The sequence below is a fragment of the Phoxinus phoxinus genome, assembly GCF_949152265.1.
Source record: "Phoxinus phoxinus genome assembly, chromosome: 7".
NCBI classification, from domain to species: Eukaryota; Metazoa; Chordata; class Actinopteri; order Cypriniformes; family Leuciscidae; genus Phoxinus; species Phoxinus phoxinus.
In genome coordinates this window covers 37,898,922-38,150,032 of record NC_136882.1, presented here as the reverse complement: position 1 = coordinate 38,150,032, position 251,111 = coordinate 37,898,922, and the positions used below count along the sequence as shown (strand labels likewise).

Sequence of the window (251,111 nt, the reverse complement as noted above, 5' to 3'; positions counted from 1 at the left end):
CGTTTGTTCATCTCGGCTCTGTTTTCATTCGTGAAAATGAAATATGCTATTATTAATATATGGTGTAAATTACGTTCTTTATTGTTGTTATTTCGTTGTTTTTTTTCTCTTTCCCAAAACCCCGCCCAGAACAAAATGATTGACAGACAGAGGGCGTTTCTGATTGGCTAAACACGCACGGGGTGGGTTCATCCTCCGATGCTTTTATGAGTGGTTTATGTCAGGTAGCAGCGGCATTTTATGTGTTGTACTACAGCACATGTACGATTATTTGCATGTTTCTCAAGCAGGAACATCTGTAAATGTGTGTTGTTGTGGTGTCTGCTGTCGATCTAGATTCTAGGGACAGTTTCGCTTTGCATGTGATGATCGCGCGCTGATTGGTGGACGCGTGGGGCTCGCGCGCAGTATCGGTTCCACGCCCTTCAGCGTTGAAAGAGCCCACGCGCTGCTTTCACTTCAAGTAAACATGCTGTGTAAAAATTCCCTGAAAATACCAAACTGAAAACACACAAACCTGACCATAGGCGATTGCTTACTCAATGCACGCACTTCATAAAAAAACAAAATACACGAGCGGTGTCGATTCGCTAATGAATCATTCATTTGACTCGGTTCTTTTCAATGAATTTGTTGAACTAGCTGACAAATCCGGTCCGAACGATTCTTTCATGGATATGTATTTCCTTGATGTTTTGTACTGTTTAATAAAAATTAAATAAATAAAAATCTAGAAAAAAATACTATTTCATGAACGAGACTGAATCGGTCAGGTTTCACATTTGCGAGTCGTAATAAATTAACTTTTTGTGGTGGAACGAAAAGTAGCCTATTATATTACATTAATTAACAACTAGCAAAAATAATTACAAATTATAAACGTTGCTGGTAAATGCCTTCCAGTTATATCAACACATACGAAAACCGAGTTGGTTTTAATAAACAGTATTTTATTATATAATAATAACATGCAAAACAAAAAATCAGCTGACATGACTGTTTTTATTTCCCGTAAATGCATTATATATTTAGGTTCTAAATATCTTTATGAATCACAGCTGCAATAACACTGATAAACCTTAAAAAAATAACTGCAATATGTGCTTTTGGAACGCAGAGATAGCGTGATAACATAAAAGAATCACTGAATCGGTTCTTTGATACCAACTGTTTGAAAGAACCGGTTCGCTCAAATGAATCAGACTTCCCATCCATAATAAACACATACTGTGCACAATACAATCTAAGCGAAGTGTGGAATGGTGTATGTGGAAAATATAAATGTAGTGTGCACAATGTTTAGAGTGGATTTAGTCTAGCCGCAATAAATTAAGAATTAGCGAGTAAAACGAGTGAAGGCAAGAAGAATGCGCTGTAAAAAATAAATATTCCGCACATTTACACGCGTTTGTGACAGACCATTGAGCATCATCGGCTCGAGGACGCGGCTCTATGAATGGGAACGCGTTTTTTTGTGATCTATTTTTATCCCATCGCTGGTGCAGGTGCACAGGAAGTGACGTGTGCGCTCACGAGACTCGCATTAAAGCATCGGGATTAGATCCGAGGACAGTCGAGCGGAGAGCAGCCGAGTTAAACGGTAGGATTTCATTCCTTCCTTTTATATATCGCCTGTTTTGGGGTTTCGACCCCTCATATTTGCTTGTGGGATGAACGCTGACATATTTTGCGCGTTTAATCGGTTTGTTTATGTGTGTGTGTGTGTGTGTGAGAGTGAGAGAGACGAGTGTGGGTGATCATCGCCTGATGCGATGTAGAAAAATCCGCACAGTTGTTTTACAAACACCAGTTCTTGGTTTAAAACATGTTAAATCACAATAAAATTTTAAACGGCTTCGAAATACATAATTTACATAAAAAATAATGAGTTGCTTCAACCAATTTTTGGGTCAAATATGGACAAACCCAACCGTTTTCTTAAATTCTTAACGTCAAATGTTTACATTAACATTTTAAACCTAACGGTAAGGTTTGTCCATATTTGACCCAAACATAAATTGAAACAACCCACTATTTATGTCCACTATTTTTATTTTTAGAGTGATTTAATGTCCTTTGCTAAAGAGCTATTGGCCAAAATCATAACGTAAGCTGTCTATCGTGTGTTTATATATGTGTGTATATATATTTAATCTGCAGTTCTGACGTCTATGGGCCATTGAACGAGAGGACGCTAGTTAGATGATGCCTATATTTGTTTTTCTGCCAAGAATGTGACTTGTCCCGCAGCCTCGATGTGCAGATGCACCGGCTGGAACAAAGCTTTCACATCACAAACTGACCAGCCTGATTGTTGTTGGAGGATATAAACAAACCTTCCCATTCTAGTCTGCTTAAACCAGGCTGGCAGATCGCGATGAATAGACGAAATCTGTTTGCAATTGCTGTTTTGTTTTTGTATGCTGTTGTTAAGTGTATAGCAGAGACTCGCAAGGGTTTTATTTTAGTATTTGGTCCCACTTTATATTTAATGGCTTTAAGTACTATGTACTTACATTGAAATTAATAATTTGATACAATGGACTTATTGTGTACATACATGTTTTTACATTGTACTTATATTTTTTAAAATACCTGCATGTAATTACAGCTGTAATTAATGTATGTAATTACATTTGTAATTACACTGTTGACCCTTCCCTTACACCTTAACCCACCCTTAAACTTAACCATACCACCACACCTGTCCCTAACCTTACCCGTATCACATCTCAATAGCAGCAAAAGTGTTTTACATTAAAACATGAACACAATAAGTACATTGTACTTATTTTTCGATGTAAGTACATAGTACTTAAAGCCACTTAATATAAAGTGGGACCGGTTATTCCTATTGTGACAACTTGCCCCGCTCTTCCCTGCTTGGTTGCACATCCAGATAACTCTGATAGACTGAGAACAGCATGAAACTAATGTAGTCAGCAGTTATTTTGGCATCCTCTACCAAAGTTTACAGCCTGTAATATAATTAAAGAAGCTGATGTGTTGCTGAAACGAGCTTTGCTTTACATTCTGTTCGTTTTATTTAACCTCGTAAAGCCTAACATATTAAATAATAGTCAGATATAGGACTGAATCTTTTTTTAAATAGAACAGTGAACCTTTAGACAAAATATACAAGAGTTTGCATATGTTTTGTATCACAGTTGATGCATCAGGCGTTTATTATGGCTCATAGTGAGAATATGGAAGAAGAAAAAACACTTTAATTTTATTCAGAGTCCCAAACTAAAGAAAATATGCAATTTAATGCAAATTCTGATATTTATATGATCTCCAATCATATCTTAAGATGATATTTAATGCTTAGTTTTATGATCAAAGATCTGAATAGTTTCAAAGTATATAATGCAATGCAATACAACGATGATTGAGAGATGAACAAATAAACGTTCTCAAAAGCTGATGGATCATATTTGATACTTGCATTTAAAAATAATTTTTCTAAAAAAAAATTACAGAATGTATGAATAATAAAGCACTTTTTTTTTGCCTTATTCCAGTTAGTGTCTCGAAATATTACAATATAAATGTTATTCTTATGTTAATTTTATTAAAGTTTTTTCACAGTGAACCACGAGCTGAAGATGAACTTTTAAAAGGGCTTTTATTTGCTGAAAAATAACATTCAGACGACAGAAGGCATGTAGTAGATTGTGTGAAACAGGTTTTTCAGCAATGTTTTGTTCATTTAGAGCCCTTAGAAATTCAAATTCATGTATTAACAGTAGTTTTATAGGGTTATGGTTGCAAAAATATTAAAGAATGCAGTTGGTAATGTAGTTATGCATTCTCTGCTTTACCATAAGGGGTGATTATAGATATGAAATATGATACAGTATAGGTTTTCTTTGGTCAGTTTTCTTATTCGAGTCAACTACTGTCATGGTGGAGTAATAGTGAGAAGAGAATCTTGTTGAGCATGTTCAAGTCAGCATGTTTATTGCAAGCTATTTTAATTATAACTCATTTGGTGTAATGACCAGTTTTAAGTGCATGAACACAATTGCGATGTATTGGACAAACATTTGTGCACTTGTGTAAAGTATGCATCTAAATGTCCACGTGTGTGTGTAATGAGACCGCCTGTCTGTCCCGCATCAGAGACCGAGACGGGTGCAGTTACAGGTCACTCTCTCCAATTTAGCAAATGTGTGTGTTCCTCGTTCTCCTCTGCACCTCTAATTAAGCAAATGCAGCCTCTCACACTCGAGACGCCTCTCGGCTCCGGCTCAACCTATTATCTTTGTTTTTTAAGTGTGATGGAAGGAAAGTGGATAGTTGGCACCCGCGAGCAAACGTGAGATTGCAAATGTGTGAGGGATTTTGCAAGGGCAAATTTACATAGACCCAATTTAATGTAATATGTAAAATAGTTCTTATGACGTGTCCAGTCTATATGTGACCCTGGATCACAAACCCAGTCTGGAGTCGCACGGGTATATCTGTGGCAATAGCAACTATACATTGTATGGGTCAAAATGATAGATTTTTCTTTTATGCCAAAAATCATTAGGATATTAAGTAAAGATCATTCTATGAAGATTTTTGTAAATTTTCTACCGTAAATATAAAACATGTATTTTTATGAGTGAATGCAGCACAATCGTGAACATAAATTATGCACAACTTTAAAGGAGATTTTCTCAATGTTTTGATTTTTTGCACCCTCAGATTCCAGATTTTATCTCAGCCAAATATTTCCATATCCGTACAAACCATACATCAATGGAAATCTTATTTAATCAGCTTTCAGATGATGTCACAACAAAATTTTACACATTTATGAAGTGTGTGTGTGTGTGTGTTGGTTTAAGGAAGGGGGAACAATTGAGCATAATAGTTTTAATTGAAAATTAAGTGTGATTGTAGTTGTAAAATTGTATATTTTAATGTTTTGTATTTTACTTTTATGAAATTTTGTCTTATTGATCTGCTAAGGGACTACGGGCGGAAAATAGCACTTGTGCTATAACCTGGCACAATGCATCTCTCCTTGTTTTGATACAAGGTTAATGTTAATTTGTGCATTGTCCCTGTTTAAATAAAATGATTCTGAAATGTATAAATCTCAATTTAAAAAAATTGTTTTGTGGTCCAGGGTCACATATATTCCAAGTCCTCTGAAGTCATATGATCCGGTTCGGATATCCTGAAGAATGAGATTTGAGAGAACTATTCCTGTAATGGCCAAAAAGCTGCATATTATCAGTAGGGACATTAAATGGCAATTGAGAAAGAAAACGGATGCATTCGGTCTTAAAGTGACAGTAGCGTAATATTCCTGCGGTCATTAATCCTAATCAAACAGCAAAATACACTTCTAGCTTTAACAAAGATTAATTAGGCCTATATTTAATGTATGCAGTGAAGACTGCAGTGTTATTTTACATTTAATTATTCAGTTTCTGTAGTTGAATACTGTGAGACTTGCCTTAGAAACATAAAGCACTGCTTATTTCATCCGCATCTTTGTTCTGTTGTACATCTATGCTTGGTAGGCTATATGTTTATTATTTTCTATGCAGATTCACTCCCCTACAAAATCACCTCAATCATTCTAGAATAATTAATTCTTTACAGATCGAGTTATTCGAGTCATCTGGTGAAACTGTTTTCACGTCGCAATATCGCAGAAAAACTAAACATCGCAGAATATTATCTGTCAGGTTTGTGAATGCAAAAAGATCGGATTGAAAACAGGCAGAGAGCGAGATGCTCATGTGTCCTCTTATGATTCAGCATCTGATTTCTTATATAATCTCTCCATTGAATCATATGCAAATGGGACACTGAGGGTCTCCTGCACGCTACACTACAGCTGCTCGAAATATATTCAATAATATCTCTCTATATACTGTATAGAAATCCAAAATATGCCATTGTTTCAGGTAGATTCAAAATATTTAATGTAAGAATGAAAAAGCAGGCAAAATCTACGTAGTTTCACACAGCTTTTACTACATTTGCTCAAATTATATTGAATAATTTACATGTATATGCACCAGTACAACAATACAGAGTCATAAACGGCAATATGGATTTTTTTAATAAAACATTTTAAAACATGAAAGTTGCATGCAGAAAACATCTTCACTCATAATGTGTCGTTTACCGAGCGGGAAACAGTATTTATGTAATGGACATGTGGGACACATCGCTGTAATCCTGGAGAGAAAAGCTCTCCTTCTGCTGTTTGATTTTCATAAGCTCACAGCGACTGTCAGGTTTACTTATGTATGTTTATGAGTCTGTTAGTTTCATAAGAGAGAGACCCTGATGCCTGTGTTTTTATCCTGTTTAAGAGCATTCCTGTTCTTCTGGCTCACAGTTGTCCAGCCGGCAGCTTCTTTTGTCCTCTGTGAATGTGAAATACTAAGCAGTGATTGACAGATAAGGGCAGATGCTGATAGTGATATTATCTAGTGAATATTTTTATGGTACATTTCTAAATCTGAAGAGGGAATGATGCAGATCGTGTGTGTTGAGAGGGATGTTTCACCGCTGTAAAGATGAATGTGTATTTAAATTGGGTCATTTATGTTGTAGAAATGTGAAATTATTTTAGAAGTTGGAGACTTCTAGACTGAGAAAAGCCAGAAAATGTATTTTTGGCTCATGTGGATGAAAGACAACAACTCCCAGAATGCACTTGCTTCACTGCCCTACGAGGCCACGCCTACCGGTTACAGAGGCCAGTATCTGAAGAAATGATACCACTAGTTGACTCGAAACTGAAAAGACGCCATTTTATTGTGAGTCGCTGTGACGATTTAGTTGATAAATGAATTTAACCCACTATGGGCGGGTTGAAAACATGCGGGACTCGCTCCTACTACTGTCTGTAGTCTCTCGCCTCTGGCCAGAAAAGCCTCCGCTGACACTAAATGATGATTTTTGCGTCATCTGAGGTTTTTTTCCCAGACACACAATACAGAAATCTCTCGTCTCAGGGGGACATGAGGGAGGGAAGCACGGTCATTCGGAAATACGACCGGGTTTCTACTGATACAAAGCTTAATGCTCATCGGTGAAGTGTCCCTTTAAGCAGAAGAGACCAAACAATAGGTCAATCCCAGGCTTCTCTCATCTCCGTCTCCTTCCAGTCTTTCTCAGAACTCTATTCATCCGTTTCTTTGTATCTTCTGCTTTGTATCTTTGTTTTTTCAGCTCTGTTGACTTTCATTGAAACTCAGTACACTGGAAAAAGGGTGTAAGATTTATTTTAGAAATTACTTGTAAACTTCACAAATGAAAAAAGAAAAGAAACGGCAAGTAACACATTGAAATAAACATGAAATGGTGAAGTAGAAAAACTGAAATATTATTTTCTTGTAATCTTTGTCTTATTTACAACTTTACAAAAATCATTTTTGAGCATAAATCCAGTTGCATTTATGCAAAAATCAAAAAAAGTTCTTTTGAGAACTTATAATTTAACATCAAATTTGTATATTCACTGACGGTTCTCTTGGTTAATGGTCACACATGACATGCAGATAAAATAATTAAATATGATTTTTTTTAGCACGTTTTATTTTATTTTATTACAAATTATTCACTTATTTTAATTTGACATTTACATTTTTTTAACTTTTCATCAAGTTACGAGCCCCAGTTTGGGAAACCGGCACTAGTGGTAAAGAAATAAAACGCATTGGTTTGGTGGTTTTAGGTCCATGTCTACGGCTTTTAGGACATGTATGCGACCGCTAAAAGTTGACGACAAATTAGCTTTTAGCATGCATGCGTATCCTAACAAGTGTTTCTCCTACTACAGTAAAACGATGCAAAATTATTGATAAAATCATCCTGTCCTGCAAATTTTTGGAATAGTATCTGAATGTCCCTTCCCGGTTGTGATGTAGCCTAATCTAAAGGTTATTGGATGAGCTTTTTGGTGTGTTTCTCCCAAATGTTGTTTTTAATAGGGGAAAAGATGGCGCTCACTGCCAGATCATGGGGTGTTTAAAGGGTCTTTGTGCGTTAGACTGAATCCATCAGTTTCAGAGAACGCCGGTCCACCTCCAGGACTATCTCTCGCTCTGACCTCGTGTGTTTCCTCTCATCCCCCTCAGCTCAGCGTGTGTTTTCTCCTGTGGAGTGACATTTCAGTAATGAAGCGATCTCTTCTCTCTGCAGGGCTTGAGCAGTGAAGAGTCCCTCAGAAACTCAAACACTTCACTGGCGGCCCTTCAAGGACAGATCATTTTGAATTGTGCAGGAAGCAGATCCACCAGTTGTTCAGTTCCAGCTCTATAACACAGGATGAACAGATTCAAGTGTTAGGTTACCCAAAAATTACAATTCTGTCATCATTTACACACCCTCATGTCGTTCCAAACCAAAGATTTCATCAAAAATATCTTCATTTGTGTTCCGAAGATGAACGGAAGTCTTACAGGTTTGGAACGACATGAGGGCGAGTAATAGGCTTGCTGCGATAGTCGGTGTTACCGGTGTTACACGGTGTTCGGTCACAACAACGGTTTCATCACTTGCCCACCACGGCACCGCAAAAAAAAAAATGTTTAAAGCGTTAACAATATTTAACGCAAACCGTTCAAGCATAACAAAACTAAAGAGACCGCGCTGTAAGTCCTGCCTATTACACACACACACACACACACACACACACACACACACACACACACACACACACACACACACACACACACACACACACAACCCACAGAAAAGACGCGCGTCAGTATCAAGTTCTCTTTCTGGCTTGTACAACCAATTTTAACCGGTTGGCCGGTCACACGGCTTTCATAGTTTTCAGTACGTGACTGGTGCGGAGACCTGGGGCCTCATTTATAAACGTTGCGTACGCACAAAACAGGCCCTGAGAGAGGCGTACGCCACTTCCGACGCATAAGTTGTGATTTTATAAAAACAAACTTGACGGGAAAATGTGCGCACCTGCACGCAAACTCTAACCCATGCGTACGGACGCTTTGGAGACGGAGCAGTTTGGCGACACCGATGGTGAGCTGGAGTTATGTCTTTTTGGTCACTTTTAGACAAAATCTAAAGAAAATTAGACATATAGGCCTACAGAAAGATAATACAAATATAATTTCACTATAAATATAAAAGCAAATATCCATATGTCCGCGCCAGCGAGCGCGTTTGGCCGTTTAGTATATCAATTTAGTACACCAATCAAATATTGCTGTTTATGAATTTTACTTACACAACTTACGTATTTTTTTTGAAAAACAAAAAGGGACAATACATATTAATGAACATTTTCACAAATGTAAATATGTCAGATTATAGCCTTAGGCTAATTTCCATCTGCAGACCCCTGGCAGGTTGGTGTTACACACAAATTAATACATACATACAAATACACTATATACAAACTATGTACAGAGAGACAAGGACAAGAACAGTGATCACATCATGTTAAAACAAACAATAACAACAAGAATGGACAACAAAAGACATATAGAAAAAAGAAAAGCATCGACTGTATTGCACAAACCACAATTTTGCACATGCCCTGACTGACTTGCGTTAAACATTATGAATCACAGTTCACAACAAATACATTTATTCATGCATACATTTACACCTCCTGAGGGAGTTTTACCAAAAAATATCAAAACTGCAAAAAATTATATATAAAAAATAACATTTAGGTAAACCATTAGTAAACCACCACCTTAGTAGTCGTCTATTGTGATCCATCCTATAGCTGTCAATCTCATTTTCATATATGGGTAAACTGTTTGTTTAAGAAATAAAAATGTCACCCATTTTTTAATGTAGGGTTGAGTTTCCTGAGAGGAGTCTAGTGCGTTTGTAAATCCCACAATCCAACAATGATCGCACTTGAATGCATTATTGTGATTGTATTGTCTTTAAACCAGAGCAGTGCACTAAGCAAACAGGCATTATGACTGTGTGCTCTTCTTCTGAAGGATAAGACTTATTTTGCTTTAGTGTGTGTTTGCTAGTGTATCATACATTCAAGTGTGTGTGTGTGTGTGTGTGTGTCTCCTCCCAGATTTGCGTGCTACTATAATTACGAGCGCCTGCAGCGTCTCATGGGGAGCGCATTAACACACACGAGTGGAGAAATAAAAATCATAGTGCACACACACTTTTCTCCTCTTTTTCTCCTCTTTTCTCCCTTCGCTGCCCTCCTCTCTTCTCTCTGGCTTAGCCAATACATATCTGATAATCACTATTTACATATTAGTAGTATATTTGATGTAGAGTAGCCAGTAAAAAGTTGACACTGAATAAGTATGTCATTAAAAAAATATATTTATTAATATATAGATTTTTATAAATTATATCATAGAAGAAAATTGGATATTTTTTCTGCATGAAAATTATTAGACTTTTTTTTTTATCTTGATGACAAAAAGCTAATTTTTTAATAAAATAGTTCTGATCTGATTTGCTTTGCATCTAACAAAACCCCAATAACAAGCCCTTTTTCACATTACTCCATGTTTCTTCATTACTTGCAATAATATTAGACCGATAATATTATGTCAATAATATTATTCAGTCCTTGCCATCGATGTGCAGCTTGGGGTCAGTACGATTTTTTCTTTTTTAAAGTCTCTTCTGCTCACCAAGGCTGCATTTGATTTAAAAAATATTAATAGAAACTATTAAAAATAGTGAAATATTATTAACATTTTTAATAGCTTTTTTCTGTGTAAATATATGTTAAAATGTAATTTATTCCTATGATCAAAGCTGAATTTTCAGCATCATTACACCAGTCTTCCGTGTCACATGATCCTTCAGAAATCAGTATAATAGAAGCATTTCTGAATATTATCAATGTTGAAAACCGTTACGCTGCTTAACACTTTTGTGGAAACAATTTTATTTTCAGGATTCTCTGATGAATAAAGTTCCAAAGAGCAGCATTAATTTGAAATTTGAAATAATTAGCAGTCTTTTGTAACATTATAAATGTCTTTACAGTGACTTTTGATAAATTGAATGTGTCCATACTGAATAAAAGTATGAATATCTTTAAACGGTATAGTCCTATATAACGCTCAGGTTCTGTTTCTCTCTGCATTAGTATTCATCTCCTCATCCTCTCTGTTCTCGGTGTTCTTCCTCTTGTTTTCTCGGCTCTTGTACTGAGGTGATTGGATGACGTCCAGTTCTCTGTTTTATGCATGTATAGTTCATTTCAGGTCTTTTCCTCTGCAGCATCTGTAATTCCTTTATCTTTTTTTGAGTATTGTGATTTGGTAAAAATGTGCAATATATAAAATAACTGATAATATAAAATTCAGCGGCATCATGACAATCTGCACTTTGTGTTTTGTCTATTAAATGTTATGTAATTGAGAGCACTTTACATGTTTTCAGATCAGCAGCAAATCAGACTTCTAGACTGTTGTGTTGTTGAGTTTATTTTTGTGATTTAGTTCAAGTTGTCGGTCTTGATTCGTAACTCTGATTCAATGATTTGTTTGATATCACTTAAAGTTGTTGTCAAAAGAAAATTTTCGCAGAAGTCACTACTTGCCATTTTGGATAAATGTTTAGTATAAATATCCATCTGTAAATATAGCCGTCTATGAATATTGGGGCATTTGAATATGATTTTTCATTGTTTATTTAGTGACAAACATTGTGGAGAATTTTAGAGTATTTTACTTTATTTGTACAATATATTTGACTTCTTAAGGCCTGTTCACACCGGGACGAATTTCGCGCGCGATATTCGCCGACGTTTAACGCCTCGTGACTAAACAAAGGGCGCCAATGTGAGTGTGCACACCGACGCGTAAAAGCGTCATTTTAAAAAAAAAAACGCCTCGGGTTCGTATTTTTGGTTTGACGCGCCGAGTCAAAAACTATCCGACCAATGAGATTGGCGCTTTTGCTCACGTGTCTGGAGCTTCTGAAGTTGCAGTAAAACACAACTTGGGGGCGCTCAAACACAAAACGGTCTTGCCGAGCGTAACGCGAAGAAGATATACGCCAAGTATAGCGTCTACACTGCCGGGAAGAAATAAGACGAGGAAGATGCCAGACAAGATGAATGTAGAGCTGTTGGTCTCGTTGGTGTCGGGACATAAAGAACTATATGACAAACGTGCCAGCGACTACGCGGGGTATTTCTGTTTTACATTAAGCGCCATCTAATGTCAGGGAATGAATTTGCATGTTCACTCAGCTCATCGTCAGCGAAAATCGCTTGGGTGTGAAGTGAACACAAAAAACGCGTTGAAAAATGCGCGCCGATATTTGTCCCGGTGTGTACGGCCCTTTACATTAACCATTTGAATCTCTTTGACTACAATAACTGGTTGAAATAATGCGTCCTCAGATTGCAGTGTTCCCCACGGTATTTTGTCACGGGGAAACTTGTTTTTGAACCTAAGAAAATTTTAAAGTTAAATTCATTAATCTGGTGCACTTTGGCAGTTCAAAATCTCCAATCCATATTCAGTGTTCAAATCGTCAAAGTGCATTGACTTGTACCTGAGCTTAAAAGGGGACTCAAACCTCTTAACTTGTGATGTGTGTCTCGGTAACACTACCTAATACTACTACTAATAATAATAATATTAATGTTATAATATTATTCCTATGACCTGTATTCCTATTACCATATATTGTAAAACAAATCCAAAAACATAATTAGTTTTGTCCTAATTTCTATACATGCAATATATAATCCCGTGAGCTTTTATTTTGACGGAAACTGCAGCCTTTATTTAGGCGGAAAACAAGTTTACAAACTAATATTCCATAAAGAAAAAACAAGAATTGTCAATTTAGCTTTTTGTCCTCCTAACGCTCAGAATGATCCGTATACTTCTTTATTGGCTGTTTAAGGTTTTGTGTGACTCCACATTGAGCTGCCGGTAGATAACAGAGTCATAGCTCACCTGTGTCCAGACCTGACGAGGCGATCAGCGAGCGCTGTAATCTCAGACTCTGTCTGTCAGCTTCTGGCAGGCCTGACTGAACATGCATGTCTAAGGAGGGCGCGATACACACCCTGAACCCCTGAAGAGTGTGTGGCCACTGGCCACTATCATCTGAACTTTAATACACCATGTGAATGTGAGAGTGTGTTTGATTGAGGGTTTGTGTGTTTTGGCCCTTGCGCCGTTGACTTTAAACCGTGCGTGCATTAACCTCTCGGACAGGACGACATCGGGGCTGTAAACCATAACAGACTCGATAAGGTGTGTGTGTGTGCTGTCTTTGTGTGTGTGTCTGTACTGTGTCTGTCTGTGTGTCTGTGTGTCTCTGTGTGTGTGTGTGTGTCTGTGTCTGATAAATAGATTAATGGATACTTGGATGGAGGGATGATGGATATATGGATACTTACTTGGATGGAGGGATGATGGATATATGGATACTTACTTGGATGGAGGGATGATGGATATATGGATACTTACTTGGATGGAGGGATGGATTGATATATGGATATTTGGATGGATGAATGGTGGAGGGATGGGTGGATAGATGGATGGATAGTTGGATGGATGGATACTTGGATGGAGGGATGGACTGATATATGGATATTTGGATGGATGAATGGTGGAGGGATGGGTGGATAGATGGATGGATAGTTGGATGGATGGATACTTGGATGGAGGGATGGACTGATATATGGATATTTGGATGGATGAATGGTGGAGGGATGGGTGGATAGATGGATGGATAGTTGGATGGATGGATACTTGGATGGAGGGATGGACTGATATATGGATATTTGGATGGATGAATGGTGGAGGGATGGGTGGATAGATGGATGGATAGTTGGATGGATGGATACTTGGATGGAGGGATGGGTGGATGGATAGATGGATAGATAGATGGATGGATAGATAGATGGATGGATGGATGGATGGATGGATGGATGGATGGATGGATGGATGGATGGATGGATGGATGGATGGATGGATGGATGGATGGATGGATGGATGGATGGACGGATGGATGGACGGACGAGTGTGTGTGTATGTGTATCAGTGTATAATGTGTATATATTTAAACACACAGACTACCGGTCAAAAGTGTGGAATAATAAAAGATTTAAAAAAAAATTTTTGGAAGAAGTCTCTTCTGTTCTCCAAAGCTGCATTTATTTGATCATAAATACTGTAAAACAGTCAAATTGTGAAACATTATTACAATTTAAAATGTTTTCTATTTAAATAATATATTTTAACATGTAACTTATCCCTATGATGGCAAAGCTGAGTTTCAGGAGCCAGATATCATATAATAAAACAATGTATTAATATTTCAGCAGTGATTGGTGTTTTAACGGATCATGTGATTGAGCCGTTGGTTTACTGGAACGCGTGTGAACTCATTCCCGTCTTCAGAGTTCTGCGCTTCTCTTATTCATGTTCGGGACACAAGAGCTGTCAGTGTGTGTGTTCCGACCGTTGTGAATTATTAATGAGTGAATGAAACGGAGCCGAGCCATCGCTGGATACTTTACAGCCCGGCCCTGTTGGCTTCAGATGGATTTCAGTCCTTCATCTCTTCTCAACAAAGGACATCTGCATTAGTATGCACGTGAATAAGGCCAAATGTGTCGACTAAAGTTGAACTCGGATGCAGTTTAGGTTTCGTTTGGGTCTAGACCTTGACCTTGAGTCTACACCTCACTTTATTTGTCCTGATAAAGCCGCTTGCTTTGGAAAATGTTAGTGGATCTAGTCTAGTATATTACCAAACCTACACAGATAAAGGCCAGTGTTGTGCTTTAGCTTCAGATGTGTGTGTTGCATTATTTATTGTGCTGAATAAGCGTTTTGATTTGCATGAACTTTGGAATGTGCTCAGATGTGTTAAACAGGACTAGCTTGCTAAGCAAACATGTTTGACACTCCTGTATGTCAGTCTGCTTAGTCAATGTTCATGACCTGTATAGTTCACATCCTTGTTTATAGAATTATTATTCGCAACATCTTTTAAAAAGATTATCAGCTTTATAGAGTAGTAGCCTTTCAAAGCAAATATAACTATAGTTTATGATAAAACATCAGCATTGCAGTTAAGCCTGTGGTGACTTGTCTATCATCAAATGCTATAATGTCAAAATATTTTGCCACTTAGCCAGTTATTTATTTTATATATAACTGGCACTTATAGTTATATATTTTGGCACTTAGCCAGCAATATTTCAGCCAGTTATTTTTTTATTTAATTTTTTTTATTCATGTATTGCAGGATACTGTAATTGGTAGAAAGACATTTGGTTTTGTTGCAAAAAAATAAATAAATAATGCATATTTAACAACTAAAGATAGATCATTGTATTTATTTTTCTTCCATTTGTGCTCGTCTTCTAATGTATAATAATAAAAAATGGCAATAAACTGGTCAGACTCTGTATCAGCCGTCAGATGTCTTTGCTTCGCTGGGTATCTTCAGTTGAGTTTTGGTGTGGCTGGTTATTTCTGCCAGAGGGAAACTAATAAAGCGAGGACTGTTAAATTATGGTAAACTTATTAGAAAAATCATAATTAAGTTGCTCCAGCATCATTAGCACATCCTCAGAAGTAGTTATGCATGCGTTTATGAAGTAATTAACATAAGGTTCATGATTAATTTATAAACAGAACCTGCCAAAATGTAAATGACAGGGATGTGAAAAATTTTTTATGTGTATGTGTGTCAGAATATGTTGCATTTGTAGTTTTGTGGGAAATCTGAACAATATTTTTTACCAGTTAAAAGATGTTTCTAGTAGACTAGACATTCATTTAATGCCATTAGTTGACTAGCACGTTTATGATATTAATTTAATGACTTAATTTGTGTATATATACGCATATACTGGGGAGTGGCATCAGAAAATGGTTTGAGTTTTAGAGCTGAGAAAGAATATCATAACATTACTAATTTGTCTACTTTGCAGAGAAATATTAAACCATAAATGGATGTAAAGTCATGAACACTTGGATATGCGGCTAATAATAGCGCACATTTATCCAGGTTAACGTTAGAGCGAGCGGCCATGTAAAATCTGCTATCGTTTCAAATGATAATCCATATCTGAGGTCGATGAATGATAGGCCAACGTTTGGATTTCCTGTCCGACATATAATTTTTTTTTATTGTTTGTGTTTAATGTTAAAGTAATTATTTTAAGACCATTAAGATTTAGTTTGCTTTATAATATTAGTATTTTGCACATTTTCTCTTTAATTCTTGATACTGTTATGCAAAAAAGAAGACATTCTGGTCATATTCGTTTCTCTAAATTAATGCTGATTTTAATTCGAAAAAAATCTGAGTTATACTCAATTGCAATATTGAAATAAAAATGTTTTGCTTTATTGTAATGAGAATGTTACTTGTGTGCTGAATGTCATAAAAATATCACATTACACAAAATCATAATTATCCTAGAATTATGCTGTATTTTCTTTAGACCAAATTTAATTTCTCATTTCCATCTTTAGATTTTGGGGTGACGAGACGTTTCTTCATTAGTCATACTTTAGGGCAGATGTGAACCTCATTTAACAAAATGTTTTTAATCTTCATTTACAATTCCAGTGATAATATCTGAGCCTGGCGTCAGTCGTGCATGAAGTGTGTCTTTTTCATGTGCTGTGACGCTTTAATTGGGCAGAATGGGGTGTAAACGCGACGGGTCTTTGTCCTGGTCCCTGCAGGGTGTGTTTGAGGAGGTGGGGCTCGTTTGACATGCCACATCCCCCCTTTCATGAGCAGACACACACACACACACACACCCCAGAGGTTTGACATTTAATGATCCGGACATGAGCAGCTGTTCATTAGTTGATCCCTTTAGTGTCCTGACTCCCACAAAATATTCCTCCTTTATTTCCATCCGTGTACCACCTGAACCTCACAATTCAAAACGTCAAGAGCAGATCATACCATGTTTTGACCAGACCAGAACATGTTTGGCAAATGACAGCAACAAACGAAACCATCTAATAAGAGAGAATAATAGTAATACAAAAAATTCCAGCTCTCATATTCATATATATATATATATATGTATGTATGTATATGTATGTATGAATATGAGAATGAGAGCTGGAATTTTTTATATATATATATGAATATGAGAGCTGGAATTTATTTTATTACTATTATTCTCTCTTATTAGATATCTAATAAGATATCTTCTTAGATGTCTTCTTTTTTTATATAAAATAAAATATTTATATTTGATCTGTTCTGATTTTGTCATAAATATAAAATTAAGCAACACTGCAATTTTAGTATGTGTATTAGTTAATTTTTGTATATATATATATATATATATATATATATATATATAAAAATAATATATATATATATATATATATATATATAAAAAAATAATATATATATATATATATATATATATATATATATATATGTTTTATATTGATGACAAAATCAGAACAGATCAAATCTAAATATTTTATTTTATAAAACTTATTCAAAACATTACTGCACAGTTTTATAACATCAAATAAATCTCTTCTGTGTTTAATCTTTAGCGGGAAATGACATCAGGTTCAAGTGACCCAATTCTTTTTTTTTTTTTTTTGGTGCAAATCGGATATAATCCATGAATGTGTAAACAGAATATTGGATTCCAATATTCTCAGATCAGTTTCAGGCCTCATTCAGTGACAGTGTGTGTGTATTATTGCAAATCACACAATTTTCACTTCCTTTTCGGCCTAAGCTTTTCCAGGTGACGGGTCAGGACATCTCCCCTGGGTGGTTTCGCCAAGTGTGTAAATGCAGATATCGGATATGAGTCAATTGTAAAAGATGATGAAAAAAAAAATCGTGTATAGCGTATTCGACAATTCACAATTGGGCATCAAGACCTGTGATGATCATAATGAGCTGCACAAAACATTTCCCAAAATGTTCCCTAACTTGCTGCAGTGCATCTTGTCCTTGTTTTGGACGAGGGATTTTGAACGGTGTAAAACTGCTGAATCTTTAAATACGGTCGCGGTAACGGAGGAGATTTTCACACGTTATCCTCTAAATAATTGACTTCACTGGAGAGATTCTGTCTGCATACAAATGCTTGTGTTTAGGAAGTGTGTCTCTCGTCTCAGGCTTTCTTGTTTCTTGTTTCGATTCGTGGTATTTCAGCGTTCCCTGCTAAACATTAACATGTTTGAGTCTGGGATTCCCCAGCAGACGTTCAGGTGAACACTTGTCATGCGCACACGCTGGCTCAGCTTTAGATTTTTCCTTCGGAAAGTGCGATCAAAGAGTCTGATTACTGACCTCGTGACCTCTGAACTCTGACCCGTCTGTATTTATTATTCACAGGTGCGAAGAGAAGAGAAGAGGAGACACTGCGCTCGGCATCAGAAACACCTCAGGACATGAGCCTCAACTTTTCTGGAGGTAAAAACTCGGACCTTTGTATTATTAATAATGTGCAGCGATGTTACACTAAAAAAAAAATGCTGAATAAACTTAAATTGAGGAAAATTAAGGATTTTTTTTCAAGATTTTTAATAAAAAATGATGTCTTTACATCTTGTCTATTCAGTTTATAGATAAAAATGATGCAAAAAAGCTGAGCTGAATACGTCTCTGATGGTTTAGTAGTGCAATTACTTATTAATAATTAATTACTATATTATTTTACCGTATGTTGGTTTTTAAAATTAAAAAAACATTTTTTTAAGACTATCAAATGACATGGACGATGTTAGTAAAATGCGTTTGTATTAATTTAACCGCGTTGGTTCAGTTGCATCCAGTGACAACAAATCTGATTGCATACAATGAAATCAAGTTGTCATGATATTCAAGAATTGCATTCGCTAATTCAATGAACTAAATTGAACAAGCAGCAAAAATCTAATTTTTGATATGCTGTCTAATGTGGCTCTACATGCTGCTTTTAATTGTGCCCGGCATGCTGGGAATTTATGCGTACCCAGCATGCTTTGCTGTAATCCAGGCTGAGGTCAATGAAAGGAAAGGCTTCAGCAAGTGGAAGTTTCTGTTGTTCCGTTACTTCTGTGTTGTGATCAAGCACAAACTGGGTAGAGTATTTCAGTTTAGAAAGCACTTGCATTATCGTGGACCGGAGTGGTATTTAGTTTTACTCACCAAACTCTATATAACGAGAGGAAGTTTGAGTCTTATTGTATTATTCTATTATTGCAAGTTTTTACAACACTCGCAGCCCAGGTTACAGTTCATATCCGGACCAGAATGAGTGCGTTTCAAGTTTTTATGGACATATTTCATCCACCCTCTAAATTAAGATATTAAGACCTAAATATGAGTTTTGATATTTTACATTTGTAAAAATAAAATAATTCTGTCATATCAAACTTTTGATTTAGATTAATGTCAGTGTTTTGTAATCTCCGATATTTGTGGGTCTTGAGATTGAGCTTGTCTAGGTGGGTCCTGGAATGGAAAAGTTTGGTGACCCCTGTGCTAAAGTAAATGACATAAATGGATGAACGCTGTTACGTTAATGAAATGTTGCACTTGAATCAATTTTAGTGTGTCGGTCTGGCTCTGGATTTCTTGACAAGGTGTTCTGCTGACCTTTCGTAGAGCAGCCAGTGATTACAGGACAGTCTGCATGATGCTTGCAGCGACAGGCGTAACGTTGCACCGAAGCTTGTGGCTCTTCTGAGCAGAGGCTCTTTGAGTTAACAGGATGTTTCTTTGAAATGGGCCTCTGAATTGCAGAAGAAAACAAAACATTGTATGCAATGCGACTGCAAATACTGTTCTCTCTTAATAGACCATTTATAAACGCATTCTATCTCATTAAAGCTACACTGTGTAATTTAAGTTGATTCATAGCAAAAAACACTTTGTTCTTTCAAAATTATATGAAAGAACATTATTTGTGTGTAATTACTTCCACCAACTAATCAAGTATTCTCGTAAGCGTAGAATCTGCCTACGTAGTATGTATTCATTTATAATACATACGAGTGAGTCGCTCGAATGGCGGAAGCCATGTTGCGCCTCCATCTTGAAAGTACATTAGCCAAAGAGGGACATACCTGGGAATTCAAGCTTCGCCTTTCGCGCTTTTACACTCAGTGGCACCGTGACGAATGCGAAGGGGAGATTACTCACGACTGCCGGCAGATTTGAAAGCTGAAAAAAGTTGAAGATGGAGGATAACGTCTATTCTCGAGGACATAACAGAGTCGCCAAGGAAGCGAAAGAGAGAATTAAAACGACAACGCGACAGGCAAATCAACAAGACCAAACTCAATATTGGAGTGGCTTTTCCAAGATGGAAAGAGCTCATGAGGAGTTTTTAAAAGGGACTTCGAAGTTGCCTGCTTTCTTCTCGACAGGTAATTCAGCCTATTTGTGTAAATTTGAAGTTTTATAGTTGTTTGACTAACTATAGCATGGTTGTGTATAATGCTAGAACGACGTCTAGGTAACCTCAACACTTGTCTTGAAGTAACACACATGGACTAAGTCGAACTGGAAGCCATGTTAATCTTGGAATAATACGGCCACCGTAGGAGTTAAAACGCCCTCGGAATGGGAGGGGCTAGAAAGTAATATTCAGTTGGTAGTCATATACAATTTCACCGCTAGATGGGAGAAAATCCTACACAGTGTAGCTTTAACCAGAACTATTGTTACTATCATGACCGAAAAAAAAAAAAACTACATTCAATCTTCGTCCCTAAGTCCTTCAGCTAAAATTAAATGCTATAAGGCATAAATATTAACGAGTTATTCATTGAATCATTCAGTCAAACGATTTGTTCTAAATGGCTGATTCATCCAAGAACAAAGCAGAAGTGATTGAGTGAGTCGTTGATTCATTAGAACGATTCCTTCAAAAACGGCGATTTATTCAGTAATGAAACTGTGTTGCTCAGAGCAATGGCTCTACTGTTAGGAACTGTTTTCATTGGAAAAATAGAGGAAAAACTATCTTGTTTCTGTCATGGAATAAAACAATTTAAAGTCAGAATTGCGTGATATAAACTCTAAAAAATATTTATTTTAAAAATTCTCAAAATTGCAAGTTTATATCTTGCAATTATGACTTTATAACTTGTAATTGTGAGTTTATATCACGCAATTTTGAGAGATAAAGACAGAATTGCGAGATTTTGTTTTTTTATTCTGTGGTGGAAACAAGCTTCCATAAGTAACAGACAATATCGAGTCTAAAACGTAAGTCACCTAATAGCCCATTAACTTATTGTTTATTGAATTGTTGTATAAAATCAACATCACATTTGCAAACTGATATTCGGGAAAACAGCACTTTTGCTTGTGTGATATTGCACATAAATATTAAAAACAAGGACATATGCAGAGAGACATTTTTTGCACCATATCTTGGTTTTTGGAAGCATTTTTATTAATTTTGGTGGCATGTTTGTGCCAAGCCCCCGTTAACTGGTGTGTGTGGGCGCGTGATGGCGCAAGCGGCGGCTCCTTCTGTTGCGAGGTGAAACATAGCAAAGGCTGCTACTGCTTCTGAGTTGTAAACAGCGTTTTATGAAAGTGAAATTAAGACAGAATAATTCCCCTTCACGTTGGTCTCCCAGCAGTGTTCTGGAGGACGTGTTGGGAAAGGGCTGAACTCTCCTCGTGTGCCGGCATGACATTCACTGAGCCGACATCAATCACTATCTGTGGCCAAATATGCACTTTATACAACTTCAGTGAGAGCCTGGTTCCTTAAATACAGAATCTGGGGTGACTCTGATGTCAGTTTGGAGAGTTATTTGTCTGGATTTTGTCTGAAAGAGTCTTAATTTGTGTTTATATGCTGGTTTAAAATAGCAGCAAATGCACAAATCCACATCAGAACTCATTTAGTCACATGCTGAATGCGTACAGAGGTGAACGAGAACACACACACACACACACACACTCTCCAGCCAAACATATGTTCACACATACACACTTGGGTTCCAAAATTAACACTCGCCAAGTGCCGAATGTGAGGAAAAATTGGCCAGCTATTCACCAGCTGTCTGGTCATCTTTTCATGATCTGCAACATTTACATTTACATTTTTTCATTTAGCAGATGCTTTTATCCATAGCATTACATTACATGGATTAAACTGAGTTATAATGATTGTCTGAGCATCGTTGATGACTGATTATTCTGCTAAAGACACTTTTACCTCAGTGAAAAATATATGTAGCCTATTTACATTTACCGCAATGAATATTTGAGACTGAATATTGAGAACCTTTTTTACGTTTTAGTTTTGCAAGTGACCTGTGCCCGTTTACATAGAATTAAATCTGTGCTTTTAAATCTAAATTATTGTTTCTAAAATATAAAATAGGATGTTGAGATTGGACTTAAAGGAAGGGCTTGTTTTTTAAATTTTATTATATGGCCAATAGTTTATATTTTGTTTGCTAGTCATCAGCAGGTGTTATTAGCCTTCTATTAATGCTTTAATTGAATAAACCTTTCAAGTGTATGCTAATAATAGTGAATCGTATATATATATATATATATATATATATATTGATATGATAATAATATTATTATTATAAATAAAACATTAAAAACTATCTATATGTATATTTTTTATTATTATTATTTAACTATGTGGAAATAAAAAAATAATGGGATTTTTTTTTGGGAAGTTGGGCCTGGACTTAATGAAGAGTTTATAGCTTTTTGTATTATCTGACCAGTAGGTTATGTTTAGTTTACTAGACAGATAGAGGGACATTTTTCACCTTTAAAGAGCATTTGATTGGACAAAAATTGGAATGCAAGCTGATATGTTTAAGTTTTGCAATAATTATTATTATTATTTTTTTTAATAGATATAATGAGCTCAAAGATAACAGATATGGACTAAAAGTCCTGTTTACTAAAACAATGCACAATGTGACCTCTTTAATTTAGGGTGATGCACCACAGAGGGCGAATGCGCCACATGCATTAGTCTCCCGTGTTTTGAAATCATGCCCTCGTCTGTTCCGCTTCCGCATTCTGCCCGTGTGTGTGTGTGTGAGAGAGAGAGAGAGAGAGATCAGCCTCTCTGCATCGTGCCTGCGTCATCCGGCCCCTTCATTCATGAAAAGTGTGACGTGAGCAGTCGACTCTTCTGCGCGCCCACTCATCCATCTCTCTCTCTCTCTCTCTCTCTCTCTCTCTCTCTCTCTCTCTCTCTCTCTCTCTCTCTCGCTCTCTCTCGCTCTCTCTCGCTCGGCTGGCTGGTTTCAGCTGTTTCTCTGCTGAAGAGGAGGATCATGTATGGCAGCTCCGTCAGCTGTGAGTAATCCACTGCAGCTCTGTGTTTGCATGCTTGTTACGCTTCAGTGTTTTTCTTCTTTTCCTTCTTCCTGTGTGTATCGTTCTTGTATACATGCTTTCTGATGCCGGTTTAGAGTGGAAGAAGAGTAACTTGAGTGAGTTTGTGTTGGTGTGCGGATGAGCTATATTTGTGTTTGATGCGGCGATTCTCCTCCCGCCGCCCTCTGTTGAAGGACAGATGGAGCAGCCAACAGGGATACACGCTACACACACACACACACACACGCACATATGCATATGTAACTTAATGACTTCTCTCAAGGGAATCGCATGTCATACATTTTAAAAATGCGTCTCTTTCCGCTTCTTTTGTGTTGCCTTTTGTCCAGATTGAGATATTTAATTACACTGAGTACTTTTAGATCACAGTGTGTGTGTGTGTGTTTATTTAAACTAAAATGGATTTACATATTATTCACATGATAATACCCGTTTAAATGCTAATACATTTTCTCTTTATTTGTAACTTGATGGATGCAAGCCAAAAGCTAAATAATGAACTGCCGACTGTAAATTCTGAGCCTCATTTGTTGTAAAATAGTCAATATTCACACACCTTCTGTATTAATGCTTTAAGTTACTGTAGTGCTGTAAACAACTATAGTTCGCTTTATAAATTTGACTGTCATGATACCAAAGTTTCTGTAGTCGGTACCAATACCAGTAAAATTTTTGTTATGCTAATAATAGTTCTAAGTATATTAAATTAAATTATATTATTTTATTGAAGGGCCTAAATTTTAAGCGAGTGTTTGAAACACATTGGCCGGTAACATTTTTATGAATTTCAACAATGCAATTATGAGAACGTGAACAAATGTGAACGACTCTCTCTGGACAGTTGACATGTCGTCTTGCTCTTAAATTACAAATTTCACACAAAAATATGTCAAAAAATGCCCGCCTCTGCGAGTATCCTAGTAAGCATACTAGTCTTCTGTGGCTTAAGTGAGCGTAAACCGTAGAGAATTAGATCTAGTATTAGATCCGCTTGTGCGTTTTCATTTAAACTGAAAACGATCCTACATTTCCACTGCATTTCAGAAAAGATCTCGGTCCACACTATACAACCGAAAACGCGTCACATGACCATTCATGCACACTGGGCATGCGCGTACTAGTGTGAACAGTTGCTGATTGCTTTATAAGAGTATAACTGCTAAGAAAAAGACAACAAAGCTGTTTTTGTGTACACTGTCGTCGAGGCTGCTGTCGTGTTCTGGTAGTGTAACGGTCACATGATAGGGGCTTGTCGAATCATGGAAGAGTATGTAATGATCCAGAAGACCCAATCAGGGAAAACGCACTAGTGTAAACGTAGCCTTAAAGTGACAGCAGCCTAATGTTTCTGCTGCTCTCTGTGTTTTTAATATTAATCAAACAACAAAGGACAACAAAAAAATCACTTTAATAAGGATTATTCCATATATAATTTATACAGTGAAGACTATCCAGTGTTATTTTACATTTTATTACTTCAATGTCTCTACCTGAAAACGACTTTTACTTGTCTGTAATAATGTTTTAAATTTATATTAGTAGGGTGGTAGTTTTCGCTGTGGTATTGAAAATGGAATAGAGATTTGTGATTTTTCACTGGTATCTAAATTTTTGGTGTCATAACTGCCTGTTTTTGCTGAAACCGTTTAATGGCCGGTACACACACACACACACACACACACACACACACACACACACACACACACACACACACACACACACACACACACACACACACACACACACACACACACACACACAGCCTAGTCCTCTATTTGTCTTTTTGTTTGTGATGTTTCTGTTATATTGTGAGTGAAATCATGTCTGTAACCCAGATGCAATGGAGGAGAGCAGCTCAGTTTGTTTCTAAGCATGTTTATATAACCTCACGCTGGTCGCCAGAGGTTTAAATCAGCAGAGAGAGACTGAGAGAGAGAGACTGACTCTTGGGAACTGCTCACATAGACTAATAGAAGAGCTTCTTCAGCCGGTTGTAAAGATGGAGTATAACGCAAGACTCTGTTTTGTGTGTGTGTGTGTGTGTGTGTGTGTGTGTTCAGTCCGCAGCTACTAATGGAAGTGCCAATGTAAAGTATTGATTATGTGTCAGAGCTTTAAAAGCGTGAGGGGGGGATGAGAGAAAAGAGCTGGAAGTGCCAGTAATCTCGAGTCGTGTCGTGGCTGTGTCATGATAATGTGTGTGTGTGTGAGGGTCAGTCTCCTGTAATGTGCATCATCATCTTCATGGCTTTAGTTCCTGCTGTGGAGCATCAGCTGGTGGAGTCGCTCCTCTCGTGTCCTTTGTTGTCGCTCTGGGATCTTTGTCATCAGATCTGAAGCATTTTCTTGCTCCTCTTTTTATCTTTTAATTCCTTGCTTCCTTCTGTGTGTCCGTAAAGTATTTTAAATAGTCGTGTTCTGGAAGTAAAAATCCCATTTATGTTCTCGATAGGGGAATTGATTTGAACGGTAACTTATAAGCCATTAAAGACAGACCTTCTGTGAGCTATAAGGTTGTTAATGGATGGTATATGCTTTTGATGCAGCCATCAATCTGTGTTATTTGAACACACGTTTTTTTTTTAAATAATACAATTTAACAGTGGACTTCCTACATTACCAAATCTCTACCAATCAGAGAATCGTGGCAAAAGTACCTTTGAATTACGAAATGCTTTCAAACTGAAATATTTGCATTTATATGCATATTTTGCATGAAGAACGAATGGGAAAAACACTTAAAAAAATAAAAAATTCTTACAAACTGAAGAAGTTTAGGCAAAGATAAACATTTGCAAAACATTACGCATGTAATCTATCATCCGTCTGTCCATGCGTTCGTTCGTTCATTCATTCATTCATTCATTCAGAGTGAAGTATGTTTGTAGTGGATGGTTTTTAAAAAGTACAGTCTTCTGCCTTTGTCTTTCTGTATTTTCAAACTCTTTTTGCTTCAAATCAAAGTGTGTAGTTGTAATTGTGATTATCCTCGTAGCTGATTGGTTTGGTTCATGGCTTATAACTTTTTAATGAAGACTTTAAAAAAAAACAAAAAAAAACATTGGATGTCAGCCTCAGCATCTCTTTATCAAACACGTTTGGTACGTTAAATGTGTGTCCGCGTGACGCCGGTTCCCCGGGGCTCTGAGTCTCCTGAGATCATGGGCCCTGCGGCGCTGTGACGTCGAACTGATGCACGGCATCACAGTGTGTGTGTGTGTGTGTGTGTGTGTGTGTATTCCTCCCGTCTCCGCAGTCTTTTTTTAGCCGGCTGCTGCATCAGTGTTATTATGACTCACCTCATACTCCCACAAACCACCAGCCGTATTTGCAGGATTTACACTCGCTGTTCTTAACAATCGCTCCCCCTGCGAAATGAATGAGTTTGTGTGAGTGTGTGTGTAGGAGGAGAGAGGTGGTGTTCTGCCCACGGGTTTTCTGTTAAGAACCGAACTTCATCCAGTATGACTATCCTGTGCATGATCACACTTACAGTGAATTTGTGCAGTGGTAATGTAAAGCGTAGAGAGTTTGCTGTAAAGTTTGTGCTATTCGTGTTTGCATTTGTGTTTATATTTGAAATCAAACATACATCGAAACAATTCACTAGCAAATGATTCCTATGAGACAGTTCTTTTGAGTGAATCAAAAACATACAGAGTGAACAGTGTGGTCTGATTCAAGAAAACATGATTCTGATGAGCCGGTTCTTTTAATAATGAATCATTTAAAAAAAATCTGATTTGAAACCGTTAGATGAATCTTTGCACTGAATCAGTCACAGATTCTACCGAATCAACACCTGAATCACTTACTGAAGTACTATTTGCAATGAAGTCTGTCTTTAAATGAAGCAAGTTTTGTGTACTTGTTTCATTAATATATATATATATATATATATGTAAATATTAAAAATGACTGCAACTAAATATTTATTATTTTCAATAAATTTATTTATTTTCATTTGTTTTTACTATAATATTTATTTATACAATAAAACCCTATTTTTGTAGATGTGTGTGTTTATATAGAAGAGTGAAGGGTGTTTATATTGCATGGTTATCAAAATATATATATAAAAAAAATCCTCTGACTTAAAAGAAAACTACATTTATATGTTATCGTGATGTAAAATGATTGGCACCATGAGGAAAGCATTTGTTCCCACCATCCACCCCTGCTCGCGCTGAAGCTCCTCGCTCGACGTCACTAAAGCACATGTATTTAGGCCATTCATGTCCCCGTGTACTCTTATGATTTCAGCTCTGAGTAAACCGCAGCATTAGCATCCCAGAGGAGGAATAACTGTGCAGGCTCTGATCCGAACCCGGAGTAAACCCAAAGCAGGATCAGCACGGCTCGGGACACGCATGCAGGGACAGGTAACGTGTGTGTGTGTGTGTGTGTGTGTGTGTGTGTGTGTGTGTGTGTGTGTGTGTGTGTGTGTGTGTGTGTGTGTGTGTGTGTGTGTGTGTGTGTGTGTGTGTGTGTGTGTGTGTGTGTGTGTGTGTGTGTGTGTGTGTGTGTGTGTGTGTGTGTGTGTGTGTGTGTGTGTGTGTGTGTGTGTGTGTGTGTGTGTGTGTGTGTGTGTGTGTGTGTGTGTGTGTGTAATAGATGCAGTGAATGTCAATGATTTCCACTTGAAGGCTCAGAATACTGTTGGATCATCATATTTTGATGAACATTGACGTCTGCATTGACAGACGTTAGGAATATATAGCAGTATTTAATATTTATTTTACCATTATGTTTCCTGATGGCTGTGCTTTTGTATTATGAATGGATGAAGCATTTATATAGCACTTTTTCTGTCATCGTTTTTGTTATTATTGTGACTATAATATGGTTTAATAGCATCTCTGATTTAAAATTCAGTGTTTGAGTTGGTAGGTTTGATTCATTTCCATGAATCAATTCAAACTGTCTGTTTCAGTGAACTGATTCAGAGATATGATTCATCAATTCATTTGCATCTTCAATGGTCAGTTCATTTATAAATAACATTTGTATTGAATATGAAGGGTTAGGCTAACACATTGAGGTGTTTGTTACAGTTGTGGTTATTAGTTTTGAACTATATCAGACTGGGAGAATAATTTCCAGTAGGGCTGTGCGATATTGAAGAAAAATGCGATATGCGATAACTCCTCAAATAATGCGATAGGCGATACGATAATGCTTAGTGTGTAAAATAAACTTAAATTATCTTTATAATATATTTAAAATGATATAACCTACATGTGTTTCACATTCTTTTTATGACAAGAAAACATCCTTATAACTTCTGAAAGTGAACATCAGTGTTTTACTGTAGCATAAGAAGTGTTATTTTAACATCAGTGTAAACCACACGGTTTCAGGTTATCCTACATTAGGGTTATTTAATAAAAGATACTGAATCATAAAATATAAAAATAAAAAATTTCTGCGTTAGTTTTCACTGTATGAATTAAATATATCCTGATACTTATTAAAGCTACTTTGTCTTTTGTTCATGACCCTATTTATTGCAAGCTGTTGCGATATGCATATTGCGATATATACATTTGCGATATTTCAATAAATTCGACATATTGTGCAGCCCTAATTTCCAGTAGTTTCTTTAGTCAGAACTGTTCTGTGTTTCCCCATCAGTTCCTCATCTGTGGTCCGAGCAGATTACAGGTTTACCCTGCTATACCGTAGTAGAGCACGTTACTAAAGCAGCTTTTCCTATCAACTTGTGCGCCAACCCACAAATCAGGACTGTCCATAGCTTTGTATTATGAGGGACTTTCCATGTTGGCAACCACACTAGATATGTTTCCCTCCAAAGTTGCGAATTTAAGTTGTTTGCAAAATTGGAATGGCATAAAACATTTGCAAATAAAGCAGCGATCCCATGTGTTCAAGAGAACAAAGTCGTCACTTCCTGGGAAATTTACACAATATATCTGTAATAATGGAAGTTGCTGCAATCGGACTCTAATGAATGAAACCTTATTATTGAGTTGGTAGGTTTGATTCATTTCCATGAATCAATTCAAACTGTCTTTTTCAGTGAACTGATTCAGAGCTGTGATTCATCAATTCATTTGCATCTTCAAAACTGGTCAGTTCATTTCTAAATAACATAACACCTTAGCTTACATTTGTATTGAATATGAAGGGTTAGGCTTCATATTCAATACAAAAAACTTGGTACTAATTTCCCCTAGCTTTTACTTGTTGACTCAACTTTTGTAAATAACAGTTATACGAACTGAAAATAAGTTGTCTGTGATACAAAAAACGCTTAATTGAGTCAACTTGACATCATTTGTTTTCTGGAGAGGTGCAACTATTCTATAACAAATCCATTGTAGTTAAGCCAATTAAAAAAATTGTGTCTATTGGAAATCATTTGGTCATCACCATTTTGGCGATGAGCGTTTCCTTTGGTTGGGCAGTTTGACTCTTGGATTTTCTTGTGAGGTTGTGGTCATTGTAACGGTGTTTAGCAAAACATAATTTGTTGCTAAGAAAAAAGAAACCAAGATGATCAAGATTTCAGCCTCATAAACTAAAATAAATCACTAATCTGATTTCTGACCAAAATTGATTTTTATTAATATTTTACCAGCAAAACTTTCTTGCAGCAAACATTCTGAATTCTGAAACGCTCATCACCAAAATGGTGACCAAACATTTTCAATAAAAAAAATCTACATCTTATTCTTAATAAGGACTCCTGTTTCCAATAGACCCATTTTTTTAATTGGCTCAACTACAATGGATTTGTTACAGAATAGTTGCATCTTTCCAGAAAACAAATAATGTCAAGTTGACTCAACTAAACGTTGTTTTGTGCGTCACAGACAACTTATTTTCAGTTCGTATAACTGTTATTTACAAAAGTTGAGTCAACAAGAAAAAGCTAGGGGAGATTAGTACCAAGTGTTTTGTTGTTGTATGAGATTTTTACAATGTGGACTTTTGCTGAACCAACTCAACAAAATCAGTAATTTCAACTTTTTTCAAGTTGTGTTATTTAGCATTAATAAAATTATAGTTCATATATACTGTAAATATTCAGAAATTGAAAACTAAAAGCAAATTAAATCCATAAATGACACACCTCTGAATTAACAAAGTCATGTGATCAGCGTAACATAGTAACGTGACAGCATTGTGGCATACTGTGGTTTGAAATGTTCATTGTACATACTTTTCATGTTTAATATCAAGTATTCAGCAAATATTTTGCAGTTTGCTTGTTTTCTTTTCCAAACTGAGCCTGGAAATATGCTCTCTTTTTAGACCTCTGAAAAAGAAAGCCATGAGACGGAGTAATGAGTCAATCCTGACCACTTTCATCCCAGGACAAACATTACTGACAGTAACTCTGGATGACAGATTTCAGCTGGACTGAATCTCTGGCAGGAACACTGCTAAAAAGCATGTTATTAATAATTTAGTGTTGTATTATAGTTAAAAAAAAAAAAAAAATCCTTAAAATAAGACATTTACTCAAGGCAACATTGAAAAATCTATGAAAATAATTTTATGCAAAGTAGTTTTTTGTCTTACATTAGTAGCAATTCGTTCTTTTTTTTTAAAGCATAAATCTAATAACATCTACCGGTAGTTTTTTATTATTAAATCAAGAAATATTTGCAAATGGAAAAAGAAAAAAACCTTCTTTATTTTGCTTTAAAATTTCATAAATCTATTAAATAAAATGTTGCATTAATACCATTATAACGTTCATATACTCTAATTAATCAGAAATTGAAAACTACAAACAAAGGCATGCATTTTAAAATTGACTATTATATTTGTATTACCGTATATTCCAATACAAGACATCTCTTTTACATCCCTACATCAGCGTAGTCCATTTCAAAGGAGGTTTTTGCCATTTTAAATGCTTGATAATTGGCTAAAAGCCTCAACTCAATTACACTGCTGATTGAAAGCGGATCTGTGTCCTGTGGGATGTTGATGCTCAGGTGCCGGCTCAGCCTGTGTGCTGAACTCTGAGGTTTGCATTGTTCCCTGTGATTGATTGGCCTCTCACATCTGTCAGTCATGAGCTCTCAGCGTGTGATTGGACGAGGCTCAGACTGGTTTGGGTAAATTGGCTCTTTGTTGTATGGGCAGCAGATGTTCTCTGAGTGGAGGCCCCTCACGACCCCTCACGACCCCCGACACACACCATCATGGTGGAGAGTGTGTTTGGTCTTAGTGTGTCTTCACCTTCATGTTGACATTACCCGTTACATCTCATTGGCTCATTGTGTTTAGAGCAGAGGTTTTCAATAATAATAATAATTAAATGAGTTAAAATTCATTCTGCATTCTAAACACTAGTCATCATGAGATTAATCACAAATTATTTGAAAGGTAAAAAAAAAAAATGTATATTGACATTATTTCCTAGATTTTTACATGAAATATTAAAAAAAGTATAGCTTTATAATAATTTTTTGGTCAACAATTTCCAGATTAAAGAAGTAAATATTTTAAAATGCACAGAAATTGCCATTATTGTCATTTTCATTCTGCTTTCTAAACATGGTTTGGAAATCATGAGATTAAACACAAATTACTTGAAAATGCACTATATAAATACAAATATTCTACTATTATTATTATTTAATTCTATTGACATTGTTTTCCAGGTTTTTACATGAACAATATTTAAATAGAATAAATGTATAATTATTTGTCAACATTTTCCAGATTAAATACGTTTAAATTGTTGCAATTTCATTCTGCTTTCTGGTTGGAAATCATGAGTTTAATCACAAATTATTTGAAAAGAAATGTATAAATAAAAAATATTATTTATCTTATTATTAATAATATTTTGTTTTATTCTGTTGAAAGATCTTTACATTAATTATTTGAATAGAATAAGTTTGTAGTTATTTTTATAAACATTTTCAAGAAATTTTTTACTCATACTTATAATTTTTCCCCCAGTATAAATTCATTAAAAAAACATTTTTAGGGGTTACTGGCATTACAACATTTAAAACCCCCTGCTTTGTAGTTCAGCCTCACACACATCTGTGAACTCATAATTCCTGTCGTGTGTGTGTGTGTGTGTGTGCGCGTTAGAGTTAGAGACATTTTTTTTGTGGAGGATGCTTTCTTGTTGTTTTAGGCCTGTTGATGGATGTGATCTACATAAGAGTTCACAGTGGTGCAGTGCAAGGCAATGTCAGTGTGTGTGTGTGTGTGTGTGTGTGTGCACAGAGCAGATTGTGCATCCTCTTGTATCGGTGGGATTATATCGTGTCAGATGTGGGGGATCTGGGTGTGTCTGTTGACCATCGACAGGAACCTGATCCTCCAGCCCCACCAGCTGTCCCGTCCCCTGTGTGTGTGTGTGTGTGTGTGTGTGTGTGTGTGTGTGTGTGTGTGTGTGTGTGTGTGTGTGTGTGTGTGTGTGTGTGTGTGTGTGTGTGTGTGTGTGTGTGTGTGTGTGTGTGTGTGTGTGTGTGTGTGTGTGTGTGTGTGTGTGTGTGTGTGTGTGTGACCCAATAATTTCTTTTTGTCCTGCTGAGGAACATTATTTATATATCTAAAAGTTTTACTATTTAATATCTTAATGCTTGTAATCTTTTTAGCAAAATGCAGTAACCTGTCAGCATTTACTTTTTATGTTGTTTGTTAATTTTTTTTTAAACTAAACAGAACTGTGCCACTAATTACAAGAAATATTAATGTTTATTTAAAGACAATCACAGTTTTCTGTCCTGTGTTGACTTATGTCCCTCTTCATCTTCCTTTAAATAAATGTAGCCTATGCTTTAGTTGTCCAAATCTGCTACAGCTAATCAGAGTAATTTGGGGGAGGAGCATTCTCATTTATAGAGAGCATGTGATTGGACAAAAATGTGAGTGTGATGATGAATCCGTGTTTCTGGAACAAACCGGTTCTTGGTTCAGCCGTGATGAGGGGATATGCAGAACGGCCCCGTGTGTGTGTGTGTGTCGAGACGCGAGATTACTGGATTAAAGCTCTTGTTAAATCTCTCTCGTTCTTTGTCTTCCTGTACGTCTCTCTCTTTTTCATCTTCTCTCTATATTTCTCTTGTCAGAAATCTCAGTTTGTTCCTCGTCTAATACTTTTGTAAGTCCAGAAAGAAACACACTTTAGTACTGTTATTTTTATGAATATTAAGCTTGTTAATAACAGCAGCTGTGGGTTAGTTATCTAGTTGGACAGGAACTGCATTGATATGTAAATCAGCGCTGTCACCCAAACCCATGAATAATCCACAGCACTGATGCTGACCGGACCGGACCGGACTGGACTGTAGATATAGAAGCAGAACTAAACTGTTGTCATGACCAGCGTGTCTCTCCACGTGTCAATGCATTCTGGCTGGACTTGGGTTTCTTTCCCCTCCAGACTGTAACTCTGAGCCGGAGTGGAATTACACACACACACACACACACACACACACACACACACACACACACACACACACACACTCGCAGGTTTGAGGGTTACCTGAGCAAACGCTCTCTGGTTTCCTGCTGCACTCTCGGCACACGTGATGCATTATTGATGCTCTTCTGCTGCAGCTCTATCACAGCCACTCACCGGATCATCTTACCCCACATATAAACACCCCACCAGATATAGCAGGGATGCACAATATCAGCCATTTTATTTATTTATTTGTTGTTTTAAGGTTTTATTTATTGTAATAATAATAATAATATTTTTTTTTGTTTTTTTTTGTTTGTTAGGTTGTTGTTGTTGTTGTTTTATTTATTGTATTCGTATTAATTATATTTTTGTTTTTACTTATTTGTTTGTTTTGAATTTTTATTATTTTTATTTATTATTTTATTTATTTATTATTATCCCATCTGTGTTTTTTATTTTTTTTTATTTTTTTTTTGTTTTTTTTTGTTTATTTATTGTATCAATTATCTTTTGTTTGTTTTTCTTTCTTTTTTTATTGCAATAATATATATTTTTTTGTTATTGTTATTTATTTATTGTATTTATTTTTATTTATCTGCTATTTTTTATTTGTCTGTTTATTGTATTGTTATTATTATTTGTTTATTTTTTATTTCTAGTCATTTATAATTTATTTAAAATAAATATTTATTCATCTTACATACTATACACTATAGTGGAATGATGCTCAAACTTTTTGTTTGAATTTTTGGATTTAATATCAGCGTTTCTCTGTTGTCATCCTCACAGCGAGGACAGATTGATATTTGTCAGAACAGTAACCCTGCTGTAGGATGTGCTGATGATAATTCGCTGACTGCGCTGCTTTAAGGTGAACGTGTTTCTCCTGTTTCTCATTAATCTGCTTTATCTGAGCCAGAGCTTTCTCTCTAATCAGAATGGTAAAAGCGCTGCACGGGTCCTGATCCGATTGCAGCGTCCGGTTGCCGTTTCTCTCCGCTGACCCTCGGCTCTGATGGACTCGGACTCTCGCTGTTCTTGTGGGGTTTCATGACAGGGTTTTGAAGATACTTTGTGCGTTTCATCCATGAATGCAGAATATATAAAGTTTGTGAGTGTGCTTTGGGTTTGTCAGGCAATGATTGGATAAACAGAGCTGTTCTTTTCCCAGGTCATGTGTCGGCCTTTTGTTTGAGTTTTCTTTGGTAACTAAAAGTAACGTGTCAGTTTGTTATAATAATCAATAGTGGCTGAGAACACAGCAGCTGTCAGAGGTGTGTGTGTGTGTGTGTGTGTGTGTGAGATCACAACTGGATGAGGGAGACACATTCCCGTTTACACCTGATGTTTTAATCCGTCTCTTTTGTCAAAACATTTGCACCTGACCTGTATTTATCGTCGTCCACTTGTGATCCGATCGACCAAAACGCATCTTAACACCAGCTGTAAACCGGGCCATAAAGGTTGCTGACCTCTGTTTCAGACACTAATGCAACCAAAATTATTCCTGTTTTGGAAGAGTTGGTCTTGCGTAACTTCAGCAGCCGGTTATAGGATGTGTGTGTGTGTGTGTGTGTGGTGGTGGCGGGCTGTGAGCGATGTGTGCCAGATGTTTCTCTCTCAGAGCTTCTAATACTCATTCTGCTTTAATCTCAGAGCTGCACTAACACAGTCGATCAACAGAGGCCGGATCACAACCGTGGCTTCCCGGAATCTCTCTCTCTTTAAAGAGATAATCATCATTAATGCAAATGCCTCCAATCCCTCTCCCGCTGTGTGCGGAACGAGATTGGAAATTAAAATGATCAACTGCTTCAGTCTTTATTTAGCAGCCAGAGCTGTAGTTGCTGTTTAAAACGTTTATTTATATTTCCCAAATTCATTACACACACACACATCTGTAGGTGTCTTAATGTATCCTATTTTTGTCTAAATTCTAATGCAGCATCACATGCATTCTTCGGTTATCCCAGAATGCATTCTGACAAAATCCATAATAAAACTTTATTCATTTATAGAAAAGAGGAAGATTTTTTTTTTTTTTTTTTTTAAGCAACAATGCATTAAATTGATTGGAAATGACATTTATAATGTTATAAAATTGTAAAACTTTTCAAATGTCCTATGCACTCGATGTCTCAATGTGTGTGGGTTATGTTCAGCGTCTTATTTCATGCTCCAGTTTTAAAAATGTTACCAACAAAATAAAAAAGTCCAGCTGTTTTTAAATGCAGAAATGTCCTGACACGCTTCTCTCTCGGTCTTCCTCCTGCAGGTGTGTCATAAACCCATACAGAAGTCATCCGTAAAGCCTTGCCGCTCATTTCCCGTCGGGTGAGGAGGGCGTCTGCCCATGCACACGCACGGCACCATGGGAAGCTCCCCGGAGGTGCTGTCCTGGACATCGTGTCCCAGTCTGCTAGTGGGGAAGCTGAAGGAAGAGCTCAAGCTCACGGTCGTCGGAGACTCAATCAAGAAAACCAGCAGCAACATTTCTCCTCAGGCTCTTCTGCCTCCTCCACCTTCTCCTCCTCCGATCATCTCAGACCTCGCTCCTCCCACAACTCTTCCCGTTCCTCTTCAGCAGCTCCCAATCCCGTGCAGAGACGAGGAACCAGGCGGGATCAGTCCTCCATGCACCGCTCTCAGCGAGGACTCCACGCGGGAACATGGACACTTTGAGAACAGCGTGCTTCAGCTGCAGGAGCACGAGGAGGCCGAGACCCCGGGGTCCTGCGGTCAGGGAGGCTGTGGAAGCGGCGGAGAGGAGAAAAACGAGGAGAGCGGGTGTCCGGTGGAGCACAGCGGGAACGACACGCACCACCTCCCGCATGACGACATCAAACTGCACTTTCACAGAGCCGGGCCGGGGAACGGAGGATTCCTGGAGGGGCTGTTTGGATGTTTGAGACCCGTGTGGAATATCATCGGGAAGACTTACTCGACTGAGTACAAACTTCAGCAGCAAGGTTAGTGATGAGTACGTTCAGGGCTTAAAGGGATAGTTCACCCAAAAATGTAAACTCTGTCAGTAATTACTCTCCCTCATGTTGTTCCCCGTAAGACTTTCCTTCATCTTCGGAACACAAATTAAGATATTAGTGATTAAATCTGAGAGCTGTCTCACTCCTCCATAGGCCTCTATTGTAATTTAAACTTGCCAGCAGAGAGTTAGTACAGTGTAGAGGATGGATACCCGACCCGAGCCCGACGTGACCCGACGGTACCCGACGGGCCGGGCCGGGTTCGGACAGATATTTAGAAATGATGTTCGGGTTCGGGTCGGGCTCGGTCACATCAGCGCGATAAGGCATTGAACATTTTAAATTTAAAACAGCTTATTATGTATGTAGCCGATGTGCCTGATGCTTTCACTTGATGCAAACGTTCGTTTTTGTGATTAAAATACAGTCCAGCGCATTTAGATCGGCGTTTCGTTGATCGACTGATCGAGTCTGTTTTTCTAAGATGGCTTCTGCTTGTATACGTGAAGTTGACTGTATGTATAAAATATCTTCTTATTAAACTGTCTGGACACTGACAAAGTTCTCAATGCTTCGGTTTGAAGGTAGGGACCCTCATTATGCTGCCGTGTTAGTGTGGGGCTATTTTGAGCCTTGTTAGTGGTATTAACAAGCGATTTTTATTTGTCATTACTCTACGCCCCATATACTAGCGTTATACTAGCGTTATAGGCTAAACTGTTTTTAGAGATAAAACTATTTACATTCGATAATCATGAAAACAAATCTCAGATAACGGTTGACTAGGTAACAATGTGTAATTAGACCAAAGGTTCATTTTGCGCTGGAGTTCTCCTTTAACTGCCGGTCTCGGATCGGGCTCGAACATAAATATCTTTATGCCTGTCGGGTTCGGTTACTGCTCTGTCGGACGCGGGCCGGGCTCGGACTGAAAAATTCGGCCCGATCCGCACTCTAGTACAGTGGCTCAACCATAAGTTTATCAAACGACGAGAATACTTTTTGTGTGCAAAAAAAAACACAAAAATAATGACTATTCAACTCTTGATTTTCTTCTGTGTGAGTTCACGTAGTGTAACAGCGCAGCGCTTCTGGGTTGTATGTCAGAACTTAGGCTCACTATTGGCCAGCATCACACACACAACCAGCGTCGGCCAATAGTGAGTCTACGTTCTGACAGAATTTTCATTTTTAAGTGAACTAACCCTTTAATTTTATTTTCTTGCCCTTCCAAAAATTTCACTGGCCCGACCAAAAAAAACAACAACAGCCTCATATTGTGAAGGAATGGTTGGGAGGGAGCATAAGGAATGATTCTAACACATGAATTTGTAACATATCATCTTAAATTCCAAAAGATAGAACGAAATCACTTTAAAGATGTAGGGTACCATACGATGAGTTTTTGCAGTGATTTATATTTAAGTGCCAAACAAGTAACAACAAACGTATTCACAACAGCACCCGTATATACATCAGTTTAATAGTTTGCTGAAAGTATCGATACTCAAATAAAAATATTGATATTACATTGTTGTTTTTTTACCAGTGATTTTGTTTATTTGACAAGAAATGTAATGCGCACAATATGCATTGGATTGGATGAATAACCTATGTTAGTGAATAATTGGGTTTCCTGCTCATTTGAACACGCGCAAATGTTGCAAGTCCGAACCAATCAATCACAGAGAGCGTTCACACACTGCCGACATTGCATACAAACAGGGCTACGTTTCCCAAAAGTATCATAAGAAACCATTGATGCTTTTGGGAAACGCACAGAATAAAAAGGTTGCATTTTATGGGTGCAACTTCCTGTCACTGGCAAAATTAACATTACAGTGACCATAGTCCAATTAGGCCTATAATATTTTGTAGATTTCCATGGTTACCACTACAAGTAAACATTTTAACCATGTTTAAACAAAATTATAATCGAATAAATTCCAGTTAAGGCGTATTGAATGTTAAAATGCCTTTTAGATATAATATTAAGTGGGTATCATTACCCATTTTACTCTTAGTAATTCAATCATTTTAGAAATTGTAAAATTGAAAAGTTCAGTTTAGAGGTATCGTATCGGTTTAGGCAATACTGGCCTTGAAAGTATCGATATCGCATCGAAAACAAAATAAGTGGTATCGCCCATCCCTCACATCCTTATTTTTAGTTACCTCTCCCTTAACTTCACTTCTTCTCTGCTTATATCCGTGTGCTCTCCCTCAGAACTGATGACACCGCCCCCTAGTGTGGCGGAAAAGCCAATTCAACCTAGAACTGTTACAAATTGTCCAGACCTTAAATTTATTAAAAGTCTTTGGGATGTGCTGGAGGAGACTTTACAGAGTGCTGGACTCTTGCATTGACAATACACGATCTTGACCAAAAACTGATGCACCGCTGGATAGACATAAATGTTGTGATGTTATTTCCACCAAGAGTTGTATCAGTTTTATTGTAACTGTATATGAATTGTATTTTTGATATTGTTGAAAAATAAAATAAACGAGTTCTACAGTTGATGTTCTTTGCTGTGGTTTTGATTTGTGTACCGTGTTCCCGGTGCTTTCTGATTGGTCAGTAGACATGTGGGAGGTGCCGTTCGAGGAGATCTCTGAGCTGCAGTGGCTGGGAAGCGGAGCTCAGGGCGCCGTGTTCCTCGGGAAGTTTCACTCCGAAGAGGTCGCCATCAAGAAAGTCCGCGAGCAGAAGGAGACGGAAATCAAACACCTCCGAAAACTGAAGCACCCCAACGTCATCAGCTTCAAGTAGGTCACAATGTCAATGCCCACTTTACAATGAGGACCAGATACTTGCAATATATGCTTAGTTTTGAATTCAGGGGCCGGACCAACAAAAAATTATTCTATTTTGTTCCTTAAAGGGTAACTCTCCTAGGATCTTTTTGTTAATCTACCCGAGTCAAACTTGCGTGTAAAAGCATAATTAGAATGGAAACGTCACTTTTAAGATTGACCGTATTTCCGTTTTCGGTCAAAATGCCTTTTGAATGGGAGTGTACGGGACACTTCTATGATAGCATCAAAAATCACTATTTTTAAAACACTAATGCGGCTCGACACAACATGAAACTGTGCTGGAAGTATCACCAGGGGCTCTACACATGAACTTGAGCATTAAGAACAGTGTTTGTGTTCGCAGTTTACTAAAAAGAACGATTTTGAACAACTCACGGTGTTTCCGTCCACCGGCATTTTGTCAGTCAAGAATAGTAACCTATTCAACTTGTCTTAAAGGGATAGTTCACTTTAAAATTAAAATTCTGTCATCATTTACTCACCCTCAAGTTGTTTCAAACCTGTATTAATTTATTTCTTCTGCTGAACACAAAGAAAGATATTTTGAAGAATGTCAGTAACCAAACAGTAGTCTGTACCCATTGACTTCCATAGTATTTTTTTTTTCCTACTTTGGAAGTCAATGGGACCGGTTAACTGTTTGGTTACTGACATTCTTCAAAATATCTTTCTTTGTGTTCAGCAGAAGAAATAAATTAATACAGGTTTGAAACAACTTGAGGGTGAGTAAATGATGACAGAATTTTAATTTTAAAGTGAACTATCCCTTTAACGCCCGTTCACACCAAGGACAATAACTATAACGATAATGGCGCAGAGAAACTGTAATTGGAATCACTTTCAGAATAATTTTATTCCAGCTGATGATCGATTAAAAACATTTACAACCAATCAAAATCCATCTTGCTTTAAGGCGAGACACGGCAGGCAAAAACATCGTTTTTTTTTCACTGGTCAATTTTGAGATTTTGGGATATTTGTCTTCAGTAAGATGTCTTCTTTCAGACTTGTGGTGAAAAAAAAGTCCAAAATACACATTTAGGTCTTTATTTTACTACACTTTGTCTATTTGCGTCTGTAGATTTCTCTGAAATTCAACAAAAGTTGGCGTTCTTAATCAACGCGCTGCTCCGCGATCTCTGTGTTCTTCCTTTAATCACGCACATGTCTGGAAAGCTCTCTCTCTTCTGTACAATGCTGTTGGATCCAAATATGCTCATTTCCTTTTAATCAGCAACCAATCGTGAAAGTAAAATGTGATCTCATTTTAGCTGATGTCAATTTCTGACAGCGTGATTGGTTCAGATGCATCACGTGACGCGCTCTGATATTTAGATGTTCAGTTGAAGGCCATAAATGCTGTGGTTATAAGTTTTGATGTGATTTAGGTGGTTTGTATTGTTGTTGCTAATGATTTGATGAGATATTGTGTCAGTAAATAGTTGTTTCCACTAAAAAAGTATGATTTTTTTTACATTACAAATCTTTAAATGCCTTTTTCTCAAAATGACTTTTCTCTCATACTCCAAGTCCAAAATCTCCTCTTCAGTAGCACCTATACACACCAAACTTTCCAGTCTTGTACCTAGTTATATTATGAAGACAATTACAGAGGGATTTGTAAATATATTATTCTTAGCCTGATTTATATACCATTTTATTCCAAAAAACATGACGAAAATACATTTTTAAGGCTATTGACAGTATATTCTGATTTACAGGATAACAAAAGTAGATATCCATAAATCCCTCTGTAATTGTTTTCCATCTAATATGTGAACACAATGAAAAAAGAATTTTGAACCTGGCTTTATCCAATTCTGAGATTTCGTTTTTTAAAATATAGGCAAATTAGCGCATTTTTAATTAGATAATGCCTAATTTGCATATTTAAACATTCAATTACAGAAAGCTTGTAATACATTTTTTTCTCATCCTAATGTAGGTAATCAACTGGGAAAGTTTCATGGTGATATCTGCTAGTTAAAAAGATTACCCTATTCACCTGTAGTGTCTCGCCTTAAAGAGCTTGAGCATTAAAGCATCAGAACACATTAAACGTTAATAAAGCTGGTGTGGACGCTAATATACTTAATATAAAGATAATATCGTTATCTTTATAGTTATTGTTCTTGGTGTGAATGTGCCTTTAGGAACTTCTTAAAGTTGATCTAAAAAAAATTCTTAACTTGGTTCTGAAGAATATTTCCGTGCATCCCTCCCCTGAATGTCTCGGTGTGTTTGACACTAAAGCTTGCTGTGGTGTCGTCTCTCAGGGGTGTGTGCACGCAGGCCCCGTGTTACTGCATCATCATGGAGTACTGTGCACAAGGGCAGCTGTACGAGGTTCTCAGGGCCGGTCGTAAGATCTCTCCACGACTGCTGGTGGACTGGGCTTCAGGGATCGCCAGTGGCATGAACTACCTGCACCTCCACAAGATCATCCACAGAGACCTCAAGTCACCAAAGTGAGTCTCTACAGCTCGGTTCAATCAAGCACCATTGATCAGAGTGTCACAATACCAACTTCTCAATATTTGGAGCCAATACCAGTACAATTTCACAATTTGGTACCAAAACTATTGAATTTATTTGACTATTTACTTATTTTATTGAACTAGTTAGAAATAAAAAATATGATATAAATTACTTAATTATTCATTTTAATAATAAGTATACACTACCATTCAAAAGTTTGAAATAATTAAACAAATATATTTTGTAAGAATGCTGCATTTTATTTTATAGAAAATTCAATAACAGTGAAATATTATTACAATTTAAAATAGCTGGTTTATATGTAATAGTTTAAAATGGAATTGATTACTGTTATGTACAGTAAAGCTGAATTTTCAGCATCATTACTCCAGTCTTCCGTGGCACATGATCCTTCAGAAATAAAATATATTCAAATAGAAAGATTATTTTAAATTGTAATATTTCACAATATTGCTGCGTTTACTTTATTTTTGAACAAATAAATGCAGCTTTGGTGAGCAGCAGAAAAGACTCTTTCATTCTTTATAATGAATTGGTCAAAAAAGACAAATCAGTCTCAGACTCGTTAGTTACTGGTTTGATTCTTCAAAAGTACTAAAAGAGTTGCTAATAAAACCTTTAAGAAAATATGAATTGTTGCATTATAACCAGAACTGTTGAATTTTTAATGATTCCCATCCATAGATTTAATGTGTATGTGTGCAACATTTTCCACCTTATCTATGAGTGTGTGTGTGTGTTTTCTTTTGCAGTGTGCTTGTCACTCAAAATGACGGCGTGAAGATCTCCGACTTTGGAACATCTAAAGAGCTCAGTGACAAGAGTACGAAGATGTCCTTTGCGGGTACGGTCGCCTGGATGGCTCCTGAAGTGATCCGGAATGAACCGGTGTCGGAGAAAGTAGACATCTGGTGAGTGGGAACTAATGCAGTGACATTCACACATGTTTGAGAGTGATTTAAGAGTCTTGTATGCTATATATACACTGTAGAGCTGCACGATTAATTGCTAAAAGATCACATTCTCGATTCAAACACCCTCGCAATCTTATTCCTAAATGACAGGGATTCGCCTGTGTCTATTAAACTTTTGAAAATCACACCGAAACATTCGGATCTGTGCTCGTGCTGCCGTCATGTGTAGATATGATCTTTTCAACATCACAGTAGGCCTGTTGTTATTTCTGTGTTACAACTATTTAAATAATTACAGAAGTACTGGAATAAAGGTTTATAATATGGATATAAACACTGATGTCTACGGTTGTGATCAAAATACAGTAAATCACCTTTTGAAAGTTACTTGGGGCTTCAAAAAATGATTGGATCAATTACATCGTTACACCAGTAGGTGGCGACAGGTGACTGTTCAATTTTTTATTTGTCATTGAATCATTCATTAAAGAGATTCGTTCAAAAACACTGATTCATCCAGTAATAAAACAAGTGAGATCTTTGAGTGAGTCATTGAATCATTCATTCAATCGATTTAAAAAATATATATATTTCAAGTGAATTAAATATTTTAAAATAGACTGCAGCAATTAACATTTTGTCAGAACCTCTAGTAAATTACTTAGTTGTCTGTTCAGACTCGTGATAATATAGTGATCTCTATTTGAAACAAACAAAAAAAGATTTTTAATTTATCCAGAATCGTGCTCTAATACACTGCATACATTTTTTATTTTTTAAAGAAATTAATACTTTTATTCAGCAAGGATGTATTCAATTGATCAAAAGTGACTGTAAAGACATTTATAATGTTACAAAAGATTATATTTAAAATAAATGCTGTTTTCAGAATAAAAAATTAAAAAAAGTACAAATATGAAGAAGTTCAACTGTTTTCAACATTGATGATTACAAGAAATGCTTCCTGAGCAGCAAAGCATCATATTACTGATTTCTGAAGGATCATGTGACACTGAAGACTGGAGTAATGATGCTGAAAATTCAGCTTTGATCACAGGAATAAATTACACTTTAAAATATATTACACATGGAAAAGTTATTTGAAATTATAATAATATTTCACAACTTTACTGTATTATTAATAAAATAAATGCAGCCTTGATGAGCAGAGGAGACTTCTTTAAAAAAAACATTACAATTCCGATCCCAGACTTCAGAACAGTAGAGTGTGTGTACCTGAGTGTGTGTACCTGTGTGTGTGCAGGTCGTTTGGTGTGGTGTTATGGGAGCTGCTGACCGGTGAGATCCCCTATAAAGACGTGGACTCCTCCGCCATTATCTGGGGTGTGGGGAGTAACAGCCTCCATCTGCCTGTGCCGTCCACGTGTCCCGACGGATTCAAGATCCTAATGAAACAGACCTGGTGAGACTCCACATCATCTACAGGACATACAGGTGTTCAGTAATTCAACTTAAAAGGTGAAACTAATATTTTATATAGACTCATTACATGCAAAGTGAGATATTTCAAGCCTTTATTTGTTATAATTTTGATGATTATGGCTTACAGCTTATTAAAACCCCAAATTCAAAATTAGAATATTGTGAAAAGGTTTTCATAAGCTGTAAGCCATAATCATCAAAATTATAACAAATAAAGGCTTGAAATATCTCACTTTGCATGTAATGAGTCTATATAATATATTAGTTTCACATTTTAAGTTGAATTACTGAAATAAATGAACTTTTGCACAATATTCAAATATTTCGAGTTTCACCTGTAAATCCCTTCATCTCTGCGGCTGCTGCATCTAAAAAACATCTAAATTAATAAGTAATAGGCTATTTTCTACCCTGGTTTTGAGCCTAGCTCCTGAAGCGCTCGGTTTTTATGGGTGTGCCGCATTGAAGACTTGGAAGTAAACGCCCACTGCTGTGATTGGATAACAGTTTTGCATATTATAATGAGTTTCATGTAATGTGCAAGTCAGTGGGCGGGGCTAAACTTTCATGCACACTGAAAAACCTGTCGTTCGCTGTGCCTGCTGTCAATAAAAGCTTTTATTGGACTAACAAGGAAGTTTTCAGCTCTGAAACGTACAGGATATTCTTCTAGTATGATGACCTCTTATATGTCAAAAGTTCAAGGAAAATTTTATTTCTCAGTTCATCACCCCTTTAAAACTAGATTTCAAAAAAAAAAAAAGTTTGAAATAGTTGAAGTCTCAGTCTCTCTTGCTCGGGTGTTTGAGAGATTGTTCTGGACTTGCTGTGATTGACCAATCAGAACCAAGTATTTGCGAGTGTTCTGTAAAACATGGTTGTATTGGTTGTTTGAGATGTTGTTGTTGTTGTTGTACCCGCAGGCAGGGCAAACCCAGAAACCGGCCGTCCTTCAGGCAGATCCTTCTCCATCTAGATATCGCCTCCGCTGATCTGCTCGGGACGCCACAGGAGACATACTTCAAATCTCAGGTGAGGAGATCTTCATGTCTTCATACAGTAGTCCGTCTAGAGCGAGTCACTGTGTCATCCAGAGGCGTCACTCCAGTCTTCAGGAATAGAGAAGCAGTAAATCAACGGTTTCTTAATTCTCTAATTGTTCTTTGATTCAGAACTAAATTAGCAAATTGGTTGCAATGACAAACATGCAGTGTGAAAATGGTTGTGTGATTCATGAACGGATGACTCTCGAGTCAGTTCTTTGTAATGAATCAGTCAAAAATACTCTCACAGACTCATGAGTTTCTGGTTTGATTCTTCTACTAAAAGTACTAAGAGTTATTAAAAAAAAAACATTATGGAAGGGAATCATAAAAAGCAGTTCTTTAGAGTGAATGTGTATGTGTGTGTCTGTGACCCAATATACGGGTGAAACTGGAAAAAATTGAATGGTGCAAAAGTTAATTTATTTCAGTAATTCAACTTAAAAGGTGAAACTAATATATTATATAGACTCATTACATGCAAAGTGAGATATTTCAAGCCTTTATTTGTTATAATTTTGATGATTATGGCTTATGAAAACCTTTTCACAATATTCTAATTTTGAATTTGGGGTTTTCATAAGCTGTAAGCCATAATCATCAAAATTATAACAAATAAAGACTTGAAATATCTCACTTTGCATGTAATGAGTCTATATAATATATTAGTTTCACCTTTTAAGTTGAATTACTGAAATAAATGAACTTTTGCATGATATTCCTTTACCTGTATTTTATACTGTTATAGTATTTATTGTTTTGAATCATCTTTTATTTCTATATTTTCTGTTTTCAATTCATTTTAGTTTGATATGCGTTTTCTTCATATTTATTAGTTTTCGTTTTTTAAATCATTTTATTTCGCTTTAATTTATTTATATTTCAGTTGTAGTGTTTTTTTTTACTTCTGACTTACACCGTGTCCTAACTACACGCGACGCGACGCCGCGACACGCGATAAAAGGTATCTTTTCCATGTTAATCAGAGTTTTTGTCCTAACCAGACGCGACGGCGACACGCGAAGTTTCTAATTTAGAAACGGTTCCTATTTCTGCGACATCGCGGCTGACAGATCCGCCCACACAGAGATCTCATTGAATAAACTGATTGTCATATGAAGAAATTACACTGGTTATGAGTACACATTATTTATTTTTAGTTAAAAATAGGTCACCGTGCCACAAGCGATAATGGATAATTTACCTCAGATTTTGAAAGCATATAATATAGCGTTCAAACTGAATTCTATGCAAACATACAACTGTACTTCATAACAAAATTAGTCAATAAGTATATTTTGTTAATGTTTTGATTTTTAATAATGTTATTTCTTGATTTGATTATGTCCTTACCCATTTCCAATGCGAGTGCGGGCCAGCAGTGCGCTTTCACAGAGAGACTCCGCCCACACGCTGTTCTGAATGGCTGTGATTTTTTGATTGACGTGTGCCGTCTCACAGTCGCGTCGCGTCTAGTGTGGACAGACACACTTGCTGTCGCTGGAATTTTATCGCGTCGCGTGTAGTTAGGACACGGTGTTATTTTATTTTAGTTCGTTGCCAAGTCAGAATTTCGCATTCTAATTTTTTTTTTCATTTTAAGTTTGTCATCTAATATTTATATTTTATTTTAGCTTAATTTCAATGCCTGAAAATAATTTGTTTTAGTTAACAATAACACTGTCAAGTCACCTTCATTTATACAGCGCTTTTAACAATATAGAGTGTTTCAAAGCAGCTTTACAGTGATGATAGGAAATGAAAGTAACAGAGATTGCTTTGGCTTTACAGCAGCTCTAGAATAAAGTTATTGTCCAGCTAAAGTTAGTTTCGTCTGTGACAGGCGAATTGGAGAGAAGAGGTGAAGAAGCATTTCGAGAAGATCAAGAGTGAAGGAACATGCATCCATCGCCTCGACGAAGAGCTCATCCGGCGCAGAAGAGACGAGCTGCGGTCAGTGAGACCGTGTGTGTGTCTGTCTGTGTGTGTGTGTGTCTGTCTGTCTGTCTGTGTCTGTCTGTGTGTCTGTGTGTCTAGTGTGTGTGTGTGTGTGTGTGTGTGTGTGTGTGTGTGTGTGTGTGTGTGTGTGTGTGTGTGTGTGTGTGTGTGTGTGTGTGTGTGTGTGTGTGTGTGTGTGTGTGTGTGTGTGTGTGTGTGTGTGTGTGTGTGTGTGTGTGTGTGTGTGTGTGTGTGTGTGTGTGTGTGTGTGTCTCTCTGTCTGTGTCTGTCTGACTGTCTCTGTCTGTCGTCTGTCTGTCTGTCTGACTGTGTGTGTGTGTGTGTGTGTGTGTGTGTGACTGTCTGTGTCTGTCTGTCGTCTGTCTGTCTGTGTCTGTCGTCTGTCTGTATGTGTGTGTGTCTGTCTGTGTGTCTGTCTGTGTGTGTGTCTGTCTGTGTGTCTGTCTGTGTGTGTGTGTGTGTGTCTGTGTGTGTGTCTGTCTGTGTGTGTGTCTGTCTGTGTGTCTGTCTGTGTGTCTGTCTGTGTGTCTGTCTGTGTGTCTGTGTGTCTGTCTGTCTATCGTCTGTCTATCGTCTGTCTGTCTATCTGTCTCTTTGTGTGTGTGTGTGTATCTCCATTCTCACTGTCGTCTCTGTGTCTTTCAGACATGCTCTGGACATCCGAGAGCATTATGAGAGGAAACTGGAGCGGGCCAATAACCTGTACATGGAGCTGAGCGCGATCATGCTGCAGCTGGAGGTGCGCGAGAAAGAGCTGCTCAAGTGAGTCCTCAAGTTTCTTGTTCGGTCAATAACTCCTCACAGTATAAGTCTGGATCAAACAATCAAGGCATGTTTTCGCTAAGTGAACACAAGGAACTCTTATATTTATTCATTTTTATGCACCAATATAACAATACACAGTCATAAACAGCAATATTTACCTATTGACTAAAAAAACCGTTAATGCATGAAAAATGCTGTTTTTTTATATTTGAGTGATTTAAACAAATCTCTGAATTGAATCATTTTGAATTGATTCTTTGAACTAATTTGCAGTAATGAATCAAGCTCTAATGCATTTTTTAAGTTTAAAAATCTTAAAATGTTCATGAAACAAGGATCAAGAAACTAGTTGCCATAATGAATGTGTGTTTTTATCCTAGTAATTGCTAGAATTACTCGGAGAATGGTTTAGATGCGCAAGGAATTAGTCCTACATACAAGAGCGTTTTAATGACAAAAACTTTACAAACGTCTTGAAATGCATCATCTGAACAATATCTCGAGGTGTGGTAACTGTAGTATAAGCGGAATAATTGACTCCAGGCCGTTGAATTATTAGAAAAATAATGGACACCCGTGGTGGTAATGCGGTCGTCAATTATTCCTTACTTCATTCATCACACTGGAAATGGAAGTCAGGCTGTGCACATTGCATTGTGGGATACAATACTGCACTCTGTGTGATCTGTTCTTTTTAACAAATACAGTAGATTCAAGTGAATATTGCAGGCATACAGAAACTGTGCGTACTTTGCAATGTAAGCAAGCAATCTGTATACCGCAGTCGTATGATAGTAAACTCTCTCTCTCTCTCTCTCTCTCTCTCTCTCTCTCTCTCTCTCTCGCTCTCTCTTTCTCTTTCTCTTTCTCTTTCTCTCTCTCTCTCTCTCTCGCTCTCTCTTTCTCTTTCTTTCTCTTTCTCTCTCTCTCTCTCTCTCTCTCTCTCTCTCTCTCTCTCTCTCTCTCTCTCTCTCTCTCTCTCTCTCTCTCTCTCTCTCTCTCTCTCTCTCTCTCTCTCCTCTCTCCTCTCTCCTCTCTCTCCTCTCTCTCTCTCTCCTCTCTCTCTCTCTCCTCTCTCTGAAATGACTCATGAGAGGCTGTAATGACTCTGAACTCTAACCCCGTCTGTGCCTGAACGCTGAAACTGTAATTAAATCTAATCTGCTTAAACCTCGACCCGGCTCGTGCAGTTCATGCCAGAATTTCCATGACCCACATTTCCACTGAACGAGCACACACTGATCATGAACGTTCCCCATGTGTTCCTGCAGGAGGGAGCAGGCGGTGGAGAAGAAGCACCCCGGCTCGTACAAGCGGCAACTGGTCCGGCCCATTGTGCGACCCAACGCTGTCGAGAAGCTCATCAAGAAAAAGAGTGGCATGAACCATAAGCCTGGGACACAGCCGCCCAAGAGGTGAGGATCCCTGACGCATGGGCTTGTGTGCTGTGTGTTGTGTTTATATCAGATTAGCTAGCGATTCCATACAGTGGGGTTCACGACCCCTGGGGGTTCATGAGGGAACTGCAGGGGGTTTGTGAGTTGATGAAAAGCAAATAATTAATTTAATAAAGTAATAAAATATTAAATTATTTCAAAAATAATATTAATTATAAATAATTAAATAATTCATTTAAAATTAAATAAATAAAGTTATTAAAATACATAATTTATTAAAAATAATAAATACCAATAATAATAAAAATATAGTAAACAAAACAAAAAATATATAGAAATTAAACATGTTTATGAGTGAATAATGAATAAGTGAATAATTTCTAAAAATAAATTAATTGAAAAAACAATAATTAAAATAATATAAATGTTTTTTATGAAAAATAATCATCTTAAAATGAAAAGCTCATAATTAATAAAAATAAATGAAAACTTTAATGTCATGTGAACATTACCCAACTTTAGAGAACTGTAAACATGCAAATGTTTTTAACGGTAATTAAAATGAATAATAATAAAAAATATTTCAAAATTAAAGCAGTTAATATAAAACACAAAGTGGTTTGACTGTCAGAAATGGTTTAAGCGATATCACGTTTTTCGTGACAAGCGTAAAAAAAAACATTTTACAAATGAAAAAAATAATTCTTTTTGTGATACTTTTCCGTGAATATGCAAACACGGTTGGATAATTAGCAGTTAAAGTCAGCCATACTGTGCCAAATGATAGTATCAGTCATGAATTCTCCATGCGCTCATTAACCTCGTGCATGTGATCTCCTGCAGACCGGATCTGCTGCGCTCCGATGGCATTCCCAGCGTCGAGCCTCTTCCGGCTCCGTCCCCACTGTCAGGAAGCCCAAAAGTGTCCACCCCGCCTGGGAAGACCCGGTACCGCAGTAAACCCCGGCACCGAAGAGCCAACAGCAAAGGCAGCCACAATGATTTCCTCGGTTCGCTGAAGCCCAACTCAGTCCCTTCAGAAGAACAGCAACCCCTACAAGAGCAAAGTTACCATCATCATCTTCACCATCATCATCCTCCACCCGAGGGTCCGCTCATGCCGGTCCAGAACCGTGCGATCGCAGTGGCAACGTGTGCCAATAACCTGCGCTACTTCGGCCCAGCTGCTGCTCTCCGAAGCCCTCAGACAGATCATCTCCAGCGGAGGCTGTCCGGCTCCAGTCCTGATCTCATTTCCACCGCGGTGGACGCGGCGCACCGCAGATCCTCCATTCCTCCGTTCGTGAGCTCCGGTCCCGAGCCGCTGTGCCCCTGCTGTCAGGCTCACCCGTTCCCCGGCTGCACACACTGCCAGGAGACGCCGTCCGCTCCCAGTCACCCACAGCTCCCACACTACTCTCTGCTGAGCACCAGTGAGGGGACGCCACGCGCTGACAAGGACACGCTGGAGGGGGACGCTCAGGGGAAGAAGCCGGAGCAGGGAAGCTCACTGCACACGCTCAGACCTCTCAGAAAGGTACGTGACTTTATAATCTTACAAAACGATTTCTATTTGTTGAACTATAATAGTCAACATTTGAAGTTTATCAAAACCTTTCATCAAATTTATACATGAATTTTGAACAATACCTGTTGCAAAACTTTTTTGATACATTTCAAATGTTGACTACTGTATATATTCATCAAAGAATCCTGAAAACAATGAATGTTTTCCATAAAAATATGAAGCAGCACAAATGTTTTCAACATTGATGATAATCATAAATGTTTCTTGAGCATCAGATCATCATATTATACTGATTTCTGAAGGATCATGTGACACTGAAGACTGGAGTAATGATGCTGAAAATTCAGCTTTGATCACAGGAATAAATTATGTTTTAACAATATATTCACATAGAAAACTGTAATAATAAATTGTAGTAATATTTCACTATTTTTACTGTATATTTGACTGAATAAATGCAGCCTTGGTGAGCAGAAGAGACTTTCAAAAAATGTTGACTGGTTGTTAAATAAATGAAAAAATAAAAATTTAAATAAATAAAAAAGTTAAATCATATTCGTTAGTTCTTAAATTGTTTTCTTAAAATCTTAAGATCTTTATTTAAATCATTCTAAAATGCTAATTCGCTGCTCCAGAAACATTTCTTATTATTGTCAATGTTAAAAACAGTTATGCTGCGTCATATTTTTTTGTGGGGAGTGTGTGAGTGTGTGAGTGTGTGAGTGTGTGAGTGAGTGTGTGAGTGAGTGTGTGAGTGTGTGAGTGTGTGAGTGTGTGAGTGTGAGTGTGTGAGTGTGTGAGTGTGTGAGTGTGTGTGTGAGTGAGTGAGTGAGTGAGTGAGTGAGTGAGTGAGTGAGTGAGTGAGTGAGTGAGTGAGTGAGTGAGTGAGTGAGTGAGTGAGTGAGTGAGTGAGTGAGTGAGTGAGTGAGTGAGTGAGTGAGTGAGTGAGTGAGTGAGTGAGTGAGTGAGTGAGTGTGTGAGTGCTGGATTTAACATGTGATTGTTTGCATGTGTCCGTCAGGCGGGAGACGAGTCGTCTGAGGAAGAGGAGGGAGAGGTTGACAGTGAAGTGGATTTTCCACGTAGACAACGGTGAGTTTGCTCTGATGATGATCAATAATTAATATTCACTCTTTGGGCTGTGGATTTTCTCTCATGAAAGGGATTCAGAAAAGGATTTCTCTATTTAAATCTGTGTGTTTCTGTAGCCATTAGCCTGTATAATGTCAGGATTCATCAAGTTAAAATGTCACGTAAGGCAGAAACTGCTTTTTCATGTACAGCTGAATTTTTTTTAATTTGGGCCTATTGGCTTTTTATAACATGCATAACACTTTTAATTGTTTCTTTTATTACACATTAGATATGTGCATCTGTAGACTTCAATTATAATCCATATCTTTAAAGGTGGTGAGTTTTATTTAGATACTTAATTTATTCTTTATTTAACCAGGTTAAAAACTCATTGAGATTAAAAACTCTTTTACGACGAGAGTGACCTGACCATACACAGAAAAACATAATCAAGTTTCACAACAGCAATTTACCAAAGGATAAAACACACAATCTGTTAAAACTCGTTTAGTGATGGAAGCAGAGTCAGCTTTAAGATGTTTTGTAAATTATTCTGAGCAGAAGAAGCGTTATATTTAAAGCCTTTTTTCCCCCTAGCTGGAACTTTTAAGATATAACAAATCATTAGAACGAAGATTGTAGCAAACATTTGTATTAGAATACAATTAGACCACAAAAAGACTTATAAATAAATAAAACAATACCAATTAAAACTTTAAGTATACAGGACAAAGATGGCAACTCCGCTTTATCATATAAAGTGCAATGATGTGCTTGATAACTATAACCAGTAATGAAACGTACATCTCCAGTTCAACATACATTTACATTTAGCAGACAACTTTGTCCTAAGCGACTTACACATGAGGACTAAAGCAAGCAAGTCATCGTGAAGAGGCAAAAACAACACAAGAAGTGCTGGAAACACACCGCTCAGGCCTTGCTCAGAGCAGCAGAAGCCAGACGGAGGAGGATTAAAGGAAAAGGAAATCATTTTTTCCCCCTTTTCATACAAACATAAATCCTAATCCAAATGTTGGGTAACACTTTATTTCGCTAATCCCGGGACTATTGTGTTTTCCTATCTGGGCTATCTACAATAGTGTAATCAAATTCCTCACTTTATTCACATTATTGACTACCGGTAGTTATTTTTAAGGAAAAATATGACCGCAAGTTTTTGATCATGCTGATTTATTTCTCATGAATCTCCGTGCCTGTTTTAAGAGAAACGCACATGAATGATCAATACAAATGAAAGCTCAACTTTCACATGAATGCTTTACTTTGCATGTCAGAATGTTTGAATCCATGTGCTAACACACTATCACTGTAAAGCTGCTTTAAACACACAAATCTGTATGGTAACAACAAGCGCTGCATAAATAAAGGTGACTTAACCATCATATATAAACCGCATAAAATAATTACAGCACCATTTACTTTTTTGACCAGACAAAGTCTGGTATTATTATTTATTGCTACACTTCAATATGTGAATTATTCCATCAGAAAATTAACACTTTAACGTTGTCAGACTTTAAAACAACGGATCAGCGCACCTCAGTTGATATCTTGACATTTCAGTTCAGAACCAGATGCATATTTGTATTGATGATTCTAATTTAATTATTTTATATCAAATTTTTGATATTTGTGTTTTTGTTGACTCCTAACCAATTTTCTACATTAAAAATTGTCTTTTTACTTGGGCTAGTAAAATTAATTTCGGGCTACCTCGAGTTTCGAGTGCCTGCCCGAAGGGCTACCAGCGGTTTAGAAATTTTGCAAGCCCATTCTCCTGACTAGAAGTAACTTTGGAGCTACATGTCAACTAACTCTCATTAGAGTATTATTAAACTGTCTGCTTAATATCTGCTAACTCTTTATTTTGACGATTCCCTAACAGATATTCTACTGACTATAAATAACTTGCCAACTACATGTCAACTTATTCCCCTAACCCTAACCTGACAGTCTACTAATACTCCAATGAGAGTTAGTTGACATGTAGTTGCAAAGTTACTTCTAGTCAGTAGAATGTCTAAAGTGGGCTATGTAAATAAAGTGTAACCACATGTTGTCTCCTTCCAGTCCTCATCGCTGTATGAGCAGCTTTAAGTCGTACTCCACCTTCAGTTCGGAGAACCTGTCGGTGTCTGACGGAGAGGAGGGCAACACCAGTGACCATTCTCACAGCGGCCCGCTGGACCCGCTCAGCGCCAGTCAAGAGGAACATCTGGACGAGCTGCTGTCACACACTCCTGAGATCCCCATCGACATCTCCACGCAGTCCGACGGCCTGTCGGATAAAGAGTGCGCCGTGCGCCGGGTCAAGACTCAGATCTCGCTGGGGAAACTGTGTTCGGATGAGCACAGCTACGAGGTGAACGCTCTACATCCATACAACAATCCGGGAACTGCTGCTACGCTAGTCATTCATTCAGAAAAAAAGTCAAATTGGAAAGAAAAAATTTAAATTTTAAAAATTAAAAGTACTTAAACGTTTTTAAATAAAACAATCCTGATAAAACAATTACTAAAAAAAGTCATATTTGAAAGAAGAAAAATTAAATATTTTTTAAATACTAACCATTAAAATAAAACAATCACTGAAAAATATGCAACATTGGAAATAATTAATATATATATATATTTTTTTAAAATATATACAAAATAAAATAACAAAATGAAAAAACTGTTTATTTTATATTATAATATTTTAAATACAATAAAACAATGTTTTAATAAAACAAAATAAAATGCTTTCTAAAAATATATTTTATTTGAAAAATGTAAGTAAACGCATAATTTTAAAATGAAAAAAATCAAAATAAAACAATTACTAAAAATATATTTTAAATAAACTAAAACAAGGTGATTGATAAAATAAATACTTAATTTAAAATTAAAACAATCCAAATGAAACGCTTTGTATAAAGATATATAATAGTTAAATTGGTATTAGAATAAATGCATAAAAAGTAATCAACATAAAACTATTACTAAAAATATGAAATAAAGTAAAATAAATAATTTTGAAATTAAAAACAATCGAAATAAACTTGAATATTGTATTAGTTTAACTGCATATCATGTGCCCATTAACCATTATTAAAGAACTGTGAACATTCAAATAAGTTGTTAGATGATTAAAATATGAAAATATTTTATGTCAAAGATGTTCCACTGACAAAAAAGTTCCCAGGTTTAAATGAACCAACTCAAACAAACAATTCATCCACGAATCTTTGCTAATCTGAACACACAATCATAATTACAATTTCATAATTGAAAATCTCCAGAGGACAATATTCTGAAGAATAACCATTAGTGTTTTTGACAAGAGAATAGCGTGGTTGAGCCACGTTTGAATCCCTTACTGTAAAACTGGACTAAATGTGAACCGCTTCCTGTTTGTTTCCCTCTTGCCTCAGAATCCGCTGCATTTCGGAGAGTCCGACTGCGATACCTCGGATGCTGAGTGTTCCGACGCCACGATCAGGAACAAGCCACCCTGCGCTCCCTCTTCCTGGTGAACCTGCGGAGGAAAACACGGCAATAATCCACGCCTGCTGTAAACAGCCTCGACCCTTAGCCCATTTATCCAGCCCTTCCCATAATGCACCTCTCCCTCTCTCTCTGAGCGTCTCAGGCAGATTCCTCCGAAGTGATCATGTAGCTAGAGTAACACGCATCGTTTATTTTATTATGAGCCGGAGGAAATGCAAAACAAAATCAGGAACTGGAATTCCAACAAAAAAAAAAAGAGCATAAATTCCGAGTATTAGCGCTGGAGTGTTCAAAACAAGGCACCTCAATACCAGGTTAGTTAGTTAGTTAGCTAGTTAGCTAGGTTAAGATGAGTGTGGTCATGCAAGAATGTGTGTATATATGTCTGTAGGTACGTGAACGAAAGTGTTAAGTGTGTAGCTTGAGGATCCATTCCACGACGGGACCACAGACACATGGGACGTCGAAAAGTGGGACGTGTCCCTCTGGAAACCTGCGACTTCCTGAGTTTACAGAAGTGACGCCCTTCAGGGTAACTTTAATTTGAGCACCAGCAGGAACAATGGCTTTTATTTTGTGTTTCTTTTGCCCTTTTGACTTCCAAGATTTACGGATGAATCCCAGCATGCCTGCTTGGTCGGCATTTGATCAGCCAATCAGACGACTGCTTCTGCTGCTCGCCTCTACGGACAAAACGGAAGTAAAAAAAAAAAAAACTGCTCTACTGGAACGACGTCTTTAATGATCAAATCAGTGTTTAAAGAACCCGGAGCAGCTTTTTCCTCATCTCAGGACTGTGTTTGTGGACGGCCAGGTGAGAGCAGGACGCCTGCCGTGTGCGGAAGTGTGACTTCATCCTAAAGAGTTTCTGTTTTTACGGCATCTTTAACTTGACGTGAAAACCAACGGTGTAGATGTTCTGGAGATGCAGTGTCCCGTTAGATTGAGTTAGGGATCTTTTACCCCAAAAATAACACTATAGTTCATGTCATTTCAAACCTGTCTGACTCTTGTTCTTACACTCATACACTCTCGAAAATAATAGTTCTTTTTTGACATTGATGGTTCCATTAAGAACCATGATTCCACTAAAGGTTCTTTTTTGTGAAAAATGGTTATCTTAGATTTTTTTAAACGTTCTTCACTCTAAGAAAAAGATTTTTCTTTTAAAGTGCCCCTAATATGCCGTTTTAAAGGTTCCTAATTTAGTTCGGAGTCTCCTGTTTACATGCATCCTTACATGTATTTATCTCATTTCTCTAAACCCCTCCTTTCCGAGAGCTACTCTGCTCTGATTGGTCAGATGTCCCAGTCTGTTGTGATTGGTCTACTCTGCTCTGAATGGTCAGATGGTCCAGTCTGTTGTGATTGGTCTACTCTGCTCTGATTGGTCAGATGTCCCAGTCTGTTGTGATTGGTCTACTCTGCTCTGATTGGTCAGATGGTCCAGACTGTTGTGATTGGTCTACTCTGCTCTGATTGGTCAGATGTCCCAGTCTGTTGTGATTGGTCTACTCTGCTCTGATTGGTCAGATGCTCCAGTCTGTTGTGATTGGTCTACTCTGCTCTGATTGGTCAGATGTCCCAGTCTGTTGTGATTGGTCTACTCTGCTCTGATTGGTCAGATGTCCCAGTCTGTTGTGATTGGTCTACTCTGCTCTGATTGGTCAGATGACTCAGTCTGTTGTGATTGGTCTACTCTGCTCTGATTGGTCATATGACCCAGTCTGTTGTGATTGGTCGACCGCTTATCTCGTGTGTCGAAAACGAAAAGTCTATTATCATATCTGAACCGTAATGATGGCATCGTTTTTTCCGATGAATCAAAAGTGAATCAAAGTGTGAAAACAGCGTCGTCTTGACACGAACAACACGAACCAAACTCTTCCAGTCTCAGTTACAACTACAGCGTTTGAGGAGCTAAGTAGACGTGGTTCGCGGGCAGCCAATGAAGACCATAGACTGGCGTTATGTAGGTTTTGTAACAGGAAGTCAAGTCATCTTCATTTATATAGCGCTTTTAACAATGTAGATTGTTTCAAAGCTGCTTTACAGAGATAAACGTATAATTTAAGGTAACAGATTGTTTTGTCTTTATAGCGGTTCTTGAATAAAGATATTTTCCAGCTAAAGTTAGTTTTGATTGATTCACTTCCGTCGCAACGATCATTAGTTATTAAATTAGAGGCCGCTAACACGACACCGTTCTCTCTACACAGACTTTAAACGCAAACCTGTGAGAAACACTGATGGCGCTCACGTGCGCATCAAGAATAAATTCTATAGTTATGCGCGTTTGAATATATGTTTGTAATTCTCTACAAACCAAGCCTAGGAAGTGAGCCTAGAATTACAGACGACTCAGAATCGATTCGTTCTTTTAGGACACAATAACTTTATTTATCTGTACTAAACTTTGCAGACCTTTTACATCCACAAACAGCTGAAGGGTAATACTCAAACATGAGCATGATAGGGCACTTTTTAAGAAATATTCACTGAAAGGTGCAAAAATGCTGCAAAAAAACCTTTATTATTAAGAGTGTAAAGTTTGTTGCAAGAACATCATACAGGTTTATAGCAACATAAGGGTGAGTAAATGATGACAGAATTCACATTTTTGGTTCAAATATCCCTCTAATAGCGTCTTTACTAATGTGTATGTGTGTTTGTGATGGTGTTTGTGTGTGTGTAGTGTGCCGTTCGGAGATCTTTAAGCGAGCTCAGTGTGTGTCAGCAATAACGTCTCAGGATGACTGTCTAGCGGGCTGGACAGATCGAGAGTAGTGAGGCCGGCGGGGAATGAACTGCTTTGTAAAAGACCTCTATTTTTCCAGATATGAGTTCATTATTTTTACACCGTTTCAGTAAAAAAGGAAAAGAAATGCTTTTTTTTGCTGGTTTAATGCTCAGGTTCAATGCTTTACAGCGCTGAAGAGTCTCCTGTAGGGAAGAGCGGCTCGTGTGTCCACAACGCTTCTCTGATCAAACTGCAGTGTGAACACAGTCTGTGTCTCAGTGTAAACTCTCCCTCGCAAATATGTTTTCATTTCCTTATGACGGGGACTCTGCATCTTCCAGCATGTCTATATATTAATGTTGCATTCATATTTACCCTGTGTTTAGATATAGACGTTCTAGTCCTAGATAAAAAGCCTCGTTCATCATCCGTAAGCGCAGCCAGATCCTCCAGATGTGTTGCTGAACAGCACACGGCATGTCCAATAAACTGTGAATGGTATTATTATTTTCCTTTTTAATTATTATCATCTATACTTGCAGCTTACTAAACAGAGCCGTGCAAGATGTGATTCTATAATAAAACTACAGTATAGTCGAGGAAAGCGAACGAACAAAGCAAAAGGCCACTGGAAACAAACTTTAGGTCAACATGAAGTCATAATTTACCCTTTTTTGCTTTGTTTTATGGTGCATGATTATGTTTAAATGCATTATTTTGAACCATTCATGTCAATTCCTGAAGGGGAAAATCAAGTCCTGTCCCTTCTCTCTCTTCATATCAAGATTCACAGAGAAATATTCAAAGTAAATTGGGTTGTGAACAGTGTTTCATGTTGACCTCAAACTCTGGGCCAATTTCATAATGTCAGTGGGGGGGAAATATCCATTATTACTGTACTTTTTTATTTTATTTTTCATAATTTCTGTTCAGTATGATGATAATGTGCTAAAAACGCTCGATTTCTTTAACGAAGTGAACTCTATGAACATGGTCTGATTGTAACGAAGGCAAACCGAACGTGTGTATTACACACCAACCTCGATGTGTCCGTTCCCGTGTTGCTCTAAAGATCAGGCCTGCGTTTTTTAGTGTATGAAGTATGATGATGTATGAAGTCTTTCCGGCCACAGCGCCATCGCAAATCCTGTAAAATATGATTTTAATTTAATTTAATTTAAAAAATGTCTGTCTTTTTATTTGTAGCTGGTCTACACGATCATTTAACTTAATTTATTTTGATGCACTAGTAAGATTTGTGTTTTCCGTCTCCTGAAGTATTACTGACGAGGTGAAATCTTGAAGAAATGAACATTTTTTTGGTTATTATTTTCTCCACCTGTATGCTGTTATTATTTTTTATATGGAAAATGGGGGAGGGGGATATCTGTACATTTATTACATCGAGACACTTTCCAAATTTCATTCTCATAGACCATTGTTTATGGCTAGAGAGTATTGGCTCACATTTAATCATTGTAATAAAATTACAATGATTCATTTTTATAAATTAATAAAAAACTACGTTTTCTGGTTGTAAAGATAATTTCGGCGTCAGTTCGGCTCTAAACTTTACGTTTCTCCATTCTAAATCCTGCCATCTGTCTTATTCACATTAACCATTTTTAATTGCTTTGTCAGCAACTACATGTACAAGTGAAACTCAAAAAATTTGAATATGGTGCAAAAGTTCATTTATTTCAGTAATTCAACTTAAAAGGTGAATCATATATATTATATAGACTCATTACATGCAAAGTGAGATATTTCAAGCCTTTATTTGTTATAATTGTGATGATTATGGCTTACAGTTTATGAAAACCACACATTCAAAATAAGAATATTGTGAAAAGTTGTAAGCCATAATCATCAAAATTATAACAAATAAAGGCTTGAAATATCTCACTTTGCATGTAATGAGTCTATATAATATATTAGTTTCAGCTTTTAAGTTGAATTACTGAAATAAATGAACTTTTGCACGGTATATTATTCACATTTTTCGAGTTTCTCCTGTAATACAGGTATTTAAAAAATGAACATTTGTTGTGTGCAGAAGTCTTCAGCTCTGGGCTCATGTTCCTCCTCCAGTTGTGTTCTCACTCATGTCTTCTTCCTTCTCTTGAACGCTGTTCTGATCTGCAGTTTCCCTGTAACCGCCTGTACAGTGTGACAGGAGCGACGTGTAAAATCAAGGCATGGAATAAACACTGATGTACTGTACTAAACTCTCCGGCTCCTCTTTCTGCTCATCATCTGTCATGTGAAGAGGTTTGTTGTGCATGTTGCGTTTCCTTAACAGCCGTAAATAAGGCCTATACTTCATATCCACTCACTTGCAGACGTATAAAGCAGAACTGAGTTTAAGCGCCTGATAACTTATCATTTCAAATAGAGTTGGATGTTCAAAGTTCACAAGTTTTATTGCATTTGCAAATTATATAGATCATCAGGTCTTTGGGGTATTACTGTACAACCAGTCAGAAAAACATCCATGTTGCATTTCCATAATTCACTTAATTGCATGAACTATTAACAAGTGTTTAGCTTTATATATATATATATATATAGTGCAAATTATAATTATAATCCTCTGGACTCGTCGTTTAGGGGTCACCAGTGACAAAAACCTTGAAATGTAGGCCTAACTACTTTTTTTCAGGAAAATTAATGTAGTAATTTTTTGTTCAATCATATTTTTTTATTATTTAGAATTTTGAGGGGATGTTATGATACTATGCAATATTTATATAAAAAAAAATGCCATTAGAATGAATAGATAAGTCAATAAATGCAATATTTCACATTCAAAATTGAGTGAAGGCCTTAGAGGAAGAAATAAAAGTAAGAATAATTCCTTCTGTAGGCGTTTAAAAATACAAATATGTGTAATATTGTGTAACCTGTAAAGCTCCCTGTATGCATGTGTGTGTGTGTGTGTGTATATGTTTGGATTTCCTGTTTTTTTGTTTTTTACATAATTTCAAAATATTTTAGGCTTTGCATTTAGACATTCCAAAAGCCAATTTTTCTTTTGTTAGATATCAGGTTTTGCATTATGATTACAATCAAACATTAAATTTAGTTAGAAAGGAAACACATGGAAAGCATTTTTTGTTAATCAGTATTTGATCATTAAAAAATCGAACAAAATAAGGAATGGATAGGGATAATTCTTCATTGCGGTGCACTTTTCTGCACAGCTGTGTGTGTGTGTGTGTGTGTGTGTGTGTTCACAAAGCTAATGTGACAAAAGTTTCCCAAGTGTCTTTCCTTTTCGATGAAGCAAAACAATTTTTTTATTCAAAATGTAAAAAGTTTGACCGAAGAGGATTAAAAAGTTGCTCTTTTTTTTTATTTAAGTTTTATTTGTCCTCTCTCGTTTTTACAGTCTTTACAGGGTTTTTTTTTTTTTTTTTTTTTTTTTTCCAATGCCATGAGAACAAGTCACATTATCACATTAACATTAGCTGTCAGGAAATGAAAGAAAAAAACTAAATAACAAAAATATAAATAAAATGTGCAAATCAAATAAAAAATACATAAAATCCAGTGCTTTTAAAGCGTTACATGTTTTCAGTTTTTGTTTGTTTTTAGTTTGATCCAAAAGATTTAGAAATAATTTAAAGTCATTTTAAAAATGTGAAAAATTTGGTTTCCATTAAGCCCACTTCTTTTTATGTATATGGTATTTTTCCTAATAAAATAAATAACTGTGTAATATGTTGTTCTTTACATTTAAATTGCCATTCTGGGTATAAAAAAAGCACATCATGATCAAATACACACTTCTCTTCAGTTTTCTACAATTAAAGTTTTCTAAATCTTTCCAAAATAATCTTGAGTAAATAAATACAGTGAAAAAACAGATGCAAAATAGTTTATTTTTCAAGTGCGCACATGAAATATCAAGCATAAATCGGCACAACACGTTTTTTATAACATCTCATGGCGTTGCATGTGTGTTATGGTTATTGCAACACATTTGCACTGCAGACTCATAAATATTCCAGATCCTCCAGGATTAGGAAATCGTGCAGTTCGACGCGTCGCATTCCGATTGTGCCAAACCCACCGTGCAACTAACGGAGACGTCAGCGCGCGTCAGGGGCGTCCTTGCGTCTGTTTCCCGGAAGGTCAATCTGCGCTGGAGACCCGACGCGACGCGCTGGAAACGAGCTTCTCTGCACGAGTGTTTGACTTACAGCTGCACGGTAACCGGACACTGGTATTCCGCAGACGCGTGTTTAGCGGAGACATCGACGCGACGCGAGCACGATGAGTTCCGCGGGGCTGGAGAAGCTGCGGATGACCGGCGCGGGGCGAGCGATCGCCGCACTGACCAGCGGAGGAGACGCGCAAGGTGACGCAGGGCCACATATACAGTACACACACTTCACACAGATACACGTACGCATTATTACAACAGTGAAAGAGTCAAGACACTGTCTGAGTTCGCCGATATCGCCAGGCGTGTTTGTTCATGTGATGACCGCAGAAAGCAGAGGTTTATATAAGACTGAGATTAATGTCCTGCACGGTCATCTGCTCACATAGAGACTTTCTTTCTGCAGTTTTTAACATGCATTGAATGTTTAAGCTGTAGCTCCACCGGTTGTCATAATTATTTCTAGAAGATCTATATGATTTTAATGTAAGTACAGTATTGGATGAGCAGGACATGCCAGATGAACAGTTGAGTCTCAAGAACAGTAGATTTCATATTAAATGTAGCTTATTTTTATGATTTTTGCTTTTATATTGGTGAAGCTGACGCAGGGCCACACACACACACACACACACACACACACACACACACACACACACACACACACACACACACACATCAGGCTTTTACTCTAATGAAAGAGTGAAGACACTGAGACGCGCCCTAAAAACCTACTGGACGACATCACGTCTCCGATAGTCCAGATTTTTCTTTAAAATCGTACAGGAGGAGATCTAGACTTTAAACCTCGGGGATTCATCGATTTGACAGCACTAAATAAAATGATAAAAAACAATTCAATTATTGAATATGTGACCCTGGATCACAAAACCAGTCACATGGGTCAATTGTTTGAAATTGAGATTTATACATAATCTGAAAGCTGAATAATAATCTTTCCATTGATGTGTGGTTTGTTAGGATAGGACAATATTTGATCGAGATACAACTATTGAAAATCTGGAATCTGAGGAGCAAAAAAAATCATTGAGAAAATCTCCTTTAAAGTTGTGCATTTATGTTCACGATTGTGCTGCATTCACTCACAAAAATACATGTTTTATATATTTACGGTAGGAAATTTACTAAATATCTTCATGGAACATGATCTTAATATCCTAATGATTTTTGGCATAAAAGAAAAATGGATAATTTTGACCCATACAGTGTATAGTTGGCTATTGCCACAGATATACCCGTGCGGCTCCAGACTGGGTTTGTGATCCAGGCTCACATATTATAAAATATATGTAATATTTTAATGGACAGGTTTTGTGGGAATCGTGTCAGATGAAATCCAGAAACTGATTACTCACGATTGCTTATTGTGAGCATGATGATGTGGTGATCATGTGATTAAACTTCTGAATATGAGGATTAAAGGGTTAAACTGAACCGCTCTCTGGCAGGAATGAACGCAGCGATCCGTGCCGTGACCCGGATGGGCATCTATGTGGGCGCCAAGGTGTATCTGGTGTATGAGGTACTGCTGCCAACACTCATCTGAAACCGCTAAATGTGTGTTTATGAGTATTAATGAGTGTTTACTTTGACTTCAGGGCTATCAAGGACTGGTGGACGGAGGAGACAATATTAAACTGGCCAACTGGCAAAGCGTCACCAATATAATTCAGCTGGTAAGAGCATCGGTCACACTCACACCAGTTTAGAGACTTGCTGAGAACATCTGTGCCTGAAAAACAGCTTTTAGAAAGACATATAGTTACTATAAGCTCTTCTTTCATGAGTACACTACCGTTACACTTTACTATACATTTACATAGAAAACAGTTATTTTTAATTCTAATAATATTTCACAATTTTAACTGTATTTTTGGCCCTAATAAATGTAGCCTTGGTGAGCAGAAGACACTTCTTTCAAAAAACATTAACATTTCTCACCGACTTTTTGTACGGTAGTGCATATTGGTTAAATTATTTATTATTTAAATTTTAAACTAATATATTATTTAGTAATATTTTGAATGAGGTTTTATATGTTAGTTTTGTTCATTTTTTTTTGTCATTTTGTCAATTCTATTAGTTTTTGTATTGTTGTCATATAGCTATATTTTTTATTTCAGCTTTAGTTTAGGTAATTTTAGTGATTTAAACTTATTTAAGTTAGTTGCCACGGCAGCATTTCCTATATTTAAGTTTGTCATCTACCGTATTTTCCGGACTATAAGTCGCACTGGACTATAAGTCGCATTTATTTAGATATTTACTTCACAAAATCCAAGACCAAGAACAGACATTTAATCTGGAAAGGCAAGTTATTCAACTACACAACAGCACACAGAACAACAGCTGAATAGACTAAATTAACATTAGCCAGCGAGTCCAACAAGTTACCGGTCAGCAAGTTCACCAAGCTCCCGATCTCACTCCTCAACACTGTACTCTTCTTCATCGTGTCACTTCTCAACAACTCCGGTAATGAAGACGGTAATGTTTTCTCTTGGTTCATCTCAGTCAGTATGAATTAATTTTGATATATAAGTCGCACCGGACTATAAGTCGCAGGACCAGCAAAACTATGAAAAAAAGTGTGACTTACAGTCCGGAAAATACGGTACTCTTTATGTTTTATTTCAGCTGTATTTCAATGATTGAAAGTGATGTTTTAGTTGTAGTTAAAGGAAGACGCCGACTTTTTGTGACTTTATCTTATTCACCGTATCCCCCAGAGTTAGATAAGTCCATACATACCCTTCTCATCTCCGTGCGTGCCGTAACTCTGTCTGACGCACCCACCGCTAGCCTAGCTTAGCACAAAGACTGGAGGTAAATGGCTCCAGTTAGCGTCACTCCGCAGAAGTAGCAGTGCTTCACTTTCTGAGAATATAGTTCCCAGTATGTATACAGTTAGAAGATGGCTGTGTCTCATGTGACCTTGTTATTTGTACATTTGACTATACACATCACAACATGTAAATAGGAAAATGTGGCGTTATTTTGTCACTTATTGTGAGCAGTATGCTAGCTGGAGCCATTTACCTCCAGTCTTTGTGCTAAGCTAGGCTAGCGGTGGGTGCGTCAGACTGAGTTACGGCACACACGGAGATGAGAAGGGTATGTATGGACTTATCTAACTCTGGGGGATACGGTGAATAAGATAAAGTCCCAAAAAGTCGGTGTGTTCCTTTACCAGTAAACCGGCTGTAGTGAAGGTTTACTCACAGGTTTTATTAAGACAGGTCTCTCTGAACGCAGTTTCTTTCTCTCTTCTGTTCTCTGTGTTCTGTGTTCTTCGGTTAAGCTGGTTTAACTGGTAAGCTGTCCTGCTGCATGTGCTTTCATTCAGCCTGGGAAAATACAGATACCAGAATAACAGACAGTATTAACATCTATGGATGGTTTTGGTTTCCTGAAATGTCCTGTATGCAGTGAGTTCAGCCTGAGTTGAAGATTATATGATTATCTGCCTAAGATTTCTACGATTCTGTGATCAAGTGCATTCATTATTCTTCTTTTTAACATCATAATCCAGTTGGAAGTGTATATGGAGACTGTTAAAGGGACGGTTCACCCAAAAATGAAGATTCGGTCATCATTTGCAGTCGCGTTTGTTGATGCATTGCGCCAGGATTGATGTCTTAGTTGCTGAAACGGCGTTGAGCATCATGTTTGTAGTAACTGAACGAGATCTGATTGACAGGGGAGATTATCAATAACTCTGAGTGCATGAGACATGTTCAGGTCCTTTAGTGGTGTTTGATGAAAACTACGTGCATGTAGACTAGGGGTGTAATGATACCCTCATGTCACGATTCAATACATATCACGAGACTGAACTCACGATACCATATTATTGCGATACTCCAAGACATATGATAAAAGGTTAACACAAAATGCACAGTTGATTAAAATGCTAAAAATTACATTGTGTGTAAATGAATATACTTGGACTTGGTGCTGGAAACCCAAAGCACAGGACAATAGAGACACCAGAATAACAACATTCATAATTCTGAATTATTGTAGATGAATAATATGCTTGCATTATTCCACGACTAGATATATTTAAAATAATGTCGGCCACTTTTACTGGTTACATCAGACATTTGGCATTATCAGGACCCACAGAAATTCCCCTATTGCTTTATTATACATTATATTCAACATTATATACAGTAGTTTAATGTAGTACTGACACTAAAACGTATACACGATACACATTGTTGCATTTTTGTGTTGCGATATATTGTAACATGATATATTATTACTCCCCTACTGTAGACAGAAATGTGTTTCTCAGGGAAAATATCAGCATTTAGCTTTGGAAGGACATCAGGAATTAGTGAATAAAGCCAGTATTTTCATTCTCTGGGTGAACAGTTTTAACTCTTGAGTGCAAACAGTGAGTTTGTGTGTTTGTGTGTGTGTGTGTGTGTGTGTCCATTAGCTCAATACAGCGCTGATGGCTGTGTTTCTGCTGTTTTACTCAAACTCACGTTTCCTTTAAAGCTGTGATGCATGAGACTGTTCTGGCGCAGCGCTGACGTGCATTTATGCCTGTGCTGAAGCATTGCAAATAATAACTCTATATGTGACCCTGGATCACAAACCCAGTCTGGAGTCGCACGGGTATATCTGTGGCAATAGCAACTATACATTGTATGGGTCAAAATTATCCATTTTTCTTTTATGCCAAAAATCATGAGGATATTAAGATCATGTTCCATGAAGATATTTAGTAAATGTCCTACCGTAAATATATAAAACATGTATTTTTGTGAGTGAATGCAGCACAATCGTGAACATAAATGCACAACTTAAAAGAAGATTTTCTCAATGTTTAGATTTTTTTGCACCTCAGATTCCAGATTTTCAATAGTTGTGTCTCGACCAAATATTGTCCTATCCTAACAAACCACACATCACTGGAAAGCTTATTTATTCAGCTTTCATATTATGTATGCATCTCAATTTCATCAAATTGACCCATATGGCTGGTTGTGTGGTCCAGGGTCACATGATTAGAGACGTCTGATGCACAGATGCGAGGTGTACCCGCGTAACATGTCGTCCTGCACAGGGAGGAACGGTGATCGGCAGCGCTCGCTGTAAGGCCTTCACCACGCGAGAGGGACGTCTAGCGGCGGCCTTTAACCTGGTGAAGCGTGGCATCTGTAACCTGTGTGTGTGCGGCGGAGACGGCAGCCTGACCGGAGCGAACATCTTCCGCTCGGAGTGGAGCGGACTCCTCCAGGAGCTGGTGGAGAAAGGTACGAGATCACACATGTGGAAAACACACGGCTTTGCTTTTTACTTCATAGTTTGCCGTCATATGCTATTTTAAAAGTGCGTCGACAAAAATAATGACTAAACTTTTTTTTTTTTTTTAAGTTTTCTACCCCCAAAAATAGGGATGCATGATATATCGGCCAATATACAGATGAAATATGAAAAATTAGAATATGGTGCAAAAGTTTTTTTATTTCAGTAATTCAACTTAAAAGGTGAAACTAATATATTATATAGACTCATTACATGCAAAGTGAGATATTTCAAGCCTTTATGTGTTATAATTTTGATGATTATGGCTTACAGCTTATGAAAACCTTTTCACAATATTCTAATTTTGAATTTGGGGTTTTCATAAACTGTAAGCCATAATCATCAAAATTATAACACATAAAGGCTTGAAATATCTCACTTTGCATGTAATGAGTCTATATAATATATTAGTTTCACCTTTTAAGTTGAATTACTGAAATAAAAAAACTTTTACACCATATTCTAATTTTTTCATGTTTGTTCAGATTTCGGCCTGATAAGATAATGTATCTGATATATTAAAGCTGATAAATAATGGATTATTTCCTTCCTTCATGAGACACATGATGCTTTTGAATTGCTTGAAATATGATTGGAATCACTTCAAAAAGGAAAATATGGTTCAGTTTAAAATTTTCAGCACAAGTCTGTCATAAAGACTACATAAGATTATAAGGAGAACATTATAATTGTGTGTTTGGGACATGGCTTTTAATGGTGAGACTGTTTTGGAAATCAGGCTCATAAAAAATATATAAAACCTTTTTATTTAGATTTTAGGATTTAGATTTATCAGCTAATATATTGATTATTGGCTTTCAGATAAAAATAATTATTGGTATCAACCAAAATGTTCATATCGGTGCATGTGCATCCCTAAAGAAACGTATTCTAAGGTCATGAAAGCTGACGAATGATCAGTCGGGCTGTAAAGTCTCCTCAGGATAAGAATCATAATGATGATTATGAAAGCTGTATCAAAGTGCCAACGCGAGTCATTGACTCATCAGTGTTCAGGAAACCATTTTGAAATTGTCGTATTTCAAGATACAAGCTACTCATAATGTAAAGTTCAGTCAACTAGTTAGCTCTGCTACAAGTTGCTTGCAAAAAGTTGTTCCTTTATTTATTTTCATATTAATAAAAATATTATTTATCTTCTTTACGTGGCATCAAGGTTATTATTGTTAACTAAACCCCTTGTAGTCAATAATATTATCCCTTAAAACTCATCTTTAATCACCAAAATTACATATTTAAATGTTTTTTCCAAAAATTCTTCATGCCTTAAAATATCTTGAATGTAACTCGACACCCTTGCCTCATTTAGTATGCGCGGCTCTATGAATATGCAAATGAGCCCCGCCTCCACTCACTCACTCACTCAGAGATCCACTGGTGGACGATCACACGTTGATCTGATTGGTTACAAGGTAGTTTGTGACGTCAGAAACACCAGCGATTTCAAACCGTGTTTTTGAGACTGTCTTTGGTTCACTGCAGTTTTAAGCAGAAAATACTCAGCAATGCTGTCGACTTATGAACTGCTTTTCACCACAGGGGGACTTTAAAAACATTTCTGTTAATTGAAATAAAGCTGGAATAAAAAAATGTATAGTGGTTGAAAAACTTAAATTAAAATTAGGAATGTTGCCTTTGCAATAAACTGAAATAAGCTTAAATTGAAGACTCAAATTATTAACTGAAAATAAATAAAAACTAAAACTTTTTAATTAAATTGAAGTAATTAAACCTAAATACAAATATTAAAAACAAAAAATTAATACAATTACAAAAGCACATAATGAAATGACTAATAATGCAACTGAAGTCAACATGAAAACTAAAAATATAAAAGTAATGTAAAATATGAATAAAACTAAAATAAAAACTGGCATGAAAAATTAGGATAAAATAACTTCTAACTGTGATTTTGTTTATGTAGCTACATTTCTGAAAAACATAACTACAGTTACGTCTGATAACAGATCACTCTAAACTGTAATGTGGACTGGCTTTGACATTGTGTATTGTGAAAAGCGCTATACAAATAAATGTGAATTGAATAACACTAAATGCTACTAATCTAACTCGAAAACACTAAATATTTCCCCACGAAAGGAAGTCTGTGGATTGTTGTGATATGAGATATTATTTACTCATATCTTATGGACAGGCCGGATCACGGCCGAGACGGCCCGTCTGCACGGGCACCTGAACATCGTGGGTCTGGTGGGGTCCATCGATAATGACTTCTGTGGGACCGACATGACCATCGGCGCTGACTCGGCCCTGAACCGCATCACTGAGATCATCGACGCCATCACCACCACCGCCACCAGGTCCACAATCTAAAGCTTTTCCGAAACTCAAAAACTATAGACACACATTTAAAACTACTAACTACTTAATTACTAAAACTTTAACTGAAATTAAAATGGAAAATATAAAAATAAACGTTAACTAAGATAAAATATATAAAAAGTAAACTTTTTAATTTAGTTTAAATTGATATAATAATATTACTAAATCTAAAACTGAATAACAATTTATCAAATCTATTTACACATTTTAAAAAACTACTAAAATGACAGAAAAACAACAAAATGACTTAAACTTTAACTGAAAAAAACAAATGGAAAATGTTAAAATAAATAAAAAAATATTAAAAAGTAAACTTTTTAAATTTATTTTATCTTGATGCACAGTAATATACATCTAAAATAACAATGTAAAACTGAAATAAAAATGAATAAAAACTACTAAAATGACAGAAAAACAACAAAATTACTAAAACTTTAACTGAAAATAAAATTGAAAATATAAAAATAAATGTTAACTAAAATAAAATATAAAAATTAAACTTTTAAATTTAGTTTAAATTGATGTAATAAAATAAAAATCTAAAACATTTAAACATTTCATTAAAAAAAACTACTAAAATGACAAAAATACAAAACAAAATTACTAAAACTTTAACTGAAATTAAAACAAAAATGGACAGTATAAAAATAAACATTAACTAAAATAAAATATAAGAACGTAAACTTTTTTATTTAGTTTAACTTGACGTACTAAAATAACAATGTGAAACTGAAATAAAAATGAATAAAAAGTAAACATTTAAAAAACTACTAAAATACAAACAAACAAAATTACTAAAACTTTAACTGAAATTAAAATGGAAAATATAAAAATAAACGTTAACTAAAATAAAATATAAAAAAGTAAACTTTTTAATTTAGTTTAACTTGATGTAATAATATAAAATTATCTTAAACAAGTAAAAATGAATAAAAACTGTTTTTTTTAAACTAGTAAAATGACAGAAATGCAAACAAAATTACTAAAACGTACTTAAATTTAAACAAAAATGTAAATTTAAAAATTAACTAAAATAAATATGTAATAAATATTTTAAATAAATAAAAACAATTTGTTTCAGCTATTTTTTATTTCACTTCTTTTTTTTACTTAATGTACTAAAATAACTAAAACTAAAATAAATTGAATAAAAACTAAATAGGCATATATATAAAAAACTTTAAAAAATAACTAAAATGACAACAACAACTAAAAAAGACAAAATCTTTCACTAAAATTAAAATCAAAATGGAAAGTACAAAAATAAAAGCTAATTCAAAAACGTATTAAAAACTATAATTGTATCTCAACGATACTCAAATGACACTTGCCGTAAGACAAACTGTATGTAGATAAGGAAATATAATTAATGGTAAATTGTGTGTGACTTCCGCCTGTGGTTTCCTGTTGTTCAGGAATGCACGGAGTGTGTGGAATTCTCGTCTTGTCTCGTCTCGTCTCTCTAATTCTCCTTTCTCCTCCACACACCGACAGTTGCACGTAGGCAGATTTACATTAAGACACACACACACATTACTGTATGTGCTCACTCTGTGTTATTGATCTTTTTTCCAGCCATCAGCGCACGTTTGTGCTAGAGGTCATGGGTCGCCACTGCGGGTGAGTTTCCTCTGCGTCGCTGTGAACTGCACACACACCATGTTTACGCTCTAGCAACCACACAAAACATCTTGGCAACCACCCAAACATTCTAACAGTGCCCCTAGCAACCACACAAAACATCTTGGCAACCACCCAAACATTCTAAAAGTGCCCCTAGCAACCACACAAAACATCTTGGCAACCACCCAAACATTCTAACAGTGCTATAGCAACCACCCAGAACTTATTGGCAACCACCCAAACATTCTAAAAGTGCCCCTAGCAACCACCCAGAACTTATTGGCAACCACCCAAACATTCTAACAGTGCCCCTAGCAACCACTTAGAACTTATTGGCAGCAGTTATTTTCAGTATTGTCTAAATAATATTACAGTATTTATTAAGATGTTTAATACTGCTAATTTTCAGTTTTAGTTTGCTTTTTTAACTTTACAATTTTTTTTAAGCTTTAATTTTTATTTCAGTTTTAGTCATTTTAGTGCTTCAAATTATATTTCTATAAACTTTTATTTTTTCTGTTAGTTGCCAAAGCAACATTTCTAATTTACCTAAAATAAAAAGGTTAAGTTTGATAAATACTTTATTTCAGTTTACCTTTATTTTTAAATGTTCCTTTTTCCTTTTAATTTTAAAGTTTTAATAATTTTTTGTTCATTTCTGTCCTTTTAAATAGTTGTTGTTATTAATTCATAGGTAAAGGAGAACTCCGGGCAATTTTTAAGTTAATCTTGATCGTTATATCTTTGTGAGTTCTGTCAATAGATTAAAAAACCGAACCGGATTGGTGTTTGCAACACGGAGCTGCTACCGCTAATGCCCAGAGCTCACTCAGCTAACGGCAGTTATGGGGCATATTCATAAAGAGTGTTTCTGTGCCTCTTAACAGACACAACATGCAATTAAAATCTCTGTCCAACATGAACAGGGTCCTTACATGACAACAAGATGCGTTTAGCAACTTAGCCATTGTTTAAATTCACCTAAATAGTGTTTTAGAGACGGCTAGCTGTAGTCTCAGTTGTAGCCGGAAAAGGTAAATAGCAGTGTGTGCAGGTGGAGGAGCGTCGTGTGTGTGAAGAGTGTGTGGAGGAGTGTCGTGTGTGTGAAGAGTGTGTGGAGGAGTGTCGTGTGTGTGAAGAGTGTGAGGCTAGTTCTTCGTCTCGGGTTCGAATAAATAAGGACGACCATCAAACCCAAGAACACCTCTTCCATGTGTTCAAAATCTTCTATATTCTCCATAGTTACGTTACGAACCATTTCTTCTTCATTTGTGACTTGTGAGCAACTCCGAGTCCGATCATCACTCTTCACACACACGACGCTCCTCCACCTGCACACACTTCTATTGACCTTTTCCGGCTACAACTGAGTTCCCGCGAGACTACAGCTAGCCGTCTCTAAAACACTATTTAGGTGAATTTAAACAATGGCTAAGTTGCTAAACGCATCTTGTTGTCATGTAAGGACCCTGTTCATGTTGGACAGACATTTTAATTGCATGTTGTGTCTGTTAAGAGGCACAGAAACACTCTTTATGAATATGCCCCCATAACTGCCGTTAGCTGAGTGAGCTCTGGGCATTAGCGGTAGCAGCTCCGCGTTGCAAACACCAATCCGGTTAGTTTTTTTTTCTATAGACAGAACTCACAAAGATATAACAATCAAGATTAACTTAAAAAATGCCCGGAGTTCTCCTTTAACTATTAATTCATTTTCATTTCAGTTTTAGATTTTTACAGCAACTCAATGCTCTGCTGTCTCATGGCAGAAGTGTGTCGTGTTGTGCTCACTGACGTCCAGGAGTGACTGTAGGCTTGACGCTGTTCTCCTGCAGGTATCTAGCGCTGGTCTCCGCTCTGGCGTCCGGAGCCGATTGGCTGTTCATCCCTGAAGCTCCTCCGGAGGACGGCTGGGAAGAGCTCATGTGCGCTCGACTGGGAGAGGTGAGCCCAGAACATGTGGCTTTAGATCATTAAACACTTTGACTGGTTTATGAATGTCATCATCAGTTCTCGTGCCATTCATTGGTAATTACCTGTAGTTATAAGAGCATTATTTTTATATTATCAGGTTTTGTTTTAATTTTAGTTTAAGCATTAAAAAATCTGTTATGAGCTTTTTTAATTCGTGTCATTTTTTATGTTATTAAATAGCTTTCAATTATTTTTATTTTAGTTTGAGTAATTTTCGTAAAGATTCGATTTTTCATCTATTATTTAAGCGATAATATACATCCAGCCAGTTGTTATCTCAGAATAAACCCGACAGGGTGATCAGGATCAGATCTTCATCAGGGGTTTATTCTGAGAACACACACACACACACACACGAGGGGGGTTTATACTGAGATCACACACACACACTTGAAGGGGGTTTATACTGAGATCACACACACACACACACACATACACGAGGGGGGTTTATACTGAGATCACACACACACACCTGAAGGGGGTTTATACTGAGATCACACACACACACACACACACACACACACACCTGAAGGGGGTTTATACTGAGATCACACACACACACACACACCTGAAGAGGGTTTATACTGAGATCACACACACACACACACACACACACACACACACACACACCTGAAGGGGGTTTATTCTGAGATCACACACACACACACACACACACACACACACACACACCTGAAGAGGGTTTATACTGAGATCACACACACTCACACACTCACACACACACACACACACACACACACACACACACACACACACACACACACACACACACACACACACACACACACACACCTGAAGGGGGTTTATACTGAGATCACACACACACACACACACACCTGAAGGGGGTTTATACTGAGATCACACACACACACACACACACACACACACACCTGAAGGGGGTTTATACTGAGATCACACACACTCACACACACACACACACACACACACACACACACACACACACACACACCTGAAGGGGGTTTATTCTGAGATAACAACCGGCTGGATGTACATTATCCCGGTTATTACACGGCTACTTGCCACGCAAGTAAATAATTAGACACGAAATATTGATCTGAGACTAAATATTTGATCAGCTCTTTAAACGCAAAGCTTCCGCGGAGAGAGCAGTTTCAGCGGCAAGTTCAAACTAGACGGACATTTAAGAGATACGGTATACAGTCATAACACTTATTACACAGCATTTCAACACATAAATATTAATGGAGATCACGGATATTGATTTCAGATTAAACGGTTTTAAAATCATACCTGTTTGTATCTTATAATCCAACAGTGTACAAAACAATAGCCACAAAACAATAGCCACAAAATGGCCGCCGCTGCGTTTGTATGAAACGAGAGAGCGAGTCCACGATACAGGACTACGATACTAACTGAATACAAGACTTCAGTTGTCACTAGTTGAAATGTCTATTCTTGATATCAACAATTGAATTGCTACTAGTAACAATGTTCATTTTTTATATCAATAATTACATTTTCACTATAGTGACATATCATGAATGTGATTGTTACTAGTAAGAAAGACATTTTAGATATCTGAAATAATATTGATTATTAAATAATATTGAATATTGACCAGAAATACAAATTAAATATCAAAAATTAAAATGTTTACTAGTAGCAATTCAATTGTTGATATCAAGAATAGACATTTGAGACATGTGACAATTGAATTATTGATATCAGGAATTCACATTTATACTAGTAACAATGTAATTATTGATATCAAAAATTATATTTCTACTAGTAAGAAATAAATTCTTGATATCAACAATTGATTTTCAATGGCAGCGAATGGTGACAATACAATTCAAAAAATAAAAAATGTAATTGTTGATATCAAGAATTCATAATCTGGAAATGAATACAAGTTAAAACGGCACGGCTTGCCATACGATTGACCAATCAGAATCAAGTATTCCACAGAGCCGTGTAATAAAGTATTTAATTACACGGCTCTCTGAAATGCTTGATTCTGATTGGTCAGTCACAACATTCGGAGGTCAGTTATTCCCCAATAGAGTGCATTAGCACAGAAATAACAACAGCCCAGTTTCACTTCCATATTTTAATAACGGCTGCTGGATGTGTTTGCTCAGAGCCGCAGTAAAGGCTCCAGACTGAACATCATCATCATCGCTGAAGGAGCCATCAACAAGAGCGGTGAGGCCATCACCTCCAACTACATTAAAGACGTGAGTGAAGCTCTCCAGCGCTACGTCAGAGAAGCTCTTAAAGGGACAGTTCACACACAAATCATTTACTCACCCTCAAACCTGTATGGATGTTCTTTCTTCTGCTGAACACCAAACATGATCTTTTTTAAAAATATATATGGGTAACCAGAAAGTTGATGGACCCTTTTGACTTCCATAGTATGGACAATAAAATTACTATGGAAATCAATACCGACATTTTACCAACATTCTTCTTTTGCGTTCAGCAGAAGAAAGAAACTCAACTTGAGGGAGAGTAAATTATGACAGAATTTTAATTTATGGATGAACTATCCCTTTAAAGACATCTTTGTACATGCTAATTCAATTCCCATAGATATTATTTACACCTGCTTTAGTTTTTTTAGTCAAATTTACCGTAAGTTTGCACTTATTAAATGTTAGCCATGTTTTCTAGAAGTGATATGAACTTGTGGACGCTTGTTTTCGCCACGGAACAACAAAAAATAAGGCAGTTGCTACTTTTTATTTTACATGACTTGCAATTGTGAGTTTATATCTGTATCTCACAACAGACTTTTATTACTCACAATTCAGAGTTTATATCTCACAATTCAGAGTTTATATCTCACAACAGACTTTTATTACTCACAATTCAGAGTTTATATCTCACAATTCAGACTTTTATTACTCACAATTCAGAGTTTATATCTCACAATTCAGACTTTTATTACTCACAATTCAGAGTTTATATCTCACAACAGACTTTTATTACTCACAATTCAGAGTTTATATCTCACAATTCAGACTTTTATTACTCACAATTCAGAGTTTATATCTCACAATTCAGACTTTTATTACTCACAATTCAGACTTTTATTACTCACAATTCAGACTTTTATTACTCACAATTCAGACTTTTATTACTCACAATTCAGACTTTTATTACTCACAATTCAGAGTTTATATCTCACAATTCAGACTTTTATTACTCACAATTCAGACTTTTATTACTCACAATTCAGAGTTTATATCTCACAATTCAGACTTTTATTACTCACAATTCAGACTTTTATTACTCACAATTCAGACTTTTATTACTCACAATTCAGACTTTTATTACTCACAAATCCGAGTTTATATCTCAAAATTCTGTGGAAAAAAAGTAAATTATCAGTAATAAAAAAAATTGCAATTACCTCAAGTTTAAATCTCACAATTTTGACTTTTTAATCTCGCAGTTCTCGAGTTTATATCTCAAAATAAAAGTCAGAATTGCGAGTTAAGAACTCAAAATTGCAAGATATAAACTCGCAATTTGAAAGAAAGGAAGTCAGAAATCTACCTTTTAACTTTGCAAGAAAAAAAGTCAGAATTGTGAGTTAAAAAGTCGCATACCTCTTTTATTTTGTATTCAGTGGTGGAAACAAGCGTCCACAGTCTTCTGATGAAAAGTCTTCTATAGAGACATTTTAAAGCTGGAATTGAAGTCCTTTTCACAAATTGATAAATTTTGCAACACTGTTTTGTGAAGCTGCCTTAAAAACTATGTTTATTGTATAAAGCTCCATAGAAATAAGTGTGAAGCTCTCTTATAACGCTGCTTGACCAATCAGACGTGTGTAAATGACCATGTGATTTGTGATTGTGTGCAGCTGGTTGTGTCTCGTCTGGGTTATGACACTCGGGTCACTGTTCTGGGTCACGTCCAGCGGGGCGGGACACCGTCAGCCTTCGACAGAGTTCTGGTAAATAAACACTTACAATTAAAGGTGCAGTGTGTAATATTTAGGAGGATCTGTTGACAGAAATGCAATATCATATACATAACTATGTCTTCAGTGGTGTATAAAGACCTTACTTAATGAACCGTTGTGTTTTTATTACCTTAGAATGAGCCGTTTCTATCTACACACACCGCGGGTCTCCTTACATCGACATGTTTCTACGGTGGCCCTAAACGGACAAACGCGTTTCGTCACTATGTTGTTCTGCGTGTAAAGAAGCTTTAGCCAAAGTCAGCGAATAAAACACTGACACGATGAACAAGTTAAAATAATATTCGCAATAACATTGTTTTACTGAATAATTAAGTAAACCTAATTTCTTAATTTATCTTTGTAAAGAAACCTCGTTGCTTAACTGGCTGCTCTCTGCTGTCTCAGACGACGATATATTTTCCTGTCGGCCATCGTAACTTCTGTTTATTGCAATTCGCAACATCACCACTAGATGCCGCTAAAAATTACACAGTGCACCTTTAAAGCCTAACAATAGTTGTGAGTAGTGATGTTGAAGTGATGCTCTGGATGTTGTGTGGTGTAGAGCAGTAAGATGGGTGTCGAGGCCGTGGTGGCCCTGCTGGAGGCGGGACCGGACACCCCCGCCTGTGTGATCGGCCTATCAGGGAACCAGGCCGTGCGTCTGCCGCTCATGGAGGCCGTGGAGATGGTGAGTCCTCAGTAGTGCACCGTTTTTCATTCACAAGTTTTTTTATTATATTTTGCTGACATATAAAAGGTATTACATCAATTACAAAATGAGACCAGATGTCTGGTAAGAAAAACAAAAAACAAAACAAGTCAATACAACAACAAAAAAAAATATATATATATATATATATATTAAATAGTGCACTGTTTTTTGTTGGTTTTTGTTCTTGAATGAGTGTTGCAATCTAAAATAATCTGAATATATAACACTTTACAATAAGATTCATTAGTTAACTCTTAAAGACCTATACAGCCGCCGGCGGCTAAAAATAACTATTGTTCTTAAATGTTTAATAACTTTTAACCGCTAATCCAATCTGTATACTTTAAAAAGTCCAGTAAAGAGGAGATTCGCTGCTTTTCTGTGGTATTAATTGCGTTTGGACATTCAGAGGCTCCGTAGTGAATGTGATTGCATCATCAGGTTTTCATCAGCTTTGATTCGTCATAGAAACCCATGCGGTTTGTTTCTCTGAGCCGAACAGGAATGATTGTTGATGCTTAGTCCCATCCTCATGCCCAGATTGGTTTATATATATTATATATATTATATATATATATATGTCACTTCTGCTTCAGTGTTCTAATGTTTTCTATTTATTTTTCTTCCTGAACTTTTTTGGACACATCTACATTGTCAGTAAATTGAAAAAACACACCAGCTTTTCACTGAAAATCGCCTATAATAATGTTAATAAATGGCTATAACTTGCTTAGGGATTGTTACATGTTGTCAAAATTTCATCTGGATATCTAGAATATCCAAGTAAAACTTTCTAAAGGAAAAAATCCAAACTTCAGGAGGATTTGTTTGAGTTGAGTAAAAAAAAAAATCACTAAAAATGTCCTACCGTTTTTCTTAAATCTGGTAAATTCATCCTTTCCAAGACAAAATGAATGTAAAATTTGGGAATTTAAATGAGGTAGATAGAAACTTCAGGGTCTCCTGTTTAAAATGATATATGGCAAAGAAACAAAGAAACGTACAGGCGAGTCAGGTGCTCCAAAAATGTTCTAGGTCTTTAAGGGTTAATACCTTAGTTAACATGAACTAAGAATGAACAATACTTCTTCGTCAACATTTACTAATACGTTATTTAAATCAAAGGTTGTATTTGTTAACATTAGGTAATGCGCTATGAACTAGCATGAACAAACAATGAATAGTATTTTATTAACTAATATTAACAGAGATTAAAGGAGAACTCCGGCGCAAAATGAACCTTTGGTCTAATTACACATTGTTACCTACTCAACCGTTATCTGAGATTTGTTTTCATGATTATCGAATGTAAATAGTTTTATCTCTAAAAACAGTTTAGCCTATAACGCTAGTATAATGCTAGTATATGGGGCGTAGAGTAATGACAAATAAAAATCGCGTGTTAATACCACTAACAAGGCTCAAAATAGCCCCACACTAACACGGTAGCATAATGAGGGTCCCTACCTTCAAACCGAAGCATTGAGAACTTTGACAGTGTCCAGACAGTTTAATAAGAAGATATTTTATACATACAGTCAACTTCGCGTATACAGGCAGAAGCCATCTTTGAAAAACAGTCTCTACCAGTCGATCTACGAACCGCCGATCCAAGTGCGCTGAACTGTGTAGAATCTCATATGGTCCAGCGCACTTGGATCGGCGTTCCTAGATCGACTGATAGAGACCGGAGTTCCCCTTTAATAACTACTGTAACAAAATTATTGCTCATTGTTAGTTCATGTTAGTTAATACATCAACTAATGTTAACTAATGAACCTTATTGTAAAGTGTTACCGAATATATTGTAAAATGTAACTTATTCCTTTGATCAAAGCTGAATTTTCTGAATCATTACTCCAGTCTCTACTGTATATACAGCCAAACATTAAAGGAAAATCAGTTGCTTTTCTGCTAATTATTATTCTGCATGTTTATAGCTATCATCCAAACTTCACCAAATTTGGGTCAGGTAATCTTTTAAAATAAATTTGATATACCAAACACAAACAGTTAATTTGTAATGCACTAATGAATCTGACAAGCAATCTTTTGTTTGTTTTTTGTCTCAAATAATTTCTCACTAATTTATGTCTAGTTTATAACTAATACCTCGGTAGTTAATTAAACACTAAAGCACATTCAATTTTATATTACATGTTTTGTGAAATTTTATGTTTAAATTTGCAAAGAGGGTTAGAAAAAGTCAAAGAGGCATCATCTAATTAAATGTGCGGTCTGCATATATTCCCCGAGCATTGTATAAAGCCAGGTTCAAAATGCTTTCATTTTGCTGACATATTAGAGCAGGGTTTCTCACACTCGGTCCTGGAGGGCCGCTGTCCTGCACAGTTCAGCTCCAAACACACACACCTAGCTGTGAGTTTCTAGTGATCCTGAAGACATTGATTAGCTTGTTCAGGTGTGTGTGATCAGAGCTAAACTGTGCAGGACAGCGGCCCTTCAGGACCCAGTTTGAGGAACCCTGTATTAGAGTTAAAAAATCCCTTCTGTTAAAACTTTTATGTATAACATGTTCTATAAATCAGGCGAATAATAAATGAACAAACTAAAGTTTGGTGTGTGTGTGTAAATCTGCGGAATAATAATAAAAGTGTAATAATAATAAAAAACACTTAAATGTGTATTTGGGATGTTATGGAAGCAAAATAGCCCAAAAGCTCAACATTAACCAGTGCATGAAAAATAATTATGGCAAGTACAGGTGAAACGGCACAAAAAAAGTTCACTTATTTCAGTAATTCAACTTAAAAGGTGAAACTAATATACTATATAGACTCATTACATGCAAAGTCTTTATTTGTTATCATTTAGTTTGGGGTTGTCATAAGCTGTAAGCCATAATCATCAAAATTATAACAAATAAAGGCTTGAAATATCTCACTTTGCATGTAATGAGTCTATATAATATATTAGTTTCACCTTTTAAGTTGAATTACTGAAATAAATGATCTTTTGCACCATATTAAACATTTTCCAGTTTCCCCTGTGTATCTTTTATGAAGAGAATAACGTGACTCTCTTTCTTACAGACTAAAGAGGTTCAGAGGGCCATGAATGAGAAGCGGTTTGAAGAGGCCATCCAGTTACGGGGCCGGTGAGACGCTTCACAGATCCACATGTGTTAGTTAGCAGATAAACTAGAGGTCAAAGTTTGAGCTGACTGGTTTTCACACACGGAAGTAATAATGAATCAAATGAATCTGTTCACAGGAGTTTTGAGAACAACTGGAACATTTATAAGTTGCTGGCCTATCATAAACCTGCGGCGGTCCAGGTAACACACAAACACTAAACCTGATTTTACAGCATTATATTCACAACTGTAAACTTTTACATTTTAAGTCATTTTTTGCTACTGGTACTTATACATTTTTATTGTAGCTAATATATCAGTGCTTATGGATCATAAAATCCTAATCTTAAAGTCAAGTCATCTTTATTTCTATAGCGCTTTATACAGTACAGATTGTTTCAAAGCAGCTTCACAGTAATAAACAGGGAAATAACAGATTCAATGATGCAAACATCAGATATTAGACAAATTCAAATTCTCTAAAACAATACAACTGTCTCTATCTAAGTGTCTTAGTGTAACAGCATTTTTCCCAATATTTTTGAATAATTCCTTTTAAAATGCACAGATCCTCCATAGACTTCCATTATCTTGGCTCTCAGTGAAGGGTTGGTTTGGTTATGTGTTGTTCCATTATATCCCAGTTTCATGTTATTAATGTTGATCTCAGAGCAACTACTCGATGGCCATCCTGAACGTGGGCGCTCCAGCCGCCGGCATGAACGCTGCGGTGAGGTCAGCGGTGAGGGTCGGTCTGGCCACGGGACACCGGGTTTACTTCGTCAGCGATGGATTCGAGGGTCTGGCCAATGGAGCGGTGAAGAACAAACCATTACATTGATTTCTTTAATCATGCATTTTAATGCAGTGACTCTCAGGGCATCTAGAGATGAAGGTCATGTGTTCATATAGTGAAAACACCACATGTGCTTCAGTGTGTGTGTAGTAGATGAAACAGAGACATGCAGACTTCATATTTAATCCTTGTGCATCAATTCAAAAAACGTACACACACTGTAGGTCCATAGAGGACAAAAATGTCTGTCACAAAACTGTCATACAAATTTGAAGCTTAGGAGCACAGACTTTAATTTGGTCTCATTTTAAAGGATAACCGTGCCAGATTATTGTTGAAGTAAAAAAAAGTTTAAAAAGTGAAACCAAAGAAAGTTATAGAGGTTTAAGTTTATGAGAATGATTTATGAACAATATTTGATATTTTATATCAAATATATATTTTATGAAACATGTTGAACTCTAAAACTGCTTGAAAATCAATTCAAAGCCATAAATCTAAACAAGTCGTGTTCCAAATTGTGGTTGATATCTCAAAGAATTAACTTTCAGTGAGATTTTGTTTGGGCGCCAGTACCACATTTTTCCCATTAGATAATAATAATATAATAATAACTTTATTTTTATATAGCGCCTTTAAAGCAGCTTCTCAAGGCGCTTTACATGATAGAACAGACAAATTAAAATACAATACACACAGGAAAAAAAAAAATCAAAAAAAAAAATCAAAAAAAAAAAAAAAATCAAATAAAAGCTAACCTAAAAAAATGCGTTTTTAAATTAGTTTTAAAATGACTTAGAGTCTGTGCATCTCTGATATTTGGAGGGAGTGCATTCCAAAGCCTAGGAGCATAGGATGAGAAAGCCCTGTCCCCTACAGTGCGCAACCGAGTCTGTGGGACTGCCAATAGACCAGCTTGTGAAGAGCGTAAGTGACGCTCAGGTGTGTATTAGGGCTGTCAATCTTCCTCCATAATACTATTCGAATTTCATTCCTTATTTTAATTAATATTCGAATAATATTCGAATATTAAATGCTCAAATTCATCCTATTATTAATATTTGCGACATTACACAGGCTTATGAATCATCAATGCCACTATAGCATTTGGTTGTTGTTACACGTTCTGTCCACTAGAGGGACAGCTAACATTACAATAAACATTTAGAAACGGGTGATCGCGTTTTTTTTTATTAACAATAAAACAGCGGGAAAAAATGAATGACTTTAATTTGGCAACTTTAATGGACATTTTTCCACTGATCAGTTGTCTGCTGTTGTGTTGAGTTTCACAACTCTGTCAGTGATTGTTGTGCGGCTAGGAACCGTGTAACGTTAGCTACCATTGGCTCAAGCTCGTGAATACAATCTTTAAATCCAGACCCCTGCGTGATGTTGATCGGTCTCATATCTTTACAGATAAACCGTGTCAGTTTGTCTGTAATCGCCTTTTGGCAGACAGCTGGTAAGCCCCGTGATGAAGAGAGAGGCAGAAAAGACGTCATTCTTGCCTGTTTTAGCAGCGGTTCCTTGGACAGATCGCCTAGCTTGTCAGGGTGTAGCGCTGTCAGATGTGCCCTAATGGTGCGTTCACACCGGACGCGAATAGCGCGTCAGGCGCGAGTGATTTCAATGTTAAGTCAATGCAAAGACGCGGCTCTTGACGCGCGAATGGACAGTGGTCAAGCGTATAACTAGACGCGGCAGGCTAGAATTTGACGTGCTATTCGCGTCCGGTGTGAACGCACAGTAAGGTTGCAAGTTGAGGAGTGATATTTCATTCAGATTTAGCATATTCTGCAAATTGCCACTTCTTTATTTGTGATTTTCCCATTTATGATTTTAAATCCAAACACCTTCCACACATCGCTTCTCAAATTGTCAGGAGTGGTGATCTCCGTTTCCGTGGAGACAGTCCTCCTCGCCGCCATTATTGACAGTATTGTTATGACGATGCAGCGTGGATAACGCGCACAATTGTGTTACGATTAAAAAATGTATTGTTTATCAGACGAAACAAAATCATTTCATTTTCACATGCGTGTGTAAGCCAAGTTGGCGAGAAAGGCAAGATTGCATATTATATATACAAAAAAAAAAGCAATATTCGAATAGTAACTTCAGCATTCGAATAGTATTGATTTTTTAAATATTCGAATTATATTCGAATTTCGGAATTCGTTCCAACAGCCCTAGTGTGTATAGAGTTAACAGTGCAGACAGATACTGAGGGGCCAGGCCATGCAGTGCCTTATATGTGAGCATAAGGATTTTAAAATCGACTCGAAACCTGACCGGGAGCCAGTGCAGAGACTTTAAAATCGGTGTAATATGCTCATTTCTCCCGATTCCAGTCAAGATCCTAGCAGCAGAATTTTGAACACATTGAAGTTTGTTAAGTGTGGTTTTAGGAACCCCAGCAAGAAGTGCATTGCAATAATCAATGCGGGAAAAAACAAAGGAATTAATAAGCCTTTCAGTCACCGAGAGGGATAACATAGAGCGGAGTCTAGCAATATTTCTCAGATGAAAAAAGGAGTTCTTAACAATGTACCGCACATGAGAGTCAAAGGTCAAACTAGAATCAAATATCACTCCTAAATTTTTTAATTTAGTTTGTGCCTCCAAATCAGACCCATCAATGTTTAAAATTAGTGAGCCAGCTTTACGAAGCTGACAAGAGGTGCCAATGAGCAAAATCTCAGTCTTATCACTATTGAGACACAAGAAATTTTGGGACATCCATGTTTTTATCTCAGAAATAATAAGAGTCAAAATAGGAACATCCAATTTTTGACCAGGCTTGGAGTGAATATAAATCTGAGTGTCATCTGCATAAAAGTGATAATTAAGCCCTAGTGATCTTAGGAGCATTCCGAGTGGAAATATGTAAATGCTAAAAAGTAAGGGGCCTAAAATTGAACCTTGAGGAACACCCGTACGGACTGTGCCGATCTCAGACCTGTGACCACTCATGCAGACAAACTGTTTACGATCAGAGAGATAAGATTTAAACCAGGTTAAAACAGTCTCAGAAACACCAAAGACAGTTTCCAGACGGTTGAGTAAAAGATTGTGATTAACAGTATCAAAAGCGGCACTAAGATCAAGAAGGATAAGAATAGAGAGAGAACCAGAATCTGAGGCTATTAACAGATCATTGGTGACCTTGACCAAGGCTGTCTCAGTACTATGACATTTTCTAAAACCAGACTGAAGGGGCTCAAAAAGATGATTTACTGTGAGATGACTGTGTAGCTGCAAAGCCACAACACGTTCTAGAATTTTTGCAAGAAACGGAAGATTTGATATAGGGCGATAATTATTTAAGTTATCCAAATCTGCATCATGCTTCTTAGGAACAGGCGTTACAGCAGCAGTTTTCAATGCTGCTGGAACAACTCCAGTACGTAAAGATTCATTAACAATGCCAAGAACAGCTGGGCACAGTGAGTCAAAACAGGATTTAAACAAGCTTGTAGGGAGGGGATCAAGTATACAAGTGGTAACTTTCATACGTGATACCTCCCTAGTGAGTAGCTCAGAGTCAATTTCAGAAAAGGTAGAAAAGGATGTGCCAGAGAAACTAGACAAGCATAGTGCAGAAGAGGAAACAGGTATTGCATGAATCATTTTATAAACATTATCAATTTTAGAGCTAAAGAAATGAAGAAAATCATTACACAACTGATTTGAGACAGGCAGAGAGGTACCAACGTTAACTTTGAGAAGACTGTTTATAGTACGAAAGAGATGCCTAGGATTATTACTGGTGCTTGCTTTAGCAAGGCAACAGTATTGTTATTGCTCATACTTATTATTACTGGTGCTTGCTTTAGCAAGGCAACAGTATTGTTATTGCTCATACTTATTTTTAATGGTGCTTGCCTATAGGCAAAGCAACATTAGTGTTATTGCTCATACTTATTATTATTCTTCTGATTATTCTTTTTATTCTGGACAAAGTTTGGCGCGAAACTCGCCCCGCACCGTTTGTCACAGACCCCTGGGTGAGGTGTCAAATCGACCGGCTCATTGAGGAGAGGTGTGCTATATCTTTTCTAAGCGATCGGGTGTACGATGTTCACACAGCGGACGAAAAAGCGGCCAAAAAAGTCCCATTGACTTAACATTGCGGAATTTTCAGAAATTCAAATCCCAACTGTCATTTTTCACACACACAGACACAAAGGGCCTGACACCCCTGCATGTCTCCCCCTCTCTCTCCCTCAGAGGATTTATATTATCCAGCAGCCAATAAGTAATGGCCTAAAATCTTCATAGCCACACCATAGCAACCAGTTACAGCACCCTAGCAACCATAGGCTGTAGGCACGAGGCCGCAGGCCTCGTGCACTCATTATAATGCACTCGTTTAATAGAGATTTTAAATACTCTATAAAAACTCACTCATAGGCACGAGGCCGCAGGCCTCGTGCACTCATTATAATGCACTCGTTTAATAGAGATTTTAAATACTCTGCGGCCGAGTGCCTAACCTTAGCCCTAACCCCATAGTAACCATCTGTGAAAACTACCAACCACCTAGTAACACCATAGCAACCACCCAAAATACCTTAGAACTCCCTAGCAACCACCCAAAACACCTTAAAACACCCTAGCAACACCATAGCAACCACCCAAAACACCTCAAAACACCCTAGGAACCACCCATAACACCCTAGCAACCACCCAAAATACCTTAGAACTCCCTAGCAACACCATAGCAACCACCCAAAATACCTCAGAACTCCCTAGCAACACCCTAGCAACCACCCAAAATACCTTAGAACTCCCTAGCAACACCATAGCAACCATCCAGAACACCCTAGCAACCACCCAAAACACCCTAGCAACCACCCAGAACGACCTAGCAACCACCTGAACAACATGAATAAGCCATATTTCACCACCAGAACATCGTACAGACATGGTTTTTGGCTCATATGCAATTATGTACCACACTCTAGCAAGTCGTGAGTGGCGAGTTTTGCCACTGCAAGCACCATTCACATTTTCTTCTGGAAATGTACGTTCTAGTTAATGGTGCTTGCCTATAGGCAAAGCAACATTAGTGTTATCTTGCATACTTATTATTCTTCCACACAAAAGTTCGGCGCGTAACTCGCCCCGCACCGTTTGTCACAGACCCCTGAGTGAGGTGTCAAAACGACCGGCTCATTGAGGAGAGGTGTGCTATATCTTTTCTAAGCGATCGGGTGTACGATGTTCGCACAGCGGACGAAAAAGCGGCCCAAAAAGTCCCATTGACTTAACATTGCGGAATTTTCAGAAATTCAAATCCCAACTGTCATTTTTCACACACACAGACACAAAGGGCCTGACACCCCTGCATGTCTCCCCCTCTCTCTCCCTCAGAGGATTTATATTATCAAGCAGCCAATAAGTAATGGCCTAAAATCTTCATAGCCACACCATAGCAACCAGTTACAGCACCCTAGCAACCATAAGCTATAGGCACGAGGCCGCAGGCCTCGTGCACTCATTATAATGCACTCGTTACCTTAGTCCTAACCCCATAGTAACCATCTGTGGTGCCCTAGCAACCACCCAGAACACCCTAGCAACTGCCTAGCAACCACCCAGAACACCATAGAAACCACCCAGAACACCCTAGCAACTGCCTAGCAACCACCTAGCAACCACCCAGAATGGCCTAAAATCTTCATAGCCACACCATAGCAACCAGTTACAGCACCCTAGCAACCATAAGCTATAGGCACGAGGCCGCAGGCCTCGTGCACTCATTATAATGCACTCGTTACCTTAGTCCTAACCCCATAGTAACCATCTGTGGTGCCCTAGCAACCACCCAGAACACCCTAGCAACTGCCTAGCAACCGCCTAGCAACCACCCAGAACACCCTAGCAACCACCTAGCAACCGCCTAGCAACCACCCAGAACACCCTAGCAACCGCCTAGCAACCACCCAATACACCCTAGCAACCACTCAGAACACCCTAGCAACGACCCGAACAACATGAATAAGCCATATCTCAGCAGCAGAACATCGTACAGACATGGTTGTTGGCTCGTATGCAATCATGTACCACACTCTAGCAACCGAGTGTCGAGTTTTGCCACTGCAAGCACCATTCACATTTTCTTCTGGAAATGTACGTTCTAGTTAATGGTGCTTGCCTATAGGCAAAGCAACATTAGTGTTATCTTGCATACTTATTATTCTTCCACACAAAAGTTCGGCGCGTAACTCGCCCCGCACCGTTTGTCACAGACCCCTGAGTGAGGTGTCAAAACGACCGGCTCATTGAGGAGAGGTGTGCTATATCTTTTCTAAGCGATCGGGTGTACGATGTTCGCACAGCGGACGAAAAAGCGGCCCAAAAAGTCCCATTGACTTAACATTGCGGAATTTTCAGAAATTCAAATCCCAACTGTCATTTTTCACACACACAGACACAAAGGGCCTGACACCCCTGCATGTCTCCCCCTCTCTCTCCCTCAGAGGATTTATATTATCCAGCAGCCAATAAGTAATGGCCTAAAATCTTCATAGCCACACCATAGCAACCAGTTACAGCACCCTAGCAACCATAGGCTATAGGCACGAGGCCGCAGGCCTCGTGCACTCATTATAATGCACTCGTTTAATAGAGATTTTAAATACTCTATAAAAACTCACTCATAGGCACGAGGCCGCAGGCCGAGTGCCTAACCTTAGCCCTAAGCCCATAGTAACCATCTGTGGTGCCCTAGCAACCACCCAGAACACCCTAGCAACTGCCTAGCAATCTCTGGATAGAAGTGTCATAGAAACACGAGGGTGGGCTCGTTTGACTCGGGGCAGAAAACAGCCAATCCTGAATAGCCTCAACACTTCCTAGCCCCTCCCTAGCAACCATTGTTGAGCCCCTTAGCAACCAAAATTCACAGACTCATAGCTCAGAGCAAGGATGTCGCAGAAACGTGTAATTTGGCACATTTAAAGAGACTGGCAGGCTCTGTAAGAACATACCACACAATGGGGTAAAAGTTGCACCCCTGGGGGGCAGGAGGGGCCCAAAGTTGCCCCAATGAAGTACTATGGTGTAGGACAGCCCATGAAATGGGCTGTCCTACACCATAGAAACCGCATTTGTATTGAATATAACTCTGGATCACATTTGAAGAGGCTGGTAGGCTCTGTAACAAAATACCACACAATGGGGTAAAAGTTGCACCCCTGGTTGGCAGGCCTGGCCCAAAGTTGCCCCATTCACATACTATGGTGTAGGACAGCCCATGAAATGGGCTGTCCTACACCATAGAAACCGCATTTGTATTGAATATAACTCTGGATCACAGTGTCATAGAGACAAGGGGGCGGGCTCATTTTACTCAGACGACCAATCCGTCTCTCAGGATCATTGTGAAGCTTTCAAGCCACGCCCTAGCAACCATTTAGAGCAACTTAGCAACAAGCTCCATAGACTTCTATTGAAAGACATCAAAGGGATATCTCAGGAGATAAGTGTCATAGAAACATGAGGGTGGGCTCGTTTGACTCGGGGCAGCAAACAGCCAATCCTCAATCACCTCAACACATCCTAGCCCCTCCCTAGCAACCATTGTCGAGCACCTTAGCAACCAAAATCCAAAGAGGGATATCTTCCATTCTGAATGTCACAGAGACGTGGCAGTTGGTTTATATCATTCATACTGACAAGCAGCCTTTGGAGTTTCATTATTGACAGCTGCCAAGCCACTCCCTAGCAACAAAATAGAGTACCCTAGCAACCATTTTGCAAGACCTATATCTCTGCATCAAAACATCGTATAGAGATGGGGGTTGGTTTATACATTCACACTGACTTTGGAGCTTCATGATTGGCAGCTGCCAAGCCACTCCCTAGCAACCAAACAGATTACCCTAGCAACCGTTTTGCAAGGCGTATATCTCTGCATCAGAACATCGTATAGAGATGGGGGTTGGCTCTTTTGACTCATGCTAGCAAACAGGACTTGCTACATGCTACACATGCTAGCAGTGAATAGCTACATGCTAATATTGATTAGCTAAGTGCTAAATCATGCCAATAAAATGCTACAAACTCCATAGTAACCGTCTGTGACAACTACCAAACACCTAGTAACACCATAGCAACGACCCAGAATACCCTAGCAACTGCCTAGCAACGCCCTAGCAACCACCCAGAATACCCTAGCAACCGCCTAGGAACGCCCATAACACCCTAGCAACCGCCTAGCAACCACCCAGAACACCCTAGCAACTGCCTAGTAACCGCCTAGCAACCACCCAGAACACCCTAGCAACCACCTAGTAACCACACAGAACACCCTAGCAACCGCCTAGCAACCACCCAGAACACCCTAGCAACCAACCGAACAACACGAATAAGCCATATCTCAGCAGCAGAACATCGTACAGACATGGTTGTTGGCTCGTATGCAATCATGTACCACACTCTAGCAACCGAGTGTCGAGTTTTGCCACTGCAAGCACCATTCACATTTTCTTCTGGAAATGTACGTTCTAGTTAATGGTGCTTGCCTATAGGCAAAGCAACATTAGTGTTCTCCTCCATACTTATAATAATTATTATTCTTCCACACAAAAGTTCGGCGCGAAACTCGCCCCGCACCGTTTGTCACAGACCCCTGAGTGAGGTGTCAAATCGACCGGCTCATTGAGGAGAGGTGTGCTATATCTTTTCTAAGCGATCGGGTGTACGATGTTCGCACAGCGGACGAAAAAGCGGCCAAAAAAGTCCCATTGACTTAACATTGCGGAATTTTCAGAAATTCAAATCCCAACTGTCATTTTTCACACACACAGACACAAAGGGGCTGACACCCCTGCATGTCTCCCCCTCTCTCTCCCTCAGAGGATTTATATTATCCAGCAGCCAATAAGTAATGGCCTAAAATCTTCATAGCCACACCATAGCAACCAGTTACAGCACCCTAGCAACCATAGGCTATAGGCACGAGGCCGCAGGCCTCGTGCACTCATTATAATGCACTCGTTTAATAGAGATTTTAAATACTCTATAAAAACTCTAACCTTAGCCCTAACCCCATAGTAACCATCTGTGGAGCCCTAGCAACCACCCTGAAGTCCCTAGCAACTGCCTAGCAACCGCCTAGCAACCACCCAGAACACCCTAGCAACTGCCTAGTAACCACCTAGCAACCACCTAGAATGGCCTAAAATATTCATAGCCACACCATAGCAACCAGTTACAGCACCCTAGCAACCATAGGCTATAGGCACGAGGCCGCAGGCCTCGTGCACTCATTATAATGCACTCGTTTAATAGAGATTTTAAATACTCTATAAAAACTCACTCATAGGCACGAGGCCGCAGGCCTCGTGCACTCATTATAATGCACTCGTTTAATAGAGATTTTAAATACTCTGCGGCCGAGTGCCTAACCTTAGCCCTAACCCCATAGTAACCATCTGTGAAAACTACCAACCACCTAGTAACACCATAGCAACCACCAAAAATACCTTAGCAACCACCCTGAACACCCTAGCAACCGCCTAACAACCACCCAGAACACCCTAGCAACCGCCTAGCAACCACCCAATACACCCTAGCAACCGCCTAGCAACCACCCAGAACACCCTAGCAACCGCCTAGCAACCATCCAGAACACCCTAGCAACCACCTAGCAACCACCCAGAATACCCTAGAAACCACCTAGCAACCACCCAGAACACCCTAGCAACCAACCGAACAACATGAATAAGCCATATCTCAGCAGCAGAACATCTTACAGATATGGTTGTTGGCTCGTATGCAATCATGTACCACACTCTAGCAACCGGGTCGTGTTTTTTGCCACTGCAAGCACCATTCACATTTTCTTCTGGAAATGTACGTTCTAGTTACTGGTGCTTGCTTTAGCAAGGCAACAGTATTGTTATTGCTCATACTTATTATTTTTTTTATTATTATTATTCTTCCACACAAAGTTCGGCGCGTAACTTGCCCCGCACCGTTTGTCACAGACCCCTGATTGAGGTGTCAAATCGACCGGCTCATTGAGGAGAGGTGTGCTATATCTTTTCTAAGCGATCGGGTGTACGATGTTCGCACAGCGGACGAAAAAGCGGCCAAAAAAGTCCCATTGACTTAACATTGCGGAATTTTCAGAAATTCAAATCCCAACTGTCATTTTTCACACACACAGACACAAAGGGCCTGACACCCCTGCATGTCTCCCCCTCTCTCTCCCTCAGAGGATTTATATTATCAAGCAGCCAATAAGTAATGGCCTAAAATCTTCATAGCCACACCATAGCAACCAGTTACAGCACCCTAGCAACCATAGGCTATAGGCACGAGGCCGCAGGCCTCGTGCACTCATTTTAATGCACTCGTTTAATAGAGATTTTAAATACTCTATAAAAACTCACTCATAGGCACGAGGCCGCAGGCCTCGTGCACTCATTATAATGCACTCGTTTAATAGAGATTTTAAATACTCTGCGGCCGAGTGCCTAACCTTAGCCCTAACCCCATAGTAACCATCTGTGAAAACTACCAACCACCTAGTAACACCATAGCAACCACCAAAAATACCTTAGCAACCGCCCTGAACACCCTAGCAACCGCCTAGAAATGTCCCAGCAATCACCCAAATACCCTAACAACCACCCAGAAAACCTTAGCAATTGCCTAGAAACCACCCGGAACACCCTAGCAACCACCCAAAATACCTTAGAACTCCCTAGCAACACCCTAGCAACCACCCAAAATACCTTAGAACTCCCTAGCAACACCATAGCAACCACCCAAAACACCGTAGAACACCCTAGCAACCACCCATAACACCCTAACAACCACCAAAAATACCTCAGAACTCCCTAGCAACACCATAGCAACCACTCAAAGTACCTTAGAACTCCCTAGCAACACCCTAGCAACCACCCAAAATACCTTAGAACTCCCTAGCAACACCATAGCAACCACCCAAAACACCTTAGAACACCCTAGGAACCACACATAACACCCTAGCAACCACCCAAAATACCTTAGAACTCCCTAGCAACACCATAGCAACCACCCAAAATACCTTAGAACTCCCTAGCAACACCATAGCAACCATCAATAACACCCTAGCAACCACCCAGAACACCATAGTAACCACCCAGAACACCCTAGCAACACCCTAGCAACCACCCAGAACACCCTAGCAACCACCTGAACAACATGAATAAGCCATATCTCAGCAGCAGAACATCGTACAGACATGGTTGTTTGCTCGTATGCAATCATGTACCACACTCTAGCAACCGGGTCGTGTTTTTTGCCACTGCAAGCACCATTCACATTTTCTTCTGGAAATGTACGTTCTAGTTCTTCTTATTATTATTCCACACAAAAGTTTGGCGCGAAACTCGCCCCGCACCGTTTGTCACAGACCTCTGAGTGAGGTGTCAAAACGACCGGCTCATTGAGGAGAGGTGTGCTATATCTTTTCTAAGCGATCGGGTGTACGATGTTCGCACAGCGGACGAAAAAGCGGCCAAAAAAGTCCCATTGACTTAACATTGCGGAATTTTCAGAAATTCAAATCCCAACTGTCATTTTTCACACACACAGACACAAAGGGCCTGACACCCCTGCATGTCTCCCCCTCTCTCTCCCTCAGAGGATTTATATTATCCAGCAGCCAATAAGTAATGGCCTAAAATCTTCATAGCCACACCATAGCAACCAGTTACAGCACCCTAGCAACCATAGGCTATAGGCACGAGGCCGCAGGCCTCGTGCACTCATTATAATGCACTCGTTTAATAGAGATTTTAAATACTCTATAAAAACTCACTCCTAGGCACGAGGCCGCAGGCCTCGTGCACTCATTATAATGCACTCGTTTAATAGAGATTTTAAATACTCTGCGGCCGAGTGCCTAACCTTAGCCCTAACCCCATAGTAACCATCTGTGAAAACTACCAACCACCTAGTAACACCATAGCAACCAGTTACAGCACCCTAGCAACCATAGGCTATAGGCACGAGGCCGCAGGCCTCGTGCACTCATTATAATGCACTCGTTTAATAACACAACCACTCAAAATACCTTAGAACTCCCTAGCAACACCCCTAGCAACCACCAAAAATACCTTAGAACTCCCTAGTAACACCATAGCAACCACCCAAAACACCCTAGGAACCACCCATAACACCCTAGCAACCACCCAAAATACCTTAGAACTCCCTAGCAACACCATAGCAACCACCCAAAATACCTCATAACACCCTAGTAACACCATAGCAACCACCCAAAATACCTCATAACTCCCTAGCAACTGCCTAGCAACCACCCAGAACACCCTAGCAACCACCTAGCAACCACCCAGAACACCCTAGCAACTGCCTAGCAACGCCCTAGCAACCACCCAGAAGACCCTAGCAACCGCCTAGCAACCACCCAGAACACCCTAGCAACATCCTAGCAACCACCTAGCAACCACCCAGAACACCCTAGCAACTGCCTAGCAACCACCCAGAAGACCCTAGCAACCGCCTAGCAACCACCCAGAACACCCTAGCAACCACCCAGAACACCCTAGCAACCACCCGAACAACATGAATAAGCCATATCTCAGCAGCAGAACATCGTACAGACATGGTTGTTGGCTCGTATGCAATCATGTACCACACTCTAGCAACCGAGTGTCGAGTTTTGCCACTGCAAGCACCATTCACATTTTCTTCTGGAAATGTACATTCTAGTTAATGGTGCTTGCCTATAGGCAAAGCAACATTAGTGTTATCTTGCATACTTATTATTCTTCCACACAAAAGTTCGGCGCGTAACTCGCCCCGCACCGTTTGTCACAGACCCCTGAGTGAGGTGTCAAAACGACCGGCTCATTGAGGAGAGGTGTGCTATATCTTTTCTAAGCGATCGGGTGTACGATGTTCGCACAGCGGACGAAAAAGCGGCCCAAAAAGTCCCATTGACTTAACATTGCGGAATTTTCAGAAATTCAAATCCCAACTGTCATTTTTCACACACACAGACACAAAGGGCCTGACACCCCTGCATGTCTCCCCCTCTCTCTCCCTCAGAGGATTTATATTATCCAGCAGCCAATAAGTAATGGCCTAAAATCTTCATAGCCACACCATAGCAACCAGTTACAGCACCCTAGCAACCATAGGCTATAGGCACGAGGCCGCAGGCCTCGTGCACTCATTATAATGCACTCGTTTAATAGAGATTTTAAATACTCTATAAAAACTCACTCATAGGCACGAGGCCGCAGGCCGAGTGCCTAACCTTAGCCCTAAGCCCATAGTAACCATCTGTGGTGCCCTAGCAACCACCCAGAACACCCTAGCAACTGCCTAGCAATCTCTGGATAGAAGTGTCATAGAAACACGAGGGTGGGCTCGTTTGACTCGGGGCAGAAAACAGCCAATCCTGAATAGCCTCAACACTTCCTAGCCCCTCCCTAGCAACCATTGTTGAGCCCCTTAGCAACCAAAATTCACAGACTCATAGCTCAGAGCAAGGATGTCGCAGAAACGTGTAATTTGGCACATTTAAAGAGACTGGCAGGCTCTGTAAGAACATACCACACAATGGGGTAAAAGTTGCACCCCTGGGGGGCAGGAGGGGCCCAAAGTTGCCCCAATGAAGTACTATGGTGTAGGACAGCCCATGAAATGGGCTGTCCTACACCATAGAAACCGCATTTGTATTGAATATAACTCTGGATCACATTTGAAGAGGCTGGTAGGCTCTGTAACAAAATACCACACAATGGGGTAAAAGTTGCACCCCTGGTTGGCAGGCCTGGCCCAAAGTTGCCCCATTCACATACTATGGTGTAGGACAGCCCATGAAATGGGCTGTCCTACACCATAGAAACCGCATTTGTATTGAATATAACTCTGGATCACAGTGTCATAGAGACAAGGGGGCGGGCTCATTTTACTCAGACGACCAATCCGTCTCTCAGGATCATTGTGAAGCTTTCAAGCCACGCCCTAGCAACCATTTAGAGCAACTTAGCAACAAGCTCCATAGACTTCTATTGAAAGACATCAAAGGGATATCTCAGGAGATAAGTGTCATAGAAACATGAGGGTGGGCTCGTTTGACTCGGGGCAGCAAACAGCCAATCCTCAATCACCTCAACACATCCTAGCCCCTCCCTAGCAACCATTGTCGAGCACCTTAGCAACCAAAATCCAAAGAGGGATATCTTCCATTCTGAATGTCACAGAGACGTGGCAGTTGGTTTATATCATTCATACTGACAAGCAGCCTTTGGAGTTTCATTATTGACAGCTGCCAAGCCACTCCCTAGCAACAAAATAGAGTACCCTAGCAACCATTTTGCAAGACCTATATCTCTGCATCAAAACATCGTATAGAGATGGGGGTTGGTTTATACATTCACACTGACTTTGGAGCTTCATGATTGGCAGCTGCCAAGCCACTCCCTAGCAACCAAACAGATTACCCTAGCAACCGTTTTGCAAGGCGTATATCTCTGCATCAGAACATCGTATAGAGATGGGGGTTGGCTCTTTTGACTCATGCTAGCAAACAGGACTTGCTACATGCTACACATGCTAGCAGTGAATAGCTACATGCTAATATTGATTAGCTAAGTGCTAAATCATGCCAATAAAATGCTACAAACTCCATAGTAACCGTCTGTGACAACTACCAAACACCTAGTAACACCATAGCAACGACCCAGAATACCCTAGCAACTGCCTAGCAACGCCCTAGCAACCACCCAGAATACCCTAGCAACCGCCTAGGAACGCCCATAACACCCTAGCAACCGCCTAGCAACCACCCAGAACACCCTAGCAACTGCCTAGTAACCGCCTAGCAACCACCCAGAACACCCTAGCAACCACCTAGTAACCACACAGAACACCCTAGCAACCGCCTAGCAACCACCCAGAACACCCTAGCAACCAACCGAACAACACGAATAAGCCATATCTCAGCAGCAGAACATCGTACAGACATGGTTGTTGGCTCGTATGCAATCATGTACCACACTCTAGCAACCGAGTGTCGAGTTTTGCCACTGCAAGCACCATTCACATTTTCTTCTGGAAATGTACGTTCTAGTTCTTCTTCTTCTTTTTATTCTGGACAAAGTTTGGCGCGAAACTCGCCCCGCACCGTTTGTCACAGACCCCTGAGTGAGGTGTCAAAACGACCGGCTCATTGAGGAGAGGTGTGCTATATCTTTTCTAAGCGATCGGGTGTACGATGTTCGCACAGCGGACGAAAAAGCGGCCAAAAAAGTCCCATTGACTTAACATTGCGGAATTTTCAGAAATTCAAATCCCAACTGTCATTTTTCACACACACAGACACAAAGGGCCTGACACCCCTGCATGTCTCCCCCTCTCTCTCCCTCAGAGGATTTATATTATCCAGCAGCCAATAAGTAATGGCCTAAAATCTTCATAGCCACACCATAGCAACCAGTTACAGCACCCTAGCAACCATAGGCTATAGGCACGAGGCCACAGGCCTCGTGCACTCATTATAATGCACTCGTTTAATAGAGATTTTAAATACTCTATAAAAACTCACTCATAGGCACGAGGCCGCAGGCCTCGTGCACTCATTATAATGCACTCATTTAATAGAGATTAAACTCACTCGTAGGCACGAGGCCGCAGGCCTCGTGCCTGACCTTAGCCCTAACCCCATAGTAACCATCTGTGGTGCCCTAGCAACCAACCAGAACACCCTAGCAACTGCCTAGCAACTGCCTAGCAACCACCCAGAACACCCTAGCAACCGCCTAGAAACCACCCAGAACACCCTAGCAACCACCTAGCAACCACCCAGAACACCCTAGCAACCGCCTAGCAACCACCCAATACACCCTAGCAACCGCATAGCAACCACCCATAACACCCTAGCAACCGCCTAGCAACCACCCAATACACCCTAGCAACCACTCAGAACACCCTAGCAACGACCCGAACAACATGAATAAGCCATATCTCAGCAGCAGAACATCGTACAGACATGGTTGTTGGCTCGTATGCAGTCATGTACCACACTCTAGCAACCGAGTGTCGAGTTTTGCCACTGCAAGCACCATTCACATTTTCTTCTGGAAATGTACGTTCTAGTTTTGATTATTATCTATTATCTGAGAAAAATAAAAAGATCTGGCAGACTCAATTTCAGCTCTATATTCCCCCAGATGGACTTTCCAAGCTTGATAAAATACATTCAAACCTGAGTCACGCCACTTGCGCTCCAATTTACGGCAAGCTGCTTTCCTAAACCGCAGGTCATCATTATACCAAGGGGCAGAACGAGTAAAAGATACTCTGCGTGACTTTAAGGGAGCAAAAGAATCCAAATTAGAGGCAAGAACAGTATTCAAGTGCAAAATCCTCTCTTCAAGAGGTGCTGACGGAAGACCACTGAGAGAGGAAACAACAGAGTCTGCAAAATCTGACGGATTAACTGATTTCCATTTACGGAAATGAACAGAGTGTGAGGAAGAAATGCAAGGAAGAGGCAGCTCCAGATTAAAAAAGATTGCCAGATGATCAGAGAGACCAATGTCAACTGCAGACGGCTGTGATACAATTGCTTCATTTGCAATCACAAGGTCTAATGTATGCCCTTTGTTATGTGTTGGGCCGCTAATAAACTGTTTAAGATTAAAACAGTCCAATAAAAAAAGGAAATCCTTTGTCATCACACAGTCATTATGGTCAATGTGTATGTTGAAGTCCCCTAGAATGAGGATTCTCTTAAATTTATAACACAACATTGACAAAAAGTCTGAAAACTCAGACATAAAAGCTTCATTTGCCTTTGGTGGTCGATAGACAGTAGCAATGGTAAGTGCCTTTGGAGCAGAAATATTCAAAACAAGGCATTCAAATGATGAGAAATGTGGTACACATACAGTACTGATGTTAGATTGCAGATTATGAACCACAATAATTCCTCCACCTCGACCAGTAAGTCGCGGGAGATCAAACAGTCCGTACCCCTCAGGAGTGATTTGGTTAAAGAGGAGACCGTCATTTTGTTTATGCCATGTTTCAGTTAAAAACAATAAGTCCAGTTTTCGCTCTGCGATGATGTCCGATAAAAGCAGGGCTTTATTGTTTACTGAGCGTGCATTGAACAACGCAACATTTACAGGGCTCTGGCACACCGCAGAGGGCAACTCCGATCGAGCAAGCGAAGATAAATTACTCAGGATTGCACCAGTATGAGACGCGCTTTTAGCCTGTCGCCGACTCATAGGCACGCAGATGTTGTTAGAGGAAGAAAGGCCATAACTGCGACCGAAACTACGATGTATGTACCGTCTGTGTCTCAGCAGGCCAGCGTTACGACAGAGTTCGTAGGCATCTTTTTGTAAATGGTAGTTCTGTTTTAAGTTCAGCAACTGGTGTGCAGTGTACCTTAAAGCCATGCTTCGTGAGTCCAGGATCGCAACAGTCCCAAGGCAGCGATAGTTCAGAGTAAGGCCACAGGGTAAACTCCTCCGATAAGGCTCCAGAGTCCTCCAGAGAACGCAGGCAGATACAAGCAATAATCCAACGAATGTGAAATAGTCCCGCGACATTGCAATGAGTCAGGAAAAGAAAACAGCAGGTTGAAAACCCCGCGTCAGCAAAGAAACAAACAAACAGTGAAAGGAGCGGCAGCCAAAGCGCGCCAGCGTACCCTCTGACGACAGAATCTCCGGATCAAAAAAAAAAAAAAAAAGTCCAATGCAGCAAAACTCCATTGAAACACAGTGGTTGGATTTGTGGTTTGCAGTAGCACACATACTGTACACGTACACACACACACACAATTTTTTTTATTACACACACACACAATTATAGCTGCTTAATTTATCCAATTGGCTCTATAATATGCAGAAGCAGAAAACAGGAATAAAAAATATAAAGCAGAGTATTTGCTTTATAGTCCAAGCCTGAGAAAATGGCACCATCTGGTGAAAATAGTAAAAATTTAAATTGTGTAGCCTTGCAAAGAGAATGAAAGCCTATTATCAAAGATTGCATAATTTTATAGTTAAATGGCCCTGGGATTAAAAATTGCCGTTTCAATGGGGAATTTTTTTTCCCAAAAGGTCCCGAGAGGAACTATTTTGTGTACCTAGTGAAAAAATCGAATTATTAAAGGAAATGGGGATGAAATAGTAAAATTCTATTGGCAAAATTATTTTAAAAAATAGGTCCCACTTTATATTAAGTGGCTTTAAGTACTATGTACTTACATAGAAAAATAAGTACAATGTACTTATTGTGTTCATGTTGTATTGTAAAACACTTTTGCTGCTATTGAGATGTGATACGGGTAAGGTAAGGGACAGGTGTGGTGGTATGGTTAAGTTTAAGGGTGGGTTAAGGTATAAGGGACAGGTCAACAGTGTAATTACTAATGTAATTACATAAATTAATTACAGCTGTAATTACAAGCAGGTATTTTTAAAATATAAGTACAATGTAAAATCATGTATGTACACAATAAGTCCATTGTATCAAATTATTAATTTCAATGTTAGTACATAGTAGTTAAAGCCACTTAATATAAAGTGGGACCAAAAAATAATAATTCCATGATTCCAGTATACTGTAAATCCCATTTTTATGACTGGATTCTGTGATTCTGTCCAATCATAGGGTTTTAAAATAACAAAAAAAAAGACCAATGATCCTATTATCCATAATTCCCAAATGCATACAACAAATGAGTGCAATCCAAATGAACATAAAAAATTAAATATAAAAGGGGGTCTTATAATCTCTTGCTGTGTTTTGGAAAGAACAATAGTAATAATTCTATTAATGAAATCGTAACATGATATCCCACTGTTTTTAGGTACATGAAGTGTCGTGGAATGAGGTGGCCGGTTGGACGGGTCAGGGCGGCTCTCTGCTGGGAACTAAACGGTCAGTCACCGTTATAAATCAGTGCAGTTTTCACTGGCTCTTTAATTTAACCCCAGCGTTGTGACCCTCGATGTTGTCCAGAACCCTGCCCAGCACATGCATGGAGAAACTAGTGGAAAACCTCAAGAAGTTCAACATCCAGTCACTGTTTGTCGTCGGAGGTTTCGAGGTACAGAAACATGTTAATGCAAACTAATAGACACGCCACTTATTCTATCTAATGTGTTTCTTTGTTCTTCATTGAGCGTGCTTTGTTGTTTCAACAACCATAACGTTTTGTAGTAAGATTGCACTTTTTGTGTATTTTTTTATATATATATATATACAGTATATATATATATATATATATATATATATTTTTTTTTTTTTCAGTACCTTTGTTTATATGATTTTTACATTTTCCTTTTGTGTTCATTTAGTAAAAATTTAAAAGTGTCACTTTTTTTTTTTCTAGTGCTGATTTTGCAGTAAACTATTAGTATGTACTTTGTAACAGTAGCTGTACTATCCAGCAGAGTGTGTTATAGGGGGAAAATTTCATGGGGGGCAAAAAAAACATTGTTTTTACATTTTGATATCTATCGAATACTGTCAAAATTTTGAAATAAAATTATAATATTTTTGCTGTATCGCCCAGTCCAATCTCCATCTTCCATGAAACACAAAATGAGATATTAAATCAGACAAAGCCGGCGCTGTACTTCATGATATCTGACTGTACTCTCTGGTGTCCAGGCGTATGAGGGCGTCCTGGAGTTGGTTGAAGCGAGGGGCCGTTATGATGAATTATGTATTCCCATGTGCATCATCCCTGCCACCATCAGCAACAATGTTCCAGGCACTGAGTTCAGTCTGGGCAGCGACACTGCGGTCAATGCAGCGATGGCCGTGAGTACAGGACTCATGAACACTGATAGATATCCTCTCTTAGATGGACTCTTATTGGCATATGTATTTTAATAAAAACATGTGACTTGCAAGAAATGGAGAAGACACAGGAAAAGATTATGGCTCTGTTTCAAAACCTAGTGAGTTGCGTATTCACAATCGACGATTTTCCTAGCATACGTCTGTGAACATTTACTTCTCTGTTCCCGATGCATGCTCAGCCGCAATTTGAATATGTATCAATTCTGAATTTTTGAGATTTGTTTCAGAATTGCAATGCTTCAGAGTATCGATTTTTCTTTCTCCCAACCCAACTACATACTGTACATCATATGTGCACCAACACAAATGCTCTTAGTGGAAGTTAGTGTAACGCTGTGTAAGACGCCTAATGCTAAAGCAACTTTCATGTGCAGTTTACTTTGTGGACAAGGCAATCCCATAATGCATCACTAGTAGGGCTGTGAAACAATTAATCGCATCCAAAATAAAAGTTTGTGTTTACATAATATATGTGTGTGTACTGTGTATAATTATTTTGTATATATAAATACACACACATGCTTGTATATATTTAAGAAATATTTGCATGTATATACTGTATATAGATTTATATATAATTTATATTATATATAAATATTTGATATATAAATAAAAAAGATTCTTAAATATATACATGCACGTGTGTGTATTTATATATACAAAATAATTATACACAGTACACACACATTTATTATGTAAACACAAACTTTTATTTTGGATGCGATTAATTGTTTCACAGCCCTAATCACTAGTGAGAAAAAATGAAGTGAGATATCAGTGAAAATATAGAAAGAATCAATAAAAAACATACAATGTCACCTAATATTTATGTGTCCTTGCAACTTCAAGGTCATGGGTTTGATTCCCAAGGAATGCATGAACCGATACAATGCAAAATACTGAGTATGCAATGGAAATCTCTTTGGGTAAAAGCATCAATGTAAAATTTAAATATAAATGTATTTTTATGCTTATTTGTACAAAAAAATGTATTGCAAATTATAACAAACATAAGATACAAAGACTTTTAAACAATAAAAAAGTTATAGTTCAATAGTCAACAAGAAAAATATATACAGAGGCCTAATTTACCTATTGAAAATGATTTGTCAAGAGAAAGTACAAGAGGGAGCACAAGAATGAATAAAAGCATATTATGGAGGAATATTAAACACGGCACAAATTCTAGATTTTATTTGTATAGCTTTCTTATTTACAGGCATTGAAATTGTATTTTAAGTACAAATTCAATTGTTGTTTAAAGATGTCAAAGCGTAGTTTACTTTTTGTATATTTACATTTATGGATATAAAACTTTCCAATAAATAAAAGGTGGTTAATACAAAAATGTGCTTTGATTAAATGTTATGCTTATTAATTAGAGTACTAGGTTTTGAAACAAAGCTTGTATCTGAAAAGCTTCTGCCAAATCGTACCTCCTTAATAGCAGAAGCTGTGTAAATAAAGCTGTGTAGATAAAGCTGTGTAGATAAAGCTGTGTAGATAAAGCTGTGTAGTTTCTGAAGTGAAGCTGCTCTGTGTTTCATGAAGAGCTGTGATAAGATCAAGCAGTCGGCCACCGGGACCAAGAGGAGAGTGTTCGTGGTGGAGACTATGGGGGGATTCTGTGGATATCTGGCAACCACCACGGGCATCGCTGTCGGCGCGGACGCCGCTTACATCTTCGAAGATCCTTTCAACATCCATGACCTCAAGGTAGGGCTGTGCGACATGTATCGTCTATGATAGTATCAGAATTATTGTTTTAACCATGTGCCAGCTGATATTATGGAGTCAGTTACTCGTTTTGCAAAAAAAAAACAAAAACAAAAACAGGCATTGAGAGTGCATTTTAATGGCATAATCATTTTATAAAACAGTTTAATATACAATACAGGTGAAACTGGAAAAATTTTAATATCGTGCAAAAGTTCATTTATTTCAGTAATTCAACTTAAAAGGTGAAACTAATATATTATATAGGCTCATTACATGCAAAGTGAGATATTTCAAGCTTTTTTTTTGTTATAATTTTGATGATTATGGCTTACAGCTTATGAAAACCCCAAATTCAAAATTAGAATATTGTGAAAAGGTTTTCATAAGCTGTATTATATATAACCATATTATAATTTTCCGAGTTTCATCTGTAAGTTAACATTTCCCAACGCCCCTCATCTGTTGGTGTGTCACTTCTTTTAGACCAATGTGGAGCATTTGACGGAGAAAATGAAGAAGGACATTCAGAGAGGTCTGGTGCTGAGGTAATGAGTCGGTCCACATTATCAACACTTCATTTAGGCACATATTATATGATAATAATCGAAACTATTGGAATATAATCAATACAACTTCCATTTTTATGACAGATATTTTGCACCAATTTCCCAGGAAGTGATTATTTTGTTCTCTTGAACATATGGGATGGCAATGGTGGCTGCATCTGAAATTGCACACACACAGAACAGACAACTAGCAAATATTCACAAAACTGTTTGCTTGGGTGTTGATTTCAACTGTGTTTCTCAGAAATGGCTTACTGTACCTTTAAAGACATTGAGGGCCCTATCTTACACCCGGCGCAATGCAGGGTAAACAATGAAGTGTGTTTTGCTAGTTTAAGCCCGACGCAGTTATCATTTTCACGTCCTGCGCCACGTTATTTAAATAGCAAATCGCCACCTTGGAATTATAGGGTTCTATCTGCATTCTGACTGGTTTTGAGATATTGAGCTTTAAAGTTTTAGCATTCCATCCGACTGTGTAGAAAGAACCTTTTTATTTTCTAAATAAAAAGTTCCAAAATGTACACAACTTAAAAAACAACATCACATAATGTAAAGAAGTGGTCACAGAATAAGAATATGTGAATAACTAAATTTTTACAAAAATATCAGATAGAACCGTATAATTCCAAGGGGAAGAAATGCATTTGCGCCCATGGGCTGCTGGTCTGAGAACGAGTGTGTGTGTTCAGGCGTATTGTTGGCGCGTTGCTATTTTGAGGAACAGAAATAGACTGAGCCATTGACCAACTGAACCTGCTCTAAAGTCAGTGGAGCAATATTTGTTTTGTTATTTAAAGAGCGCGTTAGTAATGTGCGCTTATAGGCGGGTCCACAACGCATGTACACTCTGCTTATTACACACACACTCCGCCTATTACACACACACTCTGCTTATTACATACACACTCAGCTTATTACATACATACTCTGCTTATTACACACACACTCTGCTTATTACATACACACTCAGCTTATTACACACACACTCCGCTTATTACAGACACACTCCGCTTATTACACACACACTCCGCTTATTACACACACACTCCGCTTATTACACACACACTCCGCTTATTACAGACACTCCGCTTATTACACACACACTCCGCTTATTACAGACACTCCGCTTATTACACACACACTCCGCTTATTACACACACACTCTGCTTATTAAACACACACACACTCCACTTATTACACACACACACTCCGCTTATTACACACACACTCTGCTTATTACACACACTCCACTTATTACACACACACACTCCGCTTATTACACACACACACTCTGCTTATTACACACACACTCCTCTTATTACACACACACTCTGCTTATTAAACACACACACACTCCACTTATTACACACACACACACTCCGCTTATTACACACACACTCTGCTTATTACACACACACTCCGCTTATTACACACACACTCTGCTTATTAAACACACACACACTCCACTTATTACACACACACACTCCGCTTATTACACACACACTCTGCTTATTACACACACACTCCACTTATTACACACACACTCCGCTTATTACACACACACTCTGCTTATTAAACACACACACACTCCACTTATTACACACACACTCTGCTTATTACACACACACTCTGCTTATTACACACACACTCCGCTTATTACACACACACTCTGCTTATTACACACACACTCCACTTATTACACACACACTCCGCTTATTACACACACACTCTGCTTATTAAACACACACACACTCCGCTTATTACACACACACTCTGCTTATTACACACACACTCCACTTATTACACACACACTCCGCTTATTACACACACACTCTGCTTATTACACACACACTCCGCTTATTACACACACACTCTGCTTATTACATACACACAGCTTATTACACACATACTCTGCTTATTACACACACACTCTGCTTATTACACACACACTCTGCTTATTACACACACACTCCACTTATTACACACACACTCCGCTTATTACACACACAGGGACACACAGCAGCACACAAACATGCCAAATATTAAAAATAAAAGGATTACAATGTGAAAGATTATTATTGTGTACATAAAGATATGGAGGAATCCGGCTTGTCCCGTAGATGGTCTGCTTGCGTGCTTTAACCACACACACTCACACACACACACACACACACACACACACACACACACACACACACACACACACACACACACACACACACACACACACTCACACACACTCACTCACTCACTCACACACACACACACACACACTCACTCACTCACTCACACACACACACACACACACACACTCACTCACTCACACACACACACACACACACTCACTCTCATGAGACTGTGTGTGTGTAATCCTGAGAGGGAGGATGAGAGGGAATGAGAGATGAGACTCTGGTTGGTTTAACGCACGTAAAGCCCAAAACACACCCATTACTCATTAAGAGAATAGGGAGGACCATGCGCCGGGAGCGCCGACCATTTTTCCTGTCGTTAAACTAGCAAAAGTGGATTCGGACACGCCATAACTGCACTTGCGCCGTGCGCTGTAGACCATGCGCTTACATTGTTAATATAAGGCCCTGAGTGTGAAACTGCTCTGTTCACAGGAATGAGAAATGCCATGAGCAATACACCACTGACTTCATCCACAAGCTGTACTCGGCAGAGGGCAAAGGTGTCTTCGACTGCAGGGTCAATGTCCTGGGACACCTGCAGCAGGTACAGGCTCAACTCTACCTAACAACTAATAAAGCCACATATGAAGATCTTCTCTGTGCATCCTATAAACTCTGAAAAATCACAACTTCATAGTTGATTCACACACAAATACTGTGTCAAAGAGCCTAATTAGGGTCAGGGTTTCTAATTAGTTTCAATATATGTTATTTAAGCAGCTATTAATATGATTAAAAAAAAAAACGTTAATGCATCGAATATTTAGAATCTGCATTGTTTTGATTTCCAAACATGTATTCATTATAATAGTGCACATTTCATCTGAACAGATTTTCATGGAGAAACAATAATCTCCCATTAGTTAATGCATTAGCTCATCAGTTCATCAGAATTGTTAGTTCATGTTAGCTCAGATCCATTCAATAATATGAACAGATACAGCTTTAGATTTTAATAGTGTATTAGTAAATGCATTGCAATGAAATTAACATTAACTGAGATTTTTAAACACTTTAGAAGCATTTTTCTTAGTTAATAATTGGAATTGTTTATAGTGACTCTGTTTATAGTGATTTCTACATCCACTTAAGCCCATATCTTATTTTATGTATGGGATGTATTTATTGTATGTATTTTAATAGTATACATTTTTAATTAAATACTCTGTAATTTCTGTTTTAAATTTTACAAGCCTAACCAGGGACAGGAGTTGCAAATTAGTCATGGCTATAAACCTGTATGCATGGCATTTACTTTGTATTCTTTATAAAGCAATGTTCTATGCATTTGTCCCTGTCAAATAAACATTAAATATATATATATAAAATAAAAAAAGTATGAAAATCGATTTTCATGTATAATTATGTTGCATTATTAAGTGATTTAGGAGTGAAATGTTAACATTGGGGTTTGCTGAAAGAAACGCAGTGTTTTCCTGATGTTGTTTCTCTGATGTTTACAGGGTGGAGTGCCGACACCGTTCGACAGAAACTACGGCACTAAACTGGGCGTGCGAGCCGTGCAGTGGCTGACAGAGAAGATGATCGACAATTTTAGACTAGGTGAGAGGATGTTTAAAACTACATAAAACTGAACAAAACATCTCAAATATTTCTCACTCTAATTTTACATCAGGTGAGTTTTGGACATAAAATACAAAACTCAAAAAATTAGAATATGGTGCAAAAAGTTCATTTATTTCAGTAATTCAACTTAAAAAGGAAAAACTAATATATTATATAGACTCATTACATGGAAAGTGAGATATTTCAAGCCTTTATTTGTTATAATTTTGATGATTATGGCTTACAGCTTATGAAAACCCCAAATTCAAAATTAGAATATTGTGAAAGGGTTTTCATAAGCTGTAAGCCATAATCATCACAATTATAACAAATAAAGGCTTGAAATATCTCACTTTGCATGTAATGAGTCTATATAATATATTAGTTTCACCTTTTAAGTTGAATTACTGAAATAAAGGAACTTTTGCACGATATTCAAATTTTGTTTTCCTGCTGAACTGAATGGTTTAGTCACATGACAGAACTAATTCTGAGCAGCAGTTTAAACAGAAGATGAAAAGACTGTGAGTAAAGCCTGTGTGTGTGTGTGTGTGTGTGTGTGTGTGTGTGTGTCAGGTCGTGTGTTTGCTAACACCCCAGACTCGGCCTGTGTGGTCGGCCTGTATAAGAAGGTTTTGACCTTCAGTCCCGTCACTGAGCTGAAGGACCAGACCGACTTTGTGTGAGTGACTCTAACAATTACACACACACTACACCAGGATTACACACACTACACCAGGATTACACACACTACACCGGGATTACACACACTACACCGGGATTACACACACTACACCGGGATTACACACACTACACCGGGATTACACACACTACACCAGGATTACACACACTACACCAGGATTACACACACTACACCGGGATTACACACACTACACCGGGATTACACACACTACACCGGGATTACACACACTACACCAGGATTACACACACTACACCAGGATTACACACACTACACCGGGATTACACACACTACACCGGGATTACACACACTACACCAGGATTACACACACTACACCGGGATTACACACACTACACCAGGATTACACACACTACACCGGGATTACACACACTACACCAGGATTACACACACTACACCGGGATTACACACACTACACCGGGATTACACACACTACACCAGGATTACACACACTACACCAGGATTACACACACTACACCGGGATTACACACACTACACCGGGATTACAAACACTACACCAGGATTACACACACTACACTAGGATTACACACACTACACCAGGATTACACACACTACACCAGGATTACACACACTACACCAGGATTACACACACTACACCAGGATTACATACACTACACCAGGATTACACACACTACACTAGGATTACACACACTACACTAGGATTACACACACTACACTAGGATTACACACACTACACTAGGATTATACACACTACACTAGGATTATACACACTACACTAGGCTTACACACACTACACCAGGATTACACACACTACACTAGGATTACACACACTACACTAGGATTACACACACTACACTAGGATTATACACACTACACTAGGCTTACACACACTACACCAGGATTACACACACTACACCAGGATTACACACACTACACCAGGATTACACACACTACACTAGGATTACACACACTACACCAGGATTACACACACTACACCGGGATTACACACACTACACCAGGATTACACACACTACACCAGGATTACACACACTACACTAGGATTACACACACTACACCAGGATTACACACACTACACCAGGATTACACACACTACACCAGGATTACACACACTACACCAGGATTACACACACTACACTAGGATTACACACACTACACTAGGATTACACACACTACACTAGGATTACACACACTACACTAGGATTATACACACTACACTAGGCTTACACACACTACACCAGGATTACACACACTACACCAGGATTACACACACTACACCAGGATTACACACACACACACACACACTACACCAGGATTACACACACACACACACACTACACCAGGATTACACACACACACTACACCAGGTTCAGTAGGGGTGGCGTCAGGTTGATTGGGACACTTTTTCCTTGTCATATCAATATTGCTCATTGTTAGTTCATGTACTAGTGAACCGTACTGTAAAGTGTTAGCGGTGTCAGTGAGCAGTTGCTCTCGCCCTGCAGACACCGCATGCCCAAGACTCAGTGGTGGCTGAATCTCCGGCTGATGCTGAAGATGTTGGCCAAGTATCAGACGTCCTTCAACGAGTATGTGACGGGAGAGATCGAACACGTGACCCGGCGCTCTCTCAGCATAGACACCGGGTTTTAGAGCGACACACAACAGGTGAACGCCTGATGCTTTAGGGATGTGTGCCTGCACCTGATCCTCTTCTCCACTGGAGGCAGTATTTGCACTGGACTGATGCAGAGTCCAAAACTAATCACTCCCAGTGTAATTAATAGAACTACTGATACATTTACGTTAATCCGGGTACTTTTTAAACTGCGTTTTCGTTTCTAAACACTCTCCGTCCACACTGAAATGTCTGAAAACTAGCGGTGTGACGATACCCTCATGTCACGATTCGATACATATCACGATACGATATTATTGCGATACTCCAAGACATATGATTAAAAGTTTAACACATTTACTGTTCATTAAAATGCTAACTTTGATATTACATTGTGTGTGTAAATGAATAGTCTTGGACTTGGTGCTGGAAACCCAATGCACAGGACAATAGAGACACCAGAATAACAATATTCATAATTCTGAAGCTGAATACACAGAATTATTGTAGACGAATAATATGCTTGCATTGTTTTTAAAATAATATAGGCCACTTTTTACAGGTAACATCAGACATTTGGCATTATCAGGACTCACAAATATTCCCCCATTGCATTATTATACACTCTGGGTTGTTTTAACCCAATTTTGGGTCAAATATGGACTAACCCAGCCATTGGGTTACATTTTTAAATTGCATTTTTGATCCAACGTTTGGGTTTGTCCATATTTGACCCAAAATTGGTTTGAAACAAGCCAGCATTTTTTAGAGTGTACATTATATTCAACATTATATACAGCAGTTTAATGCAGTACTGACACTAAAACTTTGAAAACTTGAATTATTATTTTGGGTGAACTATACACACAACATATTGTCTCCATTCACAAAACATATTGTTGCATTTTTATATTGCGATATATTGTGATTATACGTTAGATCCCTACTGAAAACGCTTAAATCATCTTCCTGTGTATGCATTAAACGTAAAAGCTCACTGAGATGATACAGAGAGACCAAATGTTGTAAACTCCAAAACTATTCTTCTTCCGCAATTATTTTATTTGCAAAATATCAGGTCCAGGTCACACTCGATCGCCAGGTTTGGTCTAAAAAGCATCCGCAAGTACATTTTCTCTCATATTTGCAGGAATGTAATATGAAGAACTTTTTTTTTTTTTAACCAAAGTGCAAAGTGAGATATTTCAAGCCTTTATTTGTTATAATTTTGATGATTATGGCTTCCAGCTTACGAAAACCTTTTCTCAATATTCTAATTTTGAATTTGGGGTTTTCATAAACTGTAAGCCATAATCATCAAAATTATAACAAATAAAGGCTTGAAATATCTCACTTTGCATGTAATGAGTTTATATAATATATTAGTTTCACCTTTTAAGTTGAATTACTGAAATAAATGACCTTTTGCATGATATTCACACGAGTTTCACCTGTAGTATAATAAGCGTCATGACTTAGGCTATGTTTAGACGGAAACAATCTGAAGAGAAAACGCAAAAGTGGCTTTGCTTTATCACTTTTTATTCTGCGTTTAGACGAGCGTTATGGGGGGGGGAATCTGCGTGCATATGGTGACGCAAAAGTGTGTGAAATTGGATGTAGTGTGCACTCCAGGCGGCTAGGTGGCGATGTGGAGCACTGACAGTGAAAGAGACGCTGACACAGGTTTTCATGTTTAATACGGTAAAGCTGCTGCTTTAACCCTCGCTGCTCTTCGCGTGTCGCTCAAAAATGACAGATTTTTAATTTTTGTCAATGAAATTAATACTATATTTTAGTTTGATAATGTTTTGTTATTTTCCTGTACTGGCGCTGTATTTTTACGTTTTCACCTGCGAGCGTTCTCGTGTAAACGGCCTAAACATGCAAAAACATCGTTTTCAAATACTTCCGTTTTCACATTTCACACTCCAAGGCGGAAACAGCGTGTTCAAATTTATGCACTAGAAAAGCTCAGTTTTAGCAGGACAAAAACACGTCTCAGTGAAAGGACTAAACTTAGAGAAAACACGGCACACGTCTTGATTTTGTTAGCAAATATAATGTGTGAATCTATTGCTACAAATTTAGTTTGTTATATATTTGAATCACTTTAGACCATTTCATCAGAGCCAGCTCGTGATGTTTCTGGTCTTCTAATTAAAATCACCTTGTTGTTAACTATGTGTATACACAACTGTGGCAATGTAAAGTTATTTTACAACTAATGCGTGTAGACGGTCTGTGTTTATTCTTTATACTAAACTGCTGCTGTTAGTTGTTCAATGTTTCTGCAGAATTTACTGTTTATTCCCTGGCGGATCTTTATTCCTGCAGTTTTTCCACGAGGGAATGGTTTGATAGGGTTTGAGCGGGTAAAGGTGGAGATTGTGAAGTAGATGCTGTGATTGTGAAACATTTGAACAGGTGATTTGTGTCTGTGGTCTTCAGTGTTGTGTCTGTGATATTGTGTGCCTGTCTATGCAACGTGATTAATGTGAAGCAATAGATAGTTCTAGTGCAGCATGTTTTACATCTCCAGTATTTAATGCTCTACATTGAAAATAATCGCTAATCGCTATGTAACTAAAACAGGAGAATGAAAGTAAATAAAGCCTATTGAGGATTTTTTTTTTTTTTTTGCATTGTGACATTATTTTCATCTCACAAGAATTCATTGTCGTGAAAATGTCACAATGCAAAAATCATAATGATCCTAAAAGTTAAATTTTATTTTTGAAAAACGTAATTTTTCTCACATTTTTTGCATTGTGACATTATTTTCATACACACTAACATAATTGTTTAGTATTGCCGTATTAAGAATGATTTTTTTTTTGTTTAATTGTCATGAAAATGTCACAATGCAAAAATCATAATGATCCTAAAAGTTTCGTTTTGTTTTTGAAAAACATATTTTTTCTCCTGATTTCTCAAAATTGTTTGTATTGTGACATTATTTTCATACACACTAACATAATTGTTTAGTATTGCCATATTAAGAATGCGATTTTTTTTGTTTAATGTTCATGAAAATGTCACAATGCAAAAAACAGAGATCCTAAAAGTTTCATTTTATTTTTGCAAAACGAAAATTTTCTTCTAATTTTGGGGGATAAATATGGCCTGCTTTGGCCAGTTGAATAAACTCCCTAGACTATACCGGTAGTTAGTTATCTGTGGCCGGTTGTATAAACAGCTTGGCTAAGACTAATCTTCAAAATTAGTCATGTAATTTTATTCTTCGAGATTGGTCCTAACTCTTAAAAGTCAAGATAAATAAAGTTAGATCGGTTTAAAGTGAATTGTAACTGCTAGTTGTTCTAGTTCTTAAGATAGTCTTAACATAGTGAGACTGTGTTTATGCAACTGGACAGGTTGTGTGAGTTTCACCTCAGACCTTTTTAAACTTCCATGTTTAGCAGATTTTCCTATTATCATCAACAACTAATGAAATGGTTATTATACTGAAATCTAAAGAAGTGTACCGTAAATGATTAATTTTCTGTCTGTAAATGTAAGCCATCACAATCTAACATGCAAATGATGAATGTCATATTAAAAGAAATGTACTATCATTTAATAAAAACTACAATCTATAATAAAAATCTATATTTAAAAATACCTTGCTGTGTTGTAAGTAGAGGGAAAATAATTCGTAATAGACTTTTTCCAGTGTTGTTATATTTTCAGTAATAAATTAGCACTAAATACATTTAATGAGAAGTACATGCAAGAATTCAAAACATTCCTTTAATTTTCTATTAATTATAATGCATGCATTGAAGTATAAGCATATATTGAAATGATCTCTGTGAATAAGTTATTTTGAATCATGTTGAGCACACTTAAATTGCAGCAGTGAACAAAAGGAGCAGAATCAGAAAATCTGCAGGAAATATAATATATTTAACAAACATACAACATATAGTAAACAGGTGAAACTCGAAAAATTTGAATATGGTGCAAAAGTTCATTTATTTCAGTAATTCAACTTAAAAGGTGAAACTAATATATTATATAGACTCATTACATGCAAAGTGAGATATTTCAGGCGTTTATTTGTTATAATTTTGATGAATATGGTTTACAGCTTATGAAAACCCCAAATTCAAAATTAGAATATTGTGAAAAGGTTTTCATAAGCTGTAAGCCATAATCATCACAATTATAACAAATAAACGCCTGAAATATCTCACTTTGCATGTAATGAGTCTATATAATATATTAGTTTCACCTTTTAAGTTGAATTACTGAAATAAGTGAACTTTTGCACCATATTCAAATTTTTCGAGTTTCATCTGTAGAATGTAACGTCAACCGACTCTAACAGACATTTGAACACACCTCTGAAGAACAGCTATATGGATCAGATTTATGTTTCTGAAGTTATCATTTTCCAAAGCTGAATGAAAAGGGAAAGGAGTCCGCCGGTCCTGAAGTGTCCTGTGTGGATGAGCTCTTCTGAGGGCTTTCCATCCCGAACGAGAAGGAAAACTCCTCCGGACGACTCTCGGCTTCATCAAACAGAAAACCTTGTAGAGAAACAACAGCATTAACTCTAGAGACTCTTGATTTTTCATGAAAATGTCAGAAAGCAGAAAATATAAGACTATTTTTATGTACATAGAACCATATATTACACACAGCCCAACAACATCATACTAAACAATACAGCTAAATATATCGACATGACAGTAAAGAAAGATACATTTTTATTTTTAAATGAAGTCTCTTGCTCATCAAGGCTGCATTTATATGATTAAAACTACAGTAATATTGTGAAATATTACATTTGAACGTATTCTATGTGAATATATTGTCAAATGTAATTTATTCCTGTGATAAAAGCTGAATTTTCAGCATCATTTGCTTCTCAAGAAACATGAATTTTTTGTAAGAATTCAGCAAGGATGCATTAAATTGATCAAAAGTGACAGTAAAGAAAATATTTATATTTTACATAAATCCTGTTCTTTTGAACTTTGACTATTCATCAAAAAATATATATATATATCACGGTTCCCACTTCCCACAAAAAGTGTTCAACATTAATAATATTAAGAACCAATATTAATAATTGAACCAATAATAATTCAGCATTTTTTCTGAAGGATCATGTGACACTGAAGATTGGAGTAATGATGTTGAATATTCAGCTTTGATCACAGGAATAAATTACATTTTACTATATATACGCATAGAAAACGTTGCGTATAATATAAATATATACATAATATATAAGTTATTTTTACCTATAATATTGACAATATGACTGTTTTTACTGTATTTTTGATCAAATAATGAGCATAATCATCATAAATGGTGAGAATAAGAGACTTATTTGAAAAAAAATAGTTTTTAAAAACTGAATTATTCCAAACTTTTGACAGGTAGTGTAGATATTAATCATGATTCATACTTCACCTGAGAACTTGGGTGCTGATCCTGGTGACTTCTGTTTACCAGAAATACAAAATCAGCTTTCAAACATTAAAAACATTCAGACATTAAACACAAACATTTCTCAAAAAATACCTTGTCGCTGAAATAGGAGCTTGTGAAGTTAAATGGAGATGCCTACAACACACACAACACACACACACACAAATTAAAATGATGAAACAATGAACGTGTGAGTCTTCCAGTTTCTGAAGTTCACCTCTTCTGCTGCCGGTCCCACGTCAAAGTCACAGCCCAGCTTGGAGAACGCAGGTGTGTTTGGATCAGACATCATGGAGAAGACAAAAGCGGGCGACTTGGTGTCTGAGATGTCCTGTGGTCCGGGTGAGCATCTGGGACTGTTGCTGTTAACAGATCGAACAGTAATCAAAATAGTTCTATTAAAACGTGTTTATTTTTCATGTCCCTGCTCTTGTGAATGACACATCAGAGCACGTTAAAGCAAATAAAATCAAGATTAAACATTGCCTCTAAGTCCTTTTTGCTTGACATGCACAATCCCTTCACTTAAAGACTAGTTTAGAAGACACTCAATATTCATTAATATTAATTTGACTGCGACTACACTAAGCGCGTTTCCATTACACATTTACGCGAAAGTTTTGCCTTTTTTTCTCTAAATGTCAGCAAAAAACTATTGCGAAATGACGCCGTTTCCATTAAGCGATGTTATGCGACTAAAACATATTTTTTTCCTCTTGTGATAAGTCATTCCAAAAAACATGGCAATGGACGTTGGTAGGTTTATGTATATCCCAGCCAACGAACTGGCCATTATTATTAATGGAAGGAGACGTGTGTATGTTATCCAATCATTAATGGCAAGGAAAGACTCTTATACTTGTGAGTGTTTCTGGGTGTTTCTCCTCATTTCTGCTTCGAGGTCTTGATTGTGGCGTTTCTTTGAGGTTTAGAATCTAGTATTCCTGCAATTCTTTTGTCTTTTATGAATTTAATAAAGAACGCTCTCGTATTCTGTCCAAACTAGAGTGCGGATCGGGACGAATTTTTCTGTCCGAGCCCAGCCTGCGTCCGACAGAGCAGTCACCAAACCCGACCCGAGCCCGACAGGCATAAAGATATTTATGTCCGAGCCCGACCCGAGACTGGCAGTTAAAACCTCATTTTTTTCCTCATACTAATGACAATTGTACGTTTGTTTGTGTGGAAAGCCCGCTTTTATTAAGCAACTTTAGGAAGGCAATCGGAAATGTCAACAGGATGAGCGCATCAGCGCGCGGAGCAACAAGCGCTCTTAACACCTGGCGCGCGCACATTATGCATGTGTTTCGTTGTCACGGCTACATAAACAAATGTCCGCACACAGGAAGACGGATGTTATGGCAATATTTGACATGTATTTTAATCACAAAAACAATCGTTTGCATCAAGTGAAAGCATCAGGCACATTGGCTACCTACATAATAAGCTGTTTTAAATTTAAAATGTTCAATGCCTTATTGCACTGATGTGACCGAACCCGAACATCATTTCTATATATCTGTCCGAACCCGGCCCAGCCCGTCGGGCTCGGGTCGGGTATCCATCCTCTAGTCCAAACACACCGCGTCCTCTACGTCAGGTGACTGTAAATGTGCAAAAACTGTTTCCATTGCAGTTTTGCGAAATATTTCTTTTTCGAATTGCCTGAAAAACCTCCTCACGCGAGCGTAAAAACTTTTTTGCGATAAATGGGAGTTTTTGCGAAATTGATGCGTTTCCATTGGGCGCATTTCCAATTCGCAATTTAAAGTTGCGCAATTTGAAGGGTAATGGAAACGTGGCTACTATTGGATGAGAACAAAACTTGAAGTGAATTGAGCTGAATAATGACAATGAATAATGTCTTCTGTAGAGCTGTTTACGGCTGAATTGAACTTGTTTCATAATTGATTAACTTTACAGTTATTGAACTGAATTGAGCTGATGGCACTTGTCTTTTCAGAGCTGCTTTACAGCAGAATTTGTCTTTTATTTGATGAAATTTGCATTAATGATTCTGTTATTTTTCTGTGAAGCTGCTTTGAAACAATCTGTACTGTATAAAGCTCAATAGAAATAAAGCTGACTTGAGTTGTGCACCACAAATTTGGTGTATCCCTGAAAAATGCATGAAGAAAAATAGGTTGCAAATGGTGCTTCATGTTGACGTTAGACTAATGTAAGTGACAGACGGCAGCATACAGAGGATCATCATATCAACATATAGAGGATCATCAGAGGTACATCATGAACACTGAGGTCAGGTCGTACTTTAAGGAGAAGGTCGGGGTGTTCGGTGTGGCTTTAATTCGAGCCGGGGAGGGAGGAGGGCAGACGGGAACCTCAGTCATTGTGTCCTCGTGAGTTTCTGCTGTGGTCGCCTCCAAAATATCTTCCTCCTCCTCTTCTGATATTTCCACCATGAGCTCAAAAGTACTTGACACATTCACATTCCCCTGCTGTATTCATACAAACATAAATTATAAGAATATATACAGTACACTACCGGTCAAAAGTCATGTTTTTGAAAGTCTCTTCCTTCAAAAACAGTAATATTGTGAAATATTATTACAATTTAAAAGAACTGTTTTCTATGTGAATGTATAGTAAAGTGTGATTTATTCCTATGATCAAAGCTGAATTTTCAGTATCATTACTCCAGTCTTCAGTGTCACATGATCCTTCAGAAATCAGTATAATATGATGATGCTCAAGACACATTTCTGATTATCAATGTTGAAAAAAGTTTTTGCTGCTTGATATTTTATGGGATACTGTGATACACTACCATTTAAAGTATAAAAAAAGAAAAAAAAAGAAATAAATACTTTTATATTTAGAAAAGATGCATTCAATTTATCTAAAGTGACAGTAAAGACATGTATCATGTGATTTCTATTTCAAATAAATGCTGTTCTTTTGAACTTTCTATTCATCAAGGAATTGTGAAAAAAAGGATCACGGTTCCCACAAAAACATTATGCCGTTTTCAACACTATTTATACGAACCATAATTAATAATCGAGGAGCTAATCATATTAGAATGATTTCTGAAGGATCATGTGACACTGAAGACTAAAGATGCTGAAAATTAAAAGAAATTACAATATATTCAAATAGAAAACAGTTATTTTAAATTGTAATAATATTTCACAGTATTACTCTTTTTACTGTATTCTTCATCAAATAAATTGAGCCTTGGTGAACAGAAGAGTTTATGTTTCAAAAACATAATAATTTGCGGTAGGGTATATTTTTAATCATTTAAAACCATTTGTCTGTATTTCAACTATACCGGTTCATTCACCTTCTCTGACTGACTCTGATCGCCTTCTTGCATTTGATCTATAATGAAAGGAAAACTCGATTGTGATCGATAAATCTGTGTGCTTATTGTGGTTTATCTTGTGATGCTTTCAAAATATATTAATATATGCTGGTGTTTACCTTCCACAGTTTCTTTCTTTGTCCATAAGCTGTGGGAAAATGTGTCCATTTGAGATTCACTTTCTGCAGTTTTATCCTTATTCGCCTCAGAAGGATCTTCAGCAGCCATGCACTCATCTGCGTATTCTTCAGGCCTCTAAAAGTTACAGAACTCACAATAACTTTTAATACTCAAGGACAGGTGAAACTCGCAAAAATTATAATATGGGGCAAAAGTTCATTTATTTCAGTAATTCAACTTAAAAGGTGAAACTAATATATTATATAGACTCATTACATGAAAAGTGAGATATTTCAAGCCTTTATTTGTTATAATTTTGATGATTATGGCTTACAGCTTATGAAAACCACACATTCAAAATTAAAATATTGTGAAAAGGTTTTCATAAGCTGTAAGCCATAATCATCAAAATTATAACAAATAAAGGCTTGAAATATCTCACTTTGCATGTAATGAGTCTATATAATATATTAGTTTCACCTTTTAAGATGAATTACTGAAATAAATGAACTTTTGCACGATATTCAAATTTTTCCAGTTTCACCGGTATATTAAATAGAAGCAAACCATTTTGAAAAAAAATGTATCTCCAAATTAATGTAGATGGAGCTGTAGTTTTAGGACAACAGCAGAAGTACCTGCATAATGGGCTCTTGATGAGGGACCATTTCATCAAATGACTCGCTTTCAGTTTGTTGGTCGTCATTGCCTGGACACTTACTATTTTCATAGCGATTTCAGAAAACAGTTAATTAGACGAATGCAACAAACCTCTGATAAAAACAAATCTGCTGTAAAGATAAAATACCTGTCAGCACCATCAGTGACTGGCTCCTCCTCACCTGTCAAAACAGAAGAAGATCTGTGTTGAAGGAATAGTTTATCCAGACATTATTTCTGTTGTTTGGAACATGATTTTTAATTTTTTAATGACTTTTTGGGAATTTAGGTTATTCCCTGTATCCCCCAGAGTTAGATAAGTCCATACATACCCTTCTCATCTCTGTGTGTGCCGTAACTCTGTCTGACGCACCCACCGCTAGCCTAGCTTAGCACAAAGACTGGAGGTAAATGGCTCCAGCTAGCATACTGCTCCCAATAAGTGACAAAATATTCACAGCGTGTACAAATAACAAGGTCACATGAGACACAGCCATCTTCTAACCGTATGCATACTGGGAACTATATTCTCAGAAGGCGAAGCACTGCTACTTCTGCGGAGTGATTTGCTCGCAGCGCCTGACAAGCCCTGTGGTGAGGAGCAGAGAGTTCGCTCAGTGCTTCGTCTACTGAGAATATAGTTCCCAGTATGTATACAGTTAGAAGATGGCTGTGTCTCATGTGACCTTGTTATTTGTACATTTGACTATACAAATCACAACATGTAAATAGGAAAATGTTGGCAATATTTTGTCACTTATTGGGAGCAGTATGCTAGCTGGAGCCATTTACCTCCAGTCTTTGTGCTAAGCTAGGCTAGCGGTGGGTGCGTCAGACAGAGTTACGGCAGGCACGGAGATGAGAAGGGTATGTATGGACTTATCTAACTCTGGGGGATACGGTGAATAAGCTAAAGTCACAAAAAGTCGGCGTCTTCCTTTAAGAACAGAGTTACCTAGTGCTGCTGTCAGTTCTCTATCCTTCTCCATTATTTGTTCTTCTATTGTTCTCATTCTCCTTTCGATTTCCTCATTCTCAGCTTGAGCCTTCAGCAGTTTTTGAGCTAGTGAGTTCTGACAGTATCGATCCTTATACTGCTGAAACACGTTCCTGTAGCTCTCGATTCTCTCCTGGAACATTTTCCTTCAAAGACCAAGCATCTTTAGCCCTATAAAGCCTACTGTATATCATGTTTGATACGTGAACTTATAAGGCCTCAACATGATCAAAACTTAAAAACCTGTCGCACACAATTGACTACATGCCTTCTGTCATCTGACTGATATAGTTTATATGTTTTTAGCAAGTAAAACGTTCATCTTCAGGTTGTGGTTCATGTGTCTTTTTGCAGTGAAATCTTTAATGGTTTTTATAAAGTAAACATTATAATGTATTCCAGTAGTAATATTTCAAAATGAACACATACTGGACTGAAGCAACTTAAGTAAAGTAAGAATAAAATATGATCCATCAGGCTTTTGAGGAAAATATTATTTTCTCTCAGTAATCATTGTATTGCATTGCATTATGTTTTAAAATACAGATATTTGATCATAAATCATCTTAGACATATTATTGGGTGATATAACTGATATTTATATGCATTTTATGTAAGTAGTCTATTACACTGTTATAAAGATCTCATTGATTTACATTACTTTTTGCATGTTTTTGCTCAGTTTGGGCCTCTAAAAAACATTGAGACGTTTTTTCCTCCTTGAGTATGAGATCCATATTCTCACTATATTGTACTGTAAGATGAGTCATAAAAGCCTGGTGTATTAAATATATATATATTTATCTATTTATTAAATGTTTAATAAACTGTTCTAGTTTTAATAGATTTTTCCTATATCAGGGTTAAGTTCATTCAAGTGCAACACTACAGTGGCGGAGATAGCTCAATGCGCTGCAACTGAAGAAAACACATACAAATAGAAAAAACACCAGCAAATTAAGAAAACATCTTAATCAGTTTGACAACACATGTGCTGCACACAATGCAACCAAATACAGAAACGTGCTGTATTCGGTTGCGTTGTGAGTATTTGCAGCTCGTTTCTGTATTTGGTTGCGTTTCTGTATTTGTTGTGTTGGAAGTATTTGCAGTGTTTCTGTATTCGGTTGCGTTGTGAGTATTTGCCGTGTGTTTCTGTATTCGGTTGCGTTGTGAGTATTTGCAGTGTTTCTGTATTCGGTTGCGTTGTGAGTATTTGCCGTGTGTTTCTGTATTCGGTTGCGTTGTGAGTATTTGCCGTGTGTTTCTGTATTCGGTTGCGTTGTGAGTATTTGCAGTGTTTCTGTATTCGGTTGCGTTGTGAGTATTTGCCGTGTGTTTCTGTATTCGGTTGCGTTGTGAGTATTTGCCGTGTGTTTCTGTATTCGGTTGCGTTGTGAGTATTTGCCGTGTGTTTCTGTATTCGGTTGCGTTGTGAGTATTTGCAGTGTTTCTGTATTTAATTGCGTTGTGAGTATTTGCAGTGTTTCTGTATTTGGTTGCGTTGTGAGTATTTGCCGTGTGTTTCTGTATTCGGTTGCGTTGTGAGTATTTGCAGTGTTTCTGTATTCGGTTGCGTTGTGAGTATTTGTTGTGTTGGGGGTATTTGCAGTGTGTTTCTGTATTTGGTTGCGTTGTGAGTATTTGTTGCGTTGCGAGTATTTACAAAGTGTTTCTGTATTCGGTTGCGTTGTGAGTATTTGTTGTGTTGGGGGTATTTGCAAAGTGTTTCTGTATTTGGTTGCGTTGTGAGTATTTGTTGTGTTGTGAGTATTTGCAAAGTGTTTCTGTATTTGGTTGCGTTGTGAGTATTTGTTGTGTTGTGAGTATTTGCAAAGTGTTTCTGTATTTGGTTGCGTTGTGAGTATTTGTTGTGTTGTGAGTATTTGCAAAGTGTTTCTGTATTTGGTTGCGTTGTGAGTATTTGTTGTGTTGTGAGTATTTGCAAAGTGTTTCTATATTTGGTTGCGTTGTGAGTATTTGTTGTGTTGTGAGTATTTGCAGAGTGTTTCTGTATTTGATTGCGTTGTGTGTATTTGTTGTGTTGTGAGTATTTGCAGAGTGTTTCTGTATTTGGTTGCGTTGTGTGTATTTGTTGCGTTGTCAGTATTTGCAGAGTGTATATTTGGTTGCGTTGTGAGTATTTGGAGCTCGATCGATAATATGTGTTGTCAAACTAATGAAGATGTTTTCTTAATTTGCTGGTGTTTTTTCTAGTCGCTGGTGTTTTGTATTTGCTGGTGTTTTTTCTAGTTTTTCTAGTCTTGCAGCTTACAGCACATTGAACTCTCTCCGTCACTGTACAACATCATTATGTACTTCATGTTAACTTTAAGCTGGACCTACATGTCTTGCTTATAGCTGTTCTGTCTCTTCTCTAGCTCAGCTTCCAGTGTCTTTTCATACTGAAGCAGCAGATGTCCTGTTCTCTGTTGACTGATATCAAACAAAATATTAAAATTTAATTATATTATGCTAAGTTTGAGATTGGAAAATAAAAATAATGTCAGTCTCACACTTTGCCATACTTTTTTGTGTTTTCTTTGATAAACTTCCCAGTGTTTTGTTTTTGCTGGATCTCCTCATCGAGTTTGCTGATGGTAAGTTGTGTTGTCTTAATGTAATCCTTCTTCTCCTGAATGTTGGACTCACAAACTAGAAACACAACAAACAGAACAATTGATGATAACAAACTATTTTTTTTCTTCTTTATATGTATGTGGGTGATTAGGGGAGCTTTTTTGTCCTAGGGGAGCTTTTTTGTCCATCGCTTATCCAATGTTTTCAGTGAGGTGTTCCTAAAAACTTACTTTGTATTTGTTGTTTGAGGTCATTATTCCTCTGAGAAAGTTCTCGAGTCTCTATACCTGTCGTAGATAAAACAGTATACAGTACATATCAAGTTAAACATGTCAAAGAACCGGTGTGTTAAAAAAAAAAGTAAATGAAGCGAACTCATCACCTAACTGAAGCAGCAGGTTGTCCAGTTGATTTACCGCCTGCTCCTCCATTCAAACCCGGTAAACACACACACACAGGTCTTGAAAATACCACAAATATCACGTAAATAGATCTATTTTCCAGTCTTGATATATTATATAACTTAAATATGGAATTGAAAGGCGAATATTGTGCGTATTAACGTATAAACGGAGCTCGAGCGCGTCAGTTAAAACGTCCGTTACTGCACGAGATTCAGAATTTTTGACTGACGGTTGATGGCGACATACTCGCGTTTCAAATAAATTAAATAAAGAATATAAATAATTAATTAATTGAATAAGTAAGGTAATTTGGTTAGCCTGGCGTGAGACAAGTCGTTACTTGTTTTCTGAATAAATAATGAAACTGATTTAACCATGTGCAATCATTAACATCAAAGTTTTTAATGATGATATCATATCTTATGCCTTATTTTATAAAATATTATATCAAATTATAGATTATTTTAATGAAATAAATGTAAACGTACACACAAATTTAAAAACGCAATTTAAAAAGAATATTTATAATAAAATCAGGATTGTAATAATAAATGTAGCAATCGTTTGTACTGCCCTCTGATTTACATAGACAGTACTGATTTACAGTGGATTTGGTTGGAGGAGGGGCTTCAAATTATCGTCATCTGATTGGACGGGACGGGCGTTCCAGAGTTAATGGGCGGGACTTGTACATTGTGTGGCCCAGGCGCATCTGTATGGCGGCTGCTGTTGGACATTTTAACCCAGCTAAACATTTCATCGCAAAGAGTTTTCACAGCGGTTCTTTCATGCATGTGCATCTGGTAGGTGCGAATAAGGTTATGAATTTAGCAGGAGCTTCTTTTGTTTGTGAATAAGACGCTTCTTACAGTAGATCATGGTGTGGTTATTAAAACCAGAGTCGATCAGCTGAGACAAAAACAGCCTCCGCCTGGCGCTCAGGCATTACAATACACTGATTTAAAATAAACCGCTATCTCAATGGGGTTTAAAATGAAGGATTTTTAGTTTTAGACGCTATTTTAATAAAACACAATCCTATGATTGACAGTGCGATTCTGTTGTCTCCTGTATGTATTGTTTCTCTGACAATAGAGTCGAATGAGACCCAGCTCGCTGACGGAAGGGTGTTGTTGGTTGTTTCCTACACAAAATATATATATGTCAGTGATATTTTAGTATTATTTATATACTATTTTAGCAATTATTCATATTTTAAATTAGCTTTAATTTTTATATTTTCATTTTAGTGTAAGTTTGTCTTTGTGTCATGTGCTTTTGTCATTTTTATCAGTTTTTCTATTTAGATTTAATTTATGTTTACTTCAGTTTTAGTACTTCAACCTAAGTTATTTTTATTCCAGTATCTAATTTTTATATTTTATTGTACTTTATTTTAGTGCTGTCAAACACACACACACACACACACACACACACACACACACACACACACTCACACACACACACACACACACACACACACACACACACACACACACTAGGCCTATATATATATATTTACAAACTTTTATGTTAGATGCAATTAATCACGAACGATTAATCGATTTGACAGAACTACTTTTTTTCCAAGTACCCTAACAAATTATTATTATTTTTTATTTTTTTTTATTTTAGTTAACAATAACAACACTGGTACATGTTCACTGCTATTGGTCAGGAAAATCAAGAAAAGTTTTAATACACCTTCACCCCTACCAGATATTACACTGTGAATACATTTATAACATTTTGTAAAATGTGACAACTTGACAAGACTTCTCTTTTATAAACGTACTACCATTACCTTTTAGTTCAAATGAGACTAAATAATGTAATTTTTCTCCTTATTTTCCCATTTGATTGAGTGCATGCCAACTGTGCATCATGATGTTCTCTCTTTCTCACAGGCTTATCATGTGTGAATGGAGTAAATAGCCATTTCTAGTCTCTCTTAAGTTGTAGCTCTTCTCAAAGCTTGTGAGACAGTAAACCGGAGCATGGAGCAGCTGGAGTCTGTTCGATCTGAGGTCTCGGACGGGCAGATGGATGAAGGAACCAGCGGGACCAGCACTCGACGGAAGAGGAGAAAGCGAGAACACCGGCCGGAGTCCATCATCGTCTACCGCTCGGATCCAGAGAGAGCCGCTGGTGAAGAGCATGGAGCAGATAGTGAAGCTGGAGAGAGGAACTCTGAAGAAGGGGCTACATTTCTCAACCACCCCAGCAGTGAAGGTGAAGCATTACATTTTGTGCCTTATCCTAACCAAAACTTTTTATTTTTGCAGTTTAGTTTCAATACATTGTTGCATTCTAATGCAAAAAGCGCAACAACAAAAAAAGTGTATCTCCAAACTAATTTTCAAGAGCATGGAAAAACACTCCATCTGTTGACAAGTTGAAATTGCTAAAAGTGATACTTATTTTTCATCGCACAGTGACAAAATGCTATTTCTTCATAAGGGAATGAAGTTTTGAGTTCTGAAAGTTACTAAATAAGTACTCTTTTATCTTAAAAGATTTAGGAAAATTTGATTCCTCATTTAAGTAGCATTTATTTCTATGGTGCTTTATACAATACAGATTATTTCTAAGCAGCTTCACAGTGATAAACAGGAAAATAACAGTGTTAATGAAACAATACTTGTATGAAACAAGCTGACAATAGTGTTATTTTTCAGTTCAATTCAGTTCCAATTTTGTTCTCATCTGATATAGTGAATATTAAAGAGGTGGTATAATCATAATGCCCTTTTCATAAGATGTACAATAAGTCTCTGATGTCCCCAGAGTGTGTGTATGTGAAGTTTTAGCTCAAAATACCAAAATATTTAGTTTTAGCTAAATAAGTTTTAGCTCAGATATTTTTATATAGCATGTTAAAGTTGTCAATTTTTGAGGGTGAGCAAAAAACGCACCGTTTTTGTGTCTGTCCCTTTAAATGCAAATGAGCTGCTGCTCCCGGCACAGGGGGCGGAGCTTCAACAGCTTGTGTCACACAGACATGCACTGAAAATGTCAAAAACATTTAGCCTTTTATGTTCAAACCGGAGTCAGACAATGATGGAGAGACTCAACATGTAGAAGCAACAGGACATTTCTGAATGGTTAGTTGATACATTTATGTAGCTTATGTGGAGTTAACTATCTTCTAGTAATTGATTAGCATATTCTGTCATGATAATCTATAAATCGCGTTTGCGAGGGCGTTTATGTAATTTTAGGGTTGGTGATCCAGCCGTTTGTTGTAGTCCTTAAAAAGCAATTTCTTTAAAAGCAAATATCTCCCTTTGCTGTGAACTTTGAGCGTTGTAACTTTGCAGATGTTGTTTATGATCAAACAGCAACATTACACACTAACTACTGTTAGAAAAGTGAAATCATAATCAACCACCCCTTTAATTGTCTTGGTCTTATAATAGGAAATGCATTCTGTCTCATTGTAAATTAAATGTTTTGACTTCGTTAGGTTGGGCTGTGCCTCCAGATAGTCGCTACGTGACGCTCACAGGGACCATCACGCGTGGAAAGAAGAAAGGTCAGATGGTGGACATTCACGTTACGCTCACAGAGAGAGAGTTGCGTGAGATGGCGAGGTCAAAGGAGCGCCTGGATGCCGAATGCGACGCTGGAGAGGGATCGAGTCGCTCGTGTGGATTCGACGTTTCTCAGGGTCCTCACGTCGTCCTGTGGAGTCTCTCTTGTGCTCCCGTAGTCTTCGTCCTGTCCTTCATCACCTCGTTCTACTACGGGACTCTCACGTGGTATAACATTTTCCTGGTGTACAACGAGGAACGGACGTTCTGCCACAAAATCACGGTGTGCCCCTTCCTCATCATCTTCTATCCGGTGCTCATCGTGGCGCTGTCTCTGTCGCTGGCTCTTTACTCGGCCGTGGTGCAGGTGTCCTGGGCTTTCAGCGAGTGGTGGACGTCCGTCAGGGATTTAGAGAAGGGTTTCTGCGGGTGGGCTTGTGGGAAGCTCGGTTTGGAGGACTGTTCACCTTACAGCATAGTCGAGCTGCTGGACTCGGACACAATCTCTGGGAGTCTGCAGGGAAAGTCGCTGCAAACATCCTCGGTGTGAATTAGAAACCCGCCGTTTTCTCAGCTGGTTATCGGTCCTGTTTATTGACACTTGGCGAGTGTTATGCCCTATTTACAGCTGGCATTAAAGGGGTCATGACATGGTTTTTTTTATTTAATTATTATGTTCCCTTAGGTGCAATTATAGTATTACTATAGTTTTTTTTTACAAAAAACTTTTTAAATGTAGTGATTTATGACCTTTTCCCACCCTGTTTCTCATCCTCTGATTCAAACAGTCTGTTTTGGGGGTGTTTTCCCTTTAAGAGTTCAGTGTTAACGCCCACTGTTATGATTGGCTAACGTCAGTGCCTGTGCATCAATTATTAACGCCCCCAGCCAGAACATTTGCGGATTCGGCGCAACTGTTTAATAGCGGGTGATGCATGCGAAGCGATGGCTCTTGCAACGATAAAACCTTATTATGTTTGAGCCGGAATCAGAGGAAAATGAACCATCACCACAACAACGAAGACTGGATCAGCCCGTATCCACATGGAAAGTGAAACTATTTTGAATTAATAAAAAAATTGTAACCCGAGACACTTGAAAACGGATTATTGTTGCATAATTATCCTATAGCTTAATTTGCTAACAGTTTAACATTATTTAACTAATTTCAATGAAATGATAGGGTGTACCACGGACAAAAATGCATGCACAGGCCATCTTTGAAGATGCAGCATTGATAAAGGCAACATTTTTAATTTTCTATCACATGTAGGCCTACTAGACAGGCGACATATTTTCAAGATTCTCTTATACAAATGTGTTTATATTAGCCAGTGATAAAAAGTAAGTTTGCGACGTCGTTGTTGAGCCCAGAATAGTCGGCACGGACTTATCTTTGAGCAACAGTTTTCTAGCAAAGCCAGCATCATATTGGGATTTTTTCTCAAAACAGTCATCCTTATAATGTATAGAGCAAACGCTTACATTAACACTGCCGTGACTGGGACGTCCGCAAAAAATAAAGTGCATCCATTTTTCCCTGACGACTGGATCTTTCGCAGCGTATTCAGAGATGTTGTTTGTCCACGGCCAGGAACAGCACATCTGCGGCATCGTAATTTCCCTGTACACAGACCCACTCGCTGTCCGTCGACTGAACACTTGAGGCGCGCAGCGCGCGGGCGCGACAACGATACGAAATGAGCGTAGTTGTCTTGCGCTTAAAGCGTAGCTGTCTTGTGCTGAAGGCGGTCCATATGCAAATGCTGGTACGTCACTTCTTACCATGGATCCAGAACGAGCTGTATTTCGAGCTTGATTAAATAAATGATTCGTTTATAATGGGGTGGACGTCTTAAGCTATGAAACTTGCAGGACGTTTTAATGGTACAAAGACCTCTTATATACCAAAAGATCAAGGCAAATTTGGTTTCTCATGTCATGACCCCTTTAAATGATTAGTTCACTTTCCAAAAAGTGATGATAATTTACTCACCCCCCATGCCATCCAAGATGTCCATGTCTTTCTTTCTTCAGTCGAAAAGAAATTAAGGTTTTTGAGGAAAATATTCCAGGATTTTTCTCCATATAATGGACTTCAATGGCAACCAAATATTCCAATGTTTAAAGAAGGTTCAAATGTCCGTCTCAATGCAGCTTCAAAGTCTCGACACGATCCCAGTCGAGAAATAAGAGTCTTATCCAGCAAAACGATCGGTTATTTACACAATTATATACTTTTTAACCAGAAATGCCCATGGGCGTCGGAACCATTGTATATGGGTGGGACGAGACCCACCCACTTTTTAAGAACAATGATATTGGACCCACTCACTTTTACATTCAGCGCACATGTCTGTTCGCTTTTCAGAGCGCCGTCAGTCAAATCCATTTCACTTGAGGAATGCCCTAATGAATTAAACTCCATTTCCGCTGAAATCGCTACATTATATTTCTCAACGAGCCGCAACTGACGAAAATAACCGCCCGTTGTACCCTTCTAGTCAAATATCGCATTGCAACAGCTTTAAGTTGTCAATGTTGGCAAATGACCATGGTATCAGCGGGATAATCCATGGATAGCTGTGCATTTAATGCACGACGTGGAGGCAAAGAACAGGCCGACGTGAAGCCGAGTTTAGTTTACTTGTTTAATTAAAAGGCACCAGAATACATGAAATGGCATTTACTCCAGTAAAAAATTTCTGGAGGAGGACCCACCCACTTTTTTTTTTGCTTCCGACGCCCATGGAAATGCCCGTCGTGTACCATGTCTGAGATGCGCTGCGCTTTGCGTCATCACGTTGGAAAGGTCAAGCGTCACGTCATCTATCTAAGTTATTTGTCTTTTTACTCCGGTTCAAAAAGGCAGTGTAGGGCGAAAAAATCCATCTCATTTTCTCCTCCAGCTTCAAAATCATCCGACATCTTTGTTTTCATTTTTTTGTTCTTTTTTTCGTGACCTTTCCAACGTGATGACGTAATAATGCGTGGCACATCTCAGAGATTGTACAAGACGGGCATTTGTGGTTAAAAAGTATATATAATATATATATATTTAGAAAATGACTGATCGTTTCGCTAGATAAGACCCTTATTTCTCAACTGGGATCGTGTCGAGATTTTGAAGCTGCATTGAGACGGACATTTGAACCTTCTCTGAACATTGGGATAGATGGTTGCCATTGAACTCCATTATATGGAGAAAAATCCCGGAATGTTTTCCTCAAAAACCTTAATTTCTTTTCGACTGAAGAAAGAAAGACATGGATATCTTGGATGACATCGGGGTGAGTAAATTATCCGAATTTTTTTTTTTGAAAGTGAACTAATCCTTTAAGATGCGTTTTGGTCGATCGGATCACAAGTGGACAGGTCTAAATACAGGTTTAAAATGGGGTTTAAAACGTTTTGAGCTTGTCCACTTTTGACCACTTCCAGAGGTTTTTAAAAACGCATTCGACTAGATAGCTTTCATGGGATTGCAAATGTATTCAAACTGCCACAAAAGACTCTCCTCCAGTCCTATTCATTTAATGCGTAAACATTATGGGAAGCACACTAGCCAGACACGATTTAAACTTTGTCGGCTGGAGACCCAAGTTTGGTTGAGACAGTCAACCTTCCTGACTGTCTCTCACTTGAATCCAACACGGAAGTGACTTAGAAAACTGCAGTTCATCGACTGGCCACTAGAGACCGGCTCCAAAAGAGAGTCAATCCCATTGACCCCAATATTAAAATGGCCAACTTTACAGCAGAAAAAAATATGTTTACAGCCTGGTGCAAAAAGTGGTTTTGGTCTATATAGCTAATTTTGTCCTTCATGACAAATGTGAGGGGGGTGAATTGTTTTATAACTCATAAACATTGTCGGCTGGAGACTCAAGTTTGGTTTGAAGACGAGAAACATACCAATCGCAATGTTTTCTCACCATTCCTGATTTCTAACACACACAGCGCTCGGCGTGATCCTGTTTATTACCACTTGGCGAGTATTAATTTAGGATCCTGGGCCAAACGTTTTAAAAAAAAAATTTTATAGCTTATATCTTAGGGTTTGTTCACACTTGTAGCTCGGTTCTCTTGTTTTTTTGGTCCAGACCAAGAAAGAAAATTATACATTTAGTCCTGAGCACCTTGAGCATTTCTGTGCATTTAAGGGTCTCATCTTGTGACATCACGTCCTGTTTTTGGTTCATTTAGATGTCTTTGGTCCGTGTTGCATTCATATTACAGTCGAACCGCTCCAGAGTTTGTTTTAATCGAACCAAACCTGCCAAGTGTGAACACTCCCTTAGTTTTTTTTTTTAATGAAACCGTGTTTTCTTATTTTCATACTGTATGTCAGATTTTCAAACTTTTTTTAAAGATGTGTATTTAAAATATTTATTCTTTCCTATTTTATTGTATTTATTTGGTAATACTTTAAAATAAGGTCATATTAGTTAATGAATTAACTAACGAACAATACAGTACTCATTCATCTTTATTAACGTTATTTAATAACAATACATCTACTCATTGTCGACTGCTCCATTAAATATTAACAACTAATGATTTTAAAAATCTATTAGTAAATATTGGAAGCTTTAGAAGTATTTTTAATTGTTAGTTCATGTTAACAAATGGAACATTGTAAAGTGTTACCATTTATTTTTACCATTTGCATGTTTTATTTTAATTAAAAAATATTTTTCTGTACATCAGAAGGGTTAAGGAAAAAACAGAGGAGTGTATACTTTTCATAACCTCCTGTAAAATTAAGCCATATATATATATATGCAATTAAACTGTGATTATTTGTGAGATTATGATAGCCCTGCATACTCTCTGAGTAGTTTTCATTTGCTTACTAACGACGAATCGTGTGTGTGTGTGTGTGTGTGTGTGTGTGTGTGTGTGTGTGTGTGTGTGTGTGTGTGTGTGTGTGTGTTTATATATGGGGCAGACAGTTATTCCAAAAAACGTTTATAACCAGTTCTTTGGGCATCAAAAGAACATTTTAAATAATTTCAAATCAAATGCTTTATGAGAAATGTGTGTTACTTTTAACATGTGTTTGGTTAGGTAAGAATGTTTTGTAAATGTTTTATATTTTTTCCTTTGTTTCTGACTTTGCACTTTCATTGTGCAGTAATGCTCAGAAGAGACAATAAAATTCCTATTCCTGTATTTTCATGTCATGTTTGTGTCTATTGTGATCTACAAAAAAACAAACATGTTGAAAACCCTTTGCAGAATTTAAAGCTTAGGAATTTTACAGATGAAATTGCCAGAAGAAAAAGGAAAGTTATACAAAAAAAAATGTTTTCCCTTGCTCACCAGGTATAACTCTCGGATGTATGCATTAGTGATGAAGGAAAATATATTTTGAAGTTTCTTTTGTCTTCACAACAAGAACGTAATCATTAACTAACTTTAAAAATTTTTCAAAATATGTAGTAGCCTACTAACAGTTAATATGTAATCCAAAGGTCTTTTTTGTATGCAAGTAAAATCTACATTTGTTAAACTCATCATAGGCCTGGTTTCACAGACAGGGTTTAGATTAAGCCAGGATTAGGCTCGTTTTACTTTTAAGTATCTTTTATAAACATGCCTTAGAAAAAACAACAATAACACAGATGTAGAAGCACCAACTCTGCTTATAAATTTAAATTTGACATAAACTGTAAACTTGTCCCTCAAATCGTATTGGTTGATTGAATGTTGTAATGTTGATCCATAAACATGATGGATTTGGTGAAATCACATTCATCCAAAACAATCACATCCCATTTCAAAAGGCTACATATGCATGACATTGCATATTTTATCAAGCCATGTGATTTGCCCTGCAGAGGCAGTAATGTTCATGTTATGACTGGATATATGAATGTAGTTTGACCCACATAGAGCATGCTTCATCTAGTATAGAAGACTCCTGTTTTTAAACATATATATTAATTCAAGCATGGGGAAAGGCGGGACAGTTGACTGATTACTCCAATGTTTTGCATAATCCCCGAGCGCTTCTCTTTTACAGGTTGAGGTAAACAATCGTTTACGCGAAGTTTAAAACTGTTTTAAATTATATTAAAGCATTATCAAGTGTCCTGGAATATAGGGACACAAACGTTTTGGGGTTTTATTATCGTTTAGTGTCTGAGGCGGAACCTTGTATCGTCCGTCCATTTACTCACCCGGAACCATAACAGACGGAAGCCAGCGGCAGAGATGGCGCGAGCGGCGAAGGTAATTTAGTTTTCATCATAATCAAAAGATTGTTTTATTATTAATAAATAATATGACTTAACGTTTTTGAGACACATAGTACATAAGACATACTCACCATCTGGTTTGTATTAATGTCAGTATTCACACAGAACAGAACATTTCACCCACTTAAGTTACTCCTAAAATGTAGAAAAATAAGTTTCATATTTAAGTTATTTTCTGCAGATGTACGTATCGTTTAATATTCAAATTTATATTAGATGGGTTACGTTAAATTTAATAGATAGGATTTATATGTTGTTGAATATTACGAATGCTGGCAATTTATAGATGTGGATTGCTTATTATTTGCTCATTGGAATATGAAATATTTAATGAAAATGTGTCTGTTTATTGAGATCTCGAGTAAAATCTTAAATGCTATTGGTTTAGTATCTTTTCTTTAAAATTTTAACAAAGATTGCTTGAGACATTTTCTGAAGCTCTAGAAGAGACACGTGTGAGATTTTTCTCAGGAGAAACAGAGTTAAGCTTATGTCTCATTTAATCATTGTATAAAAAAAGATAATTCTGTTATAATTTTCTGATTTACATGTTGTTTAATTCAAACCATATTCTCTCTCTCTCTCTCTCTCTCTCTCTCTCTCTCTCTCTCTCTCTCTCTCTCTCTCTCTGAAAAAGTGAAGAAGAATTGTATGAAAGCTTAATAACTTTTTTTTTACAACAAAAATGAACCATCACTGAACTTACACTAGACTGTGATGCTATTTTCTTCTAGAAACAAACTTTGTTGCATTATTTTCTCTCTGTAAAGCTGCTTTGAAACAAGCTGTATTGTAAAAAGCGCTGTATAAATGACGGTGACTTGACTTGAAAGCTTGTTTTTCCACCACAGAATAAAAAAATAAGATAACTGGGACTTTTTATCTCACAATTCTGACTTTTTTTTCTCAGAATTGTGAGATTAAAAAGTCCCAGTTATCTTATTTTTATCTAAATTATTTTAAAAAACAATAAAAAAACGTTTTATTTCACAATTCTGAGAAAAAAGTCTGAATTGTGAGAGATAAACTCAGAATTGAGAGTCAGAATTGTTAGTTAAAAAGTTGTGATTACCTTTTTTTAATTGCAAGATATATTAGGCTATATATTATATCCCACAATTCTGACTTCTTTTCTCTCAATTCCGAGTTTATATCTCACTATTCTGAAAAATTTGGAATTGCGAGAAATAAATTCACAATTGCGAGACATAAACATGCAATTTGGAGAAATTTTTTTTACAATTGTGAGATAAAATTTCGCAGTTATATTTATACATTACTTTTTTATTCTGTTGCGGAAACAAGCTTCCCTAGAATTATGAGGTGAACTATTATTTTTCTGCTCGTGTCCTCAGCTGTCTTTGTCTCTCTTTCTGCAGTCAGCGTTGGTGCTGTGCATGGATGTGGGTTTCTCCATGAGCAACTCTGAGCCGGGTCACGAACCGCCCTTTGAACAAGCCAAAAAAGTCATCCAGAAGTTCGTCCAGCGGCAGGTTTGTTCTCGATGTTACAAACATTGTGGATCACAAACCCAGTCTGGAGCCGCACGGGTATATCTGTGGCAATAGCAACTATACATTGTATGGGTCAAAATTATACATTTTTCTTTTATGCCAAAAATCATGAGGATATTAAGATCATGTTCCATGAAGATATTTAGTAAATTTCCTACCGTAAATATATAAAACATGTATTTTTGTGAGTGAATGCAGCACAATCGTGAACATAAATGCACAACTTTAAAGGAGATTTTCTCAATGTTTAAATTTTTTTACATCCTCAGATTCCAGATTTTCAAATGTATCTCGGCCAAATATTGTCCTATCCTAACAAACCATACATCACTGGAAAGCTTATTTATTCAGCTTTCAGATGGTATATAAATCTCAATTTCAAACAATTGACCCATGTGACTGGATTTGTGGTCCATGTGGTGACTGGTCACACACACATGCGATTCCACAGGACGTCAATCAAGCTGTTTTTCTATTATATATATATATATATATTTCAGGTGTTTGCTGAGAATAAAGACGAGGTGGCTCTGGTGCTGTTTGGTACTGATGGCACTAAAAACCCTCTGGCCAAAGACGGGCAGTATGAGAACATCACGGTTCACCGTCACCTCATGATGCCGGACTTTGAGCTTCTCCAAGAGATTGAGAGTGAACTTCAACCCGGTGGTCAGCAAGCAGACTGTATCCTTCATGTTACTGTTACCGTATAACCGTGGATAAGATCAGACAACACCAGACTTTATGGATTTCATGAGACTATGTGTATTGTAAAATATATAAAAAATAACACAAGGTAGAAAACAAATAATTTTGTAATGTAATTCAGGGTTTCCAAACTGTTGTTCATGAGGGAACTGGAGTGGGGTTGTGAGTTAACAAAAAATTAATAATTATTTAAATTATTTCCCACATCGGGAATCGTAAACAATTTCTTTATATTATAAATTAAATATGCTATTTACAGTGTGTATATATATATATATATATGTATAATAAACTATATTATAAAATATGCTTTATTATTTAGTATACAAATAATCTATAAATAGATTTTCTAATTATATGAATAAAATATATACATATAACAATATTTTTATATATAAATGAATTAAAGTATTTTTTTAATAAAAAAGAGATCTTATAAAATAAATAATTGTATTATCTAATTGAGGCTTTCCAAACTGTGGATCATGAGGGAACTGCTAATGATTATATATATATCTATATATATATATATATGTATGTATTTTATAAATATATAACTAAAAACGTTTTATATGCAACTAAATAAATACAAATGATTAAATCTATTTATTTTTTAATAAAAATCGAATAATATAAAATAAATTAAAAGGTGTTTATCAGGGGGTCCCGGGGTTGTGATTGATAAAATGCTAATAAATTAATTAAAGCATAAAAATATTACATTGAAATAAATAAATAATTTTAAAATAAATGTAAAAGGTTAATTTTTATTTATTTTATTTTATAAGAAATATTTACCTTCATGTCAAGAGGTTCATAACCACATCAGAGAATCGTAAATAATTTCTTTATATTATAACATGTTTTATTATTTATTATACAAATGTACAAATAATACATTATATTTTATAATTATATAAATGAATACAAATAGTTATTATATTAAAATAAATATGTATGACATTTTTATTTGATAGTTTTTTAATAAAAATTGAATAATGTAAAATTATAATTTCTAATTATTTGTTTTTTTTATAAGAAATATTTTATTTGTTTACCTGCGTGTCTTTAACCCACATCAGAGAATCATGAAGATGTTAAATTTCAAATATCAATTTCAAAACATTTTACGTCGAAGGGGTTCTAACTTAATAATATTTTTTGTAATACTAATAATATTTGTTCTATGTTAAGTCCTTGACTTATTTGTCAGGGCTTGATGCTCTTGTGGTTTGCATGGACCTTCTGCAGAATGAAACCATGTGAGATTTTTGTTCTGTTTTTCTTTTTAAATGCAATTGAGGGTTTTTTACTGCTGCATTCACACTTTCTTTATTTGTTTTTGTTTTTTAGGGGGAAGAAAAACGATCGTCTGAACATCGTCATGCTGACGGATCTGAACATACAGACCTCGGCAGACCAGCTGGACGTGATCATCCAAAACTTGAAGAAAGCTGGCATCACCATGCAGTTCTTGTAAGAAACATGCACTGATAACTGATAATAATAATAATAATAAAAGGACTACACAATATTGTTATTTTTCAGAAATAATGTATATATAGTTTAAAGTATTTTATATATGACCCTGGATCACAAACCCAGTCTGGAGTCGCACGGGTATATCTGTGGCAATATCCAACTATACATTGTATGGGTCAAAATTATAAATTTTTCTTTATGCCAAAAATCATTAGGATATTAAGTAAAGATCATGTTCCATGAAGATATTTAGTAAATGTCCTACCGTAAATATATAAAACATGTATTTTTGTGAGTGAATGCAGCACAATCGTGAACATAAATGCACAACTTTAAAGGAGATTTTCTCAGTTTTTTTTTTTTTTGCACCCTCAGATTCCAGATTTTCAATAGTTGTATCTCAGCCAAATATTGTCTTTTTATATATATATATATATATCGATTATTGATTTCGATTCTCGATTCGACTCAATTAATATAGATTTAATACAAATCCTATATTTATATAAAAGAACAGTGAACATAAGTGTACAAGTGGTTAATTAATAAAAATAAATAAGAGAGCCACAAACCTGTATATTAAACTCTTGTTATTTTAGGTACACTCAGGTACATTAAAACAGAACCCAACTCTATATTTCAAATGCATACAATGAATAGACAGGATTTTGATGAAAGATGAAAAATTGATGCTGAAAATTGGACAAGTTTATCAAACAGGATCAGGTTATTTTATGCTTGATTAAACACACATCAAATCGCTGTAACATTCACATCCAAGACTATGAACAGTGCAGGAAAACTAATACTGGCTTTTTGGGTGATAGATAAATAGATATGGAAAAAAATCAATTTGTGGCCTTTGAGAATCGATTTTGAATCAACCACATTTTAGAAAACGATTAATCGAAAAATCAATGTTCCCCAGCCCTAATATGCAGTTTGTTTGGTCCGTTCAGTTTGCCGTTCCCTGTGGATGATGAGGACAGAGGGAATAGTGACGGGGACGCACCGGGACCGTCAGCGGCTCCACCCCGTCCTGGAAAAGGCTTGAACAAACAGCAGAAGCAGGGACTGGAGATGGTCAGAAACATCATGACCAGCCTAGAGGAGGAGGACGGCCTGGACGAGGTCTACACCTTTAGGTACACATTCATATCTGCAAGTGGAAAATATAGATAGTGCACAGTTTATTTATATTATGAAATATATTATATTTAGTATAAACATGTATAGTAAAAATGTATACCGGTAATTAGTTTTTTTTTTTTTTTTTCATATTTTAATAAATGTATTAAATATTTTAATTAAATATTTTTTTAAATAAAAAAGAAATAATATATTACATAAATATATATTTTTATTATTATAAAGATTAAATAAAGAAAAGTATAATAGAAATAATACAATATATTTTATAATAAAAAAAATAAAATAAAAAAAATGTTTTATATTTTATAAAATATATTAATTTAATTATATTTTAATTAAAATGAAATAATATATTACATTAATATCTTTTTATCATATATAAAAATATATGTATAAAGAAATGTTTTACATATATTTTTGCAAATTGGTTTAAATGTTTTTTTTAAAAATAATTTTAAATATTAAAATGTATAATAAAATATATTTAATACGGTAATTGTAAAAATAATATAAAATAAAACCTTTTTATATTAAAATTTTAAATATTTTGATTATTTTTTATTTATTGGTTATATACAGTAATGACACATCAAGGATGATAAGAGAAATAAAAGCAGGTTTAAAATTTGTCCCATTCAAGTCAATAGGGTGCAAATTTTAAAAATAGGATAACACGCTGTAGGCAACACCGATTTTTGTCGTTGTTCTCTGTATTGACAGCACTCCAAATTTACAAAAAATTGAGCTCAATGTTAAAATTGACCGGAGTTCTCCTTTAACAAATGATTATGACATTTAGAAATGATGTCTGTTGATGTTTGCAGTGATGCTCTGGAGAAGCTGTCCATCTTCAAGCGTATCGACAGGAGGCCGATGGCTTGGCCCTGTCAGATGACCATCGGCAGCTCGCTCACCATCCGCATCGTTGGATACAAAGCTGTGAGTTCCTGTTCAAAGCGTTCCTCAGAATACAGTCTGACAGTCTACAGCCCTAGAAGCTGAGCAGGGCTGAGTCTGGATGGGAGACCTCCTGGAAAACCAGGTTGCTGCTGGAAGAGATGTAATGCCTGGTTCAGATTACACGATTTGTTTGTTACGATAGTCACGGTGTCAGATTACACAATCTTGTCGTGTCGTGGACAAGAAACATGTCAGACTACACGTTGCTTTCCAACCAGTCATCGCGGGCCGTCTCTTACACACACACACACTCACTCGCGCACACACACACGTACACACTCACTCATTCACTGGCGCACACACACTCACTCACTCGCGCGCGCACACACACACACTCTCTCACTCACTCTCGCTCACTCACTCGCGCACACACTCACTCACTCGCGCACACACACACACACACACTCTCACTCGCGCACACACACACACCCACTCACTCGCGCGCACACACACGCTCACTCACTCGCGCACACACACACACACACACTCACTCACTCACTCTCACACACACTCACTTGCACACATATACACACGCACTCACTCCTACACACACACATACATTCACTCGCACACATATATACACACGCACTCCTAAACACACTCTCTCGCGCACACGCACACACTCTCGCGCACACACAAACGCGCTCACGCACACTCACTCACTCTCTCACACACACACACACACACATTTACTCACTCACTTACGCACACACACACACACACTCACTCACTCGCGCACACACACTCACTTTTGCTCACTCACTCGCGCGCACACACACACACACACACTCACTCACTCGCGCACACACACACACACACTCACTTGCGCACACACACACACACACTCACTCGCGCACACACACACACTCACTCACTCACTCACTCTCTCACACACACACACACACTCACTCGTGCACACACACACTCACTCTCGCTCACACACACACTCCCTCTCATTATTATTATTATTACCGTATTATTAATCATGGCCTCCTAATAATCCCCATCCACTGGCTCTATCACTCTCTCTCCACTATAGCTGGTGTGTGGTGAGCGCACCGGCGCCGCTGTACTGTGGCTGCCGTCGCATCATCCAAGTGGATGCTCACACTGGTGGTGGTTGAGGAGATTCCTTTCCTGATACAACCAGAGGTGGAAAGTAGCTAATTACAAATACTTTCGTTACAGTACTTGAGTAGATTTTTCTATTTTTTCTACTTTCTTGAGTATAATTAAATTGTGGTACTTTTACTCTTACTTGAGTAGAATAAAAATAAAGTATTCAACTTCGCTACATTTATTTTTCACCAAAAGTACAAAGGTGCCGAGTCTGCCGACGGAGCAACAGGGTGAGCTGACATTGACAGACACTGCGGTGGAGCCCTGCGCTTCAGCCAATAACTGACAGGTCTGACTCGGGTGCAAAACCAGTCAAAACTTCCAGTTCGGCTGGAGGGCGCTGGCGTTCAAACCGCGCTTTGATATTCAATCACTGGCGCTCGTGTTTTGAATCAGTAATATCACTAACGTTTCAATATTTCAGTGAATGTAACTGAGCTATGCTCATATTCTGATTTTAAATTTCAATTATGGCAACTCCTGAAATGGGTCATCCCATTGATAATACCAGAGCATTGAGCAGTTGAAGTAAAAAACTCGGCTCATAACATGGACGCAGTTATTGCGTGGACGGAGGAAAAACAATGTAAGTGTCTTAAATGCACACAGTTTAATTTAATGGTAAAGCTCGCCCTCTTTACCAATACAGTTAAACTACATATACGAAGCAAACTTTGTACAAAGTTGATAAAAACTCGACAACAGTGAAATAAGATCGCATTTATTATTTCTGTCAATCAGATGCATGTAAAAGTGTAGTTCGTTACTATAGCAATAGTGGGCTCCCAGCACATTTTCGGTAGAACGAAAAAAATTATAATAATAATGTTAACCATACTTCACTTTTTTACTGGCACTTTTTTGACCTCTCACTTAACCTTCTTTACTTTCAATTAGAAAATGATTTAAATTAAAACATTCAAATTATCTTACTTTTTAAAATTAGTAATAAAACAATTGCTCTTGACAACAGGGAAAGCTAGTATGTTTGTTTAGCAAACACTACATTTTATGAGTTTAATGTCATGTTTTGCTCCAAAATCAAAATACATGTCAATCGTGTTTGAAATGACTTCTGTGGTTTCATGTTGCTTCTTAACACAGAGTGAGAATATATTATTTTCTTAAATTCTATGATACAATGTTGATTAGTACTGGGCTTCCAGTATGAATGAAACAGAACGCTCCATATCGCTAGCATCTCCCCATGTTGGGTAAAAATAGAAAAATAATACTTAAGTACTTTGTAACGTAGTTACTTGAGTAGTTTTTAAGTTAACTACTTATTTACTCTTACTTGTCATATTATTTTTCAGTACTTCTACTTGTACTCAAGTAAATTATTACTTAAGTAGCAATACTTTTACTTAAGTACAATTTGTTAGTACTCTTTCCACCACTGGATACAACATCTTTGTAAAGCGCTTTGGGTGTACAGATATATATGAAAGTGCTATATATAAATGCCTCATTCATTCATAATCCGGTTTTATATTGTGTTCGGTGTCCGTAAGGTGACGGAGGAGAAGGTGAAGAAGTCCTGGGCCGTCGTGGACGCTCAGAGTCACCAGCGGGACGACGTCAAGAGGGAATCGGTTTACTGCCTGAACGATGATGATGAAACCGAAGTACAGAAGGATGACACTATCCAAGGTGCAGAGCAAAGACTGAAGATGTTGCATTCACTCACTGTGATTTTTGCTTTGATTCTTTCATTCCAATATCAGATTTGGGACACAGTCAGTTTTTTTGAACATAGGGTGTTTACTGGTTGAAATGGGGTTTTAAAAAATAAATAAGTATTTCAACTGTTTTTTGAGCTGCAAATCAGCATATTAGAATGATTTCTGAAGGATCATGTGACCAAAAAAATCAGCTTTGATCACAGGAATAAATTACATTTTAAAATATATTCACAAAGAAAAAAGTTAATTTAAACTGTAATAATATTTCACTATTTTTACTGTATTTTTCATTTAATAAATGCAGCCTTTGTGAGAATAAGAGACTTTGAACGGCAGAATTGAATTGAATAATTTTACAACGTTAAAACTGTAATTTTCCTGTTTATTGCTGTGAAGCTGCTTTTGACACAATCTGTAGTGTATAAAGCACTATATAAATAAGTGTGATTTTTAAATAAGCATTGTCTGTTTATGCTCTCTGTTTCCTGTAGGTTTCCGTTATGGAAGTGACATTGTTCCGTTTTCAAAGGTGGACGAGGACCAGATGAAATATAAGCATGATGGGAAGTGTTTTGCTGTGCTTGGCTTCACAAAACAGGAGGCGGTAAGATGCTGTCCAGCAGATGGCGCTCTTCTCAAACGAGTTATGGAAAACCTGAGATATCAGGGAGTTTTACAAAGTGCACTTTCTATTAGTGACTATAAGTTCTTGTTGAGCTCAGCTCTAAAATAGTGCGATATTTATGAAATAGCTTTGCTACAACTTGAAATCAGTGTAAGAACCCTGACAGGACGTAATAGAAAGTTGCTGATTACAATTATTATTTTTTATGGCGGTCCGGCCAACACATTCTCAAAAATATTGATATTTGTGTAAATGTAAACACTTTGAACTGCACTGATGTGCCTTGCCTTGTTTGTTCCCTTTTAATGTACAATGACAGTTGTTTGTTTGTTTGTTTGTTTGTTTGTTTGTTTGTTTGTTTGATGCAGATTCGTCGTCATCAGTTTATGGGAAGCCAAGTTGTCAAAGTTTTTGCTCCCAGAGATGATGAGGTGAGTTTTACAAAGCATTTGTGTTCACTGTGATATTATTTGCCTAATTTGAATAATTAGTTTAATAATTGTGTGTAACTGTGATGTTTAAATGCATACGGCACTGGTGACCAAAAGTTTGAGGACACATATATAATCATTTTTATTTCAACCTGAAAATTAAGTTTTTGACTAATCAAAAGATTTTCATTCTCATGTTCATGTTAATTGTTTGCTCAAATTATTATGCTGATAATATATTTTGCTCTACACTAAATTTTTTAAAGTTTGGGGTCGTTATGATTTTTTAAAATGTTTTTGAAAAGTCACCAAGGCTGCATTTATTTAATCAAAGATAGCAGTAATATCATTTTATTCATTTAAAATAACTGTTTTCTATTTGAATATATATATATATACATATATATATATATAAATGTAATTTATTCCAGTGCTAGAATTTGTTTTACTTTCAGTAGCCATTGCATTTATTATTATTATCAGTGTTGAAAACAGTTGTGCTGTTTAATATTTTATACGGGAATCGAAACCATAATGCTTTATTTCAGGATTAATAGATTTTGATTAAAAGATCAGCATTTATTTGAAATATAAATCTTTTGCAACATTATAAATGTCTTAACTGTCACTTTTGATCAATTTAATGCATCCTTGCTGAATGAAATTAATACTTTATATAAACGGTAACACTTAAAGCTTTATGTATTATGCATTATAAAGAATTCATAATATACGTTACAATGCATTATATCTATTCATAAATAATTCGAACCAAACTTAAAATGCATTATAATATTCACAGATTCCTCGTTACGTCTGAAAGTGTTTGTCGTGTTTTAATGCATTTCTTTCCGAAGGTGTATTATAACTGTGGTCACAATTATTCATGATATATCACAATGCATTATAAGGTATATAATTAATGCATTAAAAATGTATTTTATAATGCATTATATATAAAGTGTCACCAAAAAATACGAACTGAACTGACCCCAAACTTTTGAATGATTGTGTAAATATAAGCAGCATAGAAGCATTTTAACTAGCCGTCTGAGACTTTTGACTTGACTGCATATATTCTTTTGTGAGTGTGTTTTATTGTGTGTGTGCAGCACGCGGCAGTGGCTCTGTCCGCTCTGATTCATGCCCTTGACGGTCTAAAGATGGCAGCGATTGTGCGTTATGCTTACGATCGCCGCAGCAATCCTCAAGTGGGCGCCGCCTTTCCCTGCATCAAGGAGAAATATGAAGTATGTGGATCATATCGAGCAGAAAACACTTTAAATTAGAGCCGGGACTTTAACGCGTTAATTAAGATGAATTAATTACACAAAAAATAACGCTTTACATTTTTTTAACGCATTTTAATCGCACTTATTTTTGCACCGTGGAACGTTTCTCACTGGATGAGTTTAGGCGGACCGATTATACTGGAGCACCAATAGCGTTCATAACTGTCTATGTTCATAACTTGATAACTTCAGACAACAACAAACCACAGTGAACATGAACAAAGAAGCTGACGAGACTTTGGTTGGCCCCGTGGATGGGACATTTTGTTGGGACAAAACGAACGGATGGAAGCGTCGATAAGAGCATGGTTGTGTGCAAGCTATGCAACAAGGAATTCGGAACGGCTATTGCTACACTTAATGGCAAAAATAGTACTGGTCTGCTAGCCTGGGTTTCCCCATACTGCCTTTGCGCAGCGCGATTTTATTCACGCTGAAAGGCAGTCTGGAGACCATGGACCAGATTTTCGCCTCGTTTAGGGAACCAATCACAGAACGGGGAGGGAGCAGCAAGACGATGACGACATCTATGCGACACAACTAAGCAGTTTGTTTATATCTATGGATTCAACATGGCAGCAGACGCGATTCACGCGAAGCTACCTTTTGATGCAGCCTTAGATATTGTTCTAAGTAGTTTAGAACGCAAGTTTATTTTGAAAAAAGAGCAGCTTTTGGCGTCTCTACATACGTCGTCTGGTATAATGGAAACGATTGGCTATGAGCTACGTACAGGCGCATTTGATAGACATTCTTAGCACCCAATAAACGGCACCGGGCATTCGTAAACCACGCCTCAAATACGAGAAAATGCACGTGTGGTTCCCAGACCCAAGTCTCAACGAGAATTGGGTCTGGCGTTAGCCAGGCTACTGGTCTGCTGGACTTGGTTGAACAAAAAATAAACAATATTGTGTTGCTTAAACTTATGTATTCAGTCATTATTCAATGGTATACTAAAAATCCATGTGAAAAAAATGTACTTCTCACTGTTCTCAGGTCAAATATTAATATGCGATTAATTTCGATTAATTAATTACAAAGCCTCTAATTAATTAGATTAATTTTTTTAATCGAGTCCCGGCCCTACTTTAAATGTTTAATTTTCAGTGTGTTGCACACCAGAGTCACTCCTCATGTCTCCCGCCATCAGTGTCTACTGTACGTCCAGCTGCCCTATATGGAGGATCTCCGACACTTCTCCTTCCCAATGTTGGAAAACAACAAGAAGTTCAAGCCCTCAGGTGGGACCTCACATTACAAGAGCCAAATAAACACAGAGTTAGATTCTGAGGCACATATGTGACCCTGGACCACAAACCCAGTCTGGAGTCGCACGAGTATATCTGTGGCAATAGCCAACAATACATTGTATGGGTCAAAATTATAAATGTTTCTTTTATGCCAAAAATCATTAGGATATTAAGTAAAGATCACGTTCCATGAAGATATTTAGTAAATTTCCTACCGTAAATATATCAAAAAAATATTTTTGTGAGTGAATGCAGCACAATCGTGAACATAAATGCACAACTTTAAAGGAGATTTTCTCAATGTTTACATTTTTTTGCACCCTCAGATTCCAGATTTTCAATAGTTGTGTCTCGACCAAATATTGTCCTATCCTAACAAACCACACATCAATGGAAAGATTATTTATTCAGCTTTCAGATAATGTATACATCTCAATCTAAAAAAAAATGTGACTGGTTTTGTGGTCCAGGGTCACATATAGACTAAAGGAGATGCATATTGACGTTCTTGTCGTTGTGTGAATGTCTCAGAGTCTCAGCTGTCGGCCGTGGACTCGCTGATCGACTCCATGATGCTGGTGGAGGAGGACGAGGATGGAGAGAGCGTGGACATCTTTAAAGTCAACCACATACCAAACCCACAGTTCCAGAGACTTTTCCAGGCATGATGGGAATGGGATGGGAAGCCTGACCATATCTGATACTCTCAAAGTAGTCAAATAGATTCAGAACGTTTAATGTAAGAAGTAAAGTACGAAGTAAACATCCAGAAGCTCAAGGCATGTGTTTCACACTAAATGAACACGAGGAAGAATTATATTTAAGCATTTTCATTTATATGCTTCAATTTAACGATACAGTCAAAAACAAGCATGGTTATCTATACATTTTAACACTTTTACAATAAGGTTCAGTTTGTTAACATTAGTGGTAACACTTTACAATAAGGTTCGTTAGTTAACATTAGTTAACTACATTAGTTAACATGAACTAATAATGAACTGCACGTATACAGCATTTATTAATCTTTGTTCATGTTAATTTCAACATATACTAATACTTTATTAAAATCTTGTTAACATTAGTTAATGCACTGCAAACTAACATTAACAAACAATGAACAGCTGTATTTATATTAACTAATGTTAACAAATACAGTAACAAATGTATTGCACATGGTTAATTAATACATTATACTAATGAACCTTATTGTAAAGTGTTACCACCACATTAGTTAATTTACAGTAACTCACAATAGGGAAGAAAAATATATTGCAACTTTCATGCTGACTTTATATATATATAATAATATATATAATACATACCGGTATATACTTTATATATATAATATTTATATACAGTAAGTTTGGGGGCTTTTATTCTCACCAAGGCTGCATTTAATTGATGAACAATGCAGTAAAAACACACATTTTCAGAAATATTATTATAACTAAGAAATTCTGTTTTCTTTTTGAGTACGGTATATGTTTAAACATAATTTATTCCTGTGACCAAAGCTGAATTTTCAGCATCATTACTCCAGTCTTCAGTGTCACATGACCCTTCAGAAATCATTCTAATATGATGATTTGCTCAAGAAACATTTATTATTATTATTATCAACGTTAAAAACAGTTGTGCTGCTTTTTCCAAGATTCTATGATGAATAGAAAGTTCACAAAAACATAATTTAGTTGAAATAAAAAATCATTTTGATCAATTGAATGCATCCTTGCTGAATAAAAGCATTAGTTTGTTTCAATATGCACACACACACACACACACACACACACACTGTCCTTCAGTAATACAGTGATTCAGGTGTGTGACATTGGCTGTGAAATCCATGTTGTCTCAGGTCGTGTCTCTGCAGTGGGTCTCATTGATCTTTTCTTGGCTCGTGTCCTCAGTGCTTGCATCACCGCGGTGTGAATCCTGATGGTCCCCTGCCGTGCATCGAGCCCTGGCTGAAAGCGGCCCTCGAGCGACCCCAGGCCGTGTCCACTCGCTGCCAGGCTCCTCTGCAGGACGTTAAGACCAAGTTCCCCATGAAAGTGGTGCTGAAAAAGAAAGAGCAGAAGACAAGCGCAGACGTGTTCGGCATCAGGTGAGAATGGATCAAATCAACACTGGAGCTGCGGATCAAATCAATGAGAAGTGCTGCATGACTTCCAGCAGGGGCGGTTTAATGGGATCTATGTATTGTGGTAGGCATATTTGCACTGCTATCAATGGACGTTTTTCATTATTTAAAGGAACACGCCAACTTTTTGTGACTTTATCTTATTCACTTATCCCCCAGAGTTAGATAAGTCCACACATACCCTTCTCATCTCCGTGTGCGCCGTAACTCTGTCTGACCCACCCACCGCTAGCCTAGCTTAGCACAAAGACTGGAGGTAAATGGCTCCAGCTAGCATACTGCTCCCAATAAGTGACAAAATAATGCCAACATTTTCCTATTTACATGTTGTGATTTGTATAGTCACAGCGTGTACAAATAACAAGGTCACATGACTCACAGCCATCTTCTAACCGTATACATACTGGGAACTATATTCTCAGAAGGCGAAGCACTGCTACTTCTGCGGAGTGATTTGCTCGCAGCGCCTGAGAAGCCCTGTGGTGAGGAGACGAGAGTTCACTCAGTGCTTCGTCTTCTGAGAATATAGTTCCCAGTATGTATACGGTTAGAAGATGGCTGTGTATCATGTGACCTTGTTATTTTGTCACTTATTGGGAGAAGTATGCTAGCTGGAGCCATTTACCTCCAGTCTTTGTGCTAAGCTAGGCTAGCGGTGGGTGCGTCAGACAGAGTTACGGCACGCACGGAGATGAGAAGGGTGTGTATGGACTTATCTAACTCTGGGGGATATGGTGAATAAGATAAAGTCCCAAAAAGTCGGCGTGTTCCTTTTTAAGTGGAATAGCAATGAAGAAATATGCAGTTGTGCAAACCGATGGGGGAGGGGTTTATTTTGCGATTGACCAATCGAAATGAAGTATTCTGGAGGACTGTAATAAAACTCACAAAAAGTATGTCTACATCATTTTAAGGTTGATCTTTCTGGCATTTTTACTGTTTATAATATGAAATCAGGGCAGAAAATGTTTGTTTTAGTTGATGTTGATCTGTGCGTTGACTACATTACTTCATCAGCACTGATGAGCCAGATGTGAAGAAAGTCAAAGTGGATGAAGAGACAGAGTATAACCTGGTTGAGATTGCGCAGGGCAAAGTCACTTCGGTGAGACAAAAACCTGTTCAATAATGTACACTCTGATTAAAATGACTAGATTTTATAAGTTTATGTTTTACATTACAGTTCAAAAGTTACTTATAAAAAATACTTTTATTCAGCAGTGATGCATTAAATTGATCAAAAGTAACAGTAAAGGCATTTATACTGCAAAATCTATTTCAAATAAATGCTGTTCTTTTTGGGCGTTTTCTATTCATCAAAGAATCTTGAATAAAATGTATTACGGTTTCTGCAAAAAAATATGAAGCAGCAGAAACTGTTTTCAACATTGATAATAACCATAAATGTGTCTTGAGCAGCAAATCAGTATAATTAGACTGGAGTAATGATGCTGAAAATTCAGCTTTGATCACAGAAATAAATTACATTTGACTATATATTCACATAGAAAAAAGCTATTTTAAATTGTAATAATATTTAATAAAATTACTGTTTTTACTGTATTTTTTATCAAATAAATGCAGCCTTAGTGAGCAGAAGAGACTTCTTTAAAAAAAAAAGTATCGACCCCAAACTTTTTAACTGTAGAGTAATATATTACATTGAATTATATATTTAAATTAGTGCTGCCAAATTATGTAATCACATATAACATAAAAGTACACAGAGGTGAAACTGGAAAAATTTTAATATGGTGCAAAAGTTCATTTATTTCAGTAATTCAACTTAAAAGGTGAAACTAATATATTATATAGACTCATTACATGCAAAGTGAGATATTTCAAGACTTTATTTGTTATAATTTTGATGATTATGGCTGACAGCTTATGAAAACCTTTTCACAATATTCTAATTTTGAATTTGGGGGTTTCATTTTAATTTTTAATTTTATTTAATTTGATCAGGGACAATGCACAAAAAACATTAGTCTAAAAAAGAAGAGATGTCATGTGCCAGGTTATAGCAAAAAATGCTAATTTCCACCCGCAGTCCCTGGACAGGTAGATGTTATACTTACAAAAATTCATAAAATATATACAGAATAATACATTACTTTCATAAGCTGTAAGCCATAATCATCAAAATTATAACAAATAAAGGCTTGAAATATCTCAGTTTGCATGTAATGAGTCTATATAATATATTAATTTCACCTTTTAAGTTGAATTACTGAAATAAATGAATTAATTTTTTTCGAGTTTCACCTGTATACACACACACACACACACATCTATATTATATATTTACAAACTTGTATGTTAGATGCGATTAATCGATTTGACTGCACTAATTTAAATATTTTTTATATATATATATATTTATTATTTAATGCTTTCCCTTTCATTTATAAAACATTCAAAAAGCTCTCAAAGTGAAAATGTGAAAGTTATGTAGGGTAGAATTAGATATTTCCATTGCCTGTCAGCAGAAAAGCCGTTTCAGAGATTAAGAGAGTTATGTACAGTAACATAAGCACAAATAAGACCAGAAACATGTATTTATATTTACTCAAATACTGTATGAATTATTGCTCTTTAACTCTTTCAGGTTAGCAGCGTCAATCCGTCGAGAGATTTCTGCACGCTGATTAGACAGAAGACCGTTTCTTTCGATCAGGGTGAGATTTGATTGTTCAGTTTGATTTTTTCACCTCTCACTCCTTAAAAAAAAAGTGTCAACTATTATGCACACTATAATATTAATGCAGTAGTGCCGCTTCAGGCATGTCTGCAAGGTTGCTAGTCGTCTCTGAAGCACTGAATAGTCGCTCCGTGTGATATAAGCTTTAATTGATTTGACGGACGCTGTCATTGAACGGTGTTGTTTCTGAACGTTAGCCGCAGGTTTTCTTGTTAGTGCATTCGCTTTGATAATCATTGTTTTGTAACCTTGACAGCGTGCCAGCAGCTGACCCACAGGATTGAGCAGTTGCTGGGCAACAGGAGCACTGATTACTACACCAAGAGCATCGCATGTATCCAGGCTTTCAGGGATCAGTCTGTATCGGTGAGCTCTCAATTAAACCTCCGCATCCAATCAGGGATCACTTAGGAATGGGGGGGGTTCGGGCAGTAGGAAAAACACACTGTTGGGATTCATGCCAGAGGATCTGAGCTCAGCTGGCGTCTGGGGCTCCGTTCCAAAACCTAGTGAGCTGCCTACCTAGACTGGATTTTAAGGCATCATAAGTGCATTTCTGATTTTCAGGGTTCGTACAAGGTGCTTAAAGGGGTGGTATAATCATAATTCCCTTTTCACAAGATTTAAAATAAGTCTCTGATGTCCCCAGAGTGTGTGTGTGTGAAGTTTTAGCTCAAAATACCCCCAGAGATATTTTTATATAGCATGTTAAAATTGTCACTTTTTGAGTGTGAGCAAAAACACACCGTTTTTGTGTATGTCCCTTTAAATGCAAATGAGCTTCTGCTGCCGGCACAGGGGGCGGAGCTTCAAGAGCTTGTGTCCTTTTACCTCACACACACATGCACTGAAAAATTACAAAAACTTTTAGCCTTTTATGTTCAAACCGGAGTCAGACAATGATTGAGAGACTCAAGAAGAAGTGACAACATGTAGAAGAACAGGACATTTTTGAATGGTTAGTTTATGAATTTATGTGTATTAATCTTCTAGTCACTGATTAGCATATTCTGTCTTGATTATCTATAAATCGTGTTCAGGGGGCGGGGTTTATGTAAATTTTAGGGTTGGTGATGTCACTAACCCGGGAGGAATGTCGTGTAGTTCCTACCAGCCGTTTGTTGTAGTCCTTAAAAAGCGATTTCTCTAAAAGCAAAAATCTCCCTTTGCTGTGAACTTCGAGTGTTGTAACTTTGCAGATGTTGTTTATGATCAAACAGCAACATTACACACTAATTAAAGTTAGAAAAGCGACATCGTGTTCTGCGTTAGATTAAACTGGGAAGGGTCACAGCACTTGCATTTTGTAGTCCTACTGTTAGTTTCACTGCTTCTATTGTTCTCATTTGTAAGTGGCTTTGGATAAAAGCGTCTGCTAAATGTAAATGTGAACATCAGACTCTTTCGTGGTAGTTTCCTGTGCACTTTGTGTAAACAAACTACAGCATCCAAAGTACCGGTACTCACGTCAGTGATGTTAGAAAAAATCAATTTCATAGAGACGTCAGGAACAGTATTTGTAAACTTCATTCATAAAAAGATGCTATTAAACATAATTTGAAATATAACGTCTTTATGTTGATTCTACATTAATTAGCGATTTTACATTAAGGTGTGATTAATTGCAGGAAAATGTGATTAATTAGTTCTTTTTTTAATCGATTTGACCGCAATAATAGATATATACATACACACACACACACACACACACACACACAATACTATATACAGTATATGTAAGATTGGAGACATTTGATTCCCCCCCCCCCCCCCCCCTCTCACACAAGGACCATGCTGATAGCAACCAAGGCCTGTAGCCACAATGTTTGAACAATGGGGGAAGTTGTGATTGTCTGATTGGTCTGTTTGAATATCTCACACCTGGGTGTTAGTCACATGGTCGGGGGAAAGGATAAAAATCGATTACAATTGTTGCTCTGTCTCTTTTCTTTGGATGCGCTGGTTTCTCTGGGTCCCCTCTAGGGCCCTCTGCCTTTATCTCTCTCTCTCTCTCTCTCTCTCTCTCTCTCTGGTAACATTTTACGGCTTGCAGAACAATTACTTTTTTCTATTGAAAATTTTCGACCATTTACATTTTTTGATATCAGTTTTCAGTGTTTATGACATTAAGTATGAGTACATCAGAGCATCATTGCATGTGCTTACACACGTCCACAATCTCCCAATGACATTTACTCCATCAGAGCGGAAACGCAGAGCTGTTCAACAGTTACATGCAGTCCCTGAAGAGGAGCGTTCCTGACAGGAATCTTCAGGAATTCTGGGATCTGCTTAGACAAGGTAAAGAACAGTCCGTCTGCTCATGTTGAGCTGAACAGTCATCATGCCTTCAACATGTGCTTGTGTTTTCAGATGCTCTGACGCTCATAAGCAAAGATGAAGTGGGCGGAAGCACCGTCTCCAAACAAGACGCAAGCCAGGTACTTACAACTCGCAGAATAAAGGGGCGGGGCTTGGTTGAGTTAGTTAGTAGTGTGTTGAAACTGAAGGGCGGGACATTTCCCAAACGCTCGAAGCGCTTGATCCAGCCGACCAATCAGAGCACAGTGTGCTTTTCAGAAGGCGGGGCTTAATAGAGACAGGAACTAAACAAGGTTCCTGTTTAGTGTTTAGGTTCCTGTTTTCCCCCAGGAGATCACATCTAGCTAGTCACGACCATAGATATACATAATAAAGGCTAGATGTCTTACGGCGGAGTATCTAACGTCATCACCGGCGGCCATCTTGTCACAGGCAAGCTTTCTGGCGGGCTCTGTGGTTCCTGATGTAAGGAGAGTGATCGGCACGAACACAAATACTCTTATCTCGCTGACATCTTGATGGATTTACAAACGGTTTGGTTTCTTACAAACGTTATTAACGTGGCTATAATTCTGGATGCTTGAACATGTTTAAATATATAATATTATAATTATTCATAAGTATGCAGTGTCATAACTACATCTCTGACATTTATAACAAACCAACCTGTTTGAAAATCAGTAGAAAATTTAGCAAGTTATGGTTATTTAAAAAGTACATGCACCATTAAAACACAATGTTACGAGTGAGCGAGCTGACTGTGGCAAGATGGCCGCCAGGTGCGGACGTCGACCTCTATTGGCCAGCAGCGCGGACGAGACATCTAGCCGTTATTATGTATATCTATGGTCACGATTGTTTCCCGAAACCATATTGTTGCAAATTGGTCGTTCAACCACGTTGGTTAATGATGTCACGCAGGTTATGGAGTAATAACTACTTTTTATGAATCTGTTTGAAATCTAATTAATGCTGTATTTTTTGCTATTTATTTCCTTTATTTAACCAGGAGATCACATTGAGATATTTCTATCTCTTCTTCCAGTGAGACCTGGTCAAGACAGCAGCACATCAAATTTCACATATAAAATAACAGTCAGACAACACCACAATGCACAATAATCGTAAAACTAAGTAAAAACAAATCAATTATAACAATTACACATGTCTGTTAAAACATTTTGTAAAAGACATTTAAAAGTGCTTAGGGTTGGAAGTATATCTAAGTTGAGGATATTTTGCAAATCGTTCCAAGCCCACGGAGCATAAAATGAAAAAGCGCCTTTGCCGAATTCTGTCGATACCCTTGGGACTTTTAGTTGAATATGAGAACCTGACCTAGTAGAGTAAGAGTTTTTGTAGTAATTAAGAAGATTTGAAATATAAGAAGGTAATTTCCCTAACAGTGCTTTTGCGATAAATAAATACATATGTAACTTTCTCCTCTTGTGTAAAGATAACCATGATAAAGAAGCATATAAAATACAATGATGCGTCCGTGATTCTGCGCCGGTGATAAAACGTAAGGCTGCATGATACACCGAGTCTATTTTTTTTAATAGCGATGTAGCTGCGTGCATATATAAAAGATCACCATAATCGATTATTGTTAAAAAAGCACTCTCTATTATTTTCTTTCGGGCCTCGTAGGGGAAACAATATTTTAAGCGATAAAAGAAACCTAATTTTGGCCTAAGCTTCTTCAACAACTTGTTGATATGTATGTCAAACGCCAATCTTTCGTCCAGCCATATGCCTAAATATTTATAGGAACTTACTCTTTCTAATGGTTGACCTTTTGAGTTTGTAATTATTTCATCAGTTAATTTAGAGCGACCTCGGCTAAAAATAATATATTTTGTCTTTTTCGAATTTAAAACCAATTTTAAATTTAGCAGTGAGTGTTGCAGTACATGAAAAGCATCCTGAAGTTGCTTCATTGCTTGGTTTAAGGATAATGCAGTAGAATAAATAATTGTATCGTCTGCATACAGGTGTAGTTTGGCAGAGTCTATTCCATGACCTAAATCGTTAATATAAATAGAGAATAAGAGAGGGGCTAAAATAGATCCTTGAGGAACCCCAACATTTACGTGAAGAAATGGAGAATTGTAATTTTCCACGGAAACACACTGCGTACGATCTAAAAGATAATTTTCAAACCAATTCAATGCTTCTTCACTGAGGCCTATAGACGCGAGTTTCTGTAACAATATTTTATGATCAACGGAATCGAAAGCCTTTGAGAGATCAACAAATAAAGCAGCACATGACTTTTTGCTGTCCAACGATGTTATAATATCGTTTGACACTAACATGGCTGCAGTAATGCAGCTATGTCCGGATCTAAATCCTGACTGATAATCATGAAGAATGTTATTATCAGAGAGGTATTGTTTTAATTGGTCATTTATTAATGATTCGAATACCTTTGCTAAAACTGGCAATCTGGATATTGGACGGTAATTATTTGGATCTTCAGGATCTCCGCCCTTTAATAAAGGAGTAACCATTGCAGTTTTCCACGTTTTGGGTATAATATTAGAGACAAGGCTTAAGTTAAATATGTTCGCTATAGGCTCTGCTACAAAATCAGCTGCCAATTTTAATAGATAGGGCTCAATTTTATCTATTCCTGCCTTTTTTTTAATATCTAATTTTAATAGAGCTTTATGGACCTGAGCAGTAGTAATTGGCACAAAGTTAAATAATTGTGAAGAGCTAAAATGAGTAGGTCCGGCAATTTCATTACAGATAGTAGCACCCGAATTAATAGAATCAATGAATGAGCCCGCTGAAATAAAATAATTATTAAAAGCATCTGCAATTACTTCTTTGCCCTTTACCACACTCTGATTAATTTTAAGATGATCTGGGAATTTGGAAGACAAATTCGATACTGTAGTAGACTTAACTAATTTCCAGAACTTTGTGGGATTATTTATATTTTCATTTATTGCAGACAAGTAATAGTCACGTTTTGCACTTTTAATTAGTTTTGTGCATTTATTTCGTAATGCTCTGTATGTTATCCAGTCTAAAGAATTATTTGATTTCTTTGCCTTAGCCCATGCAGCATTCCTCTGTCTTATATTAATGGAGAGAATATCATTGAACCACGGGTTATTTTTACCACTTATTCTAAGTCTTTTGATTGGGGTGTGTTTGTCACAAATAGATGTAAATGTTGAATTAAAATATTCCCAAGCCAGGGTAACTTCTGGTATGTATGAAACAAAACCCAGATCACTATTATAAAGATCACGTAGGAAAGCTTGATCGTTAAAATGCTTAAAAAATCTTTTGTAAATATAACGCGGAATAGTTTTAGGGATTTTACAACTTCTTACACAGACAACTGCACTATGATCACTAATATCATTGCAAAAAACACCTGATGCTGAATATCTGTGGGAAGCATTAGTTAAAATTAAATCCAATAAAGTGGATCGGTCAGTATCTTTTTGATTCATTCTGGTTGTTGAGTATATCAACTGTACTAAACCGAGAGAGTCACAAGTCTCTTTGAAGAGATCAGAAGAGGACGATAGCCAATCCCAATTGAGATCACCAAGTATAATCAATTCATGTTTAGTCCAGTCATGAAAGAAGTCTGCAAATAAGGTACATACCTCACTTGAGGATGATGAGGGTGGCCGGTAACATCCAGCTACAACCATATCTGAACCAGAAAGAGTTAATTTAAGCGCTAAAAGTTCCAGGCCATTTGGTTTGCAGATTGACCGTATGCAAGAACAATTTAAATTGGATTTTACATATATTGCAACTCCACCTCCTTTTTTTACTCGATCAGATCTGAAGACATTATAAGCATCAATATTGATCATATCGTTTGTAACTGATGTTTTTAGCCATGTCTCAGTTATGACCATTATATCTGCGCCAGTCGTATCAGCCCAGATTCGTAATGAATCCATTTTATTGAGAAGACTGCGCACATTCAGATGAAAAAAGCGTAATCCATTTGATGTTTTGAGTTCGTCGGGTGTTTGTAATTGGACCAGTTGTGGGCCCGGGTTGGGATGAATATTACCCGATAGTAGAAGCAAGATGAACATTAACCACGCTCTCCGTCCTGTGCGTTCCATCGTCGGATCTTTCCCGCAGGTAGGCGTCGCATTAGCAGTGAGTTTCCGATTCCCATGCGACCACACGCAACGTAACCCACTCGATCCTATATCTCCTGATGCTTCACGAGAGACATCTCCCCAAGGGAGCCGAAGCATCGGGCCGTGCTCATTAAGCAATCCTGATATAGTCCCGCTGTACAGATCATGCCAGCTATAAATTACGGACATGGCATCTGAGAACTATCTCTTTTTCTCAGTTATTTTGCTTTATTTCCTGATTCATTCATAGGCTCCTTCTTGCATACTAGAGCAAGTTGGCACACGCGTAGTCTTCAGAAACGGTGCTTTAAATAAAATCTCTTAACAAACTAAAAGACATAAATTACATTTATGTATTCTGAATAAAAGATACAGATTGTACTAAATGTCAGCTTGCTTATTTAGCTCAAGATAAGGATTTATTGAGTCCACATGTCATGAAAACAAGAAACTGATCGAGAGCTGTCGTTCCAAACACACAAGTCTGCGATGCCGTTTGCGAATGTTCGTTAGAACGATGGTTTCTGGAAACACAGACTCGTTGAACTGCTGATAATGACGGATCTGGCGACCATAGTTGGCTAACGATGCTTTCGGGAAACACATCCCGAGCGTTACTGACAGACTGGGAAGAGAGGAGCCGCAACAATGGAGAATATGAGGAAAATAATCAACATTCAAGCAGGAAAACCTGTTCTAGTAGAGCCCAAAAAACGAATCAAGACTTTAAAAAAGGTCCTCTTTAATGTGCAGAGGTTGTTGGTCAAGTCTGTGTGTTATTGTGGTCGTTTAACTCTGTATTTGCTGGTTTAGTTCCTGGCGTTCGAGCAGAAGGAGGAAGAGCTGGCGGCTCCGGCGCAGGACGACACTGGAGATGTAGATGATCTGGTGAGTTTTGCTTGTTTTTCGCTTGTTTTGATGATAAACATATCAATTACCGTATTTTCCGGACTCGCTCCGTAGTATTAGTCGCATCAGTCAAAAATGCGTCATGAAGAGGAAAAAATATATAAGTCGCACTGGACTATAAATCGCATTTATTTCACAAAATCCAAGACCAAGAATAGACATTTAATCTGGAAAGCCAAGTTATTGAACTACACAACAGCACACAGAACAACAGCTGAATAGTGTCCGGTGTGTTAGCGTAACACATTAACAGTTATTCAGTTGCACAATAGCACACAGAACAACAGCTGAATAGTGTCCGGTGTGTTAGCGTAACACATTAACAGTTATTCAGTTGCACAATAGCACACAGAACAACAGCTGAATAGTGTCCGGTGTGTTAGCGTAACACATTAACAGTTATTCAGCTGCACAATAGCACACAGAACAACAGCTGAATAGTGTCCGGTGTGTTAGCGTAACACATTAACAGTTATTCAGCTGCACAATAGCACACAGAACAACAGCTGAATAGTGTCCGGTGTGTTAGCGTAACACATTACCAGTTATTCAGCTGCACAATAGCACACAGAACAACAGCTGAATAGTGTCCGGTGTGTTAGCGTAACACATTAACAGTTATTCAGCTACACAACAGCACACAGAACAACAGCTGAATAGTGTCCGGTGTGTTAGCGTAACACATTACCAGTTATTCAGCTGCACAATAGCACACAGAACAACAGCTGAATAGTGTCCGGTGTGTTAGCGTAACACATTAACAGTTATTCAGCTACACAACAGCACACAGAACAACAGCTGAATAGTGTCTGGTGTGTTAGCGTAACACATTAACAGTTATTCAGCGACACAACAGCATAAAGAACATATACCTGGGAGGCTGAATAGGCTAAATTAACATTAGCCAGCGAGTCCAACAAGATACCGGTCAGCAAGTTCACCAAGCTCCCGATCTCACTCCACAACACTGAATCCATCGAGTTCTTCCTCGGTGTCGCTTCTGAACAACTCCGCTAACTAGAGCGCCCTCTCGCTGCTGTAGACGGTAATGTTTTCTCTTTGTTCTTCTCAGTCAGTATGAATTAATTTTTATATATAAGTCGCACCTGACTATAAGTCGCAGGACTAGCCAAACTATGAAAAAAAAAGTGTGACTCATAGTCCGGAAAATACGGTATTATATTTGTGAGTGTGATTATGGTCTGAAAGTTAGAAAAATGAATCACTGGTCTGCTATGCTTTATTAGAGATTTCAGGCATTCACTTTTTAATGATGTGCTAAGATGTTGACTAATGTTTTTTAATGCAGCTGGACATGATGTAAAACGGATGTCTCCAACACCGACGTCCATCAACCTTCTGCAAATCTCCATTAGGTGCCATTTCTTGTGACACAAATCCCTAAAAACAGTTCAAATGCTTTAAATAATCGTGTTCTTTTGTACTAAAGGCTTTTGTACATCATAAATGCTGCAGCTGTGCAGTTTGGAGCGATTATGTTGCTAAGAGTTTGATTACTTGAATGTCTCGCATATACTGCACAGGCTATGCTTGTTGGATTTTCTAAAGAAAAAAAGAAATGTTCATGTCCATGTACTTTATGCAGGCAGTGATGCTTCAAATAAAAGATTTAACAAAATAAAACTGATTCCCTTCAGTCCTGAACACACACAAAAACAGATAATAAAATAACCTACCCTTCTGCAGAATCAATCTAACATCTTTCTGTATCTCCACAATCCCTTGAGCAGCTGATCATGATGTCAATTATATATGCCTACATGTGTGACCCTGGACCACAAAACCAGTCAAAAGGGTCCATAAATAATCTTTCCATTGATGTGTGGTTTGTTAGGATAGGATAATATTTGGCCGAGATACAACTATTGAAAATCTGGAATCTGAGGGTGCAAAAAAATTGAGAAAATCTCCTTTAAAGTTGTGCATTTATGTTCACGATTGTGCTGCATTCAGTCACAAAAATACATGTTTTATATATTTACGGTAGGACATTTACTAAAAATCTTCATGGAACATGATCTTTACTTAATATCCTAATGATTTTTGGCATAAAAGAAAAATGGATAATTTTGACCCATACAATGTATAGTTGCTATTGCCACAGATATACCCGTGCGGCTCCAGACTGGGTTTGTGATCCACGTCACATTTAGCTTTATTATTTTTAGTGCATTTAATGTCACGCCAACATCTTTTCACACCAGTTCACTGAAACAAACAGTTTGATTCACTGAAATGAGTCAGCCTTTCCATCATTAATCAGCTGTGAGGGATCTGTCAGGACGTTTATGATCCGCACTCATAAACCCTCATTTTTTAAGCCAGACTGTGAGGCTTTGATAAATCGTAGCGTCTCTTTCAGGGGCTGATGATCTCAGTTTGCTTCTCTTCGCACCAACAGTTTGCCGAGAGCACGCAAGCGTCTCAATCCTCCCCCGGATCTCAGAAAACGCACACGCTGCAGTTTCACACGACCGTCTCCTGGGTCGAACCGCTCGAGCTCGAGGCTCCGTCTCAACCTGCTCTATACAACTGTGTTATGAAGAGACCAGAGGTGTAGTGGAGACAGAAATGAGACGGAAAGATGGTACGGATCAATGGGAACAGTGTTGAGGTGAACACCAAGGTCACATTTCAGCCAAAAGGAAAAAAGTCTTTGTTTTTTATATACTAGCATTTTTTCCCAAAAGCATTAAGATTTTAGATGTATTTTTAATGCACACAAAAAATCCATTATAATTTCAAATAGTGATTCTCATCGGTTGATTACATGTATGTATTTCATTCAATTATCACATTTATTTGTATAGCGCTTTTCACAATACACATAATTTCAAAGCAGCTTTACAGAAAATGCATGTGTCTACATTTAGAGTGATATATTATCAGAAGTAACTGTCTAAGTTATGTATTTCAGAAATGTACATATACAAAATCACAGTTAGCTAAAAATTTATTCATTTAAACAATGTATTAAAGGCAGAAACAATGAGCTCATTGAAGTATTGAACTTGTTTGTTAATTAATGATTAGGACATTTAGAAAAATGTTGATTCAGAGTTTGCACGGACACTTTCAATAAAGGAACGAAAGCAATCCACTCAGTCAACAATATTCATCATAAACAGTAATTCTTGCTATTTTGCATTACAGTAATGACAATGAGATTACTAACAGAATAAAACGTTTTTCTTATGTTTTTCTTATGTTATAAAAACCATTAACGATTTCACAGCAAAAAGACACATGAACCACAACCTGAAGATGAACGTTTTCACAATTCTACTAAAAGGCCTTTTACTTGCTAAAAACATATAAACTATATCAGTCAGGGAGCTTGATTGACAGGTGATCTGACCAATCATAGTTCGCCATCCGCCATTTTGTCCGACAAAGCAGTCAGGAGAGTTAGAGGATTTGAACTTGAGAAGCGGAGTGTACTGACGCCTTTCCGCGGTTAAAACTACATTCCTTCTGATGTTCATTCGTGTTTATTTGATGCTATAAATGAACTAGAAGGAAGAGATGATCGGTTCACGAGCGGCTTTAACTGAGGTGACAGCGCTCGGTCAGACACATTAAAGAGCCACAAAACGGTATTTATTGTTTACATTTCTTTTAAAAAATGACCAAATTTGAAAGGTGAGACTTTGTTTAATATGTTTAATATCAAAAGTAACCTGGTCTGTCCTGTCTGTCAGTGTGTTGTCAGTGTCTCTGCTGCGCGATGTATTTTTCACTGCGTGAGAACATGGTGTGGCGTGAGAGAGGCGTAGTCGGACATAGCGACAGTAACTAAGGGGGGCAGGACTTTGCGAACGGTCAATTGTGCTTCATTGTCCTAAAAAACATACATTTTCTGTAAGTAAAATAATATAACTACTGTAGATTATTTCTTTTGAATTCGGGGTGAAAATTGACCTGCACTACTTCTTGATAGGTTTTTACAGGTGCTCCATGGATTAAAATGAATAATTCCATGCACCCATCTCACATGCATTCAGTCATTTTTTACAGTAATTGCTTTAATTGAGTCATTTGCAGTAATCAGCGATTCCCCTTTTTACAGTAATTGACGGATGAGTAAAAGTGTGACGGGTTGATCCTTCCTTTGCTCTGATCACAGCGTAATGCAGGGATTTTATTCACTCACATGGGAAACGGGAAGTAAACAGTCACATTTTCAATATGTTTATGAAATCCTTGCAGCAGAAACACTGAGATCCGTCCGCAGGTGTGTTCATAAGAACTAGATACAGGTGGGACAAATTAGAATATGGTGCAAAAGTTCATTTATTTCAGTAATTCAACTTAAAAGGTACTAATATAGACTCATTACATGCAAAGTGAGATATTTCAAGCCTTTATTTGTTATAATTTTGATTATTGTTTACAGCTTATGAAAACCTTTTGACAATATAGCCTATTGTCTATTGTCTATATAGCCTAATATAATTAGCTTCATCTTCTAAGTTGAATTACTGAAATAAATGCACTTTTGCACCATAGGCTACTCAAATTTTTCCAGTTTCAAATCTTCCTGTATCATGTCTGTTTGTGTTTTCATTCCCATTTCTTTTCACCCAAGTCTTCCTGTTGCTTTGATGGATTAGTTCGGTATCGCAGAGATCTGGAGGAGAACGTACAGCAGCGGCTACAACTCGATCTCATGAAAGTGCGTATCTACCATGAATGTTATTTCTCGTACCATTTATACGGCAAAAAATGTTTTTTGCGTGCATATGCTACGCACTGAAGATTAGGGATTACACGCCATAAAGTGCGTATCATATGCACGCGAAAACTGAGTATCATCACATGCACGCAAAAACTATTTTTGGCGTATAAATGGCACGAGAAATAATCATAGACTGTAAAAAATAACATTAACATTCGTCGTATAGATACGCACTTTCGTGAGATCGGGCAACAACACAAACCTTTCCAAATGAGAACCACATCTAATCAAATCAGATCCTCCAGGTACGCTTGAACTCATCGCTTATGTGCCGTAATGCTCAAAACTATATAAAAAAGAAATTAGATATAAAACATGGAAACTTTCTTTTTGAAAGCTTAACGCAATAAGACATCGGACTCTGTTTGTATCGCAGGTAAAGTATGTTTTCAGCTAAGAATAGTAAAGTACATACATACATCTTATTATTCAGAATGAACAACTTTGCAAAGTAATATAGTTCGTTTAATTTAGGATGTTTACATCAACATTAATATCAAGTGTGCGGTCACAGATATGTTATTATCTGTGTTACATCTGATCATGCGAGCCATCAGAATTCAGTCTGAACTATCCATTTATAACTTTTTATATACGATCACATTTTATTTGATAAAGGAATTTTAAAATAATAGTTTAAAATAAATATTTACTGAATATTTAAGCAAATTACACTGTTAAAAAGATTTATAATTATAATAAATTATAATTATCACATATATGCATTTTATAAAATATTAAAATATATTATATATATATTATATATTTTAGAAATTATATATATATAATTACATATTTTTAGAAATTATATATATAATTTTATGTACAGTAGCTCAACAATAATATTGTTTTATTTAAAAAATATTTTTATTTACTTTGCATATATATAAATTTTAACTATTATTTCAGTAAAACCATTAAAAAATATTGTTTTTCTCAAAGACTATAAGTCTAAAAGTTTACTGTATATTTTGTATATAATATTTTAACATTTTTGTATCGTAAATATTCAGAGTGGAGGTACATTTATTTAAATTTTTAGGTTCATTTAGTTTTTAGTCAATTTTGGTCGTTTGCTTTTGGATAATGACCGGTAACTGCACAATATGTCACTAATGACATATGAGTGTAGATCATTTTGATTTATAAATATATAAATCAGTCTGTCATTATAAAAAAAATATTTGACAGATTCAAGTATCCCAGAGAACATTTGCTATTCGAGCTCAATATCTTTCCCTCAATCCTGCCAGTCAGGATCTCATGTTTTCAGAAGTGTGTGTGTGTGTGTGTTGACTGTAATAGTTTCAGTGAGTGTGAGAGCTCAGAGCGTTCGATTAAAACCGTGGCACTCATTTCTGACGCACCATTTTGATGTTTCCAGATGAAAAACTGCAGCAACCTGTAATGACTGTCATTTGAAACTTCAAACCGGAGCCGGGGAGCAATCCGACGACAGCGGTTCCCTCTCCACCTCGAGCAGCGAGAGGAAGATAAAAGGAGGAATGAATCTCATGCTGTTCTGATCCCAGTGTGTTTCTGATCCGTGTGTCAGTGGAGCTCAACTCTCCTCTTCTGCTCCAGAGGTACAATCCCATTCATTGTTTTCCAGAGAGATTTTATAAAGCTTTCAGGACAGATGTAACATGAGTTTCTTCAGTGATGATATGCTTCTGTAGATCCAAAACACACTTCCCATAATCCTCAGCTGAGAGTGGCCAATCAGAGTAGATGCTTTTGGCCAGTTGCACTCCCATGAAGCATTGCGAAATTTCTTTTTTCTTTTCTTTTTTATATATATATTAGCAAATTGTAGGCTAATATAGTGCAAATTATTAAACATTAAGCAGCAATGTTTCCAACATTGGTGATAAATCGGCATATTAGAATGATTGCTGAAGGATCATGTGACACTGAAGACTGGAGTAATGATGCTGAAAATTCAGCTTTTGATCACAGGAATAAATTACACTTTAAAATATATTTACATAGAAAACTGCTATTTTTTTATTCTAATAATATTTCACAATATTTCAGTTTTTACTGTATTTTTGATCAAATAAATGCAGCCTTGATGAGAAGAGACTTCTTTCAAAAACATAAAAAATAGTAATGTGTGTGTGTGTATACAGACGTGTGTGTTTGTGTGTGTGTGTGTGTATACAGACGTGTGTGTTTGTGTGTGTGTGTGTGTGTGTATACAGACGTGTGTGTGTGTGTGTGTGTGTGTATACAGACGTGTGTGTCTGTGTGTGTATACAGACATGTGTGTGTGTGTGTGTGTATACAGACGTGTGTGTGTGTGTATACAGACGTGTATGTGTGTATACAGATGTTTGTGTGTGTGTACAGACGCGTGTGAGTGTGTGTGTGTGTGTGTACAGACGTGTGTGTGTGTGTGTATACAGACATGTGTGTGTGTGTGTGTGTATACAGACGTGTGTGTGTGTGTGTGTGTATACAGACGTGTGTGTGTGTATACAGACGTTTGTGTGTGTACAGACGCGTGTGAGTGTGTGTGTGTGTGTGTGTACAGACGTGTGTGTGTGTGTGTGTATACAGACGTGTGTGTGTGTGTGTGTATACAGACGTGTGTGTCTGTGTGTGTGGTTTTCATAAGCTGTAAGCCATAATCATCAAATTTATTTTACATTTACATTTAGTCATTTAGCAGACGATTTTATCCAAAGCGACTTACAACTGAGGACTACAGCAAGCGAGTCATCGTGAAGAGGCAAAAATAACGCAAGAAGTGCTCAAAATACAAAGTTCAGGCATTGCTCAGAGTAGCATAAGCCAAACAAGGGAGGATTAAATGAAGAGGGGTTTTTTTTGGGGGGGGGGGGGGGGGGGGGGGGGTTATGTCAAGTGCTCACGGAAGAGATGAGTTTTCAGTTGTCTTTTGAATGTAGTTAGGGATTCTGCATTCCGGACGAGGGTAGGGAGATCATTCCACCAGCAAGGAACCGTGAATGAGAATGTTCTGGAGAGTGATTTTGTGGCTCTCTGTGATGGTACCACGAGCCGTCGCTCATTGACCGATCGCAGGCTTCTGGTAGGGATGTAGACTCGTAGGAGCGAGTGAAAGTAGGAGGGAGCTGAGCCTGTGGTCGATCTGTAAGCAAGCGTCAATGCCTTGAACTTGATGTGAGCAGCGAGTGGTAGCCAGTGCAGAGAGATGAACAGAGGAGTGACGTGGGCCCTTTTGGGCTCGTTGAAGACAAGACTTCTGGCTGCAGCATTCTGGATCATTTGTAGAGGTTTAGTTGCACATGATGGAAGACCAGCCAGAAGAGCATTGCAGTAATCAAGCCTAGAGATAACCAAGGCCTGGGCGAGAAGTTGTGTTGCCTGCTCAGTTAGGAAGGGCCTGATTTTCCTGATGTTGTGCAGTGCAAACCTGCATGATCGACCTGTCTTTGTGATGTGGTCTGTGAAGGTCAGATGCTCATCAAATGTTACTCCAAGGTTTCTGACCGACCTTGATGGGGTGATTAAAGTTGAATCTAGCTGGATAGTGTGTGTGTGTGTGTGTGTGTGTATACAGACGTGTGTGTGTGTGTGTGTATACAGATGTGTGTGTGTGTGTGTGTGTGTATACAGGTGTGTGTGTGTGTGTATACAGACATATGTGTGTATTTGTGTATGTGTATACAGACGTGTGTGTGTGTGTGTGTGTGTGTGTGTGTGTGTGTGTGTGTGTGTGTGTGTGTGTGTGTGTGTGTGTGTGTGCACCTATATATATATATATACCTAAATATAATAATATACATACACACATTTTATGCAATGTTAGATGCGATTAATCACGATTACTAATATCCCTGGAGAAAATGAATGAAACTGCAGAGCAAGCCTGTGGTCACTGTTACTCTCTGTTATGCAGGTTTAAAATAAATATAATATTTCAAATTTCTCCTCAGGCCAGAAATGGAACAACTTCGTTTTTCACCAGAAGACCCAGATCAGCTTTGAGTCTTGAGATTCCAACATTTATTTAAATTGTTCCACATGATGCGTTTCAAACCCAAACTCACCTTTTACATTTAGAGATTATCTTGCAGTTGAACTCTGTGTGACCTTGAGAAACTCAGAAAAACAGAAAATATATGATGCAATATGATCACATCAGTATACAGGGGAGACTCGAGAAATTATAATATGGTGCAAAAATTCATTTATTTCAGTAATTCAACTTAAAAGTTAAACTAATATATTATATAGACTCATTACATGCAAAGTGAGATATTTCAAGCCTTCATTTGTTATAATTGTGATGATTATGGCTTACAGCTTATGCCTAGTTCACACTACTGACGCATCGCCGAGCCCAGAAAAATATCTAGCATGCTACATATCCGGAGCTGTCGCACGACTCAACCACACGTGATGTCATGAGCTACAGCCAATCAGAGCAAGGCATGGGTTGAGGTCACTGGGAATACGCGGTTATTTTTTTCAGAGCAAATCATCGCGCAAACAGTTTGCAGCACTAATTTCTGTCTGACGTCCATATTCAAACAAAGACTCGCGTGTTGTGTACTTGTGTTCTTCTTCGCTGGGTAGTGACGCACGTGCTGTATTGCGTCATTTCCGGTTCGTTTTATCGCGTGATTTTTCGTGATAAAACGTGGTTTGTAGACAAGACATAATCATTGGATGACAGAGTTGTTGTCTACTCGTCTAGTGCGTTATCTCCTGTTGCGGATCGATCACGTTGTCGTGTGGTGTGAACAGCTCAACAACTTGAACACTCCTGATTTCACAGAGAGCAACTCATATAGTGTGAACCGCACACAGTTCAGCCCGACGTTTTAAAATCCTGTAGTGTGAACTTGCCTTTATGAAAACCCCAAATTCGAAATTAGAATATTGTGAAAAGGTTTTCATAAGCTGTAAGCCAAAATCATCAAATTTATAACTAATAAAGGCTTGAAATATCTCACTTTGCATGTAATGAGTCTATATAATATATTAGTTTCACCTTTTAAGTTGAATTACTAAAATAAATGAACCATATTCAATTTTTCGAGTTTCACCTGAATATAGTTTAATATGGATTTCTTAGATTTTTTTTTATTTAAAACATTTTTAATTCATATTTGTGAATCATGAGGTGCGTCCCAATTGGCGTTCTTGCAAGTATGCGCTATTCTATGCCACTTTGTAGAATGTGAGATTAGTGTGAAAATTCCCAAACAAAAGAGAGCACTTTAAATACCCGAATTATCACTTAATTGACTCCGATGTTGAACGACTAAATAACCTTTTTAAATTCATACACTACACGGATAGTGCATAGTGCATAGTATACGTGTTTAGTGTGTTATTTGGGACACAACTATAATGTGCTACTTTTTATGCTTGTTATGCAGATGATATCAGGGGGAGGGGCAATCTCATTCTAGACAGCATCTGATTGGAGGAATATTTCAAGATGACTCCTCAACATCTTTGGGCCATTTTTCAGAAAGAGAAAAACTGAGTTTATCTGCTAAAAGGATTTAGTTAACTTCCAGTGTAGACGTGAACTACAAGCCTTCAAACTACAGTTTTGATATGACGGGGTTTAAACTTTCATGTTCTCTGTATATTATTAACTCGTGTCTGCTTTTATTTTTTTACCCCTTAAGCGGCACCCCCTGTTTTTAATAGACATGAAAATGCACATTCTGAACTTAAATGGTTGTAATTCAAGAATGCTTTGGAATATAGATGTAAGGTTGGTCTTGTTTTAAAGAAGACATTTGGCAGATTTTTGTAGAAGTGAAATAAATTAAGTTAAACAGAAAAAAAGTTATAGAAGTTTGAGTTTATGAAAATGTACAATGTTACAAAAATTATTATTCATATTTAATATAAAATGTATATTTTCAAAACCTGGTGGACTCTAAAAATGCGAAAAAATCAAAGCCAGAAATCTGAACAAGTTGCGTTTCAAATGTTCGGTTGATATCTCAGAAAATGAGCTTTCAGTGAGATTTAGTTTGGGCGCAGTACCACACTTCTCCACTAGTGGACATCACTGCCCATATAAGGGCGCCTCCATCTACATATGTTGTCTGAGTGATCTGAACCATTATTATTAAAATTTTCATACAATTTATGAAGTAGACATCCTATTCAGAAGTAGTGTTGGAAGTTTGGCAGATTTTGAAATGAATTCAGCCTCTAAGAAACACAAAAGATCCCGTATGTGCATTATAGCTCGCTGACACATCACTAATGCTGAAGCTATTATTATTTTCTTTATATTTAAAACATTTTCAGACCTTTTTTTTCTAAAAGAATTGAATGGATGCTATCTTTTGAACTCTTGGCATGAAAACAAACTGAGGTTTCTACCATTCTTTCATGATTTTTCATGTTCATCATATTTCAAAATAAAGGTCTGAACACGCCTTAGGAGTATGAAATCATTCTTGTTGCAAATTGATAAATTACGGCTCCTCTGTAATGTATTTTAAAAATCAGTCACCAAATATGTAAACTAGAGATTATAAGCTTTCTAATGATAAATAGTTTGTCAAGATTAGTTTAGGTTTAGTATAGGATATTACTGTTTTAAATATGTAATGGCTGTGGGCGCCTATGTCAATATAAGGGGTTAAAGTTGCTGAATTCAGGAGAAGTGGAGCAGATGTGTTCATGGTGTATTTAGTATTTTAACTCTTCTTATTGATAGCAGCGCTTCATCAACTGAATTATTCAGAGTTACCTGACGCCCTACAGGTGCTGAGATGGGTCAAACCTAAAACATGAGTAATATTTCAGTCGCTTCATGCTGATGTTCATTTATACATTAGTTTTATTTCATTAGATATGAAATGGCAACATGACAAAAATATGGATCTCAGCACACCATGTTGAAGTTGATATATTTGAGAGAAATATATGATGGTAAAATAAGTAAACTGCGTCAACAGGGCATAATTCATCCAAAAACTACAATTTTGTCATCATTTACTCGACCTCGTGTTGTTATAAACCTGGTTCTGATGGTTGTTTTTTTTTGCTATAAATCATCTTTTGTTTTATTTGTAAGTATGAACCTGATAAATCAGCTTCAATATTGTGCTTAACATCTCCTTTGTTTTCCACAGAAAGAAAGAAAAATAGGGTGAATACTGTAAATGATGACAAGCTAGTCCTTTAATAATCAAACCCAAAACGTCTGGCCTTCACTGTGTGTCTGTGGGATAAACAGATGGTAAATATAATGTTTTTAATATAATTATATCTGTAATTTGCTGTCAATAATTGAAGGGACCATTCTCCTGGTGTTAAAGTCAACATGAAACACTGTTTGCAACATATTTGACTTCCATTATGAGGTGTATTTCCATTGAAACCAAATGTTAAAATAAATACTGTATAGCAGAACTTGATTTTATCCATCAGGAATTGATTGTGAAGGAAAGTTATTTCAGAGGCAGAGCATGTCATTACATTTTGATTAAAGATTAAGAAGACAAACATTTGTTTTCTTTAGAATAAAGTGCACTGATGAATTGTGCACAATAACACCCAAGACATAATAAGAGATATGTGTTATGAAAATAGTTCATTTTGATTTCATGTTGACTTTAAGTGCTCAAGGGGGAGATGTTCACATGGACGTCCCTATTCTATGATTTGAGATTATCAATATCCTCACAAAGGTTGTGAGAATATGAAAACATGCATTACCAGCAAGCATGAGAAGAACAGAGAAAAAGCAAGAGAGTTTGAGAAAGACGGCTTGTGCTTTTCAACAGATTGAGCTGCAGTCCTGAGTGGCATCTGTCAAAGTGATGATTGACAGCTGTCACTCATTATTTATGGACAGTGAAAGGGTCATGGGCGGATCCACGCGCTCCGTTTAACGTCTCTGTGGCGGCACCGATAACGTTACTGTAAACATATTTATAATCTCCCAAAACCATCAATGAACAGTGCCCTTTTTTTAAATAAATATGATCTAAATATAAAGGAATAGTCCACCCAAAAACAAAAATGCTCTTATTGTTTACTCGCCCTCAAACAGGGTTAATATCAATTACTAAAAGTAAAAACATAAAAAATAAATAAAAATAAATAAATTTTTGTTACTTGAAATAAATAAACATTAACTGTAATAAAATACAGGCAACATTTCTAAATTTAATTTAAAGTAATAAATAACTAAAATCAAATGAATAAAACTAAATAGACACTTAAACTACAACTAATAAAAATGAGAAAACCAACTAAATTATTTAAACTAATTCAAATTGATTAAAAACTATAGAACTATACCTATAAATAAATTAGATTAAATAACATAAAAACTATATATCAATAATAACACCGTTTCTAAACCCATATTTTGTTGTTTTTACTGTTGAACAATGAATTGTTTTATGCATGAAGATTCTTCATTAATTCTCCTTTTTTGTTCCATTTTTGCCATGTTTGTACTTAGTACTAATATAGTAAAACAGTGAGATTAAAAGATCATATCAATATACTGCTTATTAATGATGCATGTTATGTACAGGCAAGCAGATGAACCCAGAATATAAACTCAAGGTTATTCGTTTTTCCGTAAACCCATTATGAAGAAAACGCTTCACCAATTAGCATATTGCATTCATATTCTGGGTATTCATATATCTAGTATACATCATCAGTAAGTTGTAAACTCAATTTGATCTTTTAATATCACGGTTTTAGTACATTAAGGCACTTTAATACTGCAGAAATACTGCAGATGATCACAACAAGTGCCCAAAACTTGCATTTGTTCACTTTTTTTTTTTTTTCATTTCGAGGTCTAAATAGTTGTGGATTGAAACCGATGGAAATTTTGACAGGCCTGTGTTGAAGTTCTCCATGCCAGTCACATGACTGAAAGCTATGAACACGTCTTCTGAGCCTCATGAGGGTGAGTAAAGAATGACAGATTGTCCATTTTTGGGTGAACATTCGCTTTAAATTCAGCTCTCTAAATCTCAGCATATGCATGTAAAAACCCATATTGTTCATGATCAGCATCTATTAAAGTCATTTATAATCCGATCCAGCAGTTGTGCTCATGGTGTGTCTGCGCTGCAAGGCGTAAGCGTCCCGTCGTAAGGCCTCCTCAGACGGTGGTGACTCTCATCACCACTTCTCTAGGTTTGGTGGTGTTCGTGCTGACGGCACTCGGCGAGCTCCGGGGCTCGTGTGGCCGAAGATGGCTCAGTAGATAGCGAAGGTTATACGGACAGTGTTGTTCAGGCAAAGCCGGGTCGCCGGTGTCTGTGGGGTCCTGTGTGGTGCCGTCGGGCACGTCGAGCGCTGGCGTCCCAGCAGAAGCCATGAGTGACGACGGTGACGGAGAGACGTCCACTCTCACCGGCTCCCTCTGGTGGAGAAGCGAGCGCTTCAGTTCCTCGCTCTTCTTCACCTCATCGCTGTCTCTCTTTTTGTCGTAATTTAAAACTTTCCACTGCTGATTGACGGCCTGCCAGCGATGGAATATGCGGAAGACGGACGGGCCCTCGTGGACGATTAGAGCTGTGGAGAGATTGATTCGGGTTATGTTTCTGCAATGTTTTTCGTGATTCATGACTGAACAACAAAGTTTAGGGGCCCTATTTTATCAATCTAAGCGCATGGTCTAAAGTGCACGGCGCAAGTGACCTTAAGGCGGGTCCGAATCCACTTTTGCTAGTTTAACAACAGGAAAAATTATTGGCGCATGGTCTAAAAGGGTCGTGCCTATTCACTTAATGAGTAATGGGTGTGTTTTGGGCGTAATGTGCAACGTTAAAAACTGAACGCTTCTCTAGCGAGGAAACGGATCTGCTCGTGCGCGAGGTTAAAGCGAGATGCAAATGACACGGCTGTCCCTTTAAATGCAAATGAGCTGCTGCTCCCGGCACAGGGGGCGGAGCTTCAAGAGCTTGTGTCCTTTTACCTCACACACACACACACTGAAAATTTCAAAAACTTTTAGCCTTTTATGTTCAAACAAAGATGGAGAGACTCAAGAAGAAGTGACAACATGTAGAAGCAACAGGACATTTCTGAATGGTTAGTTGATTAATTTATGTGTAGTTATCTTCTAGTCATTGATTAGCATATTCTGTCATGATAATCTATAAATCGTGTTCAGGGGGCGGGGTTTATGTAAATTTTAGGGTTGGTGATGTCACTAACCCGGGAGGAATGTCGTGTAGTCTCTACCAGCCGTTTGTTGTAGTCTTTAAAAAGCGATTTCTTTAAAAGCAAATATCTTCCTTTGCTTTGAACTTTGAGCGTTGTAACTTTGCAGATGTTGTTTATGATCAAACAGCAACATTACACACTAACTAAAGTTAGAAAAGTGAAATCATAATCTAACACCCCTTTAAACAACGTGGTGCAGGACGTGAAAATGATAACTGCGTCAGGCTGAGACTAGCAAAAAACACTTGCGTCGCGCCTGGCATTGCGCCGGGTGTAGGATAGGGCCCTAAAGGGTGACATCACTGAGATAAAGAAAATGATAACACTTTACAATAAGGTCTCATTTGTTAACATTAGTTAATGCATTAACTAACAGGATCTAAAAATGAGCTTGGGCATAGCGGTATGACGATATCATTACCACCATAGATATCATATAATAAAGGCTAGATGTCTCGTCCGCGCTGCTGGCCAATGGAGGTCGACGTCCGCACACGGCGGCCATCTTGCCACAGTCAGCTCGCTCACTCGTAACATTGTTTTAATGGTGCATGTACTTTTTTAAATAACCATAACTTGCTCAATTTTCTTCCGATTTTCAAACGGGTTGGTTTGTTATAAACGTCAGAGATGTAGTTATGACACTGCATACTTATGAATAATTATAATATTATATATTTAAACATGTTCAAGCATCCAGAATTATAGCCACGTTAATAACATTTGTAAGAAACCAAACCGTTTGTAAATCCGTCAAGATTTCAGCGAGATAAGTTTGTGCAGATCACTCGCCTTACAGAAAGCTTCCCTGTGACAAGATGGCCGCCGGGTGATGACGTTAGAGACTCCGCCGTAACACATCTAGCCTTTATTATGTATATCTATGATTACCACGGTATAAAATGTCTATCATTAGAGATTTTGCTATAGCACGGTATGTAAATATATAGCACTATTGACACTTCAGAGTGATGAAATGCATGAATGAGAATATAAGCGGGATGTGCGGCATGTTAAAAATAGTTATTAGTGCAATATATCCTATCCTGAAAAGGAAAAGGAAAGTGCACGCACAGAAAGCTGCCTCTCATTGAAGGCGAACGTGAATTTTGGACACGCTCGATGTTAGAAAGTGTTATTAAACACAATAACCAGTGAAAAGAACTCAATGGAGTCACAGAAAGCCGTGTCTCTCAGCATGCGATTGGGAATTCGGGTCTCTATCACGTCTTATTGCACTTGATTGGTCAAATACACACAGCTATAGGCAGTTCTTCAGAAGCAGCAGCAGTCAGTGACAAATTGAGTGAGAAAAATATATTAAAAAATATTTGAATAACAATATAGTTTGAGTTAAAGATGACTACATTAGTATTTTTAAGTGAACTTTTCTACTCTAATGACTGAGGATGAATAGGACACACACAATCACTCCTGCATGTTTTATACAAAAACAAATAAACTGAATCATTCATCAGCTGATTCACTTTTTTACTTCTCTTCCTGTTTATGCTCACATGTGACCGTATGTATTTAGTATTCTATCAAATCTGTGGATGTGAATTGAGACTCATGTCAGTCAATCATTAAAACGGAGCAGTTCATATTACAGTACATACTGTATTAATGCATGATATAAAATTTAAATGTTGCTACATGTGTTTTTGTTTCCTTTAGATTTGAATCCCGCTGCATTACAGTAGATTCATGGTCACGGCTGTATTGTGAGCCACAGAAGAAGATTACATGAGGTGTGTGTTCTTTACAGACCCTGTATACCAAGGTTTTTCTGCTTTTAAAACACACATACTGTCTGTGGATTCTTTAAAGAGCTTGTAGTAAATTTCTCCTTTTCAGATAAATGTATTCATTTTACTTGACTAAAAAAGAGAGCTTGACTAAACTGGATAAACGACTCATTATGAATATATTACTGAATATACGGGTGAAACTGGAAAAAATTGAATATTGTGCAAAAGTTCATTTATTTCAGTAATTCAACTAATATATTATATAGACTCATTACATGCAAAGTGAGACATTTCAAGCATTTATTTGTTATAATTTTGATGATTATGGCTTACAGCTTATGAAAACCTTTTCACAATATTCTAATTTTGAATTTGGGGTTTTCATAAGCTGTAAGCCATAATCATAAAAAATATAAAAAATAAAGGCTTGAAATATCTCACTTTGCATGTAATGAGTCTATATAATATATTAGTTTCACCTTTTAAGTTGAATTACTGAAATAAATGAACTTTTGCACCATATTAAAATTTCTCGAGTTTCACCTGTATTTTGTCGTTTATCCTTCATTTAAACCCTAACTTGACCTTTGACCCCAAGCAGAGCCATACGTACCGATGCAGATGACGTCCATGAAGCCGTACATCCCGTAACAGATCTGAAAGAGCAGGTCTTGCCGTTGCCATTTGGCCGAAGGGCTGAGAGACGACCACACGAGCCATGAGATGCTGGCGATGAGGAAGAGGGAACCCAAGATGGCCGCTGCTATCTGGACCTTCTCTATGACGGTGAGGGAAATCGCTTGCCACTTCATTGAAAGACAAAGACGGAGAGAGAAGGGTGTTACTTTCAGTTCTTCTACTGTATCTCACTATTTAGGATTGAGAGTCAAGATTCAGTTCTTATTCAAAACTAAATAATTCACACAGTTGCAAACTAATGATTCAAACTAACGCTTTTGCGCCCAATTCAGGTGTATTTGTTTCGCAAAGTGCGCATAAAACCATGGCGAGGGGTACGAACTGGACACACCGAGATGAAAGCGCAGACTGCCTGTCGTGGGAACTGCGCTTTTCATGTCATGCATATACATTCATGGGATGGTCAAGGGGAAAGTGGGAGTGTCACATAAAGAGATGGGAGGGGAAGCGTAAACTGCGCCTAATTTACCTTTGGCTAATGTGGGCTCATCTGGGCTCTGGTTTGGTATCAACATGGCTTATGCTGTGACGGCTCTTCCTGCTGAAGTTTGATCAAACTTTTATAAAGCAGCAAATAAAGTGTCTGATAGAAGTAGGCAGAAGGGGCTGCAGTGTGCGCTCGAAGGCTATTCAAGACATACCGGTGAAACGCAAGCAACAACAAGGCATCCAAATAGAGGCAAAATCATAACGGTCACAGTCAAAAAATGAACCACCGCATATCCTAATGGAGACGGAGGCTGGGACTCACAATATCAGGAGCAGCACTGTTCATGCAGAGCTGGGTCTCTATTCACTTCTATAATCGTTATTACAAAGCAAACGGACTACGCGAGTATAAAGTTGTATTTATTAGCAGCGTGTGCTAGCGAATCAACAATTAGCGTAGAGAACCGAAATCATAACATAAAACTGTCTAACTAGTGTAACTTCACAGTAAGGTTAAAAGCTAAATGTATCTTAGAGCAAAAGTGTGTTTGTTGATCTTGAGGGGTTTCGCTGACTGAGGACGTCCACACAGTTTAATCCAAAGACGACACTTGTCAGGATTTGACTTCGGTTTTGGGAAGGGGAAAAAACGGACCCCCCCTCCAACCTCTCTGGGAAACGCGTATCTGTGTTACAAACGCCCCAGGCACAACGTTTAACCATATTTCTGATAAAACCACGACGGTAATAGCCTGCCGAGACCAAAAATATGAGACGCCTGTGTTAAAGTCAATGGAGCGCTGTGAAAAAGTGTCGGACCGCTGTGGGAGCTCGTTCTTGGCTGCGCTGTGATTGGTCAATCTACATTCTAGGGTGTGGCTTAGCCAAAGGTGAATTATGTATTCCGCGTTACGTACAGTAAAACCCGGTGAAAGCTCGCCTCTATTTTGCGCTGAAAATTCTCCGCCTCTTAAAATCAGGAGTAACTTAGGAAGCGGGTTTCATACGCCTCCCGGTGAAATGTCAGCAGTAATCCGAGCAAGACGAAGACATGGGCTAAGGAGACGAGCTGGAAAGATTTTTGCAGTTGAGTGAAAACAAAATCATTAAAGGGTTAGTTCACCCAAAAATGAAAATAATGTCATTAATGACTCACCCTCATGTCGTTCTAAGCCCGTAAGACCTCCGTTCATCTTCGGAACACAGTTTAAGATATTTTAGATTTAGTCCGAGAGCTTTCTGTCCCTCCATTGAAGCTGTATATACAGTATACTGTCCATGTCCATAAAGGTAATATAAACATCATCAAAGTAGTCCATGTGACATCAGTGGGTTAGTTAGAAGTTTTTGAAGCATCGAAAATACTTTTTGGTCCAAAAATAACACAAAATAAGACTTTATTCAGCATTGTATTCTCTCCCGGGTCTGTTGTCAATCCTTCACAGTTACGCTGATGGCGTCAGACGCTGATGACGTGTTATCTGGTGCGCCCGAGCTTCATTTACAGACTGAGGGAAACGCACGCTGTAAAAGTGTCTCATCCGCGACATGCACATTTACGCACCATTAAAAAAATGATATCCACGCAAACAATGTAGAATAGCTTGAATATAGCGTGCGTCTCCCTCAGACTGTAAACGAAGCTCGGGCGCACCAGATAACACGTCATCAGCGTCTTACGTCAGCAGCGTCACTGCGGAGTCCTGAACGCAGATTCACAACAGACCCGGGAGAGAATACAATGCTGAATAAAGTCTTATTTTGTGTTATTTTTGGACCAAAAAGTATTTTCGATGCTTCAAAAACTTCTAACTAACCCACTGATGTCACATGGACTACTGTGATGATGTTTTTATTACCTTTATGGACATGGACAGTATACTGTATATACAGTTTCAATGGAGGGACAGAAATCTCTCGGACTAAATCTAAAATATCTTAAACTGTGTTCCGAAGATGAACGGAGGTCTTACGGGCTTAGAACGACATGAGGGTGAGTCATTAATGACATTATTTTCATTTTTGGGTGAACTAACCCTTTAAGCGTTACAGATTAAGCAGCTCCGCAATATTACAGTTACTGGAAGAAATCAAAGATAACATCGAATCTCCGACTCAGCGTTCACATTCCAGCAGTTGTTAAACTCCTCGCTACATTACAATCATTGGCATCAGGATCATTTCAAGCAGTCATAGCATGATGGAAAGAGAGGAGGAGGCCATTCAATTGCGCGTTTAAATACGTATAGTGTGGGGACAGGCGCTGAGTACCTGATGAACTGCAGGTTTGGTACATAACACACACACTGCGGTTTCACATCTAGCGCTTTCTACGTCTTGGCCATGGCGCTATGAACGCTGCGTTCGCAAATCTATGTATAACTGGCCCTGAGTCCGAAATTTCCGCTCAAAATTTCCGCACGTTAAAAAAATAAATACGGCCCCACGTTTTTTGCACACCGAGTCCGAACTTTTCGTATGCGTTTTTCTGTATTTGTGATTCGGTGGCTCTGAATTGTCAAAACACCTCTCAAAATGCTTGCTACGGATGTGTAAAGGCCCTTGCACACTGAGTCCGAAATGTCCGTAGCGAGCATTTTGAATGGTGTTTTGTCAATTCAGAGCCACCGAATCACGAATACGAAAAGTTCGGACTCAGTGTGCAAGGACCTTAAGTGTGATTGACATAACGTGAGGTCGTATTTATTTTTCAACGTCAGAAAGTTTGGACTCAGTGTGCAAGGCCCTTTAAAGTTTACACACTGCCTGCAAAACTTTCGTCCGTCATAAAAAATTCAGACCGGGTTTTATTTTTTTGCGTTTTTCGCATCCGTAGCAAACATTTTGAGAGGTGTTTTGATCATTCAGAGCCACCGAATCACGAATATACGAAAAGACGCATACGAAAATTTCGGACTCAGTGTGCAAGGACCTTTAGTTTGGTTTGAATTGGTCTAAAGACACAGAGTGATTCTTGATTCACTAAACCTCAGTGACGATCTGTAGTTACAGATACACATTTGGAGTTTTATTGTTTGTAATGTTGTTTATAAATGAACTTTAGCTAAAATATATAGTACGTCCAAACGTCTTGTTTAGTGTAGTAACATTTATTTTATTTTAATGTAATGTATTAAAAGAATGGTATTATTTTCCGCAAGGACACATTAAATTGATCAAAAGTGACAGCAAAGACATTCTTAATGTAACTTAAGATTTTTATCTCAAATAAATGCTTTTAAAGTTTCTATTCATGAACAAAAATGTATCACAGTGTCCACAAAAATATTAAGCTGTTTACAACATTGATAATAATCATAAATGTTTCTTGTGCAGCAAATCATCATTATTATACTGATTTCTGAAGGATCATGTGACTGAAGACTGGAGTAATGATGCTGAAAATTCAGCTTTGATCACAGGAATAAATTACTCTTTACTATATATTCACATAGAAAACAGTTAGTTTAAACTGCAATAATATTTCACTATTTTTACTGTATTTTTGATAAAATAATTGCAGTCTTTGGTGAGCAGAAGAGACTTCTTTCAAAAACATTCACCAAACTTCCGAACATTATTGGAGGAGACCTTGCTCCAGATTAAAATAATTTTTGAATTAAGAATCAAAACCATTACTATACTTATTCAGACCTAACTTTGCAAACAGTCAGTGTCTTCAGACTTGTGGTGTGTTTGTGGCGTGTTGTACCTGCAGTGGGTTCTTGGTGCTGATGGCGATCACCTGATACTTGTAGTAACAGAGTTCACAGGTCCACGAGCCTCTTTCACTGATCCACTTGATGAGACACGGCTGATGAGTGCTGCGAACGGACCCGCTGCAGCGACACGGGCTCAGCAGCTCGGCCTGACACACACACACACACACACACACACACACACACACACGAGACTCTCAGTAAACATACCATTACCTGAACATCCAAAGAAGAGAATGAAGGAATATTAACCCTGTATGAACCTGACATCCTCATACTCAAGGATGAAAAACATCTGGCCCAAAAATATGCAGTTTGGTGCAAATATTGATATATATATATATATACAGGTAAAACTCGAAAAATTAGAATATCGTGCAAAAGTTCATTTATTTCAGTAATTCAACTTAAAAGGTGAAACTAATATATTATATAGACTCATTACATGCAAAGTGAGATATTTCAAGCTTTTATTTGTTATAATTTTGATGATTATGGCTTACAGCTTATTACATTTACATTTTACATTTAGTCATTTAGCAGACGCTTTTATCCAAAATGACTTACAACTGAGGACTACAGCAAGCGAGTCATCGTGAAGAGGCAAAAATAACGCAAGAAGTGCTCAAAATACAAAGTTCTGGCATTGCTCAGAGTAGCATAAGCCAAACAAGGGAGGATTAAAGAGAAGGTTTTTTTGTTGTTGTCCTGTCTTGTTCAGATTCTCCTCGACTTTATATCTGTTCTACAGTTGCTGCCTCTCCACGCAATTAACACAGCCAAAGCAAATAATCTGAAAATGGGAGAAAATCAAAACTGCCTGATTGGACAGCGCTACACTTAAGTGCTATAAAATTTAAACTGCAATACTTTTAATCTGTTATTTAAAGTAGTCACGCGTCTAATTAAAATACAGATTTGTTTGAAGGTAAAAATGTACAAATAACCACAGAATCGAAAATAGCCCTACCTTCTGGAAAATAATACACTGAACAACAAGAGAACTGAATATTAAGAAAAAACCACTTGCGCGCTCTCGTCCTTCACGCAGACTGACGCTTGTCCTGTTATTAAACAATTTGAATATATAATAATATTACTATTATATATTTTACTGTGTTTTTTTATAGAGACTTCTTTCAAAAACAGTAAATAATCTCACCGACCCCAATCTTTTACTTGGCAGTGTACGGATGCAGATTGAGAAGATTGAAATGTGTAGCTTAAAAACTAAACTATAATGCAAGCATTCAGAAGTTAGTTTAGTCATCATAATAATATAATAATATTTTCTTGTATAATTCACTCCAATACATTTATTTAAAATTTTTTCAACTTTACAGTGTTCATCCGGCAATCCATTTTAGACTGGTTTAATCAGTTTTTTCTCAATAGGCAGCTCACTGTGTGTTGGACGAGAGTCTCTAGTGTGGTATTTTTTACTACGGGACGGTGTTGTTCTGAGTAATGTGTGTGTGGTATTCAGGACAGCGTGTGACAAATGCGGATGGATGTAGTGTGTGTGTGTGTGTGTGTGTGTGTGTGTGTGTGTGTGTGTGTGTGTGTGTGTGTGTGTGTGTGTGTGTGTGTGTGTGTGTGTGGCGTAACTGAGGAGCAGCAGACACAGGAACAGGTGTGGCGCAGTGTGAGCGTTCACCTTCCAGCAAACATTAACGCTAGCGTCACGCTGAGAGACATCGACACTCGCACAAGCAACGTGCGCTCTCGTTTCTCTCTGCAGAAGACGAGTGTATAAACAGAGCTCGAGTTAAACGTTTCAAAACACAAAAGCAGATCAGAAAAACTGATGTCTTCATGCTTAGAGGATGCTATTTGCTCATTCAAAGCTCAGGTCACATTCGAGTGCTCAGTTTTGTTAACTTTAAAGTTCCCCTGTGGTAAAAAACAAGTTTTTAATGTTGTCTATGTGGTGTTATTAATCTGCTTTAAGACACACCATGTGTAAGTTCATAAGTCGACAGCATTGCTGAGTATTTTCTGCTTAAAACTGCAGTGAACCAAAGACAGTCTCAAAAACACGGTTTGAAATCGCTGGTGTTTCTGACGTCACAACACAAACTACCTTGTAACCAATCAGATCAACGTGTGATCGTCAACCAGTGGATCTCTGAGTGAGTGAGTGAGTGAGTGAGTGGAGGCGGGGCTCATTTGCATATTCATAGAGCCGCGTATACTAAATGAGGCAAGGGTGTCGAGTTACATTCAAGATATTTTAATGCATGAAGAATTTATTTTCAAGGGAAAAACATTTAAATATGTATTTTTGAGATCTCTGACTTTTGATTGCAGACTTTGGTATTGTGGCAAATCTGAGAACCGTTTGAGACAGTCTTGAGATTACTGGGATCTTTTTTCCTAAGGAAACACATCTGAGAAGCAGGAGACTCTCGTTTGCTTTAATCTCATTGCTGTCTAGGAGGCACAGCTGAGATATTAAAGAGATTTTCTTCATGATTATCTCCTTGAATTCGGCATTGCCAGAGTGGCTCTTATGAGAAACATCTGAGACAAAGTTGATACTTGAATAAAACTCCATTGTGTCTCTTGAGCAATGAATGAGCAACCTGTGAGCACACAAGAAGCTTTAAAATGAATGAGAGTAGAATGGACTGATGAGAAATATTTGAGTTAATTTTGAACTCTCTGTCTTTTGATTGCAGAAAATCTAATCACCGTTTGAGACTGTATGAGATACAGGTGGAAAAACTAGAATATCGTGCAAAATTTCATTAATTCAACTTAAAAGGTGAAACTAATATATTATATAGACTCGTTACATGCCAAGTGAGATATTTCAAGCCTTTATTTGTTATAATTTTGATGATTATGGTTTACAGCTTATGAAAACCTTTTCACAATATTCTAATTTTGAATTTGGGGTTTTCATAAACTGTGAACCATAATCATCAAAATGATGTGTACTGTGTATAATTATTTTAAATACACACACACATGCTTGTATATATTTGAGAAGTATATACTGTATATAGATTTATATATAATTGATATTATATATAAATAACACATTTTGTCTTAAATATATACATGCACGTGTGTGTATTTATATATATATTAAATTATTATACACATTACACACACATACATGTAAACACAAACTTTTATTTTGGATGCGATTAATCGTTTATTTTGAGAAAATTACCGATCATTTAGCTAGCATTGAAGTCACTATATGGAGAAAATCCTGGAATGTTTTCCTCAAAAACCTTAATTTCTTTTCGACTGAAGAAAGAAAGACATGAACATCTTGGATAACGTGGGGAGAGTAAATGATCAGGACTTTTTTATTTGAAAGTGAACTAATCCTTTAAGAGGCCTAATGAGTTCTCAGACATGTTTATATAAAATATGAACTTTATCTCAGATATTTCTCAAAGTTGTGTGAAAACTAAAATTTGCATATTATAGTGCACTGTAAAAAGTGTTTAGTTCACTTACTTAAAAAAAAATTAGGAAACCCGTTGCCTTAAAAACTATTTAAGTTTATTTACTTAATAATTTTAAGGAAATGGGTTTCCTCTTTTTTTAAAAGTTAAGTCAACTGAACACTTTTTACAGTGTGGATAGCAGCTCAGATTATTTAATCTTTGGCTTCATTGATGATAAATATTTGATTTTAAATTATCTTTTGATGGCAGACTTTGGTATCTGGTCAAATCTGAGCAGCACAGACTGTTGAGTAACATGTGAGATTTCAGTTTCTTTCCCCTAGGAGAAATATCTGAGAGAAGACCTCAAATTCTCCATTAATCTCTGTACTCTCCGAAAGAAAAGAGATCACATTCGTCCTCCTCCCGTCAAAGAGCCGAGCTCTCCGTAAAAGCCGCCTCGAGCTCAACTTAACGTGAGTATTACATAAGCACGACCCCGATGCTGCTTCAGCCAACAGCGCCGAGAGGAAACAGAAAGGGAGTGTGTGTTCAGACACAGGCCCGTCTGCAGATGGACTTCGTGGGAGCGAGTTGCCGGACAGTATGAGGAGAGCAGGATCAGCCAATGGGAGGAGGACGGCACAGGAGGAGACGAGGAGCGAGTCCAAAACCTGCAGCCTAATCCACCTCCGTGTTCTCAGACGCCATTACAACTGTGACAATCTGTTTCACTCACTCCACCGAGAGCTGAAGGCCGCTCATCTCGCTCCTGCTCGAATTCACTGCAGGTACACTCAAGAAAAAAAAATGCTGGGTTGTTCCAACCCAATTTTGGGTCAAATATGAACAAACCCAGACGTTTTTTAACCCAACATTTGGGTTTGTCCATATCTGACCTAGCCTGGAAATCCAGACCTAAATCTGAAAGATTAATGGTCTGGTGTCGATTAATGAAAATCGGCCAGCTGGAGGGGCGGCACCAAGCATGCATTTGAAAATCTCACTGCACGCAATTGGCTAACACTACGACCAATCACAACAATACATGGGCTGACGTATCACTAAGCCCCATACGCTGAGCTACCAAGCCGGAAGTTCGGATCATGTTACTGACTCGGATCTTTGAATCTCGTTCAGCAAAATGAACAAATCTGTTTTCCGAGTAATTTAGTTAATTTCAGCAGAATATAATTAAAAATTATGTTAAATAGCCCAACACATCTAGTACTTAGGAAAATGTTGATTACATTTAAAAAGTTGAGTCCAACTTAAGTTTAGTCTGTTAATTCTCCTCACCTCCTGATCCACGGCGATCTTTCTTCTGCAACTTCACATCTATCACGTCTACTCTGTTCCCGCCTCTCGTGTCTGTCTTCAGGTTCGAGTCTCGTGTCTGTCTTCGGGTTCGAGCTTGAGCGGAGCTAACTGGTAGATTATGCAAAAACTTCCTTCTTGCAAAGGAACGATTCGAGCGCCGTCTTCTGTTCCTCTTTTAGAGAAAACGGCAAGTCTAAATCTTTCATTGTAGCGCCCAAAGCCGTTTCAAACAACTGGTGTTCATCCATTGCCATCTTGCAATGTTTACTAATGACTAAAGTCATCTCGCCTCTGGCCCGCAGATAACCCGATGTGATTGGTGCAGCTCAGATAGAGGGGCATATTTAATGAGCATTGTTACTCGACACCAGAGCAACTCGCTGAGCAAATTCAAATTGTGCTCTCGCGAGAACTCTGGATTTCCAGAGTATATCTGACCCACAATTGGGTTGAAACAACCCAGCATTTTACTACACTTCCACTTTCCACCTCCGTGTTCTCAGACGCCATTACAACTGACAATCTGTTTCACTCACTCCACCGAGAGCTGAAGGCCGTTCATTTTGCTAGTGCCAACCAAACTTAAGTCCCGTTCACACCGCCAGAGACTTTGTTGCTGTATGTCGCTCTCTGTACTGTGAAGTCGCTTGTGGGCGTTCCTAGTATTGTCGCTCTAATGTTATTGGTAGACTGCACATCTGGCCATATCTATACTAAATACCATCACAAGTGATCTATACAACTATATAATTTTAATTTGACTAGGAATTATGCTCAAAAGAAACGGTATGCTGTTGGGAGAGTGTTTTTATATTACCACAACAATGTTCAGTGGATTAAATCATTTACTAGATTACCAATCGATCAATCAACAAATTAAACTCATTCATCCCCGTCATAAATTACTAAAACGTCATTCGAATTTGACAAATAATAAATGTTCTTGTCCCTAATAGTCAACATAATGCAGGAGAAACTGTACAATGAACTGCAGCAGTGCTAAACTTGCATCGTAAAACTACAACACTCGAACTATAAATGCATGAATTAAACTCTCTGAGACTGTCGACAGTTTCTTTTCCATGCATCATTTTATTATATCCACGAATGTGGTTACAGTCTAATCATATAAAACAGTGAAATCGCCCTCGAACTCTTCTATCTCGCCTGCACTCGAGACGGTGACGTAACCTGAGCTCCACTGAAAGTCTTCACTCCTATTGGTTGTCGCTCGCGAAAATCGCTTCTCATTTGCATAAAGTTTACATTTCGGAACTTTTGTCGCGTGTCTCACGTCGCTTGACACGCCCACATTCTGTCGCCAACGGTCACCAATGAATGGAATCGTGTAATTTTGTCGCTGCGTGTCGCTGGCGGTGTGAATGGGGCTTAACACTCAAAAAAAAAAAGCAAGGTTGTTTTAATCCAAATTTGGGTCAAATATGAACGAACCCAACCGTTGGGTTAAAAAAAAAACGTTGGGCTAGGTTTGTCCATATTTAACCCAAATTTGGGTTGAAACAACCCAGCATGTTTTAGAGTGTACAAATGTGTGTAATGTGAACCGAAGCAAACTGAACTAGTCGCCATGAAATCAAAATCGTAACATCTTCCTGCTTTATAATCCCATTTAGCAGATTCGAGCTGGGCGATAATATAGTTCTGAGACAATATAAACAATCACGCGGGTGAGATTTGCTTTATAGTATATATTGCTTAACGCAACTATATTGTGTTTGTGAATAAAACTGAATGCGCTATATATATATAGATGACATCAGTAATATTAGAGAGTTGCTGAAGACTAGAGCATTAAAACTAATAATATTAATAATAATAATAATATTCCATTTGAATTATGCAGCTTTAGCTTTTAAAAATCTGCAGAATAGGTTTAAACATGGTTGTATGTGTTAAACAGAGCCGAGAGTAGCTAAAAGCATGATCAAAACAGAATAAAAAATGGCACGTCGTATGGAAAAAGGTTAGCAGCTCTAATGCATTCCTGTGAGAAGCAGCGGTTCAGCTTGAAGAGTGTGTAAAAGCTTGTCACGGGTCGTTCGCAGAAGCCAGAGCACCGTAGTCAGATTATTACTCCCCTGCAAAACTGTGTCAGTCGTGTGCCGCTCTGAATTATGAATAAGTATGACTCAGAAATAAATAAACATCTGAGACGTTGCCGGGTGGAGGGAGACTTCAAGGAAGGAGGGAAAACGTGGCAATGATTGACACTCTTTAAATCAAATTAGCAGACGTGATTCAGAAACGGACACTTCTGTCAGAAATGTGAAGCACTTTAGGGTGTTTGATACCATTATTTACATACCTATTAATTAACATAACCTAATTTGCATGAAAATATATTTTGCCATGTTTCACCTCCGAGGTCTGTTGAATTGATGTTGTTCACTGTCATAATGTACAGTATATTATGTATACATTATAAATTATTTTAAAATTATTATAAATTATTTTTAAAGTATATGTACGGGTGAAACTCGAAAAATTAGAATATGGTGCAAAAGTTCATTTATTTCAGTAATTCAACTTAAAAGGTGAAACTAATATATTATATAGACTCATTACATGCAAAGTGAGATATTTCAAGCCTTTATTTGTTATAATTTTGATAATCATAAGCTGTAAGCCATAATCATCTAAATTATAACAAATAAAGGCTTGAAATATCTCACTTCGCATGTAATGAGTCTATATAATATATTAGTTTCACCTTTTAAGTTGAATTCCTGAAATAAATGAACTTTTGCACCATATTCTCATTTTTCGAGTTTCACCTGTATGTATGTATAATATATATATATGTATATACTGTATATATTAACCTATTTTACTCACCAATAACAATGTTTAACAGTGTACCTACTACAAAACATGAAACATTCTTCCTTAAGCTGTAAAAATGCTGTAAAATTGGTGTTCATCAAACTCAGGATTTACTGTATAATTTACAAGAAATATATGCATTTATACATAAAAACATCAACTGTATTCAGACGTGCCCTAAATTGATGACAAGTTTGCAAAAACTGCAAACCTCATACAGAACCAAATAAAAGGTCTCATTTAATATTTAATATTAATATTTGACCTCTTGAGGTTGATGATGAACATTTTCTGACGGTTAAGCTCATCCTTGCACTAATCATTTGTGCTTTATTCACAGGATAAGTGTGCAGTCATCCATACGGAAATATCCATGTCAGACCTACTTTTCAGATTAATGGTAAGTAGGTCATTTTAGTAAATGTGTCAGTCTGATTCCTTATTTGGTTCCATGTCAATTAAAGGGTGGTATAATGCCCTTTTCACAAGATGTGAAATAAATCTCTGATGTCCCCAGTGTGTGTGTGTGAAGTTTTAGCTCAAAATACCCCACAGATATTTTTATATATGTTAAAATTGTCACTTTTTGAGGGTGAGCAAAAACGCACCATTTTGCGTCTGTCTCTTTAAATGCAAATGAGTTGTTGCTCCCGGCACAGGGGGCGGAGCTTCAAGAGCTTGGCTGCGTCCCAATTTGCATACACTCTAAAAAATGCTGGGTTGTTTCAACCCAATTTTGGGTAAAATATGGACAAACCCAAATGTTGGGTTAAAAATGTAATGTAAAAATGTAACCCAACGGCTGGGTTTGTCCATATTTTACCCAAAATTGGGTTGAAACAACCCAGCATTTTTTAGAGTGTACTATCTGTCCTAAACAGTATTCGGAAGTAGAATTAGTACGTCCCAAATCAGAATCCGAAGTACAGATCGATGAACACTCTAACGGCTAATATTGCCCATAACCCATTGCGCGTTGGTCGAGGATTCGGTTAGAACTACAAACAAAAAAAGTATGTAGAGAGGTTTAGATAAAGGGGTTTGAGTGATTAATTATCAGTATCTAACCTGACGAAAATGTATTTATTCAATGTTGTCCACATTATATTGCATCTGCAGCAGCATTGTGAACTTTTGTAAAGACACGTTTAGCCATTAAAGGTAGAGTAGGTCAGAATTGTCTAAAAAAAACTTTTATTCAAATTAGTTTAACCTGTCTTTATATACCAATACATAATTAAAATGCAAGTACTCTGAAATAGAGTATAAAAAACTGAGTGACTATAGTGTATTTAATCTTCAATAAACACAGCTCATTAATTCCATTCACTCCCACCTAAAAACGGGTGCGCGACTGCAGAGCCAGTAATAGCGGCGGTAGTCATGGCGACGGAGAGTGACAGTCGCGCAAGCCAATCACTTGTTTCGTCCCGGTAGGAATTAATGAGCTGTGTTTTTTGAAGATTAAATACACTATAGTCACTCAATTTTTATACTCTCTTTTTCAAAGTACTTACATTTTAATTATGTATTGGTATATAAAGACAGTTTAAGCCAATTTGAAAAAAAGTTCTTTAGACAATTCTTACCTACCCAACCTTTAACTTTTAAATGCTTCATCATATTCAAATTGCAAACACATGAGGAGAGTCTCTGCATGACAGACCCACGACTGGCAGATGAACGTGCGACTACATTTCTCTCCGAAACGGTAGGAAATTAAATTAGATTGAATGGAGGATTTTAACTGTGACGAGATGATTGACAGGGCAGTTTACTGACAGGATGAACACAGATCTGTCCGTTAAAGATGAGGAAGTAGTGTGTCTCAAAGCTTGCCGACTCTTTTGCTACACACTCAAAAGTATATACTTTTTCTTCACAAAAAGCGTACATACTTTTAGGTCGTAGTATAAGTAGGCGAATTGGGACCCAGCCCTTGTGTCCTTTTACCTCACACACACATGCACTGAAAACTGTAAAAAACTTTTAGTCTTTTATATTCAGAGTCAGAAAGATGGAGAGACTCAATAAGAAGTGACAACATGTAGAAGCAACAGGACATTTCTGAATGGTTAGTTGATGAATTTATGAAGCTTATGTGAAGTTATCTTCTAGTCATTGATTAGCATATTCTGTCATGATAATCTATAAATCGTGTTCAGGGGGCGGGGTTTATGTAAATTTTAGGGTTGGTGATGTCACTAACACGGCAGGAATGTCTTGTAGTCTCTACCAGCCGTTTGTTGTAGTCCTTAAAAAGCATTTTCTTTAAAAGCAAATATCTCCCTTTGCTTTGAACTTTGAGCGTTGTAACTTTGCAGATGTTGTTTATGATCAAACAGCAACATTACACACTAACTAAAGTTAGAAGAGTAAAATCATACTCAACCACCCCTTTAAAACATCAGGATTAGACGTGATTTAACGTCCCGATTTCATGGTGGCTAAACAAGCTGATTTTGGCAACGACCTTTTGGCATGTAAGCACTACTTGCAGTAAAAAAAATGTAGCTTGCCAGACCACATTAAATTATTTTCTGGTTTTCATGAAATAAAAGGAAACCTCTAAGTATAGCAATAACAAAGAAACCTGAACTAGTAATATTGTGCTTAAATACGTGTGTGTCCTTTGCACTTATACTCATTACAGACGTCTGAGGCCTTTTGAAAGCCCTGGCGCTCTGGTTTACAAACCACTTCCACTTTTCAGCAACATTCCCGCGCTGCTCTAAAGAGGCGAAATGAATTGAATCTGTCGTAAATAACTAAATGTATGTCAGGAAAGGACCTGCCTTTGACTCTTAATGGTGCACGAATGTCCCGCACAACAAAAGGCCGCACATAAGCGCAGCCTTAAGCCGTTCTGAAATAGCAATTTCCATCATTGGCTCGCTGGAGGGACGCTTCATTCAGAGTGATGTGAATGTAATGTGGCAGAGAAGTGGAGTGTAGACCTGTGTTATAGTGCATGGCCTCCGCAGGATTACTGCATGCTAAATAATGCGTGTGTGGACATGAAGGTATTTGTCTTTATGCTGCTTCTGAAGCTGTTTATTTCAGGAATTGACTGTATGCATGGTCTAAAATGACAAAAACATGATTTTGCTCCTTGTATTTACATTTTAGTGGCTTCATGCTAGAAATATTCCATGTCTTAAAACAATTATGGTACATTTTCCACTGAGGTAAAAGTGCATGGAGTTGCATACTTGAACATTTTTTTTAATATTGGTAACACTTTAATAAGGTTCCATTGGTTAACATTAGCTAATGCCAGTGGTGTAAAGTATTTGAGTAAATGTAATAGTTTCTGTACTTAAGTATATTTTTGGCTACTTTGTAGTTTGACTGAGTATCAAAGATATAACTACTTTTAATCTCTACTTGACAAATTTTTTTAATAAGTAGGATACAGTTGAAACTCGAAAAATTGTAATATCGTGCAAAAGTTCATTTATTTCAGTAATTCAACTTAACGGATCACTCCACTCATTTCCCAGTTCCCCTAGAGTTGAACAGTTTTACCGTTTTCGAATCCATTCAGCCGATCTCCGGGTCTGGCGGTAGCACTTTTAGCATAGCTTAGCATAGATCATTGAATCTGATTAGACCGTTAGCATCTCTCTCAAAAAAATGACCAAATATCTCAAATGTCTACAAATGTCTATTTGTGACCCTGGATCACAAACCAGTCTCGAGTCACACAGGTATATTTGTGGCAATAGCCAACAATACATTGTATGGGTCAAAATGATCAATTTTTCTTTTATGCCAAAAATATCATGTTCCATGAAGATATTTTGTACATTTCCTACCGTAAATATATAAAACATGTATTTTTGTGAGTGAATGCAGCACAATCGTGAACATAAATGCACAACTTTAAAGGAGATTTTCTCAATGTTTCGATTATTTTGCTCCCTCAGATTCCAGATATTTAATAGTTGTATCTCAACCAAATATTGTCCTATCTAACAAACCATATATCAATGGAAAGCTTATTTATTCAGCGTTCAGATTATGTATGTCACAAATATGACAGAACAACAAAACACTAAACTTGGTTAGATATTTGTCTGACAAAATTATTTGGCAAAAAATGGTAAAACTAAAGTTACAGATTTTATTTGACTAATGCAATAAAATGCAAGCTCACAGGAAAAAGAGTACATAATCCGTTATTAATATTTCGTTGGTTCTGCATGTGCGCATAATATCTTTGTATGACAGCCTGGATAAAAATTATGTCCGCAAAATTTCTCATGTTTCATTGTGTTATTATCACAATGAATATATAACATAAAACAATCAACTCCAAGCACAAACATTACAAAATGTTTAATAATATTCAAATAAAGGGTGAAGATGTCAATTCTCCTGGGCTGGGGATCACTAAATAATTAATTGGTTTGAGTTGGACAAACTTAAATTAAACTAATTTGTTCAGTCAAATGAACTTTTATGAGTATTTAGCACTTTCTTTTTCTTTCAAGTTAACAGAACTGATATATTTTAAGTAAGCTGAACTGTTTCATTGTTTTGAGTTTTATGAAATTATTTATTTTAATTTAGACGAACTTAAAGGTAGGGTAGGTCAGAATTGTCTAAAAAAAAACTTTTATTCAAATTTGTTTAAACTGTCTTTATATACCAATGCATAATTAAAATGTAAGTACTCTGATAAAAAGAGTATAAAAATCGAGTGACTCTAGACCGTTTAATCTTCAATAAACACAGCTCATTAATTCCATTCACTCCCACCTAAAAACGGATGCGCGACTGCGCGCACGTGGGCAGAGCCAGTAATAACGGCGGTAGTCATGGCGACGTCGAGTGACAGTCGCGCAAGCCAATCCTGTGATTCGTCCCGAATGGAAATAATGAGCTGTGTTTAATGAAGATTAAACGGTCTAGAGTCACTCGATTTTTATACTCTTTTTATCAGAGTACTTACATTTTAATTATGCATTGATATATATAGAAAGTTTAATCAAATTTGGTAAAAAGTTTTTATATAAATCCTACCTACCCTACCTTTAAGTTTCACTGAAACGGCTGCGATGTCTATTTCCCAGCATGCTTTGCCGATGGCACTCGAAAGGGAGAGTAAATGCTAAAATTAAGTGTAATAAAAATTTTGTGCAACATTAATGTTAAAGTGGGAGATTTAGTAGTGATTAATGTTGTGTTATGCTAATTTGGAAGAATTTCTGTTAATGTTGGTTTTAGGATATATAAGTGGAGCATGCGCTTGATTTGAGAGCAAATAATACCTTTATATTGTTGCACTCATACAGCAAAGTGCTTCTGTATAACATACTAATGCTAATATGTTAGCCAATTAGTATGTTAGCAGATTAGCTTGATAAAGCTAACTACGTTTATACTAATTAAAGTGATCACATTGAGATTACATGAACGTTTTAAGTTAATTGTATGAATTAGTGAACTCAAACATTTCAAGTTAAGAACAATTAAAAATGTGTAAGTACAAAATAAAAATCTGCTAGTTCTGCTTACTTAAACTTTGAATTTCATAACTTAAAAAAATTTGAGGCAATTGATTGCCTTAAATGTTTTGAGTTCTGCTAACTTATTCTGGTTTACAGTGTCTGTTAGTGTAACCCTCGTGTGTTGTTGCAAAATGAAGCGTGTTTTTCTGCCTCTCAAACACAGCTAAACTCTCCCAGGGCTTCCTCTATAAATCTGTCTGTACGAATGCTGAAGTTGAGTCTGTGTGAGTGTCGATGTGTGTGAGCGCACGTACTGTAATACTACAGGGATATCTCCACAGCAGATTGAGTCTGTGACTGTACGTCTGTGTCTCTGCAGGTCTACAAAGCTGAGGTGAAAACAGCAGAGAAGCAATCACAGATGAAAGGAATCTTCCGGGTTCATCACGAGTTACAAGTAAAAAAAAAAGAGAGAAAAGAAGCAGAAATCCCGGTTACAGTAAGGCATCCAGCCAGTGCTCCCCAGGGTTTTATAAAAGCAGAAATCTCAAGCCTTTTTGTTAAAGCACTTGCATTAATTATTCAGTAAAAACTTTATTTTTTGTCAAGTTACTACACAGGTGAAACTGGAAAAATTTTAATATGGTGCAAAAGTTTAGCCTGGGTTTCCGATTTTATTCTGATTTTATTCACGCTGAAAGGCAGTCTGGATACCATGAACCAGATTTTCGCCTCATCTAGGGAACCAATCACAGAACGGGGAGGGAGCAGCAAGACGATGACGACATCTATGGGACACAACTAAGCAGTTTGTTTATATCCATATATACCTTCGACCCTCATGTTTATCTTGCACAAACGGCAATAGTCGCTGAACGTCATTGTTTACACAAAAATATCTTACCCATCGTCTTCTTTCTTGTCTAATTTCTGTCGCTCTACATACGTCATCTGGTATAATGGAAACGACTGGCTATGAGCTACGTACAGGCGCATTTGATAGACATTCTTAGCACCCAATAAACAGCGCCGGGCATTCAAAAAACCACGCCTCAAATACGAGAAAATGCACATGTGGTTCCCAGACCCAAGTCTCAACGAGAATGGGTCTGGCGTTAGCCAGGCTAGCAAAAGTTAATTTATTTCAGTAATTCAACTTAAAAGGTGAAACTAATATATTATTTAGACTCATTACATGCCAAGTGAGATATTTCAAGCCTTTATTTGTTATAATTTTTATTATTATGGCTTACAGCTTATGAAAACCTTTTCACAATATTCTAATTTTAAATTTGGGGGTTTCAAAAGATTAAACAAAAAAATATTTAGTAAATTTCCTACCGTAAATATATAAAACATGTATTTTTGTGAGTGAATGCAGCACAATCGTGAACATAAATGCACAACTTTAAAGGAGATTTTCTCAATGTTTAGATTTTTTTGCAGATTTTCAATAGTTGTATCTCGACCAAATATTGTCCTATCCTAACAAACCACACATCAATGGAAAGCTTATTTATCCAGCTTTCATATGATGTATACATCTCAATTTCATAAAATTGACCCATGTGACTGATTTTGTGGTCCAGGGTCACAAAGTGTCTTCTTGTAAAACGTACTCTAATATTTGAAAAATCATTCTTACAGTGTATCCTTGTGCATATTGTGAAACTTACTGGCTTTACCGGCATTATTTGATCATGACATTGAGGTTTAAGGTAAAAAAACGTATACAGACAAGGTCACTAATTCTTTACTAGTTTAAAGTGAAACTAGGAAACTGTATACTTCCATTGCAAATGCTTTAGAGCTGAACTTGCACTGAACCCAGAGCTCAGTCCTTGTGCTTTTCAGATCTAGCCGAGATGCATTTGAGAAGATGAAGATGTCTGGATAATGCAACAATCATTACATTTTGAAACAATACACCAGTCAAAGCCGTCTGAAGGATGCAACCGCACATTCCCGAGCGCTATTACTCAGTGTTACGCATTTAAACAGGGTGTTTTTTCCCAGCATCTGTCAGCGGGCCAATGAACCCCATCGCTGAATCAGCAGAACAACAGCCATGAATCAGTCAGAGAATGATAAAAGACAGAAAATCAAAGCTCTGCCCTTCATCCAGACACGTCTTTCCATCACGCAGTGTGTGTAAGACATCAGTTCTGCTTCATCTCTACACACAGAAAGCTCAAGAGAGAAGATCTGATCAGTCTCTAACTGGAACAATCGTCTGAAATCATTCCCTCGGGTCGGGTTTGCCTGTTCTTTACACTCACAGCAAAGCTTCTCAGAGATGCTCGCTTCTGGGCAACAGTCTCAGAATAGCGTGAGCACAATGGGTTTGTTTCAATCTGAATCCAAACTGTGTAATTATGGAGCTGGTAATAAAAACACGGAGAGCCTCAGAGGAACTTTCTGTGATTCATAAACACAGATGATGCTCTCTTTATGATATAAGCCGAAAACCTTTTCATCACATTTCTACTGTTATTGTCCAGGAGAAAAATAAATGATTCATTTAAAGACACACTGACCTTTTGTGACACGATAGTGTAGTGGGGCATGTTGTCACAGTGGAAAGAGATTTTTCAGAAAACGCAAAGCAAACTTAAAAGGTACATACAAAATATCAAAATCATCGGTCAACTGTTATTAAAATAATGAATGTAATTTAAATAACTGATGATTTATGAAATAAAGCCTTTATTTTAGTTTCTGCTTTCAATTTTTAAGTACAATCAACTTGGATGTTTTAGTAATTTCAGCTAAAATTACATTAAACTAACTTTTTTTAAAAAGTTGAATCTTGTAAAGTTGAAAATTGCTTAACTTAAAAGCAATGTAAAAACATATCTTGTCATAACTCACTGATCATATAATTTTTACAGTGTAGTAGGTATTCATAATGTCCGTTATAATGCACAATATCTTTTCATAAATAATTGTAACCAAAGTTACATGTTTTCTAATATTATTATAATAACATTATGCATTATAATAAATGCATTATAATATTTCTCCAGTGTTTTAATGCATTATACTAAAGGTGTAACAATGAACAGTGTTATAATGTATTATTAAAAAAATGCACAAGATTATACAATGCATTACAAAATACTTTCATAATGCATTTTACAGTATATGAAGGTTTTAAGTTAGGTGTTACTGTGTGACAACTAGCCCCGGGCGGTCTCCTCTATAATAGTGTTTGTGGTGAAAATCAAGTTTTTAATGTTGTTTATATGTATATGTGGTGTTTTTAATCTGCTTTAAGACAAACCATGTGTAAATTCATAAGTATTTTCTGCTTAAAACTGCAGTGAACCAAAGACAGTCTCAAAAACACGGTTTGAAATCGCTGGTGTTTCTGACGTCACACACTACCTTGTAACCAATCAGATCAACGTGTGATCGTCCACCAGTGGATCTCTGAGTGAGTGAGTGAGTGAGTGGAGGCGGGGCTCATTTGCATATTCATAGAGCCGCGTATACTAAATGAGGCAAGGGTGTCGAGTTACATTCAAGCTATTTTAAGGCATTAAGAAAACATTTTCAAGAAAAAAACTTTTAAATATGTAATTTTGCTGATGGAAGATGAGTTTTAAGGGATACACTGATCGACTACAGGGGGACTTTAAGGGTTTTTGCTCTTTGCTTGTAACCCTCTCAGGAGGAAAGTAATGGATCCGTCTCTGCTGACTCGGCTCAGGTTTCCTTCAGTGCAGGTGAGGCTCATCTCAGGTAACATGACAGTTACTTTAACACTCCTACAGTTTTTCATTTACTCTGACTTGGCACGAGCTTAAATGTATCAGTGAAACAAGTGTGTATAAATGTCGTTCTGTTGTAAATTCTGGTGAATCACCTTCCCTTTGGGTGAAGACGGTGCAGAGGTTTTTGAAGTGGAAACAATTTGCATATATTGATGAATAATTCATGAGGCCTGCTCTGAGCTACAGTTTTCCTACTAAAACAAGAAGCATTAAGAAGTGTAAACACTCCTTTGGCAACTGCAGGGCCTTGACCTCACAATCATGAACACGGTTAAACACGGCTACCTGGAAATATCACGTTTCAATATCAATGCTAATGAAAATTAATAAAACATAAAACAATCATGGACTTTTATAGGCTCGTGAATAAGATCTTTTGTAGCTATGCTCAGCTAGAAATTTCTCTTTGTAAATGCAATCTTTCATAGAAATTAATATTTATTTCCATCAAATTTTAAGAATTGCCCGGTTGAATCAAAAAATCATTGAAGTTTGGCCTACTGAGAGTATCCTTATCTTTAATGTTTTGAATCTTGAATTTGGTCCCTCATTTTTTTATTAATTTTAAATGATTAATTTTACTTTTTTTTTAAATATATATATACATTCCCTGTGTTTTGAGCAAACTTATGTCAAATAAAGTCCATCATAAAACTCGAGAAGTTTCATCTGAAGTGCTGTCCCCTGTGCATTGTTCTTGGGGGCGTGGCCATTGGCTATTGCTCATTAATATTTAATTAGGTAGGCACATGCATGCATGGAACTATATGGACTTTAATAGTTGTTGGTAATTAATATCAGATCAGTTGTAGAGTCTCTTAAAATTATATTATCCACACACCTCATTTCCTCAAAAAAAGGAAATGTGCTATATTCTAAAAACCCACAGAAAATTAATTGTTTTTTTTCTTGGTTATATAGGATTACAGACTGCAAGCAGTCCTAACATACATTTTTTTATAGGCTAGTAGTGAAATTAACAAAATTAGATGAATAGTTACAAAATACAATTGAGCTGATATTGATAAATCAGTTTTGTGCAACCACATCAAACTAAAACATTTATATCATTATATCTATTCATAAATAATTGTAACCAAAGTTACATGCATTATAATAATATAATGTAATATAATATTAGCAGTTTCCTTGTTACATCTGAAATTGGTTGTTTGTCCTAACACATTATACTTTCTAAAGTTGTAACAATGAATAGATAGTGGTTAGTTATTCATGAGATCATTCAATGCATTACATTTATAATGCATTATACAGTAGGCATAAAGGTTTTAAATAAAGTGTTATAATATCTTCTATATATTTAGTGAAATGAACTTCTATTGTCAAATCAACTTAGATGATTAATGTGGTTCAGATAACATAATATTTTGAGTTTCTGTTGATTAAACCAATCTCCTCTATTAACTTCCATCTTTAGTTTCAATGAACTTAAGGCAATCGGGTTACCTACTTTAAATTTACTTTTACGGTGTACTTAGATGGATAGTTGTGAACTTTACTCAATACAATTAAGCTAATATTAATAAATCAGTGTAACCACATAAAACTAAAACTTTTTAGCATGGTTAAATGACTCAGCTCAATCCTCATTTATCACATAGTCTATAGCATGTTATTTGTTTCCTTAGGGATTTTATGTAATTATTTATTATGACCTTAATCAAGTCACCTACTTTTAATTTTTACTTTTTCAGTGTACTTATGGATAGTTGTTCACTTTAAACAACAGGCATTGTGCTGAGATTAATACATCAGTGCAACCACAAAAAACTAAAACTTCTTAGCATGCAAATGACTCAGCTCAATCCTCATTTATCACCTAGCATATACAGTATAAAAAATATATATCCAATAAGTTTTGTCAACATATGTTTTTTTTTTGCTATAACTCATCAAAATAAGTTAAGCATCTTTAAATTATTTTTCAAGTCAGTTTAATGTAATTTAAGTTAAACATCCAAGTTGATTGTACTTAAAAATTTAAGTCAGCATTTTTTTTTTTTTTACAGTGTATAGGTTATTTGTTTACTTTAGGGTTGTTATGTACCTGTTCCGGCCCTTGGAAGCATATCCTGCACACCGGGGTTCCTTCTGCATAGCTGATGAAGGAGAACCGGTCTTCCCTCCGGTCCTTGGAGAACTCATCCGCCACCGCGGGGCCCGTCCACCCGGATCCGCCTTCAGGAGCCTCGGGCCCGGCAGAGTCCTCAGTGGACGGGGTGCTCCAGTCCCGGAGCCGGTGGGCTCGTAAGGTGTTGTTGTTTTCTGAGGCATACGGGCTGACTCTGGCCGTTTGTCCGCTCATGGGGCTTGTGTGATCCTGTGGCCCGAGCAGAAACACCTTGAGGTCACGGAAGAGAACGCAACAGCGGCTCTTCAACATGCCGTGACCGCGCAACATCCGAGAACGGGAAGAATCCAGATCAACTAATGCAGGGTCCCGTCGAGCTCAGACTGTGAAGAGTGAATAGCCATGGTATTCCACAAAACCCAGTAAAATCGAGAACTTAAATTGAACGCGTGCGTTACAGTTCCTGCAGTGAGTTCATTGCACTTTTAAAATTGATTGCACGTGAGAAGTTGTGAAATAATCAAGTGCCATTATCAGTCAGTGATCTATATTTCGTCGTGCATTATTAGGTAAAAAAAATAAGGCAGTAAACAGGTGTCAGAAGCCATATGATCGGTTTATTCCATTGGCTTTGTGGTCTGTCCTCCAGCGAAGTAAAACTCGTGTGTTTCTCGCATTCCTCGCTGCTGTGAAATCATTCAGGAATGTAATCCTCGATGCAGTCTCGTGATCAGATCTGTCACTCGCGCTCGAGCTCATTCCATCATTCAGGTGATCGGGGATCGTGTGTGTAATCCGTGAGTTGCTCTCCTCCTCTGCTCGGTGTCGGAGTGTGTGTGTGAGTGTGTGTGTCTGATGCTGCAGGTTCAGCACTGTGATTCCCGGGACAGCTCCCGGTTCCCGAACACACGTCACGCGCGCGGATGATGCGCGAGGAGGGAGAGGGACATGATGATGAAGTTGGCCATCAGTCTGTTTTTATTTTATTTAATTTTTTTAACTCTGTAACCTGAATTATTAACACATTGACAAGAAAATTAACAGGATAACAAAGGTGCTAAAGTTGTATAGATTAGTTTTTCTTTACCATATTTTGACTTTTTAAAATATTATCCAACCCGTTTTGTGTAATTTTGGATGCTTCAGAGTGAGAAAAAAACTGTAGGCTACTACCACAAAACATCACAGAATTCATAACATATATTGCTGAAAATTAATTTTGTTTTGTGCTTTAGTAATTATCATTGTTCTATTTTCATATACATTTGGTTAATTACAATATATGTTGGCCAAAAATAATTTTTATATGTTACCTTTTACATTATTCTTTTTCAAGATTAATGAATTAATTAATTTTAATAATCTATCTGTCTATCTATCTATCTATCTACAGTATCTATCTATCTACAGTATCTATCTATCTACAGTATCTCTATCTACAGTATCTATCTATCTACAGTATCTCTATCTACAGTATCTATCTATCTATCTATCTATCTATCTATCTATCTACCTTTTACATTATTATTTTTCAAGATTAATGAATTAATTAATTTTAATAATCTATCTGTCTATCTATCTATCTATCTATCTATCTATCTATCTATCTATCTATCTATCTATCTATCTATCTATCTATCTATCTATCTATCTATCTATCTATCTATCTATCTATCTATCTATCTATCTATCTATCTATGTATCGATCTATCTACACTACCATCCATCCATCCATCCATGCACTTTTTTTTATTGTATGTTTGCAGTTTGACTTCAATGTAATTGTCTATATTCACTTTTTCAACAATATTTTTTTTCACTTATAAAAAAAAAAAAAAAAACATTATACCGTAAAAAAATATTTTATATATTTTGTAATAAAAATAAATACAAATAAAAATATAGTGATGAATCCAGGTTGATCGGGACACTTTGCTCCAGTCATTTTGATGGCATAAAGTGTCCTTAAAAATATTCATGGAGTAGGCCTATCCTAAAAGTGACAATTAGCCCTGAACTCCAGTATAACTTGTGCTTCACAATTTAACTAACCTGTTTCTCTAAGCAGCTCAATTCTGCTTCTTTTTTTATTGTAAAGCACAGTTACCAAGAATATTATTATAACCATATTAAAATAAGCGTGTCGACCCTTTGCCCCGCCCACCGGTCACATCTGGCTTCCCCATTGGAGAACGCTTGCGTCCATCACAGTACGACCAGCAGCGCACGTTACGTTACGTGACGTATTTCCGTCATATCCGCCTCACCGCGTCTTTTGAAGTAGATGGTAAAGTTTATCTCTATAATATAACCAATAATAATTAACCTGATTTCACGCTTTCGTTAAGATTACTCACAATTTTGTTTTACATTAAATTACTTTGAATCACCTTGATTTGACAGTGTTAAACCCTCTGAACTTCGACAGCATCAAGAAGCAGAATATGTAAACAACGACACTGGAAGCAGACTGAAGATTTCAGTAACACGTCGATGTGCTTAAAATACGACATGTATGTATGTGTGTGTGTGTGTGTGTGTGTGTGTGTGTGTGTGTGTGTGTGTGTGTGTGTGTGTGTCAAGTCACCTTTATTTATATTTGACGCTTTTTACAATACAGATTGTTTCAAAGCAGCTTTACAGTGATAACATGAAAATAATGCAACAAAGTTTGTTTCCACTGTACAGCAGATCTAGAAGAAAATAGCGTCAGAGTCCAGTAATGGTTCATTTTTATTGTAAAAAAGTTATTAATTTAGTTAATTTAACGTTATATATATATATATATATATATATATATATATATATATATATATATATATATATAGCGGCTATGCAGAAAACAGGGGTGTCATCGTCCAGCTCAGTTCAGTTCTCATACAATGGTGTCAATGCAGACAGATCAATAATATTGTTGAATATTAAGTGTCCCCAACTAAGCAAGCCAAAGGCAACAGTGGCAAGGAACCAAAACTCCATCACTGTGTGTGTGTGTGTGTGTGTGTGTGTGTGTGTTTGGGGGTGTGTCTTATGTTTGTGCTATTTTGTGCTAATCACTAACAGCGAATGCAATGATGTCTCTGAGTCTGACGCCGGAGCAGCAGCGGAGGATAGAAGAGAACAGAAAGCGCGCTCTGGCCAGAAGAGCTGAGAAACAGGCTCAACTTACCCCTGGATCTGCCCAAACCCAGCACACACAGCCCGTCTCTGCAGAGCCAGGCCCAGCGAAGAACGGCCAGCTGTTTGCATCTGATCGGGCACATCCAGGGCCACCTGCTAATGCTGCACGACAGGTGGGCACACATTCCCGAACTCAGAAATCACTGATATAGCTCATTTTTTATTCTCTGCTCAATAACTTAAAGGGATAGTTCACCCAAAAATGAAAAATATCTCATAATTTACTTACCCTCAAGCCATCCTAGGTGTACACAACTTTCATCTTTCAGCCAAACACAACCGGAGATATATTTAATATATCCTGGCATTTCTGAACTTTATAATGGGAGCGAATGAGATTTTGAAACCTAAAAAAAGTGCATCCATCCATCATAAAAGTAATCCTACGACTCCATGGGTTTCTGAAGCGAAGCCATGTTTTTTTTGTAAGAAAAATATCCACATTTATAACTTCATAAACTATAATCACTGGCTTCCGGTAATGGATTTACATGAGTCTAGTTCTGGCGGAAGAGTGACCCCTGACCCTTTAAAGGGATAGTTTCCCCAAAAATTACAATTATGTCATTATTTGCAGATATTTTGAAGAATGTCGGCAACCAAACCATTTGACTTCCATAGTATGGAAAAAAAAATACTGTGGAAGTCAATGGGGTTCATTAACTGTCTGGCTACCGACATTCTTCAAAATATCTTCTTTTGTGTTCAGCAGAAGAAAGAAATTCATACAGGTTTGGAACAACTTGAGGGTGAGTAAATGATGACAGAAGTTTTGTTTTTGGGTGAACTATCCCTTTAAGAAATGTCAAATACAAAGCAATTTAAAAGCCTGGCTGTCAATCATATATCAGTATGTCTGTCAATATATGTGTATATATTTTGGATATATGTGTTTATATGTTGGTATGTATGTAGGTATATATGCATATGTATATGGGAGATAAACTGTTCTATGTTTTATATGTTGTGTTAGTATGTATACATATATGTATATATTTATATCCTTTTCTTTTTCTTTTTTTATTGCTCGAAATAAACTTCAATCAATCAATCAATCAATCAATCAATCAATCAATCACCAAATGACTACTACAACCAAAAATTCTTTATTAATATTAATGACATACATGATCATTAAAATAAACATTATATACATTTTGTAATTTTTAGTTAATATTTTATTTGAAAAAGTGTTTGAATTGTGTGCCCATTATTGCTATTATTATACATAACATACTGTAGTGTTTTTTGGGGGGGTTAGAGACTCATTTAACACATAAAGTTTATATGAATACTCGATTACTAGGTAGAAAAGTGTGTTTTGGGTGTGTGTGTGTGTCTTAAGTTCTGTGCTCATTTTTGCAGACTCAGCCCTTGGACTCTAAAGGTCCCTGTACAAAGACAACATCTCCAACTTCCAACACTGCTTCTCCAACTTGTAGCTTTTATGGACATGCGGACAAACCGACAACAGGAGAAAAGCGAGCATGTAAACTCCCTGAAGCAGGAGGAAGTATCCCTGCAAAGAAGCCGGCGGTGTCCGTGAAAGGGAGATGCGTGTCGCACACAGAAAACCGCTTCCGAGTGGAGATCGGCTACCATGCTGACCTCATCACGGTATTCAAAAGCATTCCCTCCAAGAACTATGGTGAGTACAGACCACATGTCTGCTGTCACTATTTACAGAGTATTAAAAATAAAATATATATATATATTAAAATAAATCAATAATAATATTGTAAAATATTATGACAATTTAAAATAATTGTTTTCTATTTTAATATATTTTAAAATGTAATTTAGTCCTGTGATCATTTTTAGCATCATTTCTCCAGTCTTCAGTGTCACATGATCCTTCAGAAATCATTATATGATGATTTGACACTCAAAAAACATTCATTATTATTATAAATTTTGAAAACAGTTGTGTACAGTTTTCAGGATTCTTTGATGAACAGACAGTTAAAAAAGAACAGCATTTATTTGAAATATAAACTTTTGTAACATTATAAATGTCTTTACTGTAACTTTTGATCAATTTAATTTATCCTTGATGATAAATTTATTTAATAAAAATAAAAATTCTTCCTGACCCCAAACTTTTGAACGGTAGTGTTTAATTTTACAAAAGATTTCTATTTCAGATGAATGCTGTTCTTTTGAACTTTCTATTAATCAAAGAATCCTGAAATAAAAAAGTAAATTACTGTTTTTAACATTGATAATAATGAGAAATGTTTCTTGAGGATCAAATCATCATATTAGAATGAGTTCTGAAGGATCATGTGACACTGAAGACTGGAGTAATGATGCTGAAAATTCAGCTTTGATCACAGGAATAAATTATACTTTATTATATATTAAAATAGAAAAGTTATTTTAAATTGTCATAATATATTTAAAAAAAAATTATTTGTATTTGTCATTTCTTTGTTGTCACAGATCCTGCTACAAAAATGTGGAACTTCAGCCTTGAGGATTACCAGATGCTGAGTACGTCTTCATGAGCATTACTTGGCATATCTAAGTACATCTATTACCTGTACATCTATTACCTGTACATCTATTACCTGTACATCTATTACCTGTACATCTATTACCTGTACATCTATTACCTGTACATCTATTAAACTTAGTGCTGGGCAACGATTAATCGCATCCAAAACAAAATATCATGTATGTTTACATAATATATGTGTGTGCACTGTGTATAAATATTTTATATATATATAAATACACACATGCATGTATATATTTAAGAAAAATGTTTCAATTATATATAAAATATTTTATATTTATATATAATATCAATTATGTATAAATATATATATACAGTATATACATGCAAATATTTCCTACAGCTGCAGTCCGTAGTTTTTCCTCTTTGTCGCCATCTCTGTTTGAAATCTGCAATTGCAGTTATTCGCGTAATTATCAACTTTACGTGGGTTGTGCCTCGGCACAGTGAGCGCGGATGAATCTGGTGTTTTGAGGAGAATGTGTGGCTGTCAGTCACCGCGCCGGTGTGGATACTGGCATTCGCAATCACAGATTATACTTTTTGGAAGTATGACCAACACAATAATTTTCACCGTAGAATGTAATCTGAACAAGTAACACCCACTTGTCTGACCAACTAAGGGGAAAAAAGCATTGCATTAAATCGTGCTGATTAATTTTGGATAATTTTGAACCCCCCAAAAAATGCTTTAAAAATATATACATGCATATTACAAAATAATGATACACAGCACACACACATATATTATGTAAACAAACTTATTTTGGATGCGATTAATCGTTGCACAGCACTAATTATAATGCATCTATTTGGTGTAGCGCAGGGTGTAATGGTTTTGGTGTGTGTTTCAGTGGAGCAGGCAGTGAGCTTCCCCTCCGTCTCTCTGAAACCTCTGGCTGGGATGGAAGGGCTGAATATTTCAGCGTCCACCAGTCGCCCCAAAGATGCGGCGGCTCTGGCCGCTCTGGTGCGACTCTGTCAGGGTTGGCAGAAACCAGGAGCCACGATAAAGGGGAAGTGCGTTTTAGTGTCTCGCTCTCGGCTGGAAGTCGATATTGGATACCAGGCTGATGTTATTGCAATCTTCAAGCAAATGCCGTCCAAATGTTATGGTGAGTGAAATAAATGTATTGCCAAAAAAAGTAAGAAGTCACTTTCCATGAATTGGGTAGATAACTGATCAAAATTTGATTTTCCTTTTCAACAAACGGTCAGTGAAAGTTTAATTGACTAAGTCAAACTAAATTTAATATGAACTGTTTTATTTTCTCTTAATTTTATAAGGTTTGTGCAACCTTATGAGGCATCTTCATAAAATTAAAGGGATACTTCACCGCTGTAAAGATTAATGTGTATTTAAAATGGGTCATTTATGTAGTAGAAATGTGAAATTGTTTTTGAATTTGGAGCCTTCTAGACTGAGAAATGCCAGAAAATGTATTTGTGGCTCATGTGGATGAAAGACAACAACTCCCAGAATGCACTTGCTTCACTGCCCTACGAGGCCACGCCTACCGGTAACAGCGCATTTAAACAACAAGGCTAGGCTACTAGTGAGTCTCCGTGACGAGTCTGCCCCGGGATTTCGAGACCGCCCAAAATGTCCAGGATACGGCTTTTGCATTCTACAGTCGCCGTTCATCATGTTTACTGCGGTGAGCAGGACGAGACTGACGGCCGCGGGAGAACGACGCGAGGCCGGTGGCGTGATTACTGATGAGTGGCGCCTGTGAGAGGCACCGGTCTCGTATCTGTCACGGAGGAGCGGGAATTTTCTTAGCAATGTTAAAACGCACATTAACCCATCACTTGTTTAGCATTCATGTAAACACTACGTTCAGATTCACCAATCAGAATGAATTCAGTTAGATTGAAACAAAATGAGTGCATGTAAACAATGAATGGCGACTACAGAAAGCAAAAGCCGAATCCCGGACATTTTGGACGATCTCGATGGCCAGACATGTCCAGGAAAAAGAGGATGGTAACCGCTACTACTCAGCTTTCTCCACAGAACAAGAGGCTGTTAGCTTTAGCTTCCAAAAAAAGTTGGCTGACACTATTTGTACATTCTGTGAGTGAGATCCCCTCTATGGGCGGGCTGAAAACATGCGGATCTAGCGCCTTCTACTGGCTGTAGTTTTTAGCCTCTGGCCAAAAAAAAATCCTCTGATGACGCGAAATTACGATTTTTGCGTCATCGGAGGATTTTTTACAGACAAAAAAATACATAAATCTCTCGTCTCAGGGGGATATGAGGGAGGGAAGCACGGTAATTAGAAAATACTACAGGTTTTCTACTGATACAAAGCTTAATGCTAAATCCTGAAGTATCCTTTTAAGTCTGTTAGAAGATTTTGTAATAATAAAAAATTACATTTATACAATTTAAAAGATATGCAATAAACTCTGTTACAGATTTAACCTAAATTTAGTTGCCACTCAGTAGTGACTAGATCATTTTTAATCCGTTTTTTGAATAATTTTGTTATTGACAAACTTACATTTCCCATAAATTAAAGACAAATGTTTGTTTGATGTTTTTTTATATCATTTTATTCTTTATTTGAATATTATTAGACATGAAGACCAGAAAGTGGACTTTCCTTCTGGAGGACTACGGGCAGCTCAGTGAGTTGTTTAAAATTTTGTTCATTTGATTTAAGTGAATTCTTTGTTCATGTACTGGTACTTGTTTATGTTTTGGCCTTAAAGTTGAGTACTGTATTTTCCGTAATATAAGTCACATCTAAAACATGCTGTGACTTACATAATGTATAATTAACATCAAGCATGCCAAACATGTGTAAAGAATTTCTGAGATTTTGAATTTGAGGTTTTCATAAGCTGTAAGCCATAATCATCAAAATTATAATTTTTGCATGATATTAAAATGTTTCGAGTTTCACCTGTATGTTTGAATATGAATATGTTTTATTTTATTTACTGGTATTTTACATCATTTCTGAATGTAATAAGAAAATGTGACTTGTGCACTGATGCAACCTATTCATTATTTTTGCAAATGCAATTTTCTTGTGTCTAGTGGTGGATCTGAACGAGCTGTCTGCGGTGGAGATTGAGCCTTTACCTCACGCTGTGCTCCAGTCCTTCAGCTCTCAGTTTGAGAAGAGCGAGTCCAGAGCTCCAGTTCTTCCTGAGGCCGATCTCTCACACGTAGATCAACATCTCACACGCAGCCTCATGCCTTTCCAGAGAGACGGAGTCAAGTAGGTCTCCATTACCAGACACCGTTTGGTTAGATAGAAAGTTAGTTGGTGCATTGGTAACACTTTAAAATAAGGTTCATTTACTAACTTAGTTAGTAAATAACTAAGAATTAGTTAAAGGAACACTCCGACTTTTTGGGACTTTAGCCTATTCAACTTATCCCCCAGAGTTAGATAAGTCCACACATACCTTTTTCATCTCCGTGCGTGCTATAAGTCTGTTTGACGCACCCACCGCTAGCCTAGCTTAGCACAAAGACTGGATGTAAATGGTTGCCACGTAGCATACTAATCCAAATAAGTGACAAAATAACGCAAACATTTTCCTATTTACATGTTGTGATTTGTATAGTCACAGAGTGTACAAAAAACAAAGTCACATGAGACACAGACATATTTTAACCGTATAAATACTGGGAACTATATTCTCTGAAGGCGAAGCACTGCTACTTGGGCGGAGTGATAACCGCATCACCTGAGACGCGCCGTGGTGAGGAGCAGAGAGTTCGTTCAGAGCGCGTCTCAGGTGCGCTGTGGTTATCACTCCGCCCTATATTCAGGGGATATAGTTCCCAGTATTTATACGGTTAAAATATGTCTGTGTCTCATGTGACTGTTTTTTGTACACTCTGTGACTATATAAATCACATATTAAATAGGAAAATGTTTGCGTTATTTTGTCACTTATTTGGATTAGTATGCTAGCTGCAACCATTTACATCCAGTCTTTGTGCTAAGCTAGGCTAGCGGTGGGTGCGTCAAACAGACTTATAGCACGCACGGAGATGAAAAAGGTATGTATGGACTTATCTAACTCTGGGGGATACGGTGAATAACCTAAAGTCCCAAAAAGTCGGAGTGTTCCTTTAATTAACTAAGAATAAACAATACTTCTTCAGTATTTATTAATCTTAGTTATTAATTTCAACATTTACTAATACATTAATAAAATCAAAGGTTGTATTTGTTAACATTAGTTAAGTAAGGAATAATTGACTCCAGGCCGTTGAATTATTCGAAAAATAATGCACACCCGAGGTGGTAATGCGGTCACGACGCGAAGCGGAGTTACACCTCGGGTGTGCATTATTTTTCTAATAATTCAACGGCCTGGAGTCAATTATTCCGCTTATACTACAGTTACCACACCTCGAAATATTGTTCAGATGATGTATTTCAAGACGTTTGTAAAGTTTTTGTCATTAAAACGCTCTTGTATGTAGGACTAATTCCTTGCACATCTAAACCCATGCTCCGTTGCTAATTCCAAAACGTAATTTTAGAGTTTGGTTCGGTTTGAGCCGCTGATAGCAGACTGATGCTGTACACACACACTTAACGACTAGAAACATTCTCTGACTGTGAATGCAGCAGATTTTAAACACCGCTGTGAACACACACTGAACGCGCTGAAAACGCGCGCATGATCAGTCATAAGTATCAAATTACATTCATAACCGGCCTTACAGTAAGTGTGTCCCCGGCTTTATGCAGTTATTAATGCAGTTATGAGAGAGAGAGAGAGAAGCGTGCGTCAATATTATTATTTATTTCTTAATTCAATTCGTTTTAATAAATTCGTTCATTCTTTTTTTCTATTGACAGTAGACTAGCCTAATAAATGAAACACAAAGTCCTTTTAACAAGTATAGGCCTATCAATAATTTATTTGTTATATTATCTGCACTAATTACGAAATCCCGTGCAGCAGGGCTATCAATTTATTTATATGCAGTTTATTGATTATATATAGGACTATATACTTTATTTATTCAAATTAAACTACATGTTTCCATTGATTGTGAAGTTAAACATCGCAGATCAAGCGCATGGGGCTGCAGTTTTTCTTGTTATGAATTGTATCCTATTTTCCGTTATTATTACAGTTGACTATGCGAAGTGATATGGAGCTGTAATGCGGTCAAGACCTGCCGGAACTACTTTAGCCATGCGGTTCCCTGAAAATAATTGCACACCGTAGAACGTTCGCCAACCAATCAGATTCAAGCATTCAGCGGCCCTGTAGGATAATGCACAATGAACAGTTATATTTTAATTAACTAACATTAACAAAGACTAACACTATAACAAATGTATTGTTCATTGTTAGTTCATGTTAGTTAATACATTAACTAAAGTTAACAAGTGAACCTTATTATAAAGTGCATTTTCTGTAGCTAAAACAGTCGAGCATGGCATTAGGTTAATAGGTTCGGTTTTCAGAGAATGCTTGATCTGATATAAATGTAAACCTTGAATGCAATGCAAGACTCTTTGGATAAAAGCGTCTGCCAAATGCATAAAATGCATGAATGTAATGTTTGCTAATGTCTCAGCTTTGCAGTGTCCAGACAGGGCCGTTTGCTTCTGGCTGATGACATGGGCCTGGGGAAAACGATCCAGGCCATCTGCATCGCTGCCTATTACAGGAGTGAGTGGCCTCTGCTGGTGGTCGCCCCGTCCTCGGTGCGCTTCACATGGGCTGAGGTACACACACTTACTTGTAGACTACAGGGATGTGGGTTTTTTTTTTAGGATGCATGTCACACCTACACTACCATTTTTGTTACAGTACAGTAAAAACAATGAGATATTATCACAACTCAAAAGAACTGTGACTATATTTTAAAATGTAATTTATTCCTGTAATCAAAGTTGAATTTTCAGCATCATTACTCCAGTCTTTAGTGTCACATAATCCTTCAGAACTCATTCTAAAGCCGCGTTTCCACCGAAATTACCCGGAACAATTTGTCCCAGGAACTTATTTCCCAGGAACTTTTTTTGCCCCAGACCGGTTGCTCTCTGCGTTTACACCGCGGTCTAAAGTACCGGGAAGATTATAACTGCGCGCGACTGCTACTCCCAGTCTGTGATGGACAGTAATCAGTTTTGAGCGCCACATTTATAATAAGTATGGAGGAGATTCAAACTGTGCTGTAGTTGTTTGTGATGTATTGGTTTACTAACGAGGTAACTTAATTGACAAAACGGCAGAAAAGAGACGAGCACTGATACTAAAGCGTGTTCAGAAAGCTCGTAATGCTATAAAATCAGACGATGCGGACATTGACCGTGAGATGGCTGGGACGAACGCGCAGAAAATTTCCTGTTACACAAATACGCTTAATAAAGTCTGAACCTCGTCGTCGGTCCAGCTGTGTTTTTTTTTTTATTAAATTCCATATTTGCAGACAGACGACTCTGCATGAAGCCACGAACCGCAATAAAGTTTTAAAAATTCCGGTTAAAATAGAATGTTGCGTGGAGTCATCCAATCAAAATGCGGCTTAAACACAACCAATCAGCACGTTCAGCACACAAGTCCCGCCCCCGAAAGTTCCTGAACTTTGAAAAAGTACCACCTCGCCAGCAGGGACTTTCGGAGGGGGAAATATTTACCCGGAACTTCATTTAGACCCTGATTCCTGCGGTGTAAACACACCAAGTACCAGCCCAAAGTTCCTGGTTCCTGGGGAAAGTTCCCGCGGTGGAAACACGGCTTTTGATGAATAGAAAGTTCAAAAGAACATTTATTTGAAATAGACACTGACACTTCTGATCAATTGAATGCATGCTTGCTGAACAAAAGAGTAGATCATACTGGTTTGGTTAAAAAAAACTATTTCCATCTGACATTCAGAATAAACAGTATTTGTGTGACTACCCGTGACAGATACATTATTTTTCATATTTTTCATGGGTTTCAAGCAGTGGTGAGTGCTTTAAGATGACACAGGAGCACGGCTAAAAATAAATTAAATGCAGTGCTCACATGTTTACCTAAGCACTAATAATCTTTATTAGGGCTGTCAAACGATTAAAATATTTAATCGCGATTAATCGCATTAATGTCATAGTTAACTCGCGATTAATCGCACATTTTTATCTATTCTAAATGTCTCTTGATTTCTTTTTGTCCCATTATTTTTTCTCATTTTAATGCTCTTATCAACATGAAAAAGTGGATCGGCTTGTTTTGTGCAAATGTTTTTTATTGAAAACAAGATTGGCATATACTGTTCAATTCCACACTGACATTCTCACTTGGAGCAAATAATCTCTCACACAATGTAACTCTGTCCATCAATAAAAGGGAGACAGAAATACTGACGAGGTGACGTTACTGATATTGACGAGTGTGCTGAGATCGCATCAGCGGTGTGTGTGTGTGCTTGGCCATCAAGTGGTATTTAGACTGGACGTGCTGCGATGATAGCTCAGTTCACAACGACAAAACGCACAGATCACTTTGGTCTTGTCAACTAACCCATTTGGCAACTTTTTAAAAGTAAACTTTCCATTCAGAATCGTATTGGCATCCATTTCGGCGTCTCGCGCTCATCATTCATCCACTCAAAACGTAACGTTAAAGAGGGTCGCAGTCGCACACCGGACGAGAAGCACAGCGCCGCGTATTTAAAATCCGAACACATTATTCTCTATGAGTGTACACACACCGGCGGCGCCATTCTGCGTTTTTATTGCTGGCCATAAACTGAGAAAGTGCGCGTCCGATGTGCTAGACGCGCTCAGTTGTCCTAGACACGGCTCGGCGCTTCTCGTCCACTCTTTGGCCGGTTCGCAAACCCAAACAAGTGTGTGCGGCGTGCTGTTGTTCTGTTTTGTTTCTGGTCTAGCTAGATCCGGTGTGGTGTTGTAGTTTTAATAACGTTATAGTTGCTGCAAAAGCATGTGAAAAAAACAACAAAGTTTGCTAGGCGTTAATCTCGCGATAAAATTCTTTACGCTGTTAACATGGGTTTGCGTTAACGCCGTTAATAACGCGTTTAACGGACAGCCCTAATCTTTATACATTATATTAAATTACTCTTCTTGCATTTCAATATTTAAGAGAATAAAAGTAGAAGTACCATAATACACTTGTTTTCTACATTAGAATAGTGGACTGTTTATAATTGGGTGTTTATTAAAAAGTAGTTCTGATAGTTGCTAGTTTATGAAGCAGCAATGCAGACACCAAAATATATAAAAAAAGATCTGTACACATTTTGCTATTGATAATAAATGGCATCTGTGTTTCTACACACCAAAAAGCACCAGCTGTCAAGTCATCTTTTTATAAGCGGATGCCTGATGTGAAATCTGATTTATTAATTCATATTTTCCGTCGCTGCACCCTTGAGGAAGGACAAATCCTCCTCTTCCCCAGCAGGGATTCGTCATGGTAAATTTTAAAGTTTGAAGGGAAATGCTGAAGATTTTGCAGTGTTCCTTTTGTAAGCTTTTAGTCACATGAATCAACTTCTTCAAAACAGCTGAAATTGCAGAAAAAGTCACTCAGACTTGATTTCTCTTTTCCCTCAGGCTTTCCACCGATGGCTGCCCTCCGTGAGAGCCGACAGCATTAATGTGGTGGTTACAGGAAAGGATAGCCTGCGCTCCGGTCTCGTCAACATCATCAGCTACGACCTGCTCAACAAGATGGACAAACAGCAGCCGTCCAGCCCCTTCAGTGTCATCATCATGGTGAGAGCGGAGACGCTCTTCTAATCACTCTCATTCACTGACTGCAGTAGTTCGTTATTTCAGGGTTCCCACGGGTCCTTGAAATCCTTAAAAGTTTGTGAATCTGAAAAAAACAAACAATTCAAGGCCCTGGAAAGTTTTTGAAAATAAACACACACAGATAAAGGTCCTTGAAAGTGCTTGAATTTATTTTGTGCAAGAAGTTTTCTGGAAGAAAATCCATATTATTCCCTCCGGTCCGCTAATGTGTTATTTCGCCAACGCTTCGTGGCCTATGCATACTAGCTTGCTTGATTATCATTAGTTACACGCATTTACACGCTACGTTAAAGGGCACCTATTATGGCGCTTTTCACAAGATGTAAAATAAGTCTCTGATGTCCCCAGAGTGTGTATGTGAAGTTTTAGCTCAAAATACCCCACAGATCATTTTTTACAACATGTTTAAATTGTCATTTTTTTGGGGCTGAGAAAAACGCACCATTTAGTGTCTCCTTTAAAAGTTAATGTAAAATCACACAAAAGATGAAGCATTAGTTTTACTGCAGAAAATCACTGTAAGAAAAAACACAGTATAAGAAGTTCGCTTCTTATCCATAAACTCTCTCTCTCTCCCTTTCATTATCATGGAACATAACGTTACACAGCGAAGTACAAATATATACACACTTTTTCAGTGGGTGCTTTATAAACTGTATATCTGTAAAACGACTCGATGAGCTCGAGCTGTCATAAAGTGCTCGCTCTCACTTTCATTTCTGCCGTGATCAGTAACGTTAGTCCTGTCGCTCCGGAGACTGTGCGCTGGATCACGAGAGCAGTTGTACTGATCAATCCTCGAGTAACAACTAGAGTAAATGACGAATGCTATGTTTATTCTAACATCCAAAAAACAAAACACCTCAATCGCTTTCGGAGACATTCTCCAGCTGCTCCAGCGGCGAAACAATGGCGGACTGTGTCCAGCTCACTCAGGGCGGGTCTATGCTCAAACTGCAGTGTCAATCAACAGTCGTGGGCGGGGCCTGTGTCCAGCTCACTCAGGGCGGGTCTGTGCTCAAACTGCAGTGTCAATCAAACAGTCCTGGGCGGGGCTTGTGCAATTCTACGTCACATTGCATTGATCTGAGAACAGCTCGTTCTGAGACAGTGCTTATGATTTATGGGGATTAAAAAAAAAACATTGGGTCTGATAAACGTTTTATCCGATAAGAAAACATGCATATAAACCGATGGAAACACATTTACTGAATTAATTTCCTGATGCGCATCAAAAAAAGACATGTGACTTTGCGATGGGACAGCATAACTGGACCAACCACCGGATCGATCGAACAGCAGGCATCCACCTCCGAAAGCAAGATAACTTTATGGTTATGTACTTCGTCAGTGTGCTCTGAGGAGATTTATTATATATGAAATTATGATATACAGTGGCTTCTCCTATTGCAGCAACTTTAATTTTTCTTAGTGATATTTACTGTAGCACCAGTTTATCAGGAAGTGACGATTTTGCTTTCTTCGGCTGGATGGAAGCGGTGCCTTATTCGCAAGTGTTTTATGCGATATCCCAATTTTGCACATAAGTTAAATTGCAACTTTGGATGGAAACATAGCTTATGAGAGTCCAGGTTTGTGTAACAAGTACGACAAAACTCTCATTTAGGGATGCACCGATACCACTTTTTCCAGACCGAGTCCGATACCGATACTTTCATTTTTGGTACTCGCCGATACCGATACCATAACCGATACCTGTATTTTTTATTTTCAATTAATTTTTAATTCATGCATTTGTAATTTTTAAATGTATTGGTAGAGAAACCAAAAGAATATCAATCATATTAGTTGTTTATTAAATTTTAACTTAATTTGTTCATCAAATATATATTTATTGCACTGCATATTCATTACTGTATAAATGAAATATAGATGGATCTTTTTGTAAAGTTAAAAAAGGTAGCCTATTTAGTCAAGAGCAGTGAGTAATTTATTTGTCCTTTGTTTGATTAACATTAAAACACAGCCGCAGATTAATTAAACTGCTGCACCTTTAAAACCGAATTAACGCACGGACCCCATTTGAATATACCGTCTGTTCACTTGAGATAAAACAGACTTTGTTTATCAGAATACTCGCCAAGACGGGCGTTTTTACATATTTTTTTTGTGTGAATTCATCCGTACAAGCGCAAGACGTGAAAGACTTCAATTCAGTGTTCGCGCGCTGAGACGCTGGTTTTCAGGGCGCGCGCTTTGGATGTTTGAAGTTCATGTAACTTCTTGACCTGCAAATGTCCTGTAATAATGCAGGCAACCACTCGTTAAACATAAATAAGGTAACAGTTCATGTTTTACTTACATATACGATTTCGTTTTAATCCAAATAACACGTGCTGAGTGAACGATCAGCAATCAAGAGCATTCAACAGAAGTGCGCTCTCTCTCTCTCTCTCTCTCAATGGTCAGTTATCGTTAATAATAAGCTACATGCCTCGTTTTACCGTACTTTCTTGCCATTGACATCCGACTGAACTACAAACTTTCCACTGACGTCTGATGCGCTCGACCAGCTCGCGCGTCTGTGCCGGCCGGGGCGCACTCAATCCACTGCGCGTTTTTCTCTTATCAGCTCCAGCGCCACAGCTATATAGCCGTTACTATATTCTGTTTAATATTTCAATAATAATATATATTTACTTTATAAACAGCCTTCTTTTTTATCCCCATTATAATTTATGTTGTCAGTGTTTCTTTGTGTGGACACAAACACTGTACACACGCTGACTGGTATCGGTTGTTGGTATCGAGTACGAGTACATGAGCTCAGTATCGGCCCGATACCCGATACTGGTATCGGTATCGGTGCATCCCTACTCTCATTCCAACCCAAATTTCTTCACTTAATTTGTAAATGCCTGAAGAAAATAGTTTTTGATAACATTTGAATACTCGCTGCATATTCAGTTATTATGGAATACATTATTTTACTGATAGTTGTGCTTCTACTGTCTCTCACTTTAGTTACATAATCACGAAATTCAGTCATTTTAGGGCCACAATAATCAGAAAAAGTCCTGATGTTTATCTGTCTGTTTACACCACCGTTCAAAAAGCTCAAAAAGTTTTTTTAAATAAATACTTTTGTTCAGCCGTGATGGATTAATTAATCAAAAGTGACACTAAAGATATTTTGATTGTTTAAATAAATAAAACATAAATAAATACAAAAGAAAATAAATGCTTTTGTATTGACCCAAAAATGTTTTTGTAAAGTTTCAACAGAAATATGAAGTAAATTGTGGCCATATAAAAGTATATTTACTTTTATCCACATGTCATGTGCAGGGTTTGCAATTTTTTACCATATTTTTTATCAAATTATGCAATATTAGTGTTTTTTTCTCAAAAAGTTTTAAAAAACTCAGTATTCTGTCTAGTAGCCACCTACTCAGCATCCCTATATCCTTCACATATCAAGACTTTATAAAGCTCCTTTGAGCTCTTCCAAGGTGGATCGGGATCCAGTAGCAGGATGTGATCTGAATTCTTCCTGTCTTCTGTTTGTTGTATGTTTGTTTGTTTGTTTCTGTACAGGACGAGTCTCACTTCCTGAAGAACATGAAAACTGCTCGCTGTCGGGCGGCTCTTCCTCTGCTCAAGGTTTGCTGCTTCAGGCTTATTTTAGGCATCATTCATAGAGGTGAACTTTAAAAACACTGCGGTTTGGTTGATCCTGCCCTGTGCTATTAAAGTTTTTAAGTCTGTCTAGAGTTCACAGACACTGGCTATCTCTCAAAACCATATGTAAATGCCTACTTACTGTAGCCGAAATTTTGCCCAGAAAACCATAAAAGCCTAAGGCAAGATATTAAGATATATATTAGTATGTTAATTTGACCTTTGTCTGTAATATACAGTTAGAATTCTAATTATTATTGTTGTTAATAATAATATTAAATATTATCTTTGTTATTTTACAGTAAAATAGAGGTGGTTTAGTTTATTTAATTTATTTAACAGTGACCATCCACAACAAATGTTGTGCCAGAGTTAGCTAGCTAGCTAATTTGCATCTGTGGTCCCTGGGCAGGATGTTTTTACATAAAATTACAGCACTCCATTACAATCCAGGAAAAAGAAGAAAATAATAATAATATCACATCACAATATAACAAATTGCAACATCACAATATACAATCACAACAAAAAAAATCCAAATGAATTATCACATGATTGATTTTTCTTAAGCCATAATTTAAGTGCACTAAATGATGTACACTTTGTAATATGAACAGGCACTGAATTTCATCTTTCTGCTGCTCTAAATGAAAAAGCTGTTGTCCAAAGACAGTTTTCTTAAAGGATCACTCCACTTTATTTGGAAATAGGCTCATTTTCCAGTTCCCCCAGAGTTAAACAGTTTTACCGTTTTCTAATCCATTCAGCCGATCATCAGGTCTGGCGGTAGCACTTTTAGCATAGCTTAGCATAAATCATTGAATCTGATTAGACCGGTGGCATCTCTCTCAAAAAAATGACCAAAGAGTTTTGATAATTTTGACTATTTAAAGCTTGACTCTTCTGTAGTTACATCGACAGAAGATGAAAAGTTGTGTATACTCTCATTCCTGCGTAATAATCAAAGAACTGCTGCCGTACCAGCAGCGCAATGATATTACACAGCGCCTGAAAATAGTCCCCAGCTCCGTAACTTAAACACACATCTGCCAAAAATAAAAATTGTCAACCATTTATAATTTTTGATAATAATGCAATGATGAAAACTTGTCTCTGATGCTGCTAATGAAAGATCTGTGATTAAACAGGTCGCTAAGAGAGTGATCCTGCTGTCGGGAACGCCTGCCATGTCCAGACCGGCTGAGCTCCACACTCAGATCCTGGCTGTCAGGCCGTCCCTGTTTCCACGCTTCCATGACTTCGGCACACGCTACTGTGATGCTAAACAGGTGCGTCCATCTCTATACAGGTGTGTCCATCTCTATACAGGTGCGTTCATCTCTATACAGGTGCGTCCATCTCTATACAGGTGTGTCCATCTCTATACAGGTGCGTCCATCTCTATACAGGTGCGTCCATTTCTATACAGGTGCGTCCATCTCTATACAGGTGCGTCCATCTCTATACAGGTGCGTCCATCTCTATACAGGTGCGTCCATCTCTAAACAGGTGCGTCCATCTCTATACAGGTGTGTCCATCTCTATACAGGTGCGTTCATCTCTATACAGGTGCGTCCATCTCTATACAGGTGTGTCCATCTCTATACAGGTGCGTCCATCTCTATACAGGTGCGTCCATCTCTATACAGGTGCGTCCATTTCTATACAGGTGCGTCCATCTCTATACAGGTGCGTCCATCTCTATACAGGTGCGTCCATCTCTATACAGGTGCGTCCATCTCTATACAGGTGCGTCCATCTCTATACAGGTGCGTCCATCTCTATACAGGTGCATCCATCTCTATACAGGTGCGTCCATCTCTATACAGGTGCATCCATCTCTATACAGGTGCGTCCATCTCTATACAGGTGCGTCCATCTCTATACAGGTGCATCCATCTCTATACAGGTGCGTTCATCTCTATACAGGTGTGTCCATCTCTATACAGGTGTGTTCTTGGTTCATACCTAGAAGTTCAGTGTAGGGCTGCACGATTAAAGGGGTGGTTTGGGGTAATTTCAACCTAGGGTCCTTTGCACCATGACCTCGAGCCAAACACCCCCCCTGAAGCTTTTTTCCCCTTGATCGAACATTATTAAAGTTAGAGCTTATTTAGAGATATTAGAATGGCTTAGTGCAGGCGCTAATGGATCCAAGGTTGTATCTGGTAAATTACCGCACTAATAATGCCCGGAATGGTACCAAACTTCTACAGTAGTACAAATAGGTTCTGTACTCGAGGGTTCTGTTATACAGGTTCTGTATAAAACGAGGCATTGGAATATATATATATATATTCCAATAAAAAAATCCATGGTGAATGTTGCTGATCTGTGGACACTGAATAGTTCATTCATGGCACAATGTGTCTCCTGGTTTCCACGTCAGCGCTGTTTGATCCGTTAATAACGGAGAAATGTGAATGTTTCTCACTAGATTTCGCAGCGATGTTATTACTTCAGTGGCGAGTTCAAATGCTTTCTTTACTGGATCTCGCTGTGTAGTAACAGTGCTGCTTGATCAAGATTGGCTCGCGCTGCATTGGTCCAAACTGATAAACGGTCCGTCAACCACACAATAACGAGTAGCTCAGTTTCGTTCCGCTGACATTACATTTGCCATTTGATGTTGGGCAATGTTGTGGTCGCGCCAGCGTCTCTTACATTATCCTACATTTGAAATAACTGGTCGGCAGGAAAAATGGTCCAACATTTTGGTTCGGTTTGAAAATGTGTACCGAACGGTTCAATACGAATACGGGTATCGTTACACCCCTAATATATATATATATATATATATATATATATATAAAAATATAGCTGCAAGCAGCGATTGCGGGCCCAATCGCTGCTTGCAGCTATATTTTTTATTGGATTTTGATTTAGTAGTAATAAAAAGAATTGGTAACACTTTAGTTTAGAGTCCAATTCTCACTATTAACGTGTTGCCTATTATCATGCATATTACTATGAAATTGGCTGTTTATTAGTACGGTACTTCTAAAGCACATATTAATGCCTTATTCTGAATGACCATATTCTACATCCCTTTATCAACCCAATACCTAAACTTAACAACTACCTTACTAACTATTAATAAAATAGCGGTCATCGGTGTGTGAAGGGTGTATAGTGAATGTGTGTGTCTGTCTGCAGCTCCCGTGGGGTTGGGATTACTCCGGCTCGTCTCATCTGAGCGAACTCAAGCTTCTTCTGGAGGAGTCTCTGATGCTCAGACGGCTCAAATCAGAGGTGCTCTCGCAGCTCCCTGCCAAACAGCGTAAGGTGGTCACAGTGACCACAGACGGCATCAACTCACGCACCAAAGCTGCTCTCAACGCCGCTGCCAAACAGCTCGCCAAAGGATGCCACAACGTGAGCGCAAACTACTATACATCTCTGAAAATAACTCATATTCTTTTTTTTGTGCTTTTATTTGGGTCATCTTAGGTCTGACAGAAAGTGGAAATAATATAAATGTAGTAATATACCGGTAGTATAAATAATTAGGGCTGTCAAACGATTAAAATATTTAATCGCGTTAATGGCATAGTTAACTCGTGATTAATCGCACATTTTTATCTATTCTAAATGTCTCTTGATTTCTTTTTGTCCCATTATTTTTTCTAATTTTAATGCTCTTATCAACATGGAAAAGTGGATCGGCTTGCTTTGTGCAAATGTTTTTTTATTGAAAACAACATACGGTGTTCAATTTCACACTAACATTCTCACTTGGTGCAAATAATCTCACACACAATGTAACTCTGTCCATCAATAAAAGGGTGAAAGAAATACTGACGAGGTGACGTTACTGATATTGACGAGTGGGTGTAGAAACGCATCAGCGGTGTGTGTGCTTGGCCATCAAGTGGTCAGACTGGACGTGCTGCGACGATAGCTCAGTTCACAACAACACAACACACAGATCACTTTGGTCTTGTCAATTGAACCATTTGGCAACTTTTAAAAAGTAAACTTTCCATTCAGAATCTTATTGGCATCCATTTCGGCGTCTCGCGCTCATCATTCATCCACTCAAAACGTAACGTTAAAGGGCGTCGCACACCGGACGAGAAGCGCAACGCCTCGTATTTAAAATTATAACACATTATTCTCTATGAGTGTACACACACCGGTGGCGCCATTCTGCGTTTTTATTGCTGGCCATAAACTGAGAAAGTGCGCGTCCGATGTGCGATACGAGTTGTCCTAGATGCGGCGCTGCGCTTCTCGTCCCAAACAAGTGTGTGTGGCGTGCCTGTTGTTTTGTTTCTGGTCTAGCTAGATCCGGTGTGCTGCTGTAGTTTTAATAACGTTGTAGTTTTTTCACATGCTTTTGCAACAACTAGTAAAGTTTGCTAGGCGTTAATCTCGCGATAAAAAAATGTACGCCGTTAAAATGGGTTTGCGTTAATGCCATTAATACCGTGTTTAACGGACAGCCCTATAAATACAGGCTGCTGTAAAGTTTTTAAATGCTAATTTTCTAAAAAGTCATATTCTTCATTATTTTCTTCAGAAATTCTTCTTTTCTGTTCCACAGAACATCATAACAGCATATTGGTTTGGAACAACATGAGAGTGAATGAGTAATGACAGGATTTGTGTTGTTACTGTCTCTGATGAGCTTTTCTGTGTTCATATGCAGAAGTCACAAGAAAAGGAAGCGCTCCTGGTCTTCTTCAACCACACAGCGGAGGCCAAGATCAGAGCCATCATGTACGTCTGAGTTCAGCTTCACACAGGTCCTTTATGGAGAAACATGCATTATTATTATTATTAAAAGATTAATGTACACTCAAATAGTTAAATGCATAAGATTAAGCCATTGTAAAAATACACATTCTATATTAATGCATTAACCATAAGCAGACTTTTATTAAGAGATAGAAGTAAGAAAGCGAGTTTCAAAGTGCAAGTTTCTGAAAACGATACTGTTATCGTCTCTAAACTACAAAAACTGGAATTTGTGAAAGCAGTGACGTCATGCGCATGCATATTACAGGTTTACTCTATATAGCCACATAGTTTTTCTTTACAAAGTGACATCGCCATCTACTGGCCTGGCAGCATATCACAGCAAATTTAATCGCTTTCGCAGATCAGTGTGAACAATGTCGTCTGTATGTGAGAAAAGTAAAGAAGAAACTTTTCCTTTTTTAGTACATCATTGTCGTCTAAACATACGCTAAAACCATAAAAATTATTTTTGGTACTTTGAACAAAATAAATGTTAAATCAAATATATTTCAGCTACTTGCCAAGGCAACATTTTTCGTTTAGTTTAAAGTACTAAAATAAATCAATTTTAATGTTTTAATTTAGTTCATTTTAAAATATTAACAATTTTTTTTTATAAAAACAATATAGACAAAATTACAAAAAAAAAAGAAAACAGAATATATTTATATCAAAGATACTAAAATAATAGTGTTTTAATGCATATTCCCCAGGGAGTACATCTCAGACACACTGGAGTGCGGACGGGAGAAGTTTCTGGTGTTTGCTCATCACAAACTGGTGCTGGATAGTATAACCAAAGAACTCGGTGAGAAGGTCTGTCCAAATTAATTTTTTTCCCCACAAAAAAAAAACGTTCTTAAACATTTGCCATCAGCTGACAGCAGCCCCAATTCATTTGTTTTAATGAATTCAAATTTGGTAAAATACTTTTAATGGAGATGAGAGTATAAGACTTGTACTTGTACTGTACTCGAATATTTGTAATAATAAACAATATTTGTTTCTTTATAGTAGGAATAGTCATGCTATACATTATTGGAGTGATGCATATTATAGTGATTTCTGAAGGATCATGTGACACTGAAGACTGGAGTAATGATGCTGAAAATTCAGTTTTAAATCACAGAAATAAATTACATTTCACAATATAATCACATAGAAAACAGTTATTTTAAATTGTAATAATATTTCACTGGTTTACTTTATTTTTTTATCACAATTGAACAACACCCTTATTGAATTATTTAAAAAAACGTTCAATAATCATAATTATAACAAAGTTTTGGCCAGTAGTGTGCAGTATGTATAGTCTTTATTTCTAGTCTATAGTGTGTTTTAGTATTGTTTATTACATTTATTATAAGATATCAGCCACTATGTGAAAATAATTTGCAGATAATTGGTATTGACAATTGTTTTTATATCAGAGCATCAATAACCAAAAGTCGGCCTGGTGTGTGTGTAATAGTTGAGTTAGATGTACAGTCCAACCAAAAATATATTCAGACTCCTTCAACATTTCTCACATTATCACAGTTTATTCGCTATAGTTTAGAAAGTGGTAATAAAATGTGACAAGTTGATATTTGACAGGTTTTGTCCGTCCTTCTGTTAGACTGTCTCACTCATGAATTATGTTGAATATCTGTCAGCTGGTAAATTTAACTACACAATTAGATAATACCAGTTTAACTCAATAAATTACAAAGCAATGCTTCATTGTGTTCAGTGTGTGTGTAAAAAGAGCATTAGCAATTACAGACAAAACACTGAAGAAAACATGATCAGCTCAAAGTGTCTGAATCATATTTGGTCCCAAATTTGTTATACATTTTACTGATAGTCACTGTATGAAGAACTTTTGGGTGTAATATGTCACAATTTACTTTATTTTGTTATCCTCACTATTGTAAAACTAGTAAAAATGATATCTGAATAATTTTGGGTTTGACTGTACATGAGCACTAGTATCTTAAACTAAATGTTTAAGGCCAGACAAGTAGTTTGTATAGGTTTGGTTTGTAGGGAATTACAAACCTGCGTACATATATGCAAACGCGCATAACTATAGAATTAATTCTTAATGCGCACGTGAGCGCCATCAGCGTTTCTCACAGGTTCGCGTTTAGGGTCTGTTTAGAGAGAACGGTGTCGTGTTAGCGGCCTCTAATTTAATAACTAATGATCGTTGCGACGGAAGTGAATCAATCAAAACTAACTTTAGCTGGAAAATAACATTATTCAAGAACCGCTATAAAGCCGAAACAATCTGTTACCTTAAATTATCACTATAAAGCAGCTTTGAAAGAGTCTACATTGTTAAAAGCGCTATATAAATGAAGATGACTTGACTAGTACTGTGTTGACACTGTTGTGTTTGTGTGCAGGGAATCAATTACATCCGTATAGACGGATCGACGCCGTCAGCGGATCGACAGCAGTTGTGTAACAGATTCCAGTCTTCACAGAAGAGCTGCGTGGCGGTTCTGTCCATCACGGCCGCTAACATGGGGCTCACGCTGCACTCGGCCGACCTCGTGGTCTTCGCTGAGCTCTTCTGGAACCCGGGAGTGAGACGCCAACAGATTTACAGGGTTTCCGGCCCGCACTCATCAGGAGGAATTAAAATGTCCTGATCATTTACTCTCCCCCACGTCATCCATGATGTTCATGACTTTCTTTCTTTTGAAAGGAATGAAGGTTTTTGAGGAAAACATTCCAGGATCTTCTCCATATAGTGACTTCAATGGTCCAACGGGTCGAAGGTCCAGATGTGAGTTTCAGTGCAGCTTCAAAGTCTCGACACGATCCCAGCCGAGGAATAAGAGTCTTATCTAGACAAACCATCCGCCATTTTATAACAAAAATAAACATTTATAAACTTTTTAATCACTTGCACTAGCTCTGCGATGCGCCACACATTACGTCGTCACGTTGGAAAGGTAGGATAAGGCGAAAACATTTCTCCTCCAACTTCAAAAACATTCGACATCGTTGTTTTACCTTCTTTATTTTTTGTAAATGGCATTTGACTTAATCTTTGCACATTCGCTTTGTAAACACTGGGTCGGTTCTTCCGCCTCCGTCACGCGTGACCTTTCAACGTGATTACATAATGTGTGGCGGATCACAGCTAGTGCAAGACGAGCATTTGTGGTTAAAAAGTTTATAAATGTTTATTTTTGTTATAAAATGGCGGATGGTTTGTCTAGATAAGACTCTTATTCCTCGGCTGGGATCGTGTCGAGACTTTGAAGCTGCACTGAAACTCACATCTGGACCTTCGACCCGTTGGACCATTGAAAGTCACTATATGGAGAAGATCCTGGAATGTGTTCCTCAAAACCTTCATTTCTTTTCGACTGAAGAAAGAAAGACATGAACATCTTGGATGACGTGGAGGAGAGTAAATTATCAGGAAATTTTAATTCTGATGTGAACTGTGGCTTTAGGCCTGGAAAAGTCATGCGGAGATCTAAAATATCACATTGGCTGGAAATTGCAATTTGTGAATGCAACTTTTGTAAACTATTCAAATTGAAAAGGTTTTCAGTAACCACGACTTCAAGTCATGGAGATTCATTGGTCATGAGATGTGGGAGCCCTGAATTTATACAAGACCTTAAATGTTAGACTGTCTTTTTTGCACATTTTGTTTAGTTTGTTTTTAGTTTAATTTACTTGCTGTTGTTATTTTGATTTGATACAACTTTTTTTATGTCAAGAATTTAGTTTTTAGTATATGATGATAGCCCTGATTCCCAGGCGATGCAGATCTGACTTCCTGTCGTATAATCTGTACCCGTAGAACCGGTTAGACGGCCAGACTCAGATAAAAGGCTCGTCTCGAGTTGAAAAGCATTTTCCATGAATCCGGAGAGTAGTTTAGTCTGGAACAAGCGCTCATCTGGGTTCAGAAAGCCAGTCGAATGGAAAAAATGTATGTAATTGATATTGAGAGTGCTGCCAGACTACTTGTTAAATAAACACGTGTGTTTCCTTCAGGTCCTGATTCAAGCAGAGGACCGGGTGCACCGGATCGGACAGACCAGTAATGTGGACATTCATTACCTGGTTGCTAAAGGCACTGCGGACGATTACCTTTGGTGAGGGCAGATCTGCTAATATCTGGACATTTAAACAAAAAAAGCCTCAGAACTGGAACAGTTGGCGGGAGAGAATGATTCAATTGATTGGTTTTGTTGGTTTGATTCAAGTTTATGAAACATTATTATTGTGATATCCATCTATCTATTATATATGTGTAGATTGTGTGTATATATATATATACATATACATAAACATAATCCTTAAGAGTATATATGTGACCCTGGATCATAAAACCCAGTCTGGAGCCGCACGGGTATATCTGTGGCAATAGCCAACTATACATTGTATGGGTCAAAATTATCAAATTTTCTTTTATGCCAAAAATCATGAGGATATTAAGTAAAGATCATGTTCCATGAAGATGTTTAGTAAATTTCCTACCGTAAATATATAAAACATGTATTTTTGTGAGTGAATGCAGCACAATCGTGAACATAAATGAACAACTTTAAAGGAGATTTTCTCAATGTTTCGATTTTTTTTGCTCCCTCAGATTCCAGATTACATGCATCAATGGAAAGCTTATTTATTCAGTTTTCAGATTATGTAGAAAAAATTACCCATGTGACTGTTGGTTTTGTGGTCCAGAGTTTGTGGTACCAAATTGTGTGGTATCAGAAGTCTTTGTACCATTAAAACATCCTGCAAGTTTCAAGTTCATACAGTAGTGTCCAAAAATGATGTCCAGAGTGTATATTTGTTTTTAATGGACTTACAAGGTCAATAAAACCTTCAAAATATGAGGAAAATATTTGTAAATACTTTGAGGGAAGAACAAAACACTTGGATAAGGTATTTATCTGACAAAATTATTTGGCCAAAAAAAGGGAAACTGCAGCTACAGGTTTTATTTTACTGTGCAAAAAAAGAAGCATACAGTGACTACAAAATAATCAGTTATTAATATTCCGATGGATCTCTCGTTCATAATTCATAATTTCTTTGTATGACAGCCTGGATAAAAATGATGTCAGCACAAATTGGCATGTTTCGTTGCGTTGTTATTACTAATAAAACAATCGACTCCAAGCTCAACTGCACATTATGCTTACAAAATCTTTAACAAATTTTTAATAAAGTGTGACGATGTAAATTTTCCTAGTCCGGACATCACTTTTGCCCGCTACTGTTCATATTAGATGCTGTGACTGGCCATCTTTTCATTTTTTTTAACCATTTTAAATCACACTTTGTGCCCTCAGTGATTCATTTTAAATTGTTACTACAATCTTACATTTAGATTTAAATAATTGTATCTGGAATATAGTTACACTTAGTTATACATGTATCGATTTTATAAATGTAATATTATTTTTCCAAATGAATTTTGTTTAAAATTCAGTTTTGTTTTTTGCGATGTATTATTAATTTCTGTGTTTTCTCACTGATAGGCTCATCATTGCTGTTTTTATAGCGTTTGCTTGTGTTTCTCAGGCCCATGATTCAGAACAAAATGAGTGTTTTGGAGCAGGTCGGCTTGTCTGAATCCAACATTTCAGAGAACGCAGAATCTGCCAGCTTCCACAGCAAGGTTAGAATCCAACCTTTCAGCATTTGACCATCAATAAAAAAAAAACATTTAGATTTGCATTGCACCATTTTCATTTCTCTTACTGTAGAAAGCTTCAGCTTTTAGAATAGTCGTTTGCAAATATCTACATAAATATTGAAATTGCTAAATGGTTATGGCGAATTGCAATCATTCTGACACATGTCTGTAGAAACGTGTGGTTTGTCTTCCCTCCTCCTGCTGTTTGTAGGACCCTCAGCAGCTGACCATCACTGAGATGTTTCAGAGGTCCTTTGATGAGGAGGAGATGCTTGCTTTGGTTGATCAAGATCAGTAAGAAGACAAATTATGACATGAAATTAAACTAAATATTTGGACTGGTTGAAAGCCAATCATTGGACTTGTTTTTGTCAAGTGCCTCACATTTGTATGTGATCAAATAAAATAAAAAGCCCAAAAAATTTCAGTTTGAACCAAACAGATCATCCTTGCACCAAGTATTTAAAGGGGTTGTATAATGCCCACTTATTATAAAAATAAGTCTCTGATGTCCCCAGAGTGTGTGTGAAGTTTTAGCTCAAAATACCCCACAGATATTTTTATATAGCATGTTAAAGTTGTCACTCTTTGAGCAAAAACGCACCTTTTTTGTGTCTGTCCCTTTAAATGCAAATGAGCTGCTGCTCCCGGCACAGGAGGCGGAGCTTCAGTCACAAAAAATGTAAAACTTTTAGCCTTTTATGTTCAAAACGGAGTCAGACAAAGATGGAGAGACTCAAGAAGAAGTGACAACATGTAGAAGAACAGGACATTTCTGAATGGTTAGTTGATGAATTTATGAAGCTTATGTGTAGTTATCTTCTAGTCATTGATTAGCATATTCTGTCTTGATAATCTATAAATCGTGTTCTGGGGGCGGGGTTTATGTAAATTTTAGGGTTGGTGATGTCACTAACCCGGGAGGAATGTCGTGTAGTTCCTACCAGCCGTTTGTTGTAGTCCTTAAAAAGCGATTTCTTTAAAAGCAAATATCTCCCTTTGCTTTGAACTTTGAGCGTTGTAACTTTGCAGATGTTGTTTATGATCAAACCGCAACATTACACACTAACTACAGAAAAGTCAAATCATATTCAACCACCCCTTTAAAGAGACAAGTGTTTAATTCACAAGAGAATGTAAATGATTTCTAAGAGACTGAAGATGACACCACAAATCACCGGCTGATTCTTCAGGTCCAAACTGGTGGAGAACGAAAGAAAACGTCTTACAGGGTTATTATTGTTAACAAAAACTAAACCATAAAAAACACATTACTTTAAACATACAGTTCAGCTAATGTTAATATTAAAAATTAGCTGAAATAAAATAAAAACATTAAAACTAATTTTATATCAGCTACATTTAGGCAACATTTCTTATTTTCATTTAGTTTAAGTTGAAGTACTAAAATAATATATAGACATAAAAACTTAACAAAATGACCAAAAATGTTATTACAATTAAAATAGAAAAATTGTCTAATTAAAAAATATGAACAAAAACTATAATAGTATAACAATGATAAAAAATAATACACCTATTTAAATTAGACAAGTTTGATGGCTTGAATGAACTGATTCTCTTAATGAATCTGTCACAGACTCGTGTAATTGTAGAAACACTCGTGACCATCTTTACCTCTCCTCTTTCTGACAGATGATTGTGCAGATTTCAGGAATTTGTCGGATCCCCTGAAACACAGACGACAAGCTCTTCATCACATTTACATCACAAGTAAAAGATAAAATAAAGTTTATTTATAATTCCAGTATAAAGTCACTGACTTTGTGTGATTAATGTTTATCACGTTTCTGACACGAGTTCATCTGTCAAGTTTGTCTAACAGATCACTGATTCTTGAGACATGCGACAAAAAAGAAGAAATTAATCAATAAATAAAAGTTTATGCATCAAGGAATTATTTCTGATTAATGTGTTCTTTATGCTTGGGTGCAAACACCCGCCGCTTCCATGTTTCAGTTTTTTCAACACCAGATAAAATGAAGAAAATCCAAGCAAGTTGACAATATTTTTAATATATTTCGTGTATTAAGACGCATCTGTCATTTTGTTTCCTGGTTTTTCTGACAATTAATAAGAACCAATTGAAAATGAGGGACATTTTCTAAAAATGTATTTCTTTACAGTTTGGGTGACGGGATTGATGTACTGTATAATAGTTCTGACAAAAAAAATATGAGCAAAACCATAGGCACAAAAAAATCTATTGAGAATTCGGGAAGCTCTCTGATTGGTGGATCTCACATCGGTCCCGGCGGGTCGAAATAAACACAACTCTACTATTTAGCATTACAACATGATACAAAAGTTTGTGATTATTTTATTTGTTTGTTTGTGTTTTGCTCGTGCATACGGAGGTGAATAAAGTATTTGGTTGGAAATAGATTTGCACTTGCAAGTTTCCAATTAAAAAAATGCAACTATGTAAATTATTTTAAAAAATTAGTTTTTTGAACATTAAATAAAGTAAACATTCTAGTAAACCCCATAAACTGAATTATGAACCTGTAAATAAGCATGATTGGACCCCTTTAATATCCGACAGTGCTGACTATTAATGCCGAAGTGGAAATGTTGATGTCTTTCCTCTCGTGTGTGAAGAATGTGTGTATGTTGTTCTTGACTGCACATCACGAGTCACTGAAACACAGACCTGTGTCCTGCCGGCTGGAGGCGGGCGTCTCGAGTGTGTCGGTCTCATCGGATGACGCTGCGTGACTCTCGCTCGTCTCAGGGTGAGTTTCTGCTTCTGCATGTGGAGATTCAATTAAACAACAGCCTTTGATTTGATAATAGCACTAATAATAATAACCCCATTTATTTATTTGAACTATACATTCCCATTTATTAAATTATTCGCTTTTCAACAACTTGCACGTTGATGTTTGGGAAACCCTGAACTAAAGGATCAGTTTACCCAAAATAGTTCTTCAGTTATTATTTACTCGCTTATTAATTCTCTAAATGCAGTGTCGGATCATCGTGATGATGGGCAGATATCAGCGCACAGGTTTGGAATTACACAAGCTTGAGTAAATTTCTAGTTTTGGACTTGATGAACCTTTAGTGCTCGGCTCTCTCTGGTTCCTCGAGTCGTCAAACGACGGAGATCTCGAAGCTTGTAGATTCTTGAGCTCCGCAAAGCTCTCCTCCGTTTCTGTAGACAACAGGAATGTAATATTGCATTATATATTTGAAATGATTTGTCAGTCTGATGATGCGTTTACTGACACGAGGGTGGGGCAACCTGTCACTCACATGAGATCCACCAATAGCAAACCACAACCATTCAATCAATTCCCCACGACAAAATCAAGCCCCGCCCACATTTGTTCTAGTTTGAAGTCGACTTTAAAGGTACAATATGCAAGATTTCCAAACAACAACACCGGCATAGCTTGATGACGATGTGAAGGAGCGTGGAATGATGGGAACTGTCGTTTTTAACTCCAACGTGGATGTAAATCAGTCAGACGGGAATCGAAAAATCATGTTCATGGATGAGGTAAAGTTCTATTTTTATAAATGTTGCGTTTAATGACATGCTTTTATTTCATTAAAATGAATTAACTCCAAGAAAAGTAAGGTTTAAGAACTAAATTGGTTATCATGTTACTGTATTTGTCGAATTCATTGTTGTGATAACGCTGCGCAGTTTTACGTGTTCTAAACGATTGTTGTAAAAGTACATTGGAACATATCCACATCATTTGCCAAAAGACTGATTCATCTTTATGTATAACACAAGCTATATTTATTTACATGGCCATAAACACCAGACGTGATAAACAATGTCAATAAACTAAATACAAACCTAAAGCAATAATACTTTCCTTACATAAACATAACTATTACCGAATGCTACATTTGGAATATATAAAATTGACCCGTACGTTTATGGGACTTGTCTTTGTCGACAGAACCGGCTACAATCGGTAAAGAATAATTGTGTTCCATAACGACTGCACGACACAAGCTAACGTTTGTTGCTTGATAGACGCTACAACAACTTCCGCATTTGTCCAGGACTCCGCGCAGAACGAGCGGAAACCGAGGGTAGCATCAACTTAACAAAATATATAACACTGGCCTTGTGATTTTGGGATATTTGATTGCAAAAATCTTACATATTGTACCTTTAGACGTAATTCTTAAATATTACGTTGGGTGTGTTAGTAGTTTTATTCCCAGATGAAAAATGTAGCTTTTAGTTTCTCAGTACAAACTTGTGTCTTATATCTCATATTTGAATGTTTTGTTCACCTAACGGCGGTGAAGCAGCGCCGTCGATGATCACGCTCTCGGCTCCGATGTCTCCAAAGATGAACTGTATCTTCTGGTGTGCTTGCTCCATGTTGGAGGATCCGTGGACGCCGTTCTCCAGCATGTCTTTAGCAAAGCGCGCTCTCAGAGAACCTGGGGCCGTTTGTCTCGCCTCGCTGGGGTCCGTCGGGCCCATGGCGGCCCTCCACTCCTCCACCGCGTTCTCCTTCGTCAGAACCATCATTGTACATGGGCCACTATAGAAAAATGCGTTTCACATGACACTTACTGTACCTGCTAATCTTAATAAGCTGTATGGACAGTTCCGTGACTCACCGACACATGTAGTCCACCAGCTGGCTGAAGAAGGGTTTGTCCCGGTGCTCTTTATAAAACTCCTCTGCCATCTCTCTGGACAGAACCGTGTCCTTCAGATGGGAAATGGAGAATCCTCGGGCCTGAATCTCCTCCAGGATCTCCTCTGATAGAAGCAGAAACCGTGAGTTATGACGTTTATCCTAGTTTCTCGTTATTAATATTCCCACAATTTAATTTCACATACTGCCGTTGTAAGTAAGAAGTAAGAAATGTATACTTTTATTCAGCGAGGATGCATTCAATTAGAATGCATAGAAGTGAGATTAAAGGCATTTATACTGTAACAAAGGATTTGTATTTCAAATAAATGCTGTTCTTTTGAACTTTATATTAAATAACGAATCCTGGGGAGTTTCCACAAAATACATATTAAGCAGTTTAAGCTGTTTTTAGCATTGATAATAATCAGAAATGTTTTTTGAGCATCAAATCATATTAGAATAATTTCTGAAGGATCATGTGACACTGAAGACTGGAGTAATGATGCTGAAAATTCAGCTTTGATCACAGGAATAAATTACACTTTACTATATATTCACATTTAACGAGTTTGTTTGCCCATAAAATCTTTAAGATATTAGGTTAAACTTATTTGGCTTGCTGTCCACTGGAGAGGGGCTCGATGAAGCAGCTTCAACTCGAGCTCTGATACCCCCACCCCCTCACTCCTCCCTAACTTATGTTTAGGAACTTCATATAAAACAGTTATTGTAGATTGTAATAATATTTCGCAATATTACTGTTTTGTTGTATTTTGATCAAATAAATATAGCTTTGCTGAGCAGAAGCCTTTGTTGCATAACATTAAAATATCTTAACAACCCCAAACCTTTAAATATAATGTATTGATTTAGTTTGCAGAATATTCCAACAGTGTCGGCTGTCTTTAACATATTTACAGTGTTTGATAAGCATTGCTGTTTTGATATTTCTAAGTCATTCTGGCTTGTTCAAAAGGTCAAGGAATTTACATATTTCGAACAAATAAATTCAGTGCGACTTTATTCCAACTGTTTTGTAGATTATTTCAGTGTTTACAGTTTTTGTAAAAAATTATAATTTGTAAACAGTAAAATCTCCCATTGACATTGATCCAACTTTCCAAATGTAACCGGCAGCAATGACATCATGATCATCGTTACATTTGCATACAAAATTGTGATTTGCCTTCTATTTTACATGTTCTTGGTGAATCATATTTGATCTAGTCTTTCTGTTTATTCTTTGCTTTCTTATTGTGATGTGGTATTTGATTCACACAGAAGCACAGACTTGGATCTGCCGCTGTGATAGTCGCATTAACAGCACAAACACAGAGCTAACATCCCTCGCTCCTGCTGAAGCGATACCTTTGCATTCGGTGTGGGGTTTGATGACAGCGAGCGTGTCCTCTGGTGGGAAGAAGAAGCCGATCTCCATCTCCGCCTCGTCTGAGCTTCTGCTGCCGTGAAGCTGGTTAACACTGGAGTTCACATCGCTGAACTGAGCCCGCAAACTACAGAGAACCAGAGAGCTGTTCACATCCACTACCGGCACTCAACGTGGCTTACAATGATCTCAAATCAAACAAAATATACTTTAAAATAGATAATAAGTTATCTTTTTTTTACTAATTCCCTCAACACCTGTCATTTTTATTTAAGAACCAGGTTTTCGCAGTGTCTCGGAAAACCTGGGTACATGAGGACATTTAAAAGCGTGATTTCTAGAACTGGAAAAGTCATGGAAACATTTAGATATGAACTGCTTCTGTAATTATGTCATTTTATTATTTTAATTATTTAATTGAATTATATTAAAGTAAATGTTGTTGTTATAAATTTAATTTAGAATATTTATATAAATATTTAATTAAATTAGTTTACATTACCACTCCTAGTGTCTGTAAATACTAAAAAGTTTGAAAATGAGCCACTTTTGTCAAAGTGCCAGAAATATCTTTGGGGACCTTCAAATATTGCTTCTAAACACATATATGATATAACTAACATGATATGATTAGGTTCTACCTGTTAGGTTCTTCACTTTTAGCCTGGACGGGGTCTTTGGGTCCCAGGATGTTCCTCCAGTGCTCCACGGCTCCTTGCTTTACTAGAGCTAATGCTAACACAGGCCCACTGTGAACCACAGCAGAACAGAGACTTCATTACACCAGGACCACTGGAAGTCTTCTTCTGGCTTCTTTATAGATAATACTGTATATATGCAAATAACAACTATGTGGCCAAAAGTACAATTAAGCTTAAACTGAAGATATGAAGCACGTTTATTACTGTCCGACTCCTTATTGTTTAGACAGCAAATTCCATTAGCATTCATAATTCAGATTCAGAATGAACAGTATATTCATACCTGCAAATTCCTCACCTTTCGGCAAATCTAAGGACTTTTTATCTGTCAGAGAGTGAATTTGCATTTCCGTTTTAGTTCAGACCAAATAAATATGTTGTGGTGTGGACTCTTCTATTCTTTTATATTTATAATTATTTTTAATACTACAGTATATATTATAAGTTATCATCCTTGGTCATTTAGGCTGAAATGTGAGGTTTATCATTTTTAAAAAGTTAAAAAGGTTTAAATTATAGTGTTTACGGGCGTTTTACAGTTTAGGATGGTAATATAGGCATTGGTGATGTTTTAAAAACGACGTTGCTACCGAAACAACATGTAGATCGTCTAATATCTACATTTTCTGAAATTATTTCATCTGCTGATTCCTAGAAAAATTTGCCAAGGCCCAGTTTGCAGGTGTGATATTTTCGATCTATAATTTATTGTAGGGATGCACGATATATCGGCTACCGTATCAGTATCGGCCGATATATGTTCATTTTTAATGTTATCGTTATCGGCCTGATAAGAAAATTTGGCAGATATATATCAAAAAGGCGATAAATAATGGATTATTCTCTTCAGCTGAGACACTTCAGATGCACACTGTTCAACATGATGCTTTTGAATTGCTTGAAATATGATTGAATCACTTCAAAAAGAGGAAAATACAGTTCAGTGCAACATGTGCAGCGCAAGTCTGTCATATCGGCTACATTAAATTATAATGAGAACATCATTATAATTGTGTTTGGACATGGCTTTTAATGATGAGACTTTTGTTTTTGTAATCAGGCTCGATTTCGATTTATCGGCCAATATCTCGGTTAACGGCTTTCAAATATAAAGATTTATCGGTTAGCGGCCATAATGTTCAAATCGGTGCATCCCTAATTTATCGCTTTGACATCTAAAAAAATTTGAACTGCTCAAATATGCTTGTGAATGCTGTTTTCCAACATTGACCTAAACAACTATAAAACTCAATCTGAAGCTTTTCAAATGTATTTAATTTCCATGTAAAACTTCTGATTCTAAAGTCTAAAGGGTTCTGATTGGTTGAAAAGCCACTGTAAAACTACAAGAAAAAGCTACATTGCTTGCCTATAATTCCAGTTATTATTAATAATGCATGCAACTATTTGTTGAAAATTGGTGTCTTTTATCATATCCCTGTTGTGCCGTTTTAAGAAATAAACCACCTGACTCCGTGGCTTGTTAGCTTTCCACTGATGTGTGATGTACATCACCTGGTCATGCTCTCCAGTAAACTGGGGAAGTATTCCTGCTGGAGATGAGAGCTGTAGAACTGTCTGACCTGATCCTCCGACAGCATGATCTCTTTCTGCATGGCCACTGTGAAACCTGCGTCATGGATCCTGGCCAGAATCTCCTCTGCAAACACATTTCATTTCACACCATTAACTTCCTGATCGTAAGTGCTCCAGTTTAGACAAATCTACTCTTTCCTTTCTGTTAATCTGAAATGTGTGAAGTAATAAAGTCTTCAAAACTACAAAATAACAATTGGAACAGTGCTGGTATTGTTAATGGTGCAATAGGTGATCTGGGAAATGCTAACTTTAGCCTGCTAGCATTGAAAGCATACGATCCCGCTCTCCTTGCACATTACCGACATTGGATTGGACGTTATTGGACTACATCATGTGTCATTCGCTGGTGAATAAACTTTACAGTACAGTCACTACAGTGAATAACTGCTTGCCTGCCATCAGCGTACATGAACGCGCTGATGACGAATGATGTCTGCATGAAGAGCTATGCAAACACACACTGACTGACTACATGCTTTCATTTGATTCGGTCCGAATGCAATGATTGAATGAACATTTTATGGTCCTACGCCTTCCACAGACAATATTTATATATTTATATATTAATATATATTTATACAAATATATTTAGACCGCTTAACATAGTGATTGTTATCAGAATATGAGGAGACTTTCAACCAGCATAATAAATAAAACAATTCTGTAGAGAATCACCTATTGCACCTTTAACTAAAATGATAAGAAATCGTTTTCTTTAATTAAAATAAAGCTGAAATATTTGGTGAAAAAAATTAACTTACAAAAAAATACAATTAGAAGTGTTGCCTTGGAAACTAGCTGAATGAAAATAAGTACTAAAATTACTAAAATAGAAATAAAAAACAGTTCAATAACACACAACAAAATTACTAAAACTTAAAATAAAATATTACAACTAAACTTTAAAAAAAATGTATACTAAAATCTAATTTAAAGGGGCTATATGTAAGAATTGTCATGTAATACTTGTTTCTTTTAGACAATTTGTGAACAACTAGTAAAAAAAAAGAAGAAAAATAAACTTTCCTCGACTTCCTAGCACTGAAAGCCTGTAGACTGATTTTATATGAAGGACTCGGGATGTTTTTGCCGGGAAAATCAAAAGTTCATGCAAAAGGGATTCTTATTATAGGATTACAAATTCAAAACTTCTCTTTACTTCGAAGCAAATAAAGAAAAAATCTTCGCCGTGAGCATGTCGGGGCCTTGAATCACATTCAGTCTCTTGTACTTAACGCGTGCGCAGGTGCGATCACGAGCAATAATCTGCTGCTGCAGTTCACTCACCGGCCACCGGTGTCACTAATAACAAGGGTCTCTGGATTCTACACGCAGCCCCTTTCAAATTTGAATAAATACTACACTAAATACTACACTGAGATGGTATGGGAATGATGTAGTGAGCAATAAATGCCAGTCATATGTAGGCCGACTCACCTGAAAAGTGTTATATTGTGGCTTTGTGTGAAACAAATGAAAGTTTTAACAGGCAGTGTGTGTTAGTGCTTCAGTGAAGGTAGGAGTGTATCTGTCTGACTCTGCACCCACGGGGCCGCAGTTCTGTGCGTGTGAACGTAATGTTGGCACATGCCTCTGTTTTCCCTGGCAGCGTCTGGGCGGATGAGCGCCAGCGTCCTCTCCACATGCCCCTGTTCCGGCCCGGCCCGCTCCGAGCCCGAGCCCGCCATCGCCATCCTGAAGTTCGGGAAGAAGAAAGCCAGCTCCCTGCTGGCCTGCTCGCTGTCAGAGCTGCCATGTAGAGCGTTCGAAAGGGTCTCGGTCCCGTACTGAGCCCGCAAGCTGAAGAACAGAGAACGGCCAGAGAGAAGGAGGTGAGCAGGGACGGATGGACGGAGAAACGGAGAAAGAGAAGAGCAGATGGTCTCACTGCTGGGGGGGAGGCAAGAGTCCACACAGGATGTGTTGTGCTAAAACTGTTAGTGCTCAAATCTGTGAGCACAATATGGAACGGCAACTCCCTCGTATCACTTTTAAATTATGTTTACTGTTTTACAAAATTAAATTATACACACATCAGGGAATCACTGAGCCTCTATGTAAGGCCTACACAGAGAGACAATGGCATTTGTATAAATAACACAACAAAACAAAATCAGTTTTATAATAATCATTTACTGGGGAAAATATATAAAAACCAACCAACTATTTTCAAAGGAAACCGTAATAATATATTCAATTTCTTCTATACTTTTATCATAAAAAATTAACTTATTTTTAAGCAGTTATATTAACATTGTTTATATACTATTATAGTACTTATTAATATTCTGAATTATATTTTTATTTCAATTTTAGCTTCAATTATTTTGTTATGTGCTTTTCTCAGTTTAACTTATTTATATTTCATTTGATTACTTTGATGAAACGTTTCTAATTTTCAAGTTTTTAAGTTTAATCTTTTCATCTAATATTTATATTTTACTTCAGTTTTATTTCAATTAATGGAAACAATCTACAATAGTTTTAGTTAACAATAACAAAAAGTTTTTTGGACCTTCTAGATGTTTTTTGCATTCGGACATTATTCTCAATGATTTAATGTCTCCCAAATTGTCATAAAAAATGTCATTCTCATCATCATAATGAAAATAATCCTGTGTGGACTATTTATTAATTCTGCTGATTTAAAAAAACAAATTAAATCAGCATAAATTAAATTCAGCTCAACAGACAGTACCTTGATCAAATTTCGATAAACAAATTATTTTTGAGTGAGATTTTTCATTGTATTATCCTAAATTGTCAGCGGGACTGCTTATGTTCATGTGTCACTCCCATATACCGTCTATACTGTGTATCTGTACCTCTCTGGCTGCTGGGTCCTGGCCTCCTCCACATCCGGTGGGCCGATGAATTCCCGCCAGGCTGGGATGACGTCCTCACGGTCCTCCATCTTAGAAATGAGCAGGACATGCGACGGCCCGCTCGACATAAATTGGATGAGTTCCTGAAAGTAAGGCTGGAAGAACACACAAGCACACACACCCCCTTTACATGACACACTGGACATGCTGCCATTACACACCATCAGCCAAAATATTAAAACATGCTATTTTTAGAGTTCAGCTGAAGTTCCTTCATTTACCTCTGCTGCCTTGTGATGATAGAAGCCTTCAGCTTCTGCTTCACTCAGCGTTCTCTCCTCGTGCGCTAAAATCACAAAACCTGCGTCCTGAATCTAGAAACAAAATCATATCATATGCATTCAGGAATACATTTTTAGCTGTTTATCTGTAAGGTCATATTAATATAAGCAGCTCATAGGGACAGTTCACCCTAAAATGAAAATGTAGTCATCATTTACTCACCCTGGTGTTGTTCTAATGCAGTATGCCCTAATTGCCGTTCTTTCTTTTTTTGTACCACAAAAGGAGAATGTTTTAAAAATGTCTAACTCGCGCTTGTCATCTTGCTAATAACAGTGAATAGCGACCAGTATTAAGCTTTTTTTTTAAAAGGTAACACTTTACAATAAGGTTCATTAGTCAATGTATTAACTAACATGAACTAACCATGAGCAATGTTACTGTATTTGTTAACCTTTGTTGATGTTAGTTAATAGAAATACAGCTGTTCATTGTTAGTTCATGTTAGTTCACAGTGCATGAAATAATGTGCACAAGATTTTAATGAAGTATTAGTAAATGTTGAAATTAACATTAACAAAGATGAATAAATGCTGTATACAAGCAATTCATTATTAGTTCATGTTAACTAATGTAGTTAACTAATGTTAACTAACGAACCTTATTGTAAAGTGTTACCAAAAACAATACTCAAAAGTTTCACAGAATGATCATGCAACACGTGCCTTATATTCCAGCTGTTCTGAGGGTTTACGATACGGGTTTGGTGAAAAACAAACTGAAATTAAATGCATTATTTTTAACGAAAATCCTGACTTCGGTCTTCTGTGCACGTCTGCGTGACCCTACGGCCAATGGCGAAGACCAACGGACAAGGTTTTTTGTAAAATACTACATTCAATTTAAGTTTGATTTCACCAAACCCAATCATAACCCCTCAGAACACTTGGAATATACGACACGTGTTGCATGATCATTCTGTGATGTTTTTGCATATTTTTTTAAGCTTGACGCTGGTCGCTATTCACTGCCATTTTTTTAAGAACAAAATTCTCCTTTTGTGGTCCATAAAAGAACGAATACTGCATTATAACAACACCGGGGTGAGTAAATGATGACTCCATTTTCATTTTAGGGTGAACTGTCCCTTTAAAGAAAAAAATTCTGGAAATTTCACGTATCTACCCCGTAGTGATAAAATAAAATAAAATTCTGTATCAAATTAATAGGCAGGACAAGTAGTTTAAGGCTTGGTTTGTAGAGAATTACAAACATGCGCACATATATTCAAACGCACATAACTATAGAATTAACTCTTGATGCGCACGTGAGCGCCATCAGCGTTTCTCACAGGTTCGTGTTTAAAGTCTGTGTAGAGAGAACGCTGTCGTCTTAGCGGTCTCTAATTTAATAACTAATGATCGTTGCGACGGAAGTGAATCAATCAAAACTAACTTTAGCTGGAAAAAATCTTTATTCAAGAACCGCTATAAAGACAAAACACTCTGTTACCTTAAATTATCCGTTTATCTCTGTAAAGCTGCTTTGAAAAAGTCTACATTGTTAACAGCGCTATATAAATGAAGATGACTTGACTTGACTTGTTCCAAACTTTAAAAAGTATTAAAAAAAACAGCATATGGCCAGTAAATAGTGACAGAACTTCATTTTTGGGTGAACTGTCCGTTAAACTGAGCTCTTACCTTCATCATAATCTCCTCTGCTTTGCCGTGTGCCACCACGTCAGGCTTTATTATTGCCACTGTGTAAGACTTATTATCAGCAACTACAAAAAACACAAAACCAGTGTGGGTAAATTCAGCAAACAGGACAAACTAGTATCAAGCACGACGAAGGAAAGTCATTACTAATCAGACCTTCATCATGTGGGTGATCCTCAATGTCATCATTCACTTCTTCTTCAGTTAATCCTTCATCTTTCACCTGGAGTGACACATCAAACCCAAAGGTCATCGCTCATGGCATTAATCTAATCTTTGTGTGCTGAATTACTGATCGGAATAAAACATGATTACATTTATTGAAGATGATGTGCTTTTCTGTGCAGAACTTACCATAAAAATCCTAGGGTGTATATATAGTTTCACCTTTTAAGTTGAATTACTAAAATAAATTAACTTTTGCACGATATTCTAATTTTTCGAGTTTCACCTGTATATATAAACCTTATTATATAATATGCATATTAAGAATGCATTATTCAGCAAGCAGTAGTTTCTGTGATGCATATTACACCTCGTACTGGGCAACATTTCCACCGTTCCATCCCACTTCCTGTTTTCATCGGGATCCAGGAATGCAATCCCCACAGTAAAGAGGTCAGGTGTGTGAAGTAACTCACCGCCCTGCGAGCGGCCCCGTGTTCTAGAACGCTCTTCTCTTTGTTCAGCTCTTCCTGTATCGTCTTCTGCAGGAGAGGAGAGTTCGGTCCCCGCAGAACTGACACAAGCTGCCCACCCTAAACACACACACACACACACACAGCCTTAACATGACATTCTGCAGGAAAAGACCATCATATACAGCAAACAGACGAGCTATGAACATGATATCTGAGTGCATCTCATAGGAACATGTCCATGTCACTTTTCACAACACCAAATATGTGAAATTTAAGCCTGTTTTAGGACCATTTTTGCATTATTTTCATGACAATTAAAGGGATAGTTCACCCAAAAATTAAAAAAATATATGTAATTGATTACTCACCCTCATTTCGTAACAAACATGTAAGACTTTCGTTCATCTTCGAAGAGCTTTCTGTCTCTCTATTGACAGATACACAACTGACACTTTGACACTTCAAAAAGTTCATAAAGAAAAAAAGGTTTATAAACCAATGAGGTTCATTCTCGTGTTACGCATCACGTTTGAGCTTCCGCAAGAACCAATGAGGTTCATTCTCGTGTTACGCATCACGTTTGAGCTTCTGCAAGAACCAATGAGGTTCATTCTCGTGTTACGCATCACGTTTGAGCTTCCGCAAGAACCAATGAGGTTCATTCTCGTGTTACGCATCACGTTTGAGCTTCTGCAAGAACCAATGAGGTTCATTCTCGTGTTACGCATCACGTTTGAGCTTCTGCAAGAACCAATGAGGTTCATTCTCGTGTTACGCATCACGTTTGAGCTTCAGCGAGAGCCAATGAGGTTCATTCTCGTGTTACGCATCACGTTTGAGCTTCAGCAAGAACCAATGAGGTTCATTCTCGTGTTACGCATCACGTTTGAGCTTCTGCAGGAACCAATGAGGTTCATTCTCGTGTTACGCATCACGTTTGAGCTTCTGCAGGAACCAATGAGGTTCATTCTCATGTTACGCATCACGTTTGAGCTTCTGCAAGAACCGATGAGGATCATTCTCGTGTTACGCATCACGTTTGAGCTTCTGCAGGAACCAATGAGGTTCATTCTCGTGTTACGCATCACGTTTGAGCTTAAGCAAGAACCAATGAGGTTCATTCTCGTGTTACGCATCACGTTTGAGCTTCTGCAGGAACCAATGAGGTTCATTCTCGTGTTACGCATCACGTTTGAGCTTCAGCAAGAACCAATGAGGTTCATTCTCGTGTTACGCATCACGTTTGAGCTTCTGCAGGAACCAATGAGGTTCATTCTCGTGTTACGCATCACGTTTGAGCTTCTGCAGGAACCAATGAGGTTCATTCTCATGTTACGCATCACGTTTGAGCTTAAGCAAGAACCAATGAGGTTCATTCTCGTGTTACGCATCACGTTTGAGCTTCTGCAGGAACCAATGAGGTTCATTCTCGTGTTACGCATCACGTTTGAGCTTAAGCAAGAACCAATGAGGTTCATTCTCGTGTTACGCATCACGTTTGAGCTTCTGCAAGAACCGATGAGGATCATTCTCGTGTTACGCATCACGTTTGAGCTTCTGCAGGAACCAATGAGGTTCATTCTCATGTTACGCATCACGTTTGAGCTTCAGCAAGAACCAATGAGGATCATTCTCGTGTTACGCATCACGTTTGAGCTTCAGCAAGAACCAATGAGGTTCATTCTCGTGTTACGCATCACGTTTGAGCTTCAGCAAGAACCAATGAGGTTCATTCTCGTGTTACGCATCACATTTGAGCTTCAGCAAGAACCAATGAGGTTCATTCTCGTGTTACGCATCACGTTTGAGCTTCTGCAAGAGCCAATGAGGTTCATTCTCGTGTTACGCATCACGTTTGAGCTTCTGCAGGAACCAATGAGGTTCATTCTCGTGTTACGCATCACGTTTGAGCTTCCGCAAGAGCCAATGAGGTTCATTCTCATGTTACGCATCACGTTTGAGCTTCAGCAAGAGCCAATGAGGTTCATTCTCATGTTACGCATCACGTTTGAGCTTCAGCAAGAACCAATGAGGTTCATTCTCGTGTTACGCATCACGTTTGAGCTTCCGCAAGAGCCAATGAGGTTCATTCTCGTGTTACGCATCACGTTTGAACTTCAGCAAGAACCAATGAGGATCATTCTTGTGTTACGCATCACGTTTGAGCTTCCGCAAGAGCCAATGAGGTTCATTCTCGTGTTACGCATCATGTTTGAGCTTCAGCAAGAGCCAATGAGGTTCATTCTCGTGTTACGCATCACGTTTGAGCTTCCGCAAGAGCCAATGAGGTTCATTCTCGTGTTACGCATCACGTTTGAACTTCAGCAAGAACCAATGAGGATCATTCTTGTGTTACGCATCACGTTTGAGCTTCAGCAAGAGCCAATGAGGTTCATTCTCGTGTTACGCATCATGTTTGAGCTTCAGCAAGAGCCAATGAGGTTCATTCTCGTGTTACGCATCACGTTTGAGCTTCAGCAAGAGCCAATGAGGTTCATTCTCGTGTTACGCATCACGTTTGAGCTTCAGCAAGAGCCAATGAGGTTCATTCTCGTGTTACGCATCACGTTTGAGCTTCAGCAAGAGCCAATGAGGTTCATTCTCGTGTTACGCATCACGTTTGAGCTTCAGCAAGAGCCAATGAGGTTCATTCTCGTGTTACGCATCACGTTTGAGCTTCAGCAAGAGCCAATGAGGTTCATTCTCGTGTTACGCATCACGTTTGAGCTTCCGCAAGAGCCAATGAGGTTCATTCTCGTGTTACGCATCACGTTTGAGCTTCAGCAAGAGCCAATGAGGTTCATTCTCGTGTTACGCATCACGTTTGAGCTTCAGCAAGAGCCAATGAGGTTCATTCTCGTGTTACGCATCACGTTTGAGCTTCTGCAGGAACCAATGAGGATCATTCTTGTGTTACGCATCACGTTTGAGCTTCCGCAAGAGCCAATGAGGTTCATTCTCGTGTTACGCATCACGTTTGAGCTTCCGCAAGAGCCAATGAGGTTCATTCTCGTGTTACGCATCACGTTTGAGCTTCCGCAAGAGCCAATGAGGTTCATTCTCGTGTTACGCATCACGTTTGAGCTTCCGCAAGAGCCAATGAGGTTCATTCTCGTGTTACGCATCACGTTTGAACTTCAGCAAGAACCAATGAGGATCATTCTTGTGTTACGCATCACGTTTGAGCTTCCGCAAGAGCCAATGAGGTTCATTCTCGTGTTACGCATCACGTTTGAGCTTCCGCAAGAGCCAATGAGGTTCATTCTCGTGTTACGCATCACGTTTGAGCTTCAGCAAGAGCCAATGAGGTTCATTCTCGTGTTACGCATCACGTTTGAGCTTCAGCAAGAGCCAATGAGGTTCATTCTCGTGTTACGCATCACGTTTGAGCTTCTGCGAGAGGTTTGTTCTCGCGCATCAAGCAGGTTCGGTTGAGCTTCTGTTTGTTTGCTGTGAATAAAAGCCTAAATTCTCTCTGTTCATCATATAAAGCGATCGAGTCTCTTCAGAAAATGTGGACTAAACCTCTCAATTCATATGGATTACTTTTACAATCTCTTTATGAACTTTTTGAAGCATCAAGTGGTAGCTGTCAATGGAGGGACAGAAACCTCTCAAATTTAATCAAAAAGATCTTTGTTTGTGTTTCGAAGATGAATGAAAGTCTTACGGGTTTGCAATGTCATGAGGGTGAGTAATTAATGAGAGAATTTTAATTTTGAACAACAATTTTCTCCAAACTCCTAGTTATTGTAATACTTCCAGATGTTGTATTTTTGAATAATTCCTAATATTTTCAGTGTTGACTCATTAGATTTTTATTACTGCACTACATAATTTTTATTTATATCAGCATAAATTAAAGGCACTCCATGAAAAAAAGACATCAAAAAAACTTTAATGGTCCTAAAAGTAGAATCGCACAGTATTTTTTCTTCTTTTATTCATTTTGGGGTGAAATTTTGCTTGCATGTGTCCTTTTTTGTGACATCCATCTATGTAGTTATTTTGCTCATTTTAATTTCAAGTTCGAATTTGTAGTTAGTCAGAATTTGCAGGGATTTGTAAACACCCAGAGAGAGATGTACAGTTTAGACCCACCGCATAAAACAGAAAGGTGGGCTCACACTTTCCTCTGTACTTCTCAAGAGCTTCAATCCCATCAGCCTCAGCCTGCAGGGATGATAAGACGACGTGACAGAAATGTCGACATTTAGAATGATTGTTTGTGAGCAATCTCTAATCTCCAGAGCGGCTTATCTTACCGTGGCAAAATGCAGCAGGTCGTCTCCCAGCTCATTCTTGATCTTTCTAAAGAGACTGACGACGGCACGGCAGGGTCCACACCACTGCTGGTACACATCAACCACTGACACACACACACACACACACACACACACAAAACACCAGATCACAAAAATTACTGCAAGACGGAAAACTCAACGCACTTGTGTGTCAAATAAGAAACCCATCAGACAGACAGACAGACCAATTGAGACAGAAAACAGGCTACAGCGGCCCCAAAAGTATGTGTGAACAAAGATGCATGAAGTACAGTATATGTATTGTTCGTTCATATTTATAACCTAACTAACTTTTACTTTTTGTCAAAAGTATTGATTGTGTGTTTGTGCATATTACTTTACAGTAACATAAATTAATGCTACAGATATAACGTTAGGCTATAGATAGATAGATAGATAGATAGATAGATAGATAGATAGATAGATAGACACAGACAGACAGACAGACAGATAGATAGATAGATAGATAACGTTAGATAGATAGATAGATAGATAGATAGATCTCACCTATTAACCCCTTCGTTGCCAGAACTTCACTCCATTGATCGTCATTATTGATATTTATCTGAATTTAAAAGTTTTCAAGAGTTACAGGCATTTTTCAGTTGAGATACAAAGTAAATAAACTAGAAAACTACTGTCATAACCACTTTCCCCTCATTCACAGTTTAATGCTAATAAAACTTTCCTCCTACAAACCTGTAAACTTATCTCCTTCTTTTTACCAGCCATAGAAATGCCTTTTTAAGCGTAAAAAAAAAAACTACACGCCTCTCCAATTATTCCAAGTGATGGTAATAATGTGATCACTTTAATTCGTTATTTTTATTTCCAAAGTTTCAGCGACGGACAGTACCAGCGCATGCGCAGCTCGGATTGTTTCGCGTCCTTGTCGCTCAGCAACCATTTATTAACCGTTCCTCCTCCGCCATCTGCTGGACGGTGTTTGTGTTGCAGGTTTTATTTGTTATTCTCACAGTCAGGCAACGACACCAACACGTCGTGTGTGTGACACAAATTAGTACTTTGATGGTACTGAAAGTTTATGTTTATGTATTTATATTATGTATTCCATGGTACTTCAAAGACCATGTCCAAACTAAAAAAACGGGTATGACCAGTTTGTGATGCAGCGGACAGTTGTTTTTATCCGTTATTATGGCCTTGCAGTGACAGAAAACAGGAACTGGTTCTTTCCTCCAGGGAACCATAGACAGTATCATAGATATTATATAGAGACTAGATGCCCTATTGGCTGCTGGGCACCGAGAAATACGGCCGCCATCTTAAACCGGTCGTACTCCTAGTTTCGTTGCTTAGCAGCAGTCAGATTCCAGAGCACTGTGGAGCATTTCCTGTTCTAATCGGCGGACCAGCGCAAATAGGGCCCGGGATTACTTTTAACAAGTACATTTTAACATTACCGTACTTTTGGTTGTATTTTGTGAATAGAATATTACCAGATAATTGAGGAGGAGCAAGCTTCTTTGATATTACTGTACTGAAATCGTAGCCAGCTAACGTTAGCTAGGCTATGTTTACTGCATCACTCGGCATGGAGAGGTTGGGTAAAGTAATAATTACAAGAGCTTCTCGGTTATCAGATACACGCATTCAATGGCCCTGTAGTATAAACATATATAAATATAGGTTATTTGTGTTTGCGCATGTGATATCAGGAAGCAATGTAACGTTAATAACGTTAACGTTAAGTTACCTGTGTAATACACACATGACGGCGTCGGCGATGCGCAAATCGAGTGTGTGTGTGTGTGTGTGTGTCACAAATCATTATTGTTTCTTCAACTTATTAAAATATCTTACTTTACTGCAACTCTGTTTCTGCTTCTTTATCATATTTATAGTGTGTGATTCATAAAATACCGGTACCTTAGGCTTATATCCTACATCACATATTATGATTTTGGACGTCTGGTCACTTTATATCTTATATCAGAATATTATATTACTGTTAAGCCTACTATGAATATTAAAATATGCCGAAACATGTGTTCTGTATCATAGCTACATGAATGACATTTGCAGAAAAAAAACCCGCATGAAAATCAGTTCGGTCTTCGGTGAGTTATGATTAATTAAATGCGCTGACAGCTCATTGCACCGGCCATACAGATGACACTGAGTGGAGCGGGTGACCGGTTTAAGATGGCGGCCCCACGGCTCGACCGCGCTAATAGGCAGTAGCGGTCGATAGGGCGTCTATCTATATGATGTCTATGGACAGTATATAAACTGGACACAGCGACCCTATAGGTTTCAACGGAGAGCAGTGAAGTCAATTAGAAGCACTTACTTCCTGATCGCAAGGCGAACTGCGCAGGCTCAAACTGAGCTTGACGACGTAGATGTGACGTGAGCAACCTGTAGGTCTTCTAGTAGCTGTGCCGAGAGAAATCTGAATCATTCCCTTCCGAATCTCGCAGAGACGGAGAGCGTGGGTATTAGCTGTACATGAGCTAGCAACGGGAGCAACTTTATCACTCTCTATGGGCTTCTCCCTTGACTTTATGCCTCCACGTCCTCCCGATTGCTTGCGAGCTTCTCTGCCTGTCCATACGGTAATTTTTCGACTTGTGCGACAGAGTCGCGCGGGTATGACGCAATCGTTAGCCTGTTTTTACAAAAACTGCTTCTACGGGGCCATAACGTAAGATACAAGGTAATGGAGCCTTTTATACATTTTCGTGTTTCTTTAGAAATAAACAATGGACAAACGGTGTCTTTAAACGCCTCAGATGTAAAGTTATTCGCTGTCAAAGTGACGCCAAAATGAATGGGAGTCAATGGAATGCTAACAGCAGGTGGGGGTCCGCTAGCCAATGGCGGCGCCCAGGTCGGCTTCAATATCTTTCGGAACACTGCCCCCCTGCAGGGAACAGATAAAAGCAAAAGCTGCAGATCCCAGATATATAAACCTCCATGTGTCTCGTATCATATCCATCATGTTTGCAGAAAATAGTTCATCTTTAGACGATTATAAAGAAAAAGTGAGTTAAAACGTATAGCCTACTCTGAGTTGATTTACCCTGAGATGGGAAGCTGAATTGAGTTAGTTTAATCAACTCTGAGAAGGTTTACTCTGAGTTAAGCGCGTGCACTATAGACATAATAAATACTATATAATATAATGTATTTATTCTGTCTATGGCGTGCACCACGACTATGAACCATAGACATGTGGTATAAAGGCTAGATGGCTTACCGGCGCTGAGAGCCAATGGGACCCGACGACGTCACACGGCGGCCATCTTAGGACAGGACCGCTCGTCCAGTTATAACATTAAAGTCTATTGTGCATGTAGTGCTGAAATAACTATATTTTGCTCAATTTTCAACCGATTTTCAAACGGCTTGGTGTGTCATAAACGTCAGGGATGCCATGAAACACACAGCTACGCTGCAATGTTAAGCGTTTCTCAAAACGTGAAGCTACAATTTAAACATCGGCATCTGCACAAATCATAGCCACGTTAATAAGGTTTGTAATAAACCAAACCGTTTGTAAATCCGTCAAGAATTCAGCAAGTTACGAGCATTTGTCACTCACCTTCCGTCCACAGCAGCAGGGAGCAGCAGCGCAGTCACCTGACCTAAGATGGCCGCCAAGTTGACGACACAGCTGACTCCGCCTTGAGCCATCTAGCCTTTATACATGTCTATGGAAGAAACCACGGCAATGGATTGTGTATCCTGCAAAGATGGCGACGCCTTCCCGCAATGCAACGCTACGTTAGTTTAATCAACTCTGAGTAGGTTTACTCTGAGTTAAGCGCGTGCACTATAGACATAATAAATACTATATAATATAATGTATTTATTCTGTCTATGGCGTGCACCACAACTATGAAAAGCCACGATCAATGGAGCTCCGAAATTACGATTCAGCGTGGCAACACCCGTTTATATACTGTCTATGGCAACACCCGACAAAAAGACGTCTACATACTTCCGAGTCATGGTCAATACACAAGTATAATTCTTAATCACTGTTATATTATCAGGTGAAAACTGACAGAAAGGTAAGTTATTGAACTAATAGGCTACTCAAAAAAGAAAAGAAAAAAAAAAGCAGCAACTAAAAATTAGCAATAAATTCATAATTAAATCAATTAAATCTGTAAGCAGGTTCATGGCTGTAGGCTACATGACTTTACAACCATTTGACATATTAAATTAATATAATTCAGTGTCTATTTCAATGTGCAGCCGCTGTTTCCACACAGTAGCTAGGCTATGTGCTCTTATGTTCTCTAATTATTATTATGTATTTAACAGCTGTGGTGGTGGTGACGGCATATATATTGGACTATTCCTTCCATTCATACAGTAATCTATTTCATTCCCGATGATGGGAATATGCATGTCATCAATGCATCCAACCACATTGGAAAAAATGAAATTATAATTATTAGGTTTACTTTAAGTTTCAGAGGTCACATCAAGATGTTATCATCATTTATCAGATTAGCTTAATTTAACCCGATTTAGAACTTCTCTTTTGACGGATCGCTTGGGTTTGTGTCCAGGAAACAACACACAAACTCTCAGAAAGAGCATGAGAATGTTATATAGATGTTATATAGAAAAATGTGCAATGAATGAATGTACTGCACTGCAAAAAAATGCTTTTCTTACTTAGCATTTTTGTTGCAATATCTAAAGATGATTAAATCCAGATGCATTAACTAAAAGAAAAAAACTCGGGTTTACATAAGAAAACCTGCTCCCGACCAGGTTCACAGAGATAGGCTAAGTTATACAATGGTAACTGACGGTGAAACTCGAAAAATTAGAATATCGTGCAAAAGTTCATTTATGACCCTTTAGGGATTAATGAAGCATTTAGAAGTTACTATAAAAAACTCTATAGTTCAGAATGCTCATCAAATTTGGATACACAGACTCAATTTTTAGATAGACTAAATATAGCCTACCACAGATTTCAATTGAAGAAAAAAACAAATTGGATGAAGACCTCACATTACAGGAAATTGGAGAACCCATTGATTCTATGAAACCAGGAAAAGCTGCGGGTCCAGACGGGCTTCCTATAGAAATTTATAAGAAGTTCAAAAAAAAGTTATTAACCCCCTTTTTGGAAATGATAGTGGAGGCCTATCATCAAGGCCTTCTTCCTACATCAATGAGAGGAGCTTTAATCACTTTATTACCAAAACCAGGAAAATCAAACACAAAGTGTGAAAATATGCGGCCAATTAGCTTGTTAAATTCTGATACAAAATATGTAAAGTTCTAGCTAAGAGGTTAGAAGGTATTCTACCAAATTTAATAGGAGAGGATCAAAATGGTTTCATACAACGCAGGCAAGGATTTCATAATGTTCGAAGAGTCTTAAATATTCTTCATGAACAGAGGAGTGAACGAGATACTGCTTTACTTTCATTGGATGCCGAAAAGGCATTAGGGTTGAATGGTCGTATTTGTTTGATTTGTTGGCTAGATTTGGGCTTGGTGAAGGAGGTTAGTCTACTTTATAATAGCCCTACAGCAGAAGTGTTGACAAATAATATGGTTTCAAAACCATTTAGCATATTAAGAGGGTGCAGACAAGGTTCCCCCCTTCTTTTTGCCATCTCCATC

At 37.5% G+C, this 251,111-nt stretch overlaps 8 protein-coding genes and 2 long non-coding RNA genes across 20 annotated transcripts; 7 read left to right on the top strand and 3 right to left on the bottom strand.

Annotated features, from left to right (window-relative positions):
• The first annotated feature begins 1,509 nt into the window (after nt 1-1,509).
• On the top strand, nt 1,510-58,168 carry map3k13 (mitogen-activated protein kinase kinase kinase 13). 3 transcript variants are annotated; one of them, XM_079618380.1, is made up of 17 exons: nt 1,512-1,600; nt 18,316-18,393; nt 23,212-23,259; nt 27,565-27,683; nt 35,985-36,678; nt 39,276-39,462; nt 41,790-41,981; nt 42,765-42,923; nt 44,191-44,349; nt 45,293-45,401; nt 47,256-47,365; nt 48,017-48,133; nt 49,408-49,551; nt 50,377-51,070; nt 52,083-52,153; nt 54,230-54,521; nt 55,573-58,168. In XM_079618380.1, exons 5-17 carry the CDS (start codon nt 36,063-36,065, stop codon nt 55,672-55,674), a joined length of 2,952 nt encoding a protein of 983 aa, XP_079474506.1. In that variant the 5' UTR covers nt 1,512-1,600; nt 18,316-18,393; nt 23,212-23,259; nt 27,565-27,683; nt 35,985-36,062; the 3' UTR covers nt 55,675-58,168. The 3 variants fall into 3 exon arrangements, with proteins under 3 accessions (XP_079474505.1, XP_079474504.1, XP_079474506.1); XM_079618379.1 differs by lacking the exon at nt 23,212-23,259 and having other exon boundaries at nt 1,510-1,600; nt 39,279-39,462; XM_079618378.1 differs by lacking the exon at nt 23,212-23,259 and having other exon boundaries at nt 1,510-1,600.
• A 4,240-nt stretch (nt 58,169-62,408) lies between these two features.
• On the top strand, nt 62,409-114,315 carry pfkla (phosphofructokinase, liver a). The gene is made up of 22 exons (XM_079617877.1): nt 62,409-62,751; nt 64,026-64,099; nt 64,176-64,253; nt 67,658-67,847; nt 70,076-70,241; nt 71,839-71,883; nt 73,722-73,830; nt 76,005-76,100; nt 77,738-77,830; nt 78,408-78,533; nt 81,611-81,675; nt 81,792-81,855; nt 82,325-82,471; nt 101,316-101,386; nt 101,468-101,555; nt 102,122-102,274; nt 103,868-104,032; nt 104,519-104,580; nt 107,229-107,340; nt 108,260-108,359; nt 108,939-109,044; nt 110,586-114,315. Exons 1-22 carry the CDS (start codon nt 62,667-62,669, stop codon nt 110,731-110,733), a joined length of 2,343 nt encoding a protein of 780 aa, XP_079474003.1. The 5' UTR covers nt 62,409-62,666; the 3' UTR covers nt 110,734-114,315.
• Nucleotides 114,316-114,949: 634 nt separating this feature from the next.
• On the bottom strand, nt 114,950-124,444 carry LOC307001859 (uncharacterized protein). Its single transcript, XM_079618875.1, has 14 exons — nt 124,211-124,444; nt 124,059-124,115; nt 123,777-123,903; nt 123,595-123,684; nt 121,207-121,394; nt 120,400-120,433; nt 120,230-120,311; nt 119,591-119,726; nt 119,451-119,488; nt 118,415-118,602; nt 116,361-116,505; nt 116,237-116,278; nt 116,126-116,156; nt 114,950-115,233 (listed from the first exon to the last, which is right to left on the bottom strand). Exons 1-14 carry the CDS (start codon nt 124,257-124,259, stop codon nt 115,091-115,093), a joined length of 1,350 nt encoding a protein of 449 aa, XP_079475001.1. The 5' UTR covers nt 124,260-124,444; the 3' UTR covers nt 114,950-115,090.
• Nucleotides 124,445-124,924: 480 nt separating this feature from the next.
• On the top strand, nt 124,925-129,412 carry tmem169b (transmembrane protein 169b). Of its 3 annotated transcripts, none has more exons than XM_079619061.1 (3): nt 124,925-125,035; nt 126,140-126,464; nt 127,699-129,412. In XM_079619061.1, the coding sequence occupies exons 2-3, from the start codon at nt 126,230-126,232 to the stop codon at nt 128,313-128,315; spliced, it is 852 nt and encodes a 283-aa protein (XP_079475187.1). In that variant the 5' UTR covers nt 124,925-125,035; nt 126,140-126,229; the 3' UTR covers nt 128,316-129,412. The 3 variants fall into 3 exon arrangements, with proteins under 3 accessions (XP_079475187.1, XP_079475189.1, XP_079475188.1); XM_079619063.1 differs by having other exon boundaries at nt 124,955-125,035; nt 126,207-126,464; XM_079619062.1 differs by lacking the exon at nt 124,925-125,035 and having other exon boundaries at nt 125,847-126,464.
• Nucleotides 129,413-133,524: 4,112 nt separating this feature from the next.
• On the top strand, nt 133,525-160,161 carry xrcc5 (X-ray repair complementing defective repair in Chinese hamster cells 5). Its single transcript, XM_079619202.1, has 22 exons — nt 133,525-133,799; nt 133,910-134,002; nt 135,408-135,521; nt 136,043-136,226; nt 137,464-137,512; nt 137,604-137,726; nt 138,692-138,877; nt 139,709-139,823; nt 142,478-142,616; nt 143,140-143,252; nt 143,642-143,704; nt 144,817-144,954; nt 146,150-146,240; nt 146,781-146,911; nt 148,160-148,356; nt 149,410-149,497; nt 151,001-151,070; nt 151,350-151,459; nt 153,298-153,394; nt 153,467-153,534; nt 158,359-158,433; nt 159,764-160,161. Exons 2-22 carry the CDS (start codon nt 133,985-133,987, stop codon nt 159,776-159,778), a joined length of 2,184 nt encoding a protein of 727 aa, XP_079475328.1. The 5' UTR covers nt 133,525-133,799; nt 133,910-133,984; the 3' UTR covers nt 159,779-160,161.
• Nucleotides 160,162-163,503: 3,342 nt separating this feature from the next.
• On the top strand, nt 163,504-172,108 carry LOC307001341. The gene is made up of 3 exons (XR_013798205.1): nt 163,504-163,589; nt 164,598-164,799; nt 172,006-172,108. It is a non-coding gene; the product is annotated as an uncharacterized lncRNA (long non-coding RNA).
• Nucleotides 171,907-199,848, bottom strand: marchf4b (membrane associated ring-CH-type finger 4b). Its single transcript, XM_079619033.1, has 4 exons — nt 198,856-199,848; nt 179,978-180,133; nt 175,751-175,943; nt 171,907-172,732 (listed from the first exon to the last, which is right to left on the bottom strand). The coding sequence occupies exons 1-4, from the start codon at nt 199,207-199,209 to the stop codon at nt 172,317-172,319; spliced, it is 1,119 nt and encodes a 372-aa protein (XP_079475159.1). The 5' UTR covers nt 199,210-199,848; the 3' UTR covers nt 171,907-172,316.
• On the top strand, nt 183,600-193,760 carry LOC307001939. The gene is made up of 3 exons (XR_013798373.1): nt 183,600-184,182; nt 187,896-187,955; nt 193,391-193,760. It is a non-coding gene; the product is annotated as an uncharacterized lncRNA (long non-coding RNA).
• Nucleotides 199,849-201,034: 1,186 nt separating the features above from the next.
• LOC307001282 (SWI/SNF-related matrix-associated actin-dependent regulator of chromatin subfamily A-like protein 1) lies at nt 201,035-229,298 on the top strand. Of its 5 annotated transcripts, none has more exons than XM_079617576.1 (20): nt 201,035-201,166; nt 201,308-201,392; nt 201,943-202,172; nt 203,425-203,707; nt 204,502-204,552; nt 205,432-205,692; nt 207,161-207,211; nt 207,627-207,810; nt 210,147-210,297; nt 213,139-213,300; nt 216,898-216,963; nt 218,130-218,270; nt 220,138-220,356; nt 221,633-221,703; nt 222,438-222,540; nt 224,115-224,297; nt 225,733-225,833; nt 227,272-227,368; nt 227,598-227,680; nt 229,043-229,298. In XM_079617576.1, the coding sequence occupies exons 3-20, from the start codon at nt 201,951-201,953 to the stop codon at nt 229,044-229,046; spliced, it is 2,433 nt and encodes an 810-aa protein (XP_079473702.1). In that variant the 5' UTR covers nt 201,035-201,166; nt 201,308-201,392; nt 201,943-201,950; the 3' UTR covers nt 229,047-229,298. The 5 variants fall into 5 exon arrangements, 4 of the variants coding, with proteins under 4 accessions (XP_079473702.1, XP_079473701.1, XP_079473703.1 ...); XM_079617577.1 differs by having other exon boundaries at nt 201,080-201,166; nt 201,283-201,392; XM_079617575.1 differs by having other exon boundaries at nt 201,042-201,392.
• Nucleotides 227,733-246,691, bottom strand: LOC307001283 (thioredoxin domain-containing protein 6). 3 transcript variants are annotated; one of them, XM_079617578.1, is made up of 19 exons: nt 246,346-246,691; nt 245,997-246,054; nt 245,451-245,554; nt 245,287-245,358; nt 241,186-241,302; nt 240,701-240,767; nt 240,527-240,609; nt 238,823-238,915; nt 238,542-238,696; nt 237,308-237,516; nt 235,633-235,777; nt 234,058-234,165; nt 233,398-233,543; nt 232,007-232,151; nt 231,671-231,927; nt 230,469-230,564; nt 230,061-230,156; nt 229,025-229,077; nt 227,733-228,586 (listed from the first exon to the last, which is right to left on the bottom strand). In XM_079617578.1, exons 1-18 carry the CDS (start codon nt 246,394-246,396, stop codon nt 229,058-229,060), a joined length of 2,022 nt encoding a protein of 673 aa, XP_079473704.1. In that variant the 5' UTR covers nt 246,397-246,691; the 3' UTR covers nt 227,733-228,586; nt 229,025-229,057. The 3 variants fall into 3 exon arrangements, 2 of the variants coding, with proteins under 2 accessions (XP_079473704.1, XP_079473705.1); XM_079617579.1 differs by having other exon boundaries at nt 227,734-228,586; nt 246,189-246,691; XR_013798200.1 differs by lacking the exon at nt 227,733-228,586 and adding an exon at nt 229,171-229,242 and having other exon boundaries at nt 229,047-229,077.
• Between the last annotated feature and the right edge of the window lie 4,420 nt (nt 246,692-251,111).

Excerpts from the sequence above, each read along its gene's own strand:
- map3k13 (XM_079618378.1), top strand. The coding sequence starts at position 36,063 with ATGCACACGCACGGCACCATGGGAAGCTCCCCGGAGGTGCTGTCCTGG. Across the intron at positions 48,134-49,407 it reads CGCGAGAAAGAGCTGCTCAA|GAGGGAGCAGGCGGTGGAGA; the intron begins GTGAGTCCTCAA and ends GTGTTCCTGCAG. Across the intron at positions 52,154-54,229 it reads GATTTTCCACGTAGACAACG|TCCTCATCGCTGTATGAGCA; the intron begins GTGAGTTTGCTC and ends GTCTCCTTCCAG.
- pfkla (XM_079617877.1), top strand. The coding sequence starts at position 62,667 with ATGAGTTCCGCGGGGCTGGAGAAGCTGCGGATGACCGGCGCGGGGCGA. Across the intron at positions 67,848-70,075 it reads CCAGGAGCTGGTGGAGAAAG|GCCGGATCACGGCCGAGACG; the intron begins GTACGAGATCAC and ends TCTTATGGACAG. Across the intron at positions 78,534-81,610 it reads TCATGGAGGCCGTGGAGATG|ACTAAAGAGGTTCAGAGGGC; the intron begins GTGAGTCCTCAG and ends TCTTTCTTACAG.
- LOC307001859 (XM_079618875.1), bottom strand. The coding sequence starts at position 124,259 with ATGGAGGAGCAGGCGGTAAATCAACTGGACAACCTGCTGCTTCAGTTA. Across the intron at positions 124,116-124,210 it reads CAACCTGCTGCTTCAGTTAG|GTATAGAGACTCGAGAACTT; the intron begins GTGATGAGTTCG and ends TATCTACGACAG. Across the intron at positions 119,727-120,229 it reads ATCAAGAGCCCATTATGCAG|AGGCCTGAAGAATACGCAGA; the intron begins GTACTTCTGCTG and ends TGTAACTTTTAG.
- tmem169b (XM_079619061.1), top strand. The coding sequence starts at position 126,230 with ATGGAGCAGCTGGAGTCTGTTCGATCTGAGGTCTCGGACGGGCAGATG. Across the intron at positions 126,465-127,698 it reads CAACCACCCCAGCAGTGAAG|GTTGGGCTGTGCCTCCAGAT; the intron begins GTGAAGCATTAC and ends TGACTTCGTTAG.
- xrcc5 (XM_079619202.1), top strand. Across the intron at positions 135,522-136,042 it reads AGAAGTTCGTCCAGCGGCAG|GTGTTTGCTGAGAATAAAGA; the intron begins GTTTGTTCTCGA and ends TATATATTTCAG. Across the intron at positions 146,912-148,159 it reads AGTTCCAGAGACTTTTCCAG|TGCTTGCATCACCGCGGTGT; the intron begins GCATGATGGGAA and ends TCGTGTCCTCAG.
- marchf4b (XM_079619033.1), bottom strand. The coding sequence starts at position 199,209 with ATGTTGCGCGGTCACGGCATGTTGAAGAGCCGCTGTTGCGTTCTCTTC. Across the intron at positions 180,134-198,855 it reads GCTTCCAAGGGCCGGAACAG|GCCGAGCTGCTGAGCCCGTG; the intron begins GTACATAACAAC and ends TGTGTGTGTCAG. Across the intron at positions 175,944-179,977 it reads GCACCAAGAACCCACTGCAG|TGGCAAGCGATTTCCCTCAC; the intron begins GTACAACACGCC and ends CTTTCAATGAAG.
- LOC307001282 (XM_079617576.1), top strand. The coding sequence starts at position 201,951 with ATGATGTCTCTGAGTCTGACGCCGGAGCAGCAGCGGAGGATAGAAGAG. Across the intron at positions 204,553-205,431 it reads TGAGGATTACCAGATGCTGA|TGGAGCAGGCAGTGAGCTTC; the intron begins GTACGTCTTCAT and ends TGTGTGTTTCAG. Across the intron at positions 213,301-216,897 it reads CCTTCAGTGTCATCATCATG|GACGAGTCTCACTTCCTGAA; the intron begins GTGAGAGCGGAG and ends GTTTCTGTACAG.
- LOC307001283 (XM_079617578.1), bottom strand. The coding sequence starts at position 246,396 with ATGGTTGCTGAGCGACAAGGACGCGAAACAATCCGAGCTGCGCATGCG. Across the intron at positions 241,303-245,286 it reads CCACCTTTCTGTTTTATGCG|GGTGGGCAGCTTGTGTCAGT; the intron begins GTGGGTCTAAAC and ends GTGTGTGTTTAG. Across the intron at positions 238,916-240,526 it reads CAGAGGAGATTATGATGAAG|ATTCAGGACGCAGGTTTTGT; the intron begins GTAAGAGCTCAG and ends TTTTGTTTCTAG.